The sequence below is a fragment of the Eubalaena glacialis genome, chromosome 2 (assembly GCF_028564815.1).
Source record: "Eubalaena glacialis isolate mEubGla1 chromosome 2, mEubGla1.1.hap2.+ XY, whole genome shotgun sequence".
Taxonomy (NCBI): domain Eukaryota; kingdom Metazoa; phylum Chordata; class Mammalia; order Artiodactyla; family Balaenidae; genus Eubalaena; species Eubalaena glacialis.
In genome coordinates, this window is record NC_083717.1 from 7,660,726 (window position 1) to 7,949,083 (window position 288,358).

Below are 288,358 nucleotides of genomic sequence, written 5' to 3' on the forward strand. Positions count from 1 at the left end.
AATAAATCCCCAGAGGTAGAGTGCTGTATTGAAGGTTGTTGGGAAGTTCCTCTTTGGAGTGTGTGTGTGTGTGTGTGTGTGTGTGTGTGTGTGTGTGTGTTTGGAAAGTGATCCTGTATAGTAAGTAAAAGCATGAACTCTGAGGCCAAACTGCCTGGGCTCATAATCCTGGCTCTCTTCCTTAGCAGTGCTGTGACCTTGGGCAAGTTACTTAAGTTTCTGTGTCTTGTTTTTCTAATGGGTAAAAATGAGGATTAATATATCACCTTTCTCCTAGGGTTGTGAGGATTAAATGAGTTAATTTCCTGAGGTTCATGTCCGATAATGAACACTCAATCACCATTATCTGTTAATGTTGTTATTCTAGGTTGGACTTGGCGACCACACTAGTAAAAATAAGCCACTCTTCTCGGTGGGCTGGAGCTGCCCTCTGGCTATTGTTCCTGCGAGGAGTGCTCCTTGCCGGAGGTACAGTGGTCTCCACAGAGGAGCTGCAAGTTCAGGGCCAAGAAGAGAGAGACAGACCTTAGGGAGGGGCTTGGAGCTTTCTTACCCAGTAGTCTACCGAATGTAGCCACTCGAAAGCTGCCCTGTTAGCTGCTGTCCCTCTAGTTCTAGAAGGTGCCTGGCACATAGCTGAATGAATAAATGAATGAGTGAAGGAAACCAGGTTTAAGAATTACTTTTTCTTCTCTTTAATTCCTTCCTGTCCTCCTCGGGTCTTCAACAAAGTCTTGTTAGCCATTACAGCCTCGCTTTGTTGTGAGCTGCTTGGGAGGGAGGGTGCTGGGGAGGAGGAGAATGTAAGGGAGCATCACAGAGTCATCCTGCCTGAGCGAATGGTAGCAGTCACTGCAGAAGAGACACAGAGTGCAGTGCCCAGGGCTCCCCAGGAATACTTGGTGGGGGGAGCCTGCTAAAGGCCTGGACCTCCTGCTTCCACGGAAAGCGATCTGCACTGCTTGTACTTGGGTATTAATAGGAGAATGATCTCTCCAGACTGGGAAGTCTGATATATCTGGGTTAGTACAGGGACTGTTACTTGGTAACCTTTAAGTAAATGACAGCTTTTTACATTTTATTTCTAAAGTTTGGTAAAGACTAAAACTGAACTCCTCATTTGATGCTGTATCCACTCTTCCTCACACCATATCTGACCTCATGTATTATCAATACGGCTCCACACTCAGGACAATATTCCTAGTACAGCTGTTATTTTGGTAAGATGATTGCCAGGTCGAATGGGACTCAGAGACCAGATAGGATAGCAGGGGTCTTGGGCTTTCAACCAGCCCTTCTCAACAGCATAATCTTGCATTAGAATCTTCAAATTTCAAAGAATCGGTTTCTGTCTCCATAAAATGGGGATACATGCTATAATATCTACCACCTGTCTGAGCTTAAGAGCACATCTTGACATTATATTAAAAGAGAGGGCAAACAAATAAATTAGAAAGGGCAATATACCCTGAAATCTTGGCCTGAAAGTCACTATTAATGGGAAAACCATTACAGTATTATATTTCTTTAACATTCCTAGCAGATGCTTGGCTAAGGAAAGATCTCAATTTTGAGCATTCTTTTGGAATGTGGTTATAATTTATTATTCTTATTCTATTTCACCATTCACAAATTGATGTGTTGAAAAATAGATCTATGTTCAAAAGGGGGTTATTTTCCAAAATTAAGTAATATACACAGTATATGGACAAAACACACATTCACACATACATAATATTTGTGTTAATTGCTCACATTGGCTCCTTTTTTGTTTTTTTGTTTTGGTGTTGTTGAAAATTAATAAAGGACTTAGCATGGATAGTAAAAACCAAATTAACAAAGACTTATTTGTAGTTACCAGGCGACAATATGGATCCTGAAGCCAGGAAGTTTGTTTGGGAGAAGATTCAGGAAAGATCGAGAAAAGTTCTTGGGACATCAGACCCAAACATGGATCTCTCCAGACAAAAGATTCAAGTCTGCCTCCTATTTTAATAACGAAACAGCTTCCAGGGTCGAGGACCCTCTTGGGGGTCTTCATTTGTGACGCATAACTGGGTGGTGTTTGTTTTGTTGGGGGGAATAAATATTTGAAGGTGGTAACCGAAGAAGGTTATGCGGCTGTTGTGATGTTATTGATACACGGGCTGACGCTATTATGGTGGATGCTATCAGCTACATTATCTTTATGCCTCCAAGGTAATCTGAAGCAGCTGTCCATTGACTTGGCACTACCTTACACTGAAGTGTCTGCCCCGCCTGGGTACTGTAACCCAAGTCAACCACATGCCTCACAGACAGCTTTCTTTAGCCACTGACAGCATCAAGGAAGGAAGAGCGTGAAATCGCAGGGGATGGATGCTTCCGAAGGGGAGTTGGCTGCCGAGTGACTCTCAGGGAGGGTGGCCTGGCCATCTCCTGATCTTCTATTTGGGGACAGCCACTAAAAGTCCTTCTCTTCAGGCAAGGAAACAGTCACCTACTATGGAGGTGATCAGAATCCCTGGAAAATTTTCTTTCCCCCTTTGAACTTTGGAATGTTTCACTGCAGGTCATGTCCAGGTGGAAGGCAAGGCTGGCTGAAAGACTGAAATCTCCATCTAGAAGGATGCATCCATTCCCGTGCTCAGCTCTGCTTGCTTGTTTTGGGAACGCAAGGGAGACTGCTCCCTTCGATCAGCCCAGCGCAGCCGATACCCCTTCCACCGTCTTTGTTCAGCCCAAGGCCAAAGCGGGCCGACACCCAAGTCACCCACGAAGGGAAGAAGGAACTCCAGAGAAAAGGCGAGATTCCGGCACCCATTCAGAGAGAAATGGCAGTGCGAACCGGAATTCAAGTAACCACAGTGCTGTCCAGCCCGCGGAGGCCCCTGAGGATCTGCCCAGGTCTCTACATGGGGCATCGGACTGTGAAGCAGTTACTTTTCAGACTTCTATTCCCAGACCATCAATTATTGAAACGCCAGCGGTGAGTGTTCCCAGTGTTACTGTAGAAGGAGTGGTGTTGGGGGAGAGTCCTGTGTTTGGTGAATGCCTTCAGGAAACAAGCTTGTTTAGCATTATGAGTGAGTGAGACATCGGGGGAGCTCTTACTAGTGAGAGGAAGTGTGTAAAGCCTTTTAAATTCTCATAAGGTTCTCAAAGGATGCAGAGGGAGGCCATGACAATAAGCACCAGGGCCTTGGCAATGGCCAACATTGACCTTTACCTGCCCATGGTGCTCCAGAGCCAGCAGTGTCTCAACACAAGATGAGGAGAAATAGAGACTGGAAAAGCATTTAAAATTTTTTACTGGTTTGTGAATTTATCTATATGAAGATCCACAATACGAAAGGTTTGATTATAGAATTGAAAAAGTTGCCTCTACTTAAAATGAATCACATGATATTTGGGAAAATTTGGAAAGGACGATCACTGTACGCATAGCAGTTAAGAAAGGAACTGGCCTATAAACCTATGCATAATGGGGATGCTTCTGTGATCGTTTTCTGAGACTCAAAGGCAGGAGAGGGAGTTATTTATATAACTACTTTCCTGTTTCTGGAATTACTGAATTTTAACTGTTTTTTTTTGGTTTGTTTGTTTGTTTTAACATCTTTATTGGAGTATAATTGCTTTACAATGGTGTGTTAGTTTCTGCTTTATAACAAAGTGAATCAGTTGTACATATACATATGTCCCCATATCTCTTCCCTCTTGCGTCTCCCTCCCTCCCACCCTCCCTATCCCACCCCTCTAGGTGGTCACAAAGCACCGAGCTGATCTCCCTGTGCTATGCGGCTGCTTCCCACTAGCTATCTATTTTACGTTTGGTAGTGTATATATGTCCATGCCACTCTCTCACTTTGTCCCAGCTTACCCTTCCCCCTCCCCGTATCCTCAAGTCGAATATTCTGATTGGATTGAGCTACAAAATCATTTCAAAGTTCCTGGTAATCTCAATTTGGGAGGCAGTGTAGAGGCGGGGTTTCTTGAATGATGTTTTCCAAAGATACCCCTTGAGCATTCTGGGGTTGTATTCCTGGCCATGTAGCTTAGGACCAGATTGAAGAAACCGAGAAGCCTTTGGGGATCCATTACTAAGATATTCTGATTTTTTAAGATTATTTTTTCTATCTAGTTTAACAAATCGCTTTTCGTCTGACTTGCTGATTTGAACGCAAGAAGTCTCATTAAGCAATGAAAACTGCCAAACAGTGAAGATAGGATTAAAACAGGATTTTTAAAATAGTTTCACTTGACATTCTACAGGCTTATATTAAATGATTGAAGCTCAGCCCTACTGTCTACATCCTTCTATTCTGAGGCTGGACCGAGGATTTCACCAAGCCCTCTGTTATAGCAAGAACTGTAATTTTTTTTCTAAATCAAAATCCAAAACAAACAGAACCCCAAATATTTCTTGTTCAATTTTCAGTTTATACCCACATCCAGAATAAGACAGTTTTAGTAGTACCGTAGTTAGCTTAGTGGATGGCATGGCTAAGATTATATCTGCTGCATTAGTTAAAGGAACAAATGATGCACTATTTTAATGGGCTGGAAGAGTTTCTTTTGGGTAGAGATTCCAGCAACCCAGGACCCACCCTATGTTGCTAAACATAGCAGCAAGTACAAGGGTTGATTTGATTTTATCCTTCTGTGTTAGTGGCATATGTGACACAGGGGTTCAAGGTAAATAAGTGCATTCAAATATAACCAATTAAACGCAGCAGGGTAACATCCATATCTGTTGTCCACTTGGTATGAACAAAGCCAAGGATAGACCACAGAGGTGAGGCAGGCCTTACGATGGAACCAGTCCCAATGCAAATCTGAATATAAGTGTCTCAAAGAGAAATACACATAAGACGTTTCAAAGGAGGTTGGAAGGTCTAGAAAGGAACATTGCAGGGGAGGTGGAATTTGAGGTTGGTCTAGAAGGAGGGTTAGGATTTTTAAAGGCAGAGATGAAGGGGAGGACCTTGCAATAAAAGGAAACTGTATGAACAAAAGCTTGAATGTAGGGGAATGCAGCATAGGGATAGGCAGGTACATCTGATTGGCTAAGTTGGAGCGACATCTGGAAAGGTAAATTGAGGCCAAAAGTGGTTTGAAAGCTGTGGTGAGAAGGCAGTGGGGAAGCTTTGAGAATTCTGAGCAGAGGAATGTCACGCTTGGGATTTCATTGTGGGAAGATAAATAGGTGGGGCCACGTAGGATGGATTTGATTTGGGAAGACTGGAGCTGAGAGGCCATTGTAATCATCCCAGCCTGAGGATGGTCACAGAAGGAACAGCAGGAAGGTGGGGTGGGGGGAGGCAAAGAAGAGAGGACCCCACGGGGTAGCAAACGCAGCAGTGGACTCTGGGTTCCAAACTGAGCAGGAAGGAGAACAAGACCAAACTGGGAGTGATGAAATGGAAACAGTGCAAAATTAAGTGCCAGGGTGTGCAGTCCTGTGGGCGTAGTAAATGGGCATCTGTTTTGGTTCAGATTTGAGGAGCTGATATTCACAGAGCACTTGCTGTACGCCAGCCATTCTCCTGAGCGCTTTACATAGAGTATCCTATCGTTACACGGTTACAGTGAGGTGCCTATTCTTACAAGTCCCATTGTACAGATGAGGACACTGACCCTCAGAGAGGGTGAGACACTTGCCCAAGGTCACAGAGGGAGGAAGTAGTAGACCCAGGATTGGAGCCCAGTTCTGTTTGATGCCAAAGTCTATCCTCTGAAGTATAACATGCTTCTACTGCTTATTATTATTATTTGTATGATGTTTGAGGATTTACAGTCAAGTATTCATACCTGAATTCATACCTTTTATTTTTATTAATTTGCTTAACATTGTTTTATCTTAGTTTCATGGTGTATAACACTACGGAAAGAGACGCTTTCTACTTTGCCTCCTGCTGATGACAAGGCTTTGTGAATGACAGTGTGGGACTGCTGTGAGATCTTCCCATTAAGAGTGCCATAGGACTGCCCAGATTTTTCATTACCTGGTAATTTTGTCGTGACATGTTTCCTCTCAGAAGGTGATGAATGAGCTTCTTTATTACAATCTTGCCTGGAGGCAAAATATTTCTCTTTTGGATGCACTGATCCTCATGGTTTAAGCTGTCTTAGAAGAGGCAACAAATAATACTTTTTTTTTTAAGAGCTCAGCCTCGGCACATAATCATAGCTGAGAAATGAGTCCCTCTATCTGTCTTTAGTTTCCTGGGGTTCAGACAGGAGGGTGAGTCATTTAAATGTGAAACAACATCTGGTCTGAGCAGGAAAGCCCAAGATAGGGAGGCCAAGTGAACTAATTAAAGAGGAAACGTTTTCGTTTGTGTAAATAGACGTGCGCACATCTGTATTTCTGAAGTGATGCCAATTAGTCTTCAACCTTGTTGTGGTTGTCTCTTCCCTGATCCAGGACTAAAATCAAAGTGATAACAACCTTAAAAGTGGAATGTGTCTTATAATTGCTGCTATCTTCTGATTATAATTATTTTCTTTCTTAGTGGTCTTACAATGGAAAAGTCTTATAATGGGTGGGATCGTGGAGTCAATGAAATACAGCAGTAGGCTGTTTACTCTTTTTTTTTCAGCCAAGAAGTACTGTGTTCTTAATCTGTTCCAGGACCGCACTAGTGCTGGAGAAACAAAGATAGTTTAAGACACAGTCCGTGAAGCTGCTTACATTCTGGTAGGAGATACGGTTGGGTAACTGGGCAGTGTCAGTGCAGTACGAGAAGGCTTACGGGTCAGCACTGGACACCATAGGAGCACTTGGAAGAGACTCCCATCTTAGCCTTGGGAAGACAAGGGGGGCTGAATATATGGAGAAGGATTTCTACTTTATTCTTTTATCATTGCACATCAGACCCAACACTGCCTTCTTCTTAGCTGAATGGTGCTATTTTTCTCCTCTCTCCCTCTCCCTTGACAAATCTGGCAGTGTAAGAAAGGCACAGCTCCCACAAGAAGCAACTAAGGGCTTCAGAGTCAGTTTGGAAGTTTCAGAAAGTCTTTCTATAGCAGTGGTAAGTTTTCATCTAATTCTTTTTTTTTTTTTTAATATTTATTTATTTATTTATTTATTTTATTTATTTTTGGCTGTGCCGGGTCTTAGCTGCGGCAGGCGGGATCTTCACTGCAGCGTGAGGGCTTCTCTCTCTCTTGTTGAGGCGCGCGGGCTTAGCTGCGCCGCGGCATGTGGGATCTTCAGGGACAGAACCCGCGTCCCCGGCGTTGGCAGGCGATGCTTTGCCACTGGACCACCGGGCCAGTCCCTTCATCTAGTTCTTACGCCAAGAAAGTAGCCAGCCTAACACAGGAAGAGAAAGTAACTGTGGTTCGGGAAATCATTCCTGGGTATTTTAACTAAAAGTCTACTTTACAAATAGGAAGGGAAACAGAGCCTGTAATGCAGTTGCTAACTGCACTGCTTTTTGTAACAGGCTGGCTTTGCTACTAGACAGAGAAGTGGTAACCAAGACATCCCCAGAACGCAAATCGTGGTCTGGACCCAGCATCACAGGCTCAGGTGGTCACTCCTTTCACACTGTTGTGCAATCATCATTACCATCCATCTCCAGAACCTTTTTCACCTTTTCCAGCTCAAACTCTGTATCCATAAAACACTGACTCCCCATTGGCCTCTCTTCCCACTCCCTGGCAACTACCATTCTACCTCCTGTCCCTATGAATTTAACTACTCTAAGTACCTCATGTAAGTGGAATCACACAGTATTGTCCTTTTGTGTCTAGCTTATTTCACTTAGCATAACGTCCTCAAGGTTCATCCATGTTGAAATGTGTCAGAATGTCCTTCCTTTTTAAGGCAGAATAATATTCCAGTGTATTTTTATACCACATTTTGTTTACATATTCATCCACCAATGAACACTTGGGTCATTTCCACCTTCTGGCAATTGAGGTTATTGCTTTTATGGACATGGGTATACAAGTAACTCTTCAAAACCTTGTCTTCAATTCTTTTGAGTATATACCCAGAAGGAGAATTGCTGAATCATATGGTAATTCTATCTTTGCTTTTTTGAGGAGCTGACATACTGTTTTCTACAGTGGTTGTACCACTTTATATTCCCACCAACAATGCACGAGTGTTCCAATTTCTCCACATCCATGCTGCCACTTGTAGCTTTTTGAAGTTTTGTTTGTTTTGATAATAGCCATTCTATTGGGTATGAAGTGGTGTCTCACTGTGGTTTTTATCTGCATTTCCCTAATGATTAGTGATATTGAGCATCTTTTCATGTGCATATTGGCCATTTGTTATATTCTTTGGAAAAATGTCTATTCAAGGCCTTTGCCCATTTTTAAATTGAGTTGTTTATTTTATGTTGTTGAATTATGGGAGTTCCTTATATATTCTGGTTATTAATCCCTTGTCAGATAAATGATTTGTAAATGTTTTCTCCCATTCTGTGGGTTGCCTTTTCATTCTGTTCATAGTGTCCTTTGATGTACAAAACTTTTAATTTTGATGAAGTCTAATTTATCTATTTATTCTTTTGTTGCCTGTGCTTTTTGTGTCATATTTAAGAAATCATTGCCAAATCTAATATCATGAAGTTTTCTCTATGTATTCTTCTTAGACTTTTATAGTCTTAGCTCTTACATTTAGGTCTTTTGAGTTAATTTTTATATCTGGTATAAGTTAAGGATCCAAATGCATTCTTTTGCACATGGATATCCAATTTTCCCAACACTGTATGTTGAAAAGACTATCCTTTCCCCATTGAATGCTCATGGCATCCCTGTGAAAAATCATTTGACCATGTATATGAGGGTTTATTTCTGGGTCCTCTATTCTATTCCACTGGTCTATATGTCTGTCTTTATGCTAGTACCACACTGTTTTGATTACTGTAGTTTGTAGTAAGTTTTGAAATCAGGACATGTGAGACCTCCAACTTTGTTCTTTTTCAAGACTGTTTTGGCTATTTGGGGTCCCTTGAGATTCCATATGAATTTTAGGATGGATTTTTCTATTTCTTCAAAAAAGTTATTGGGATTTTGATAAGGATTGCATTGGATCTATAGATCGCTTGGATAGTATTGACATCTTAAAAACATTAGGTCTTCTAATCCGTGAATATAGTTTGCCTTTCCATTTATTTGTGCCTTTTAAAATTTCTTTCAGCAATGTTTTGTAGTTTTCAGTATACAAGTCTTTTGCCTCCTAGGTTATGTTTATCCCTGGGTATTTTATTCTTTTTGATGCTATTGAAAATGAAATTGTTTTCTTAATTTCCTTTTCTGATCCTTCATTGTTGGTGTGTAGAAATGCAATTGGTTTTTTTGTACATAGGTTTTTCATCCTGTGATTTTGCAGAATACATTTATTAGTTTGAATAGTTGTGTGTATATGTGTGGAATTTTTATATTTTATATATATGAGATCATTATAATCTGTAAACAGAGATAATTTTACTTCTTCCTTTCCAATTTGGATGCCTTTTATTTCTTTTTCTTGTCTAAATGATCTGACTGGAACTTTCAATACTATTCAGCAATATTGTGTTCAATAGAAGTGGCAAAAGCGAACATCCTTGTCTTGTTCCTGATCTTAGAGGATAAGCTTTCAGTCTTTCACCATTTAGTATGATCCTACCATTGAGTACAATGTGGGTTTTTCATATATGTCCTTTATTATATGAAGTAATTTCCTTCTATTCCTAGTTTGTTGAGTATTTTTATCATGAAAGGGAATTAAATTTTCTCAATGCTTTTTCTGCATCAATTGATATGATCATATTTTCCCCCTTCATACTGTTAATATGTTGTTGTATTGATTGATTTTTTTTGTATGTTGAACCATCTTTGTATTCCAGGATTAAATGGTATAATCCCACTTGGTCATGGTATAATCCTTTTAATATGTTATGGAATTATGTTTGCTAGTATTTTGTTGAGGATTGTTGCATCAATAGTTATCAGGGATATTGATCTCTAGTTTTCTTTTCTTGTAGTGTCTTTGTCTGACTTGGACATCAGGGTAATGCGTGCCTCATAGAATGAGTTAGGAAGTGTTCCGTTCTCTTCAATTTTTTGGAAGCTTTTGAGAAGGGTTGGTGTTAATTCTTTTTGTTTTTTTGGTGTTAATTCTTTACATGTTTGGTAAAATTCACCAGTGAATCTGGCCCAAGGCTTTTCTTTGTTAGGAGGTTTTTGGTTTCTGATTCAATCTCCTTACTAGTAATAGGTCTGTTCAGATTTTCTATTTCTTCATGATTCAGTCTTGGTGAAGAGGAGCCACTTTGATAGCACCACTTAAGTATGTTAATCACAATCCTGATTACCACTTGTTGAGCACTATTAATAGTTTAGGGTGGTGCTAAATGCTTTACATGGATTAACTCATTTGATCCTTCTAATCCTTCTACAATGTTAGCTCCTGATAATCCCAATCAATTCTCAGCTCAAAACCCTCCAACGGCTCTCTCATTCACTCAGAATAAAAATCAAGTCTTCACAGTAGCCCATAGGTTCTTTACAAAGTATGTCCCATTACCTCTCTGAACTCACCTCCTACTGATGGGGAAATTAAGACTCAGTGGAGTTAGGCATCTGATCCATTTCCACTCTAAGGGTAACCTTTGCAGCAGGCTGGGAAGCTCAATTCAACCAGTCAAAGCATGACTTTCTTGGGCTGTACAGAACTCATGCTGCCAATAACTGAATAGCTGTTAATTCTGTTCTCCTTGTCTAGGCTCCACGCCCATCCTTACTCTTCTCTTGGCACAGTCTCTGTTAAGACCTAGGATAGTTAATTAAGTGGGTTTCAGCTTCCTTGGTTAGAATCAGATTCCAGCTATGCTCTCTTGGCCATGTTAATTGGAATTTGGTCTTGGAGAGGCTCCTGGATACATATTAACAGAAAAACTCTTGGAGATATTCACCTCCATAGGCAACTGATCTCATTCAACAAATTAATTTTATTTTCAATGTCTTAAAGTTGCCTTGAAGTCAAGCCTTGGGAATACCATCTGTAGAGGGCAGTGCTGCTTAGAAGCATATTGTAAACTTGTATGTAAACATCTATCACTCCCTCATCCCACCCTAACTCTGCATCCCCTTTATTTAAGCATCATTAGGGGCAACAGTGCTAGGCTGCATTTCTACTTTCTAGTACAAACTAGTGTTCCTGCATTTCTTTAGAATGAAATCTTCCCTTCTTTTTCCTATGGACCCTAATAGAAGAGCACAGAATTCTAGGCTACCTATTAAAAATAATACCCTATTAAGAAAGTTTTCTGCTAGACAGATGATTTGACATAAAAGCAATTCTAATAGAAAGCAACTTACAGACCTATGCAATCAAATGTTAGTTTTCTAATTCCTTTTCATACTCTTAGCAAAATCACAAACTGCCCCCCTCGACACACACACGCCAACACCAACAAGGAGGGTATCTTAACAAGCTGGTGGGAATACCATACCATTCATTTTAAGCCCTGATAATTTCTTACACTAGGTTTCTACTTTCAAAAGATGTTAAACATAGTGGCATGATAGTGCATGATATACCCAGTGTACTCAGACAGGAATTTTCCAATCCAGATATTCAGTTGCATCCCAACCGGAAAAGAGAGAGACAGCTTCTTGGATTCTCTTAGAATGAAATAAAATAAATAGTCCTCATAAAACCACGCAAATTTTACATCAAACCACTTTGACTATTGGAGACCATCCATAAAAGACGACATGATGGCAAAAATGCAAAATTTTCAGACAATTTAGAGCTGAGGGGCATATATGTTCCAAGCTAAGAAATAAAAGTTGAGTGCATAATTTTAGCAGATTTTAAAGCATTGTTCTCAAGTGAGGTTACTCCTGCATTCACAATTCAGATAAGAATTATATATATTTTCTAAGGTGGTGTTGATATGTTGGAGGGAGAGGTACAAAAGGAAGAGGTCAGCCCATTTCTGAGCCGCACCTATTTCTAGCTCATCAGAGAGAAACTGGCAATCTGCCCATGACCCAGTTGATCCTTTGCCCTCCTTTTCACCGGTGGTTAATAAAAGAGCAGGGTTTACTTTGTTCATGGGCAATGGCCTGGGAGTGTCTAACCAAAGAGTCACCAAGGAGATTCCAAGACCCATTTTCCCAAAATAACTGCTTCTGTAGAGTTGGGATTTCCATCCTCTTGATTATATAATATGTAGTTGTCCTTTAGTCAAAAAAATCTGCTATTTCACTCGCTGAGTATACTGGAAACTTTAAAATTTCATATGCTCCAGAAACCATAGAGACTAGTTGAATGAATGTGCTATATCAATCATGGGAAGTTAAAGGCTTTCTTCTAGCCAAGGACATGTGTTAACCTGATCTGAGCTGCCTTTAGTTTTGCACTCACAGTTCCTCCTTTCCAAAGAAAATAGATCTCATCACGTTAACACTTTTTCCAATATGAGGTTGACACACTCGCTTTTGTAATTCTGCACCAGGGGAGGTGAGAGTTTGGAAATTTGAGGCAATTAGAGGAAGAGGGAGTCTCCACAAAGGGCACAGGACCTGCTATGGGAAGTGTTTATGATTTTGTTGTGGGAAGCTGGTTTGTGGGTATCCCACATTCAGTTAAATGGAAAATGACAGCCCTGGCAACTGTTATATTTTTATATAAAACAACATAGTCTTATAAAAAGTTCAAATGTGATATATGTATACCTATAATTAGAGCCAATTTAAAGTTATCTCTTTTAAAAAAATCACTTATATATGGCCAAGTAATCTTCACCAAAGTCACCAAGGATACACAATGGGGAAAAGACAGTCTCTCCAATAAATGGTGCTGGGAAAACTGGATATCTACATGCAAAAGAATGAAATTGGACCCTTATCTTACACCAAACACAAAGATCAACCCCAAATGAATTAAAGACTTAAATGTAAGACCTGATACCTTAAATCTCCTAGAAGAAAACAGGGGAAAAAACATTTGACATGGGCCTTGGCAATGAGTTTTTGGATTTGACGTCAAAAGCACAGGCAACAAAAGCAAAAGTAAACAATTGGGGCTATATCAAACCAAAAGGCATATGCACAGCAAAGGAAACAATCAACAAAATTAAAAGGCAGCCTGCAGATTGGGAGAAAATATTTGTAAATCATATATATGATAAGGGGCTAATAAAATATATAAGAAACTCATACAATTCAATGGCAAAAAAACCCCAAATAACCCAATTAAAAGATGGATAAAGGCCCTGTATAGACACTTCAACAAAGAAGACACACAAATGTCCAATACATACATGAAAGGAGGTTTAATATCACTAATAATCAAGGAAATGCAAACCACAATGAGATATCACTTCATACCTGTTAGGATGGCTATTATCAAGAAGCCAAAAGATAAATATTGGCAAGGATGTGGAGAAAAGAGAACCCTTACGCACTGTTGATGGGAGTGTAAATTGGTAAGCCATTATGGAAAACAGTATGGTGGTTCCTCAAAAAATTAAAAATAGAACCACCATATGATTCAGCAATTCCACTTCTGGGTATATATCCAAAGGAAATAAAATCACTACCTTGAAGAGATATCTGCACCCCCATGATCACAGCGGGGTTATTCACAGTAGCCAAGACATGGAAACAACCCAAGTAACTGTCAATGAATGAATGGATAAAGATAATGTGATAAACACACACACACACACACACACACACACACACAGAGGAATATTATTCAGCCTTAAAAAAATGGAAACCCTGTCATCTGTGACAACATGGATAAACCTAAAGAACATTATGCTAAGTGAAATAAGCCAGACACAGAAAGACAAATACTGCATGATCTCACTTATGTGTGGAGTTCAACTAAAAAAGTTGAACTCATAGTAACAGAGTGATTGTTGCCAGGGGTTGTGGGTAGTGGGGGAAAGGGGAGATGTTGATCAAAGGTACAAACTTTCAGTTTTAAGATGAATAAGTTCTGGAGACCTAATGGACAGCATGGTGACCATAGTTAATAATAACATACTATATCCTTGGAATTCACTAGGAGAGTAGATCTCAAGTGTTCCTACCACACACACAAAAAGAGGTAACTATGTGAGATGATGCATATGTTAGCCAATTGTGGTAATCATTTCGCAGTGTATACAGATATCAACACATTACGTTGTATACCTGAAATATATACAATTTTTGTTTGTCAATCACTCTTCAGTAAAGCTGGAAAAAATCACTCTCCCTCATCTACTTTCTGATGTACTGACTCAAGGGGGAAGGAAGGAGGCACTAGAGCTGGGGAGTTGCTGGCCATCAGGAAGTGCTGGCCACCCCCTGCTTGTGAAAGATGGTTGTGAGAAAAATCATGTATGTAGAGGCCGAACAAATGGTGAGATCTTGGGACTTCCCTGGTGGTGCAGTGGTTAAGAATCCACCTGCCAACACAGGGGACACGGGTTCAATCCCTGGTCCAGGAAGATCCCACGTGCTGCGGAGCAACTAAGCCCGTGCACCACAACTACTGAGCCTGAGCTCTAGAGCCCATGAGCCACAACTACTGAAGCCGGCACGCCTGGAGCCTGTGTTCTGCAAAAAGAGAAGCGACCGCAATGAGAAGCCCGCACACGGCAACGAAGAGAAGCCCGCACTCGCCGCAACTAGAGAAAGCCCGCGCGCAGCAACGAAGACCCAACGCAGCCAAAAATAAATAAATTAAATATAAATAAATTTTTTTTAAAAAGGGTGAGATCTTGTGTAAGGAAGCTCTTGAACAGGAACATCAATGCACATGCCCTTAACCAGTAATATCTGCTTTCTTATCCTCTTTGACCGAGCTGGATGTTTTAGGAGACACACACACAGGAAGCAGGAAGGAAGGAAGAAGAGCAACTGAATAGACTTTGCTACATAGTCAGGTGATGGCTCTCCTAGCTGGCTCTCCATCCCAGGGCTTTTCCTAGGATTCCAGGAAGCCTGTCTCTGGACTGAGTCTCTGCCAGGACCCACCTAACCTGGATGTATAATACTTGAGTCTCTGTAGGGAGAGGTATCTTGGTGTAGTGGTGTTGCAAGTTGACCTGAGTTAGTTTGACCATTCAGAATTGTCCAGTAAACAGTGGTAGCCTCCAACAAGTAGAGGCGCCTGGGGGCTCCATGTCTACCCACCCACAACTTGCTCCCCAGTGATGTGCTTCACTAAAGAAAGCCTCACATGAATCCTGCCACGGGTACAAACATCTGTTGGCGAGAGGGCACAAAAAGAAGCATCTTCCCTGACCCTGAATGCTGGAAGAAGTTCCCTAGCTCTTGTCCTTTTACGTAGTAGCCCTTGGCATGAATAGAATGATACATAGGAAGGTGACAGTATTCTAAAGGCAAAACCAGCAAGCCACGCGAGTCAAATGGGGTGAAGAGCCCTCTGTTGGATGTGCGTCCAGGACCAACTGGAGTTTAAGATCCAGGATGCGATAAAGGAGTTGGACTTCTGAACTGGCCACCTTCTCATACTTCATTTTACAAAGGCAAAAACTCTGGTCAGTCAAGGACCTTGAATACCATTCATTTCACAAGGGGAAAATAATTTCCAAAATCTCTTAGGCTAATAACAAATCCTCTAGTTGAGATTTAGCTAGCCTCATGTGGAACATTTGCTGTGGTCATCTCTGGATGTAGATACCTGAATAGGGTGCTTCAAATACTAACTAAGCACCTCTGAGTGTAGCCTCCAAAACTTTCTTTGCTCTCAAGAAGGAACACAAGGAAAAATGTTCTGGACTTCGGCCTTTGGACATTGTTGGGTGAGGATGGGACGCTTGGCGCTGCTGTAGCCATCCTGTAAGTGGGAGAGGACACACTTGTAGATAAAACCAAATAACCTTGAGATGGTGGAGTAGGAAGAAAGAACCTGGGTTCCCGAAGATGCCATGGAAGCACTTCAAGTGCAACTCACTGCCCAGGGGATACAGATACTCAAAAGTGTTTACGCCGAAGTATTAAAAAATAATTACAGATGTTTTAACAAGGGTGATCCAGACTGACTCACCTATCCCCGGGAATTTCCAGGTGGTCTCACAGTCATCTCGAATTCAATGTGTGCAGAAATGAACTACCCTTCCCCCTAAACCTCCTCTTCCATGTATCACTTAGGATGCTTTTAGCTGTAAGAAACAGAAAAACTTAAATTTAGACACTATGTAAATGTATTATGTCGCTTAAAAACAAGCCCCAAGGGCGGGTGGCTTTGGAATGGGTTGATTCAGCAGTTCAGTGAAGCCATGGAGCATCTAGCGTCTTCCATCTTTCTGCTTAGCCGTCCATGGCCTTGGCTTCACCAACGTGTGTTTCCCTTGGTGGTGATGAAATGGCTCCCAGTAGCAGCTGGGTCACGTGACTTCTCCCTCCCCCTCTAACCTCCCACACACTTTGGACAATGCCTCCTCATAATGTTATTATTCTGTCCCCTTCTCTGTCACCATCCCCAATACCTAGTTCCAGGTTGGTGTCTTCTCCTGGGCTGGCCTAGTACTTGGTGTTTACCTCAATTAAAGCACTTATTAACCTGCACCATATTTGTTCATATGTCTGGCTGTCCCACTACACTAGGCTGTGAGGAGCTTGAGGGCAGGGGCTGTATCTTTTTTCCTTTTTACCTATGATGGGCAGTGCCTAGAACAATGCCGGACATGTAGAAGATACTTAACAAATATTTATTGAATAGATTAAAGGATGAATCAGCAAAATCAAAATCAGGGGAGAGGTTTATTGTACATGAGCCTTCACAGAGCCTTATCATTTCACCTTTGTTTAGTGTTGCCGATATCTTTGTGATCCATTCCTTGTTTTAGAAATGGATGGAAATAATTTAAGACCACACCAGAGAGTAGGGGCCAAGATATTTTCCCTTTGAAGGATGAACTGTTTATTACTCAGGTTTAAGACAAATGAGCCAGAAAAACTTATTTTGAAGTGAACTCAGCTAGAGGAAGCAGTTTTCTTTCAACTGTCCTTCTAGACTATTTTCTGGAGCCCTCAGTGAATTTCCCACATGGCAAAGAACTAACCTCTTTATGCTTCTGTTTACCTATTTGCAAAATGAGGATAATGAGAGTTTTTATTATTCTAGTGCCATATTGGAAAGAATGACTATTTATACAGAAATTTAAGAAATACAGGAGAAAATAGAGAATATTAATAAGACAAATGATGACACCATTAAAACGGGAGCTGAAGAAAACAGAGATGCATTCACCTCATTACTCTCTGTGACTTTAATAGCATGTGGAAAAGTGTATAGATAATCTTGTTCACATTATTAAGACCCTGAGCTGTATTAAAGACACTGCGATAATGGCTTAAATTTTTTTTCACAATTCTGACTGTACATTTTTGGCTGAAAGAAAAAAATTTTTTTTCTGATTTGCAAAGAACTCAGTATCTAAAAGATATTTTTAGTTTATCTGATTAAAGCATAAAGCATATGATTTTGCACTTAATGGGTTACTTTCTAAACCTGAGATAAAAGCCAATGACGTACATATTATTGTCAAGGTAGAGGGTGTTAATGGAGAAAAAAAGTAATTTGATTGAACAAGGAACAAATCATTTCATTCAGCAGGTTATTTCTTCTGTGCTTTCAGTAGTTGGTGTGAAGTCTAACTTGGGAGCTTTAAAGTTTTCAGTCGTTCCTTGGTTCAACAAACGTTAACGGGGGCCTCACACTTGCTGGAGTAGCTGCTGAGTTTGCCACAAAGAACCAAGCACTCATTTTGCCTTGGAGCTGCTTCCCGTTAGTTAGGACAGGAGTCAGGCAAAAAAAAACAACAAAAAACAAAAAACAAAGAAAAGCAGCTGCAAAATGAGGTCATCAGTGCCAAAATGGCATTAACATTGATCTCATTTCTACGCCTTACTGTTCGAAGCATTATACAGTTATACACACTCTTTTCTTTCCCATCCAATGAAACTGCCATAAACCCAAATGATCACATATCAGTTTCTCATAATTACAGTCTCAAACTTTTCCCATTTTGCTGTCTCCTGTCTCCCCATTTCCATTGTGTCCTTTATCGTTCTTGTCTCCTTTTCTCCTGACTCATGCTTCGGCATTTCTGCTGTCACAGGGGGTCTCTATCTCTAAGATCATTGATTCACTTAGTCATCGATTCATTCATTCATTGATTTATTCATTGATTCATTCACCTTTCAATTGTGCCAGGGACTCTGTCAGTTCTGGAAAAACAAAAGGAAGAAGACATACTTCTTTCTCTTAAGGAGCTTACCGTCTGACCGACGGAGACAGAAACTTCAGTAACAACGTTGGTGCCATGGTAGATGTATGGTGTACTAAGCAGCTGGGCAGTGAATCAACGCTGCACGAGAGCAGGGTCTCAAAGCTAGAAGGTGTTCACCAGGTAAGCAAGGCAGAGAAAGGCAGTAGGTGGCCAAGAACCTGACTCCAATTGGCTTAAACAGGAAGGACATTTCTTATCTCACATAACTAGATGTCCAGAGGTTGGCTGCCTTTGGAGTTGCTGAAAGAAGCAAAGGGACGGAATCGTGAAAAGACAGTGTCCTCTGGTAGCACTTTCAGGCTCTGGGGCAGACCCTCTCATGTCACAAGCCCATTTAGCCCCCCGGGGGGATATTCATCTATCTCAAAGTGGATGACTAGATTTTTTCAATGAAACTTCTATTAAGAAGTTAAGGAAATGGAACAAATATAGAGAGGGTTGAAATGAATGTTTACAGAGCACAGAGATTCTCTTTTTAAATCCACTTGCAGGCCGTCTGTGTTCTGCTTTTCTTTCAACTAACCTGGGAATGCATGTCATCAGTCCCAGCAGCCCAGCCCAGACTTTGAACTTCAGGTGAAAGTTTTGCATTCGTCTGCTCCTCAGGGACCAGCTTGTTGGCACCTCCTGCAGATGGGAACCCCAGGCTGGGCATCTAGGGCATCCCTCCCCTCCTACCCCCTGCAGACATGCTCTGCTCTCTTGGAAGAAGACACGTTCCCTGCTGGCCCGTATTTTCCTGGGCATGGAAGCACGAGCTCAGGCCTGTCTCCTAAGTACCTCTTTGACTTCAGGTCTTTGAAACGATATTCTTATCCCAGGCTAGTTTTAAAATCCATGTTTGCTTCAGGTATTCACTAGCCAATTGTTACGGCCAATTCTTCACTTTAGATTTTCTGTACTTCCCGTGTTTGCGTGTGGCACCATCTTTCCTGTATGACCATCTGGATTATAATTCATTGTCCCCAGAGGCCATAAGCAAAACCCCTCTTTGAGTTCCAAAGGCTCACTGTTGAATGACCTACTGGATTGTTTATTCCTGTCTGAGGGAGCTTCCAATGGGTGGCTCATTTGCAGGACACAAATGACAAGTCCCCAGCCAAGGTTGACCAGCTCTCCCATTGCCTTTTTGGATCATGGTGGAGCTCAGTGAGGAGCAATCCTTCAGAAACTAATTGCTAAGTTTTACAGCAGCAGAATTGCTTTACAAGGACAGTACCGAAACCAGACTTGATTCCCATGGATTCATTCCTTTATCCAACAAGTATTTAGCAAGAACATGAAATGTGACCAGGCACCGTTCTAGGAACTAGATAGCCAACCAGTTGTGAAGAAAACAGCCCTTGTGGAGACGCCAGCCTACCGAGGGAGGCACACAATAAATAAGATAAATTTATATAAGTTATATAATATGTTACAGATAGTAATAACTGCAGGAGAGAAATGAAGCAAGGGAAAGGATGTAAAATGTTGGGGGTGAGTGGGTGCAGAAATTCTGGAGAGGGTGGCCAGAAAGGATCTTGCTCTTATTTGGGGTTGATGCCTTAGTCTGTTGGGGTTACTATAACAAAAGACTACAGACTACATGGTTTATAAACAACAGAAATTTATTTCTCCCAGTTCCAGATACTGGAGTTCTGAGAGCAGGGTGCCAGTATGGTCAGGTGAGAGCCCTCTTCCCAGTTAAGACTTCTTGCTGTGTCCTCACATGGTGGAAGGGGCAAGGGAATTCTCTGGGGTCTCTTTTATAAGGGCATTAATCCCTTTCATGAGGGCTCCACCCTCATGACCTAATCACCTCCCAAAGGCACCACCCCCTAATACCATCAGCTTGGGCATTAGGTTTTCAATGAATCTGGGGGCGGGGACACAAACATTCAATACACAGCAATACCCATTTTGTGGTGGTCACTATTCCCATTGTTCACGCTGCTGTTTAACTGATGAACAGTTCCATCCCATTCTTTATCCCAGTTGTTCTCAACCCTGGCTGCATCTAGAATCATTTGGGGGAGTTTTTTTGTTTTTTTTTTTAATTGCTAATACTAATACTGACTAATAATTCTAGCACTCTCAGAATTTGTATTTAATGCATCAGAGCTGGGACTATTGCATCAGTATTTTAAAAGCTTTCCCCAGAGAGATGCAACATGTAACAGCTTCTTTATTGTTCTTTTACCCTCACATTTTTTGAGATCCTTAAGGAAAACAATGCCCAGTACCAGATGTGAAGGATTCCTGATAATTCCTTTGTAAAGTGAATGGTGAAGCACAGTAAGAAGGGAATAGGAAGTTTCTGTGATTTAGTTTGTCTTTTAAGTGACTATTTCCTACTCAGTAAGTCATGCCTTTTCAAATCTCCTTTGAAGCTTAAAACAAAAATCGCCCTGCCTATCAGCACTATATGTAGATGTATTTTCCCTCCTACCATGCAAATAGAATCAATGGCATCCTTCAAATATTAGGCTCAAAAGCATAGTTATATACTTGGCAACGAACTGGAAATCTTTCAAAATTCACCTTCAAGTTCCATGACTTGCCTCTCTAAGAAAGAAGGACCTAGATGGCTTTATAAAGAGAATAAGAAACAGAATGGCTTTATCCTTCCTTCTTCGGAACAAGTTCCAACCAAATTATTTCCACCCTAACTGAGAGCTTGTTGTTTTTCCTTTACTATGACATTATCGGGAGAAGACTCTGCCTGCTTTAAGAAACCCTCAATGCTACCACCCTTTCTTCGGCTGCTGGAGATTCTTTCCCCATAGTTTCCACTACATGACATAGCAGTTTTGAGGTCTTAGTCACACATTGCCATCTCCCTGCAGAAATCATTAGGCAGTGGTTTCTTACATCCTGAGGAGTTCCCTCTTAATCTCTTGATCTTCATCAGGGGAATTTTGGATTTGCCTTATCTGGTTCACTGAATAGTGTATCTGTCAGAGTTCTCAAGCAAAACAGAACCAATATGGTCTGTGTGTATCAATATCTACCTGTTACATCTATCTATCTATCTATCCATGTATTTAGAGAGATTTTAAGGAATTGGCTCATGAAATTAAAGGGACCTGCAAGCCCTAAATCCACAGGACAGGACAGCAGGCTGGAAACTCAGGCAGGACTTGATGCTGCAGTCTTGAGGTAGAATTCCTTTTTCTTCAGGAAACCTCAGTCTTTACTCTTAAGGCCTCTAATTGATTGGATGAGGCCTGCTCATGTTATTGAGGGTCATCTCCTTTCCTTAAAGTCATCTGTAGATGTTAACCACATCTACAAAATACCTTCCAGCAACACCTACATTCGTGTTTGATTAAATGCCTGGGTACCATAGCCTTGCCAGGTTGACAAGTAAAACGACCACAAGGAGTTTGACGAAGAGAAAAGCATCATGGAATTTGGAGTCAGAAAACCTGGGATCTAGTCCCAACTCTCCATTCAACTTGCTAAATGGATCTTGAGCTTGATTTTGCTCTTCTGGAAATTTGGGGATGGGGCATCGACAAGAAGTTTCTAACGCAGTGAAATCCCATTTGGCTCTAGAATTCTCAGAGCCTTTCAAGATCATTCACTATCTGGAATGTTTCCCCTCCTCATCTTAAAGTAGGTCTCCTCCTGGGTTATGGATTTTACCACAAGGGATTTGCAGTGAGTGAAAAGGTGTTCTCTGAGGAAGAGTGGATGAAAAAGAAATGGATGGAGTGATTCCTGGAGAGACCGGTTATGACAGAATTGATTGGAAGGATTTAAACTGAGGATGCTGCTGCAGCATTGTGACTACAGAGCCTTTGCTTTGGGGACCTCTGAGTTCCTTTTGATTCTATTGGGGGTAGCATTACTCTCCTGGACTCAACCCTGGCCTGATACCAAGTGTGACTTGTTCTTGCTCAAGAGAGATTTCTCTTGGACGACTGAATCATTTTAGGCTTATTTTAGACCATGGTTGGTATTAAATACTCCATGCAAGGGCTTCCCTGGTGGCGCAGTGGTTGAGAATCTGCCTGCCAATGCAGGGGACACGGGTTCGGGCCCTGGTCTGGGAAGATCCCACATGCCGCGAAGCAACTAGGCCCGTGAGCCACAACTACTGAGCCTGAGTGTCTGGAGCCTGTGCTCCGCAACAAGAGAGGCCGCGATAGTGAGAGGCCCGCACACCACGATGAAGAGTGGCCCCCGCTTGCCGCAACTAGAGAAAGCCCTCGCACAGAAACGAGGACCCAACACAGCCAAAAATTAAAAAAATAAATAAATACTCCATGCAAGTGTCAAGTCACAAAATCTATAGAGCTGCCCCCCCCTTATCTGTGGGGGTTACATTCCAAGGCCCCCAGTGGATGCCTAAAGCCAGAGATAGTACCGAACCCTTTATATACCATGCTTTTTCCTATACTAATGGGTGGGTAGCATATATAGTGTGCATACTCTGAACACAGGAATGATTTTGCATCCCAGGCAGGATGGAGAGGGATGGCGGGAGAGTTCATCATGCTACTCATAATGGTGCACAATTTAAAACTTAGGAATTGTTTATTTCTGGAATTTTCCATTTAATACTTTTGGACCTCAGTGGACCGTGGGTAACTGAAACCGAGGAAAGCGAAACCGTGGATGAGAGGGGACTACTGTACATTTGTTGACTTGGTGCAAATGGTCAGTTCCCAAGCTTCTCTTCCTCTAAAATATGCTTTCCCCCGACAGTGAAAATGTTGGCAGATAAATTCATTTAACTGTCACTAAGAGAGCTCTTAACTCCAGCCCTGGCCTTGGACAGCAGTGGTGTCCTCAGCCCTGTTTACTCACTACATCCTGTTGCCGGGAATCAAACCCGAGCTTTGGTGTTAAGAAGCATTTTTCATTTTTTCCCAGATCTGTATTTCATCTGTGACTGAATCACTTTAAAAGGAAAGAAGTTCATAATTTTCAACATATTACAGATTTCCATAAAAAAATGAAATTATCCATGTGGCTGCAGACACACGGACGTGCTGTACCAGGCAAGGGGCCTGTGTGTCTTAGGGGAAGAAACCCCAATTCAGACGACTGAGGCAAGTACAGCTTTTATACGGAAAAGTCCAGATTCGGGCAGGCTTTGCAGTGCCTGCTACAGTGACTCAGAGATGGGACCAGAGACCAGCTCTTTCCACGTCGCCTCACTGCTTTTTCAGTGTCACTTTGTTTTTTTTAAGGTTGCCTCTGCTCATGGTCACCTCAGGCTACCAGTAGTAGTTCTTAGGGCTTTGGGTGTTCACATCCTTGTTCAGCTGCAGAGTTGTTCTTTTCCAACCATAGACAGAGTCTTGGACTTTCTTTTCTTGTCCTGCTGTCCAAGGAGATGGAATTTGTCTGCTAGACAAGTCAGATCCTACCTCTGGCGCTGGGCTCGAGGCCACCCTACCCGTCTCGTGTGGCTGTTCATCAGAGGAGGGCACAGTGGATTCAGGAGAGGCTCGGTGACAAGTACAAATACATTTCAGAAATGACTTGGAGTCATTCTTCCTTTAAACATTTTGATGTGAAAATTTTTTAGTTGAATTCCAGATAATTTTTGTTTTCAGCCATCACACATTACATTTTATATGTGGGAGGACAATGCTGATGATTTGGAAAACCACTCACAAAAGACTTTCTTTGGTTGTCAAAATGGAAAAGTTGAGCGTACTTTTCTTCTTCCTTTGAAAAGCAGTAAAAGTTCTCTGAACTGTCTGTCACTGAAGAGCAGACGTGAAGTAAAAAATCTGAATAACAAAAAGTCAGTCCTATAAATATTCACGCTCACCATTTCATTCGGCTCTATTGCTCTCATTTCCCTTCCACCAGTCACACACAGTAAAGATAACACGGATGTGAGGAAAACTAAAAGAGGAGAACGCTAGTTTACCATTAGTTTGAGTAAGTATTAAATAATCACAATGGGCCTCGACAGTAAATCTAGAAGTTCCTTCTAGACTTTGTGAATCTTGACCAAGCATCATCGACCAGGCTGAGGAAGACCTGCCCATGATTGTATAATGGGGCTTTATACTCCCATTCCTAACCTCTACTTTCTGTTGCCATCCTGACTGAGAGCAAATAGTAGAGCTTGGTTTGTCAGGAACAGCGTAGCCATAAAAACTTTGTATACGTGTGTCACTGTGGCGCGTGTGTATGTGTGCGCGCACGTGTGCTCTAAAATCTATTACCACTCTTTTTATTACTATCCTTTTGATAATATCATAAATAGCTTTTGAACTAGAAACTTTGTGCTTCGGGAGCACTTACACTTTATTAAAATTATACTTGGGTTGATAAAAATTGCCCATTCTTACATTTTCTTTTATATGATATGCTGTTTGAATGGCTAAGTTTGTGTGAGCCTTATCCGCCCCATCTTAAGATCAGAGACTGTCACACACACAGAGGTCCCCAGACACAGGATAGGCTTACACACCATGGCACACGTTTAGTTCCATTGGCACTGGCTGTTCATATCCTATACCAAAGGGTTACTAGAAGCCGCATGCCTTTGCACCTGGATTGGGCCTGGAGGGGACGTAGAACTCTTATCTGAACATTTTGCAAGTGAAATGGGAAAGGGAAACCTTTGAGTGTGAAGCTGGGTCCCTTCCAGACACTCTGTCCCTTCCAGAGTGTTCTCTTTGCAGAGATGAGTGAGGAGCAAAAGGGAAGAGACTCTGACGTCATGAAGATTTGACGGGCAATAGGTTGAGTCCCTTTTTCCAGGCATCACTTTCCAGGCTGCAGTAAAGTGGCCTGAGCAAATGGGTCAGAGTCTCTGCAGAAGTCAGCTGCACCAGCAGACGGAGTATTGGGAAACCTGCAGGCTGGGAATGACATCAGCCTGAGATGGAAAAATCCGCCCTGGCCCAGTAAATATGAAAACAGGGAGACGGGTATTTCAAAAACGATTTGCAACCCAGAGCAAGAGAGGCTGTGGATTACACCTCTTTTCTGATTCCTTTCCTTCTTTCTGCAACCTCCTTGTCTTCACAGCCACTGGGGAAGGCTTTCTGGTCCTGTTCACAACCTACACCTTCTTTGGAGGGGAAGGTGGGAGCTCGGGCAGGTAGACTGCAGTCTAGATACGTTACAACCTCTTCTCAAGAACCTGACACTTCCTTGCCTGCCTGTCCCTGCAGCTCTCAGAGCCACAGACCAGCGAGAGGGACACCCAGGGACAACTCTGGGGGCATCTGGGGGAACTACGGACATCCAAGGACTTTCCACACTTTTTCAAAGGATTAGCATATCAGGTCAACCTGCCTCCCTCAGGGCTCTGCTCAATGCTTGGCATCCCAGACTCATTCAGACACCCCACTTTGGTGGCCGTCCCCCAGCCTGAACCGGTAAGCTCAAAAACAGTTGCAGAGGACCAGCTGTGCTATCAAACACGCTCGGCCCCTTGCAGGACAAGGACCATGTATGGGAAATTATATAAAAACCAAATGGTTTCCCAAAACATCCTCTAGTTTTCATGGCAAAGAGAGTTTCTTTAAAAGCCCACATGTGTGGGTTTGCTTTGGAACATTCTCTTGCTTGGGAAGGCTGGGGGTTGGGTCTCTGTGCTTGGATTCAACTTCTCTCTAGGGACCATAGTAAGGAAGGAAGGGAGCAGATGTGCACACCCCATTTGCCCAGCTGGGGCCCACTGTCCTCCTCCTCCTCATGACCTAGCAGATGTCCACCAGCATATGGGGCCAGCCCCTTAACAGATGAGCTAACACAGAAATGTGTTAGGCAGACCTGCTTCTAACATTTGCAGGATTGGAGCCAGAGTAAAAAAGTCTGAGGTCAAGCTCCCCTTTTTGTGCCATCCTTGGTTCCTCCTTGTACCCTGACAGCGCCTCTAGCACATGCCTCTGGACCCCTCTGCCTGCAGATTCCAGTGCTATCCCATCCCTCCCCAAAGAGCCACCCTTTGAACCCTCTTTCTCAGCAGAGGTGCACAAACTTGCCATGTGGTCCCTCAGGAGTCCAGACCTGAGAAAGAAGGCTCCACCTGGGTGTAATTCCTGGGTCCAGCATCCCAATGGTCTACAAGGGGGAATGGGTGCTGGGTGGGCACATCGTCTGGCCCAGAACTCCTTGAGTGGAATTCTCTAGAGCAAAGTGCTGCAGGCAGAGGCACTGCCTGTCTGGGTCCAAGGGCTTGATTCTGTGTCCTGAAGTTTCATGACATCCCTGGGACAATATCAGTAAAAGTTGTGTGCTGTGTTTCTACTTTTCATAGACTGGAATGTTCTCATCTTTGATAGCTTTACAGTGCTTTAAAAATGCTTTTCCAAAAAGAACAAAGCAGGAGGCATAACCCTCCCAGACTTCAGACAATACTACAAAGCTACAGTAATCAAAACAATGTGGTATTGGCACAAAAACAGACATATGGATCAATGGAACAAAATAGAGAGCCCAGAAATAAACCCACACACCTCTGGACTATTCGTCGACAAAGGAGGCAAGAATATACACTGGGAAAAAGATAGTCTCTTCAGCAAATGGTGTTAGAAAAGTTGGACAGCCGCATGTAAATCAATGAAGTAAGAACACTCCCTCACACCATACACAAAAATAAACTCAAAATGGCTTAAAGACTTAAATACAAGACATGACACCATAAAACTCCTAGAAGAGAACATAGGCAAAACATTCTCTGACATAAATAGTACCAATGTTTCCTTAGGTCTGTCTCCCAAAGCAATAGAAATGAAAGCAAAAATAAACAAATAGGACCTAATCAAACCTACAAGCTTTTGCACAGCAAAGGAAACCATAAATGAAAGGACAACCTGCGGACTAGGAGAAAATATTTGCAAATGATGCGACCAACAAGGGCTTACTTTCCAAAATACACAAACAGCTCATACAACTCAATAACAAAAAACAGACAATCCAATCAAAAAATGGGCAGAAGACCCAAATAGACATTTCTCCAAAGAAGACATACAGATGGTCAATAGGCACATGAAAAGATACTCATCATTGCTAATTATTAGAGAAATGCAAATCAAAACTACAGTGAGGTACCACCTCACATTGGTCAGAATGGCCATCATTAAAAAGTCTACAAATAACAAATGTTGGAGAGGGTGTCGAGAAAAGGGAACCTCCTTACACTGCTGGGGGAATGTAAATTGGTGCAGCCATTATGAAAAACAGTATGAAGGTTCCTCAAAAAACTAAAAATAGAGTTGCCATATGATCCAGCAATTCCAGTCCTGGGCATATACCCAGACAAAACTATAATTTGAAAAGATACATGTATCCCTATGTTTATAGCAGTAATATTTACAATAACCAAGACATGAAAGCAACCTAAGTGTCCTTAACAGATGAATGGCTAAAGAAGATGTGGTATAGATACACAATAGAATATTATTCAACAATAAAAAAGAATGAAATAATGTCATTTGCAGCAACGTGGATGGACCTAGAGATTATTACACTAAGTGAAGTAAGCCAAAGACAAAGACAAATATCATATGATATCAATTATGTGGAAGCTAAAATACGCCACAAATGAACATATCTTTGAAACAGAAACAGACTCACAGACATAGAGAACAGACTTGCAGTTGCCAAGGGGGAGGGGAGGGAAGGATTGGGAGTTTGGGATTAGCAGATGCAAACTAGTATATATAGAATGGATAAACAATGAGGTCCTACTGTATAGCACAGGGAACTATATTCAATATCCTGTGATAAAGCATAATGGAAAGGAATATGAAAAAGAATATATATATATATGTATAACTGAAGTCACTTTGCTGTACAGCAGAAATTAACATTGTAAATCAACTATACCTCAGTAAAATTTTAAAAAAATGCTTTTCCAGGGAATTGGTGTTGGTCTTTCCATTATGATACAGCTCCCTTGGTTTCCACTGATGTCCTAAGTCCCAAGAGACAGGCCACAGGTGACAGTCAGTAGTTATCCCAGGGAGGATGCATTTAGAAGACTTTCATGAATGAGTGCAATTTGTTTCCATAAGAAAGGTCTTGGAGACGGTACCAATGGATAGTCATACTAGCCTTGCCTCCAATTGTTCTCCTGGCTCCAGGTGGTCTTTTCCTAGGTGTTCCCCTTATATGAGCTGTTCACTTGCATCTTTCCGTGTTCCCAAGTGCCCTGGCTCTTCAGGACGACCACCGAGGTGCCTCATCCATGACTGGCTTCCATGATGGGGTTAGACCTTTCTTTTCTTCCCTCTTTCCTATCTGAGGTTTCATTCCCTCAAGGTCTACTGTTTGTGGATGTGTTAGTGGCCGTTAAGAATAATCCCTCCCATAACACATTTGCATTGTCATATGTGGTTCTGGAACGATGCCTTATCACAAAGACATTACTGCTGGTGATTCTAGGCACCCCAGTAGGGAGGATATTGTTGGGGGGGGGTGGGCTTTTGGTGCCTCTGCTGCCTGGGATAGAAGAAGCCAATGGTGAGAAATCATCCAGCGAGAATGATGCTGGCAGAGAGCAACTACTCTCCTTCTGACTCATTTCACATCGCTGGGAAGACCTCACTATGACTGGGACATGAACTGTGGTCATGCCTCAATTCTGAGAAGGCCACTACATTATTTATTTGGCCGGAGAGGAAGAGTGCTGGCACCAGGGGAAACCATTATATGATGAAGTGTTTTTTACTTAACAGATGAACTCATAGTCTAGCCTTGATCTATAGAGTAGATTTTGATGAGGGACTAGTATCTCAGAAGCCAGGTTGATTGAGGGCAGAAGGGGGTGTCAGGGCAATGCCAAAAGGCAAGGATCTCATTGAGGGCTGCTAAGCCAACAGCGCATTGGATCACGTGAGCAGAGGAAGACTTCTTGCTCACCAGCCACCCCTTGGAGTGTCACTCAGGTTCCAAGACCTCAGCCAAGCTGGCTTCCAAGAGGCTGGCAGATCACATGGTCTGGGCTTTTGTTCCCCCTTAATGGCATTGTTCCCTGGCTTACAAACACAGCCATTCCACCTCCGTGACTCCTTCCCAGAGAGGCTGGCTGGAACCAAACCCCAGCTCCCTCACGAACTTTAATAGGTCTCATCTGGTGCTAAACTCTAAGCACACTGCAGAACAGGAAGGATTTGACTCCAAGACAAGCACTCGGATTTTTTTTTTTCTTTTTTTTTTAAAGGAAAGTTACTCTGGATCCCAATGGTATAATCAGATCTATTCTTACCCCTTGCTTTGAAGAAGGACGGGGTAAAATCCAGGCCAGCTGGCACTTGAGCAAGCAGCTCACACAGGGCCGCTTGGGACTGCTGAGGCTTTGATGCCCCTGCAGTTTCACCTAGTTTCCTTTGTGCTGCATCTCCATTAGATGCTGTACCTTTGAAACCTCTGGGTACCAGTCAGAGTTTGTAGTTGCAAGCAACAGAAATTAACTCTGGTCGATTGAAACAAAATTGATCAAAGGATAGCTGGGTAGCTTATAGAGGAGCTGGAATTAGGCTCTGGCCTACACAGCCTGGAACAACACTCCAAACTGTGCCGTAGAACTGGTCCTGTGAAGACCACCACTAGATAGGTGGTGTGGCCACCGCTAGCATAGGTGCTGCAGCCTGCTCCTCTGGTTCTGCTGGCTCTGGACACTGCCTGCTGCTACTAGCACCACTGCTGTTGCTGGCAAGGGATGCAAATTTGCCTGATGGCCCCTCTTTCCAGTTCCATCTGTCTTAAGCTGCTAGCTTCCCATTCAAAGTCTTGGGGGAGGGGGCGAGCATCTGATGGCAGGAAGTCAGGGTAGAGTCTCTGCCATAGTTACAGGTAAGACTGGGATAATGAGCTACTGCATCAACAGCGGCAGGCAGACTCTACTCCCACTGAGACTCAAAGTGAGGAAGTCCCTAGATGTGGGAGGAAGGTTCAGATACTGGGTGGCCAGAAAGAATGGCAGACGTCCACTACCCTCTGTTAGATCTACCCTTGACCCTCACGTACTCACTCCCAGCTTAAAGACATTCATTCACTTAACGTACATTTGCTGAACACTTGTTAAGAGCCAGGCATTGGGATAACTTTGTGTGGGGCGGGGTGGATTATAGAGATAATAGAGAATGACCTTCTTCTCAATAGCCACCGATCTCGTTGGAAAGGTAGACAAAACAGAATAAGAAAGGTGTAGTAGGTGCTTTGACAGAGTAAGCACTGGGGCACCTAATCAGAGGAGATAACACAGAAATTAAATCTTGAGGAATAAGTGGGAATTGCCACGGCAAAGGCAGGTGAGGGTGTTTCAGGAAGAGGAACTTCATTGCAGCTGTGGATGGTTGCAGGGAGGGGCCAGGTTGGGGCTGAGGGTGGAGTGACAGACAGAGCATAAAAGCTTTGCACGCTTCACTGAGGAGTTTGGATCTTATATTGAAGATTGTGGGGAATCATTGGGGAATTTTAAGGAAAATCAATTTTGAAACACCACTTTATCATGGCAATTGCAGGGAACAAGACTAAAGGTAAAGACTTTCACTTTAGGAAGTTACAGGAATCTAGGGACGAAATAGCAACAGAGAGATCCAAGAATAAAATAATTTAGGAAATCTTTCGGAGGTAGGATTGACAGGATTTGGTAACTGATTAAATGTGGGATTTATCGATATAAGAGGAAGAGAAGTTACAGATGACTTCCAGCTTAATGGGCTGGGCAATTACGGGGAAAGTGATGTCATAAATTTGGAGGAGAGAGGATGTGTTTGATTTTGGAAATGTTGAGATCGAGGCGCCTATAAGGCATTGGAGTAGAAAGACCTGGGAGGCAGATCTGAATTTCAGGAAAGAGGGCTAAGCTGGAGATGGAGGTTGGAGACTGTCACCATCGTGGTCGTTGTCAAAGTCATAGCGATGCTGGTATCACTCAGGGAGAATCGAGAGTGAGCAGAGGCGGGAAGGAGGTCCAAGGATACCATGTGGGTGTGGATCATCAGCGATTCAAGAAGACAGTAAAGAGAGTCTGTGAAGCAACAAAGAAGGGTCGAACTGACAGCGGCAGGAAGACCTGAAGAGTGTGAAAGCCGAAGGAAGAAAGATTTTTAAGGAGGAGGAAGTAGAAAAGGTCAAGAGACACAAGGACTAAAATGTGCATGTGGTTTTGGTAGGAAGACACCATTGGTGACCTTTATGAGAACTGTTTCGATGGGTGGTGGCTGTCAGTATTACAGTGAGTCTAGGAGAGAAGGAAGGTGAGACCGTGGAGATGAGGAGTACAGAGTATTTTCCAGGAAGTTTGATTATGGAAGAGGAGGGATGAGACACGGCAGGAGCTAGAGGAGTAATATAGGATCCAGGGAGGAATTGCTAAACTCTGGCCATTACTCCCTTTCCAGCATTTTATCACCAGGCCAGATACTGATCTTTGAATGTATGCAATCTACTGTCCCTCGTCCCTTTCCCTCCCATCAAGAATGAACAGAGAACTCACCCAGTATTTAATAAATACTTCGTGAACACCTCTCACAGTCCAAGTACCGCTTTAGGTTCACTGGTAAACAAAACAGACAGTGATTGCTGCCCCTCACTAAGCCCAGATTTCCCCAGGGAGAGCATAATAAAGAAACAAATTATACAGTCTGTAAGTGATAAAATGCTAGGGAATAAGAGAAAAAGTAGGCAAGGTAAGGGGGAATGGGAGTGCCTCCTGGGTGACATGCAACTGACACGTTCAGTGGTCTGGTCAGAGAAGGCATCACTGCTCTTGATGCCTGGCTTGTGCCTTGCTCCCCGGGCCTGACTGTCTTGACAATCTGTTCAGTACTTCAGCTCCCACCTGGCTCTTGCCATTCCCCATCCGCTAGTCTGGAGTCCTGCCCCTGAGTCCTCACCTGGCGCCCCGATTGTGGCTGGCATACTGCCCACCACTGCTCCAATCACCAGAGCCGCGGCAGCTCCACCCTGGTGCCACCTGCCCGTTGGAAACCCCTAACATCCCTTGCTGATGGCTGTCGGGCCTCAGTCGGGTCCTGTCATCGTCTTTGCATGTCGTTTCTTGACCGCCAAGCTGGATTTCCTCCCAAAACGTATCAGGACTTGTTATGATTACACGTGACAGAAAATGAACCCAAGCTTACTCAGGCTGAAAAGAGAATGTATTGACTTGTGGCTGTATAGTCGAGGGGCTAGGCTAATTTGGGGCATAGCTATATGTCATCAAGACTCTCTCTAGCTTTAAAAATAGACCTTCTTTTTTAGAGCAACTTTAGGTTTATAAGAAATTGAGCAAAAGTACAGAGTCTCCACATACCCCCTCTTCCCACCCTTCCCCCCAACTCCCTTCCCCCTCAGCTTCCCCTATTATTAACATCTTGCATTAGCATGGTACATTGGTAACAACTGATGGACCAATATTGATATATTATTATTTTAAAATTATTATTATTTTTTGATGTGGACCATTTTTAAAGTCTTTATTGAATTTGTTACAATATTGCTTCTGTTTTATGTTTTGGTTTTTTGGCCACAAGGCATGTGGGATCTTAGCTCCCCGACCAGGGATCGAACCCGCACCCCCTGCATTGGAAGGTGAAGTCTTAACCACTGGACACCAGGGAAGTCCCTGATATATTATTATTAACTAAGTCTATTGTTTCATTAAGGTTTACTCTTTGTTTTGTACATTCTATGGGTTTTGAAACACGTATAATGATATGTATCCACCAATATAATATCACATAGACTAGTTTCACTGCCCTAAAAATGCCCTGCGCTCCACCTATTCATCCCTCCTTCCCTCCTACCTGAAGCCCTCTATAGTCTTGCCTTTTCCAGAAAGTCATATAGTTGGAATTCCATCATACGTAGCCTTTAGCCTTTTCATACTGGTTTCTTTCACTTGGCAATAAGCATTTAAGTCTCCTCCAAGTCTTACTGTACCTTGATAGCTCATTTCTTTTCATACCCGAGTAGTAGAGTTCATTGTATGCACATACCTCAGTTTCTTTTTTCATTCACCTATTGAAGGAAATCTTGGTTGTTTCTAATTCAGGGCAATTGAGAATAAAGCTGCCATAGACATTCGTGTGCAGGTTTTTGTGTGAACATAAGTTTCTAACTCACTAGGGGCACAATTGTTGGAGCACATTGTACGAGTATGTTTAGCTGTGTAAGAAACTACCAAGCTGTATGCCAAAGTGGCTGTAATTTTGCAGTCCCACCAGTAATGAATGAGTTCTTATGCCTCCGCATCCTTGCCAGCATTTGGTGGTGTCAGTGTTTGGGTTTTAGGCATTTAGCTGAATAGTCCAGGGGATGGACTAACTTTCGGCACAGCTGGATGTCGAAGTAGGTCATCAAGACTCTGACTTGCTCTTTCATCTCTGCTTTCCTTTCCCCCAGGGCAGCTACATTCTCTTGCAGGGGTCTACCCTGTGGTAACTCTCGATGGCTCTAGGATTAATGCCCATACTCAGGTCTGGTATAAGGAGGATACCTCTTTCCCAGTCATTCTAGAACTTGAATCACATATCTAGCCTTGAAACAATTCTTGGGGCCAAACAACTGACATCTTTTTCTTTCATTCATTCATCCTGAGCAGCTCCTACGTGCCAGGCACATTCTAGGCACTGAGGATGACTGGTCAGTCCCAAGCCACATGTTCCAGGGGTAAAGTCTATCCTCTACCCGAACCACATGAACTGAGAGCTGAGGATGTAAGGTGCCACCAGGGTGCTGCTGCCAGAAGACAGCTGGTGGGATCATGGATGCTGGGCTGGAAAAACCACTTGATTGTGCCCATGGAGCTTGCCCGACCCAGCGGGTGGCAGCAGTTCTGTGGCCTGCATCATTCCAGTTTCTCCAAATCCACCAATTGCCTGGGCCCTTTCTGGCCAGACCCTGAGGCGGGACATGTGGCAGTGTGATGTTCCCGCCATGGAGAGGTAGAGGCTGTTCCCCCCGACCCCTTTGAAACCGGACCGCTCTGTGACTGCTTTGACTAACAGCAGGATGGAAGGGGCACTCTTCTTCTTCTGGGAGGACCGGCAGCTTTTGTCTTGGTCTTTGGAAGCCACCCACCATGTTAGAAGGATGAATACCCTGAGACCACCATGCTGGGAGAATTCTAAGCCACAAGAAGGGGCCCAGGTGGATGAGAAGTCACTTGGAGAGGGGCTCCCAATGTGTGGGTGAGGAAGCCACCTGGGAAGGGGGTGCTCCAGCCCCAGCTACCCCAGCTGATGCATGTGGATCACAGCTCAACAGCCCAGCTGAGTCCTTTCCAAACTCCTGACCCACAAAATTGTGAGTGAAATAAAATAGTTGCTTTAAGCCACTAGTTTTGGGGTTGTTTGTTATGCAGCGATAATACCCAGAACAGACAGCAACTAGTATAACATGGTAATCAACTGAAACTGAGCACACCAACCCATTCGGCCCAGGTCATTTGCCAGCCTTCATGTCTGGACACCTCGCCTTTACTAGCCCTGCGGGCAGCCCTGCAGATGCTGTTGACCTCATTCTGTATTGACTCACCTAACCTCCTTTCTCAGGAGGTATGTAACACGCTTCAGGCTACCCAGAAATAGGCTATGGCTGGGAATCTGAAGGGAATGTTTTGGAGCTAAAAGGGCCCTGGGAGACCATCTCATTTTACAGAGGAGATTTAAAGAGACCTAAAAAAGTTAGGGGTATGGCTGTGGTCAGGAAGAAGAGCCTGGCCTGGAGCCCAAGACGATGGCCACTTACACTCCTTTCCAGTCAACACTCACTTATCTGTACAAATAGTGGGCTCAGTTGGTGGTGTGGATAATTCCAACTTTGCTCTGAAACACACTTTATCTCTTCCCTAACTCCCATCCCCAACAAACTCTCTATTCTGATTGCTCTATCTCATCTAATTTAAGATTATTTTAAGACAACCCAGGCTCTGGAGTTGACTGTGGATTCAGGTCCCAATTCAGACATTTATTACCTTTGTAATAAGATACTTAGATTTCCCGTGTTTCAGCTTCCTTAGCTGTAGAATGGGGAAATCTTCTTCCCTGGGTTTTTGTACATTTGTAGGTATAGCTATTGTGAAGTTCCAGTGAGGGCCTGCACGTAGACTGTTTCTCCCAATGCCGGCACAGGGTAAATGCTCCACATGGAGGTACCAGCTACTGCCGAGTGTCATGGGAATCAAATGCCTAGAAACAGAGCTTTTGCCTGTGAACAGGTTCAGTCCCAAGGTGGTCAGCATGTCTGACAACATCGCCATCGGTCAGTGGGGTAAATGGCATTTTCAGATGAGGAAAAAAGATGAACTTAGGCATGGGGCTGGTGCCTGGTCCCAGTAAAGCCAACAGGCTGGTTGGGGAAAGAGCGGTGCCCCACGGGGATGGGCTGGCCCATGGGCCTGGGGAGCATTTTCAGAGGGGCCTCTTGGTTGGGGAAGATAAATTTATCTTAGACCATTTCCCTGTGGAAATAAAATGCTTCTCCTGACGAAAGGAAGTGCTTTTCTTCATTCTTCTCCCCTCTCTTCTCCTACTTCCTTTTTCTCCCCATGGCATCCCAACCCCAATTCTGTGATAGATGAATAAAAGAGAAACCATATGAGCAAAACAAAAGGGCCTCCTGTCAAGCAGAGATGAACGGCCTCTCTCGGCTGCTTCCTCACAGCCCTGACAAGATTTCTGGCTCCCTTGTGCTCTGGGGTTTACTCTGGCTCACTTGCTTCTTTGCCTGCTTTATGACTCCCTCCCTTATGCCTTGTCCTTCTGCGGTTCACAGAACTTCCCACTCCTCACGCTTTCTAGGGCAGGGAGGTCTTTCCCCAGGCTGTCCACACAGCCACCTGGTGCTGCCCAGGGTCACATCATCAAGACGCCAGTGGATCCCTCTGCAGCTTTAAGCCACCACATTCACTCCCTATTTTACTGGCAATGTTTCCCATGGTATTCATTTAAAATCTATTTTTAGCTGACCCTTTCAGAATTACAGCATTGACTGTCCTGAAATAATGCTGCATGCTTGTGAGGGGCCATAAATCCCAGTAATAGTAAACACTGGCCAAAGTTAAAATAAAGTGTCGGAGGTGAATAGTTACTGATTTATGATGTTTGTACTTAGTAAAGGATTTTAGTGTAACTTGGACTTAGAAAAGAGTATTGACTGAGAGAGCCAGTGAGGAGAACTGAGTGATAATGGGGTTTGAGTTTCTTGGTAGCAGACTTACTGTGCTTATATAAAGTATTGTTCAATTTAGCACAACAGGATGTTGAAGGATATACAAATGGATAGAGATTTAATTGTGGGTCTATAAGAAAGCTGTCCCAAACAGTTTGGGTTGTCCCTTAGACAGGGGGTGGGAGGTGGGAGCGGAGCAAGGGAGAGACGGATTACTCTTCATCAGAGACCTGCTGAAAGTAGGTTGACGAATTTACATCAAGATGCCATTTCTTTTAATTTCCAGCAGCAACATAGTGGAGCACGAGTTTGGGAGTCATCATCTGTTTATTTAGTTATTACTATTTCTTTGTTGTTTTCTTCATTCTTCCATTAATTTGTCTACTCACTCATTCAACAGATATTTACAGACTAGTGCCAAGCACTGAGCTATATAAAATACAGGCAGACCTCATTTTATCATACTTCCCTTTATTGTGCTTCACAGATACTGTGTTTTTTACAGGCTTCTGGTAACTCTAAGCAGGCCTATCAGAGCCATTTTTCCAACAGCATTAGCTAGCTCACTTCATGTCTCTGTGTCACATTTTGGTAATTCTTGCAATATTCCAAACCTTTTCACTATTATTATATTTATTATGATGATCTGTGATCAGTGATCTTTGATGCTATTATCGTAATTGTTTGGGCATCATGAACCGTGCGCATGTAAGACAACAAACTTAACCGATGAAAGTTGTGTGTGTTCTGACAGCTCCACCGACTGGGCGTTCCCCCATCTCTCTCCCTCTCCTCAGGCCTCCCTATTCCCTGAGACACAGCAATATTGAATTTAATCCAGTTAATAACCCTACAATGGCCTCTAAGTGTTCAAGTGAAAAGAAGAGTTACACATCTCTCACTTTAAGTCAAAGGCTAGGACTGCTTAAGCTTAGTGAGGAAGGCAGGCCGAAAGTTGAGACAGGCCAAAAGCTAGGCCTCCTGCCCTGGTTAGCCAAGTTCTGAATGTAAAGTAAAAGTTCATGAAGGGAATTAAAAGTGCTACTCCAGTGAATATACATGAATGGTAAGAAAGCAAAATAGCCTTATTGCTGATGTGGAGAAAGTCTCAGTGGTCTGGATAGAAGATTAAACCAGCCACAACATTCCCTTAAGCCAAAGCCTAATCCAGAGCGAGGCCCTCACTCTTCAACTCTATGAAGGCTGAGAGAGGTCAGGAAGCTGCAGAAGAAAGGTTTGAAGCTAGCAGAGGTTGGTTCATGAAGGAAAGAAGCCGTCTCCATAACATAAAAGTGCAAAGTGAAGCAGCAAGTGCTGACGTAGAGGCTGCAGTGAGTTATCCAGAAGATCTAGCTAAGATAATTAATGAAGGTGGCTACTCTAAACAACAGATTTTCAATGTAGATGAAACAGCCTTATATTAGAAGAAGATGACATCTTCATCTAGGTCTTTCATAGCTACAGAGGAGAAGTCAGTGCCTGGCTTCAAAGCTTCAAAGGATAGGCTGACTCTCTTGTTGGGGTCTAATGCAGCTGGTGACCTTAACTTGAAGCCAATGCTCATTTACTATTCTGAAAATCCCAGAGCCCTTAAGAATTATGCTAAATCTACTCTGACTGTGCTCTGTAAATGGAACAACAAAGCCTGGATGACAGCACATCTGTTTACAACATGGTTTACTGAACATGTTAAGCCCACTGTTGAGAACAATAGCTCAGAAAAAAAGATTCCTTCCAAAATATTAGTGCTCACCTGGTCACCCAAGAGCTCTGATGGAGGTGTACAAAGAGACCAATGTTGCTTTCATGTCTGCTAACACAGCATCCATTCTGCAGCCCATGGATCAAGGAGCAATCTTGACTTTCAGGTTTTGTTATTTAAGAAACACTTGTCAGAAGGTCATAGACAGTGATCTCCTCTGACGGATCTGGGCAAAGTCAATTGAAAACCTTCTGGGAAGGATTCGTCATTTTAGATGCCATTAAGAACATTCTTGATTCATGGGAAGAGGTCAAAATAACAACATGAACAGGAGTTTGAAAGAAGTTGATTCCAACCCTCATGGATGACGTTGAGGGGTTCAAGATTTCAGTGGAGGAAGTAACTGCAGAAGTGGTGGAAACAGCAAGAGAATTAGATTTAGAAGTGGAGCCTGAAGATGACTGAATTGCTGCCATCTCATCATAAAACTTCAGTGGATGAGGAGTTGCTTCTTATGGATGAGCAAAGAAAGAGGTTTCTTGAGATGGAATCTATTCCTGGTGAAGATGCTGTGAAGGTTGTTGAAGTGACAACAAAGGATTTAGAATATTACGTAAACTTAGTTGATAAAGCATCGGCAGGGTTTGAGAGGACTGACTCCAATTTTGAAAGAAGTTCTACTCTGGGTAAAATGCTGTCAAGCAGCTTTGTATGTTACAGAGAAATCGTTCGTGAAAGGAAGAGTTAATCAATGCGGCAAACTTCATTGTTGTCTTATTTTAAGATATTGCCAGGAATTCCCTGGCGGTCCAGTGCTTAGGACTCCGTGCTCTCACTGCTGAGGGCGCGGGTTCGATCCCTGGTCGGGGGACTAAAATCCCACGGCATGCCCCCCCCCCAAAAAAAAAACAAACAAAAAAGAAATTGCCACCTTGATCAACCAGCAGCCATCAACACTGAGGCAAGACCTTCCACCACCAAAAAGATTACAACTGGCTAAAGGCTCAGATGATGGTTAGTAGTGTTAGCAATAAAGGATTTTTAAATTAAGGTGTGTATATTGGTTTTTTTTTTAGACATAATGCTATTGCACACTTAATAGACTACAGTAGAGTATAAACATAACTTTTATATGCACCAGGAAACCAAAAAAATTGTGTGACTCGCTTTATTGCGATATTCCCTTTATCACAGTGGTCTGGAACCAAACCTGCAATACCTCTGAGGTGTTACAGGAAGATTCAATCACACCTGTTGAACCGCTGGCAGAGCAACTGTTAAGTCCAAATACTTCTTCAGTTATTCTGGCCTCACTCTCTAGGTTGTCTACATAATCTTCTGGATATAAATGTTCTTCCACGGTGTCAAGACCGCCAGTCTCCTCCCCAACCATATTTTCTCCCCACATAGCTTCTTCCCTTTGCTATCCGGGGTGTATCACTTCTAGTGTTCTTTTGCCAATGCCTTCAACATCCTTGCCTCCTGAACAAAGTCCACAGCAGCAGCTGGCAGACCCATAAGTTGGATTATTCCAGCCATCCACTTTCTCCAGTTCTGCCTGTGAGTATCTGAGAATTGCTGGGGGAAGTTACGATCAACCATGGCTGTCACTAAAGCCATCCAGCCACATGTTGTGTGTGCCAGGCACAGTTTAAGCACTGGTGTAGCAGTTGGCAAGACAGCTGAGTTCCTGTGCCCGTGCAGCTTATGTTCTTGTGGGGAGACAAACGAGAAAGAAGGAATAAATAAAAATGTGATAGTCATCATTTCCCTGCAGAGAATTAAACTACCTTGTTGTGAAAGCCAATGACCAAATGGCCATCCTAAGTTATGTATCCTACGTGTCCTAAGTTAGGTGTTGAGAGAAGGCCTCTCAGACGTGGTGACTTTCGGGGTGAGATCTGAGTGAACAGGAGGAGCTGGTCATGCAAAGATCAGGGGAACAAGCTTCCCAGTGAGGAACAGCACTGGCACCAGTGCCCTGGGAACGAGCTGGGTAGACTCAGGAAGGAGGCCCAGAGGCAGCCAGAGCTCTGCGCACAAGAGAGGAAGTTCAGAGGCAGGCAGTGGCCAGATAAGAGACAGGGCTTTGTGATACGTGCACCCCAGTGTTCAGAGCTTGCATTACTTGCAACTGCGAAGATATGGAAGCAACCTAAGTGCCCATCAGCAGACGAATGGATAAAGAAGATGCGGTGCACATGTACAATGAACTACTACTCAGCCATAGAAAAGGACGAAATTTTGCCATTTGCAGCAACATGGATGGACCTGGAGGGCATTATGCTAAGTGAAATAAGTCATACAGAGAAAGACAAATACTGTATGATATCACTTATATACGGAATCTAAAAAATACAACAAACTAGTGAATATAACAAAAAAGAAGCAGACACACAGATATAGAGAACAAACTAGTGGTTACCAGTGGGGAGGGGCAAGATAGGGGTAGGGGATTAAGAGGTACAAACTACTATGTATAAAATAAGCCACAGGATACATTGGATACATTGTACAACACAAGGAATATAGCCAATATTTTACAATAACTATAAGTGTAGTATAACCTTTAAAAATTGTGAATCACTATACTGTACACCTGTAACTTATATAACATTGTACAGCAACTATACTTCAATAAAAACAGAAACAAACAAAAAAAACCCCCAGGGTTTTATAAGCCAGAAAAGGAGTTTAGACTTTAATGGAAATTTGAAGGAAGTTTTAAGCAAGCAGATGATATGGTCTGATTTTCACTTCTAAAACCTTGGCTGCAATGTAGAGAAAGAATTGAGGAGGACAAAAGTGGAGGCAAGGAGACATTTAGGTCATGTCAGTAGCCCTGAGATAGGGTGATATGACTTAAAGAAGAAGCTAATAGGGGGACTGAGGAGAAGTGGACAGATTCAGATTAGATTTTGGAATCAAAAGGACTCACAGAGGGGCTTCCCTGGTGGCGCAGTGGTTGAGAGTCTGCCTGCCAATGCAGGGGACACGGGTTTGAGCCCTGGTCTGGGAAGATCCCACATGCCGCGGAGCAGCTGCGCCCGTGAGCCACAACTACTGAGCCTGCGCGTCTGGAGCCTGTGCTCCGCAGCAAGAGAGGCCGCGATAGTGAGAGGCCGGCGCACCGCGATGAAGAGTGGTCCCTGATTGCCACAACTAGCGAAAGCCCTCGCACAGAAACGAAGACCCAATACAGCCATGAATAAATAAATAAAAATTAAAAAAAAAAAAAAAGGACTCACAGACGAGTGAGTGGTGAGGGGGTAGAAGGTGAGATAACACTTAGATGAGGAGATTGAACAATTAGGTGGGTGGTGGTGGTATTTATGTATGTGGGGAAATTCAAGGAAGATAAGGTTGGAAGGAAATACCAAGGATCTCCCAATTCTACTTCTAAGAATATACTCAATAGGAATGAGTGCTTATAGCCACCAAAAGACATGTGTGGGAATGTTCACAGCAGCTTTCTTCATAATAACCCAAACTCTAAGTAACCTAAATGCCCATCAACAGGGGAATGGATAAATACATTGTGATATATTCACACACAGCAATGAAAAAGATCAAACAATGGATACACACAATGACCTGAAAGAATCTCACATTCTCTTGAGCGAGAGAAGCCAGACTCAATTTATATGAAGTTCAAGAACAGGCAAAACTAATCAACAGTGTTAGAAATCAGAAGAGTGATTCCTTCTGGAGGGGCAGAAGCATTGACTGGAAGAGGCATGAGGGAATTTTCTGGCCTGGTGGAAACATCTGAATCTAGGTGGTGCTTCTACAGGGGTGTAATTCATCGAGCTATTGATTAGTGTTAACTATGTAAATTATGCCTCAACTTAAAACATATACTTTTTTTTTTTTGCCGTATTAAGTTTAAGATACTTATTAGACCTCCAAAGATGTCAAGTAATCAATTGTATGTAGAAGTCTGCAGTTCCAGTAAGACGTCAGATTGGAAAAAGATTTTTTTTTCAAGTTAACTATATTGAGGTATACTTTATATATCATAAGATTTATCCATTTTAAGTGGACAATTCAATGATTTTTAGTAAGTAACCTGAGTTGCATAACCACAATCCAGTTTTAGAACATTTTTAGCACCACAGTCAGATCCCTCATGCCCACTTACACTTAATCTCTGTTCCCACTCTCAGCCCCTGGCAACCACTAATCTTTCTGTATTCATAGATTTGTCTTTTCTGGACATTTCATATAAATAAAATCATATAATATTTGACCTTTTGTGCCTGGTTTCTTCCACTTAGCATAATGTTTTTGAAGTTTTAACATATATCAACATATATCAGTACTTTTCACATATATCAGTACTTTTCACATATATCAGTACTTCATTCTCCTTTTATTGCTGAATAATATTCAACTGCATCGTAATGCCGCATTTGGTGTATCCATTCACCAGTTCACAGGCATTTGAGTTGTTTCTACTTTTGGGCTGTTATAAGTAATGCTGCTATGAACATTCACATGCAAGTCTTCGTATGAATGTATGTTTTCATTTCTTTTGGGTTGATACCTAGGAGTCGAATTGCTGGGTCATATAAACTTACATATAGCGTTGTAAGAAACTGCCAAACTGTTTTCAAAACGGCTGCACCATTTTTCATCCACACTAGCAATGCCCGAGCACTCTGATTTTTCCACATGCTCACTAACATTTGTTATTGTATGTCTTCTTGATTATAGCCATCCTTCGTGTGAAGGGTGTGAAGTGTCATCTCATTATGGTTTTAATTTGCACCGCCGTAGTGACCAATGATATTGAGCGTGTCTTCACAGGAAATAAAGATCAGAAGATCATGGGCATAGAATTATTATTAAATATAAAAAGTATTAAAATATTGGACTTCCCTGGCAGTCCAGTGGCTAAGACTCCACGCTTCCAATGCAGGGGGCATGGGTTCGATTCCTGGTCGGGGAACTAAGATCCCACATGCCGCATGGCATGGCTCCCCCCACAAAAAAAGATCTATATATCTATATAGTTAAATATGATTAAAAATCATAGGGCTGGATGAGATCACCTAGGAAGCGTGTTGCTAGAGAAGAGAACAAGGGCAGAGCAATGAATTCTCCAACATGTCAAGGTCAGATGGAGGAGGAGCTGGCAGAAGTCGCTGGAAAGGAATGGCCAAAGCATCAGGAGGACAATTCCCTTAGCCCTCCAGGAGATCCGCCCTTCAGCGCATCCTCCCCACACCACCATGTTATTCCTTGTGAAATATAAATCTGACCATTTCAGTCCCTCTTTAAAATTCAACATCAAATCTCTTAGTGTGGCCCTAGAGGGTTTTCCACTATCTGGTCCCACTTACATCTGCAGCCCTATCTCTTGCTAACATTCTAGACAACAGTAACACTAAACCACATTCGAGAGTGTTTTGCTCCTTTATATTTCTGCAGTTTTGCACATATACTTCCCTCTGGTGGGACCTGTCTTGTTCATCGTCATCTTGTCCGATCCCTCACATCTAACATAGTTGTTGGCAAATGCTTTGCGCTCAGGGATATTTACTGACTAGCTGAATAAATTAATCAATGAATAAAAATAGTGAATGTAGGTGTGTGATTTGCCTTCTAACTTAAAAAGCTCCTTGGCTTTTTAAAAAATTTTACTATCAGTCAGTCTTACAATTGGTTGCCATTTTTTCTACTTATTTGTTCTTTCAAACTAGTACTTAAAAGTTAAAATGCTGTTTACGGTGCTTTTCATGTAGGCAGTAAGTTAAAATTATTTCTTGATCACTTACAATCAGTTTTCAACCCAGGTTTCCGGTAAGGATGAGGTACGATACTGAAAGGCGTGAGAACGGTAAGGGAGACACCAGGGACAAATGTAAACAGCACAGGGTTGGGTGTTAAGAGACCTGTGTTTTTGTTCAGTTCTGTCTCTCTCCCGACCTGTGAACTTGGCCTGATCACTTGCTTTCTATGGGCCCATTTCTTCATTGGAAAGCTAGAGAATACACTTGATCTCTGAGATCCCTTTCAGCATGTCCATTTTGAGGCTGGCTATCTGAGTATATTCTAGAGGCACGCACTAATGTTTTGCCAGAGAGAGGAATTTTTTTTTTGAGACTCTCCATCTTTGCTCTCTGTTCCCTCTACCCACGGCTCACCCTCTGGGCACCATAACTAAAACCCATCGTAGCATTTTATTGCATTTAACCCATAATCACACCCTACCTTCCTCATAGGTTTCCTGTAACAATGAAATATAATAATATATGTAATAGCACTTTGGAAAATGATAGAGTAATATGCAAATATTAAATGCTAACATTACTACATTTCCCAGGAAGGAAGGGACTCTAGAATTCTAGTACAGCTAGACAATTATAGGCCGCTAGAAGCTGACTATGAACGGCATTCCAGTCTATGCCCTGGTTCAGAGAAGCTTGGCAATGTATCAGCTACCCTTTTGCTTTAAACGCTTTGGAAAGGAGTCTTCCTGGTCTCCCTGAAGAAGGCACACCAATGTCTGATCCCCTGGCAGTTGGGGAATTCTTCCTAGAATCATTCTGAAGCAGGCTGTCTTTTGCCCCCAGTTTTCTTGCTCATCCTTTAATGATACATTTCCTCCAAATGGATCTGGAATTCAAGCTCTTTTTCCTTTACTGAGGTGTCATCTAACCAGCTGTCACCCTGCTTTTCATCAAGGCCACCCTTAAATAGCTCCAATAGATGTATATCTTTCCCATCACAAAAGGCCATCGGATTGGGGGGGGGGGCGGTGGATAAATTCCACTTATTTTTCCCAGTGGCATGCACAGGACTACAGAATGACTGAACCCTGAAATACAACCCAATTTTGCAGTACAAGCCTCAAGACAGCAGGTGGGTGACATCTTGCAGGACGCCAGTCTGCAGCCAACACTGGCTGGCTCAGGACTGAGCTGACTTGGCAGGTTAGGGCTGGGACAGATGGGCTTCCATGTGCCATGGGGGAGGTGGGGGGGATGATGTCTATTAATTTGTTTTCTTTAAGGGATTTGTAAAACTGTACCCACTGCATTTCACTACCAAAGTACCAGACAGATGAACTATTTAAGAGCACAGAGCTGTAGGGAAACGCCAAGACCAGTGCTAAATCTGTAGACCCAAGTTGTCACTCCATTTGAGCAATGAAGATGTGTCCTGACCTTTGGGGCACAGGTCCTACCAATTCCTGACGATCACTTTTATAATCATTTAGAAGATGCTTCTAATTCCCTATCCATCCGGATAGGCCAATGTAAGAAAAGTATAATTGGGCTCTACCTTGTGTCTGACAATGTTGGTGTCTACGAGCTCCATTCATTACTATTCACTCTCCCCCCATGGCTTACTAATCAATGATACAAAGGATCTTTAATTCTATATGTGGCAGGACATTTATTCTCGTTATCTTAACATTTTAATCTTACTATAAATTGATTAGTGTTCTTTTCAGTGAAGAAGACTCCACTGAAGTAAGTTTAAGTGTGTGTGCATGAACAAATCTAGTCTCCAATTTATGTGGGCGTGGCTGTCAGTCCATTTATGTAATTCAGTGGCTCAAGTGATGGCAACGTTGGGTTGACACCAATTGTCCTTGCCAAAATCCTCTATATATAGCAGGTGACCAGAACCTCTTTTCAGGGACTGTGGTAGTTAATTTTATGTGTCCACTTGACTGGATCAGGGGATGCCCAGATATCTGGTTAAACATTATCTCTGAGTATGTCTATGAGGGTGTTTCTGGATGAGATTAGCATTGGAATCATAGACTTCATAAGCAGATCGCCCTCCCCAGGGTGGGTGGGCATCATCTAATCTGTTCAGGGCTTGACTAGAACAAAAAGGCAGAGGAAGCAGGAATGTGCCCCTCTTTTCTGCCTCATGGCTTGAGCTGGGATATCTCATCTCATCTTCTCTGCCCTCAGGCTGGGATTTAAATCATCACCGCCCTTGGTTCTCAGGCCTTTGGACTCAGACCGAATTACACCACTGGCTTTCCTGTGTCTCCAGCTTGCAGACAGCAGACTGTGGGACTCGGCCTCCGTAACTGAGTGAACCAATCCTTCGTAATAAGTCTCCTTTTATATCCTGTTGATTCTGTTTCTCTGGAGAACCCTGACTAATGTGCAGACACTCACTGAAATTAATTCCAAAGCGTTTGTGCAGTTACTGTACCAAATTAGACGTCTACGGGAGAAGAAAATGTGGTTTTCTGGAAAGAACACAAACTCTGGAGTCGGCCGGACTTGAAGTTGAATCTAGTCATTTGATCTTGGGCAAGTTGCATAGCCTCTCTGAGCCACAGTTTTCTAATTATCCAATGAGGATTATACAATCCGCCTCTCAGGGTTGTGAGATAAATAAGTTAGATTATCGGAGCTGAATTAACCCCAGTTTACTTTATCACTGTCATGGACAACCTCCCTCCACTGCTGAGTGTATCCACTGCAATACTTCAAGAGCCCCATGAGCTACCTGTCACCAGTGTAATTTCCTGGTGGTGACAGGCACACATGCTGCCACTATACCCTGCGTCTAGGAACTCCTTTGTCATCATAAGTAAAACAATACCATTTTGGTGGCTATCATTTTTGCTTAACGTGTAACTTTAGTCAGGTTTGTGTGCAACTTGATGGCATTTTTTTAAACAAAAAACCCTAGCGATCTCTGCATGGGGCTGACAAAGTTCAAGGAAAATATTATGTCCGTTGACAAAACTGAATCAGATACATTAGAGCGACTCTGGGATTGATTCTGGCAAGTTGGGTGAGGTTGTCTGCAGGTACTATAGCTTATATTCTTTCTGTGACAGAACTGGTATGGTTTCTGTGAACAGTTAAAATGTTGTATGTGACTCGAATAATTTACTCTGTTTCTGAATATCTAACACTTTATTATATATATTGTATAAAGTATATTAAATAGTATATATATTTTAATATATTACTATTTAATATTATCAAATAATATTTTAATAATAAAATAATATTATTATACAAGCCTTCAAAATACTTGTACTTTATACACAGACATTAGATGTTTCTGTCAGCAAGAATCATATTTTGGATTAACTATGTCAATTCAAATATCAAGTATATTCTACTTTCATATTTAGAATACCTTGCATTTACATAGCACTTTAGAGTTTAGAAATACTTTCACCTACATTTGCTTCTCAAAACAACCTTCTGGTGACTCCCTGGTGGTCTAGTGGCTAGGATTCGATGCTTTCAAAAAAAACGTCATGAAGAACCTAGTGGTAAGACGGGAATAAAGACACAGACCTACTAGAGAATGGACTTGAGGATATGGGGAGGAGGAAGGGTAAGCTGGGATGAAGTGAGAGAGTGACACGGACATATATACACTACCAGATGTAAAATAGATAGCTAGTGGGAAGCAGCCGCATAGCACAGGGAGATCAGCTCAGTGCTTTGTGACCACCTAGAGGGGTGGGAACGGGAGGGTGGGAGGGAGACGCAAGAGGGAGGCGATATGGGGATATATGTATATGTATAGCTGACTCACTTTGTTATACAGCAGAAACTAACACACCATTGTAAAGCAATTATACTCCAATAAAGATGTTAAAAAAACAAACAAACAAACAAACAAAAATCCCTCTAAAGTAGTGCAGGCAGGTATTATTATCCCCATTTGAAGAGTAAGGCCACTTATCAGGGCTCCAGCAGGTGACATGACATCGAGTAAACGGCAAAGCCCTCGTAAGAAACAGCTCTTCGGGCTCCTGGTCCAGTCAATATTTTCCCACGACCCGGCACTGCCTCCCTGACTGGTTTAGAGAGTGGGGAATAGATTTGCCTCGTTTCCTCGCTCTTGCTCATGGAGTATTCAGAATGTAGTCAATATCTGCTGAACGGTGATGGCTGCGCAAGAGCCAGCGGTTGTAAGAAAATGTACGCAGAAAGTCAGTAGTGTGACTGCGGTGGCGTAGAGGGTAGGTGCAGTCAGGTCATCATCACACAGTTTACCGTAGAAACTGGCGCACTTCTGAGAGTGGAAGGTGCCCTTATTACTAGTTACATTGGGACAGCAGGGGTAAACTGGTGCCATCCCAGGGAAACCAGATATTTGCTTACCTTAGATATAATAGTATTACAGGGGAGCAATATGGTGGAAACAGAGTAGTATGTGCTGAGAAATAAATTTTTGGGGGGGGTAAAATTATTGATTTAGCTCCTCTCTCCCACTGGACCGAGAGCTCCATAAGGGCAGGCATCCTCTGTCTTATTTTTTTAGTGCCCAGCACCTAGTAGGTGCTCAATAAATCAATCAATGAATTGACTGATACTTGGATTTTCTCTTGGGTACCTGAAAGTGAGCATGTTCAGAAAAAAGCAGGAGGTGAATATAAGTAGCAGTGCTATATGATAACTGGACACTTAAGAAGCACCATGTCCTCCTGGGAATTCCCTGGCGGTCCAGTGGTTAAGACTCCACACTTTCAATGCAGGGGGCACAGGTTCGATCCCTGGTTGGGGGACTAAGATCCCACATGCTACGCGGCATGGCCAAAAAAAAAAAAAAAAAGAAAAGAAAAGAAAGAAGAAGCATCGTGTCCTCCTTAGCTGATTGCTTTGCAAGCCTGTCGGTGATTCAGAGTTTCGTAAATAAACCAGCATGCAGTGAGAGGGAAGCATGACCTTCCAACCCAATATTCTATATATTGGGGCAGGGAAGCTGTTAACAAAGAGACGAAGGAATGTATCTCCTGAGGCTCTCAGTGATGAATAGCCCACGTAAATTACCCCTGCCGGCCCAGCTGGGCTTCTGCACCACTTGGCATCAACACCCTGGGGGTGGTTCTCCTCTGCTTTCCCCTTCATTTCTATTTAGTGTGTCTGCCTTTATATTTCTCACGGGTTTTAATTTCAACTTTGACTTCTGCCACTGGCGATGGAACAGAAAACACACACATACAGGGAAACCCTAAAAATCATACCGCGAATGAAATCAATAACCAAAAAGAAAGATAATTGTTGACCGTTCTTCAAGGAAGTTGTTTGATCAATGAAAAGCAGTGTAAATGCAACTGATCTTAAAGATTCAAATAATGACCCAAGCCATGGCTTCAAGCCCAGATCTCAGACCACCCACTAGCTCACAAATGTTATGTTGGCTGGACAGTCCCTTTTACTTTTTGGGTCATTCAATGGACTTTACTCCATAACTAGATGAGGGTGGGTGTGACAGTGAATGAGAGAATGAGAGAGAAAGGATAGAGGTTGCCTGAGACCGGCATGCTTAGCCCAGTCCTCTTTCCTTTGTTTGGAATTTAAAAGTTTGCTAGAGGGTATTTCATCTTCTTACATCTGATTAGAGCTTTTATATTTACCTTAAACATCCTGATATTACTTTCTAAGCTTCTTACTCAAAATTATCAAATGAGATGGGCTGCTAAAGCATAGAGATTTAGCTAAGCACTTTAGTTTCCCCAGAAGCCCCAGGAAGAGAGTGGGCAAGTGATTCAAGGAAAGGAAGCCTGCTATTAAGTTGGCCACCACAGTGGACAACCAGAGCTTAACACTATGGGGAAACTCTGGGAAGTGATCCCTCACACTGAGGGTTGAGGGAGCTGGGGTATTTGCACACCAATTCCCAAGAGTTGTCAGTCGAGTGTTGCTACTGGCAGGTGTTAATTGCCTGGTACTTCAGGCTTGCTGAGTCCCAGGCTACAGTCTTCCTTAGTTCCAGAAGAAGCCCTATGGCACAGAGATGCAGCCACTGAGAGCTGGAAGTCCAGGCTGGAACACACTGTCACAGTTAAGATCTGAGAGATAGGGCTTGGGCATTATGACCAAAGTCCAAAGCATGATGGTGCTATTTCTAGAACTGTGTATATCTGTTTTTGATAATCAGAGAACGGTCAGAGTTTAAAGGACCCCTCTATGGGGGAAGGCACAAGAGAGGAGCTGATAATTTGGGAAGCAGGGAAGGGTCATTCAATCTGCCCTGGTCCTTTTGGGTAGTACCTCCTATGTAGGGTCAAGCCATTTGCAGAAAGTTGGCTATAGAGACTTCTAGCTGCCATGTGGGTAGACCTGGTTTCTAGGGGAAGCATGACTTTATTGTCCTTAATTGTGGAGCATTACCAAAAAATTGACCCCAGAGATCCAAACACACGGCTGACTGTCTTCCCAGGTTGGTTCCACATTGTTCTGTGCTATGGCTTCAGTTCTTTCTTCCTTCAAGCCTGGTGCAGACGTCCAATCCCGCTGTATCTTCCTGCTCAGCTCCAAGGAAGGTACACAAACCAAACCACTCTACCTAGTTTGTAATGGGAGATGCCTCCCACTGAGCATTTTCCTGTGTTCACTTCCCCCTAGATTTGACGGGGAGTTGTTATGGACTGAATGTTTTGTGTCCCCTGAAAGTTCATGTGTTGAAATCTTAACTTCCAATGATGGTATTAGGAGGTAGGGTCTTTGGAAGGTAATTAGGTCATAAGAGTGGGGTCGTCATGATGGGATTAGTGCCCTTACAAGAAGAGACGTGAGGGGAGAGCTCGCTCTTCCTCTCCCCCTGCCCACCCCCATCCGCCACCCCCCTCCCTACCTTGCTTCTCTCTTTGCCACATGAGGATACGCTGAGAAATGGCCGTCTGCAAACCAGGAAGCAGGTCCTCCAGACACTGGATCTGTGGGCACCTTGATCTTGGACTTTCCAGCCAAGCTCAAGAAGTACATGTGTGGGGCTTCCCTGGTGGCGCAGTGGTTGAGAATCTGCCTGCCAATGCAGGGGACACGGGTTCGAGCCCTGGTCTGGGAAGATTCCACATGCCGCGGAGCAACTGGGCCCGTGAGCCGCAACTACTGAGCCTGCGCGTCTGGAGCCTGTGCTCCGCAACAAGAGAGGCCATGACAGTGAGAGGCCTGCTCGCCGCAACTAGAGAAAGCCCTCGCACAGAAACGAAGACCCAACACAGCCAAAAATAAATAAATTAAAAAAAAAAAAAAAGTACATGTGTGAAGTAAATGTCTGTTGTTTAAGCCACCCAGTCTACGCCATATTTGTTATAGTAGCCCAAACTAAGACAGGAGCATTGATTGAACATAAAATCCAGAGTAAAAGATAATCTGTGGTTCATAAGTCTGGCCTTTTGAGGAGTAAATCTCATTTTTTTCTCCTTCTTCCTCTCTCTCTCTTCCTTTTCTTTGAGAGACCCTAAGCACCTCTAATTTCAAGTAGATTCTGGCCTCTAGAAAACCCAGACAAGCTTCATCACCCAGCCAAATCAGCTGGTTCCTAGTTCTCCACAGGGAGCTAGGATGCTGCTGAGGGTCTGAGAGTCGCAATTCTCCTGCAAGGCTTGTGGGTTTACACACACAAAGGCCCACCCAAAGGCACATGGCCCTCAGGTGCCATCTCTCTTCCCCCTGTAGGGCTGGGTTTATTTTCACAGAAATCTAAATCATATGTTTTCGTTTCACTGACACCAAATTCATTAGCAATGTTGTTTCCTTGCAACCATTTGAAGTTATGAGAGCCTAATGGATGGATCCCACAAATGTTTATTTTTGTGCTTTCATTCTCAAACATGCTTCATTTTCTCACAGCCATGACCCTGGGGTGGAAGAGACGGGGATCTGTGTGTGTTTAAGGCCCGGGACTCCTCTGCCCTTCAGATGTGGATGAGCTTCCGTTGTCTTGTCTCCTCCTTATAACCTTCTTCCTGCTCCTGGTCCTCACTGTGACTGGGCTCCTGAGAATTTGTATGAAGACTGTGTGAGGGCTGATTTTTCCTTCTGGGAAGGTCCTGGTCTAAACTTCACTCTCCTCCTGAAAATGAAATGTGAGCACATACTCCAGGTAATTTCTAGAGCTGATCCAAATAATTCACAGTGGAGCTGGTGTTTCAAGTCACGCTAGTAGATAGACTATCTGAATATATGGGATATCTGCAAAGCTAGGCCAGCACCTCTCTAAGAGCCCATGAAGCCAGGGACCAGATCTTATTAACCTTTATGCTCTACTAGGTCCAGGCAGTGCCTGGCATATTATGGCACTTGATGTTTAAAGAATAAGCAAATGACTACTCAGTAGTTAAGAGAGATCCATACAAACATATATGACTATAAATACATATTCATGTGTTTATACATGTTAATCTCTCAAATTAACATGGCCTGATAAGCCCACGTTCTAAAATGAATCAAGGTGGATTTGTTTCTTTTTCCTTCACTATTTAGGAAAATAAAAGGACTTTCTCCCCCTGTCATGCAGCTATGGTCTGAATGTTTGTGTTCCCCCGAAATTCATATGTTGAAAACCTAACCTCTAAGGTGATGGTATTAGGAGGTGGGGCCTTTGGGGGTGATGACCTCGTGGGAGTGGAGCCCCCATGAATGGATTAGTGCCCTTATAAAAGAGACGCCAGAGAATTAGCTTGCCCCTTCCTCCACGTGAGGACACAACATGAAATCTGCAACCGGAAGATGGCCCTCCCCTGACCCTGACCACGCTGGCACCCTGATCTCAGACTTCAAGCCTCCAGACTGTGAGAAATAAATTTCTGTTGTTTATAAGCCATCCAATCTGCTGTATTTTGTTACAGCAGCCCAAACAGACTAAGCAAAATGCTTAGCATAAAAACAACCTTAATTATCTAAGTATGCAGGGTTTGTCAAAGTGAGAAAAGCTGAACTAGTTAGAGTGATGCTATCCCGGAAACAAACACGAAACTTTCAGAAGTTTAACACAGTTGCATTTTGTTTCTCATTCACATAACAGTACAGGCAGACAAAGAGGTCAGCCTCTTTGGGTAGCTTCCTGCCTACGACTGTTCAGGAACCCAGGTGATGGAGGTTTTGCCATCTTTGACTCCCTGGGGGTTACCTATATTCCAGCCGAGAAGGAAAAAAGAGCATGGAGGAGCCCCACAAAGTTTTCTGAGCAGCCCAGGAAGTGGCATCACTTTTGTGGAGGCTCCAGTAGTGAGCTCGGTCACATGGTGGCATCCAGATGCAAGAGTATCGTCCCTGGCCGAGTAGTCACTTGCCAGCGACAGCTCTACTTAGGGGAAGGGAGTGCGAATCTGGGGAGGACAACTATCTCTCTCTGACACAAAAGCCAAGAAAAGTTCAGCCCAAACTCCCCAAAGGGATGGCAAGGCAGGTCCGCACATCTAGTGTTAGGAACTCATGAGAGACAAGGGCTTGGGAATGGATTGTCGCCAGAGACAGACCTCCCTCCCCTCAGGAACCCCAGCCTCACAAACACTGTGAAGCAACAGGGAGCCCAGGAATCCATCTTCGGGGAAGGGGGGTGTACATGCGTGGGAGAAACTGTTCCCTCTGGGATATGAAGTGTCTCTTCCATTAAATGTTTCTATTTAATGACATTGAGAAGCACTATCCATAGGGTATTTCTTTTTCTTTTATTTCTAGGAAATGTTTGTTTTGTTTTGTTTTTGAAGCTAGTGAAAATGCAGAGGATAAAGTAAAACTGCTATAGGCCTGAATTTTCAAAATGACTTTCAATGATTCTCCTTATATCTAAATTGATCTTTAAACCCACAGACTCATATCTGGTTGATTATTTGATAGAAAGTGGAAACCGGTGGTGGTGGCTGCCATGGTGGGTATTCGACTACAACAAACTCCCTAAGTGGGTTATTCTGCTCCCTAAGTGGGTTAATCTTCTTCATACCCAAATGTCAAATAACCTGTGGAAGATGCAGTAGAGACACAGAGCTCATACGCGGCTAAGTCTGTTAATAATAATGATGATGATTCAAATAGTGATAGGAGCTGACTTTTACTGTGCATTTGCCAAGCGTCAGGCACTAAAGTACTTTTTGTATCTTCCTAAATTAAGTACTCAAGATCATTTTACAGTAGGGGAAATTAAGGTACAGAGAGATTAAGTGATTTGCTCCATGTTACACAGCTAAGACAGCATGACCCCCTTCCTCATCCACTTCCCACAAATGACTGAGAAAGGCACACTAATGCCCATTGCTGTGGGATAACAGGAAGAGAAGGCTCAAGCAATAACAGACATCTGGCAGTAATAAAATATAGATTTTGTTTTACCACATTACATTTTTCTCTGCTTGCTTTTAAAATTTTGCTACCATGTATGCTTTATATATTATAGAACATCCTAAATGCCTTTAGAAGCAACTTAACTGCTTTTTTTTTGTATCTTTGTTTTTTTTTTTTATCAATTTGAGGGAATGAGATAGTGGGAATAGATCAAGTGGTAGCTGTTTGCTGTCATTTTCATGGAAATAAAAGAAGAAATTCATTTAGAGCAATAGGAACTAAAAGGTTAGGGCAGGGCACAAGAGTATATTCCTTTAATGATTAAAAACACTCAACGAATTAGGAATAGAAGGCAACTTTATCAACCCAATAAAGAGTACTATGAAAAACTCACAGCTAACATCATACTTAATTGTGAGTGATTGAGAGCTTTTGCCGTAAGATCAGGAATAAGACAAGGATGTCTGCTCTTGCCACTTCTATTAAACACTGTACTGGTGGTTTAGTCAAGACAACTAGGCCAGAAAAAGAAATAAAAGGCATCTAGATTGGAAAGAAAAGTAAAACTATCTCTATTTGCAGATGACATGATATTGTATATAGAAAAACCTAAGGAATCCATTGAAAAACTGTTGAAACTAATGAACAAGTTCAGCAAGGTTTCAGGATACAAGACAAATATGTAAAAATAATTGTATTTGTATAAACTAGCAATCAACACTCAAAAATGAAAGTAAGAAAACAATTCCATTTACAATAGCATCAAAAAGAATAAAATACTTGGGAATAAATTTAACAAAAGAGGTGCAAACTTGTACACTGAAAATTATAACATATCATCATTGAAAAAAATTTAAAAAGACCTAAATAAATGGAAACACATCCCAGATTCATGGATTGGAAGATTTAATATTGTTAAGATGGCAATACTTCCCACACTGGTCTACGGATTCAATTCAATGTTTATCAAAATCCCAGCCACCTTTTTTGCAGTTTAAGACAAACTGATCTTATAATTTACATGGAAATGAAAGGGACCCAGAACAACCAAAACAATCTTAAAAAAAAAAAAAACGGTTGAATGACTCACACTTCCTGATTTCAAAACTTACCATAAGTCTACAGTAATCACGACAGGGCAGTACTGGCATAAGATAGATATATACATCTACAAAGTTGAAGTGAGAGTTTAGAAACAAATCCTTACATTTATAGCCAATTGATTATTTTTTTAACATCTTTATTGGAGTATAATTGCTTTACAATTGTGTGTTAGTTTCTGCTTTATAACAAAGTGAATCAGCTATACATATACATATATCCCCATATCTCCTCCCTCTTGTGTCTCCCTCCCACCCTCCCTATCCCACCCCTCTAGGTGGTCACAAAGCACTGAGCTGATCTCCCTGTGCTATGCAGCTGCTTCCCACCAGCTATCTATCTTACATTTGGTAGTATATATTAGTCCATGCCACTCTCTCACTTCATCCCAGCTTACCCTTCCCCCTCCCCATGTCCTCAAGTCCATTCTCTACATCTGCGCAATTATTCCTGTCCTGCCCCTAGGTTCTTCATAACCTTTTTTTTTTTTAAGATTCCATATATATGTGTTAGCATACGATATTTATTTTTCTCTTTCTGACTTACTCACTCTGTATGACAGACTCTAGGTCCATCCACCTCACTACAAATAACTCAATTTCGTTTCTTTTTATGGCTGAGTAATATTCCATTGTATATATGTGCCACATCTTCTTTATCCATTCATCTGTCAATGGACACTTAGGTTGCTTCCATGTCCTGTAGCCAATTGATTTTTGACAAAGATTCCACAAAAATTCAATGGAGAAGAATAGTTGTTTCAACAAATGGTGCTGGGACAACTAGATAGTCACATGCAAAAGGATGAAGTTGGACCCCTACCTCACACCGTATACAAAAACTAATCCAAAATGGATCAACAACCTAAATGTAAGAGCTAAGATTATAAAACTCTTAGAAGAAAGCAAAAGAGTAAATCTTCATGGCCTTGAATAAATCAATGGCTTCTTAGATAGAACACCAAAAATACAAGCAATAAAAAAATAAATTGGACATTATCCAAATTTAAAACTTTTACAGTTCAAAAGCCTCCATGAAGAGATTGAAAAAACAACCCACAGAATGGAAGAAAATATAATATTTGCAAACTATATATCTGATAAGGAACTTGCATCCAGAACATATAAAGAACTCTTGCAGCATATACCCAGAGAAAACCATAATTCCAAAAGATACATGCACCCCAGTGTTCACTGCAGCACTATTTACAATAGTCAGGACATGGAAGCAACCTAAATGTCCATCAACAGAGGAATGGATAAAGAAGATGTGGTACATACATACAATGGAATATTATTCATCCATAAGAAGGAACGAAATTGTGCCATATGCAGAGACATGGATGGACCTAGAGACTGTTATACAGAGTGAAGTAAGTCAGAAAGAGAAAAACAAATATCATATATTAATGCATATATGTGGAACCTAGAAAAATGGTACAGATGAACCTATTTGCAAAGCAGAAATAGAGACAGACGTAGAGAACAAAAGTATGGACACCAAGGGGGGAAAAGGGAGGTGGGATGAATTGGCAGATTGGGATTGACATATATACACTACTATGTATAAAATAGATAACTAATGAGGACGTACTGTATAGCACCGGGAACCCTACTCAATGCTCTGTGGTGACCTAAGTGGGGAGGAAATCCAAAAAGGAGGGGATATATGTATACATATAGCTGATTCATTTTGCTGTGCAGCAGAAACTAACACAACACTGTACAGCAGCTATACTTCAATTAAAAAATAATAAAAAAAGAACCCTTGCAACTTAACAATACAAAGACAAATAAACCAATTTTAAAACGGGCCAAGGATTTGACTGAATATTTCTCCAAAGAAGACGTATGAATGTCCAAGAAGCAAATGAAAGATGCTTAATATATTAGTCAGTAGGAAGTGCAAATCAAAACCACAATACCACTTCACAACCATTGGGATGGCTGTAATGAAAAAGACAGACAATAACAAATATGAATGCAGATGTGGAGAAACTGGGACCCTCATGGTTGCTGGTGAGAATGTTAAACAGTTGCAGCTCCTTTGAAAACAGGCTGGTAGTTCCTCAAAATGTTAAACATAGATTTACCATATGACTTGGCAATTCTGCTCCTAGATATGTCTGTACAAAAGTTGTACATGAATGTTTGTAGCAGCATTATTCATAACAGCCCGAGAGTGGAAACAACCCAAACGTCCACCTGATGAGTAGATAAACAATATGTGGTATATCCATACGATGGTATATTATTTGGCAATAAAAAGGAATGAAGTACTGATACATGCTACAACATGGATGGACTTTGAAAACCTTATGCCAAGTAAAAGAAGCTGGTCACAAAGAAATGTGTAAAAGAGGCAAATCAACAAAGACAGAAAGTAGATTAGTGTTTGCTGGGAGTGGGAGGGAGGGAGGAATGGGGAGTGACTGCTGATGGGCATGGGGTTTCTTTTTGGGGTGATGAAAATGTTCTGGAATTAGCAGTGATGTTTGCACAACGTTGTGAATACACTGAAGACTACTGATTGTACACTTAAAAAAATTAAAAAAGTATTTCCTTTGAAACTATTAGATATTCCACAAGGGAGGAAAAAAGGGGGTGCAAACAGCATTTGCTAATGAATTCTACGTCCTTTGGATTATTCTGTTCCTTAAAATACTTGCCCTAGGACTTCTCAGATTTCTTTAAGACAAGACAACGGTGTCTGGTAGCATTCTGAGGGAATCATTTCATTTGCTATTATTTTCCCCTACTTCCCAAGTGGCCCTTCAGGTGATTGATGAATTGGACCTGATGGGGCCCAACAACTTTTAAAGTTTACTTGAAGAAAAACCCCATCTTTTTACTGGGAACAGGAGTCCCAGTTGGAGGGTGTTCTGGCACAGACAGGGGATCACCCACCTACTAGATAAATCATAGCTATGAAATTGACAGCAATTGAATCACCTAGACTGGTTATTTCATTTTGCAGAAAAGGAAACCAAAGTCCAGAGAGGCTGTGACTTGCCCACGATTACCTGGCTGGCCCACCCGGGCCCAGCTCTCCTTCTCCCAGGTGAAGGCATTCCCCGTACCCCACTCTCTCTGTAGAGAGGGACCAAACACTGGGGACCCAGTGAGGAAAACAGCCCACACCATGATTTCAGCAGATAGAATTTAACACACAGGACTGGTGACAAAGGTATAAGAAGAGCTGAAAAGCCCACAGGGCAGGGCAAGACGACCCAGAGATGAGCAATGGCTGGAAGCAGCTACCACCCTTGGGGCCACACGGACAGAGGACAGAGGTGGGAGCCAGGGCCACCAGCAGGCAGTGAGCCCGGGGAGGAGGAGGCGCTTGCTCGTGGGGAACGGGAACCACAGGGGAGATGCGGCCCCTGCTGGGAACGCTGCTGGGAACGCTGCTGGAAGCAGACAGGAAGGGGGAAGAGGTCCTCTGGCTTCTCCCTTCCTCCCCACCTCTCACCCCCTCTGGTGACTCCCACTGACCTTGTTCAGCAGGAAGCTAGTGAGCCAAGAGGCCTGGGAAACGTAGCGCATGGGGGACGAGAAGAGAACAGATCTGAGAGCAAATACGCAATGACGTGTATGGGTTTCTCAGAGGAAATTACCAACATTTAAAAATCTTTCATTCTCCACAAAATATCTACATTAATTAAAACAACAGGAATGAATTTCTTTGAGATTCTCAAGAGGGGGGAAAAGCATCACTGAAGGCAAAGTATTATTATGCTGTATTAGGACATTTACAAACACATTTTAATTTAGTTTAAGAATCTTGATCTCTTCCCTGAGGACAGGCTAATGAAGTAGGTCAGGATTCTTACTTTAGAGGCAAGAAAAATAGGGCCAAGGGAGAAGGTGTCCCTGACTGAACTCTGAGGCCCAAGGCCCAGGCCTGAGTGTGTCGCTGGGGCAGGCTTTGTCCGGTGAGCCCCAAATTGGAGGGCCACGGAGCCTGCCCTGACACCGTCATCTGACTGCGAAGCCTCATCCCCTCCTACCACCAGCTGGTAAGGTGATGGGAACAGCCCTGGACCCCGAGAAGATCTGAACTCTGATCTTAGTTCTGCACAAACAAGTACTATGGCTGGAAGCCACTTCATCTTTTTCAGTCTCTGTTTCCTTATCTGTAGAACTGGGAACAAACATTTTGACTCTTCCCACCTCTTAAGATAGTTGAGGATCAAAACCATACTGGCTGTGGGAAGAGGGGAGGCGTCCACAACCTAAGTCAGCACTACCAACACGGTGCTTTATCTATCAGGATAACAGGAACCAACATCGCCACCAAAAGCTGTCCTGCTTTTCTGTGTCCCTTGTTGCGCATTTCACAAAAGCCAGGTAGGTTATAAATTGAGATGTACTTTGTATCGGGTTGGCCAAAAAGTGCATTTGGTTTTTAAGTAAAAATAAAAGACACATTTTTCATCTTCACCAAGAACTTTTATTGAACAACATATTCACCCTTTTGTTCCACTACCTTCTGCCATTTTCCAGGCAACTTCATAATTCCATCTTCCCAAAACCTTTTATCTTTTTGAGCAAAGAACTGTTCCAGGTGCCTTTTACAGTCTTCCAGGGAATTGAAATTTTTTTCCATTAAGAGAATTTTGTAAATACCTAAATAAATGCAAATCTGAAGGTGCAATGTCGGGTGAATATGGCCGATGAATTAGAACTGCCCAGCCAAGCTGTAACAGTTTTTCCAGGTCATCAAAGAAACATGCAGTCTTGAGTTATCCTAATGGAAGATTATGCATTTTCTGTTGACTAATTCTGGACATTTTTCATCAAGTGCTGCTTTCAGTTGGTCTAATTGGGAGCAGTGCTTGTTGGAATTAATCGTTTCGCTTTCTGGAAGGAACTCGTAATAGAGGATTCCCTTCCAATCCCACCATATACACAACATCACCTTCTTTAGATGAAGACTGGCCTTTGGTGTGGTTGTTGGTGGTTCATTTCGCTTGCCCCACGATCCCTTCCGTTCCACATTATTGTACAGTATCCACTTTTCATCGCCCGTCACAATATGTTTTAAAAACAGAACGTTTTCATTACGTTTAAGTAGAGAATCACATGTGGAAATATGGTCAAGAAGGTTTTTTTTCACTTAACTTATGTGGAACCCAAACATCAAAGCAATTCACATAACCAGCTGGTATAAGTGATTTTCAACGCTTGATCTGGATATGTTAAGTATGCCGGCTATCTCCAGCGTGGTATAACGTTGATTGTTCTCAGTTAATGTCCCGATTTGATCGCTATCAACTTCAACTGGTCTAGCCGACTATGGAGCATCGTCCAGCGAGAAATCTCCAGCATGAAACCATTTTTGATGTGTTCGATCAGTCACAGCACCATCTCTATACACTGCACAAATCTTTTTTTGCGTTTCGGTGGCATTTTTACCTTTCTTGAAATAATAAAGCATAATATGCTGAAAATGTTGTTTTTTTCTTCCACCTTCAATATTAAAATGGCTACACAAAAAATCACCAATTTTGATGTCTTTTTTTAAATGCACGCTGATATGACAGCTGTCACATACAATCTAACAAAGTTGTTTCGAATGAAATTAAAGACAACTAAGTGCTACTACAGCCATCGTACGGAAAAAAACGAACGAACCTTTTGGCCAGCCCAATATATTGAGGGGCAGATGGAGAACCAATCGGGTCTGCGTTTACCCAATAAGAAGCTAGTCTTATTGGGGGAGTTCTGACTTAAGGATGGTTGAGGCTTTCTTCTTGCCACTCACTAAATCATGCCGTTACAAAACCTGTGAGGTTGCAGAGTCAAACATACTTCTCCTAGATTTGGGCAAAGACCTCCCCAAAACTAAAAACCAAAAACGACCTTTCAGTAGCTTAAAAGTTTCCCCCAAATCCATAAAACTCACATGCTAAAAGATGTCTCTGGGGTTTAAGCAGAATACCCATGATTATTCAGAAATAACAGAGTAATGCATTCCAATTGTTTAGCTGTCCATTACTGAGGGTGTCCAGGGGGGATTTTGCTGTTTTTCTGAGTTCTGCTTTGGGACTCAGCCAGCATTTCACTGCAGATCACATCCTTTCTATTTTACCCAAAGACATTTCAATACTAATAATAACAACTGTGATTTATTTGGCACCTACCATATACAAGTCACTTTTAACAATTTATTCTCAACTTTAAAAAACCCTGCATAGTGGCAATATCATACCCATTTTACAGGACAGGAGACTGAGGAGAGGCATATGATTTGCTTGAGAAGGAGCCAAGATTCAAGCCCAGGACCCCCTGACATCAGAATCTGTGTTCTTTCCACCCCACCCACTACTGCCCAGCACCACTGTGAGTCATCTCACTGCTGTTAACCCTTTCTAGCTCCTTCTCCCTGAGCCTGATTTAGTGACCACTTCTAGCAAATGGAATGTGATGGAAGGGTCAGTATATTACTTCTGAAAAGCACTGCAACTTCCTCCTTGCTCTCTCTCAGATCACTTGCTCTGAGGGGAGCAGGCTGCCATGTTGTGAGGATACTCAAGCAGCCCTATGCAGAGTCCACATGACAAGGAACAGCCAGCAAGGAACTGCCCCGTGAGGGAGCCATCTTGGAAGCGACTCTGCAGCCCAGTCAAGCCCAAGGTGACCACAGTCCCGGCCAACATCTTGACCACAACCTGGGACAGACCCCACACCAGAACCATTCAGCTAAGTGCTGGGTGACCTGCAAACACTGTGTGAGATGATAAATGCTATTGTTGTTTTAAGGCACTAAACTCTGGGGGTAATTTGTTACACAGCGATAGACAACTAATACAATCTCCTAAATCAATCTTCTAATTTTCTCATATTTTTCTATCCTACTGAACTTTCCCTGGCTTTTTATTTCCTGAGAGATTTCCTTGATTGTATCTCCAGCCTCTTTTAATTTCAGCTGTCATATTTGTAATTTCTGAAAGTCTTTCTTGAGCTCTGATTGTTTCTTTTTTGCACATAATCTGTTGCTGTTTTAAGGGTCTTCTCTTTTCTCTCTGAAGATGTTAGTGACTTTTTTGATATTCTCCCCCACTCTTTGTATTGTCTCTGATTCTCCTGAGTCTCTTTTTTTCTCCTGTTTCTCTCTCGTGTTGGAAGTTGTCCTCAAATGTCTGCTGAGCCTTGTTTTTTTTTTTTTAATTTCTTTATTTGGCTGCATTGGGTCTTAGTTGCAGCGCATGGGCTTAGTTGTCCCATGGCATGTGGGATCTTAGCTCCCTGACCAGAGATCGAACCCACATCCCCTGCATTGGAAGGCGGATTCTTAACCACTGGACCACCGGGGAAGTCCCAGCCTTGCTTGTTGTTTGTATTCAGGAAAGAGGCAGTAGAAAGGGTGCTGGAAACTCTAGGAACTCTCTTTGTGAGGTCTGGAGTTTGCCAATTAGTGACTTCACTACGAGACAACGGCTGGACCACTGCTCTTTATTGTAAACACCCTGACATCAATATTTAATGCTCTTCCTCTGGTTTAGGTCTTTGAAGACAGGTCCTCCAACCCGCCTTGAAGGTAACCTGGCTGTATGGTAAAGGCAGTGGTTTGAATATTTAACCCAGCACTACTCAGAGAGCCAAGAAACATAGTTCATTTCCCATCAGATCCAATCCTGCATCTCTGGCCTCCAACACTATTGTAGGAAGAAAATGAAAATTCTCTGTTTTTTTTTCCAGGTTGAATAGTAGTCCCATTCAGGTCAGTTTCTTTGGATAAACGTTCCAGTTTTCAGGCCTCTTCCCCCAGCGCCTTCCTGAGACTGAGTCTGGATTTCTTGGAGGAGGGCAGGGGGTGTTGGTTAAAGGCTCTGGATCCACGTGCTGCCATCCGTGCCCTCACTGTCCTCTAATGAAGACCGGCAGGTCTGGATTTGTCCTGGGCTGCTGTCTCTGCTGAGGTGCCACAGTCTCTTATGTCCTTTTGAGCCATTCTGGGGCTCCAACTACTGGGTTTCATGGCCCACCCATTTGCATCTTGGCTTAAGATCCCAGCACACTGTCACCAGCATGACCTGAGCCAAGGCCATCAGCCCACCAAGTCTCTGAGGCACACAAAGACCTGTAGAGTTCCGGAGCTAACAGACCGTGGGGATCCAGGAACATGGCCTTGGGGACACCCAACAGTCCCCTCCTACCACCAGGTCTGAGCTAGCGGCACTCCAGCCCCACGTGGGGCATAGCTGAATAAGAACCTTCTCCCCGATGCTTGCAGGAGCTCCCAGGCTGGGAAACCATGAACCCTGATGTTCTGCTCTTTCCATTCAATCCATTTAACGTGCCCTGTTCCAGAATTTCCGTGCAGAGTAGCGAAAACAGGACACAAGACCCTGCCTAGTCCCCCATCTCAGTTCCCCACTCTCTTCCCCTCTCCCCCAGAAATGGCAAGAGATCTGCATTAATTTCTTGCAACTCAAAGACTCTCCCCGACTCCCAGATTCCTCCAGCCCTCGGTGGCATCCCTCTCCCCTCTCCTTGGGGCCAAAATGGTGAACGATTACAGGGAGCTTTTTTGAACAATGGTCCCCTGTCAAACATTTATGTTTTCCGGGTAACACTGCCCATGCTGTGAAGTGAACATCCTTAGAGATAAAGCTGTGCTGACATGTATGGAATTGCAGGGCCAAGGGCCGCGAACGATACAGAGGCTTTGGGTGCATACTGTCAACTGGTGAGAGGGAGTTAACATAATAAGCCGTTATCCTCCATTACAACAGTGTGGTTACCTTAATCTGATCAGCCGGAAGTGGGCACGGATTTGAGTGAGACTCTAAAGCTGTCTGCAGAGGAGGATGTGCAGGGGAAGGGAGAGGAGAGAGGGGAGGAGCTCGGCCCCCCGAGACTCAGCAGCCAAGACCTGAGCTGCAGTGGAAACCCAGAGTTTAGGAAGAAAAGTCCGAGGACACCGGAAGCCCTAAGGTGAAAGGTGGGCACAATTTTAGTCTCAGTCGCCACTAAGGAAATTGCCAGAAACTACAGTCCAAAGTGGGTACGAATTCTGAACTCATGTCCTGAAACAAAGCTCTTCTTGGTTACTTCAGAGAAAAAGAAATTTAAGGGAAAAAAACAAAACAAAACAAAACCCAAAACCTTCTTGTCTGAAGCTCTGCTCATTTTGTTCCTTTGTTCCCAGCAATGATTTTGGAAATGGTTAAGGCTTAGGGTCACCATAAGAGTGGTCTTGGTTTCCAGCCAGTCACCCCTGCTTCTGCAACTTCTTAAAGTATCAAAGAATCTGTGTGCTTTTCTTTTTCTTTTTTTTTTTTAACATCTTTATTGGAGTATAATTGCTTTATAATGGTGTGTTAGTTTCTGCTTATGTGCTTTTCTTAAGTGATGCTGATGGGCTAGGGTCTTGACTTGGTAAACTTGGGGGATTTTTTGCTCTTTGACAAGAAACTGTGACTTTAAGCCTCAGACTACTTTGGGGAAACCTACAGGCACCACTGGAAACAAATCAAATCAGAATCTCTGGAGTGGGACCTAGGCATCGGTATTTTTTAAATGCTCCGTGTGTGTGTGTGTGTGTGTGTGTGTGTGTGTGTGTGTGTGTGTATTTTGTTTGTTTGTTTGAATAGACTTTTTTTTAAAGCAGTTGTAGGTTTACAGAAAAATTGAATGCAAAGTACAGTGAGTTCCCATATACCCTCTTTCTTCTCTCCCCAGTTTCTCCTATTATTAACATCTTGCATTAGTGAGGGATATTTGTAACAATTGATGAGCCAATACTGATACATTATATTAATTAAAGTTCATAGTTTACATTAGGGGTCACTCTTTGTGGTATACACTCTAGGTGTTTTGACAAATATAAAATGACAAGTATCTGTCAATACAGCATCACAAAGAATAGTTTCACTGCCCTAAAAATGCCCTGTGCTCTGCTTCTTCCTCTCTCTCTCCCTCCATCCCCCTGAACCCCTCCACAGTCTTGCCTTTTCCAGAATGTCATATAGTTGGAATCATACAGTATGCTTTGCATATTGGCTTCTTTGCAATGTGCTTTGCACATTGGCTTCTTTCCCTTAGCAACATGTATTTAAGGTTCCTCCATCCCTTTTCATGGCTTGATAGCTCATTTCTTTTCGTACCTGAGTAACAGTCCATCTTATGTACTTGAATAATATTTTGGTGCGTGGATGTACCACAATTTATCCATTTGGCTACTGAAGCACATCTTGGTTGCTTCCAAGTTTTAGTAATTATGAATAAAGCTACCATAAACATTCACATGTAGCTTTCTGTGTAGATGTAAATTTTCAACTCATTTGGGTAAATGTCAAGGGGTGCAATTGCTGGATAGCATGCAAGAGTACGTTCAGTTTTATAAGAAACAGCCAAACTGCCTTCCAAAGTGGCTGTACCATTTTGCATTCCCACTAACAATGAATGAGAGTTCCTGTTGCTCCACATCCTCGTCAGCATTTGGTGTTGTCAGTGTTTTGGATTTTGGCCATTCTGATAGGTGTGTGGTGGTATCTCGTTGTTTAATTTGCATTTCCTGATGACACACGGTGCTAAGCATCTTTTCATACGCTATTTTGGCATCTGTGTATCTTCTTTTTTTTTTTTTTTTAAACTCAGTTTTGACTGATGAAGCCATTATTTTATTTATTTATTTATTTATTTTAAATTTTTATTTTATTTATTTATGGCTGTGTTGGGTCTTCGTTTCTGTGCGAGGGCTTTCTCCAGTTGCGGCAAGCGGGGGCCACTCTTCATCGCGGTGCGCGGGCCTCTCGCTATCGCGGCCTCTCTTGTTGCAGAGCACAGGCTCCAGACGCGCAGGCTCAGTAGTTGTGGCTCACGGGCCCATTTGCTCCGCGGCATGTGGGATCTTCCCAGACCAGGGCTCGAACCCGTGTCCCCTGCATTGGCAGACAGATTCTCAACCACTGCGCCACCAGGGAAGCCCTGTGTATCTTCTTTAGTGAGATTTCTTCTCAGATCTTTTGCCCATTTTTAAATTAGGTTGTTTCCTTCCTGTTGAGTTTTAGAAGTTCTTTGTATATTCTGGATCCTAGTCCTTTATCAGATACATGTTTTGCAAATATTTTCTCCCAGGCTAGTGCTTGTCTTTGCATTCTCTTAACAGTGTCTTTTGCAGATCAGATATTTTTAATTTCAATAAAGTCCAACTTACCAATTTTTTCCTTCAGACATCCTGCCAGGGTTGAGATCCAGTGCCCAAAGAAAAGAGTAAATATGGCCTGGCTGCATATTTATTTTACCACTAGTCTCAAAGGCTGTTACCCTGGGAAATTCAGCTCCATGGATCATGAAATAAGTGGAAAACATCCTATCGTATCCGCACCACAGATCTCTGTCTGAAACGCACACCAAGTCATGAGAAAGGGAAATGGCCAGTCAGGGTTCAGTCCTCCTAAGGTGGAGAGACTGGCCAGTCATACGAAGTGACAGCAAGATGGGAGACGGAAGGGAGACTGTGAACAGAGCGCCCACGCTGGAACGTTTGTCAGTAATGCTGGGGGCTGAGGGCTCTGCCATTTACAGCCATTAATGCGCTCTGTGTCCTGCAAAGCCTGGTTGGAATTTGTATCCTTTTTTTCTCATAAGCTTGCTGTCTCTTCCACAAGCTGGGATTCACCAAGAGACTCATGACTTTTTTTTGGCCACACCATGTGGCATGCGGGATCTTTTTTTTTTTAAATTAATTAATTTATTTTTGGCTGTGTTGGGTCTTCGTTTCTGTGCGAGGGCTTTCTCCAGTTGCGGCGAGCGGGGGCCGCTCTTCATCGCGGTGCGCGGGCCTCTCACTATCGCGGCCTCTCTTGTACCGGAGCACAGGCTCCAGACGCGCAGGCTCAGTAGTTGTGGCTCACGGGCTTAGTTGCTCCGCGGCATGTGGGATCTTCCCAGACCAGGGCTCGAATCCGTGTCCCCTGCATTAGCAGGCAGATTCTCAACCACTGCGCCACCAGGGAAGCCCCAGCATGCGGGATCTTACTTCTCCGACCAAGGATCGAACCCGTGTCCCCTGCAGTAGAAGCACAGAGTCTTAACCACTGGACCGCCAGGGAAGTCCCCAGGACTTCTTTTAAAATTACTTTTTAAAAAATTCCAATATGTATGAATATTTCACTATTATGATCGAGTGGGGCTAGGGAGCCACGTCCATGGATGTCAAAAGTAAAATGACTTTAACAGAACGAAGAATGAAAAAGAAAAGGCGAATAAATACTTGGGCCCTCCTACTTACGGCCCTGATGTGGGTCCCTCATCTATGCCAGCTGCCACGGCTCACGGAGGGAAGGGGAGTATTTGTGAGGCCAGGGTGACCTAAGTTATAATAGTGGCCCATGCAGAGCACAGTCCTGGGAGCAGAGCTTTGTCCTCTGCAGGAATGCATTCACCTCTCTTCCATCTTGGCGACACCCTGCTGGTGACCATCATTCCTTTGGTCCTGGTGACTTGGTGCTGAGTAGAAATCTCTGGAAGGTACCTGGAAGCACAAGCCCTCCAAGCTGCCAAGTGTGATGATCACCTGGCCCAGAGGACCAGTCTGTCTCTGTGTCCTTGAAGAGAATCTCATTGTGGGATAAACTAGGGGGAAGCAGATGAAAGGTGGTTGTGACAGCTTATGAACTCGCTTAAGAGGTGGCTGTGATAGAGCCAGGGCCAGACCATTTCCAATCACCTTTACTCTCTCTCTCTTTTTAAATTTTTCTTAAATTGAAGTGTAGTCGTTTTACAGTGTTGCGTATCTTTCCTCTCTTTTAGTGTGTTTAAATAAACTAACATAAAATTTACCATTTAAACCATTCTTATGTGTACAGTGCAGTAAGTACATTCACATTGCTCTGCACCCTTAACCGCCATCCATCTCCAGAACTTTTCCTTCATCCTACACTGAAACTCTATACCCAGTAAACACCAACTCCCCATTTCCCCCCAAAACCCAACCCCTGGAAACCACCGTTCTACTTTGTCTCTATGAATTTGACTACTCTAGGTACTTCATATAAATAGAATCATACACTGTTTGCCCTTTTGTGTCTGGCTTATTGCACTCAGCACAATGTCTTCAAGGTTCATCCATGTTGCAGCATCCATCAGAATTTCATTCCTTTTAAAGGCTGAATAATATTCCATTGTATGGATATATCACAGTTTGTTTATCCATTCATCCGCTACTAGACATTTAGCTATTGTGAATAATGCTGCTATGAAAATGGGTATACAAATACCTATTCAAGTCCCTGCTTTCAGCTCTTCTGGGTGTGTACCGAGGAGTGGAATTGCTGGGTCATACAGTTATTAGACACTTAGCTTTTTGAGGAACCACCATGTTTTCCACAGCAGCTGCACCATTTTACATGAGCACCAGCAATGCACAAGGGTTCCAATTCTTTACATCCAATGCCAACACTTTTCTGTTTGCTTTTTGATAATACCCACCCCAATGGTATGAATTGGTATCTCATTTTGGTTTGATTTGCATTTCCCTAATGATTAATAATGTTGAGCATCTTTTCATGTGCTGATTGGCCGTCTGTATATCTATCTAGAGAAATGTCTATTCAAGTTCTTTGCCCGTTTTTGAATTGGGTTGTTAGTTTTTGTTGTTGTCATTGAGTTGCAGGAGTTCTTCATATATTCTGGATATTAATCTCTCAGATATATAGGATTTGTAAATATTTTCTCCCATTCTGTGGGTTGTACTCTGTTTTGATCCCACCTCAGATATGCCCAGTTTAATTTTTAACCACCCAACTGGACCAGGTGCCCCCTCTATTTTATTCCTGATTTTGTCAGGGACCTGCCTCTGGGTAGACCTACCTTTCTGAGGCTGGGCTATAACCTCTCAACATTTTGAGAGTAAACAGTAGAAAATCATTTGCTAGTGGATGTTCCTATGACTTCGAGCACCTTGTTAGCTCTCAGTTCCAACCTGTTCCTTTTTGTTTGGATGATTCATTTATCGTATTTATTTTACACAGCAATTTATCCAAAACTTTACTATTAGCCTCTTAGGAGAGTTAGAAATTTAGGACAAAATAAAGTGATTGGATTTCTCCTCGTAAGCCTTAAAATCTCTATGACTTGATGCAGGGAAGTGGATGTCATTCAATTATTTAACATTCTGTGAGGATGTACATGTAGGCCACGTGGATGTGTGCTCTCTGAGCAGAGAAAGGTGGCTCCTACTGTCTATAAAATGGGAATCATGATTGCTGCTTTTCTCAAAACTACACAAAAATGCCAGGGGTTTACTTAGCACCAGCTGGGAAAAGAACCCAGATTTCTGCCCAAGCATTTTAGCATTTTCTCTCTCTTTTCCTCTCCCCCTTTAAAAAACTTTTTTTAAAACCATCATGATTGGTTCTCTGCTCAACCATTTCTGTCGCTACTACCCCTGGAAACAAACCAGAAATTGTAGTCTACCATGCTCCCCTGACCATAAATGGCAACCTTAAAAAAAAAAAAAAAAAAAAATCGAGACAGCGTTTCTGGAAAAAAGCAGACTTTAAGACCAAACTTGACATCAAGCCCTACTGTGAGTGTGAAAACTGGAACCATTTCCTTACTGATTGCTAAAGCAGGGTCAGCAACTACATTTCATTATTACTTAAGGAAGACTTAGAAATGGGTCAAAGTGTCATTTTTAAAAGGCGAATTTTTGTTTTGTGGTTTGTTCAAACTCAGAAAGATCTAAACCTGACTCTGCTATGGGAGAGCTGGCCTTCCCCAGCTGGAAGACGACAAAATGCATGGCTTTTTGTAGGGTTTTTTAAAAGATAACAAATTCGATTATTAAGTTAAAGCCTTTATGAAAAGAAGCAAGACCATTACAACCGAGAGTTAATTCAATCACATCTAGCCTAGGAAAAACGCTGAGCACAAGACAGATGTTTAGATATACACATACATACTACATTGTGTATATACATATAATATTGTGTATATACACAAATAAATCATGTATTTCTCTTTGTTCCTTAAGAATGTTTCATTAAATGCACTTGTTTGTGGAACAAATTATCATAATTCCTGCATTTCCTTTTCAGTGTATTTCCAATTCTTCTGTTGAAAAGAATACATAGAATTTTTATTTCTGCGGTATTTTTTACTGGTGGGCTGCTATTGCCAACAGCAGGAAACCAGGCCTCTAGAAATTTGCTTTAAAGCATTGCCAATGTTGTGACAATTGTTTTAATTATATTCTGTTTGCTAAGAAGTACCTCAGAAAGGAGCTGCTACACTGCTCGACTCAAAAGGCCACCAGAGGGATAAGTTTGCAATGGGCTCGCTTCTCGAAGGTCACCACTATGACACCACACAAATACCTCTTCCCTTGTCCTTTCGGTTGGGGGAAAAAAAAAAAAAAAAAAAAAATCCTTGCCTGGGGCCAGCCGTGCCTTCTGCCTGGTTTCCCTTTCCTGATGTGTAATCCGAGCGGATGCCCTGGATGCCTTCTTTCCGTTCCCACGTGGGATGATTCTGTCTGTGAGAGACAGGAAACTATGATTGGAGCTGTTGTGACCATTTAAACGGGAGGGCTTGGCCCGGCACTGACCTTTTTAAAAGTAAGTTTGTTACAGAGCCTTTCATGAGATCAGCATGATGTCAGGGAACATGAGGTTAAATTAGCACATTAAAGAATAACAGAAGTGGCTGACAGATGAACTCAAGGCTTACTTCCATAAGAAATCAACAGGAGACAGGAGTTTTCCGAGGCAAACATGACTGGGTTTCTCTGCTGGGTCTTGTCTGGCACGAACGTGAAGCTCTTGATGGTTTAGAGCAGCGGTCCCCAACCTTTCTGGCACCAGAGACCGGTTTCTTGAAGACAATGTTGCCACAGAGGGGGAGGGGGGGTGCTTCAGGCTGCAATGCCAGCGATGGGGAGCTGGGGGGCGGCAGATGAAGCTTCGCTCCCCGCCGCTCACCTCCAGCTGTGCAGCCCGGTTCCCTACAGAATGCGGACCGCTGGCGGTCCTCTGGCCCGGGGGCTGGAGACCCCTGGTTCAGAGCACTCAAGTGGCCACGCTTGGGGCGAGGTAGGACGGGGATGCGTGCGTGCGTGCGCGTGCGTGCGCGTGCGTGAGTGCGTGCATGCGTGCGCGTGCGCCCCACGTGTCAGCCACAGTCCTGGTGCTTCCCTGTAACCAGATGAAGGTTATTAGCGATCACAGCTTAAACTGTGCTCACCCCGGAGTCATTTCTCCCCTCTTGCTTGCAGCATCCAAGTGACCCGCTCGGCCTCGGGCTGGTGCGATTTCAAATAATTTGGGCTGTCAGAGCTGCCAGTGGAAAGTGGAGGTTATTTAAGTCTGTTTCAACATCTGGGAAGGAGCGTGTCATTGTTTACGGTGGAAAATGGATGCCCCAGGCACTGCACACGATTATGCATCATGGATCCTGCTCAGGAAGCAGAGATAAACCCAGGCTGGATTTCTCAGCTTCTACTCCCATCCCTGTTTTTATTGTCATTTCAGAATCAGGACATTCATCTTTTTATTGTATCTCGTCTGATGTCAGCGCTAATTACTCTCCCTACGGTTAAATTCCCTGCAAACACTGAAATGCCCCCAAGGCTTGCATATGGAAGAAAGCCATCCACTCCATTTTCCTTGAGTTCTGAAAGTTACAAGTCGGGGAGCCAGGGGCTCCCCCTCATCTCCCAAGGTGCATTAGAAGATGCCAGGCTTAATGGCCATTTATTGTGACAGTGCTTGCCTCCTGCTTCATAAATCGCCCCAAGAAATGGCTCACCTTCAAAGAATAGTCTTTCCACTGGGGATTATTTGTCAACCCTTTGTTGATGTTCTCCTGGATTTTGCTTGACGTCATTTAGTGAGCTACTCTCTGTGCATCACAATCGTTATTACTGCTTTTGTTGCTGTTGTTCCAAAGGACTCCTCACTGTTCTCCCTACTCACAGGCTCTCCACACGCCCATCCAGTCTGCACCGTTTCCAGACTAATCTTCCCAATGGGCAATCTTTTGGCTCCAATACAGGCTTCCCACAGCCTTGCGAATTAAGTAAAAAGCCTTAGCCTTACGATGACACTCAAACACCGTACCATGTGGTTCAGCCTACTTCCCCCTCCCCTACAGATGCCCTCTCTATGACCAGACCTGTGTCTTATCATTCTCATCGCACACATACTTTCCCTGCCTTTCCTCATATTGTCTCTTTAGTCTGGAACTACGAACGCCTTCCTCCCATCTCTTCCTGCTCACAGTATACCCAGTTTCCACACTCCCAATCAAACCTATTTCTGTCATCAAGATTTTCTTAGTCCCTCAAAGAGATGTGGTTGTATCCTTCTCAGAACCTCCACAGCATGTGCTCCTGCCACTTTCATGGTCATCAGATCTACTGGGACCACTGGAGAGTTTGTTATGGTAAACACAGGCAGACACAGACTGATGGATAGTTTGAATTCCAGTTGATAAAAGGCTTAAGATATCAATCAGCTCCCTGTGATGTAACTTACCACAGCTGGGTTGAGTTGCTAGATTTCTCCAAAACAACAGAGGGCCACGGGGAAGACTGGCTGCCTCAGGGTGAATTTTGTATAGCTCTTCATAGCCCCCCTGTGTGTTGAATGATCTCTCCAGGTGGTTTCTAGCTCTAAGACCTATAACTCTATGAACAACTTCTATTTGTTACTGCTCATAAAAGTCACGGGCCAATATTTTATTTTCACCTGGCACATAAAGGATGAGAGAGGTTAATTGAATAACCTAGGCTCATGCAGCAAGGCAACACTCGTTCTCAAACCAGACTTGAGGTATTTGAAGCTCAGAGTCTCACTGCCTCACCTTTTTTTTGTTGATCAATTAAATACAGCAAAGGTGAGATGATAATTTATCATCTAAATCGACACTTTTGTGTGTGAAAGGGGACATTGTTAGTAATCATTCTGGAACGACAGGCATAAACCATGATATATGGGTACTTTAGGCGTAGGGGAAAAGTAAGGTAGTTTTTTTTTTTTTAATGAGGTCATCAACAGACCTTAAACTTGGATTCTTCAAAATTTATGGGGTACTCTAAATTTACAAGCATTTGTATTGCTTGCCACTCATAAAAACCCTCCTGTGTGGTTAGGTTGGCTGCCCTTCTGCCCTTGTAGCCAAAGGAAGCATATGGCGAAGCTGCCCATCCCAGCCCCAATGTGGTTAATCATGAGCGGAACAGTTTTTTGTTTCGTTTTTTGGCTACTCTGCGAGGCTTGTGGGACCTTGGTTCCCCAACCAGGGATGGAACCGGGTCCCCTGCAGTGAAAGCTCGGAGTCCTAACCACTGGACCACCAGGAAATTCCCTGGAACAGTCTTAAATTTCAAATTTCACCCCTCCCATTAACACTCCAATCTCTACTACCTTCTCAAATCGATAATTATTAGATTGTTCAAAGGGAGCCAGAAGTCTCTACGGAAGCAAACCTTTGGAGTGCCCTGGGTATATCTTATTTTGCTTGCCCTTCCCACTTCTTTCTAATCTCTGAGCAAACTGTTAGCTGATGTCGGATGCCACCACACAGAATCAAAAGAGGACTCCTGTAAGGTTGGTGCCCCAGCCGATTTCTCACTCTGTGGATATAATAACAGAGAGTACGCCGAAATTGCAGGATGGCCCTTTGCCTCCAAACCTGTAATTGTCTCTCATTTACCAAGCAACCCTCTGGTCTTGGCCGTGAATTGTCTATTCCTAGAAAAGGTGATGCAGTGGAATAAAGAGCAGTGGGTGTTGGATATAGACTTGGGTTTGAATCCAGTGCGAACTACTACCACTAGCTGCAAAATGAGGAAAACCATGCCTGATTCATAGAGGTTTTCATGAAGTGTAAGTTCAATAGTATATGTAAAGCTTTCAGCTCTCATCTTGGGCTCATAGCGAGCCTTGGTTATCACTGTTGAAGCCTTTGACCCCAAAGCAGCAGACTCACCACTCAGCGTGAGTCAGCGGGTGAGGGAACTGTACCCACAGCGTAACCTGGGGGATGCAGACCTGGTACTTGATCTTGCCTCGGGCTTTCTCCACTCCACTTTTTTTTTTTTTTTTTTTAGAGACATGGAGTTTGGAGGAATAAGCTAGAATAGAATATAAACTCAGAGTACTCATCTTCCCTTTGCTCTTAGCTATTGAGATTATATTTTATAAATCCCCCAAATAAAATATATAGTCTGACCATACAAAAAAGGTTGTAACTGACACTGTCTCATAAGATCCAGAAAGGGTGGTTTCCTTACTCATTGTGCTTTTCACGTAGCAAGCGATGAAAATAAATGAGTGTGTGGAATAATAAATAAATAATAAATAAATAAATAAATGAGTCTGTGGAATAAATGAGTGAATGAATGAGATACCATCACTACCATCACTAGTGTGGAAACATTTATACATTTATATGTACAATTATATGTATTTATATTTATACAAATATAAATATTTTTATACATCACATAAATTTATAAAAATATAAATATAAACTTGCGTAGTTTTTATATACACGTACATAATTTTTGCATCCTGCTCTCCCTGATATATTTGCTATTTGCTCTATCAGTCAAGGTCCCAACAGGAAACAGATGGCCCTCGAATTAGAATAATTCAAGAAGAGCTTACTAAAGCGACTGTTTATGAAAGTGTGGGTGGGCTGGAGAGGAACCATAAAGAACACTAGTGACAGTGGAAGGGCTGTTACTAGTCCTAGGCCTTAAGGGGTGAGGGCGGGAGGAAGCCGCCACAGGAACCTGGATAAAAGAGCATTTCCCGAGAAGGCTGCCTTGATAGGAGGTCAGTGGGGTGAGCGCACTGTCCTCCCTCCCTTTGATCTCCTGCTCGTGGACTGAGCCCAGTGGGAAGTCAGAGCCCCGGGGAACCCATGATATAGTTATCAAGGAGGGAAGGAAGGGGGAGGGGTGGGGAGGGGGGAGGGGGAGGGGCGGGGGAGGGGGAGGGGGAGGAGAGGAGGCGGCACGTGGGAGACATTGGGTTCACGCTATGTCTGAGATCCGAGGTACATTTTTTAAAGAGGAAATTAAAAGCGAAAACTGTTACTAGAGTCTTGGTTTCTTGCAGTGGTTCCCTGCCTGGAATTCCGCCACCTCCCCCTCTGGCACTTGGGTGTCATCTCCCCTAAGTCGTCTTCCACTGGCCCCTCATCACCTGCAGGCGCCTGAGCGCCTTCCTCTTTGCTCTCCCCTGGCACTTCTGACGTTCTAATGACTGGTTTCCTTCTCCAGGGGACTGGGGTTTGGTCCTCCTCGTCTCTCCCACACCCAGGCTAGCGGCAGGCGCACAGTAGGTGCTCCGTCACTGTTGGTTTGAATGGATGACTAAGTTTCCCACGAAAAGGAAGCAAGCTTGCCATTCAGCTACTACACCTGGTTCCCTTGGTTTTCTAGATTAAAGCCTAGAACCGCCGCCTTCCCTGTAAGCACGTCTCTTCCTCCTTAGAAGGGCAGGCAAGTGAAGACCGCCGAGAGAAAGGGGCGAGGGCGCTCGTGAAGCCGAGCATCTGGAGGTCGGCAGCGCCCGGAGCCTGGGACCGGCAGGAAGATGGGTGGAGAGGGGCGCTCAGACCCGCAGCCACGTCTGGAGAAAGGAAGCTCCGGTTATTAATTCCTGGTAAAGGAACTTGGGGCATCGCTTAAACTAACACTCGAATTCCCAGTAACCCCCTTCTCTTTCTGGAAGCCCTGACACAAGAGACACTGAAGAAAACAGCAGATCTCCTGATACGAAGGTCAGAGGGGTCGGCAGGACGCTGGGGAGGCTGAGCTGCCGAAGCATCTCTTCCCCAGCTTTACTGTCTTCTGTTGCTTAGTTCGCTTTTGGTCGGTGGTGTGTGGTGTGTATGTGTGTTTGCTTGTGTACGTACATGCATGTGTGTGTGCTCGTGTGTGCATAGGTATTTGTGAATATGTGCATATCCCTGTGTGTGTTTGTACGTGTTTATGTGTATATGTGGGTGCTTGTGTGTGTGTTTGCATGTGTGTCTGATTTATGTATGTGTGCGTCTGTGTGTGTTTGTGTATATGTGTATGTGTGTTCGTGTGCATTTGTGTATGTGTACATGTGTTCGTGTGCTTTTGTGTGTATATGTGTTTGAGTGTGTGTATGTGTGCCTGTTTATGTGTGTGTGTATATATGTCTGTGTGCATATGTGTGTGTGTTTATATATGTGTGTATCTGTGTTTATATGTGTTTGTATATTTGTATATGTGTGTGTATACGTGTGTGTTTATATGTGTGCATCTGTGTTTATGAGTGTTTGTATATGTGTTTGTATATTTGTATACATGTGTGTATATGTGTGTGTTTATATGTGTGCATCTGTGTTTATGAGTGTTTGTATATTTGTATACGTGTGTGTATACGTGTGTGTTTATATGTGTGCATCTGTGTTTATGAGTGTTGTATATGTGTTTGTATATTTGTATACGTGTGTGTATACGTGTGTTTATATGTGTGCATCTGTGTTTATGAGTGTTTGTATATGTGTTTGTATATTTGTATATGCATGTGTGTGTTTACGCGTATGCCTAAGTCTGTGTATGTGTGTGTGTATGTATGCGTTTTTGTGGATGTGTTTATGCGTGTTTGTGTGTGCACGTGTGTGTGTATAAGTTACTGGACCCTTATGCTCTAGGAGTAGTTCTAGCCCACTCTCTGCAGGAGCCAAAATTGGGCAGAGAAGCATTTCTAGGCAGAAAGAGAATGCAAATGAGAGAGAAGGGCTCTGGGCAGCACTTTCATTAGAACCTGCCCATCCCCTGCCACACCTGTGAATTTGCTGAATTTTCCCGTGTGCTCCAGGCAGACTTGAAATCATCTGGAGAGGTTAGCCCACAAACCGTAAATATTTGCTGAGCGATCACTGTGTGCTGGTGACAGAATTCTCTTGGTTGTGTTGGGTTTGTATTTGCACAGAACTGCCTGGGTTCTGTTGAGGCGAAAAGATAAATACTGACCTTTGTAATTATCTCTTTCCAAACAACAACAACGTTAACCCTTCTGTCATTGGAAAGAGCTTGGCATGCTTTCCCTGCTCCCTCCCTCGTTTAATCTGGAAGCATGGCGGGCTGTGAGGTTGTGAAGGGCTGCTCCTTGTTAAGGAGAAAATAAAGCCCATAGAAGTATGGACTTGGTCAGGTTCACATAATTATGTGGGATTGAAAGGTGGCTCTTCGGACTCTTTTCCGTCAGATGTCATTGCCTTTCTAAAATGATGTTGACAAGGATTCGTGGAAGGACATTTTTAAAAAATCCTTTTACGGGTAACGCAGTCTGAATAATGAGAGCTATATGCTGACCCAGGGAAATCCTTAATCCTCTCTAGTAAGCTTTGCCCTGCTTTTTTGAGCATAAAGCTTCTGTGAGGGAAATTCCTGAAAAACAATGAGTTCCACGGCACTACTGTAATTAGAAGAGCTTCCACAATTAATATTCAAAAATGATGTTGCTTTAAGAGATGTGCTTAGTCAGGACCCTGTATGTTGAGGAGCCCAGGAGAGGGCTGGACAGCTGGTGGCTGGCTTCCTTCCACACCCCTCCCTTTCTCTAGGTGGCATTAAGTAACTTCAGTTTAGCACTTTTTCCCCAGGATGAACTGACACAATATTTTAATTTCATTTGAGCAATTTATAAATAGTACTCTATGTCAAGTCAAACTTCAGGAAAAGAGGTTGAGTTTCTGACCTTGAGTCTAAACTTCCTTACTGAAGTTTCAGCTTCAGCTAGGACTAGAAAAATTTAGGTTTACCAAAAAAAAAAAAAGAAAAGAAAAGAAAAAAAATCCACCTTCAAATTTCCATTTATTCTGGAAGGTTCTACAGGAAACCAAAAGAGTTGTTGGGTGTCACCGCTGAGGAGTGTGATTTCTTACAGACATAATTCCAGCTTCCACAAATGTCGTGGCTTAGAATAAGTTCTGGAAGTGAGATTGGTCAGGATATGGGACCCAGAACTCAGAAGTCACCTCCAGAATTCTTATGGAAGCCCCAAGACAGTGTTTGTGCTGGTGCAACTTGGGTATCTGGCCAAAGCTCTCCTCCTCCCCTGCTTTTTGATCCCTGACAAAAGACCACCTATTTTCTGATCCCTCTGCCTGTACTCTGAGGGATGGATGGCGCAAAGTGGGAAGTGTTCCTTTAATGACTAGTGAGCAGAGGGTCTGGCCTTGCATTTCTTTACAGCTGTGTGACTGTGGTGTTTATATTCTTCATGTGGGAAATGAGGGGGTGAAATAAGAAGAAAGAAATATATATGTATATCCATCTCTGTCCCTGGTTCCTGGCACAGAGCTCCTAAGATCCTTGTAAACAGGGGTCTGGGGAGAATCTTAGTTGATCTTTGACCTGGGTGCTTCACACAGAGCTCCTAAAGCCTTGTAATTCCTAAGTGATAAGAGCATCTGACAGAGTTCCTAAATCCTTTGGAATTTCCTGGGTGATAGGAGTGTCTTTTGTTCTAATGAGGTGACTCTTTGTGAGCTCCTGGATGGGGGCTGGTCACCAGAAAGACCAAGGCATGATCAGAAGCTTGACACATTCAGGCCCATCCTCCGTTCTTCAGAGAGGGGAGAGGGGCTGGAAATGGAGTTAATAATCATGCCTGTATGAGGAAGCCTCCATAAACATGCCAAAGTGTGGGTTTTGGAAAGCTTTTGGGTTAGTGAACACATCTCCACATCTACACACCGTAACCATGGGAACAGAAGCTCCTGCACCCAGGACCCTCCCAGACCTCACCCTATGTACATCTTCATCTGGTCGGGTGTATCCTTTCATATATCCCTTGTAATATATCAGCAGTAGTAAGTGGACTGTTTTCCTGGTTTCTGGGAGACACTAACAAATTAGTGAACTCAAGGAGGGGGTTGTGGGAACCTCTGATTTGTAGCCAAGTTGCACAGCAGTCATGGGGAACCTTGGGACGCATTGCTTGCGGCTGGTGTCTGAAGTGGGAGGCAGTCCTGTGGGGCTGAGCCTTTAACCTGAGGGGTCAGTGCTAACTCTGGTTAATATCAGAGTTGAATTGAATTGTGGACACCCAGCTGGCATTGGAGAATTGTTCAGTGTGGGAAAAAGTCGAGTGTCAGAAGCATGGTGAGGGTGAGTAGAGGAAAGCAGTGCATTTTTCCAGGACCCGGGGATACCGGCTTTGCCCACCATACACAATTATTGAGGGAGTCATGTGAAATCACATAAGACAGCACTTTACAAATGGAGACGTACTAGACAGAGATGAGGTATTACTAATTTTGTGAACCAATATGGAACCCAGATAAAAAACTGGTGCCCCAGTTTCCAGCAAAAACTCTTCTTCTCTTGTTCACCAGGTATGGATGAAATCCTTTCGGCACAGTCTCTCTCCCACTTGCATTGTCTTCCAGGGACATCTGGCAGTGTGCCCTGCAGGGCTTCAGCTGTGTCTGGCCTCCTGGAGCATTGGTTTTATGCAAATAAAGAGTTGGGCAGAAACATTCATTTTTTTTAAGATCATAAATGCATTTAATTTGACTCCCAGGAAGAAAAGAGAGTTGGGAAACGTATATGAAGTGATATTTGCTATGCCTTTTTTTTTGAAGTATAGTTGATTTACAATGTTGTGTTAGTTTCAGGTGTACAGCAAAGTGATTCTGTTATACACATAATATATATATTATATATATACATATATTCCTTTTCAGATTCTTTTCCCTTATAGATTATTATACAATATTGAGTATAGGTCCCTGTGCCATACAGTAGGTCTTTGTTGGTTATCTATTTTATATATAGTAGTACACATATGTTAATCCCAAACTTCTAATTTATCCCTCCTCCCGCTTTCCCCTTGATAACCATAAGTTTGTTTTCTATGTCTGTGAGTCTATTTCTGGTTGGAAATATTCTTCTTTAAATAACATTATTCATTCATTCATTCATTCAACCCATGTCTATAGAGTGCATATGGAGTAGAATTAGATATAAAAGTAGCTGAAGAGTCGTGATTCTCTCTCATCACTTATTCACGATCTGTAACACAAATCTATGTTCAGGATATATAATAATCCTCAGCTGATCAGGATCTTAGTCTGGTCAGGCTGCTGTAACAAACTACCATAGACTTGAGGGCTTAAACAACAACCATTTATTTCTCACAGTTCTGGAGGCTGGGAAGTCCAAGATCAAGGTGCTAACCGATTCAGTGTCTGGTGAGAGCCCACTTCCTGGTTCATCGATGACCATCTTCTCACTGTGTCCCCACATGGAGAAGGGGCTAGAGAGCTCTCTGGGGTCTCTTTTATAAGGGCACTAATCCCATTCATGAGGGTTCCACCCTCATGACCCTAATCACCCCCAAAGACCCCACCTCTTATACCATCACATTGGGAATTAGGATTTCAACATATGAATTTGGAGGGGTGGGGGCAGGGAGATATAAACATTCCGTCCATAGCAATCAGTATAGGCAACTAATCTTACCCCTTCTATTCCCCAGTAGTTTGACAGTTTATTTTAATTCAAATATTTTTGCAGTCATTATGTAACTTGAAAGTTTGGACCAGCATGTTGAATTACAGCCATAAAGATTGTGTCAGACTTTTTTATGCTGCTGGTTCTGAAATTTCCACCACGTGATAAATGTTTTGTTCTGTGGTTTTCTTTTTTTTTTTCTTTTTTTTTTTAAGTGGGATGAATATCAGGAGTCCCACTTTTTTTTTTTTTAATTTTATTTATTTATTTATTTATTTTTGGCTGTGTTGGGTCTTCGTTTCTGTGCGAGGGCTTTCTCTAGTTGCGGCAAGCGGGGGCCACTCTCCATCGCGGTGCGCGGGCCTCTCACTATCGCGGCCTCTCTTGTTGCGGAGCACAGGCTCCAGATGCGCAGGCTCAGTAATTGTGGCTCACGGGCTTAGTTGCTCCGCGGCATGTGGGACCTTCCCAGACCAGGGCTCGAACCCGTGTTCCCTGCATTGGCAGGCAGATTCTCAACCACTGCGCCACCAGGGAAGCCCTTTTTTTTTTTTTTTTTTTTTTTTTTTTTTTTTTTTTTTTAATTAAGTTATTTATTTATGGCTGTGTTGGGTCTTCGTTTCTGTGCGAGGGCTTTCTCTAGTTGTGGCAAGCGGAGGCCACTCTTCATCGCGGTGCGCGGGCCTCTCACTATCGCAGCCTCTCTTGTTGCGGAGCACAGGCTCCAGATGCGCAGGCTCAGTAATTGTGGCTCACAGGCCCAGCTGCTCTGCGGCATGTGGGATCTTCCCAGACCAGGGCTCGAACCCGTGTCCCCTGCATTAGCAGGCAGATTCTCAACCACTGCGCCACCAGGGAAGCCCCTCTGTGGTTTTCTTGACCTCAGACTCTCTAAACCTTGAAGCACACAATGGTGTGTCTTTGAAATGTTCTTCCCTAGCTAAGAGTAATAATCACTCATTCCTTTGTAAAACCATACTATGTCTTCTTTACCCAAAGTTCTCTTCTGTTAGTCCTATCACTAAGGATAGCTATTCAATAACTAGCTGTTCTTTCCACTTACACTTAAATTAAAAAAAAAATAACACCAGCAAGGAGCAAACTTGAAGGAAGGCATCATGGTGTTGCTGAGAGAGCTGGGGTTCTGACCCAGGAAGATGGTGTGACTCTTGCCCCACCTAAAAGCATGCACCTTTAGTCAAAGTCTTCAACACTCCAGGGACCCTTCTGCATAATGGGGACACAAGTATCAGCACTGCAGTTTCCCTGACAGTGCTTTTCAACCTTGTCTACAGGGTACCTCTATGTCAGGGTTCCCGCTTCCAAACTTCCTTGACATTCCGTGTTCATCCTAAACATTTACGTCTGTTCTACTTACCCTTCCACAATGTAATCAGATTTGTTTTAATGTACAAATAGTGTTTTTCCTCCCAAATCTTTGCGTGAAACTGATGCTCCAGAGAGAGGCTTTACATACCTTTAGCATATTACAGCATACCTCTGGGATGTACCTATACTTTAGAAGTGTGGTTGTTAAGATGATATTCAGGGCTGAAAATATTCAGCAGGTATGCATCAGTAAGAACAATATTGGCTTTTAAAAATGCTGGAGAGGGTGTGGAGAAAAGGGAACCCTCCTGCACTGCTGGTGGGAATGTAAGTTAGTGCAGCCACTGTGGAAAACAGTATGGAGGATCCTCAGAAAACTAAAAATAGACCACATGATCCTGCAATCCCACTCCTGGGCATATACCTGGACAAAACTATAATTCAGAAAGATACATGCACCCCTATGTTCATAGCAGCACTATTCACAATAGTCAAGACATGGAAACAACCTAAATGTCCATCAACGGATGAATGGATAAAGAAGATGTGGTACACATATACAATGGAATACTACTCAGCCATAAAAAAGAGCAAAATAATGCCATTTGCAGCAACATGGATGCAACTAGAGGTTTTCATACGAAATGAACTAAGTCAGAAAGAGAAAGACAAATACCATATGATATCATTTATATGTCGAATCTAAAATATGACACAAATGAACCTATCTATAAAACAGAAACAGACTCACAGACATAGAGAACAGACTGGTGGTTGCCAAGGATGGGGGGGGGAGGGAGAGGGATGGACTGAGAATTTGGGGTTGGTCGACGCACACCATTACATTTAGAATGGATAAACAACAAGGTCCTACTGTATAGCACAGGGAATATATCCAGTCTCCTGGGGTAAACCATAATGGAAAAGAATATTTTAAAAAAAGAATGTATATATGTGTAAAATTGAGTCACTTTGCTGTCTAGCAGAGATTGGTATAACATTGTAAATCAACTATACTTAAATAAAAATATATAAATAAATATTGGCTGTTAAAATATTAAAACACCTTTGTTTCAACTGGTAAATAACTGCTTCCCAAGCCCTTGAGTGGCATCCATATCCCACATCACTCCTCTTCCCCACCCCTGAACTCTGTGTGGTCCAGGAAGTAAAGAGTTAATGCCTGTACTCCAGGGACCTCTGGGAGCCTCCACAATCTGATTAGTTGGTGGCCTGTACCATACAGGCTGTTAACTATTTTGAATATCATCCCATGTTACATGTAACATACATGAAGCTGCGGGCACAGGCTAGCCACTAAATAAGCAGTAGGTATTTTTAGTCCTGTGGCTTTGGAGAATTGTCTACTTGGAGTCTATATTTTGAACAGCAGTGTAGCCAGCATCCTTCCTTCCCTTGGGGAACTGCACCTTCCCCATTCTCTGAGGTTCTGGTGAGGCTTCCAACTACAGCACCCCATCCCTCCAGTGGCTCACGGGATGGGCAGTGATGTAGGTCTGGAAGATCAGGGTCCCCATTCCCTGACAGGCATGTGCACATGACCCAAGATAGAGCAATCGGAAGCTTCCCCTAGAACTCTACACAGTCGTCCCTCAGTATCCACAGGGGGATTGGTTCCAGGACCCCCCTGATCCCCACAGATGCTCAAGTCCCTTATATAAAAAGGTTTTTGAAATTCGATCTGCAGTTGGTTGAATCCACTGATACAGAGGGCTGACTGCATTATGAATGCAGGGCCTGAAACGCTCCTTGTGCCCCTTTGAAACATGAGCTGAAAGGATGTGGCCCCAGAGCTCCTGTCTGTGCAATGAAGGAGGAGCCTGGGAAGTGACACACAGACAGAAACAGACAAGCGGAGAGACTGAGAGAAAGAGAGGACCCTGGTGATACTGTCTGAGTACCAGACCAAATTTTCATCCTTTACAACAGTGATTCTCAAGCTTGAGTGTGTATCAGCATCACTGGGAGCGCTAATAAAGAATCCAGACGCCCAGGGATGTTGACGTGGGAAGGGGTTGGACCCTCTGTATTTGTGCCACACTCTCCAGGTGATTGCATACACATCAAAGTTTAAGAACTACAGCTTTACAAAAGCATGCGATCCAATACACCTCCTCTTTCGCTGTAGCTACTTAGGTTTCCAACAAGCAGACTGGGAAAAGCACCTAGGACTTTCTGGCACCACGTAGACAGGGAATAAAGCAAATTTCTGGTCAAGGTCCCAGTATCCCTGATCTTGGGTAGCTCAGTGAATTGCAGGTTTTACTCATGAGGAATATTCTCCATGGACCCAGTGGTGGCGGGAGCGAGATGTTGAAGTGGTTAAGATGACCCCTCCCGTCTTGCTGGGCTCCCCTGCATCTACAGTTATCTGAAGGGCATTCCCTGAGCTGGAAGAAGTTAGGGGGCAACCTAAGCTATCAGGCAGTTGGCAGAGGAATGGGGAAATAAACAATAAACAACAACTGAGTAAAGACAAGTTGCAGGACTCTGGGACACATGGTATCAGAGCTCTTTCTCTTCATTTTGCCTTTGCATCTCACCACATGCTGGGTTCATTCTCTCTTTTTTTTTTTAATTTTATTTATTTATTTATCTATTTATTTTTGGCTGTGTTGGGTCTTCGTTTCTGTACGAGGGCTTTCTCTAGTTGCGGCAAGCGGGGGCCACTCTTCATCGTGGTGCGCGGGCCTCTCACTATCGCGGCCTCTCTTGTTGTGGAGCACAGGCTCCAGACGCGCAGGCTCAGTAGTTGTGGCTCACGGGCCCAGTTGCTCCGCGGCATGTGGGATCTTCCCAGACCAGGGCTCGAACCCGTGTCCCCTGCACTGGCAGGCAGACTCTCAACCACTGCACCACCAGGGAAGCCTGTGTTCATTCTCTTGAGTTATCTCATGTGACGTGACTATCACTAGCTCTGGGGCTCCATCCTGAGGGCTTCAAGACTGTAGGACATCCACCAACCAAGCTGAAACGCCCCAGCCTCCTCACCCTAACTAGCCTGAATTAGGTTATATCCTCTTGCCTGGGTTAACCCTTGTGGCCAGGGGATAGCAGCTTTTATCAGAAGGGGGTGGGTGGCTGCTGGGTGGGTAGACAAGAGCCACCCCATCTCATATTAATAGTGAGTCATGTGGTATTCTTATATCCATCACCTCATTTGATCTTCACAGCAACCCCACAAAAACATAAACTATTACACTTATTAGCATTGATGAGGAAACTGAGGCTCACAGAGTTCCTACATGGCAGAGCAGGATTTGAACCCTGGCTATATTTTTTCTTTTTCTTTTTTTTTTTTTTGCACCACGCAGCATGTGGGATCTTAGTTCTCAAACCAGGGATCAAACTCATGCCCCCTGTCCTGGAAGCACAGATTCTTAACCACTGGACCACCAGGGAAGTCCTGGCTGTATTTTTAAAAAGAAAAAGAAATATAATTGCTCACTTAGGCCAAAAAGTCCATGGTTAGGATTGCTTCAGGCATGGCTGGATCAGGGGCTCTAATGATATCATCAGGACTCAGTATCAGTCCATCTCTTGGCTCCGCCTTCCTTTGTGTGGGCTTCTGTCCCAGCTGCATGTGACAGCAGCAGCCCAACCCTCACTCCACAGTTGTCTCAGGATTTGGGACCAGTGGGTAAGAATAGAAGCCGTATTCCTGGAAGTGCAGAGAAAATCTCTCATTAGCCCAGATTGGGTCACATGACCACTCTGCACCAATCACAGGGAAATGCAGCAGACTGATCGGCGCAGCCCCGGGTCACGTGACCACCCCTGGAGCTGTGAGGAGGGAGGTGTGTGCGTGTGTGTGTGTGTGTGTGTGTGTGTGTGGACTGAGGTGGTTTCATAGGAACCACAATTCATTAGGAGGGGGAAAGGATGAATTTAAAGAGGAAATCAGGACACACTTATTAGAAAGCGTGAGTGAATGCCGGGCAGCAACATCAACAGATGTCTACTACAGTTGGACTGTTGTCATTTTATTCTAGCTTTGCTGGGAAAAAGCCAGTAAGAACAAATTCAGCAAATCACAGACTTGCACTGAAGAGAAGAAACTCAAGAATCTACGGAGTTCAGCCTTTTTTTCTCTAAATAGAACATAGTTCATACTATTGAAGACAGATGCTTGTTTATTCTATGCTGAGAGCTCTCTGGCCAGACGGATTCCAAATATCCTTCCATCTGCAGATCCTTCCAGGGCTTTGCAATTTTTACTAATTAATGAGAAGACTGGGGGAGGGGAAACTTAAAATGAAGTAATAAATATGCTTGGAAGAAAGTTAAAGGGCTGAGTTATTTCACAGTTCTGGAATTTAGAGCAATGAAAAAAGTAAACAGTCCTATTGGCTCAAAGGAGAATCCTTTCATCCATGAAACAACTTTATTTAGATTATTTTGGCGTGTTGAGAGACTTTCCCTGTGGCTATATTATAAAATAACTCATGTTTTTATTCTATACTGTTCTATTGGGCCTTGTGAAACAAGAAATTATTTGCTGCGTTTAGTTGCTGTGTAATGGGGCTTTTCTATCATTTACATGCCCTTGGTATCTATTAATTCACATCCTTTTTAGAAATGTAATTGTGGAAGCAATTGTCATTAAAATTTCTTGTAATGTATAAAATCTAGATAATGGGACCGAAAGCCTGTTTGACCAAATTGCCTGTGTCAATACAATTTCATGGGTTTTAAAAGTAGGAAAAAATTTTGAAACTGGTCCCTGGTGGTAAACATTTGAAGATGATTTTTGCTCTCTGAAAAAAATTTGTTTCCCCAAAACACAGGTGAAATCAATTCCTTTCTGAGTTGATACTGATGGTGATTTAATGAAACTAATCTTTATGAATTAAAAAGGATATTTATTTATCTTACTAACCAAGCTTGAGAGTCTGGTGGCTTCTCAGCCAGATGAGATATTACCTAGGAGCTGCACACTTAGAACAAATTGGGCATGGCTCCTATGGTAAATAATATCAGTTTTTGAGTTCCATTGTTCCACTCTGGTTAGAGAGTCATTATCATTTATGGACCCCTACACCCATATGCTTTATTTTGGTCCAGAACATCTTCCATTGCGCTAAATTCTTAGGAAGAACAAAGTATATGCAGAAAGGGTGCCAGCCTAGGGAGGAAGCTGAGTAGGGAACTACCTACAGTATAATTCATTCATGAGATGTTAGAAGGAATCTTTCCTAAAGATTAAGGTCCCACAGATTTAGTTCATACAGGAACTCAACAAATATTTGTTCAAAGAAGGAAAAAAATAAGTAAAGGTATCAGCATAAAATCACCTTGCAGACAAAATTAGAAAAGCCCCATGTAGACATTCCTCTTAATTTACACCTCCTCACCGCCCCCCCCCCCCAGCTGGACCTACTTTGACCAATGCTATAGGAGTCAACATTGTCATTAAAGAATGTCATACCAGAACTCAGAGAAGAATGTGTTTGCTCACCTTCCCAGAGATAAAAATAACTGTGAGCCGGGATAGAATTTTCTAAGGCACACGAAATCAGCTTTTTCAATTGTGAAAAAGGAAACATAATTCTCTTCGTTGCATCATATGTACTTGCAGAAATTTTCTCTCACAGAGAAACCCACCACCACTGTGTTTAAGTAACTGATGTCCCCAAATGTATTAGTCACAGAGAACACCTGGGTTGTACAATTCCAGGGGCAACAGGCAGACGCTTCCACGTGAATGGCACCGTGGAGTTTATAACCCAGCACCCACGTAGTTATTCTACTCAGTAGCTATTGTTGAATTTGTTGCTTCTCTGAAGCCTCAGTTCATAAGGGCGTGGTCTAGTTTTTTCAGAGCTTCATCTCATATTAATTCGTTGGTTTGCAAAAAGTGTTGCTGTAAATTAATGCATTGTTTTTCTTTTCTCCCTGTTTTTCTGGTCTGTGGGACTGGAATTCAGGAAGAAGAGGGATCCCCAAAAGAACCACAATGCCTCGGGTTGGAACGGAAGATGGCAGCAGGTAGAGTCCATTCAGGGCAGCGCCTCCTTTTCTGGGTTGCTATTGTTGACAGCAAGGCTCGCAGAATCCGAAAGCTCTGCAGATTGCAAAGGAAAATCTGTATGTTCCCAGTGATTGGAAACATGACTAGAAATGTCACTTGTGATGTATTCCAGGCACGACATCTGGACAATCTGGTCATGATGCAGAAAATAGCTTCTTTTCTTTTTCTTCTTCTTTCTTTTATTGATTTCAGTTCTTGCTGAACAAATACTTGCAATGAAGTAGATGACGATAATGATGAAGAAATTTCAAATTCAGTAATACTAAAATAAGTAGTGTAGTTTTTTACTGGAGTATTTATGATTATCTTGGAAAATGCTATCTAGATGCATTTGCTGGGTTTTTTTATGTTAGTGTATAGTTAAATATGCAGCTTTGCTAAAGCTATTTACCCCAGAATAGGACTTCGATTAAGATAATATGGAAAGAAACAAATCATGAGTTTATAACTTAGCTTCTGCTTATGATTGGTAATGATAATGAGATGTAATGGTCATAAAAATAAACATTAGTTGAATGGACCTCATAATAATGAAAGCTAAATCTTAATACTCTCAGCTTCTATTTTCCAATGGTTTTAATTTGGTGTTTTATATGATGAGGGGTTAGAAGAGGGCTCCAGATGTGTTTGCTCCTCATAGAGGGTCATGGTCTTGTAATTTAATGAAAATCAGGGAGCAGAATTAAGAAAATAAAAATGGTAACAAAAAGAATACGCACAGTGAGGGGGGAGAGTTGGCACCCTGCTCTGATTTACATGGAGGAGAGACAATTAGCAATTAACCAGCTCCAGCATCTCCCTCTACAGCCCTCCCAAGTGTCTACCCTCACCAGTAACAGACATTGCTTTAGTTTCAGGCCTCTTCTGATTCTATCCCCTTGCAGATCTTTGCATGACTGGCTCCTTCTCTTCAAGTAGTTCTCAGCTGAAATGTACAGTCCCAGAAGCTACCTTGTCATTCCTTGAAATCACTCTTCATCCCATTGCCCGTTTTTATTTTTTCCATAACATTTATTAGGATCCCAAATCATCTTTCTGTTGATTGGTTTCTTTACTTATTGTCCTCTCAAGAGATTGTGGCCTAGGAGTTGGGTCTGGAAGGATAGATATGAAGTCCATTTGTGAAGAGAGACACATTAGCTGGTGTGTTTATAAAGTGAAAACCAAATACTGTAAGTTGAATCCAAAGTGATATCTATTTGGAGTTCTGCCCATTTTTTGGCTGATGACCTGATCCTTTGGCATCTGTCACCTTATCCTGAGGTCTATAATTTATATTTGCAGGGGCCACCCAGGGGACAATGACGGGTTAATTGGGAGTATATTGAAATTTTACCACCATCGTTACCTGTCCTTTGAGCTCTAATAATTCAGCATCTATGTACGTTTGAGGTTTTGTTTAATGTGACCTGCCTGTAAAAGACAGAACCCTAATGCCTACTCAGAATCAGGTAGCATCCCCCCTTGACTTTATGGGTCATGTAGCTGAGCAGGTAGAGTAGCCCATTTGTAACAAGTCCCTTTCAATGTGATACAGCATGGGCTGCTGTCAGCTGGTGCTCCATTTCAGCAAGACCAGCGCCGGGAAGTTGCATTAGATGGCTGAGGCTTACCTTTACCTCCAGCCTGCCCTGCTGGTGCCCTGCACCCGCTCAGTGGGGCTCCTCCTCACTACCTCATCCCCCAGTTTCTCTACCTTCAGAAGGACCTGCAGTCAGGCTCATACACCTCGGTGCACGTTAATTCACATCACTGTGTTGCTTCTTGTTCAGCCTGTTGGTGTTTTAAGCCACACATCTACCTGTGGAATGAAAAAAATGTGGTGGCTGTTAAAGGGATTTTAAACACCAGCAAACAATTAAAGAAGAGGGGCATTTCTGGCTACAACCGCAATGCCTGGTTAGACGCTTTCTCAACCGGAGCATTGGATGGCCCTGAGTTATGGGGCCACGCAACGAAGATTCCATCAGACTGTGTGTTCCTTCGGAGCAGGGATTATGTCTGTTTACAAGTGAGGCTAGATCCTTTATCGAAAGGCGCCATTTTCAAGAATTATTATATCCTTCTGACACAACATTCAAGGCAAAAGTAAAGAAGAGGATGGGAAGCTAAACTGGGGTTAAGCTTATCACTCTGCACAGAGACAAGGAAGAATGAAGTAATGGACCCATGAAAAATGGTGATGAGATGGAGGTATTATGGTGAAGAGGTTTCCATATACTTAAGAGATCCTTTGATGCGGCCATGATGTTGCTCATATAATAGAGAAAAAAAAAAAACAGAGATGCTTTACTGGTAGTGACAAGGAGGAGGCTGTAATTCCAACCAGGGAGAACTCTACGTCAGCAAGAAGGCACAGTTAGAAGCCTGACAATGTGACCCAATAAGCCAGCTATTGCCAGGTGCTGAGGACAGGGAAAGAACTAGTCTACACGTTCTCACCTGGGTGTATGCCTTGTTTCTAAGCAGCTACTGTATCAGAGTTGTCAGATTTTTGGTCTGCGTGGCTCAGGCCCCCCTCTCTCTCAGGTCCTTCTTTCCCTGGATTATTGCTCTTTCCGTTTTGCTTCTCCATGGAATGTGCTCCTTTCCCAGAGCCGCCTGTGATTGCTCTGACTTTTTACCGTAGGGGAGAAATTATATGATCAGCCTTCATTTAATCTCTTTTTATTCCACTGAAAGGCCCTTGGAACAAGGCAAGAATCACACATACATACGACAGCTTATAAAAGGCATCGATATTGAATAAGATTAAAACTGAACATTACTTTTCTTAGTACAGAGACTCAGGTTTATAGCTGACAGAAAAAAACAACAGATCTTGCTTAGGCTAGTCTTATTTGTAGCCAAAGGAATAGATATTACGTAGTACCAGTTTTCTAGAAAGAGGGAGATGCGCAACTTTTCAGAGGTGGCCCATCATATCTTAATTAATTAATTCATTCATTCCCTTGTGGGTAATGAGACCAATCAATGGGACAGCTATGCTTTCTTGAGATAATTCTTGTTAAAAATTAATTGCATCCTTTCTGATGGCTATGTTCCCCCCCCCCGCCAAAAAAAAAAGTAATATGTGTTTAAAAAATGTTGGCTCTATCTTGCCACGTCTCTTGCCATGCATTGCTTTAGAAGCAAGCCAAGTACTTTCGAATGCTGAAACAATTTTAAATGTGTTTAAAATCCAGGAAGACTTTGTGGAATCCTTCTTATTATCTTTTAGTTTGCATTCACCCTGTGCTGTTAGGGCCCCAAGATTGCAACACTTTGTTCACAAGAGGCGAGAAACCGTTTTATGACTGTCAAAGAATTTCATCTGAATGTTCTCCTTTTGCTAAAGGTCACCGAGGGCCGAATGGGCCCAGCACATTTTCAGAGGTGGCTGTCTGTGTCACCTGCACATAGTCAAATTTTCATTTCCTGTGGTTTGTAGGTTATTCAAGTGTAAAGTAACGAACCCCAAACGGTTAAAGTTCTTTAACTAAAAATGGATGCGATGAGGGAAAAATATAAGTATTTTTGTAACCTTGCTGGGGAAGTGAGACCAGGGTTCCTCTCTGCAGCTTCTTAAGCAACGTGACATTACTGTGTGTGTGAGGCTGGGCCCCCGAGGAGACTCAGAAGTCAGGCTTTCCGGCTGAGAGCCCTGGGAGGTGACGAAAATGAGACCGAGTCTCTGATAATTCAGACAAAATGTCTGCTTTTACTTTCACGTCATAGTAGAACAGTCCAAATGAGGCTTCTGCCCCAGCCAACTGTATTTCAGTCAAACTCCATTCTGATGGCGCCAAAAAGTTATCTTCCTTACTGATCTTTCTGAGGCTCCAGCCAATGAATAGAAAATTGTTCAGGCAGGGAAGTTAGAAAACAGGAGGGTGGTGCACCTCCTTTATCCTGAATTTCCTTTCTTTCCATTCTCTGAAACTTGGAACAGATCATCTGAGGATTCCTGGGAGGCCTTTTGTTAGAGAAAATGCTACTGGGGGTTGTAGATGACTTTCAGCAAAGTCCTGATCATTAAACTCCTTTATGGGACTTTGCTACCGTACTTTTATCTTAGTCTAAGGAATCCCGCTATAACTGTGTCTACTTCAAATAATAGTGATTAGATGTTCACTATCACATACATTCTTCTGAAGCAATGATGGCAGCGACCTGCTTGCTGCTGGAGGTCCATCAAAGGAACAAAGTCTTCTGAGGGTGACACATTCCCTATTCCGAGAACTAAAACACCACTGGACAGGAGGCCACGGGCTCTAACATATATTCGTAGAGAGGAAGATGTTTCTAGAATTTACTTACAGATTCTGCATTATCAGGGTCAGTAGAAAAAAGTCTTTTTTTTTTTGCCTGGATTTTCTTCACCTGTGAAGTCAGTTGGACTTGCCCTAGAATCCGAGGAGATGTTTCTCTGGTGACTGGGGTGGGAGGATGGGGCTGGGGGTATTGTTTGCCTCTGGCAGGAGAGGGTGGCCAGCCAGGGAAGGCTTCATGTCTGCGGTGATGGGAGACTTCCTGGCCTGCCTATTAAAATATGTCAGTCGGCTCCCAGCACACTACCTTTCGCATGGAGAAGGTGTCAGATGGAGGAAATCGGGTTTCCAAGATCTCAGCGCTCTCCTAGGCAAAACGCTCCTAAGTGATGGTACCACCCACAGCTCTGAAACCACAGCATCCGTCCTCCTCAGCATCACTCAGAGAGCTCTTGGCTTTTTCTCCTCTCCCCATGGGCAGAGAGCTAATCGTTTCCAGATCTTTTATTTAGGAAATTCAACAGACTGCTTATTGTATGTAAATGGGAAAATACAAGTTTAAAGAAAATGAGGGTTTGCTTTAGTCCTCTGTGTTCAAGGTACACCTGATGCATTGTTGATTGATGGGCACCTGTGCCTTGAGGAGAAGCAGAAATGCACCTGCACAGCTGATGGTTGGTTTTGACCCTGTGCGCATGTGCGCGGTGAGACACCTCGCCAGCTTTGTCTTGTACTACTCTCCATCGGATCCTATGTCCCCTTAGCACAGTGGACATGCAGGCAGAGAGCTTTCCAGAAGTTCATCCAGGTCATAACGTCAATCGGTTACCAGGAATGAAATCTTCAGTGCGGTAATACTTGGAACAGAATTGCCTAGTGTGTGTGTGTGTGTGTGTGTGTGTGTGTGTGTGTCACAAGATGTGTTTCTACCCTATTTCACTTTCTTTATTTTGTTGTTTGGTTAAAATGTGTTATTGGGTCTTCGTAAGAACCCCTTAGAGGACAAAGAATTGGGAAGGTGACATTAATATACAAAAGCAGCAATGATTAAAGTAGCACGTGCATTAAATAAATCAAACTGTACAGCGATGATCTTTAAAGGTTTCCATCCTGGGGGAATCTCTCTACCCCCTTCCCACTTCTCACTTCCTTTCCCCGCACATGAATAAGAAGATGGCACTTGTGTTGCATGCAATGTATTTGGATGCCCACCCAGCTCTCTCCTGGGAGTGTACCTTCCCTCCTGTTCTCAGGATATGCAGAGTGGAAAAATGACTATCTAGAAATTCCAGCTGATTATTGTCACAAAGGCTCTGAGGAGAGAAAACGTGAAGTTTTTACATCTCACAGATTGTTGTTTTCGTTGTTTTCGTTGCTGTTTACCCATGTTTCTCTGCAAACATTTCAGTGAAGTGGCATTTTTGGTCCTGGGGGCCCTGAAGTCAGCTGCTTTATTTCCTTGCTCTCCCTACACTCCAGTTCAACTTGGCTCCATGGCAGCCGTACTTTGCTACACGCTTCAGTGATTCCTGGTGGATTGGCCACTGTTCCCGAATTTGTATATTGAAGGGGGCACAGGGCCAAGCAACATGGTTGAAAAGACAGTAAGGGACTTGTCCTACAGCTGCTTTTGTGCAGCACTTTATGTAATACTGGGAAAATGTGATTGTCCGTATCAAATACCGGGGAGGCGGGATGGATGAAGTTGGGGGTGCGCCCTGTCTCCCACCTTCCACTTCAGCGCGCACCTGCCCCACCTCCGGCACCTGCAGGTCTCTGCCTGAGGCTTTCTCTTCCAGAACCTGCTCTAAGACCCCTCAGGAGTAGCCCTCGAGCAATCACTGATGGGACTTGATGAACCGATACTTCTGCTCTCTGGGCCCTTGGGGAGCACAGCTGGGGAGCACGGACTACGCCGGCTCCCAGGGTTGCCCCACGGAGTCAAGCCCCAGTCACCCCCGGAAGTAGCTGGCTGGATAAAGCCCCGTGCCGGCTGCCCCCCTCCCATCTCTGCACCCCACTCCCCTCCTGGTGTATCCTCCACCTCCCGCGTAAACCAGGGGAATCCGAACTGAGAGAGGGTCCCTTGACAGTCCCTGCACTGAACTCATCATAACATATTTAAAAGCATCCATGAGCCTGGTTGAAATCTCAAAAAAGAAAACCTTTCAAAAAAAATTTTTTTTAAATACCTAAATGCAAAATAGCTGCTTTGATTACTACCTTATTAACTGGTCAAAATGGTGGCATAGCCAAGCTTCTTAAAATTCTCTTTTTCTTACTGCAGCCCTCCATCCTTCCCTGTCCACTGGGGAATGGTTAAGGATTAGTAAGAAGGAATGAGAATTTTCCATCTTGAAGTTGACTGTCACCAAGCATATTTGCTTAGGTACTGCCATAGTTTGATTCATTTTGAACATGCTTGATTTGAGTCTCAGAGTGGATTTGAATCATTTATTTCTGAGCCCCAAACAGGGGCCCTCACGTTCAGCTTAGTTACTGATTGGATCCATGTGAACAAGTATAATCATCTACCCTGTTTTGAACCTGGTTAAAAACAAACAGCTTAGGAAAGAACACCTCTGGTTCCTTCTCCTTCATCACGGAGAGATGATGGGAGAAGGAGACAATCAAACATGATAGTAAAATGTTAATGAACAACTTTCTCAAACAAACTATAGCCGAGAGCTGATATTCAGTCTATGAGCTACACAGATATTCAGAAACAGTGAGTAATTCCGAACTCCTGCAAGTTGATTTTAACTGCTTATGGCTGACGTTACAAACAGGGCCAACTCAGCTTATAGATGTGTTTTGTTTGGCCCACAGTCTTTAAAATTTTTTTTCAATCGGTTGTCAATGTTTAAAAAGTGGAAAATTTCATGTAAAAATCTAGGTTCTGATTTCTCTCAAAAAATTTGGCCAGAAACTGGCCAAACCAGGCCTGCATCCTTAAGTGATAAAAAAAAATTAGCTGGGGTTGCGTCCTCTAGATGTTCCCTCCCCATCCTGCCTGTGGTTTGAGGAGCAGGTAAGATGATGCAGGGGCTGTTGCTATGGAAACAGGAAGGCATGCTCTTCAAGCTGACGAGCACCTACCTCGGCCAGTGATCTTTACACAGTTCTCTGAAGTTCCCCGCAGTGATGGTTTCTTCTTTGTAAGAGGCTAACACTACACTCTTCAGAGGCTTCTCATGATTTCAGGAATGGAGGATTACAAACACTTGGCAGCTATGCAGGGTACCACCAGGAGAAGGAACCATGTAACGGATGGGTGCGGCTGAGCCGCTAGAAGTGTATTCCAGCTCACACCTTGACGACACGTGACATTGGAGGACTTGGGGTCACCTAAGGGGCCACAGTCTTCTCCTCTGGGTCATCCTTTCGTGGGAACTGAGGAGCCACAATGTTCTCACTGAGAGGGTTGCAGCCAACGACTTCTGTTTCTGAGCCTCTGCTCAGCAAGCCTGCTGTAAGATCCCCTTTGTGAGCATTTGCCCATCTGGCTGTGTGCCTGGCACCTTGTACATGGATTTTGATCAAGCATGACTCCTGTGTGTATAGTAATCATGGAAATTTCCAGCTTTCCTATCCAAGGAGAAGTTGACCAAAGGGACAAATTGCCCTTGGCTTTTTTCAAGCTATAGAAGCAGAAAAGATCAAGGACTCAAAAAGTCAGGGTTTCGCAAAGACCCAATTCTAGTATTTGGCCATCACTGTGAACACTGGGGCATCCATGCATTTGGTCACATAGTTCATCTGTCTGTGTGTTCAGCAAGGGTGTATGGAACCTGCTGCTATGCTGGGTACTGAGATAGGGCCTGAAGTCTTGCCTTCTTGCTTTTTTGTTCACCTGGAACCAGTTACTACCCTCAACCCTAGTAGCCATGTTTCCAGAAGTTCATGCTTTGCCATTTTTTTCTGTGCATGGACTCTTCTCATAGCTGCCCTGCTCTAAGGGGTTCACAGTATGTAGTTCCTTCCGACAATTTGAAAAGGCTTCAGGAAAATGGATAATTGTATCACTTCCTTCAGGTGACTACAACTTTCTCTGTTCTTTACCTCTTACAACCGACTGATTTTATCCTTAGTTAATCTGGTCCAGCTGCCATGTTTGATTTTCGCATATTCATGATCACATCATCTGAATTGTTCTTTTCTAACAATTGAATATAAAACATCTGGTAACCATGCCGACCTGGTACTTAACAATAACACCAGCTAACATTTATTACGTACTTGCAATTCATTAGGGACCTTGCTAAGTGCTTTACATGGATTGCTTATTTGATCCTCTTAACAGCGCTATGGAATTGGTACTATATTATTCCCACTATGCAGATAAGGGAACTCAAGTTTAAAGAGTTCATTTATCCCAACACAAGTCTGGTTGAGTCCAAAGTCCTACCCTCTTAGCCATTTCAGCAACTCTGCAAATACCAAATGTCTTCTGGACAGAGTTAAGAATTTCTGAGCAGTACCATATGAGAGGGTTGATTTTATATCCTTCTGATTTGAGCAAGTTTATCAGCAGGGATCTTAGCTCGGGTGCCCTTTAGAAAGGTTAACCTTCCCGGTTTCTTGTAAGGAGGGAGAGCCGGGGTAGGACAAGTTCTTGGAATTTGCCCTGGGCATATAAAGTCATGCTTTGATGGAGATGAAGTGAAGAAATGAGAGTCTTTACCTTTTTTTTTTTTTTTTAAAGTTTGGTGAAGTTGAGACTCTATGTTCTATTTTTTTAATTAATTCATTCATTTTATTTATTTATTTTTGGCTGCGTTAGGTCTTTGTTGCTGCGTGCGGGCTTTAGTTGCGGCGAGCGGGGGCTACTCTTCGTTGTGGTGTGCGGGCTTCTCATTGCGGTGGCTTCTCTTGTTGCAGAGCACGGGCTCTAGGCGCGCGGGCTCAGTAGTTGTGGCATGCGGGCTCAGTAGTTGTGGCTCGCAGGCTCTAGAGCGCAGCCTCAGTAGTTGTGGCGCACGAGCTTAGTTGCTCCGCGGCATGTGGGATCTTCCCGGACCAGGGCTCGAACCTGTGTCCCCTGCATTGGCAGGTGGATTATTAACCACTGTGCCACCAGGGAAGTCCCAAGTATCTGTGTTTTAAATCTACTTCACTCTATTGGGACATTAGATTTAAATCTGGTAGAATCAAAAATAATAATAAACTTCCCTAAAACTTGGTTCTTGTATCCAGTTGTATGATTTCTGTTTATGGTGTCACTGTCCACTTTGGTTTCAAGCTTCAAGGCCATGTTTGACTCCTTCTTTCTACGTAACCTCTGTATCATTCTTGTTGAGTTCCTTTGCCACGTTTCTCATATCTATTCCAACTTTTTCAGTCTTGCTGTTACACTCCATTTTGGGTCATTATTCCCTCATGTCCAAACTATTTTAATAGTTTCCTAACAGGTCTCTGTGCATCCAGATTTCACCTGCTCTTATACATCCTACACACCACTGACAGAGTATCTATTCATCTATTAAAATCACACCTAGGCTTGAAGGTCCAAGTTCAATTCTATAGTCTTGATGGAATAATGGAGGACATACCAAGAAGTAATCTCACCAAGACCTCCCTTATGGCCCATGATTTACAATCATGTGTGGACATGTCTTACCCCTGCCAGTTGTTTATACAATACTTATATTCTCTTCTCCAGCCACAGGATCTGATATTGTTGGATGCAATTTTAGGCCCAGCTGTAAAACTATATTTCCCAGCCTCCTTACAGACAGGGCTGGCCAATGATATATAAGCTAAGTTGTCAGGAGATGTCTTAATTTGGTTCTTCCACAAGTAGATCCCAATGCAAGGATTCTAGCACAGATTGTTTGGAGGAGATCTTGGGAAGCACTAGTAGTGGAGGGAGGAAGCTAAACAGCACAGGGCAGGTGGCCAACCAAAGGTTGGTTATTAAGAAAACAATCACTGTTGGTGAGTGGAGTTTCATCTTCCAGGGAACCGTGGGATGCAGTTAGGTGCTGGCCGTTTCAAGTTGGGACCAGTGTGCTCTGAAGATGGTAAGAGCGAGGGAATATGGCTGGCTTTTATTTTTAATAGACCTCATTTCTTTTAGAGTCGTTTTCAGTTGACAGCAAAATTGAGTGAAAGGTACAGAGATTTCCCATATTCTCCCTGCCCCCAAACCTGCATAGCCTTCCTCATGATCAACACCACTCACCAAACTGGGGCATTTGTTGCAATTGATAAACCTACTTTCAAACATCATAATCACCCATAGTTTACATTAGGGTTCGTTCTTGGAATTGTACATTCAGTGGGTTTAGACAAATGTATAATGACATGTATCCATCATTAAAATATCACAGAGTATTTTCGTTGCCCTGAAAAATCCTCTGTGCTCCATCTATGCATCCCTCTCCACTCCCCAACCCCTAGCAACCATGAGCTTTTACTCTCTCCCTAGTTTGGCCTTTTTCGGAAGGTCATAGAGTTGGAATCATACAGCATGTACCCTTTTCAGATTGGCTTCTTTCACTTCGTAATAATGCAGTTGTTTCCTCTGTGTCTTTTCACGGCTTGATAGCTCATTTCTTTTTATCACTAAATAATATTCCATTGCCTGGATGTATCACAGTTTATTCATTCACTGAAGGGCATCTTGGTTGCTTCCAAGTTTTGGCAATTATGAAATAAACTGCAGTAGACATCTGTGTGCAGGTTTTTGTGTGGACAAAGTCGGTGCGTAAGTTTTCACCTTATGCACAATTGCTCAATCCTATGCTAAGAGTGTATTTTGTTTTGTAAAAAAACCGCCAAACTGTCTTCCAAGCTGTACCATTTTGTATTCCCGCCAGCAATGAATGAAATTGCGTGTTGGTCCACATCCTTGCCAGAATTTAGTGCTGTCAGTGTTTCGGATTTTGGCCACTCTAGTAGGTGTGTAGAGGTATCTCGTTGTTTTTTGACTGGGTTGTTTTTATTTTTTAAATAACATTTAAATTTTCACTATGAGTATATATTATTAAAAATTTAGTCATGTAGTAAAATGGGAAAAAGCTAATGATTTAATGTGAAGTGAAAAACGGAGGATATAAAATTATTTACCATAATTACAACTACAAAACACAAAAACCGATGCATAGCTTGCAGAGCTTTACAAAATGGAGAGAAAGGAAACAGAATGCTCACAGTAGTTGTTTACCTTTATAGTCCTAGCTTCTAGCACCATAAGTATGCAATAAAAATTTTCATGGTTCTTAAATACATATTGGAATTAGGGATGAATTAATCTATTTTCCAAGTTTGCCATAATGAGATGCTACAAGTTTTGTAATGAAAAAAAGTAACTGTATACAAATAAGGCTGATTTCACAACCCCCAAAACAATAACATAAGGGAAGGGGCTTTAATGTTGTTCATGAAAAGACTTCAAGTGTAGCATCTACTACCACGGGGCTTCCGGAAATCTCCCTCAAGAGAGCACACCCTTCCTTCTTCCTGTTTGGAACAGTGATGGGTAATCATGGTGGCCATCTTGGACCACGTGGCGACTTTGAGGATGAAGCCACATGTTAAGGATAGTGGGGATAAAACACAGGAGAGGCCTTGGTCTCTGGGGCTCAATACCAACTCTGGACCTTTCTTTTATGTGTAAGAACCAGAAAGTAAAACCTTCTATCTCATATACACCACTGTTATTTTTCTTACTGTCCTTTGTAGCCAAACCTAATTGTCACTCGTGTTACTCTTACAAGACCAGGAAGCTTCTTGAGGGGAGGATGGTATCTGTGCATCTTTGTCCTCATCCTAGCACTCGGCACAGTGTGTGTAGAACCAAATCCTCAGTAACTCTTTGTGAAATGAAGGAATAGAATTCAAGGAACTTGGAGAACTGAGTGCAAAGCGTTATGTGGGAGAATGCGGGCATCTGAAAATGAGTGAAACGTGCTCTCTGCTCTCAAGGAACTGATAGTAAAATCGTGTGTACACGTGTGTGTTTGTGTGTGTGTGTGGTCACTGTTTGCATCTGACACATCGGGGTAGATAAACGTGGGAAGGGGGTCAGCCCTCTGTCTCTTTGAATAAAAACAAGATGTCCATTCACTTCTTGTTCTCTCCTGGCACCCTTGGCTCTTCAGCACCTGCTGGAAAAGCCAGGCCTTGCCTGGTGTTACTGTGACGTCTGAGCTTGGAGAGCTGTTTCCTTTCCTTCGAAGCCTGAGAAGGATTATTCTAGTGATATGTGAATAGCTGTGTGTGAGCGCACAGGAAGTGGTTCCCTAGCAACAGGAACCTCCGACTGCCTCTGAGCCTCAGCGCTTTCCCTGCCTTTTGTTTTCTCTTCTCCGTCTCGCCTGTCAGCAAATGGCCAGAGTGACTGCACCTGCTCTGAATTAGGGGGGCCGTTCAACCCCAGCCGTTCGTTTTCTAAGTCAAAGGGCCCTGTTCCTCTTTTGGTGGAGCTTCCTCATGAGGTCTGGGGCCTGTTTTGCTCCTGGTCAGACCATAATTACCTCAGATCTCACTTCCTCTTTTGTCTTTCAGATGTTGACCAGAAATGGAAAATTCTGAGGTGCCTGAGGAAAAATTTGAGTTTTTATGAAAATAATACTAGTTTTTGCACATTATTTCAAATGACCTAGATTTCTTAAGGAAAAGTTTAGTAGACTTTTTTTCCCCTGAAGAGTTCATTTTCACCCCATCCTTAACTTTGTTTTTCCACAGAAGCCAAATTCTTCATTCCTTATATAGGTCAGCATGTCAATAGGAGGTTGAATGCCCAAGATGGCTGGGGAAATAATAAAGTATCTTCTTACAACACTGCCTCAGTCTAGCAAAATACTAAGTTCTAGAAAGAGTCATCCTTACTGGGGGCATTGATCCTCTTCCTGTTGGGGCCCCAGAGCCCTATTTTAGAAAGTGTAAATCTGTACAGACTGTAGCACATAGCCAGAGCATGGCTTCAGAATTCGCTGACTGGAAATGCCTTGCTTCATCTTTGAATAGTAACCTGTGTGAGAACAGCGATCTTAGAGAAGATGGTCATACATCTTTACCTACCAATTGGCTGGTATCAATTGGTAACATTGACTATCTGGCTCAAACTTCTGGCAACAGGCAGCTAATTATAATTGAGCCTAACAGCCCCTAGAATTCTTGTCATCTATAGCTTTTAAAATATTTTCATTCACTTATTCGTTTAACCAACAGATATTTCTAATTGAGGGTCTCCTATATGTGTCTACAGACCGCGGTGTGTCTTGTGGGAAAAACATGTCTGTAACCTTGGGGGGGCGTTGTCAATTTGACAGAGGAAGTAAGACACGTACCCAAGTAACTATCAAGCAAGATCATAACCTAAACAGAGATAAAACCATACAATTATAGACGTTCTCTTTGACTCTTCCCATGAGAGAGCAGTGGTGGAGACAGGGCGAACCCACCTTTCTGGGTGATCAAGTAGAATGATTGTGAGTGAAGAGAGCTGAGAAGTTACATCTGTTCTGTAGACAAACAGAGGACTTAGTCTCCAAGACGATTCATCTAGCTCTTTTGATTAAACTTACGTTTATTAAAACAACAAAATGAAACAGCAAAACCCCGCTGTGTTATGATATTCTGTTTCCATCCAAATGGTCTATTTTTAATCAGTGTTAAGAGCCTGACATATGTCCTCCAAAGTGGCATAAAACAGAAACCAGGAAGAGAATTTATCTGGGATCTGGGAAAAGTAAAACATAAACCCTAGCTTAGGGGAAATTTGAAAGGCCACTGTTTATCTTATTTTCCTCCCAGGCAGTATTTTCCACTAATAAATGAGAGAGAAAGAAAAATGCATCTCAGTAGCCAAACCCTCTGGGAGCCAGGCTTTCTCGTTAATAGCCATATCCCCTACGAGCTGAGTCTATCCAGGGTAGACTGTGTGCATGGTCACGGCCATGGTCATGGTTAACCAGGAAAAACGAGTTATAAATCACTGGAGATGTGGGAAAGGAAACACCACCCAAAGGCAGACAGCCACAGTGTGTTCTTTCTTGGGCTGGCTGAGAATAAAGGGGAGCAGACATCTAAAAGCCATTCTTAATATAGCCAGGTGACAAGCCATTGGGGATCATTTCTGACTTTTAAAGAAAGAGCCACTGCCTTCTGTGGAACTGACATTTATTAAAGACGTATAAAGTGGAGAATGCGAGACAGACCATAAGGGAGCCTTTTGTAGCCAGAAAAGTGCTTTGCACCCTAGGGCAGAAAGGACAAAATGCTCCCAGTCATGGAAAGTACAGAATTCCCCAGGGACGTGTCCTGAGTCCCAAGGCTGGGGCTCTGCTGTAACTAAGTGATCCCTAGGGCAGAGTTCTCTCTCCCCACCACACTCAGGATCTTCAATTTTGAACCTAATTGCTTATAAGAAGATCTTGGCTGATTATTATTTTTAGGATGTTGTAAACAGATTCCCCATGACTTTTTTTTTTTTAATTAATTAATTTATTTATTTATTTATTTCTGGCTGTGTTGGGTCTTCGTTTCTGTGCGAGGGCTTTCTCTAGTTGTGGCCAGCAGGGGCCACTCTTCATCGCGGTGCGCGAGCCTCTCACTGTCGCGGCCTCTCTTGTTGCGGAACACAGGCTCCAGACGCACAGGCTCAGCAGTCGCGGCTCACGGGCCCAGTTGCTCCGCGGCATGTGGGATCTTCCCAGACCAGGACTCGAACCCGTGTCCCCTACATTGGCAGGCAGATTCTCAACCACTGCGCCACCAGGGAAGCCCCCCCCATGACTTTTGATGAGTACGTACCAGGCTGTATTAGTCAGGGTTCTCCAGAGAAACAGAATCAATAGGATGTGTATATACATTTAAGATTCTTTTAATCTTAAAATTTTTATTTATTTATTATTTTTTAAAAGTTGAAGTATAGTTGAGTTACAATGCTTCAGGGGTACAGCAGGGTGATTCAGTTATACATATATATATTTTCATATAAAATATATGAAAATAATTTTTAGATACATATGGGGAGGAGAGACAGAGAGAGAGGGGTTTATGATAAGGAACTGGCTTGTGTAACTTTGGAGGTGGTCAAGACCCAGGATCTGAAGATCTGCAGATATGGGAGAGGCCAGTCCAAAGGCCAGCAGCCTCGAGACCCAGGAAGAGCTGATGTTTCAGTTTGAGTCCAAAGGCAGGAAAAATTCTCTCTTACTCTGGGGAGGATCAGTCTTTTTGTTCTATTTATGGCTTCAGCTGATTAGACAAGGCCCACCCACATTCAAGAGGGCAATCTGCTTTACTCATCCTACTGATTTAAATGTGAATCTCATCTAAAAACCCTCACAGAGACACCCAGAATAGAGTTTGGCCAAATATCTGGGCAACCCATGGCTCAGTCAAGTTGATATATAATTAATCTCTGACAGGCTTTGCCTCCTATGCCCATTCAAACAAAGTGAGGAAATTAATATTTATTGAGCTCCTACTAGACCAGACACTCTATGTTTGTCTCTTTTTATAAATAAGGGGTAGGGGACTTCCCTGGCAGTCCAGGGGTTAAGCCTTCGCCTTCCAATGCAGGGGGTGCGGGTTTGATCTCTGGTCGGGGAGCTAAGATCCCACATGCCTTGTGGCCAAAAAACCAAAACATAAAACAGAAGCAATAATGCGACAAATTCAATAAAGACATTAAAAATAAATAAATAAATAAATAAATAAATAAGGGGTAATTTATTGCCCACTTTATGTAGCTGGGCATGAAGATGACAAGACAGAGGATGTATATAAGAAAGACCTCTCCTGTCTGTCAAATAAGAAGCAACATTTCTTCAAAACACAAACTTATAGTTCAAAAAACAAACTTAAATAAAAGAGATCAGATTTGTGGTTACCTGAGGCGAGGGGTAGGGGCAGGGGGAATTGAATAAAGATGGTGAAAAAGTACAAACTTCCGGTTGTAAGATACTTAAGTACTAGGACTGTTGTGTACACTGTGATTAATATAATGAACACTGCTGTACATTATATATGAAAGCTGTCATGAGAGTAAACCCTTAGCATTCTCATCACAAGGAAAATATTTTTTCTTTTCTTTTCTGTCTATATAGGATGATGCATGGTCACTAAGCTTCTTGGGATCATCATATCATGATGTATGTCAGTCAAATCATTATGCTGTACCCCTTAAAGAGGTACAGTGTTAGGGCTTCCTTGGTGGCACAGTGGTTAAGAATCCACCTGCCAATGCAGGGGACATGGGTTCGAGCCCTGGTCCGGGAAGATCCCACATGCCACGGAGCAACTAAGCCCGTGCGCCACAACTACTGAGCCTGTGCTCTAGAGCCCACAAGCCACAACTACTGAAGCCCGTGTGCCTAGAGCCTGTGCTCCACAACAATAGAAGCGACCGCAATGAGAAGCCCATGCACCGCAACCAAGAGTAGCCCCTGCTCGCCGCAACTAGAGAAAGCCCACGCTCAGCAACGAAGACCCAGCACAACCAGAAAATAAATAAATAAATAAATAAAATAAAATAAAAAAAAGATGTACAGTGCTAGATGTCAATTACATCTCAATAAAACTGGGAAGAAGGAGGAGAAAGAGGAGGAGAAATTTTCTGCATTTTGTAGTAAATACAGCATACCAAAGCCTACATATGTTCAACATTCTTCATAATACTTTCACAATCATTTATTGAATTTGTCATTAAAATTCCTTGCAATAAAGTGGGACAGATATAATTGTCACTTTTCAGGTAAAGAAACTGAGTCACAGAGAAAATAAGCAACTTGCTTACGGTCACATGGAAAATTGGAAGCAAAACTAAGATGCAATGCTCTACTGGTTCAAATTTGGTCAGATCTCTGCTTTATTTCCAGGAGAACTAAAGCAGATGAGAATTTCCCTTAAGAGACGTGGATCCAAAGAGGGTTCACCTAGGATGTGGTAATGTGAGCAGTGAAGGCAAATAAAAAAGGGCAATCAAGTACCTCCTATAATTCTGGAGAAATCATTCACTCTTTCGACCAACACTTACTGAGAGGCAGTATGGTATTGAGACAGGCTGGGACCTGGGACCCTTTGCTGTAATGCTTGCACCTGGACAAACATCTCCTTAAGCAACAAAATGCAAAGAAACTATAAGGGACTAAAAATAACTGCATGTATGTGCAGTTGGGGCAAATTATGGACAAAAGATACAAAAAGACAAAAAAAACCCAACCGCCACTTCTGAAGAGCCGGGAGCAAAAGGTACTTCGCATGACCCCTGCACACAACACCACCAAAGGGGTGGGCAAAACACCTAAGCCAGCCCTCCAGCCCAATCCCTGGACACACCCCTTACCCTCACCCCATATAAGGAACCAACTCCCCCGAGCCTCTATTAACTACCATTCTACTTTTTTTTTTCAAGAAACTACAATTATTTTTATTGAAAAATGTGAAAGTGAAATATTATATTTATTGCATTTTTTAGCATCTTTATTGGAGTATAATTGCTTTACATTGTTGTGCTAGTTGCTGCTGTACAACAAAGTGAATCAGCTATACGTATACATATATCCCCATATCCCCTCCCTCTTGAGCCTCCCCCCCACCCACCCTATCCCACCCCTCTAGGTGGTCACAAAGCACCCAGCTGATCTCCCTGTGCTATGCGGCTGCTTCCCACTAGCTATCGATTTTACGTTTGGTAGTGTATATATGTCAATGCTACTCTCTCACTTTGTCCCAGCTTACCCTTCCCCTCCCTGTGTCCTCAAGTCCATTCTCATTCTACTTTTTATCTCTATAAAATTTTTTATTGAAGTATAGTTGATTTACAATGTGTTAGTTTGAGGTGTACAGCACAGTGATTCAGTTATATATATATTCTTTTTCAGATTCTTTTCCCTTATAGGTTATTACAGAATATTGAGTAGAGTTCCCTGTGCTATACAGTAGGTCCTTGTTGATTATCTATTTTGTATATAGTGGTGTATATATGTTAATCCCAAACTCCTTATTTATCCCTACCCTCCCTTTCCCCTTTGATAACCATAAGTTATTTGACTACCCTAGTCACCTCATATAAATGGAATCATACAATATTTGTCCTTTTGTGTCTGGCTTATTTCACTTAGCATAAGGTCCTCAAAGTTGATCTACATTGTAGCATGTGTCAGAGTTTCCTTCCTTTTAAAGGCTGAATAATATCTTATTGTATGTATCTACTACATTTTGTTTATCCATTCGTCTGTCAATGGACACTTGGGTTGTTTCCAACTTTTGACTACTGTGAATAATCCTGCTATGAACATGGGTGTACAAATATCTGTCAGGTCCCTGCTTTCATCTCCAGAAGTGGAATTGCTGGATCACACATTAAATCTATGTCTAATTTTTAGGAACCACTCATTTTCTGTTTTTAAAATTTTCTTGTTGTGCTGTGAGGCATGTGGGATCTTAGTCCCTGACCAGGGATCGAACCCACGTCCCCTGCAGTGGAAGCGCAGAGCCTTAACCACTGGACCGTCAGGGAAGTCCCTGGGAACCACTAATTTTCCACAGCAGCTGCACCATTTTACATTCTCAGTTAGCAGTGTACAAGGTTTCCATTTTCTCTACATCCTCACCAACACTTGTTCTTTTCCATTTTCCTGATAATAGCCATCCTAATGGGTGTAAAGCAGAAACTCATGTTTTGAGTAAAACAGTACTTTGCTGTGTAGGGCTGTCTTGTCCATCGTAGGAGGTAATATCCCTGTTACTCCAACTCACCCACTGGAGGACCACTGGTGGAGAATACTGATTTTTTTGTTTTTATAAATTATGAGCAACAGCTAAACTTTCTGTTGAGTTCTTTTAGCCTCAGCAGGGCTGCTTGAAGTCTAGCTGTGCAGGGAGAGTTTAAAGGTCAGCCCAGAGATGTGCGCAAAGTTTATGCTGAAAATTTGAGGCTCCCCTCTCTCCTCTTCTCCTTTCCCAGATTTCTCCCCCTCATTTTCTAGCTGACGTGGTTTCCCTGCCTCTGTCCTACGGTTCTTTAGCCCAGAAAGACTGCCGGTTTCTATTCAAGGTTTTGCCACTCTTCCCTCCCCGCCCCAAAGGAACCATCTGACTTTAGGCTAAAGGCTATACGAGTACGAAACTCAGCTGGTGCCACTTCTGTCCCAAATGTGGACACCCTTCTCCAGGTTTGACCTGCCTTTTGGTCACTCACCAAGCCTTCAGTAGTTGTTTTAGGATTTTATTTGAAGTTGACAGTTGTTTTCTGTGGAAGAGTTGATTCCACCATTACTGGAAGCTGAACCTTATCCCCTTTTTCAGGATCCACTCTCATCCTCTCCAAAAGCAGCCGGTGCTGCCGTGTGAATAAACCCAGGCTTGTCTGCCTATTTTCCAAATTTTGGACACCGAGCATATCTTTTGAAATCTTAAGAGCTAGTTTATATGATTTTTTTAAAAATCGATAATAATGTCTTAAAATTATAACTCAATTATAGAAGAAAAATCACAGCTCCCTTCACAGTGTTAAGGGGAAACTCTACAATGGCTTCACATGCCTTTGCTTCCAGGCACGTGAGTTGAGGTTTAGCCATTACAATTCATTTCATCTCTTCCCTAAACTGTATTTATGCTCCACAAAGTGGCTCTACGATTAACCGTAAATGTTCTAAATTTCTCACTATGTGGGACACAGGAGAAATACGAGGTTAATCCTGAGAAACAAATGTCTATTGGATCAATATTTTCTCTGGCTGCCTTGTGACGAAAAGTTGTCAGGTTTCAGATTGGAAAATTATAATTCTGAGATCTGGGGGTTAATAAGAGATTTGTCTGCCTTTCTCTATGTATTCATTTGCTTAACAAATATGTGTTAGATCCCCATCACCTGTTAATTAGTTTGTTTAATGAAAACTAATTTAATCATTTGTGGATTAGTGATTAGCTAGTGTGGTCATACATTTTTAAATTAAAAAAAATTTTAATACAGCAGGTTCTTATTAGTTATCCATTTTATACATATTAGTGTATACATGTCAATCCCAATCTCCCAGTTCATCACACCACCACCACTCGCCCCCGCCACTTTCCCCCCTTGGTGTCCGTACGTTTGTTCTCTACATCTGTGTCTCTATTTTTGCCCTGCAAACCGGTTCATCTGTACCATTTTTCTAGATTCCACATATATGCGTTAATATACGATATTTGTTTTTCTCTTTCTGACTTACTTCACTCTGTATGACAATCTCTAGGTCCATCCATGTCTCTACAAATGACCCAGTTTTGTTCCTTTTTATGGCTGAGTAATATCCCATTGTATATATGTACCACATCTTCTTTATCCATTTGTCTGTTGATGGACATTTAGGTTGCTTCCATGACCTGGCTATTGTAAATAGTGCTGCAGTGAACATTGGGGTACATGTCTCTTTTTGAATTATGGTTTTCTCTGGGTATATGCCCAGGAGTGGGATTGCTGGGTCATATGGTAATTCTAATTTTAGTTTTCTAAGGAACTTCCATACTGTTCTCCATAGTGGCTGTAATTAGTTTGTTCAATGAAAACTAATTTAATCGTTTGTGGATTAGTGATTAGCTAGTGTGGTCATACTTTTATTCATCAATAAATTTATTTCATGAATTTAATTTAGTTAGTTTATGAATGAATCAATGCAATAATTTAATTCAGCAATAAATTCCTAATCCTTATTCCAAGGCACTGCAAGATCCTGAAATGCCTTCTGAAGTATCAAGTTGATTAATTTTGTTCAGGATAGTTTTAGCATCAATTATACCTTCTTGCATTATTATTGGAAAACCAGGAGTCCATGCTTAGTACATGTATCAATTTTCTCAAGGGTTATGTAAAGGTTCCCTTTTCTGTTCGTCAGTTTCACAATCAAAGACCTATGTAAGTTTCCCATGATGTCTTGAAAGGGGGCTTCATTCAATGAGGTGCTTTTGACTAGCTCTATGATTTCAAATTGGTTGATTATTCTGGCATACGACCCTCCAGCTCATCTTGGAACCCCTCCCCGCTCTGGCACTTCTTGCCATGTACCTCCCGGTCTCTGTCCTAAGCTGGTCAGCCTCTCAATCCCTGGGGAATGTCCCGAGTCTCTCCTTCTTTATGTCATACCCCACCTATCTTCCATCCCCCACCTTTCTTCATCCCCATCCTTTCCCTAAGAAAAAAGTTACTTTTGGATTTCCTTTACGTAATAATTTTTATATGCAAATTTTTGAATTCTATTGGAGGGGATTCTGATGGTGAAGAATCTGTACTTTTCTTCATGGACATACAACCCACATAGTCCTACAGCGACCTGAACTTAGAAGAGCCTTGCACTTGGCTTAATGCTCTGCTGTCACCATCTCAAAATACTTAAATCATTTTTTTTAACAAGGTGCATTTTAAACATTTTTATTTTGTGCTGGCCCCCATAAGCTACATAGCCAGTCCTGCGTTAGGGAGAGGTACTCAGTGGGTCAGGAGTTTGCAATTCACTGGGTAGGAAAAGGAGCAACCAGGGCTATTTATGACATCACTGGCAGGGACGCGACCAGGAAGTTAGAAAAGGAGGATACATAGGATCACCTTTCAGCAGTGCTCTCTTCTACCCTGGGAATCTCCTTAAATCGCAGGGCCAGGGTTGGAGGACATGGTGGTCGTCCTCTTGTAGATCAATTAAGGAACTGTTCAAATGATCATAGTCAATTCTGATCTACTCTTGAGGAATCCCTGCCAAATTCTACAAAAGGAATCTATCTCTAAAAATAGATTGATTTTAAAAGGGCTGCCATGGAATTTACACACTGGCTCATCTCTTTCATGGAATAGGTAAACGAATATAAAAGATAGACAAGTTTATCCCAGGAAAGCCAGGAGCAAAATCTTGTCCTGTAGAAATAAAAAGTGGCAATAAGGTACTTTCCAGGCGTTGACTGTAAGGAGATGTTACATTGGTTCAGGAAAGATATTCTGGGAGAGTAAATTAGGAAGAGGATTGTGATGCAGACCTTTTGAAGCGCTAGGATGCTATCAAGGCAGAACCTGAGGAAACACAGTGAGATGCATATGTGAGAAGAAAACAAAGGAAAACACGTGAGATAATTTCATACTGTCTTGGAAAAAAAAATTATCTACATTAATCTAAATAGAAAGGCCTTTGTGATGATCTGGACAACAGAAAGAGACAGAGTTGAGATTGCAAATTAATACCTTTCTGTTTGCTTTGTGCTCATCCTTTTGTTGGCTCTCAGTAAGTGTAAAATAGTCATAAAAGTCCGTGGGGTAAACCATTTCAAACAGACTAGATCCCATTAGAATTCAAGGACTTTCAAACAATAGCATTTGAAGGCTCTTGCTGAAGTTCTTTCTTTTAATAATTGACTGCTCTTGAGGAGAGTTCATTTCAGAACATGGCTTTGAAAATGGGAGCTGAGTAAAACATACATACATAAAATTCAGCTCTGCCGAGGTACACTGTTTTATTTCTTATTTGTTGGGATTCTTTGGGAGCAGCGGGCATGTGTAGGCAATCCTTTTGCTAATGGCTACTATGGTCAATCTAGCAAGTCAACTATTTTTCTGCAAGTCTATTTCCACTGTGCCTTTTAACACGGAAGGAGAAGGGATGCCGCGTTGAACTCAACAACCAAGTTTGAACATTGCGTTCAGGGCACTAAGTGCTTCCTTTAATACAAACTGCTGAAGTGAGCAAGGGAAGTACATTTTGGTGTTTTCTTGAAAGCCTTGACTATTGAAATGAGCCTGAAGTATGGAGAATAGGAAATTCTGCAGCCAAGAAAGCCCTATCTGTCCACAGCACCCTGCGGAAGAAGATAAAACTCCATCCGAGTTTTACCATGCTACAGAGTGTTCACTGACTGTGAAACCTCAAAGAACATATATATTATATATATACACATATATGTATATGTGTATGTATACACACATTTTTTTTTCATGTATCTTAGGTGAAAAGATTGTTCGTACTTCCGTGACTTATGTTTTTTAATATTAATACTTGATTTTTAAAAGTAAATTGAAAAGTCATGATTTTTCCTTAAGTTTATAAATCTTGTTTTGCTTTAAATAAGATGCCAATAAATTTCTAAAAATCACTTTAAAGGCTCTTCGATTCATCTTTGGGTCCCATTTAAAACCTAAACTCCGGGCTTCCCTGGTGGCACAGTGGTTGAGAATCTGCCTGCCAATGCAGGGGACACGGGTTCGAGCCCTGGTCTGGGAAGATCCCACATGCCGCGGAGCAACTGGGCCTGTGAGCCACAACTACTGAGCCTGCGCGTCTGGAGCCTGTGCTCCGCAACAAGAGAGGCCGCGATAATGAGAGGCCCGCGCACCGCGATGAAGAGTGACCCCTGCTTGCGGCAACTAGAGAAAGCCCTCGCGCAGAAACGAAGACCCAACACGGCCAAAAATAAATAAGTAAATAATAAAAATAAAGGAATTCCTTTAAAAAAAAAAAAAAGCACCGTATCCCTGCTGGAACTCTAAAACCAAAAAAAAAAAAAAAAAAACCTAAACTCCTTTAAACATTTAAAATTACATCTATATTTATTCAGTTTATATAGCTTTATTTCTAAGTCCTTCAGTTGTCTCTGTAACACCAAAATTTCCCAAAACTTACTTAAGTAATATAAATCTAATATATAATAACATCTACATTATACATAGTATCTACTTATATATAATGTTAAGTTCTCCAAAACGGTTCAATACCGTTTACAAATAAGGTTTTACCTTGTCAGCTTAAAAATCATGAGTCTGAATCAGGTATCCACGCCAATTATTCTTTTAGACAATACAAACATTTCAAATGCAAGGTACACAAAATTTTACACGCAATATAACACACAAAAAATGTAAATACTATGAATTGCATTTACTCAGTTATCTTTAATAGCTCAGCCAAGATGGATTCCAGCAAGAAGGATCCTGGGAGACCAGTGACAATAAAGATGTAATTTCTTTTCCTTTCAACTTCATGGAACCTGTGAATTCTATCTAAAGAGCCCAGGAGAGCCGAAGCAAGAAGAATTATCTTTAGACTTCATTCTAAGCTGGCCTGGTATTAAACATACCCACCAAGGAACCAATTATACTTTCCCACATTAATTTCATTTTTCTTTCCAAGTATTTTTTGGCAATACTGTTCCAAGGAAGTGGGATTTCCATTCCAAGTGCATTGGGGTGACCTCAGAGATTGAGCAGCATATAAATTAGAGAGACTGGCCTGAGTACAAAATGAAGATCTAGAGACATCCAGCATAAATTTTTTCACCAATAGACTGTAATATTGAGTCTTTTCTTAAAAAAAAAATTGAGGTGAAATTCATGTTACATAAAATTAACAATTTTAAAATAAAAAATTCAGCAGCATTCAAAATGTGTGAAACCACCCCTTTTTTTAATTGTAAGACATTTCCATCACTCCAAAATAAAGCCCTGTTCCCACTAAGCAGTTAGTCCCTATTACTCACTACCCCTGGCCCCAGGGAACCACCACTCTGCTTTTAATTTCTATGGTTTTACCTATTCTGGGTGTTTCATATAAATGGAAGCACACAACATGTGAATTTTTGTGTCTGGCTTCTTTCACTTAGCTTGCTTTTGAGATTCATCCATGTTGTAGTATGTATCACTACTTTATTCATTTCTGTGGCTGAATAATATTCCATTTTATGGATACACCACAATTTGTGTATTCATTTATCCATTGATGGACATTTGGGTTGTTTCCACCTTTGGACTCTTGTGAATAATCCTGCTATGAATGCGCCTGTATATGAATTTGTGTGAACACCTGTTTTCAATTCTCTCGGGTATATACCTAGGAGTGGAATTGCTGGGTCGTGTGTGTGATAATTCTATGTTTTGCTTTTTGAGCCAAACTGTTTTCCACAGCAGCTGAACTGTTTTATATCCCCACTAGCTATGTGTGAGGGTTCCAATGTCTCGATCCTACCCAACACTTGTTACTTTCCATTAAAAAAAATTATAGCCATCTTCGTGGGTGTGAAGTGGTATCTTATTATGGTTTTGATTTGCATTTCCTTAATGACTAATGATGTCTGAGACTTTTTTATTAATGGTTTCTGCCAAGGGGGGACTCCAAGTCAATGTCCTACACTGTAGGTCCTCTGAATTCATGCTCATTCTTTTGTAATTACTCTCAGTTGTGTCCTAGATTATGGCAAATTATATGTGATCTTCCCTCCAAACTCCAATTCCATTCCCCTTTGCTCCACAGCCTAATCGGATTCAACCAATCTGTTTAATGCTTGTTTCTACTCTAAATTCTTTTTACATTCTTTCTATCTGGCAGAGCTGCTACTTTAAACAGCTATCTGTACGACATCCTTTAGCTTCTGCACGTCTCTCCCGTCTGTTTAGCTGCATGGTCAATTTCTAAAGTCATTCTGATGATAATATTGTAAGTATAATATTAAACATATTGGGAGGTAGGAAATTTCAGACTGTGATAAAAGTATGTTTTGGCAGAATCAGATTGCAGTACTTTAAGAATTAATAACCATTCATTTAGGAAATTTTCCTTTTGAATCAAATGACCATGATTGAGACCACAGTGTTCAAGAAATGGCAATTTACCTAAATTGCCTGGGTGGTCATTTGATGCCCGGGAGGAACTTGGCCCACTGGTGCCTTCCTTGTAAATGTCCTTTCTGAAGTCACCTTCGGGCCACGGTCATCTCTAATTAGGAGCATCCTGGGAGGGGAGAGATGTCGATGAGAACAGAGAGCATAGCCAATTGGTGCAGAGGAAAATCAGGATTATAGATGAGGATTTATAGTGTGACGTCCAAGAGATGGAGCGAGGCAAAAACAGCTGATATGGAGACAGATCAGAAACGAATTCAGAGGTCACTGATCATGTCCTCAGTAGTACTTTTTATGCATGGCCCAAAGAGCTTCTCTGAGGTACACGGAGACTGATAAGACCCCTAAAGCTATAAAATGATCCATCTCAAATCCACAGTCTGTTTCCATGAAAGTCAGGTCCTGCGGTAACTAGGACCTCAGATGAGAAACCAAATAGCAGAAGCGTTGGGGGAGGCCGTACTCTTTTGCATCTACATCCCAAGATCTCCAGCTCTTGGACAATCGTCTGGTACAATTGAAAACTCTAAATTGCCACTCAGATATAAAACGGCATTGTTCTTATTGTTCCCCTAATGAGTTGTATATTGAAGACAGAGGAGAGTGGAGGGGTCTGAGTTAATTCAAGCTATAAGAAGGGTCTTGTGTAAATCCAGGGCCACCCAGGGACTGGCGGTGGCCAGCAGTGGTCAGCCCTCAAAAAACTAAATAAAACCATCACCGTAACAGGAGATGGCTTTTCTCTTCTCTTCTGCTTGGCCAGCTGCAAAATAACCACTGTCTTAAAAGAATCCAAAGAGTCCTAAGTGTACTTCTGGGGGACCCAGTGTCCCCAGCCTCCTGTTGGCCCTAACGAAGGAGGAGGATGTGATTTGCTTTGATGTACAGCTGTAGGTTTTTTAATGAGGTAAGCAAGAGATCAGATGCCATTAGGACATTTCCTTTTAAGCCTAGATTATTCAGCAGCCCTGTTGAAATTAGCTGTTCATTTATCTACGAGCAGCTGCACGCAGGGTTGGACGGTTTTGCTTGTAGTGTCAAACTGAGTGGGGCTGGGCTAAGGCACTCCTGAATATTTATTTAATTCAGTTATTCCTCTGTGCCACTTTTTTTCTGCTTCTAAGCAATAGTACTAGATTTTGAAATCGCTAGACTTTCACCATAAGAATGACCAAGAAACTTGATCTGGATTGTAAACTGCAGCTCGGTTCTAACCAGAGACAAATCCTCTCGGCCCCACCTGCCTGTTCCTCTTCCACGCGACATTAATGCCATTTTGGCACATCGTGTCCCAGCTGCAAAGCAGGGCTGGTCCCTCCTGTTTGCCTGTTCTGATGAGCTCCCTGCAAGGCTGCCAGAATGGTCGCATTCATGACTGTCAGGAACTGGCTGGAAATGCACAGTCTGCATTTCAGAGCAGGGGCCAAGCTCTGCTCACTGGCCGGGGAAGGTGTGTGTGGTTAGATGAGGCTTTGTCAGGCATCAAAGAAGAAGGAATGAAGGATGACCCTGGCATGGGGCAGAGATTTGGTGTCACGCTGGAAAACTGGCAAGGCTAGGAGGGATTCTCACACACACACACACATACACACACACACACAGAAGTGACATTCTGATCAACAGAATTATTGTCATGCATTTAGTACAATGGGCCACCAGGAGCACAAGTGTTTCTCACTCTTGAATATTTACTGATCAAGTAAAACTTTGTTCTGTATGTGCTTTAGGTTTACAAGACCTCTGCATTGTTATTTTTTAATATCTTATTTTATTTTATTTGTTTTAAAAAATTAAATACAAGTTTTAAAGGTCACTTTACAATGATTACAAAATATTGGCTGTCTTCCTTGTGTTGCACAACACATCCTTGAGCCTGTCTTACACCCAATAGTTTGTACCTCCCACTCCCCACCCCAATAGTGCCCCTCCCCCTCCCTACTAAGACATCTGCATTATTTAAAAAAATTTTTTTTCCATATCTGTTCTTTCTTTTTTATCGTTTTTTTATACAGCAGGTTCTTATTAGTTATCTTTTTATACATATTAGTGTATATATAAGACATCTGCATTACTGATATAACAGTTTCACTTTTCTCCCTGCATGTGTCAGCTGCTTGAACTGTTTTACCACATTTGTCATAAACGCAGCTTCTGTGTCCAAATATGGAGTTCTATGCAGGGACGTTCAAGCTCCTTGGGAGCTGACCCCCAAGTTCTTTTCACTTTGAGGTGAAATGGGCTAAACAAGTCCTGGGCCCAGCGGAAACTGGCGCCATCATTTCTTCTCCAGTGTTTTCAGCCAACGTTGGAATATCTTCCACCTGTCTCCTGATGGGTTTCATGGTTTTATTTACTGTTCTCATTATCCCTAGGTTATTTGCATTGTTCATGGGTCTCTTTCAGCACTTCCAGTGGTTATTTAATGGTCCTCCACGTGTTTTCTGAACTGGGCACCAGCCTCAGCTGCCTCTACTTTGTTTCCCGTTTGCTAGGAACTATTTGGGGACAAATACCACGGTAGCGGATGACACAGGCAACTGACATTTTACAATCCTCCATTACGCAAAAGAATGCTTTGTAACTGATGTTGGCAAGTTCATTAAAAAGTGAAAAAACTTTTTACTCTTAAAAAAGTAAAGTTTAAAAAACTTTAAAACTTTTTTTTAAAAAGTAAGTTTAAAAAACTAGGATTAAAAAGTATTTTATTTATATGCAAAAGCAGCAATCTATCTAAAACCAATTGCCATTTTCTTAATAGAAACTACATTAGATGGCTCCATACATTAAAATCTAGAACAGACAAAGGATGTTCCCAGTCCTCACTAACATCAAATATGTAGAAATAGCCTTTTTCAGCACATGTACAAGAATCATGAGTGTCTTTTCTGGGTTATTCATATAAACAACTTGGATATATGATGAAATATGCCATGTTCATGGATTAGGAAATAGAACGTTACTAAAATATTAGTTCTTCTAAAATTAATTTATAAATTTGCAATAATTACATCAAAATTTCAAGAGGAGCTTTTGAAACTAGACAAAATTTTTTAGATTTCATATGAAAGAATAAATGACAAAAGGAGTTCAGAAAATTTTGAAAAAGAAGAGTAATGGGTAAAGGAAGTTTAACCCTATCAAATATTAAAACATGTTATAAAGTTCTAATAATGTAAAGAACATGGTACTATCAAATATGTAAGAATCAAATATGTAATAAATAAGTCATTCCAAATGAATAAGGAGAAGGGGAAGATCTGTTTGATAAACAGTTCTGAAACAATTCCAGAATTATGAAAGTGTAAAATTTTTTAATAACAATAATAAATTACATCATAAAAAATATAAAAGTTAAGTAAGCAAATTTGCCAGTCATGGGAGGGGGGAAAAATAGCACCTCAACTTAAAAACAAAGGAGCAAATTGCTAGATTTAAAGATATAAAATTTTCAAAATTCTGTCAATAAAAAAAAAAAACCATAAACCTTAATAGTAAGAAATATCTGGGTAAAATATTTGCAAGATAAATCATCATGCTCTTGCATGAACTAAGCACTGACAAAACTGGAGATACACATGGCTAACACTTAAAAATAAACGTCTTCCTTACCAATAATCAAAGAAGTAAAAACAAATTTAAACAAAATAACGAGTTTTTAATTCTTCAAAATAGTAGAAATTTTAAGCAATAAAAATAGCCAATACTGCAAAAAAAAAAAAAAAAAAGGTGTCCTCAGCATAGAGAACAGACTTGTGGTTGCCAAGGGGGAGGGGGGTTGGGGGAGGGATGGAGTGGGAGTTTGGGGTCAGTAGATGTAAGCTTTTACATATAGAATGGATAAACAACAAGGTCCTACTGTATCGCACAGGGAACTACATCCAATCTCCTGGGATAAACCATAATGGAAAGCTATGTAAAAAAGAATGTATATATATGTATAACTGAGTCACTTTGCTGTACAGCAGAAATTAACACAACATTGTAAATCAACTATACTTCAATAAAAAAATATTGATAAAATTTGGAAACTGGAGAGGACCTCTGATATCACCTTGGTGAAATGTATGAATGACAGTGGGGTAAGAATCTAGCCTTAGTTCCTTTGAAAAAACGTTGGACTCCAGTGATCATAGGGCTTTTGGGATTTCCCAGCTATAGGGGTCCACTGACTGAGCATAAGATATTTAGCAAATACTCATTATTTAGCTATGAGCCAGATAAAATTTCATAATTAAAACTAAAGTGTGTAAAATTATAAATTTATTTTTCTAAAAAAAAAAACACAAAATATTATCTCATGCTCTAACCTGCTAGGCCTAGTAACATAATATAATCACTAGAAATAATGTCAATGAATGGAATAATTTTTCAACCCTATGCTGTTTTATCATAACAAATAAAGGCTTCTATCTATTTTCCACATTTAAAAAAAAGTAGTATCCTCAGCAATGTTGAGTATTACTGTTGGGAAAGATGAGTTTGACACTTTTGTTAAACAGTGGAAAAATTAAGGGAAAATGGACAGTTTTGTATGCCTTTAGAACACAAAGCCCAGCTGTGGGGTATTTAGCTTGAAGTCTCAACTCATCAGATCTTCCGTATACATTTGTGATGATTTTGTGCCCGTCCCCGTATCTCTGTGCTACTCACTCTCCTTGGAATATTTGTGTCTTGTCCATCTTTGATGTCCTTTAAACAGGTCTCCACTTAGCCACCTGCTGGATGAATGGTCACTCTAAATTCTCTCGGTAGGATGTATACGGTGAGTCCCGTGGCATCCTAGACTCGTGCAGCTGATAGGCTCTTCTCCACACACTTCTGCATCTACTGGTTGAATTGTTTTTTTTCCTGAGAAAAAGATGTGTTTGCTTCAAACTTGTTTACACCTGTTGTTATTGTAATACCGTAATATAACTAGACATGAAATAAGTCAAAAAAATGCGAGTGCCAAAAGAAAGGGGGTGGTTATTATGAAGATCAAATCAGCTGCTTGGAAAATAAGGAAGGTGAGCTGCAGAAGACAAATTGTTGTCAGGTTAGGTGTGGGCAAGAGAATTATACAAGGCGAGGGAAGTAGTAAACATCAAGAAGGACTCTGTACTCAGATTGCTTTGCAATTCTCTCCCCATTCTTGCTCCCATTAAAAAAACAAACTGGAAATTGTGTCGTTAATGCATTAGGGGTGTGATCTGTTCAGGAAAGAAGGCAAGGAATCTCCAATTAGAAGGCTTATGCTTAATAGAAAACCTTGACCCTACAACAAAGTAAACTGGTGAATAAACGCCCCATATGAGTTTATGTGGAATTAAGTGTTCAAGGCATAGATTATTTTTATGTAACTGCCTGCTCTGATTAACTGCCCATCTACCTGAATTTAGAGCTGCTGAAAGGATGTCCAGGGTGCAAGTCCTTTATCAGACATCTTGGGTGCAGTCTCCTCCAGGAAGCTTTCTCTGGCTTTCCTCTCCAGCCTGGGTGAAGTCTCCCACATCCTGGCTCCCAGCTGTTCGTCCATCACAGCATTTTATTACATTGTAACTATTTGCTTAGTTGTCCGTCTCCTTCACTGGGCTGTGAGCTTGCTGAGAGCAATGAACTCATTTTTAATTTCCAAATTCTTAGGTCTTGAAACACTGCCTGGCCCCAGTGTAGATGCATGAATGCTTATGAATTGAAGGTTGAAACACAGACTTCATTAAAGGTGTTGATGGAATAACCAAGATTAAAAAAATAAAAACCAGGTGTATCACTTTATGGAAAGATTGTGGAAAAACTTTGTTGGTATAAGGGAGTCGTTTCTCTGGATTTAGATGTGTTCTGTAAAGAGCTTAAAGACCAAGTACCTGGGAGTCACAGAGTAACGTGAATAGATTTTATTGTTAGTGTGTGTTGTCTGCACATATCTTCCCTTAACTGCAAGATATTTTTATATGTCTTTTCGCCTTGCAGAATTTTTGCCCCCTTTCCTTTTTGCCTTCCACGTGCTGTTTTCTGTTTCCAGCAGCTAACAAGGAAGCTGTGGAACGGGGCTGGTGCCACCCCACATCAACTGGGACAGCCTCAAAGAATCAGAATCCTTCCATTACAAATCTAGCTTATTCTCCTTCCTCTCTTCCCTAACCTCAAATCAACATATGCATCTAGTCTGGGAGTCTAGGGGAGTTCTCAAGGCCATGTATCCTGTTTCCTTTAACAGACTTGCAGCCTAAGCTAAGAATTATCTTTTCTTCCCCCGTCCTTTACATTCTTTAGTTCCTTGGTCTTAACTCTTTAATCAAATGTCTTGCTTTAATATTCCCTTTCCCTGTGGCATTTGGCTTATGTCTAGCCACAAAATGTTCCATTTCGCATAAATTTAAAAAAGTGGCCTGCAAGAGGAAATATTTCATCCAGAGTAAATTGTATAGTTTGAACACTTAAGGGCTTAGAACCAAAGAGTCCGCAGTAGGAAGTCAATCACAGAACACAAGTGACACAGGCACAGTTTAAGAGAAAATTTTTTAATGAATTCATTCAGTATAAGCAGCAGTTTAATGGGTGCTTTGCAAACATATAAATATGGAACTGAATATCATTCTTCTCATTTGCTGCAGGCATGCCACTTCCCCTGGAGTCCCCTGAAAGGATTATCAAATTTGAAAAACAGAGACTCTAAAAAATAAACTTTTTATCGCAAATGAATGATTATCTACATTAAAAATCCCAAAGGTATCTCAAAAAAAACGCCAAAAAACTCCTAGAAGTAGTATGAGAGTTTATCAAGTTCATAGGATACAAGGTCAGTATATGCAAACCAATTGTATTTCTATATAGTAGCAATAAATAATTAGAAGTTGACATTTTAAAAATGTATCATTTAGAATAGCATCAAAACCATGAAATATGTAGGGATAACTTTAACAAAATATGTGCAAGGTCTGTATGCTGAAAAGTACAAAACAGTAATGGGAGAAATCTAAAAAGCCCTAACTAAATGGAAAGATATACCATGTTTATAGATTAGAAGACTAAATATTAAGATGTCAGTTCTCCCCAAATCGAGCTACAGATTTAATATCATCTCAATTAAAATTCCAGGAAGTTTTTTGGAAAAAAATTGACATTTTTTTGTTTGTTTGTTTTTAAAATTTATTTATTTATTTATTTTTGGCTGTGTTGGGTCTTCGTTTCTGTGCGAGGGCTTTCTCTAGTTGCGGCAAGTGGGGGCCACTCTTCATCGCGGTGCGTGGGCCTCTCGCTATCGCGGCCTCTCTTGTTGTGGAGCACAGGCTCCAGACGCGCAGGCTCAGTAGTTGTGGATCATGGGTCTAGTTGCTCCGCGGCATGTGGGATCTTCCCAGACCAGGGCTCGAACCCGTGTCCCCTGCATTGGCAGGCAGATTCTCAACCACTGCGCCACCAGGGAAGCCCTGACATGTTGATTCTAAGGTATATATGGAAAAACAAAGGACCTAGCATAACCAAAGTAACTTTGGAGAAAACTAAAGTTGGATGACTCACACTGCTTGATTTTAATACTTATTTTAAAGCAAGACAAATAATGCCGTGTGGTATTGACAGAAGGAGAGATCTAGAGATGCATGCAACAGAATGGAAAGTCCAAAAATATAACCACATTTATATAGTCAGTTGATTTCCAACAAAGCTACCAAGGTAATTTGATATATAAAAAATGGTCTTTTTAACAAATGGGACTGGAGCAATTGTACATCTATATACAAAAAAAAAAGTGAAACTCACCCTTACCTAGCATCCTATGCAAAAATTAATAGAAATATTAACTGAAATAGATCATAGACCAAAATGTAAAGCAAAAATCTATAAAACTTCTAGAAGAAAACATAAGAGAAAATATTTTTGACCTTGGCTTGGGCAAAGGTTTTTTTAGCTATGACACAAAAACACAAACCATAAAAGAAAAAATGGATAAGTAAGACATCATTAAATTTAGTTTTTCCTTCTTCAAAAGACATTGTTAAGAAAATAAAAAAAGAAGTCACAGGAAGGGATAAAACACCTGCAAAACATACACCTGATAACAGGTAAAAGAACGCTTAAGACTCAGTCATTAAGAGAACACACAACCAATAACAGCTGGATAAAAGACCTAAACAGATATTTCACTAGAGAAGATATATGGATGGCAAGTAAGCACATGAAAAGATGCTCAACATCATAAACCATTAGGGAAATGAAAATTAAAACCACAAAGAGATTTCACTACATACTTATTAGAAGGGGTAAAATAATAAACAGGACAACACCAAGTGCTGACAGGTGGTAGAACAACCGGACCTCTCATGCATCACTGATGGGAATGTAAACACAGGCAGTGTGGAAAATGGTCTGGCAGCTCCTATCTGGCAAAATATACACTTCCCATGTGTATTATTTTCTAGGATTGTTGTATAAAGTATCACAAACGAGGTGGCTTAAAACAACAGATATCTATCATCTCACACTTCTGGTGGCTAGAAGTGTGAAATCAAGTTGTCCCCTCTTATAAGGATACCAATTAGATTAAGGGCCCACCCTACTCCAGTAGGACCTCATCTTAATTAATTACATCTGCAATGATTTATTTCCAAATAAGATCATGTTCTGGGGTACTGGGGGTTAGGACTTCAACATATCTTTTTGGGGGGACACAATTCAACTCATAACACCATACAACCCAATGATCCTACTCCTAGGCATTTACTTGAGAGAAATGAAAACATATGTCCTTACAAAGACCTGTATGAAATGTTTACAGCAGCTTTATTCATAGTCACCCAACAATGGAAATGATGGAAACTTTCAACTATAAATGGATAAATTGTGGTACATCCATACAGTGGAATACCACTTGGCAATAAAAGAACCAAACTACTATTACATCCAAGAACACAGATGAATCTCAAAACTTCATGTTAAGTGAAAGAAGCCATACAGGAAAGACTGCAAACTGTATAATACCATTCACCCAACATTCCAGAAAAGGCAAAAACTATGAGGCAAAAATCAGAGGAGTAACTGCAAGAACTAAAGGTGGGAGGAGAGTATTGATCACAAAGGGGCCTGAAACAACCTTTTCAGGTGATGAAAATATTCTCTATTGTAATTGTGGTGGTGGTTATACAACCATATATATTTGTCAAAATTCATAGAGCTGTACATTAAAAAGAGTAAATTTTACCGTGTGTAAATTATACCTCAAGAAAACTTTCACAAAAATTCTTACATACTGTAGTTTGAAAATCAAAAGTACTTACAAAAATAAGACCCAAGATTCTGTGAGCTCTCGCTGTAGGCAGTCTGCGTATAAACTATTCAGATTTGAGGAATTAAAGTTTCTAACAAAGATTGTTAGACATGTTAGGATTAACTGGAATTAGTGAAGGTCAGTATAGCTTCCCCTGGCTGGGAATCAGGAAAGGAAATCTCCAACAGTCAAGGTTTGTACTTTTGGGGAATGGCCCTCTGATAATTATAGGGAGCAATCCTCAAGACAACCTGAGATTTAGCAAATCTAAATGTTGAGCAGTAACAAGGCTCCAGCCTGGCCCTTGTGTGAGCCTGGGGCTATTTCTTTGACATCTACCTGAATGTTCACTACCTGTTATTTCTAGTCTCCCAACAGCCCTTCCTGAGATGGGCTGTGCTCTGCCTTTCCTACCAGGACAAATACTCTTGCTATTCATTGGTCTTGGGTCTGAACTTATCGTTCAATTGTTGTCTGAACTCCAACATAGACAGTTACTTCTGTGTTTCCTCAATTCAAAGAAGTCATCAATTGTGAAATTATGATACAGGTACACCTCAGAAATATTGCAGGTTCTCTTTCAGACCACAGCAATAAAGTGAATGTTGCAATAAGGTGAGTCACACGAATTTTTTGGTTTCCCAGTGCATGTAAAAGTTCTGTTTATGCTCTCCTGTAGTCTATTGTGTGCAATAGCATTGTGTCTAAAAAAACAATGTGTATTCCTTAATTTAAAAAAATACGTTATTGCTAAAAAATGCTAACCATCATCTGAGCCTTCAGCAAGTCATCAAAGGTCACTGATCACAGACCATCATTAACAAATATAATCGTCATAAGAAAGTTGAACATATTGTGAGAATTCCAAAATGTGACACAGAAACACAAAGTCAGCAAATGCTGTTGGAAGAATGGCACCGATAGACTTGCTCAATGCAGGGTTGACACAAACCTTCAATTTGTAAAAAAAAAAGAAAGAAAGAAAGAGAGAAAGGAAGAAAAGCACATGAAGTCCAATGAAACGAGGTCTGCCATTTCCCCACTATCTGAAAGTAGAGCCTATGAAACCTTTTGTAAGCTGAAATGGTGTAAAGTGAAGAAGGAATTATACCTTATCCATCTTGCTAATGGTTGCACAAAATAAATTGAGATAAAGCAGAGATGCTTACAGACACAGTTCAAAGCTATAGAGACTTGATGCTGAGATGCTGAATGCGGTTCCCAGGGCAGGAGATGGCGGGGCCCCTCTCCCGGCCTGGATGCTCACCGCCTTTATAGCAACCTGTTGCAAAACAGACGCTGAACACTATTTTTGCTTTTTGCCTTTTTTTCATAAAAGCAAAAATCTGCTTCGGAGGATTTCTTTTGGTTAGCGAAAACAGGTACTAGTGTAAGTCTTTCATAAAAGCAAAGTGGTGTAAAGCAAACTTTCAAGGATACTTGTATGAAGTTTCGATGACAGAATGTACAAGTTTATGTTAAATCGTATTCGATGCATGCCAGTTTTGTTTTTTAGACTGTGTCTCCTGCATGGCTTGACTCCTTCTTGAGCAAGACCAGGGCTCTCTCTCACTTGGCCGTTTCAAGTTTAAGAGACATCTGTCTTCCCCAGGGAAAGGGCCCCAGTCTTCAGGTGCACCCCCCCACCCCTTCTCTTTGTAGATCCTCTTAACACACAACAACCACTTATAAGGTGCCTAGCAAGACTCTCACACCTGCCTCAACAGGAAGGTTTGTTTCCTGTCTTGAATTCACAGTGAAAACCAAGGCACGACCTTCAAAAAAAAAAAAAAAAATCTTAAAATATCCTGTGTCTTTCTCCCTGTTAATTTCCTGTTCTTTCCAGCCTCTTTATTTCCTCTGCTCCTCTCCCACCCCACTCCTATCCCCCGTAAGTCTTTCCCGGCCCCTCTCCCTCTGACCGTTCCCTCTCCCCTTCCTTCTCTTCCTCCTTCTACTCTTATCTGCTCCCCTGCCCTTCTGATTCTTACTTTATTTTTGTGCTTTTGCTACTCTCTCTTTAACTGACTATTATAAGGGATTCAAGTGTGTCTTTTTTTCATCTACTTTTTATTGAAGTATAGTTGAATGACAATGCCGTGTTAATTACTGCTGTACAGCAAAGTGACTCAGGTATGCATATATATACACAGTCTTTTTGATATTCTTTTCCATTATGGTTTATCACAGAAGATTGAATATAGTTTCCTGTGCTCTAGGGGAGGACCTTGCTGTTTATCCATTCTGTATATACCAGTTTGCATCTGCTACAGGATTGCTGTTCTTATTCAATCAAGTCTTGTGTTCTCAGAAGCCTAGGAGAAAATCTGCCACAAACTTGCCAACTGTATACTCCCCAAGTGCCTCCACTTTTTTATACCAGGCGGACCCAGGCGAAGGACAATACCCTTTATCAGCCTCTGGGCGTGATTCAAGCTCGTGCATATTCATGTTTCCACCTCATTAGTAGTCCCCTGGGCTGACTCTGTGTCATCAGGAGAGCATTGAGAATTGTGGAAATCTCAGTTAAACAATGTCCCTTGTCTTTGCATTTGCTTCGATCTATTTTGAAGCAGAAGTTTCCAATTGCTCTGTAGAACCGCTAATCAGATTCTTTTCCTATACAGAAAACTGTCTTAAAAACAGCCATTCCTGCAAATGGGCAATGTGCCTTTATCAAAATTCCCAATAAAGACTCAGCTCTGCCTGCCACAAGCAGATCAGAATCATTTTTTGAAATAATGTCTCTAAGAACCTTTCTGTGACACAGCAGGGAAATATCTAACATCTTTTGGAAGGATTTAAAATAATTGTTATAAAAATGTTTGAAGGAATAAACTGATAAGCTGAGTTTTTGGTGATTATTTCTATAATTGGGAAGTAATGATCCTTTAAATAATTCCATCATACTGATTTTTAATATAATTCAACCAGTATCTATCTAGTTTCTCTCACGGCTCTCTTACTGTGCTAAAAACACCAACAGGATGAAAATATTGATTCCTCTCTGCCTTCAAGATTTTCAAGGTAATTAGGGAAAAAAAAGATAGGTATAAAAAAATCATAATATGTGACAGATAACAAGTTTGTTGCCTTCTAGAGTGTAGATATCGTGCTTATTTATTTATTTATTTATTTATTTATTTTTGGCTGCATTGGGTCTTCGTTGCTGCGCACGGGGCTTTCTCTAGTTGCGGCGAGCGGGGGCTACTCTTCATTGCGGTGCGCGGGCTTCTCATTGCAGTGGCTTCTCTTGTTGCGGAGCACGGGCCCTAGGCGCACGGGCTTCAGTAGTTGTGGATCGTGGGCTCAGTAGTTGTGGCTCGCGGGCTCTAGAGTGCAGGCTCAGCAGTTGTGGCGCACGGGCTTAGTTGCTCCGCGGCATGTGGGATCTTCCCGGACCAGGGCTCGAACCCGTGTCCCCTGCATCGGCAGGCAGATTCTCAACCACTGCGTCACCAGGGGAGTCCCCTGTGCTTTTTAGTTAACGTGTTCTTGTCCCAAATCTAGCTCATTCCTTTGCACACGAAGACACTTCATGAGTGTTTGAAAAATACTGGGTGTTATAAAGAAAATAAAAGAAGCAACGGACCCAGATTACAAAAGTTAGAGACTGCCTTGTGGGGAAAGTAGGGCTTGAGCTGAAACTTAATGCACGGGTAGAATTTGGATCTGTTAAAAGGGGGAGGAATAGCATTCCTGCCCCAGGGAACAGCATGAACAGGGTTCAGAGGTGGGAGCAAGTGTGTTCACGCCAACGGGAGGGAACTGCCTGGAGCAGAATCTCCCCTTTAGCGAGGTCAGGGTTTCATATTCAAAAGACCAGTAAGGATAATCATTAATTCTCTCCATACGGGATCATTCCCATCAGCTTACAAAGAAAGTAGCAAGAATTACACCCAGGCCTCAACATGCCATCAATTCCTTCGAATTTAAAAACAAAACAAACAATAAATAGAATCTCTATATTTCCCTCCACCTACCTCCCTAGAAAAAGCTGCCTCTACCAGCTTCCTCCAGTTCCTCCCCTCCCATTCTTTCTTTCTTTTTTTGTTTAATTGAAATATAGTTGATTTATAATATTGTGTTAGTTTCAGGTATAGAACAAAGTGATTCAGATATATATTGTATTATTTTCCATTCTAGGTAATTTCAACATACTGAGTATATTCCCTGTGTTATACAGTAAATCCTTGTTGCTTACCTATTTTATATCTAGTAGTGTGTATCTGTTAATCCCAAGCTCCTAATTTATCCCCCCATTTCCTCTTGGTAACCATAAGTTTGTTTTCTATGTCTGCGGGTCTGCTTCTGTTTGGTAAATAGATTCATTTGTATTACTTTTTAGACTTCACATATAAGTGATGCCATACAATATTTGTTTTTCTCTGTCTGGCTTACTTCACTTAGTATGAGAATCTCTAGGTCCATCCATGTTGCTGCAAATGGCAAAATTTCCTTCTTTTTTGGGACTGAGTCATATTCCATTGCATATATGTGCCACATCTTCTTTATCCATTCCTCTGTGGATGGACACTTAGGTTGCTTCCATGACTCGGCTACTGTAAATAGTGCTGCAGTGAACATTGCCTCCCATTCTTTCCTGAGCTGCCCCATCCAGGTCTCCACCCCTGCTGCACCACCAGTGACGTGGAGTGTGTAAATCCAATGGTCAGTTCTCAACGCCCATCTTGCTGGGCTTCCAGCAGTGTTTGAGATAGCTGACACTCTAGCCTTCTTGAAACACTGGTCTCACCTGGCCTCCAGAACGCTAATCTCTTGGTTTTCATTCTCTTTCACTGGCTGTGCATTCTCAGTCTCTTTTACTACTTTCCAATTACCTCCCTGATCTTTAAATGCCAGGTGGTCCAGGGTGCAGACCTAAGTCATTTTCTTGGTGATATATGCAGTCTTCTGGCTTTCAGTGTCATACACCCACAGATGACTCCTAAATGTATAGCTACAGCCTGGACCTCTCCTCTTAATTCTAAACTCATATCCAAGTACAGTTGACCCTTGCACAACACGGGTTTTAGGGGCACAGACCCTTGTTGGAGTCGAAAATCCGAGCATAATTGGCAGTCGGCCCTCCATATCCACAGCTCCTCATGGGCGGATTCAACCAGCCAAGACTATGTAGTGCGCATTTAGGGAAAAAATCCCGGTATAAGTGGGCCTGTGCAGTCCAAACCCATGTGGTTCCAGGGTCAGCTCTACTTACTTGATCTTTTCACTTGGATCACTGAGGGCGTCTCAGACTCAATGTACCCAAAGCTGAACTTCTGATATTCTCGCCTAGGGCGGTTCCTCTCATAGGCTCCCCCTTCCCAGAAAAAGGAAACGCCATCCTTCCAAGTCCTCAGGCCCCAAACTTTGGAGTCACCCTTGACTCTTTTTTTCCTCCCTCCCTTTCACCATCTCATAATCCATCAGCAAATCCAGCTGGTTCTACCTTCACAATATCATCATGTGACCGTTTCTCATCGCTCTGATTCCAACCACCACATTCTCTCTCCCAGATGAATGCACAGCCTTCCAAGTGTTCTTTCTGCTTCCACCTTTGGTCCCCTGAGTCTATCTTCACTCCGGCAACTGGGTGATCCCTTGAAAACATATGTCAAACAGGTCTCTCCTCTGCTCAAAACCCTGCCGTGGCTTCCCAGCGCATTCAGAGTGAAAGCCAGCTGCCCTTCAGCAGCTGACAGGGCCTTCCATGCTCTGACCTCATTATCCATGATCTCTCATGGACCCTGCCCTTCGGCTTTGCCACCTTCCTGCTGTTCCTTGAATTTACCGTGTGTGTCGGCCTCATGCCCTCTGCACTGTTCTTCCAGCTACGTACAAAACTTTGCCTGCACAAGGAACACCTTCATAGCCTTCAGGTGTTTGCTCAAATGTCACTTTCTCAGAGAAACCTTCTCTTGCCACCCTATTTAAAGTTGCACATTCCCACCACCACTTTCTATCCCCTTCCCAGCTTAATTTATTTTATTTTATTTATTTTTTATTTTTATTGGGGTATAGTTGATTTACAGTGTTCTGTTAGTTTCAGGTGTATAGCAAAGTGCATCTGTTATACATATACATATATCCACTACTTTTTAGATTCTTTTCCCATATAGGTCATTACAGAGTAATGAGTAGAGTTCCCTGTGCTATACTGTAGGTCGTTATTAGCTATCTATCCAGCTTATTTTTTTTTCCTATAGCGTAGCCATAACGAATGCTAGCAAACATACTATATGCCTTTCTATTGTTCTTCTCTTCTCTTCTCTTCTCTTTCCTTCCTTCCTTTCCTGTTTGACTCCTTGGTCTAGAATATGCATCGGATAAAGGCAGGGATTTTTCTCTGTTGTGTTCACTGTTGTATTCTCAGGAACTAGAATAGAACAGGGCTTGGAACAAAGAATGTACTTGAGAAATATTGTTAAGTGAATAAATCTCCATTTTACTGATGGGAAAAACTGAGCCTTAGAGGAGATGAATAATTTGGCCAAGGTTACTCAGCTGCTAAGCAGGGAATATAGAACACAAACTCCCATCATTTGGTCTGGGGACCTGATCACTGTAATATTTGGTCCTCTGGTAGGCAAAGTAAGCATTCTTTGTCTTACACAGGGCATGGAACTGTTCTCCAGGCATTTTTTATTATATTATTTTATAACTTCCATATGTGAAAAAATTTGATTTTTTCCCATTGTTGGGAGTTACAACTTGCTCAAAAATAAATGACAATGAAAGAACATATTAATTCTAAATCCACATGTCACTTTGTAGATTACAAAAAAAAAAAAAAGTTTTATTTGGGAATTCAGTTCTATTTTGAGAAGATAAGAAAAGTCAGGAATTGAATTAAATTTATTATCCAAAGTAGTACAATAGATCAGAAAAATTTCATGAAAGAAGAAATATTCAGGGTTGTTCATGACTTGGCTTACCTATTTTCATCCTAATTATACAAAGAACATAGCTAATCTGGAAAAAATTATCTAGACATATGTTTTGATAGCTGTTCATAACCAATAATATTTAAGACCCAGGTCTTTCTAAAACCTTAAGAAGCTAAATACTATTTCTGAAGATGTGTACAGTTCTTCTTTTAAAGTAATAACTCTGATCAATAACTATAATTCATGAGAAAATGCATTATTCTATAAAAGTAAACTTCCCCTGCCTCTATATATTTTCTTAATTTTCAGCTCAGCTGAATTCACTAAATTGGCTCCTTATGACAACTGTTTGAGGGAAAAGAAAGCCATTTGAAAAAGAAAAATTGTATATATTTACAGTATGTAACATGCTGATTTGATACACACATACATAGTGAAATGATTACTACAGTCAAGCTAATTAACACAATCTCACATAGTTGCCATTTTGTCTGTGTGTGTGTGTGTGTGTGTGTGTGTGTGTGTGTGTGTGTGTGAGATGAGAGCACTTGAAATCTATTCTCTTAGGAAATTTCCAATACACAATACAATATTGTTAACTATAGTCACCATGCTGTATATTATATCTCTAGGCTTATTCTTCCTACATAACTGCGTCTTAGTACTCCTTGACCAGCATTTCTCCATTTCCCCTGCCTTCCTGCCCCTAGTAATGGCCATTCTGTTCTCTGCTTCTGTGTATTTGACTCTTTTAGATTCCACATATAAGTGCGATCATGCAGTTCTGTTCTTTCTGTCTGACTTATTTCATATTTTCATAATGTCCTCCAGGTTCATCCACATTGTTGCAAATGGCAGGTTTTGTTTTGTTTCTTTGGCCGTGATATGCAGCATGTGGGATCTTAGTTCCCTGACCAGAGATGGAACCCGTGCCCCCAGCAGTGGGAGTGCAGAGTCTTAACCACTGGACCGCCAGGGAAGCCCCTCTTTTTCTTTTTAAGGCTGAGTAATATTCCATTGTACATACACATCACAATTTCTTTACTCATGGACAGACATTTAGGCTGTTTTCTTGATACACAATCTTGGCAATTGTGAATAATTCTGCAGTGAACATGGGGGTGCAGACATTGTATCTCTTCAAAGTACTGATTTCATTTCCTTTGTGTGTACACCCAGAAGAGGGATTGCTGGATCATACGGTAGTTCTATTTTTAAGAAAACAATTTCTTAAAGAAAGACATAACTTTGAATTTTAATCAAGGAAAAACCAGAGGTCTGGGTCTGAGGGAGGAAGCCTTACATAACTTGTTATATTGGATGGGGCCTGCTGGTGCTATGGTTTGGGCGATAGTGTTTGCTATGTGGGGCATATGGGAGGTGAGTAGTCCATAGATGTCCATTCAATGAGGATTAAGTATCTGTGGTCCAGGCAGAATTTGCTAGAGATGGAGAGGAACATGTGGATATGAGAGGAATATAGTGAAAGCAATGGATTGGTTTTGTGACCCAAGTGGATGTAGGGCCCGAGAGAAAATGAAGATTACCTAAAGTGGTAGGACTGAGAGTGTCAGGGGTCCTCTTGATAAGGGGGTGGTGAGTAGGGAAGTTGAGAGTAAAAAGGGAAGTTCTGCTTTTAATTGGTCACGTTGATAAACTGTCTCTCAGAAAGATTAAGCATATCTCTAAGCCATGAATATCATTAATCATTCTGAAAATCGATTTCCATAGTACTGGGTTCCTCCTATTCCGTGAGAAAATTTTAATTGCTGATCCAATTCATCAGTAGCATGTGGGACTCTATTTCAGTTGGCCACTCAGTTTCCTATTTCATTCTGAGTTGGTTGTAGCAAGTTGAATTTTTCTGGGAATTTTACATTTCACTTAAATTTTCACATAAAGTTGTTCCTAGTGTTTCTGTATTCTCTTTTGAGTATCTTTGAGTATCAATAGTTATGCCTCCATCTTCATTCCTAATATTTTTTTTACTTTGTCTCTCTTTCTGTCTCTCATCATTTTGGACAAAGTTTTGTCCATTTTGTTGGTCTTTTAAAGAAAAAGATAGTTTCATTCTATCTTTGCATTTCTTTCATTTATCCTTTTAAGTAGTTGTTTATGCACTCATGTAGATGAGAGCAGGTGGCTTAAGCAGTTGTTGAGAGGAACGATCTGGGAAAAGCAGGTGCATGTCAAAGTACAGTTTCTTGCAATGTGTCTCAGCTGTTGACTTGCAGAAGGGCAGTCATCAGGTCAAGCTGGAATCAGAACAAGGCAGGTTGTTTCGGTGACTGAGAAGCGCCTGGGGAGGATTACAAAACAACTCCAGAAACGAGCCTTCAGCTACCCCAGAAGGACTCTGCCCTTTTATCAGTCATTCTTTCTCTCTTTCCTTATCAAGTTTAACTCCTTATTAATTTAACATTATCCAGCTACAGTTAATATTAGGTAGCATTTGGTGGAGCACATAAAAGAATGTTATTGCTCGAAGAGCATTTTTTAAAGCCCAGGAATCATTAGCACTTCAAACGTATGGCAATGCTCTAGGCAGAGTTAATAAGCAAGCTTTCTCTGGCAAGATTTAACATTAACTGCATTTTGGACTTTAGGTGCAAGCCCAGAGTGGACTGAGCAGTCCTCCCTTTGCAGCCAAGATGGGACAGCAGCAGAAAAACCATTAATGCTGTGATTTTTAGATATAACATATATGTATACACACACCTCTCTATATATACATGTATATATGTGTGTGTAATAGTGCTGTAATTTTTACATGGAACATGCATTTATCTAGATTTATGTTGCAATAAAATCATTAACCACTAAATCCAGAAGAAATAACCTGCAGTGAGTTAAATATCTTGTCCAAAGTCACAAAGCTAGTTGGTAGCAGAGCCATGATTTAGATCCCTTCTGCCCTAGCCTAGTCTTTTTTCTATAATTCCATGGACTTACTTTATTGCATTGCTTAAAAGGCAGGTAAGTATATATAAATGGCATTCAACTAGTTATTACCAGTTCAAGCATTTTAAGGGATACTTCCTGCTAATAGAAATGTATCTGGAATGTAGAGCAAGAAGAAAAAAAAGTTGAAGCAAAATGTAGAGTGTTCTCAGTGAATTGGCCACTTGTTTTCTGTGTTAGTTATTCGAATCAGGAAGCATATAGGAATTATCTTTATTATGCTTACGTGCAGAGATTGTTTATTTACTCATTAATATTTACTATTAAGACATCTTAATATTTTTGACAGGATGAACGTCTGAGTGTTTTTTCCCCTCCCTTTGCTTTTAGAGATTTTAGTTTTAATGTACAGGAAGACAGTCAGGAAATCCTCTTTTTCTGGTTTTGGATTTATGTAAAGAAAAAGACGTAAAACTCAGATCTTTGCATCATGCCCTGGTTGTTTATGTGACTAACAGCTGTTCCTTTTGACTCTCAGGCGATATTTAGTTGCAGATATTAATCACCATTATAGTATAGAGTCCCTTTGATTTTAAAATTATGAATAACAAAGAGCAGGTGTTTTGTAAAAAAGGAAATCAAACATTTGAGGCAACACATATATTAAAGGTTTTGAAATGACAACTCTCCTGAATTTTAAACTGTCTAGAAATGGCAAAGTGTTCAGTTACCTCATGAAGCACGGCTCTGGTGTGGCGTTTGCCAAATGCTTTGTAGCAGATAACTCACTATTAAAGGAGAGAGTGTTCATTTTTCTTAGTGGTGCTATTAGCATATTTAATGAAGTGATTCCATTCCTGTGCTCACAAAGGCTCGTGCAAAGACGCTATTTTAAAGTAACAGCTCATGATCTTGCTTATAGCACATGCTTTTTGATTTGGGTCTGTCATTTTGATCCTTTCTAAGTACTACTAATTTTAAAAGGTACATATACGCTGTATTTGCTTGGCAAGCCATACATCTTTTCACAAAACACTTCCACAAATGAGTTCTATAAGTCTCTTCATTGAGAAGCATTATCTTCATGGTTATAGAATATTGCATTAGTGTGATGCAACAGTGGTGCAAAGCAGCTAAGCAAAATAAAGGAAACACTATTATATGCATATTATTATGCTGTTTAAGTGATAAAATTAGTGTGCCGTATTCTTGACTTTGTTTTTCTTTTCCTAGTTTTTCAGTAATCAGGTCATCACAGTTTAATGAAGACTTACTACCCCTTGAGCTGTGTGGGAGCTAGGTTATTAACCTAACTGGAAGTCCTTCTTAGGCCTGGCTTCTTCTGGTTTACCTAAGTAGCTGATGAGCTTGTATGTGATACCTCCCCAAGGCCTCCATCTTCTGCCCGCCCTCACATCTGTAAGTTTTATACTAAAGAACATCTGTCCATCTGCCTATCAGTCCATCTATTTATATTCTGGATTGTATGGGCAGAATTCTGTCCCCTGTTGTACACACACCTTCTCCCAGTTACTCAGTTATACACCAATCTAGGTACTGCTGGGAAGGGATTTTGCAAATCAAAGGAAGGTCTCAAATCAGTTGACCTTGAGATTGGGAGATGATCTGGGTGGGCCTGACCTAATCACATGAGCACTCCAAATCTGAGTCTAGAGGCAGAGGTGGATGTGGGTGGAGATGAAGGGGGGCAGAGATTAGAAGCACCAAAAGATTTGATGGGCGCTTGCTTACTAGATGATGGAAGGGGCCTCATAGTAAGGTATGTGGGCAGCTTTTAAGAGAGTGAGATAGCCCAGAGTGAGAGTGCCTCCCAGTTCAGCCAAAGGAAAATGGGAACCTCAGTCCTACAACCACAAGGAACTGAATTCTGCCAACAGGACCTTGAGCTCCAGATGAAGTGAGCCATGAGTCCTGCCAAGATCTTGATTTCTGCTTTGTGGGACCTTGGGTAGAGAATCCATCCAGGCCGTGCCTGACTAAAGCAGTGATGAGCTAATATATGTGGGCTAATTCTGTGGTAATTAGTTATGCAGCAACAGATAACTAATACATTGATTTAGAACCTGGTCAACCTTAGCTTCTTTAGCGTCCTAAAGCCTTTGTCCTTTTTCCCCCACCTCTCATTCTTATTTGAAACCAGAAGCAAAAAAGCAGAAATCACATACGTACTTTGATCTCTCAGTTCAGGACGTGAGACCAGTAGCAATTATTGAATCTGTTGTGGGTTTTATGCTTAATTGCAAAGGGTTTTGGCTTGTTTATAATCAGGATTTCCCTTGAGACGACTGCTATCACCTGTTGCAGCTACCCTCCATGCTGGAGTTCCTTAACTCTGATGCAGGGGAAGATTATTTGCAAAGATGGCTACAACAACTCCTCCAATCGTACATAGCATCCTTGTACTCAGGTCCCTTTGAAATATGACCACCGCTTTACCATCAAGGGGTGGAGCCCCCAAACCTTGGATTTGGGCTAGATCTGTGATATTTTCAAACGACATAATGTAACAGGATGACCTTGAGGTTAGACCTCGGGAGGCCTGATGGCTTCCTCTTTCACCCTCTTGGACCAGCTGCCCCGGGAGGAAGTCACCGTGAGCCTGCACCTGAGGGACCCAAGCAGACAGCTCCAGTCAACATCTGGACTTCGAGGCCACCCAGGACAAGCTGGTCCCTAGCCAACCTCCCAGTGACAGACGCATGGTAGAGCCAAACAGAGCAGAAACCAGAGCAGAAACAAGGTATCCCAGCTGAGCCTCATTCAAATTGCCAACCTACAGCACTGTGAGCAAATCATTCATTCTTATGTTAAGCCACTACGTTTTGATGGGATGTGTTATGCATTAATAGATAGCTGATACAGATATTAAAGAACATGACTTTTAAAATATGAATTGAAAATTAAGATTTTGAATGGATTATTATCTATTCAAATGGTCACGGACACAGTGCAAAATTTAAGATACACAACAGTATACATATAAAAATAAATTTCCCTCCTCTAGGGCACTGTTAAGCCTTTCTCATCTGTTTGGAGTTCTGCAGGATGATGGTTCGGGCATAAAGCAACTATTTCAAGATTGTGTATAAGGAAAATGACCAAGTGGGAGATAAAGGACAACATATCTCATTCCAAATTGATTTGCTTTGTTCCACTTTATGTCCCCACATGTTCATCTCTGCTTTCCTCAGTTTTCCTTAGGAATGAATTTAAAAGGCCCCCTATGTCAAAGCAAGAGGCTGAGGTTAAAGTTGAGTGTATGGGTGGTCTTGCAGGTGAGTGTTATAAGATGGAAAATTATTATGTATGCTTTGCAGTAAAGTACGATTAGAGAATCTATCACCAGTGATTGGTTAAAGGACTCAAAAGCCACTCAGGGGAGCATTTTCTTTGTTTTGTATATGGAGAAAGCGAGCAAAGGGCCTCTATATACCTGGTGAAGTGTGTCAGCCCAATGGTAGAAACCCAAGGAGGTGCCACCGGCTCACCTGACCTTCCTGGGATTCTGTCCACATCCAGAATATGGAATCTACAGGACATCAGATTCAGGCTGAGAGTTAGGTGTCACCTGACATACTCCTGGGAAGTCTAGCTGTGCCCTGAAAATCCAGGCTTATTTATTGGACAAACATCTATCATGCCTCTACTGTGGCCCAGACACTGTTGATAGAGGCTGTGGATACAAGTATAAATACCACTCTGGTCCATAATCTTTAAGTTCTTATTTCCGGAGTCCACCCACAGTGACCCCAGGGGCCCCAAGCCAAATCGGATACTTGATCCTACCTGGATTAAAATCCCCCTAAGATTCTCAGGAATGTGAAATACAAGCCCCAAACAGTAGACTTAATGAATGGGTGTTGGCATCTTATCTTTTAATAAAGCTTTGACTCAAGAAGTTCAAAGTAAATATTTGATGTACTATTTTGTTTTTGGTTTAAAAGAAATAATGGTTCCTGATACAAAGGTAAGGCCGAGGCTGAGATCCTTGGGCATTAATACCTCAGTCTATGGAATAAGCTGTTTCTGTTTCTCACCAGGGCAGGGAAAAGGCTGTGTGGTCACTTATCACGTCTAGACACTCTGTCCACTGCCCTGGCATCATAGTAGTTTGTCCAGGCTGCTTTGAGGGGGGGGTACATTATAGGCTCACTGGTAGGTCCGTGCTTTTCCAGTGTTAGAGTCTAGAATCTAATGCATGCTTCTTGTATTAGTCTGCTGAGCTGCCATAACAGTGGCTTAAACAAGTCATTTATTTTCTCACAGTTTTGGAGGCTGGAAGTCCAAGATCAAGGTGTCAGCAGTGTTGGTTTCTGGTGAGGGCTCTTCCTGGCTTGCAGATGACTACCTTCTAGCTGTGTCCTCACATGGCCTCCTTGTGTGCACAGAGAGACAGATCTCTGGTATCTGTTCCTCTTCTTATAAGGTCACCAGTCCTACTGGATTAGGTCCCCAACCTCATGACCTCATTTAACCTTAATTTCCTCCCTAAAGGCCCCATCTCCAAATAGTCACATCGGGGGTTAGGGTTTCAACATATGAATTTGGGGAAGACACAATTCAGTCCCTAACATTTCTTATTTGCCAGATACTGGGTTAAGCAGGCGGATGTAAAGATATGTATATCTATCAAGTATAAACTCTGCTCAAGGAGAGCACATATTTATAATACAGTGCACTAATTATAAGGCCATGCTAGGTATGGGAAGGGCAGAAAAGGTCCATTGAGTTTGAGCAGGTCGGGAAGTCTTGTTAGAGCAACTTGGATCTCAGAGAGGAGAGAAGCTCTTGGGGGTTGGTGGGGTATGAAGGTGTGCTGGGCAGGGAGGAGGCATGTAGAAAAGCCTAACAGGTGACAAATTCTTTCATCCGGTCCTCACAGTCACAAAACAGGGCCGTTTAGCAAATACAACACTCTGGCTGAGTGGCACCATGGGTGTTTGTTTGGGGGATGCAGCAAGAGCCCAGGGAAGTCATCAAGGTGATATCAAGAGGTATGCTGCTCTATGGGGTACTGTACGAAGGAGCTTGAACTTGGTCATGTAGTAGGGATTGGGCACCCCTTAAAGGGTTTTGAGAGCAGACGTGCAAGTGGAATGTTCACTGGGGAAGCAGTTTGGAGGAAAAGCATATGTGAGATTGCAGTCTGGGGACAGCTGTGGGGCTACCGCCACAGTGTGTTGACAGACCCCAAAGGCCAGCTGGGGCCGAGCCAGTGGGATGGGGACCAGGAGGGCTATCAAGCCGTCACATAGAATGTGCAGGACTTGGAATTGTCTCCCATGTGGGGAGTGAGGGGAAAATCTAGGCTGGATCCCAGGTTCTGGTTTAGTGACTGGTGGATCCATTGTCAAGAACAGAACCAACACAACCCAAGAATGGGAGAGAAGTAAGACTTGCAGGAAACACCGTGAATAAAGTTCACACAGGTCAATTTCTTGGGCTGGGAAGGAGCCCATCTCTCTAAATCCTGTGGCAGGTGACCCCACCTCTCAGTGGGCTTCAAGGCCTAGGGATGACGAGGCCCTTGAAGTGCTGTGACTTTCCAGCATCTTTGGAGTAAGTAATTGGTTTACCAAAATCCATAATTGATATGACTTTTCTGTGTGATAATGACCCAAGCTGTTTCAGTCAGAAAAGCTTCCCAGTAAATAAGCCCTTATTCATCTGTTGCCAAGAAAATTAAAAAGCTTTTGCTCTAAAATCCATTACCTGCTGTCTTTATTGTTTGTTACTCTGAAACATATCTCCCATTTTTTTACCTGCTGTGATTCACGTAGATTGTAATCTAAGAGTCTCGGGGTTGGGCAGAGAAGCGATTTGCTGTAAGGGAGCTGAGAAAAACGAAAATCCGAGAGGAAAAAAAGGGTAAAACAAACCCTTTTCTCCTTCGCATAAGTTTAAATCTTCAATTACCCTTTGAAGAACGAGGGGGAGGGGGAGGAGTCTGAGCAAATTCCCAGGGCACTGGGTTTCAGGCTCTGGCTGGACAGTACATCTGATTCCGTGTCCCTCTGAGTTTTCTTCGGTGACCTGTTGGCAGAATTTCAATGGGGACAGTCTCTCTGAATGTCACAGGCGTGGAGTGGCGATGGAGGCCAGACACCCACAAACCAAACAGTCCCGAGTACTTGCGGTCGTGTGTGTGTGTGTGTGTGTGTGTGTGTGTGTGTGTGTGTGTGTGTGAGAGAGAGACAGAGACAGAGAGACAGAGAGAACGACAGAGACAGAGAGAAATCTTTGATTGTGGGCCTCGGAAACGGGCGCCTGTCACCTATAATTTCCCATTTCTCTCTCTCTCATCTGGTGACACTCAGTTTTTTTCTTCCAATATTCCCTCTGCTTTGAGAGATTCTGAAGCCAACCAAACTAAAACCACAGAACGAAAACCTCCAGGAATCAAATCGGCAGACTTTTTCCCGGCGCAGTCCCCGCGGGCCGCGGTCCGGAGCTCCGAGCTGCAGCCAGCGCGGCGGGGCGTGTCCGGGGCGTGTCCTCAGCAGCCTAGCTCCGCCCCGCCTCGCCGCTTAATTCGGACGCGCGGGGCCGCGGGGTGTGAAAGAGCCTCTCTGCGCTGGACTGGTGGCGCCGCCGCCGCCGCCGCCGCCGCCGCCGTCGCCGTCGGAGCCGCAGTCGGAGCCGCCGCCCGCGCCGCCTCCGGGTCGTCCTGAGCCGCCGGGCCGCTGGGCGCCGCCGCGGCCGCCCGGAGCGAGCGCCGGGGAGGGAGCCGCGCGCCTTTGTGCGCGCGCCGAGGTGGGTTCGCCTACCGCACTTACTTTGCACACAAAGACTGGGAGCGTGGGGGAGGCGGGGTGCCCGCCGGGGCTACGGCGCGGCCGGCCGGCCGCCCTGCTCCGACCCCCGCCGCGAGGGTCCCCCGGGTGGGAAGGGCCGCCGGGCTTCCCCTCCCCGCGGCCGGCGCTGGGCGGGGGTCCCTGCGTGCGCTGGAGGACGGCGCGCCGGGCGGTGGGCGTGCGGGGAGCCCGGGCCACCCCGCGCCGTGCCGGGGACGAGCCCAGGGTGCGGGGTCGGGGCGTGGCAGGGGTCGCGCGCGGGGGTAACCGAGTCTCGGGGGTGCAGGGGATGGTGGGGCGCCGCGAGGGAGGCGAGCCTGCGCGGCCGCTCCGCTCGGCTTATTGTTGCTTCCTCGGCCCTGAAAATGGAGAGACCCTGCCTGGAGCGGGGATGCGCTGCCCACCGGGTGCGCCGCGCGCGGCCAGATGCCGAGCCCTGGGCGGCCGGCTCGCCCCCCGCAGCGCCGGCCGCCGCGGAGCCTCCTCCGCCTGGGCAAACAGAGGAGGGGCCGCAGGGGCTTTGAGCCGCTGGTTTAAAGGTGACCGGGGCACCGTTTCCAAACAGTCTGCAAGTAACTTTTCCATTTTTGCCTCTTCTCCGCTCCCGCTACTCCAGTGAACCCAGTATTTTGGGTGGCGTCTGCCCCCAAGGAGTCCTAAAATTTTGGTTCTCATAACTTCTCCTCAAGTATCTTCAGGTCCCTCGGGGATGGCGTGGATGCGTCTGGCCAAGTGTTGACGTGCTGTGTAGGGGATGTAACAGTCCCTCTGAAATGCGAAACGGAATCCCGCAGAGGATAAATGCCATATCTTTTTCTCTGCAGCAAGATACCATACCCTTCCTTCCTTGGAAAGACTTGACTTAATGACAGTAGAGCAAAGTTATTTAATGAAAATGAGTTTGATATTCAAGATAAATACAGAAAACCGGAATGCGGCCTGTTAGACTTTATATTTTTAACTTGAGGATTTCTTGCTACCAGGTACTTAGTTTCTCCTCCGGCCATGTGCCCTCTCCATCACTTTGGAGATTTTAGCTGTCCAAGTTGCTTTAAGTTGAAATAGTATCTGGAGGGCCTGTCTAGAGAAGATTTCTTAGTGCTAGTCGTTTCCAGTTTAAAACTTTTAAGTATAAAATTATATATATTTATTAAAAAATTGAAAAGAAATATAGGGGAAAAGTCACTCATGTACCAAACCACCCAAACATACCCTGAGGATAAAGGCATCTTTGCTTCATTTATGGCTTGGTAGCCATGGTGTAGAAATGTGTGTGTGAATGAATAAATCAGGGAGTTACTGATTATTAATCTTTACCACTCCCATCAGTCTAAAACACAATCTCTAATAACCGTAGTCTACAGCAGTGTTTTGCCAACAAGTCGTTTGAAGTATATTTCCTTTCAGCCTTGCAGATAACCACCTATACAGAAGGGGGAGGGAAGAAAGAGAAAAAACAATGCTAGTTCCACTTAATAGGGAAGAAGGGACTGATAGAAGCATTTAATGTACTATATTCTTTGGATTTCAGGAGTAGTTTCAGATTGGCTTTTTTTTTTTTTAAATAAAAGTAAACCTTTTGGCTTTTAACATATTCGAAAAAATAAAATTGTGTTCTGAGATCCATGAGAAATATGTGATGGAAAGGAACTCTTTGTAGAACAAGGAATAGCCATGGTTTTGTAGCTGGTGACTTGCTTGCTTCTAAAAGACCTTGCGTTGAGAAAGTAAAATAAGAAGGGTTTTCCTATGAGTGGAGAGTAGTTCTGCGTGCCTGTGTTCTGTGAAAAAACAAAAACAAAAAACACATTGTTCCAACCCAGATTTAGCCACTGAATGCTTTTGTTATTACATACTTTTATTTTCCACTTGTAAAATTTTCCGACATTTAATTTCTCCAATATGCAAAGTTAAAAAGAGGTTTTGGAGACAACTGTTTAGAAGTACTAGATTGATCATTAGGATGATGCAATACTTTTTGAAGTCAGAAGAATTTACAGGAAGGAAGCTGTGGTTATGTACTGTCAGGTGCAATCTTTGTTCCTGTTTCTAACGTGGGGCTCCTTAATCTGTGAGCGTGCTTGGACAGGTTATGGTGCAGTACAGTCAGCCCTCCGTATCCCCAGGTTTCACATCCCCACATTCAACCAACCAAGGATCGAATCTGCAGATGCCAAACCCGCGGACACAGAGGGCCGACCGTATTCATTGTACTGCACCATTTTATATCGGGGACTTGAGCACCTGCGGATTTAGGTATCCTCGTGGGTCCTGGAACCAATACCCTGTGGATATGGAGGGTCAACGGCAGTGACCTGTGAGTGAGTGTGTAAAGTATGTAATCTGCTGTAATAATGGCACCTTTCTCCAACCGGATGTCAAAAGAAACTAAAATAGGGCCCATCAGAATCTCTCCATCTCATCTTTCAACCCTCCTATGACCTTGAACAGTCTGAGCAGCACAGCCAGGCTGGACGTGAGGTCAGAGTTGAGCCGCTTTGCTCTTAAAAGTTTTGCTGCCTCGCAGGGTGGAGAGAAAAGTTTGGGAGTGGTCCAGGGTTACAGACTTGTATGGCTCTTTGTGATGGCCAGACACCTGTCCCTGTTGCCTGGAGATTCCATTCCTGGGATGTTTAGAAGCAGACTTGGTTTGTGCTTGAGAGAAGTGCTGAGAGATCCGGGTCCTGAACTGTATGTGGTAGGACGGATGCTGTCCTCCATCCCTTCCTCCCTCCCTCTCTCTCTCCCTTCCTTCCAATTTTTTTCTTTTTAACATCTTTATTTGAGTATAATTGCTTTACAATGGTGTGTTAGTTTCTGCTGTATCACAAAGTGAATCAGCCATATGCATACATATATCCCCATACCCCCTCCCTCTTGCGTCTCCCTCCCATCCTCCCTATCCCACCCCTCTAGGTGGTCACAAAGCACCAAGCTGATCTCCCTGTGCTATGCGGCTGCTTCCCACTAGCTACTTAATGCCACATGTAAAGGTGGAAAAGACTTTTAATGATTTTTGGGGGGGAGTGGTTAAGGCATGGAAAACTTTTCTCCAAAAAGAGGGGACATAGTAGGTTAGTAATATAGCTTCATATTCTTAATGCCCCATCTGCCCCTTCCCTCCAGAATTCTCTGTGCAAATGTTTGGAGAAAAGGGGCCAGGAGGTTTGGTTGGGTGAGGTCTAGATTTTAGGCATTTTTAGAAGTCCCCGGATATCTTGAGATATTGACTTGTCAGCCTTCTTTAAGTCTGGAGAAAGTAGCTGTGAGCACTGACCCGTTTTTGCCTCTCACTTTGGGCTCACGTCATGTAGGGAAAGCTCTGTGCAGCTAAGGAGTCTGTGTGCGCAGCCCCGGGCCACTTAGTGCTGGAATGACCTGACGATGAGACTTCACTGCAGTTTTTTTGTGTAATTTCCTTGTTTAAGCTTGGCCTTGTTTTGCTTTTCCTTTGTGAAGCAGACCAGTTTCTCCCCTGTTCCTTCTTGTGCAAGAGGTGCTGGGCCCCATCGGTCTGAACTTGAAACTTTTCCTTACACTAAGTACCTAGGGAACTCCGCTGAAAAGGAGTCGATGCTTTTCACCGCATCTGATCCTGTTGATTCCTAGACCCCATCAGTAAAAGAAAGAAAATCATTGGCCAGCTGCCACTTAGTCCTGGTAAATCGTTGAGCGGCTATTTTTGAAGCTGATGGGAGAAGCTTTGTTTTCTATTCATTCCTTCATTGAACAAACATTTCCTTAGTGCTTCCCATGTGCCCGCACTGCCCTCGCATCGGGCATACTGCAGTTGACAAGTCCCATGGGGTCCCTGTCCACATGGCAGGGCAGGCGAGGAAGATATTTAAAGAATTACATGAATTACACAGACATTGCTTGATGACCGTGATATTAAGAGCTGTGAAGGGAAGGTAGCACTTTGTGAATTAAGGCATCTCAGAAAGAATGATGGAAATCCCACCTAAGGCTGCGGGATTGGGTTTCTGACCCTAAGGTGAAGGGTAGGGGGAGAGGCGTGGAGGGGACCGAGTGTGATTTGCCCAGGGCTGATCAGTTTAAGAGCAAGGTGTAGGGGCTTGGCAGAACAGATTTGGAGGACTGTTCGGTTGTGTCTAGAATTTGACTGAGGGGTTGGGAGACTTTCTAGTGCAGAATTGAGGAGGGACTGGGAAATTGTGGTCTTGTTCCCGTATTCTCGCTGAAGGTAAACCTGCAGGCCGGTGGCCCTGGGAAGCCAGCTGTGGTGGGGACATGGCGTGCCCACCCCAGGTTCTGTTACAAATGAAAACATAAGAGGGGCTGTGGGGAAATTGTGGGAAGACTTATTTAAGAATGTTTTCCAGACTCAGGTGAACTGTAGGAAGGAAAATGGAGAGCAATGCAGAAAAAGGAAGGACTGCGGCTTTAACACAAGGTGGACTCTTTAGCAGTTCCATCCTACCAGGGATCGCATTTAAGGTCAAGCAGCTGGTCAGAGCAGTTGTAAAGCAGTAGCTGTAGTCTGTGTTGTGTGTGCCTGGGGAGAGGTGGGAGGGAGGCGTACTTTGGTGACAGTAATGTTCCCTACCCACCGCATAGTCTTAGAGTTTTGCGGTGTGAAGAAAAGCTCCCTCCACCCTTAGAGCCGTGAAACAATGTGATTCTGGGCTGTCCTCAGTGCTATTCCTGGTCATGCTACTGAATTATAAATCCTTAGCAGTTGTTACACGGAGAAGTCTTAAATGGGGAATTGCAGAGCCTAGGCCGAAGATAGAAAAAGTGCAGGTAGGCCAGCTGTCCGCACCCTGGTGGGTGGTAGGTGCGCGTTGTCTGGAGGATTTTTCTCGCCTCGTTCTCTGTTCTCCTTTCTGGTGTCAGTGCCAAGTGTATGATAGTGGAGCATCTATGGCCCTGTTCAGTGCCAGCCCTGGACAGAAGGGGTGGGATTGGGGAACGGGGCGTGTTAACGAATGTGCCATACGGGAACAGTTTGGAGCTTTGAAACCAGATGTGTCTGAGTTAGTACCAGGCCCCGGCTTTGTGACCCCCACAAGTCACGGAGCCCCTGGGAGCTTTAGTGCTCTTGTTTGTGAGATGAACTTTGTAAGATCTACCTCTGAGGGCCTGAAGCCCCAAACACATGGTCCCTGAGCATGGCCGGCCAAAGGTGTTTAGGCTCTTGTGCTGTCGCCCACAGATTTTTGATAACAGCAGTGATGCCAAGATGCCGATGAGGGACACTGGTCGGGGGTGGCAGAGGATGAGGGACTTCTCCCTTCTCTCTTTATCTGACCTTTCAGGATGCCTTCATGCCTTCAGGAGTGTTTTAAAGAACCTGGCTTTGCTATCAGAAATGGCATGTTTTATTGTATTCTTGGACACAGGTTCTGGCACCCTTCATAAAGCGACGTAACCAAGTGTCTAGGAGAGAGGCCATGATCCTGTGGTGTCAGCTTTTCTGTGTCGTTATTAGTATATGTGACACAGAGCACACTCCGTGAGCGTTCAGGTTAAAACTCACATTGTATCCAGGTTTTTGAGGCATCTGGGCCTGATCCATGCTCATGAGTTTACAAAACCCTGCAGTGCTCTTACAAACTCCCACTGTATAAATAATCAAAAGTTGTTTCCGGATGTCTAATGGAGAGGTACGAAAATTCCCCTGTGCTGGAGGAAGTTAAGAGTGTCATTGTGAATATGTATATATAGAAGGACTTTCTTTAGAATGTTCTTTTCCCTTACAACTTAATGTCATTTAAAATAGATAAAGCAGGACTTCCTTGGTGGCGCAGTGGTTAAGAATCCACCTGCCAATGCAGGGGACACGGGTTCGAGCCCTGGTCTGGGAAGATCCCACATGCCGCGGAGCAACTGGGCCTGTGAGCCACAACTACTGAGCCTGCGCTGTAGAGCCCGCGAGCCACAACTACTGAGCCCGTGTGCCACAACTACTGATGCCCGCGCGCCTAGAGCCTGTGCTCCGCAACAAGAGAAGCCACTGCAATGAGAAGTCTACGCACCGCAGCGAAGAGTAGCCCCCGCTCGCCGCAACTAGAGAAAGCCCGCGCGCAGTGACGAAGACCCAACACAGCCAAAAAATAAATAAATAAATAAAATTAAAAAGTAAATAAATAAAATAAAATAGATAAAGCTGTGGTCAGGGTTCTTTGTCTTCCTTTCCTTTTTTCACGGATGCCCAGAGTAGTGTATGTAGTGTGTTGGAAAGACGGAGGCCTAGTGTTCTAAAATGTTCAGAATCCTGGGCCCAGGTTCACCATTAATTAGCATGCATGTGGTTTTCGAGCAGGTCATTTATTTCTCTTTCTCTACTTTCTCATCTATGAAATGCAGATAATCACCCTTGCCTACCTCTTAGAGTGGTCTTAGGGTGAGGTTGAAGCTTGCCTTTGTTTTACCTGGTGGAACGCTTGGGACCATCAGTTGTCGTTTCTGGGACTGCCATAGGGTTCAGTAGCGTGCCGGCCACCCCTTCTAGGATCAGGTGACTCCTTCAAGGTGAGAGGAGGCAGGGCACAGCATGGTCAGGAGGACTGGCCGCAGTATCCTTTGCGTTCCTGCTGGGGGCGGGCAGGGAGCATCAGTTATTCTGTGCTCGTGGAATGTGGCACCGTGGATGTGTACTAGACTGTCAGACTTAAGAGTGCAACCTGGCTTAGGCAGGTAACCTCGTAGGGCGTCCGTATTCTGATCTGTGAACTGTAATTATAATAAGTATTTTTATTCTTACCAACTAACAGTTCTTGAGCACTTCCTATCTGGCAGGTGTTGTGCTGAGTGCTTTGTGAGAGTTCTTTATTCCTTCAGCAAGTATTTAACGCATTTTTCTCTATGCCAGACCCTGTGCCAGACTCTGGGGCATGTGGGTAAGACAGTGTCAAAATCCTGCTTGCGTGGAGCTTCTCTTCTAGTGGGAAGACAGCGTGTAAAGGAGAACGTAGATGATGTGATTCTAGGCAGTGTCACTGCTGTGAAGGAAGTGAGGTCGAGGGGTTGGAGTCCGGCGGGAGCAGAGGTGGGGTTTTTAGTAGGGTGAGGCCCCTCTGAGGAGGAGAACTTGAGCTCTGGATGAGGGAAGGGGTGAGCCTCACCCCCATCCGTCTGTGCAGAGGCAAGTGCAGATGACGGCCCAGGGACCAGAGGTGCTCATCAGGTGGGGCCTGCAGGCTGTAGGAGACCAGGGGAGGGTTCTGAGCAGGAGGTGATGGAGATCAGCCTTGTGTTTGTAAATACCCCCCTGCAGCCATAACTGCAGAGGCCAGAGTGGAGGCAGGGGGACCCGTGGGAGGCTTCCGTGAGTCCCCGAGGACTGGGATGGAGCTGGTGAGAAGTGGTTGGATGGATACCTGAAATATTTTGAGGATGGAACCCTCAGGACTTGGTCATGGATTGGGGCAGATATGGGAAAGGAGAGAAGTCATGAGTGATACCTCTGTGTTTAGCCTCAACCCCTGGGTGAAGGGTGGCACCGTTTACTGATCTGGGAAACTTGGGGGAGGATTATAAATGTGCTCAAACAGCTCTGAAATGAATACTGTTAGGGTTCCCGTTTCACAGATGTGGAAACTGAGGATTAGAGAAGTAACAAGTTTGCTGTAGGACGAAGCCGGGTCAGGATTAGGATCCAGGTCTGGTCCTTGCCCGAGCCTAGCATCCTCAGCTGTTTGGCTGTGCTCTGCAGAATATGTGAGTTTGCTGTCAGAATAGATTGGTGAGAAAGGACTTGTGCAAGCACTTTGAAAGCACATCTTTTTTTCCCCCAGTACAGCTTTATTGAGGTATCAGTTATATACCATGCAATTCACCCATTATAAGCATCCAGTTCCATAATTTTTAGAAAATTTGTACTGTTGAGCAGCCATCACCCCAGTCCAGTTTTAGACTCTGTAGTCCATTCCTCTTTCCATCCCCAGTTTCAGGCAGACACTGATCTTCTGTCTCTAAGGTTATGCCTTTTCTAGAAATTTCCTACACGGAGAATCATACAATATGTGGCCTTTTGTGTCCAGTTTTGTTCATTTAACAGAGTGTTTTTGAGGTCCATTCATTGTGGCACACCATGTCTGCTCTTAAGGAACATTCTTTGCCTTGGTCAGAAAGAGGTACTCTGTGCTGATGAGAGTGATTTCCACGGAGATGGGCCTTCAGATGATGATAAACGTAATGATGGCTAGCATTTCCTGAGCATTTCCGATTATGCCAGGTGTGGTTTCATTCATTATCTTCTGTGGTCTTCCAAGAAGTTCTGTGAGGGAGGTACCATTAGTGTTAGTGCTTTACAAATGAGGAAAGTAAGCATAGAGAGATGAAGAAGCTTGCCCCAGGTTCTAAGAGCTGGGATCAAATTTGGGCCTCCTCTCTGCAGAACTTTGCCTCGGCCAAGACTCCACACTCCCTTAACCCTGTTGATAAAACTTTTGACTTCTTAGCCTCAGAAAGGGCTTGGAATCCCAGTTGGAATAAGGCACTTACCAGGTAAATCTAAAACCGTAGCTTTAAGGAGGATATTTATACTGCATTTTAGTTTTGGCATCATCACATGGAAATGATAATGTCTTAAAGTGATCCATTTGTGAAGGAGCTTTCTTAGGTATGGTGTGAGCATGGCACCAAATTCAAAATGCATAATTATGTCATTAGGCAGAGCTTGTGTGTTTGAGTTGGTCTTAAATATTATGTTTACCGGAAGTGCCATTTTTTTGGTATGAAGTTTCCCAAGGCTGTTACCTTGTTATTAATGGGTGGAATTAGGCATCATGTATTTTTCAAAGTGTTTTATGTCATTATGTTAGATGCTAATACAATTTTCCCTTCTATGTAACAATCCTGTATTTAAACAGTATTTTTTCCAATTCATGTATAGTCCATATTGGAGGATTTTGTGTTCCCCATGGCAGAGGAGTTCTTTGTGCATCACAAATATCTGAACGTTTTGAGAAGATTTTTAAACACTTCATATCTTTCTGTCTATACACTTGGGTGTTCATCTTGTTTCCTTCTCTCCCATTTCATAGGTACCCTGCTTGCTTCAAATGTTAACTTCTCTGTTCAGAGCATGGATTTTATGCTGTTTGCATGAATGGGTTTCCTATGAAGCTCAAGGCTGCTAGAATCCTATTGGCTATAATTGTGCTCAAGAACCTGTAAATTTCCTCTCTAGATTGCCCCAGGTACTGCCTCTTTTTCTACCAACCAGGATCTTGTGCATCTTCTTACTGAGAGTTTCCCCTTCCTGTGCAGAGCTGGGTGTGGCCCAGCCATCCATGGCTCAGTTTCTGCTCACAGGCCCTGCCCTTTCAATTGGAGAGTGGCTGAATTGCAGTTCCAGAACATCAGAAGGCAAGGGGTGGGGCAGCCCAGGAATACGTAGGACTCCCCATCTTCCCTGCATTGATTTCACCCCTCATTAGCTTAAAAATGTCTTTTGATAGTTGGTTTCTCACACCAGGGTCCGAACAAAGCTCACACATTGCATTTGATATGCCTCTTGACGTTTTAACTCTAGAACAGCGCTCCTTCCCCCATCCTGTTCTCCCTAAGTTATTGCTTTGTGGAAGAAGCAAGTCAGTTGTCTTGTAGACGGTCCCGCATTCTGGATTTGGCTGAGAGTTTTCTCTTTAAACGTGTTCCACTAACCTCTGTATTTCTGTAACCTGGAAGTTAGAACGAAAGCTTTATTAGATTTGTTGATGTAAAACAACCAGTTATTTTGCCAGCAAAATGGGTTTATTTGAGAACAGCAAAGAATCGCAATTTGGGACCTAAAACTTATGGTGACCCACAGGTAAGTCCAGAGAACAGAGGAGAGGAACATTCTTTTGTAGAGGAGAAGGAGTTGGCCGGGACCGTTATAAACAAAGAGTCCATTGGAGGAAACTGGGAATTCAAAGTATAGTGACTTTTCATTGGTGACTTGTGACAGCCTCTCATTGGCTGGGCTGTTGCCAGGCAAAGAGAAACCCTTCTTTCCTCCTGCTGAGTGGTAAAGTAATAACCTTCTTCCTGTTGGAAATGCAAAGGTATCTCTTTTCCTTGGGGTCTGCAGTTGACATAGAGTGGTAGGGCTTGAGAACTCCCCCTTCTGGCTTCCTGATTCCATTTTAAATGAGGTTTCTGTTTATTATTTTTCATAGATTCACGTTCAGGTTTAGGGGGACAAGATTAGTTTGTTGGCCGTGTTGTACACTTCGTGTCCCATCGTCTCAGGACGGTGTCTGGTTGTCTCCCTTGTAGTGATACTGAGGTTGATCGTTGGGTTCATGTGCTGGGAGTTTGATCCTTTCATTGTGAATTTCCTCATCACCCTTTCTCCCAGGGTCTGTTAGCTTTCATTGAGGACTGTTGCCTGAATTGATCATTTCATTAGAGGTTGTTGATTTTCCACTCTGAATGAGCATGTTAGTGAGTGTGAGATGAGATTTAAACTGGCCAGGGTGTCTGCTTGGGGACAGCTAAAGAATTAACAGAGAAGCAATGATTGGCTTGGCTTTATCCAAGCATAGCGAATACTTCCAATACTCAATACTTCATTAGAACTCAGTACTTCATTAGAGCTAATTGCTATTTGCACAATCTTTTATGAATGTTACTGTGCCAGGTTGATTTTATTGTAAGTCTTGTTTAGCAGCAATGTTAAATTCTGTCCATATTTGCTAACTTGGGTGCTTGGCCATCACCTAAATTAAGAGATTATGACATTTGTTTATGGGTGAGAATGCCAAGTGATGGTGTAGACCATGATAGATTATCATCTTCAGTAATCATTTAAGATTTCCTGACATGTAAGGACACGTATGCCTCATCTTTCCTTATAAAACAAGTAAGTCACTGATGAGTTTAAAAATATAGGAGGTGAATGATAAATCTGAAATAGCTGCGTTTCCATTCTGCCTAGATGGAAGAGAAATGGACCTCTGCTGGCAGCTTTCAACTTCATTGTTAAGATCAGAAAGGATGGATTATTGCAATGTGTCCAGCAGGAAGTAATTGAGAGTTTCTTTTAAAGGCCAGCGGTCGTAGTAAATGAATTTAATTTGTGTGTGCTCCATCACTGCCAGGGGCCACTGGGACATGTTACAGTAGCAATCTGATTTGGGGACAGTTGCAACATTTGAAGGCCCCTGGGATGGAAATATATCGATTCCTCCTGTTACAGGCAAGCCTGCCTTTTGCCAGCACATGTTCCTGGAAACCACAGTGTGAAAACAATCTTCATAAAGCAGGTTCTAGGATCCCCACAGGCACAGTCTCATGATTAGGAGTTGTGCCTGTGACTAGACCCTTGGTATCAAATGAATCGTGGCTATGACCCGTAAATCATAAAAGTGTGACAACTAGAAACCTAAAAGAATTTGAAATTAGAAACTACCCTGCATTGTCACAGAGGGTTTGAGCTTGGGGAAGCCTTAGAGATCAAGGGATCATCTAATCTAGACTCCTTATTTTTTTTGGTGAATAAACCACCGCTCAGACGTGTCAACTAGCTTGCTGGAGACCACACAGCTCGTTATTGGTTGAGTTGGAACTAAAACTCATCCCAGAATAATAATCACTGACACGTGGGTGTTTCTTACGCATGTGCTAAATGCTTTACATGCATCGTTTTTGTGATCCTCGTCCCATGGCGTAGGACTTTAATTGACTATATTTTACTCAGGAGCACACTGAAGCCTAGAGACTGTCTGTAATTTATCCTATAGATAACACAGAACTCAGGTACGTTGGCCCTCCATACCCATGGGTTCTGCATCCGTGGTTTCAACCAACTTCTGATAAAAAAAAAAAATTTCTGGAAAGTTCCAAAATGCAAAACTTGAATTTGCCATGCCCTAGTAATTATTTACATAACATCTACATTGTATGTACAAGTATTTACATAGTATTTACATTGTATTAGGTATTATAAGTAATCCAGAGATGATTTAAAGTGTACGGGAGGATGTGCTTACGTTATATGCAAATATACTTTATGTAAGGAACTTGCGCATCCATGGATTTTGGTATCCACAGGGATCCTGGAACCAGTTCCCTGCCAATGCTGAGGGACGACTATATTCACTACAGAAAATGTGGTTTATCCACCCTATGGTACTGTCTTTTACGTTAGCCATTTCTTCTTTCCTTCCTCTCTTTCTCCTCCTCGTCCTCTTATTATCAATGTTATGATTATTCTTCTAACTTTATTATTCTTATGAAAGGAATTATTCCTAATGGCCCATAAACTTTGCCTTTCCATGGCTTTCCATTTACTCTAAAGATCTATATTAAACCCACCAGCTCTAATGTATTGTAAATATAGTCAATGGAAAGTGATGCACTAGCTATAATAAAGATGGAAACAATAAGTAACTTTGCTTGAATTCTTAGCATTTAAAAGAGCTTTTGGAACTTAAATTCCTTTGATCCTTTCTTTAAAAACAGAAGATCACCACTTATCCTTTAAGTACTTGAAAACATCACCAAGATATTTCCTTGCAGCAGGTCTGGAAAGCAAAAGTTCCTTCCGCGAGAGCCTCTGCATCGCTTGCTTCCTCTTTGCTCCCTCCTCTCTCTTCCCTTCCTCCCCCAGTCACATTCTGGGCAGTCCTATGGCAGAGATCTCGGCAGGAGCAGGTCTACTTTTAGGAGCGAGGGTGTGAAGGGTGGTGGGTGGGGAGCAGAGGAGGTGAGAAGTAGCCTCTGGAAATGGGAGAGGGTGTTGGTATTGAGCGTTATGCTCTCGTTTTGAAGCCTGCAGGGCTCACCTTGTTTCCGCCCATGCTGCCCGCACAGAGCCCGGTGTGGGTGCCAGAGAGGTGGCATTTCAACTGGATGATCTGTGTCATCTGAGTACGTAATGGAGCGGGGAAGTGCGGAGACCCTGGTAACGTCCAGGGAAATCTCTACTTGGATGTGGTTTGTACCCTGGTCCAGGGGTGACTTTAAACAATTTGTGATAAAACAAAAAAACAGTTGGCTTGGCAGCTATCCGAATAGGTGCCCAGGTAGAATTTTTTATTTGTTTGTTTTAAATCCTTCTAAATTGCAGTTCTTCATGAGCTTCCTGTGTCAGACATGCAGCTGAATCTGTAATGATGGGCTCTACCAACACTGGTTTTTTCCCCTCTGCATGTGTGCTCGAAACAAAGCTGCCTGCAGGTACAGTCTGGAAGATGCTGCATGCATGGGCTTCTCGGTGGACCGTGGCGCAGAGCTGACTCATTTCAAATACTGCCTATTTATAGCCTCTTCAGAATAATGGTAAGACGGTAGATGTTCTCTCTACCACCGCCATGTAGGTTAACATGACTTTTTAAATGGAGATAAATTATGTTTTACTCACAGATGACTCATTTCATAGTTCTCTTTAAATATACACCCTGCCGTTCCTCTGAAGTGTGTCACTTTAATAATCAGCCCGTGCTGGAGCATTCTCAGTAAGCTGTAGGCTTGGAAGGGGGACGAGGCCTTCCAGAACGTGGAGCTCTGTATGGGAAACTGGTGCTCAGGGAAGCTGAGGACCCCAGCATCTTACAAGTCTCCTTAGTGCAGATCTAGGGCCAGAACTCTCTTCCCTTGACGGCTAATTCAGCACGAGGCTTCCTTTGCTCTGACCTGCCTTGCCTACCCTCACCTACCCCCATGGACCAGCACTTGCTGCCACAAAAGAACAAAAGCAAAAACAAAAGAGAAAACGTCCTGGTTACCGGCATCCTGGGATGTGGGCGATGATTTTATTGCAGAAAAAGAATAACGTTTTAAAGAAAAACCTCACGTAGTTCTGTCATCCTAAAAAAACTTTCTTTTCTTGACGTGTGCGTTCTTAGTTCTTGTTCGTTGTAATACAAACTCTTAAAAACGTTAAACGTTAAAAATAGTTATTTATACCATAAGCAAAAGCCGAGGTGTTTATTTAAATGTCTGAGAACTCTCTTTGCTGATGTTGTCTGTTGGGCACGTTTTGAGTTTTAGGGCTCAGCTACTTCCTATGTGTGAATACATACATGACGTCTTTCTCTGTAAACAAATACGTGAGACTATATTTCTCTAAATAAGAATAAATGTATGCGTTCTTTCCATGATTTTGGAAGAGTGCTTCTCACATCACCGTTCCCTGTAAGTCTTCTTTCAAGCGTTTGTTGTCATTGACTGGTTCTGACATTGGCATGCTAGGAAGAGCGTGAACCTTATGTCAGGTAGACCTCTGTGAGCCCAAATTTTCTCATCCCTACAATGTGAGTATTAGGCAGCTAATGCAGGTAAATCACCTGGCCGGTGCCTGCACGTACGTGTTGACTAATGTTAGTGTCCCCCCCTGTGTCTGCTCTACTTACACTCGTGTCTGGATGTGATGTCATACCTGATGATTTTCACCCACCCGATAGAACAAGATGATTCAATTCCATCAGGACTCAATTCGAGGTTGCCCCAGGTTTGGAGTGACAGCCTGCTTCACCCATACCGTCCTCATGGGCCTTCTACACCTGAAGCGCTGAGCCAGTTGTATAAGCAGAGGTAGAGAGAGAGATGGGTTAGGAAGCTGGGGATGAATGGCCAAAGCTGGAGCTCTGGAGCCTAACTGGAGAGTGAACGAGGGACCACTGTGCTAAAGGGTGTGGACGTGGCTGTGAGTCAGCTTGGGTGCTTGACTCAGCCCATAGCAGTGGGCTGGGGTGAACAGAGGTTTAGGACCTATAGGCAGGCAGGGTTCTTAGAAACAAAGACGAGTTCTGTAGAGGAGGAAGGTTTTCAGTGGCCCAGGATGGAAGTGAAGTAGGGAGGATGTGACAGAAGTGAGAATGAAGCTGGGGGTCAGGCATCTGAGCCACGGAGGAGAGAATCAGATCAGTAGGTACACCAATAGCCAGGAGTCCACAGGGATGCTGAATAAAGGCTCTCACCCGTTCATTTGTCGGTTCATGGGCTCCTGTAAATGCAGGAACTGATTGCTGAGTGAGGGCCCTACACCCCCAGACAAGTGGGACCCAGGGTCAGCGGTGCATGGCAGGAGAGCAGCCACAGGGTCCCTCCTGGTGTGTTGGCAGAGGAGCTTGGTACGCACACATCTTCTTTGTCCAGTGTAACTATTAGTAGAGCCTCACCCACACCCAGAGTGACCTGGTCTGGTTGATAGATCATGTAGTCATCCTTCATACATGTCCTCAGTTGCAGGTAAGTATTTGCTGTGTGCATGAAAAAATTCCCGATCAGAAGCTTGTCTGACACGAGGTTCTATGGTGAGCCCGAGGCTTATTACCTGCCTCACTGAGGGAGCTCGGCTACCATCTCTTTGCTCCTTGATTGAACTCTAAAGAACATTCTGCATTACGTTTTCCACGTTCTTTTCTCTCTCGGTTTGTCTTCAATGAGGGTCTGTTTTGGCGGTGATCCGCTAATGCTGTAAACAGTCATCCAGCCGCACCAGCAGCATCTCTAATTGCACCTCTTTGCCGGGAGCTCCTCAGGAGACCCTGCTGCCTCCCTGGGGCTCCCTGGGGTGCAGTAGCCCCACTTAAGTAACACCGTGGTGTCAGGGCTTGGTGAAGAAAGGAGGAGGAGGAAGGATGCTTTGCCTTCTTTTACTGGTCATCCTGATGAGAAGGGTTTTGGAAGGTCTTGTTTGAGGGTCTGGGTATTGGGGCGTGGGAGAGGGGAGGTAGGTGGGGTGGGGTAAGCAGGGCCCAGGGTGCCATCATGAGGCCGTTGCTAACGCACCCCAGGTATTTCTTGTTCCCTTTGGCCTGGATTCTCTGTGCCTTCTGGTAGGAGCTTCATTCCCCAGAAAGAGAGTTGACGAGCTCTGTGATACCAGCGTCGCACAGGATTAGCCAGTCAAATAGTCTGATGGCTTTGTTTGTGATGAAATGGGGGGAAGACCCAGAGGGCTTGCGTGCCCCGGGCTGAGGGAGCCCGCCTCGGCTGCACTTCGCCCCTGTGGCAGGTACTTCTGCACCTTTGGATTTCTCTGTGGTCACTTGCTTGTGGACTGCGTTTTTCCATCTCTGATTGGAAACTCCGAGGGCAGGACCTTGTCATCCTAATCTCGTCCTACCCAGCGTCAGGGCTTCTTCCTAAGTAACTGCTGCTGTTCGGGGTCGGGCATGGAGGCTGGATTCAGACCCTGAGTTTGGCTGTCTGTTGAGTGGTGCTGGGCCGGCTTCATAAAGTTCGTACAGCAGCTGAGGAGGGCTGGGCCTCTGCAGTCAGACTTTGTTTCAAACTCAGTGTGGGTCAGCATCTGAGATCTGCAGGAGGAGCTCGAAGTTCCTTTTAAAAGCATCCTTTACTTCTGTTTTTGTATCTTTTTCGTCCCACATTTCCTGAGCTCAAAACCCTCCTTCCTAAGGACTTGCCTTGAAACACAGACACACACACAGACACACACACGCCACCACCGCCAACAACAACACAACAGATCCTTTTAGGGGAAAGTGTTGTCCTGTACTGTATCCCCAGGCCCTGGAGCTCAAGAAGAATTGGCCTCGTGATACACTGCAGAGGGTCCCAGCTGTGTCGAAATACAGAAGACCCTTCTGGCGAGTGGACGATCTTGTGTGTCTGTATGTTTTCCTTTCCTTTGCTTCTGTTGGTTAATTACTTCCACTGTGAACTTCTCCCCATCCTTGCTGGCAGGATGTTGGCAAGTAAATGTGCAGGTTGGTTGGGTGGGACCCTGTCTTCTTCCTGCACCCCACCCACTCTGTCTTTACAATTTGGGTGGGGTGCTGTGTCAGGCCAGGACTTCCCTGACCCCCCCTTTTTTTTTTTGTTTTAAACATCTTTATTAGAGTATAATTGCTTTACAATGGTGTGTCAGTTTCTGCTTTATAACAAAGTGAATCACGTGACCCCTTTTTAAAAAAATAGAACAGACAGAGAACTGTGCCACCAGCTTGTGACCTCCCCTAGATGAAAGGATATTAAAATGGAAAAGGGCAGTGGACGGGTGGGTGGTTGACCAGGAGTGTGAGTTTGCATCCTGTTTTCAGAGTTCTGTGGTCCATACCATGGTTCTGCATTTCGTGTCACTTGTGGTTAATGAATAGCAGATACTTTTCCTGTAGTCTTTTTGGTTCTGGGTTGCATACATTTCCCCAAAGAGTCCTGACTGGATCTTAAATAAGACCCCGACTGTCTTATTAGCTAAGTGGAAAAGGAAATGTCCTTCCTACTCTGCCTGGGTAACTTCCGTCTAATGTGTATTTTTCTCTGTCCAGTTTCTTTAAATAGAGAAGTAGTGTGAATTGGTGGGCTCTGAATCACGCTGCTTGGTTCCACCTTCTGGGCCTGCAGTTTACTAGCTTTATCAGTAAAATGGGGATAATAATAGTACACACTTCATAGAGTTTTACAGGAATACAGCTAGTGCACCAGCAGAGTGCCTGCATATAAGTCAGCACTCAGTTCAATGTTGAAAAATGTGGGTATTGATAATAACATAAACCTCAGTACTCTGGTGCTGTTTTTGGAACTGTTATCCATCTCCTAGGGGTATGGTCACCGTCTGTTCTTTAATCATGATCAGAGGGAATTGTTTGAGAACTTGTGCATGCATTTCTGAGGTTGACAAGGAAGAATATTTGAAATTGGGAGTGGCCCAGAAAACCCGGATCTCTTGGGTAACTTGCAGCAAACAGGATGCTGGTAATATGCTCTCTGGTTGGAGACCGGCTTTTATTTTAACGTACCTGGAGTTTTATCTGCTGTCACCAAGACTGCGTCAACAGAATGCCCGAGCTGAAACGGTCAACCTCAGCAAGCATCGCATGCAATTTTAAAAGAATCTTCCTCAACACCCTTAAGTGTGCCTCCTTATGGTAGTGGCTTTGATTTCAAAACTGCTGCAGGGGTGGACCCCTGCAGATGAGCCCAAGTCAGACATCCCCTGGGACCTACCGATGGTTTTATCAGGCTGGGCGGGGGACTTCTTTCAGCATCTTTCAGGCCAGTTGATTCCCACAGCGTTTGGTGGCGTGGAGCTCTGAGACCTAAATCAGCTGCTGCTACAAGTGAGAGAGTCTATCAGGAGCTGGCCACGCCCTGTCACCTCGCAGACCTAGTTTCCAGCCACTTTCCTCTTCCGTGCGCTCCAGCCACACTGGCCTCTTTTCTGTTTTTCCTCATCAGTGACCTTTACAGAATCGGCCCCCTGACCCTCTTACCCTGCTCACTTGTCCTCCTCCCCCAGGTGCTTGCAGACACCTTGTCTGCTCACCCGTTTCTCGCCCGTCTTCCCCCTGCCCTCGCCCCATCACCAGAATAGAAAGACCATGAAACCAGGGTTTCCGGCGCCGAGACACTGCTTTGTTCTCACAGGCGGGCCTTTGCTGGACCCCCAGGTGCCCTTCCGGTAAGTGGGGTGGCTTCTCCTACCTCCAAAGCAGCACCAAGTAAGAGGTCGTTAGGTTTTTTTTTTAAATTTATTTATTTAATTTATTTATATTTGGCTGCATTGGGTCTTCATTGCTGCTCGTGGGCTTCTTTTGTTGCGGAGCACGGGCTCTAGGTGCATGGGCTTCAGTAGTTTTGGCACGTGGGCTCAGTAATTGTGGCTTGCGGGCTCAGTAGTTGTGGCTCACGGGCTTAGTTGCTCCGCGGCATGTGGGATCTTCCTGGACCAGGGAGCGAACCCGTGTCGCCTGCATTGGCAGGCGGATTCTTAACCACTGCGCCACCAGGGAAGCCCAAGAGGTCGTTAGGTTTTAATCACCGAGGGTAACGGAATCTTCTGTGTTCTCAGCATGCCGGCAGAGGGAAATATTTGGGAAGAACCTTCTGCAGAATACTTTATTTTAGGTTCCATCTGGGCATGAAGTCAGGATCTTGGGAGGCTAAATATGAGGATCAGGTTAGCATTACCTTTCAGTGAATTAAAATGAATGAAAGGCCAGTGAATTCAAGGCCAGGCATAATCCTATGCCTTTGGCCTTTAACAGTTTTTTTTGTTTTTGATAGAAAATAGCCATGTGTTCAGTGCACTTTTATTTGTGGGTAAATGAGTATAGGACATTAGCCACAGTGTTGCCCCTTGTTCTTTATATAAAGTCCAAGTGGGGAACTTCTTTGAGACTGTTAACGCTATGATATTTTTTTCTTTCTCTTGGGAAGGAAGATGAAATGCCAATTTTTTTCTGATGAGAAGTATATAACTTTTTTGGGGGGGTTCTGGCCACTAGGAAGCTCAAAACCACCTTTAACACTCATTTCTGGAAATTATATTAGCCCTGGTGTATCCCACTTTGGCTGTTTCTTCTGTAGTGTGGCCTTAATGTTTAAATTCTGTTTATCTAGTTGCATGTATGACTTTTGTTCTGAGGCATCCTGAATATTCTTTGGAAAGAACTAGAGAATGACACAACAGTTTTATCTCCCCTCATCTCCTAATGAGAGGTATTGAATAGCCCACTTGCCTTTGAAATTCTGTTGCCTTGTGTGTTTTTGCTTGGGTAATGCAACTGACAGAAATTTCTTTATTTGCTTCGGTAGAATTTCCATTTCTTCGGTTGATAAACCCAAGGAAGCCATTTTAGGGTACTTTCCAGCCGGATAGGGAAGTAGGAACTTGTAAATAATCAGAGTACAATTCTGAGGTGACTTTCTCACTGGTTTTATCTGGTTTATTCCAGTTGCGAGATTTTGGTTACTTTGCAATAGAAGGCTTTAAAATAAATACGCACTGTTGTAGGGAAACCAGATAACTCACATCTGAATATTAAAATACAATTTCTTAAGCGTTGCTGTTTCCGGAGGATTCGAGTGTTTTCGTTCAGTAACTTAGGCACCTTCCTGTGTTCAAAGATTTACCCAAATTGCTGTGAATGTTTACAAGCGATGCTTGAATAGCTGAACCTACTTTCGAGAAGCTTATATTCTAACAAATTAGTTTTCATAATTGGTGTGTCAAATTGGTAACTATTTCATAAGCAATTAAGGAAATATCTTTCCCCTTAGAGGATCAGTTCATTTACTGACTTGAGTTTAATGCGTAATACGACGAGTGGGTCTTTTCCAGGTGTTTGGAACAGGAGGTTTTTCTGAGAGGCAGAAATTAATAGGAAGTGAGTGTGGTTTTTTGCTTTGTTATGATTTTGGGAAAGTCTCAAAATGAAATTTGTGAACAAGGCTCTCATTTTTAGCGTGCATTGAGATGAAAATATTCTGTGCTGTGTGGAGAGTCTGATTGGAAATGTGCCTGGGATAGTGCTAAATCGCAGATGAATTAAATCACGGCATTCTTACATGTGATTCCACCTGTACAGTGTTTGATATCAGCAATGATTTGTCGGGCAAGATGTACGTATTTCTCTTCTGCCTCTTTCTCCCTCATTTTAATCTCTTCTAAGATAGTCATGTTTTTCTTTTCCTCAACAGGAATTCCTAAGTAAATACTTCTTTCTGGTGACTGAGCTGGAGTTTGTGTTCTTTTCTTGCCTTGTCAGTGGCCCCTAGTTGCTTTCTATGGGGAACAGATCCTGAATGAAGGATGCTGTATTTATAGCAAGGATGAAAAGTGAACAGTTGGCGAGAGCCCATCTCTTGTCAAGTCTGAGATGGACTTTTTTTTCTCCCAGTGAAGACTGGTCATATTTATAAGATGGTGGTCTTATTTCAGAATCTCCAAAGGAAATTGTGTCTGTGATAGAGAAGGATCTTGTTTATTCTAGATTTTCCTTCACTAACTTTGAGAAAATTACTCAGAGAGGTTTGGCAAAGTGAAGAAAGATGAAAAATGGATTGAGTTGGGAATGTGTTAATTCACCTGATGTTCGTTAAACTCCTAATGTAAGACCCAGCGTCCTGGGCATAGGTAAGGATGCAAGATATTCACCCTCGAGGAGCTTATGTCTAGCTAGGGAGGCTGAGCCCATACTTTGAGTTAACAAGTATGTTAGGCAAAGTAGTTGCTCATTGTGTTCAAAGTAAAGTTGGTACCACTTTGCTTATTGAACTTTGCTGATTGGAAGAAAGCTTTGTACTCCCATGCACTTGCTCTGAGCCTGAGACTCAGGGCCCACGATGCCCTTTTTATACATAAAATTAAGTGTCAGCTTGAGGACTGAGTTCGGTTGGGAAGCACTGGGGAAAAGGACCATCCTTAGGTGGTATTAGTCATACAACCTTTACTAAAGCTTGGTTTAACTCATTCTATTTCCCAGCCTGCTGTAGCCCCAGAAATGTTTATTGCTGGACAAGGTTTGTTTGGAGAGAAAATGACTTTCATACTGGAGTTGTATGTGAATAGAAAACTGTGGATTATAAGTAGATAGGTTTATTCATATTTGTGGTAAAAACTTTGGGCCTACTTAACCGGAGTTCCCACTGTGGACATGTGTTGTCACGGTATAAGTATAGGTTTATAGATCTAAGTTTAAAGGACAGTTAGGGAAACTGGATCTGAGATTAGGGTGAAGGAATAAGGCCCCTCCTACCTTCTTGAGGGCTGAACTCCTCAGATCTCAACTTAGAAAGCCAGGGCAAACACTGTGATATTAATCAATGTACCTTTGAAATGAAAGGAGTTTTTTAAAAAGAAACAATTGTTTGATCAAAAAAAGCCTTGCCTGATTATTTTCACTTTTGACCTACTGCTTGAAATTGGTGTTTTAATTTCTTCAGTTTCCTTGTTTTTAATAGAGGCGACACATTACTGATCCCAGAATACTTTGGGAAGATTTAATCTACTCAAATACCCTTTCTCTATTCAGTGTTCTGATAATTTCTCCTCTGTTTAACTGAATTTTCATAGTGTTTCAACCTTTTTATCAACATATTTTTTTTGAGCATTACAACTCTCTCTCATTTTGTAATAAACATCCTTATTTCTGTTTTATAGTTGGAAAAAACTAAGGTTCAGTAGTGTAAGTTGAACACACTGTTAGGATTCTAATTGTTTAAGGAAAAAAAATGCCCAGTCTTCCCTCCTCTGTTTCTCCTCGACTCTGGCGCAGCTGCCACGCTGAACACCTTCTGACACCAGATGTTTGGGGGTTTTCCGCCACCAAGCAATTCTCTGGGACACCAGCTGGGTGTCCTGCAATGTACTCAATTCTGTTACTATCTACCTGGAACTCGGTCCCAGGAGACCGCCCCCTCCCCTCTTCACATGCCCATCTCAAGTTGTAGGTCCCCAGGTTACCCACAACTTCTGTCTGACTCGGCTACAAATCGGGGGTCCCCATGACCTCCTCCGCCTCCGATTCAGTTACTTGCTAGACCAGCTCACAGAACTCAGGGAAACACATTTACCAGTTTTTTTTAAAGGGTATGGTTAAGGATCTAGATGAACAGCCAGATGAAGAGATACAGAGGACAAGATCTGGGAAGGTCCCCGAGCACAGGAGTTTCTGTCCCCATGGATTTGGGGTGTGTCACCCTCCCAGTATATGGACATGTTCACCAACCCGGAGGCACTCTGAACCCCATACTCTGGGGATTTTTATGGAGGCTTCCTCACATAGGCGTGATCAATAATTAACTCTATTTCCAGCCCCTCTTCCTTCACCAGAGGAGTGGGGGAGTGAGGCTGAAAATTCCAAGCTTCGAATCATGGCGTGGTCTTTCTGGTGACCAGCCCCCATCCGGGAGCCATGTAACGTAACCTCATTAGAACAAAGGATACTCCCACTGTGCTTATCATTTAGGAATTTACAAGGGTTTCAGGAGCTCTGTGTAAGGGATAGGATCAAAGACCAAATATTAGAAGAAGAGACGCCCCCAGTTGCTCTTTTTCAGGAGTTCTCTGCCTAGAACTGGGGGCAGGGACCAATATATATATATTTTCTATTATCTCACACTAATGCTACAGATTACAGATTTCTTCCCAGTTGTGCAGATTTCACCAGGATTACATAGTATAGAAAGCCTTCATCTTTTAGGGGAATTTCCCAGTTGTTGACTGCTTTCTAACTCAGGTTTGTTTTTTTAATTTTTGCTTTTAACTGTGATAAAATATATATAACATAAAATTTACCATCGTAACCATTTTTAAGTGTACAGTCCAGTGGCATTCAGCACGTTCACGTATCATCCATCTGCAGAGCTTTTTCATCTTCCCAAACGGAAACTGTACCCGTTAAACACTAACTCCCTGTTCTCCCCTGCCCGCCAGCCCCTGGCACCCACCATTCTGCTTTCTATCCCTGTGAAAATGACTACTCTAGGTATTTCATATAAGTGGAATCACACAGTATTCGTCTTCTTGTGGCTTGATTTATTTCACTTAACATAAGGTCTTCATCCATGGTTCATCCATGTTGTAGCATGTGTCAGAATTTCAGTCCTTTTTAAGGCTGAAGGGTATTCCATTGCAGGTATCGGATACATTTTGTTTACAGATTCATCTGTTGATGGATCTAACTCTGTGTTTTATACGGTGGGTCACAATCGGCGTTTTACAACATAAAATACAGTAGGAAATGTTTGCCTGTATTAGGGATCAGTGCTGTTTTGTGACGTGTGTGTGTGTGGTACTAAGTCCTGTTGAGTGTTTACATTTTTTACGGGCAGAGGAGAGTGGAACACTTCGGGATCTCCCGGGTCTTATGCCACTTCTCACGTAGAGAGGTCTGCAGTGTTTCCCATGTTTTGGGTGGGGTAGACTAGGAAAGAAGGAGCAGGAAGACTAGGTTAACTCATGGGGCCTGGTTGTTTGTTTTAAGTGTCACGTGTCCACAGTGATACACTTGGAAGGAATTCAAGTGAACCCAATGGCCAGACAGCATTGTTTGTAAACAGTTTTCAGGGTTTTCCGTGGAACCTCTTTCTCCTGTCTTCCTGGGGTGCTTCCACCCCACCCTACACCCCACAGGGCACTGAATGAGGCAGGGCTGCGTCACCGGGAGAGCCTGCAGCTCCCGTGTGACGGGCTTGGGGCAGGAGCTGGCATGGACTGTGGACCAGAGCTGAAGTCAGTTCACTGAATATTACGTCTCATTCACGCCTCCGCGGTTGTCCTTTCACACTCTTTGCCTAGATCTAGACTTGATATTTCCTACTAATTTCGTACCAACAATCTAAGCCCTCCTTGGTTTAGAGGGGCAGACCCTTCAGCCCAGAGGTCACTCAGGTATTTGGACAGAATTGGGACTAGCGCTCAAGGCCCTTCTTCCCCTGATGCCATTTTTCTCACTGTATTAAACGCTTCCCCCCAAATAGAAGCATGAAAGCACATCTTATGAGTGGACCATCACGTCATGAATTACGATCCTCAGGAGCGCAGATTTGCATTGTCTCAGAGCCTGGATGCGATATGCATTGTGGGGTTACAGGCGATGTTAGAACTCCACCTCCGCTCGTTGGGGAGGGGATTTGTCAGTAGTCGGAAAGGTGAATCGAGCGTGATCGAGGTGTGCAAATGTCGGGCTGGGGATGGTGCACATGCAGACCTGGGGAGATCCCAGTGTGTTTGGGGTGTGCGTGTGTGTGTTTGTGTATGTGTGTGCGTGTGAATGTGTGTGTGGTTACACCACTTAATGAGGGAGCTGATTCTTAGGGGGAAATGTTTGCTTTCGTTGATAGATTTCACTTAGCCTGTATAGAGGGTATTTGCTTGCAAGCAAGCTCTGCTGATGTTTTCTGCACACGTGCTGCCAGAGACAGCGTGTTCCATCTGGAAGGTCGGTAACTGGTACCAGGGTTGGAACAGTTTGTTTTTCATTGTTTGCTCTCCTTTCTGTGCCTGATGAGGTCATGCAGTTGCACACAGAGCTGATGCAAACTTTCCTGCTTTCCGAAGTTGCTACAACATCTCCCTTTGAACTTTAACTCTGACTGTTTTGATTTCCAGTAAGAGAGCTTCTTGGTGGGGTGAGGGGCAGTGGTGGTAAATCCTTGTTCGGGGTGCTTTTCTTTATTGCTAGAAAAAAGTACTGCTGTTGGGAGGTGCGTTCTTACTGTGATCTTTTTATCTGTTGCCTTGAACAAGGAGCCTGCACACATCCAAAGAGATCAGTGTTCATTCTCCATGACGTTTGGTTGCTTATGCCTTGAGTAGGTGACAAGTGTGGGGTGATTTTCTGGGCAAAGTTTATCTTACTAAAGGCTGATTTTTAAAACGTTGGATGTTGATGATGAAAGCATAGATACGTGTGTATCTGAGGTCATAATAAACCTTGAGGTCTTCCCCTGGGCCACTGAAGAATCTAGTCCTTCAAATGTGTGAACTTGAACTTGTGGATTTAACAAAACGGCAGATCTATACAAGACTAAATAAAAAGTCACATCTTGTTATGGTTTTGGATGTCGTGTCTTTGCCAGGGAGAGAGTTCTGTAAGAGGCTGTCTGTCTTGCAGTCATAAACTATCTTTTTTTTTCCCCGACAATTTCTTCCAATGCCCAGCCATCTCTGTCAAACTCTGGATGAGTTGCCCTTTGCTCACCTTTTAAAAATATCTTTTGATGTTGAGTAGGTTTTGTCTCCATTATTTTATCCAGGCTCCATTCAGTGTCTGGGCTCCTGATGATTAAATTGTGCTTTTTCTTTGAAGATCTCCACTTCCGGTACAACGTGACTCTCCAGTGAAAATTACTGATGTGTATTTTGAAGTACTTCATTTTAGCAAAATAGCACTTGCTTTGCAGTTGTTTTGCTCATCATCTCCACTTTCTCCCTGGTGGTTGTGGGTATAAAAAAACGCAAGCTTGTGAAAACAGCAACAAAGCACTCTGAGAGGCCTTGGTTTTAATTTGCTGCTTATTCCTTGGTGGGGTTTAGGAAAGATGCTTTCTCGGGTGTCCATTATGGAAACAGTATTTTCAGTCTCTGTTCATACCTGTCTAATGACCAAAGGGATTTAAATGCTCTCCTTCATTGTGGTGTCATAATTTCCACAGTAGCTTTGACTTGAGTTGCTACTACTACTTCACACTCTTGCCTGCCCTAGGTGTGCACATATTTGGTGACAAAGTAATGTTGATAGAGATAAACAGATCACACACACACACACCTTTTTATTTTTTTTTGCTGGGTGCATTTGCAGTGCCTTTTCGTTTGAGAAAAAAAAAATATGGGCTACCCTTGCTAACGTAGGGCTCTTACCTACCTTGTGCACAATCATATTTATATAAAAATAAAATTTTCAAAAGCAGTGATACATGCCATCTTAACTAATAATGGCTTAGCTTTTGAAAGCTTTCATTTACAGAAGAATTCTCTTTCTGAAACTAAGGAAAGTGGTTTAGAAATACCCATTTATTGGTAACCACATTAGTGGAAAATGGGCTTAGGTGCTGGGGATTTCTGCTCCCCTATCTGTGTTTGGGTTTTTGCTGGGCCTCTGGCTCTCCCAGCCTGCGTGGTCGGGTGTGGAGCCGAGACTCTGTCTGTCACGTCCCTGGATCTCGGGAAACTGCAAAAGCACACGTGTGAGGCTGGCCAGTCCTACTTCTTCAGGAAGCCCAGCCTGGAATTGACGGGGAAGGTGGGGAGCTTGTGGGCCATGTGAGAGAGGAGGCAACGGCCCTTGATGTCCTTCCCAGGGGCTAAATGTTGAGTAGCCATCATATCTCTTGGTGACCTGTGAGCTTACTGTACTTTTTTGTTTGGTTGGGACCCTGTACCCCCAGGCCTGGCTTATTAACTCTGTCTTCCCCAAAACCTGAGAGCAAGGTTAGACTGAACAGAAGTACTTGAGTCATTCTTGAGTCGAGGACCTTTTTTTGCATATTTTTTTCCAAATAATACTAAAACCTTTTTGCTGTTTGACGGTTGAATTTTTCTATCTTCCATAAGACTTAAATCTCCAGATAGCATAATCGTAACACGCACGCATGCGTGCGTGCGTGCCCATATGCGCACATACACACACGACAGAAAATGCAACTCACCACGACACAACACATGTAGACCCTCCCCTTCTTCTATGGTGATGTGAACAGTTTAGCATTTTATTGTCAAGAAATGTATGTCTGTACTCTGTTTCTATATTAGTTATTGGCAGTGATATCAGTAAATCCATGAAGATCTTCTGGATTCAGATAACACACGTAACTAGTGAAATGTGAGAGATTTAAGGAGACTCTCAGGATTGGGTGAGGGTTTGAATATCAGAACAAAGTTGGTTATTTGTGAAACAGATATCCGGGAATTGAGTCCTGAGAGGAAAGGACTTTTTAGACAAGGACCAGAGGAACTCATTGTAGAGCTTTGACAATTCCTAATCTCTTTTCTTCAGGATAAATCTCTATCTTTATACGATATCAAAATGTCAGTGTGTTGAAATACACATGTGCTTCTGTGGCACGCACATTGTGGGACACCAGCTCCCCTATAGTTTCCATTTAGTGTGTCACCAGCCATCCATCCCGTGGACCACACGGTGGGTGGTACCCACCCCACTGCCTTCCTCCCTGCAGTTACCTCGGTGGGGTCCCCCAGCCCCGGAACTCCTGGAACTTTCCTCCGAGGACTGTCCTGTGCTTCCTTAGACTTCCAGACGTTTCCACGGTGCTGGGACTCTTGCTCCACGGTCAGCCAGCTTCTCCCCCAAAGTCTTCCTTCACTTCCTGGTCCTAATCCTGATGGAACCCAGCTGCTCCTCCCACATCTCGGGGTGGGGCCCCCGCTTCTCCTGGCTCTCAGATCCTTCCTCTTCCGCTGTCTGCTCCTTCGAGGCTGACTTCAGTCGTGTCCTGTCTCTGACCCTCAGTGCTGTCATGTACTGTTGGTGTCTCCTCATTTGTTGAGCATTTTGGCACCTGGATGGCGATCTTCTCCACCTGGAGTAGTTGTGAGAGCTGCCTGGGTGATTCCAATGCAGCCAAAGCTGGGTGACCAGCGGTCCCGGTTTGCCCAGGACTTGGGGGTGGGGCTTTCTTCGATGGGGGGGCTTTCCGTTTTAAAACCATGCCGGTTTGCCTGGGACTGGGGCCTTTCCCAGGACACGAGACTTGGATGAGTGGGCCACCCTGAAAGAGTCACTATTCCAGATGTTGTTAATACCGGGAACAGCTCCTTATCTGGAATTCAGAGGTCCCACTTGATGGCCAGAACCTTCTACCTTCCAGTTCACCTGACAGGCTATCCCTAGTATCTTCAGAGTTTTGTCTTTCCAGGTTCGTTTCCAGCCCGTGGCCCCTGCTTTCACCTGGCGTGTCCATCGTGCCCTGCCTCTGCTTTTCTAATTCCCTGGCCAGCATTTCACCAAGATGCTTATCAATCCACTGAATCCCCTCCTATCCGCCGTCCTGGCACATCCCAACTCTGGAGGGTTGGGCAGCCCATGGTCTCTGCACCTGCCCCTGAACTGCCAGGTTCTGTCAGAGAAAGTCACACAGATGCGGCGATAGAGTCTGGTCGTCAACTTCAACGCTGCCTGGAAATCAACTGATTTCTTCATCAACACTCTCACTCTCCCGCATGACTATTTTCAATTCTCTCAACACTTCTTAAATCTCCAATTTCATCGTCAGCCCCGTCCCTCCTGCTGGTCCCTCACTCTCAGCAGGTGTTCTTTCCACGACTAATAAAGCAGTTGTGTGAAGGCCCTTTGCTCCTCTTCCCACTGCCCCTCTGCAAATCTGCTTGCTCCTGGATCCTTTTCTCATCTTTCTGTTCACAGTGTAAGAGGTATCCATCTCCCTCACTTTCTAAAAGTCAGTTTCTCCACAGCCATCCCCTCCCTATTTCCACCTCTGTCCTGGTGTTTCTTTCTCATGAGGATTTATGAATGCTCAGGTCTCTCCCATCTTAAAGCAAAAACAAAACAGAACATACACTGTGAAACCCACACCTTCCCTGGTGCCCTCCTCTTTCAGCTGTCGCTTTCTCTCTCCTCCTCTTTGATTAAACTTTTTGAGAGGATGTTCTACTTTCTGGCCTGTAGGAGTGATCTACTGCTGCCTGACAGAGCATCATATATGACACACAGTTCTCATCTCACAGTTTCTGTGGGTCAGGAATCCAGGCACAGCCTATACTAGCCTGTACTTCAGGGTCTCACCAGGCTGCAGTCCACGTGGGCACTGGGGCTGTGGTCTCATCAGAGGCTCAGTTGGAGAAGAATCTTCTTCTGAGCTCACTGAGGTTGTTGACAGAATGCCTTTCCTTGCAGCTGTGGGACCTAGGTCACCCTTGGTTCCTAGAGGTCATTGCTCGTCCATGACACAAGGGATTTCACTTAATTCGTGGCACCTTAGGTCCTCACAGATGGCGAGGGAGGGAGAGGGGGAGAGAGAGGGAGAGAGTGCGAGTGAGCAAATCCAGCAGGATGGAATTACGGGAGTGATATCCCATCACCTTGGTCTAATTCTGTTGGTTAGAACTGAGTCACAGGTTCTGCCCACACTCAGAGGGAGGGGATTAAACTAGGGGGGAACAATGGGAGATGAGGATCATGGGGACCACCTTAGTCTGTCTGTCCTGTCTCAATTTGCTTATTTCCATTCACTCCTTAAACCACTGTATTCTATTTTTTTTTTTTTTTAATCTCCACCACTTCACTGACACTAATCTCAGAGGCAGAATTGGCTACGTGATGTGCAGGGCTCTGTGCAGAATGACAGTGGGAGGCTCCGTGTTCAAAAATTATTAAGAATTTCAAGATGGCAACAACAAAGCATTAAACCAAGTGTGGGGCTCATCTGAGCCCAGCGATGCAAAGGTCCACACCCGTGAGGCCAGCCTCCCTGTTGCTAAATCTAGAAGGCACTTGCTTGTGTGCTTTCTTACTTGACCTCTCAGCAGTTTTGCTTGTCCAGTTGCCACTGCTGAGAGCATCTTGCTTTCTGAAACATTTTCATGTCCCTGAGCTTTTGAGACCTTGCGCCCTCCTGGCTTCCCTTCTCTTTCTGGATCTTCCCCTTCAGTCTCCTTTGCAGACTCCTCTTCTTTATCCTTCCTTTTATATTTGAGGATTTGGAGGGTACCTTTGTCACCCTGTGAGTTTCCTTAGCCTCAGTTGCTTGTGGATTTTGGGCTCCCAGATCTACATAACCAGCCTGTATCTGACTCCCAGGCTCAAGCATTCACGTCCAGGCTTCCTTTATTCACTCGTATGCTTTATGGGCATCTAAATGCAGTGTGTCTGAAGGTGATCTCCCTGTTTTCTCTGATCAGGCTTGTTTCTCCTGAGTCATCCATTTTGGCCATTGGCTCCACTGTCTCCCCAGGTGAGTTTGGATTTCTGGTTTTGCTGTGTTCCTGTCTTGAGCCCCCTCTCTCTTCTGATTGATCTTACTTGTATTTAAGGTCTGTGCCTCCACATGGCTGTGAAGGGCTCGCCCTGGGACTCTATTTCATCCGGGTGATCTTCCTGTTCTCCGGGCCTCCCGGGCTTTGTTCAAACCCAGCATACTTCACTGCTCTTCTCAGTTAAGGGTCTGCTTCCCCGCTTAGAATAGGAGCCTCCTGAGAGCAGAGACTCAGTTTTGTTCCCTGCTTTATCCTCAGTATTGGGAAGCTGGGCACCTGATACATCCTCAATAAATATGTTATTTTTAAATTTATTAATTTATTTATTGGCCACACCGCGGGGCATGTGGGGTCTTAGTTCCCCGACCAGGGATTGAGGGATTGAACCTGTGCTCCCTGCGGTGGAAGCATGGAGTCTTAACCACTGGACTTCCAGGGAAGTCCCAATAAATATGTCATATTTTAATGAAAGAGTTTTTTATTTTCAGCCTGATATTTTAAAAAGCATGACTGTTTTGTTCCTTTGTAGAAACCATACGTTTTGGAAAAACAGGACAACTGCATAGAAGAATTTCCTGTTCTGGAGATGCTAGGGGTACCTATAATGTTCCAGTAGTTTGGGACCTTTTGATTGGATTGTTGTTGATTAGAAAGTAAAGTTGTAACAGGCACTACGTGGGTGTTTTCTTATTTCCATGGAGTTCTGGGCCTGGTGGTTGGGAGGGAGCATGTGTCATTGGGTCTGCAGAATTCAAAGAATTGTTTGTGTCATTTGGTAGCAGGAAGTAAAAATGTGATAACTGTGAAGGTAAGTAGGTATCAGGTACCATCATCTGAGTCACTCTGCTCTTACTCCAGATGTTTTGACATATTTTTATTTTTGTTTTTTTAACCAACAAGTGGAGAGGTAGTTGTGGTCAGAGATCTACATCTCTGATTTTCCAGGATCCTGTTTTCCTTGCAATATCTGCTTTAAATAGTGTTTGGTAATAGAATGTCGAAATGCATTTCAGTATTTGGGGGCCTAATTATTTAGAGACTAAACATGGGCCAGAAGAGGACGGATTCCATTCAGCAAAGACACTGCTCATCTATCAAAGGTCTTGGAGAAGTCTCATTTTAAGCAGAAGTCTGTTACAAGCAAACAAAATAATACATACACTTATTTGTTAAAGAGACCCTTTATTCTACAGCCTAGTGGCTCTCAAACTTTTTGATATCAGGACCCTCTGTTTATACTGTTAAAGAGTATTTGAAGACCCTCAAAGACCTCTGTCCGTTGTAATATCTATTGATTATTTACTGTGTTAGGAATTAAAACTGAGAAAGTTTAGAAAATTTGCTTAAAAATGGCAAAAATAACAATAAGCCCATTACGTATTAGCAGAAGACCATTCGTATTGAAAAGTAATGTTTCCAAAACAGAAAAAAATAGTGAGATGAAGTGGGTTATTTTACATTTGTGCACATTTTAAAAATAATTTTTTAAATGGAAATAACTATTTTTCAAAATTAAAAAAATTAATGACACTGGTGGCATTGTTTTACATTTTTGCAAATCTATTTCACAGCCAGCTTTAATAGAAAATAACTGGGTTCTCATACCTGCTTCTGCATTCAGTGTGTTGATAGGTTGTTTTGGTTGAAGTATACGTAGAAAATCCAATCTTACACAGATACATAACTGGTAAAGGTGGGAGTACTGAAATAACCTTTTCAGAGAATTATGGATGGTACAGTGTGGATTCTGAAACTGCAACAGTGATCTTTCCTCAGTCTGTTACATTAAAATTCATTAAATTATCTTTCATTTTGAATAGGACAGGAGGGTAGCTGAGTCAGTTACAATACAGCTATATAATGGCATATTATGCAACCATATTTTAAAAGTATTTTATCACAGATGAAATGCTTACAAATGTCATAAATTGTCTACTGAATATGACCCTCATTTTGCTAAAAAAAAGAAAAGAGATGTGTATTTGTATTAACAGAAAGGAAAATATATCAAAATATGGATATGTTTAGTGATGCATTCATGGATGATATTTTATTTTCTATATACTTTTCTGATTTCCAAATTTTCTATGATCGCATTGCTTGTAAAACCGGCAGGGGGCGGGGGAGAGTTTTTTGTTTTTTTTTTAATAGAGAAATAAGTATGTCTGTTAAACCTTTTCCCTCATCAACAGGTCACCTTGTACATGAAAACCCCAGTTTTTATAGTTGGAGTGGTAACAACCATCCCTTTTCCCCCTTCAAGTTTTTGTTTATTTAGCAGACTAGTGTAACTTTTCTATGCCTGTTTTCAACCTCAGAACTTTTCCTCTTTATTTGAATAACAATTAATTGATTTATTAGAGAAACTTTATTCAAGACTTAATCAAGCAAAGTGTTGATTGTGGAACTTTATAGCAGGGGCATAATTTGCTTTTTCTCATTTCTGCTACACCTCAGGCAAGCACTGATTCTTTTTTTTTTCTTAATTTATTAATTAATTTATTTTTGGCTGTGTTGGGTCTTCGTTGCTGTGAGGGCTTTCTCTAGTTGCGGCGAGCGGGGGCTACTCTTCGTCGCGGTGCGCGGGCTTCTCATTGTGGTGGCCTCTCCTGTTACGGAGCATGGGCTCTAAGCGCGCAGGCCTCAGTAGCTGCGCCACGAGGGCTCAGTAGTTGTGGCTCGTGGGCTCATAGAGCGCAGGCTCAGTAGTTGTGACGCACGGGCCCAGTTGCTCCGCAGCATGTGAGATATTCCCGGACCAGGGCTCGAACCCGTGTCCCCTGCATTGGCAGGCGGATTTCCAACCACTGCGCCACCAGGGAAGCCCAAGCACTGATTCTTATGTAAGTAAAATGCAGAAGGATCTTGTCCTACAGTGATAGTAGAGCTCCTTGCATAGCTGAGAAATAGTCCTGGAAATTAACATGCAATTAACCTCTCAGTTATTGCCTCTGAGTCCTTTTGTCAGTGGTGTGTTGAGTATTTCTCTTTACAATTTTTTTTTTCAAAGTTTTTTTTGATGTGGACAATTTTTTTTAAAGTCTTTATTGAATTTGTTACAATATTGCTTCTGTTTTATGTTTTGGTTTTTTGGCCAAGAGGCATGTGGGATCTTAGCTCCCCACCAGGGATGTAACCCACACCCCCTGCATTGGAAGGTGAAGTCTTAACCACTGAACTGCCAGGGAAGTCCCTCTCTTTATAGTTTTATGGCTGGAAGTTGAAGTGTCTACCCAGAGATGCAAAGGGCATCTCACATCTGGGAATGAGCTCCCTGCTTACCCCTGGATTTAGAAAGCATGTTTGTTCACTGTTATGTAGCTGATGTGGTATTGTCCTAACGTATTGCTGCTTTAAGGCTTTTGTCCTTTGTCTGTGGACAGGAATCCAAATCTGCTGATGGTCTATTTTCCTGAAAGTGGAGGATTCCATCCTGTTGGTATTTCTTTATGTTCCTTATGATATGATTAAGTGATTACTAAGATGGCTACAAAGCACCCACAAAGCAGGAAGTTAGCAGTTTTGCATCCTCTACTTATCATTTTAAAGATATGAACATTGTTACTTTGATATTTCCAGCTGAACATTCAGTTCTGTGGCTTTAGTTAATACGTTAGTGACTGTTGGCGTTTGCAGTCTCTCCCAAAACTGTTTACTAAGGCACAGCTCACTTTGAAGTATAAACTGTGATGGTAACTATTTAATTGTTCGTCCTAATACTGTTTTACATTAAAAGACCATTCTGTCCTCTGCTTAAAACAATTGAGAATATTCTACTTGGGGGCACCCTTAAAGCATTCATTATTATATTTGGAAATATTCTAATTTAATTTTAGTCAGATTTTATGAGTTGAGCATTTTGGAGGCTAAGAAATATACTCCAAATAATACCTAGTGGTTTCTTCCTTTTATAATGGAAACCACTCTTTTAATTTAATTATTTCTTGGGTCTGTCATCATCTTTTATGTAATAGACTGGGCTTGGAAGGTATCACAGATTCTAAGTAAGACACGAGAAGTGTCATTATTATTGCATTACCATAATCATAAACTGCGGGAGCCTTTAGAATATAACCTGAAGAACTTGCCACGATACAGAAGATAGGCTTCATGAGGGCAGGAGCTTTGATTCCTTTCCTGCTAATTGCATACTGTTTAGGACAGTGCCAGGCACTTAACAGATATGGAATAAATACTTGATGAATTATTGGAAGATTGGACTCACTAGATTCCCTCTGTGGACTACTGTAAACAATATGCATTTGCTTTCCAGGAGTCATATCTTCTCCGAAACGGCAGGAGTAGCTTTTTGAAAGTGAAAGGCTTGTTGTGTGTAGCTTGACTCAAACCCCACCGGGCACTGTGCCTGACATACAGTTGTTTAGAACAAAATTCCAGTGGGACCGCCAGGTAGTTGCTTCTTTTTGCTCATGTTTGTCAGTGGCTTCTAGAATCATCATATGCCCAGTAGGTGGAGAAAATGGGGCATGAAGAGCCCAGGGAAGTTTATGGGAAGCTGTTTTGAATTTCTCATTTGTAAATACTGGGACTTTGGCATACTGGAATGTGATTTTTTTGATGATAGGCACGGAAATGGTATGAACAACCTGGATTAAAGTTCTTGTTGAAAATAACTTGGTGTGTCAGACATTTATCAGAGGCTCCATCAGAATTGATGGCAGCTGTTTTATCCAGGTACCTAAAACAGCTTCTGTCATGCCTTCTCCTTCTCGGGGACCTGCCACACCTCTGTCTCACTGACCATGTCACAGGGAAACCACATCTGGTTTCAGAGCCCTGGGTTACCTGCTCCTCTTACTGATTCAGCCGAATCTCCTGTCACTCACCCCTTCAGTCCCCTTGTTTCAATCAGGCTGGTGTCTCCATTGTTTCTCCCATCCGTGGGCCCTTCCTGCTGCTTAAAATCCCCTGCTTGGTCACTGCTGACTCCGCCTGGTCACACCCTTCTTTTGAGGCTTGCTTCAGTGGAGTTTCACACTCTGACTAATCTGTTTTGCCTACTCTCTACAATTTTGTTCTGAATCAAGATGTAGTGTTATGTGATACTCATGTTACTTGTGTTGATTTAGTTTTTACAAAAAGACTAAATACTCTTAAAAGGGATTCTTGTACTTCTTTTATATTCCCTAAGCCTGTGATGGGCGTTTGTTCCAAATGAAAAAAGATAGAAGAAAAAATAGGAAATGCTGATGGGACAGACTTGACTTTGGAACACTCCGCTTACCCATTCTGAGGATGTGGGGAACATAGGGGCCCTGAGCTAATTAATATTGTTTGATTATCTGGATCTCAAGCCACTGAGTGAAGCCGTGTGTGAAATAGTCCTGACCTGCTGGTTGAAGTGAGACTGTGCAGGCAGGGGTTGTGGATTTGGAAACCTGGGGATGGTGTGAACATTGAATGAACTAGAGTGTTTCAGCTTGGGAAGGAGGATGTTGAAGTTTAAACGAACACAATTTTCTTCACATTTATAGACAGCTTTTACCAGTTCTTGCAGCACAGCACAACACACTTCTCTGATGACCGAATGAGAAGCTGTGGGCTGAAAGGACTTCAGTTCAATAAGACTGATTGAAATTGCTCGTGGGAACCTTTTTAGTTGCTTTTTTTTGAAGAAAAGGGTAACTTCAATTTCCCTGGTGTGGTTTCCCCTAGAATGGAATTCCTGGAGGGCAGGTCCGCCAGTGTTATTTGCCATGTGTCCTGGTACTCAGTGCTGGCACAAGAGGTGCTCAGTGAAGGTGGGTGGATGGATGGATGGATGCATGGATGCATGGATGGATGGATGGATGGATGGATGCATGGATGGATGGATGCATGGATGGATGGATGGATGCATGCATGGATGGGTGGTGCAGCTGCTTGGTCTTGGAGATGGAGGGAGAGGAGACTCTTGGAGATGGAGCAGTGGCTCTTGCTGTCCTGACCAGCCTTCCCTCTTTCCCTGGTTGTGTTATGGCCCAGACCCCATTGGAGGTGTGGCTGATCATGATGGGCGCTCCTTTAGTGCTTCTCTACTGGAGCTGGACACACCTTTTTTTTTTTTTTTTTGAAGTTTCACCGATGATTCTGATGTACCGGGGAGGATTGGAAACCACAGCTGTAGTGTTTGAAGGAAAATGGAAGTTAACTTAAGCCAGTTTGTCCACATGTAAATAAACAAAAGCAGCTTATCCTTTTTGCTGGGGGCCGGGGGAGGGTGTTATTTTGCTGAGATGGACCCACCTAACTCACTAGTTGTTTTTCTTCCCCCTACATCTTCATCTGCTGTTTTGGACTTTTTTTTTTCACGTTTAGCTCTTGGCAGCTAATAAGAATTCAAGCTCTTTGGGCACATTTTTATACCTGGGAGAACATATTATAAAGGTGTTGAAGTGTTTCTTAAAATTTAGCAGCAAAGTGTAGGTGGTTTCCAGCTCCAGCCGCTAGATTTAGAATCTCCCTGCTCAACTCCCCATCCAGCCCCCGGATTTCCAGTCCTCTCTGCGATCACCAGCAGCACAGTTACCAGCAGCTTAGTCTGAGTTCAGAATCGCAGGAAGGAAAGCGGCTGGGAAAACCGGGACCAGGTGAGCACTGCCCGTTGACCTCTCTGTTTAGTTATCTTCCTGGACAATTCTCGAAACGTCCATCCAAGTTTAGTCATTTTCTGGCTGTGTAATAATTCAGACGGTACTTTGTGAATCAGTAACCTTTTAATTAATTTATTTACTTTTATTTTTGGCTGTGTTGGGTCTTCGTTTCTGTGCGAGGGCTTTCTCTAGTTGCGGCAAGCGGGGGCCACTCTTCATCGCGGTGCGCGGGCCTCTCACTGTCGCGGCCTCTCTTGTTGCGGAGCACAGGCTCCAGACGCGCAGGCTCAGTAATTGTGGCTCACGGGCTTAGTTGCTCCGCGGCACGTGGGATCTTCCCAGACCAGGGCTCGAACCCTTGTCCCCTGCATTGGCAGGCAGACTCTCAACCACTGCGCCACCAGGGAAGCCCAGTAACCTTTTATATGTTATGCATTTTGGCATCGCTAGGAAGGTCAAGTAGTTATTTACCTTTTACACCGCAGGGTGAAGTAAATAGGAATTTGGAAAGTTGTTTGTGAGTGCCTGTGCGTGTGCTCCTGCTAAGCAGGCACGGGAGGAGAGCAGTTAGGGACCCTGTGGTGAATTGCAAAGCATAAAGATGCATTGATGGGGGAGGTGAGGGAAGCGTGATGCACTGGGGAAACCCGGAGGGAATTACCTGGACTGAGGGAGCGTGGGTCCGAAGAGGAATTTAGTCTTTTTTTCTAAAAATTAAAAAAAAAAAATGATTTGCCTGGCTCCAAAACAGGAAGAGGTGGCTCTGCCTCATTTCTGTTTTCTGCTAGTAGTGGACTTCTCTCGCAGGGGATAAAAACACCATCACACAGCAGTGAAGAGCTCAGACGCTGGTGGCAGACCCACTGGGCTGATGAGGCTCTTCCAGCTGCACGACCTTTCACCAGTTGTTAACTTCCCTGGGCTTCAACTTCTCCTCTTTCAATAAGGACAGTAATCCCTCCGTCATAGGACTGTCTCGGAAGGCAAATGACGTGAAAAACGCAGTGTTCAAGATGGTGCCTGGGACTTCCCTGGCGGTCGAGTGGTTGGGACTCTGCACTTCCACTGCTGGGGGCACGGGTTCGATCCCTGGTCGGGGAACTAGGATCCCGCATGCCGGGCAGCACGGCCAAAAACCAAAACCAAAAAACCAAAAAACAAAAAACGGTGCCTGGAACAGAGTAAGCACTGAGTAAATGTTAACAAGAAGGAGGACTAGTATTTCTAAGGATTACCTGGGAACCAAACTGTCATTGATAACAGAGTTTCTATTACAAATTTCAATGTTTTAAAACTCCCATTTAAATCAGGAGATTGCAGGAGTGCACAGACCCACAGGGTGGATATTTAGTGGGGAGAAATAGAAAGAGTAGAAATTAATTTTGCCCAAGACAAGTGAATGCTTTTTTTATTGGTCCATGACCAATTTAGGACAAAGAAAAATGTTCATGGGCTGCATCCTTTCTAACCCTGCAAAATTTACTGAGACACTGAATTGCTTTAACAAGTGATAATCAAACATTTAGTAATTGTAAGCCCTGGAGATACAGTGGTGCACAGACAGCAATGGCCCTGATGCTCAGGTAGCTTCATATCTAGAGGGAAGATGATCAAAAAACATGTGTCCAGCAGTAAAACGAGCAGTTCCCCAGACTGTGAGGGGTGGGATGTGAGCTTAGGACAGAGACTGATGGTGGAAGGACCCAAGTTAGGTGGGGTGATCTGGGCAGGTGATGTTTGAGTGGAGATTCAAGGGTGAGCCAGTAGTACGGAGAGATTTGGGATGGGATGGGATGGGATGGGTTGGAGGGGGTACTGGCGTGAGCACAGACTAGGTGAAAAATGAAGGGAGGCCGGCAGGGCCGGAGGGCGGGGAGCAAGGTTGCAGGGAGAGACGGAGAGATGCAGGGGACGGGGTGTGAGAAGTAGGCCCAGGTCAGGTCAGGTAGGGAGTGACGGCCATGGTCAGGGGCTTAGAGAAGCTTCTGGGGAGTGACCTGACCTAAGTTACATTTTAAGGCAATCCCACGGGCAGAAGATCAATTCTTAGTGCAAGCTTCCTGCTTTAACATTTTTCTATTTGATAATGAAGAAAACATCAGGAGAGCGTTTTTAGCCATGGAAATGTTGGTATCTGGATATATTTGAGAAGCAGTAATGACAACGAGACCTTCTGAGTTTTCAACCTGAAATGACGTTGCAGCTGAACTGTGAGGCCAGGCTGGTGGCCCTGATCACATCCTACAGGCTCCCGGCAAGAAGAGCACACAGGAGGTGGCTGATCTAGCCAGAGGTTGGCACAGCTTTGTGGTGTCAAGTGCAGAGCTGTCATTCGTCTGGGCTGTGACCGATGAGAATACTGTGACCTGGCCGATGGCTGGCAAGCTGAGTGCTGACCGATGTATTTCCGTTTTCAGTCACAGCATCCAGGCCAAGCCAGGAACCATCCAGAAACTCCGCGATGAGCACTTGTAGATCCTCTGTGCTTTTGGGAAGAGTAACATGGACTACTTTAATGTAAATTTCTGTTAGCAAATTACGGATGATGAAATCAGTTGTTTCGGATGACAAAGAAGGACCCTTTGCAAGGCCTCTTTAAAGCAATCGTTATTAATCCAACAGTGCTCCTTTTTATGTGGAGCGCTGAGAGAGGAGTGCTATGCTGTCTTACTGGTTTGCCTCCAAGTATGGAAAGTCCCAACACACAGGCAGTGAGGGGCTGCATTTCAGAAACAAGCTTTAATCGGGATTTCTTCTGGTCATGGATCTTCCGAGGAGTCACCCTATTGTTTTGTATTATAGTTGCAGATGGGCAAAAAGCAGATTTCTCACGTTTCCCTTTTTGGGAGGGATGGGGTAGTGTGTGTGGCTTCGAAAGGCCTGTCTCTGTTGGAGCCTGACTGTGTTGCCTGGTGCAGTGTGTGTGCAAGAAAGTCTGCAAGTTTAGATCAGACTGCCCTGATTAGTGAGAACCTCTGGTCTCCTGGTCTGGGGCTCACAGGTGAGGAAACTGACCCCAAGGGGCAGGATCATTTGCTGAGAGCACAGAGCCTGTCGGTGGCTGAGCTGGGACTAGGACCTGGCATTTTTGGTGCTGGGACCTGTGCCTTTTGACAAAACACGTTGTTTAGATTAATTGTAAAGAATATGGTTAGTAACAGATGTAATGAGGAAATAAATAATGTCCAATTATTCCAAGCCAGTGAGTTGAATCTTTTTAAATCTGCAGTGAACCATTTTAAGAGAAAGCAAAATTTGTTTCTTGCTAGTGAGGTAGAAGCAGAACTTATTTTAAAAAATGAGGATGAGGCAAAATAAAACTAGATTAAAGACAAATAAAAATGTTAGTCTAGGATACTTTGTATCTTTGTTTTATAATCAGGCTTTAAATTAGAATGTCGGTGGGTATACACACTACTATATATAAAATAGATAACTAATATGAATACTGTATAGCACAGGGAACTCGACTCAATACTCGGTAGTGACCTAGATGGGAAAAGAATCTAAAAAAGAGTGGGTATATGTATATGTATAACTGAACCATTATGCTATACAGCAGAAGCTAACACAACATTCTAAATCAGCTATACTCCAATAAAAATTAAAAAAAAAAATAGAATGTCAGTGGGAGTGACATTTAATGATTCTAAATTCATAATGTCATCAGTACTTAATTAAAATAATGGATGTATTAGTGAGTCTACTTTTGTTAGATGATATTATTTAATCTGGTAGGTAGTTTCATAATTTTTTTCTAAGGGTAAAAAGACGCTGTATCTCTTCAGATTATTAAATAGCTATATAGCAACAATGTCCTGTTTTCTGAACATTCATAAATTCAATGTATGTCCTTTAGACTTATGGGTGCTTTTATCCAAGTCAGGCTCATGGGTTGTATTCCCCTTTGGTTTGCCAAACTAGTTATTTCTTAATACTTGGAAAGTAGTTTATATAATTAGTGATAGACGTATAGTGTAAAACAAAGAACTGAACTGCTGAATACCAATCTGAGCAGGCATTATTGTCCACTGTTGCTATGACAACTAACAATTTAAGTCTAACATATATAGCTGACTTGTTACACCTTGAGGGCACATACTCACACAGCTCACCTCTAATTTGCCGTTTTACAAAAAAGGCCCGATTCAGTGATTAGGTGATGGTGTATTATTGGCATGTCTTTCATCAACTGGGTTAAATTAATTTGGTTGATGTGCTTTGGTTCTTTCCATGGAACAGCCTGTCAGTGCTTCTGTTTACCCACTTTTTGGGATGAGGAAGTGGAGGGAGGTAGCATTTGCCAACTAATGTGGACAGAAAAGCAAGGGAGAAATGTAGCCCTATTTTGAAACATTCTGTGGACACTTATTAACTACTTGGTCCTGGTACTTCCTCTGTCGAAAACTGATTTAATGCAATCGTGCCCTCCACTGTGAGATTGTTTATTGCCCTCAGCAGAATTCCTGGCATATTTGAGGCCCTGCCCCTCCGATTCCTGCCAGATCCCCAAGCCACAACTGGCTCAGTCGCTCCCCTGCCTTTATTCTGTCCCTGGTCAAGACCTCGTAGGGTAAATACAGTTTAATCCTAGTGATTGTTCTAGGGCACTCCTGCTGCCCCATCTGAGTCCCAGCCTTTGTGGCTCTCTGCCTGTCATTGTCTTGGCTTTGAATGAAGTCTGACAACTTTGCCCTGCCTTACAAACCTGGGACACCCACCTCCCTTCCCTTAGTAAATAGACTCATGGGAGGTCTTATATACTCTACCTGCAGTGCTGATGAAATTGGACATATTTCCTAAGGTTAGTAATAGGTATTTGTGTGGGAGGTGTGTTTGAAGGGTGGAGCAGTGAGAGGGCAGAAGGAAAAAAGATACGGTTTCTGACTCTGAACTAAAGATAAGAAGTTTCTGACTTTGAACAGATGAAGCCCGCTTACCTGAGAAATTTGGTGACCTGTGCTGATGGCAGCTGAGATACTGGCTGGGGGGGTGGTGGTGGTGTGATGAGTCCTTATTAACAGTCAGTCATTAATCCAAACAGCAACCCTGAGAGGGAAAGATAAGGAACGAGGGGCTCAGAAGGCAAACCCCCAACAAAGGTTTTGAAATGAGTTAGCTTATGTTTGAACTCTGGCCTTCCCATGACTAATTGTATGACTTTGGATAAGTGCCTTAGCCCCTCTGGCCCTCAGAATCTACCTCCAGTGTTGTGAAAATTCAATGAGGTGATGGATGTGGACATTTAGGACTGTGCCCAGCCCACAGCTAATATTTATTGAATAATTATTTTAAGTATTTTTCTTGTTGAACCAAGGTCATCCAGCTAGTACGTGGCAGAGCGGGCTCTGACTTTCTCAGACTTGAAAGCTTAGCTCTTTCTACTGTTTCATAACCACCATTACTGTCTCCATGTCTCTTTTCACCGGGAAGAAAAATACATCAATTCTTAGTTGTCTCCCTTACCATTTTCCACCTGTTTCCCACATGCAGGTGTAAATGACCTTTGACGGTTGGGTTGCAGGTACCTGGGACTGGAGAACTTCCTCTTACCCATTGTTAACTCCAATTAAGTGTGTGGAATTTTGTCCTGCTTCTTAAAAAATATGCAACTAGAATTATTGTTTTGGTATTAAGAATCTGAGTTACACTGTAGTTTTTAACAAAGAAGCAAATGCCATTACAGTTAGCTTTAAATATTGATGTACTATGGCTATCATTTTATTTATGGATAGAGAAACTATTGAAACTGCTTTTAAAAAAACACTTTAAGAAGGGGAGAAAATACTGCCTCGGTGATCTCTGTTCCCCATGTTCATCATCACAGGGAAAAAGGCTTATTACTGAACTATGAACAAATATAATTCTCTAAGTAATCTTTAATTTGTATTTCTTTACTCATTCACATATAGCTAGGAGGATTTGAGGTTATTCTTTAACGATTGGAATAAGGATATTTTAAAGATTAGACAGAGGAGAAGATGATGACTTTTTAGTATCAGTAATAGAAGCTCAAATAAACTTTTAAAAGGTCATGGTTTTAAGTGCTTCCCGTTTGGAAGGGATGATGACAGTTGGCTGCTCATCCAGTTTATATTTCTGTTGGAAGTTTTCAGGTGCTTTCCGTGGTACCTGAAGTGCTGCCAGGTGATGGTGGCAAGTTTAAGTAAATGAATTAGGACAGGATTTTCCAAGCTGCATCCATTAGTGGGTCACGAAATCAATTTAGTGGGTCACAAGAAGCATTACAAAAAAAAAGAAACTGAAAAATATCAGAGTGTATATAGCATAAGGCTAGTATTGCTTCTGGAAACTTTTACTTCAGCTAATTTTAGTGTGGTGTGTTATTGGGTCCCTGTGTATAAAGAGGATTACAGACAGAAAAGTTTGAAAGCCATCGATCTGAGGTATTTTAGGAAGTTTATCAGCTTTAGAGCAAGTCTAAATGTTACATAGAAGGGAAGTTCCACCGAGTCCTTCACATTGGTTTCCCTACGTGGCTCACAGAATGAAATTTAGGAACACTCAGTGGTAACTCAGATTTTTTTTCCCCAGAGCTAATATATATTTTATAAATGGAAAATAAGGTTGGGACTTCCCTGGTGGCGCAGTGGTTAAGCATCCGCCTGCTAATGCAGGGGACACGGGTTCGAGCCCTGGTCCGGGAAGATCCCACATGCCACGGAGCAACTAAGCCCGTGCTCCACAACTACTGAGCCTGTGCTCTAGAGCCCTCGAGCCACAACTACTGAGCCCATGCGCCACAACTACTGAAGCCTGTGCTCCACAACAAGAGGAGCCACCACAATGAGAAGCCTGCGCACCGCAACGAAGAGTAGCCCCCGCTCGCCGCAACTAGAGAAAGCCTGCGCGCAGCAATGAAGACCCAACACAGTCAAAACACACACGCGCGCACACACACACACACACACAAAACCTGTTAAAAAAAAAAAAAGAAAGAAAGAAATTAAGGTTTATGACTTCAGCTCCGAAGCTTCATGGATGAATTTACGAAAATAAAGTTGATGGGGTCCTTCCTAATTATCACGTCACATGTACTGTTGTGTTTGTAGATTTTGTACTGTAGGCTGAATTTAAAAATCTTAAATTGGACTCTTAAATACTTGGGTTCTTACTCAGTTTGACATTTGTAAGATTACAAACTAAAGGGTAGAGATTTTTGTTCATTGAATTACCTTGAAAACTTTTTAAAAGAAGCATCTTATTTTTCATGACCTTTGGCTGAATTTTACTTTTGAATACTTCATTGAAGTAGGTAAAACTATCCTATCTTAAGCTTTTCAGATTCTTTTTTTGTTTGTTTTGTTTTGTTTTGTTTTGTTTTTTTAAGGCATAAGGGAAGTAGTTAGGTGTCATGATACATCTGTAGTTTCTTGTTAAATTATTTTATAACTGTTCTTCCGGAAGCAACTGATGATTTCCTTTATAACCGGTTGTAAGTAGAGGACAAATTTTCATTATGGATGTGTTGATATGTCATTTGTCCTTGCCCTTTTCGTTTAATTAACCAGTAGCTTCTATTATGTGTGGAGTTTAAAACAGACACAGTTAAAGTTCTGAACTTTTGGACAAGAGCTGTGAGAGTAGTCAGAAGCTGATGGGAAGTTTCTGGATGCCGAGTTCTTGAGTAAGGAGTCCTGTTGCAACAAAAGAAATGAAAACATTTCAAACTTGGGTAACTTCAGAAAGAGAAGCAGAGTTCTCCATTTCCTGTGGAACTGGGCTTGGGCAGAGCGTTTACTGGTTACCAGCTTGTCCTGTTCTTTTACTTAATCAGTACTGTTGCTGCAGTTGTGTCAGGACTTGGGGAAAACATGTAAAGCAAATAGTATTGTTGGTTAGCAGCAGGTTTGATTGCGATGCCAGAGTGAGTAGCCTGGTGGAGGATGTGTTGTTACTCAGGGCACACGTCCTAATCCCTGTTGGCTGAGGACCTGGGGGCTGTAGACGCAGTGGTAAGTGGTTCGAGTTCTGCGTACTTGGATGCGGGGAGGAAGGGGTGATGGTTAAGGCTTTATTTTAAGAGAGAATTTCCTTGAGGATGGAAGCTACTAAGTAAATAGGAGAGTCTTGCAGTCGTCGTAAGTTGTACTTAAAACAATTTATGTTTGAACATAAACACCCTTAAAACATCTTGTTGGAATGAAGATGAATAATATCACTCAACTTCTATAGGATCTGGAACGTGATTGGTGTATCGGTTGCTCATTACTCAAGTAAGTGATTATCTAAGGCCTCTGTTTATTCTAGGAATAGATAAATTTTTGAAATCTTGACTATTTTCTCGTTAACAGTGAGCCCCCTTCCATTCCAGCAAGAAGAAAGGCTGTTACGCTTTTCAGACATCATGGCACCTGGCATCTGCTGGGTTAAATGCAGGCTCCTTGTTTTTAGGCTTTTGTTTTTCTGTGTTCCTTGTTTGCCAAGTAGGTTGCTGTCAGTTTTTCCCCATTCTTATTTTGGAACTTTTCCGCTGCCTATTACTGCATGTAGAGAAAGGGCTCCAGTGGAGGCCCGAGGGAGATTGTATCCTGTTTCCGGGCTGGGTGGGCCTGTGAGATGGGGGTGACTGAAATAACTGTTTAGGGTGCGTAGACAGCCCCACGGGGCCAGGGGTGCCTTGTTTTTGTTTTCCTGTGGCTGAAGGACAGCCTGTGGGAAAATGGTAAGGCCTGGCGTCCTAGAATGACAAGCCTCCTGAGGGAGTTGAATTAATGCGTGGAGTTCAAGCAGAGAAAGTTAAGAGTCAGCGTAGTTTACTCCTTTGTTCCGGGGCCAGCACCCGCTACAAATGTGTTTGCGTTTGAACTTTTGCCCAAATCCCGGTAGTTTAGAAAGGGAGGTTTTGTGTAGAATGCAAAGCTAAAGGCTGAAAGGGCTCCCAATAAAAGGTCCCCCGTCTTTGTTGCTTACTGCAGCTTTATTACAGATGCTGTGAGGACTAAACACTTCTAAGAAATGATCGTTGCTCTAGTTTCCCTTTCAGCTTTGGAGCTGAGGTGCAGAGTTGCTGCTGACCTTACCCGGAGGGGCCTGATGAACCCCTTGTCAGGAGGCTGGAGTGCCTTTGAAGATAGTTGAATTGGATTTGTGTCCTAGTCAGCTCGGGCTGCCATAACAAAATACCATAGGCTGAGTAGGTTAAGCAACAGATATTTATTTCTCACAGTTCTGGAGGCTGGATGTCCAAGATCAGGGTGCTGGCTGATTCGATTCCTGGTGAGGACTCTCTTCTTGGCTTACAGACAGCAGCCTTCTTACCATGTCCTTACATGGCAGGGGTAGGGGGAGATGCCAGCTGTGGTGTCTCGTCCTCCTATAAGGACACTAGTCCCATCATGGGGGCCCCACCCTCATGCCCTCCTCTACTCCTAATCACCTCACAAAGGCCCCACCTCCACTTACTGTCACATTGGGGGGTGAGGCGTCAACATATGAATATTGGGGGACACATTCCGCCCATAACCGTCTGTGTGTGGCAGGGTCGGTTGTCTACCTAACAGCCACTGCTGTCCCCTCTTCACTGCTGGAATGCCATGTCCCCATTTTCCCAGCGTCCTTTTTTGCTATGGTGATCACAGGACGCAGCTCTAGCCAGTGAGGTGTCAGAAGGCCCCCGGGGGCTTCTGGGAGTGGCTTCCCTCCAGGATAAAGAGACCCAGGGTGGGGGGCCTTTCCCAGTCTGCCCTTCCTCCTGGAGGTGCTGGGGCTGCTGAGCAGAGCAATGAGAAGACCCCAGAGCCCCCATGACACCACTGAGCTCTGAAGCAGCCTTGCACAGCCTGACACCACATTCTTATGAGAGGTAAAAACGAGCCCCTGTGGTTGCAGCTCCTTAGAGGCAGGTGTTGTTACGTGTGGCCCAGAGCATCCTCATTGATGGAGTCACAAGGGGAGAACCTTCCTCCTTTTGGAGCTGGAAGGAGGTACAGTCTTAGGAAGAACTTCTCCCAGAGACCGCCCCGGGCTTCCCACCCTCAACGTGTATGTATCACACTAGTGATTGTGGGCCTGTCTTCTCCGCTAGCTGTGAGCCCTGGATGGCAGGGACCACGTCTCACTCCTCCCTAGATCTTTAGGGCCTGACCCGAGGCTCATACAAAGGAGGGACACTCATGGTTCTGGCCTTGCTGACAACGGTGGGCTTAATAATCCTTTCTTGGTTTTGGTGTCGTCATAACAAGACTGGCTATTTGTTGTTCACAGAAAGCCCACGGGGTAACCAGAAGAGGGGTAGGTGGGAAAACAGACTTTAATTAAATGTACCTGGGCTGTGCCCATAGCTGCTCTCTGAGGTTTAGTTAGTGCCAGATGGTCCTCCCAAGACCCAGACAGAGACGTGCCCCAATCCTCACGCTAATTTTTCACTGTGGAAGCAGAAATCAAATAAGAGTCAACTTATATTTGTGTAATTATGAAACATGTTAATTAACTATTCAGGAAAATACATAATTGTAACCATTGGTTCTCACATGAAGATCTCTTTAAGAGTGAAAAAAGTTTTCCAGACAAACTCTAACTGTGCTGTATTTCAAAAGTGAAAAAGTTACGTTGAGTGACTGGAAGTCAGAGCACCTTCTTCAATGGAAATAAACCTGTTTGACCCACAATATGGCTGAAATACAGCGTATTTGAGGTGGAAAGTTGTAAAATATAGGATAACTGGCTGTCATTTTACCAGCAAGGAAACAGACCTAGAGAAGGGATAAGTCAGGATTTAGGTTTGTGGACCTTTTATTTGAGGTTCTTTCTACTCTATCTCATGTTACTAGTAACTTAGGAAGACAAATGAGTGTGGAATCCCACCAGCCAGCAACCACCAGGAATGCACGTGTCACTGTAGAGAGGTTCGGTTCATTTAGCTTCTACAGCGGGGCGAGTGTAGCCCGGAAGAGTGCTGGGATTCTCTGGGAAAGGCCGAGTTGGGTCTCTGCTTATGCTGGGTGCTTTGAAGGTGGGGTTAGAGAAACGGGGCCAGACCCGGGCTGGATGTGGTCGGGAAGCAGGCACAGTTCAGTGATTGGGTATCTTAACAATTTTTATATAGGAGGCCAGACATTAAAGTGGGGTTAGAGTTGTCACTTAGTAAAGAATTAGCAGTCACAGGTTAGTGAGAAAGGAGGATGGCCATTCATTTTTGTGGAGGTCAGCATCTGGGTCCTATGCTGAGCTTTCTTTATGTCCTGATGGCCTATTGGGGTCGGTTGTCAGTAAGGCCTGTCTTTACTTCTCCTGTTGTCAGTAGGGCTGATTTTCACTTTTCCAGTAGTTTATTTGATTTGATCCAGTAGTTTACTGATGCTTGAGGAAGGGTAGGTTTCAATAGGAGAAGGATGAGACGGAGAGTCTAAAGAGGGTGTCTGAAGTCACTGTGTCTGAGCAGTCACTGGCTTTTAACGTTGTGGTTACTCAGTGTCAATATCAGGTTAAAAAAAAAAAGGCAAATGAGTCGTTTTCTCCTACCCTAAGAGGCATTTTTTTTTTTTTTTTTAATCATCACAGTGTCTTTGTAGTTTTCTGGAATTTGGCAGGATATAGAAGCAGATGGAAGTGTGGATACTTATAACTGAAACATATTATCATCTTCAAAGATGCCATCCAGTTATTGATCAAGAGGTAATGTTGGGGCTTCCCTGGTGGCGCAGTGGTTGAGAGTCTGCCTGCCAATGCAGGGGGCACGGGTTCCGGCCCTGGTCAGGGAAGATCCCACATGCCGCGGAGCAACTAAGCCCGTGTGCCACAACTACGGAGCCTGCGCGTCTGGAGCTTGTGCTCCGCAACAAGAGAGGCCGCGATAGTGAGAGGCCCGCGCACCGTGATGAAGAGTGGCCCCCACTTGCCGCAACTAGAGAAAGCCTTCACACAGAAACGAAGACCCAACACAGCCATAAATAAATAGATAAATAAATAAAAATCCCTGTAAAAAAAAAAAAAAAAGAGGTAATGTTAATGGTGATGTTAGTATCAAAAACATCCCCCCCCCCGGCAAATGAGTAGGAAATGTAGAAAATCAATTTAGAAAATTTAGTATAGGAGTCAGAAGTGGGAGAGGCGGTGGGGTCCAGCCAAGTGAGGGCCAGAGGCAGACCCAGGATTCAGTCCAGACGTGGCCACCTTCTCTGTGAACGTAGCCAAGCTTCCGTCTCTCCGGGCCTCAGTTTCCTCATGTATGGTGCTGGGGAAGTTGAACAGATGGTCTCTGGTCTTTCTAAATTGAGTCCTTTTGAAGATAGTCTCCGCTTTTGAAAATATTTGTTTGGGTGCCCAGCCGGACCAGGTCATGCGTTTTATGGAATTATTATTACGCTCCTGAAGACAGGAATATTTGAGAGCTTTGAAAGCTAGTCCAGCAGGAAGTTTTTTTTCTGGTCTGTGTGGTTTCCTTCCTCTCAGGAGGGACCAGGCCTAAACCCACCGTCTTCCCAGATCACCCATCCCCTTTGTAGTCTCCTGAAATGAATGACTGAGGTGTTTCCACCTTGGAAAATCACATACGGTAAATGTGCCAAGGTAGGCTCCTTTATTCAGAAATTTGCAGTTTGGGAATAAAGGCTGGTGGCGTGGCGTTGGTTTGCAAATTTGAATTTTGTGAATATAACATAACATCATATAAAAATTGAAGTATTACGTTACATGCAAATTTTGAACGCAGAAACCAAAAAAGTGAAAGAAATTGATCAAAAGTTGCATAATTTCAAAGATGATAGGCCGGGTGGTTTGTCAAAGGTGTTTATGGAATCGCCAGTGACAGCCCCACTCTGGCTGGTGATAGGAAGGCCTTCCATGTTAAACCCGTATCACGCTCCATGCTGTCACTCAAGGGCATTAAGGTTTCTGCTAATGTGGGCTGGTATTTAATATGCACTTAAATCAAACCATCTTTTTAAAGACTTCAAGCAGGTCTTCGCCACGAGGTTTGTCAATGGTGGTGCCAGTGATAGTGGCAACGCCTCTTTCTCCCATCAATAACTTTGTGACAGAAGTGCTGAAACACTAGGAAGAAGACACAAGGATGGGTGGGATGCATCATGCTATTGATTTAGGGGAAGAAGCACAGAGCACACTTCCAAATATAAGATTTATCCTAGAGAGGCCCTAGAGCAGAGTGGTGCGGAGTGTGGACTCGAGCTAGCTGTGCGAGCTGCCACTTACTGGCTTTGCAGCCTTGGGTAAGTTACCTAGTCTCTCTGGGCCTCAATTTCCCCATCTGCACAATGGGGCAAATTTTAGTATCTACCTCAGAGGTGGTGTGGCACACAGTAAACAAAAAAACAGATCTCTGTGCCCTCCCCCAGCGATTCTGATCCAATGCCTTTCAGCTAGGGCATTTGCACTGAACAAGCTCCCTGGCAATGCGGATACTGCTGGTCATCGGATGACACTCCGAATAGCTTTTGTTCATGCAAATGCACAGACTAGAAAATAAAGGACATACTGTTTTGGAACCTGAAATTTTTCTCTCATTTGATACATCGTGAATATTTCCCCTTTCATTATTTATTCTAACAATATGATTTTATTAAAGCTGCATTGTATCTCGCATTATTAGACATTTAAGTGGTTTCTTTCCTTTTTCACTATCATAAATCATACATAAAATATTCTTACACATATTCTTATATGTTTTGTGTCCTTGTCTGATTACCTCCTTGGAGTAATTCCTGCAAGGGGAATTACCAGATTCACGGGTATGTACGTGTTCAAGCCTTCTGTCACACACTGCCCACACATTCTTCAGACAGGAAGTAGCAAAAATATATCTTCTTACGAGTAGTCTATGAGAGTAGACAGTGATTTTCTGAACGTAAGGCAATGAGAAAGAACTGTCATTGACTCTCTGAAGCTCCTATGTATTTGGACTTTGGTGGGAGTTGGCAGGAAGAAGGTAGATTTATAGAGAAGACAAAGGTATGTCAAGAGAAACTAGAGGAGAAGCAAGAGGGCTGAATTTTTTTAAATTTAATTTATTTTTTATATGACACGTTCTTATTAGTTACCTATTTTATACATATTAGTGTATATATGTCAATCCCAATCTCCCAATTCATCACACCACCACCACCATGTTCCCCCCTTGGTGCCCATATGTTTGTTCTCCACGTCTGTGTCTCTATTTCTGCCTTGCAAACTGGTTCATCTGTACCATTTTTCTAGATTCCACATATATGCATTAATATACGATATTTGTTTTTCTCTTTCTGACTTACTTCACTCTGTATGACAGTCTCTAGGTCCATCCACGTCTCTACAAATGACCCAGTTTCGTTCCTTTTTATGGCTGAGTAATATTCCATTGTATATATGTACCACATCTTCTTTATCCATTTGTCTGTTGATGGGCATTTAGGTTGATTCCATGACCTGGCTATTGTAAATAGAGCTGCAATGAACTTTGTGGTACATGACTCTTTTTGAATTATGGTTTTCTCAGGGTATATGCCCAGTAGTGGGATTGCTGGGTCATATGGTAATTCTATTTTTAGTTTTTTAAGGAACCTCCATACTGTTCTCCATAGTGGCTGTATCAGTTTACATTCCCACCAACAGTGCAAGAGGGTTCCCTTTTCTCCACACCCTCTCCAGCGTTTGTTGTTTGTAGATTTTCTGATGACGGCCATTCTGACCGGTGTGAGGTGATACCTCATTGTAGTTTTGATTTGCATTTCTCTAATAATTAGTGATGTTGAGCAGCTTTTCATGTGCCTCTTGGCCATCTGTATGTCTTCTTTGGAGAAATGTCTATTTAGGTCTTTTGCCCATTTTTTGATTGAGTTGTTTGTTTTTTTAATATTGAGCTGCATGAGCTATTTATATATTTTGGAGATTAATCCTTTGTCCGTTGATTCGTTTGCAAATATTTTCTCCCATTCTGAGGGTTGTCTTTTCATCTTGTTTATAGTTTCCTCTGGGGTGCAAAAGCTTTTAAGTTTCACTAGGTCCCATTTGTTTATTTTTGTTTTTATTTCCATTACTCTAGGAGGTGGGTCAAAAAGATCTTGTTGTGATTTATGTCAAACAGTGTTCTTCCTATGTTTTCCTCTAAGGGTTTTATAGTGTCCGGTCTTACACTGAGGTCTTTAATCCATTTTGAGATTATTTTTGTGTATGGTGTTAGGGAGTGTTCTAATTTCATTCCTTTAAATGTAGCTGTCCAGTTTTCCCAGCACCACTTATTGAAGAGACTGTCTTTTCTCCATTGTATATCCTTGCCTCCTTTGTCATAGATTAGTTGACCATAGGTGTGTGGGTTTATCTCTGGGCTTTCTATCCTCTACCATTGATCTATATTTCTCTTTTTGTGCCAGTACCATATTGTCTTGATTACTGTAGCTTTGAAGTATACTCTGAAAGTCAGGGAGTCTGAGTCCTCCAGCTCCGTTTTTTCCCCTCAAGATTGCTTTGGCTATTCAGGCTTTTGTGTCTCCATACAAATTTTAAGATTTTTTGTTCTGGTTCCGTAAAAAATGCTGTTGTTAATTTGTTAGGGATTGCATTGAATCTGTAGATTGCTTTGGGTAGTATAGTCATTTTCACAACATTGATTCTTCCAATCCAAGAACATGGTACATCTCTCCATCTGTTTGTGTCATCTTTGATTTCTTTCATCAGTGTCTTATAGTTTTCTGCATACAGGTCTTTTACCTCCTTAGGTAGGTTTACTCCTAGGTATTTTATTCTTTTTGTTGCAATGGTGAATGGGATTGTTGCCTTAATTTCTCTTTCTGATCTTTTGTCGTTAGTGTATAGGAATGCAAGAGACTTCTGTGCATTAATTTTGTATCCTGCAACTTTACCAAATTCGTTGATTAGCTCTAGTAGTTTTCTGGTGGCATCTTTAGGATTCTCTATGTATAGTATCATGTCATCTGCAAACAGTGACAGTTTTACTTCTTCTTTTCCAATTTGGATTCCTTTTATTTATTTTTCTTCTCTGATTGCCATGGCTAGGACTTCCAAAACTATGTTGAGTAAGACTGGCAAGAGTGGACATCCTTGTCTTGTTCTTGATCTTAGAAGAAATGCTTTCAGCTTTTCACCATTGAGAATGATGTTTGCTGTGGGTTTGTCGTATATGGCCTTTATTATGTTGAGGTAGGTTCCCTCTATGCCCACTTTCTGGAGAGTTTTTATCATAAATGGATGTTGAATTTTGTCAAAAGCTTTTTCTGCGTCTTTTGAGATGATCATATGGTTTTTATTCTTCAGTTTGTTAATACGGTGTATCACATTGATTGATTTGCGTATATTGAAGAATCTTTGGATCCCTGGGATAAATCCCACTTGATCATGGTGCATGATCCTTTTAATGTGTTGTTGGATTCTGTGTGCTGGTGTTCTGTTGAGGATTTTTGCATCTATATTCATCAGTGATGTTGTTCTGTAATTTTCTTTTTTTGTAGTATCTTTGTTTGGTTTTGGTAACAGGGTGAAGGTGGCCTCATAGAATGAGTTTGGGAGTGTTCCTTCCTCTGCAATTTTTTGGAAGAGTTTGAGAAGGATGGGTGTTATCTCTTCTCTAAATGTTTGATAGAATTCGCCTGTGAAGCCATCTGGTCCTGGACTTTTGTTTGTTGGAAGATTTTTAATCACAGTTTCAATTTCATTACTTGTGATTGGTCTGTTCGTATTTTCTGTTTCTTCCTGGTTCAGTCTTGGAAGGTTATACCTTTCTAAGTATTTGTACATTTCTTCCAGATTGTCCATTTTATTGGCATAGGAGTTGCTTGTAGTAGTCTCTTATGATGCTTTGTATTTCTGCAGTGTCTGTTGTAACTTCTCCTTTTTCATTTCTAATTTTACTGATTTGAGTCTTCTCCCTTTTTCTCGTGATGAGGCTGGCTAATGGTTTATCAATTTTGTTTATCTTCTCAAAGAACCAGCTTTTAGTTTTATTGATCTTTGCTATTGTTTTCTTTGTTTCTGTTTCATTTATTTCTGCTCTGATCTTTATGATTTATTTCCTTCTACTAACTTTGGGTTTTGTTTGTTCTTCTTTCTCTAGGTCCTTTAGGTGTAAGGTTAGATTGTTTATTTGAGATTTTTTTTGTTTCTTGAGGTAGGATTTTATTGCTGTAAACTTCCCTCTTAGAACTGCTTTTGCTGCATCCCATAGGTTTTGGATCATCATGTTTTCGTTGTCATTTGTCTCCAGGTATTTTTTGATTTCCTCTTTGATTTCTTCAGTGATCTCTTTGATATTTAGTAACGTATTGTTTAGCTCTCATGTGTTTGTGTTTTTTACGTTTTTTTCTCTGTAATTGATTTCTAATCTCATAGCGTTGTGGTTGGAAAAGATGCTTAATATGATTTCAATGTTCTTAAATTTACTGAGGCTTGATTTGTGACCCAAGATATGATCTATCCTGGAGAATGTTCCATGTGCACTTGAGAAGAAAGTGTAATCTGCTGTTTTTGGATGGAATGTCCTATAAATATCAATTAAATCTATCTGGTCTGTTGTGTCATTTAAAGCGTCTGTTTCCTTATTTATTTTCATTTTGGATGATCTGTCCATTGGTGTAAGTGAGGTGTTAAAGTTCCCCACTATTATTGTGTTACTGTCGATTTTCTCTTTTATAGCTGTTAGCAGTTGCCTTATGTATTGAGGTGCTCCTATGTTGGGTGCATATATATTTATAATCGTTATATCTTCTTCTTGGATTGATTCCTTGATCATTATGTAGCATCCTTCCTTGTCTCTTGTAACATTCTTTATTTTAAAGTCTATTTTATCTGATATGAGTATTGCTACTCCAGCTTTCTTTTGATTTCCATTTGCATGGAATATCTTTTTCCATCCCCTCACTTTCAGTATGAATGTGTCCCTAGGTCTGAAGTGGTTCTCTTGTAGACAGCATATATATGGGTCTTGTTTTTGTATCCGTTCAGCGAGCCTGTGTCTTTTGGTTGGAGCATTTAATCCATTCATGTTTAAGGTAATTATTGATATGTATGTTCCTATTACCATTTTCTTAATTGTTTTGGGTTTGTTTTTGTAGGTCCTTTTCTTCTCTTGTGTTTCCCACTTAGAGAAGTTCCTTTAGCATTTGTTGTGAACTGGTTTGGTGGTGCTGAATTCTCTTAGCTTTTGCTTATCTGTAAAGCTTTTGATTTCTCCATCAAATCTGAATGAGATCCTTGCTGGGTAGAGTAATCTTGGTTGTAGTTTCTTCCTTTTCATCACTTTAAATATATCGTGCCACTCCCTTCTGGGTTGTAGAGTTTCTGCTGAGAAATCAGCTGTTTACCTTATGGGAGTTCCCTTGTATGTTATTTGTTGTTTTTTCCTTTTTGCTTTTAATAATTTTTTTTGTCTTTAATTTTTGTCAATTTGATTACTGTGTGTCTCAGCATGTTTCTCCTTGGGTTTATCCTGCCTAGGACTCTCTGCACTTCCTCCTGTATTTGGGTGGCTATTTCCTTTCCCTTGTCAGGGAAGTTTTTGACTATAATCTCTTCAAATATTTTGTCGGGTCCTTTCTCTCTCTCTTCTCCTTCTGGGACCCCTATAATGTGAATGTTGGTGCATGTAATGTTATCCCAGAGGTCTCTCATTTCTTTTCATTCTTTTTTCTTTATTCTGTTCTGCTGCAGTGAATTCCACTGTTTTGTCTTCCAGGTCACTTATCTGTTCTTCTGCCTCAGTTATTCCATTATTGATTGCTTCTAGTATATTTTTCATTTCAGTTATTGTATTGTTCATCTCTGTTTGTTTGTTCTTTAATTCTTCTAGGTCTTTGTTAAACATTTCTTGCATCTTCTCGATCTTTGCCTCCATTCTTTTTTTTTTTATAGTAATCTTATTTATTTATTTATTTATTTATTTATTTATTTATTTATTTATTTTTGGCTGTGTTGGGTCTTCGTTTCTGCTCAAGGGCTTTCTCCAGTTGCGGCAAGCGGGGGCCACTCCTCATCGCGGTGCGCGGGCCTCTTCACTATCGCGGCCTCTACTGTTGCGGAGCACAGGCTCCAGACGCGCAGGCTCAGTAGCCGTGGCTCACGGGCCTAGCTGCTCCGCGGCATGTGGGATCTTCCCAGACCAGGGCTCGAACCCATGTGCCCTGCATTAGCAGGCAGACCCTCAACCACTGCGCCACCAGGGAAGCCCCTGCCTCCATTCTTTTTCCAAGGTCCTGGATCATCTTCACTATCATTATTCTGAATTCTTTTTCTGGAATGTTGCCTATCTCCACTTCCTTTAATTGTTTTTGTGGGGTTTTATCTTGTTCCTTCATGTGTTACATAGTCCTCTGCCTTTTCATTCTGTCTATCTTTCTGTGAATGTGGTTTTTGTTCCACAGGCTGCAGGATTGTAGTTCTTCTTGCCTCTGCTGTCTGCCCTCTGGTGGATGAGGCTATCTAAGAGGCTTGATGGGAGGGACTGGTGGTGGGTAGAGCTGGCTGTTGCTCTGGTGGGCAGAGCTCAGTAAAACTTTAATCCACTTGACTGTTGATGGGTGGGGCTGGGTTCCCTCCCTGTTAGTTGTTTGGCCTGAGGCAACCCAACACTGGAGCCTACCTGGGCTCTTTGGTGGGGCCAATGACAGACTCTGTGAAGGCTCACGCCAAGGAGTACTTCCCAGAACTTCTGCTGCCAGTGTCCTTGTCCTCACGGTGAGACAGAGCCACCCCCCACCTCTGCCGGAGACCCTCCAACACTAGCAGGTAGGTCTGGTTCAGTCTCCCCCGGGGTCACTGCTCCTTCCCCTGGGTCCCGATGCGCACACTGGTTTGTGTGTGCCCTCCAAGAGTGGAGTCTCTGTTTCCCCCAGTCCTGTCTAAGTCCTGCAATCAAATCCCGCTAGCCTTCAAAGTCTGATTCTCTGGGAATTCCTCCTCCCGTTGCTGGACCCCCAGGTTGGGAAGCCTGACGTGGGGCTCAGAACCTTCACTCCAGTGGGTGGACTTCTGTGGTATAAGTGTTCTCTAGTTTGTGAGTCACCCACCCAGCAGTTATGGGATTTGATTTTATTGTGATTGCGCCCCTCCTACCGTCTCATTGTGGCTTCTCCTTTGTCTTTGGATGTGGGGTATCTTTTCTGGTGAGTTCCAGTGTCTTCCTGTCGATGATTGTCCAGCAGTTAGTTGTGATTCCGGTGCTGTCAAAAGAGGGAGTGAGCGCACGTCCTTCTACTCCGCCATCTTGAACCAATCCTAAGAGGGCTGAATTGTGGCTTGATTTCACGGTAGTTTCAGGAGTCAGACTTGAATTAATTTAGTTATAGTGTAATATCTACTTGCTGTAGGTGATTTTATGCAAAGAGGAATAAACAATGCTTTGTTTTTATTGATCGTGTATGGTGTTATGTGTGATTCTTGACTAGAGTATTGGGAGCCCCCTGAATTGGGAGTTTCGGTTTGATAAAGTCTAGTCCGCGCCCCATCCTGTGTGGACGGCTCTAGCCCTGGACCAAGTGGCTGAGACTCTTCTAGAGGGACTCGAGGGAGGGTGGCTGCATCTGGGGAAATGCAGCATCGCGAGCAGAAAGCCTGCTGAGCGTTGATGTGACGCACTGGGAACAGGAACGAGGAGGAGTGGAGACCAAGGTGGGGTGTGCATGGAACATACTCGGGGCGCCTCCGTGGTCTGTCTGGCCCTGATGGTAGGGCCAGAGTTCCACAGCCTTGGGTCAGAAGCCCCCGTGCTGTGGGGAGTGACAGATCAGCCGAGCTCTTCTGTATTATCAGAATGTTAGAACCAGGAAGGGATCTCAAGGGTTATCTGGTCCAGCCTTCTCTTTTTACCGATAAGGAAGTTAAATAATTTATTATTTTCAATTAAGCGTCACCTCATAAGCTTCTAAAATCAGGTAGTCAACCTTGGAACAGAATTGGCTGGGTTTTTTCTCCTTGTTCTGGGAGAGCCAAGCTTTTGAGAATTGAAGTGGCCGAATGGTGGGCGAGAAAGCAGACAGCAGGGGGTGACCCTATTGCTCAGCCCTGGGACACTGAATTGATTTCATGTCAAACCTGCACCGTCCCTGAGTCCCAGGAACTTCCCTTGTGTCTCTCGTCATGTCTGCGCACGTCTGTACGGTCCCCAAAGGCTTCAAAGTAACCTTGGACGTAGGGGAGCTGTCTTACGCCAGTCCCGTGTTTTCTAGAATTTACACACACTAGTTTTCTTAGCGCAATTTCCCAAAAATAGTTTTCTTCGTTTCCTTTTAGTAAAGAAACACATGTGACAAATACATCTTTTAAAAAACAACAGCTGCTCTGAACCCAACTGTGCCTTCTGCCACTGGGTGACACTGTTAGACCACAGAACACTCTTCAACGGGTAGAATCAAGGATCCTTGAACTTCAGATCTCATCACGCTGCTTTACCTAGGAGAGAGAGAAACTCTGAACCACTTAATGGTCATCTATCAAATGTTATTTGATAAGTGTAATTTATCAGCCTGTGGCAATTTTAAGGCTAATGAGTTTAAGGTAATCAATTATTTAAAAAATCTGTTAATTGGACAGCATTTCAGTTGCTTAGAGGTTTGTGGAGATTGATGGGCTGCATGTTAATGAAGTGCTAATTACTTCATGGGAATATTTCTGCAAGCCTGCGCACTCAGATTTATTTCCCAGCAGACAACGATCTGAGTTATCTTTCTGGGGCAAAAGACTCCTAGCTCGTACACAGCAATTCACGTTATGGACTTTGAGTGAGGGTTTCGGGGGGTCATCTTGTGCAAGAGGGAGCACCATCCTGCTGGGTTAGAGAAATGGGCATTTGGTTCCCTGGACTGATCTGTATCCGGAGAACCAGGAACTTTTGTCTCTCTCTCATTCTGAGCTTTTTGAAGATCAAGTGAGGACAGAGTCTGTTCAAAGCATGAGATGCCCTCTCTCCCCCTCCCCTGTTTTTGGCCCCTTCTGTAAGCCTGAGCTCTGCACATCACTTGTCAACAGGCCACATTGAGTTCAACAGTACACGGAAGGCTCATAGTGATGTTTCTGGGGATAAGAAATGAGGAAAAGTCAGGCCTTTCCTTTGCAACTTTAGTGTGAGGGATAAGCAAACTTGTAGTTTTCGTACAAGCAGCCATGAGCGTCCTTAGAGAAGTGTTAACGGCGTCCTGTTGGGACAGAAAGGAGGGAAACTGCAAGAGGAATCAGGAAAAGCTTTCCGGGATGAGCTACTTCGTTTGGATTCTCTGTTGCTTCAGCATCTGCCCCCTTTATTCAGTGCAGTTCTGTCGGGTGCCCACGGGGTGGCGCCCAGCCCAGTGCTGGGAACGCAGGAGGGAGTAAAGCCAGAGGTACCGCTGGCCCCCTGGAGCTCAGCCGAAGGCACAGGGCGTGGGGGGATGACTTAAGTCAGTCGGGGGTCTCTTCCTTTCTGAAGGGACGCACATCTGTCCTTCAAGGGGGACCACCTGGAGACGCATGAAGAACTGACTCGCAAGTGTCAAGTTCACACGGGAGGGGAGCACCGCGTGAAATTGTTCTCAGCACTGCAGACAAGAGGGAGGTGGCCTGGGGGAGTGACCGTGGGGAGATTCAGGAGAGGGAAGCATCCCACCGAGAAATGGCTCACAGAGTGGGAGGGCCGAGGGCGTTGAGGACCCAGAGAAGGGTCTAGGCTGGGCCTGATCCTGAGAACTCTTGGTGCCAAGAGATCAGGCTGGAAGAGGGCACCTGGGCCTCCGGTGCAGGGAGGACCAGGAGAGAGGGTTGTCCAAGGGGCTGGCTTTCAGATCAAGAAGGAGATGGGCAGCAGCTTTGAATTCCAGGGAGAGGCTGGGGAGAATGTACCCCAGGAAGCCGGGAGCCCCCCATATTCGTAGACTGTGAGGCTAATGGGAGGTTTTCTGCGCTCTCTTTCTGCTAGGCATCCAGTGGTGGCTTTTTGTCCCTAGTGCCTTACAGGTCACAGACAGCCCCTGTGGACAGGCCTGGGGGCCAGAGCACAGGACCTTGGATCTGAAAGAGCATCTGCCCCCCAGGTAGCAGTTGGGAAGCAGGAGGTTTGCTAAGGTCCTTCCAGGTTGAAATCCCTGTCGATTTGTACTCAGGCCCAGCTGTTTCCTTGGGGAGAAGCCCGAGTGTATTTGCTCGGATGAGAAGCCGCCCTGTGCTGTTGTCCTGCAGGAACGTGAGCGACACAGCAGGCCCTGCCGCTCCCCGTGCGGAGGTGGTGGCCCTCCTGCAGCTGTGCTGGGGTCCCCCCCACCCCCGGTGAGGCCCCCGCCGGCTGGCCCTTCTCCTTCTTTCAGGCGTGCTCACTGCTTGCAGAATTAGTGCTGTCGTCTACCAGGGAATTCTAGAATCTTCTCTGGAGGCAGAGGGAGGGAATGTAGAGAATCTGTGTCTCATCTGAAATTCTGGGACTTGTTTAGTTATCGGAGTGAAACATCCCCTGGATCAGCCACCTGCCAGGACGGAGGGATGCCGTCGTTGGCTGAGAGCCCTTGAAGGATTTTATTCGCCTCTTTCACCATTTTCCCTTCCTCTCTCCAGCAAGCAGCTCAGGGAATTTTTATCAGTTTTATATTAGTTTTGTTCTACCTAGAGACTTTTCTCTTTTTTTTTTTTTTTTTGGCTGCACCGCGCGGCGTGCGGAACTTCCCCGACCAGCGATCAAACCCGCACCCCCTGCAGTGGAAGCATGAAGTCTTAACTGCTGGACCGCCAGGGAAGTCATAGAGACTTTTTTTCCCTCACACCCCCAGAGAGGTTTTTGCTTTTGTTTTCATTTTCTCTGTATAGTTTGTCTTCCCACTTTTCCAAGGTAGCTTGAATATCCACCTTTCTAACAAAACCAGATTATTCAAGAACTGCTTTTGCTTTTTCTTTTAACTTTTACTTAGGCTTTGAGCATGACCTCATTAGGCAACATAGCAAACGCCTTTCTCTTTTTTGTTTCTTTCTTTTTTTATTTTTTTAGCAAAGCATTAGACTTTGGGGAGCTAGAAGGCAGAAGGAATTCAGTCACAGGGTTAATTTGCTGGTTTCCATGGAAAGCAACCGACACTTGCATCCGCTGACTGTCAGCATCACTTTCTTCTGATGAGGCACCGGCAGGATCTTGGGTGCCCAACTTAGGTATAAGCGTTCTCTGAGGTCCTGACATTCCGGGCGTTTACTTTCAGGTTACCCCTTGTATGTGTTTGAGTAATCTTGTGTTAGATTATATTGAAAAATGCACTGTTAACAGTGTAGAAACTTGATTAGAAACGTGCAGGAGCAGTACACTTTACTTATAGTACCAGTGCAATGCAGTGCAGAAGTGTAAAGTATTGTGCTTTGGGGGGACACTTTTGTTGTCTGTCTTCTACCCATTGCTTCTCTCCCCACCCTTTTCCCACAGGGTTTGACTGAACATTATGCAAAACATGCCTCTAAAAAGATCTTGCCTGTTTTCTGTTTTGTCTTTTTTGTAGAGTTGTCTGCCATTGGGTCATGAGTTCAGATTCCATGAGGGCCATGGGAGGTTAAGTAAATTGTGACCACTAATAAGAGTTACTTGATGTTTGAACAGTTAGACTCTTTATATTGGACGAACTTATGTTTTTATAGATCCCTCATATTTGTATGATTGCTCTGTACGCAGCGTAGTTATTTACGACAGATTACTGAGAAATCAGGGCGACATAGCCATTCAGCTGTAAAGATAAGAAGACTGAAGCCCAGAGAGTGGGAGATGGTCAGGGTTTTCACGGCATCCCAGCCTTGGGCTGCGGGCTCCTCTCTGTGCTTTGGCTGTGCCCGTCAGGGATTTTGTTTTCTCCCTTCCACTTCCTCCCTCCCTGACTCTCTCTCTCTCTCCCATCTAAGTCCAAATTGGAAAAATGAGCAGAGGCCAAGATGGGGTTCACCATTAAACTTGGTCTAAAATAGTATACTTGTAGTGCGTGGTCATCCATTTTTCACTTTGATAGGACATTGATTCATGGAGAGTTAGATTAATGAATTAATTTGTTGGAACGACTTAACTGTTCAGTTTATTGAACATCTGCCACATGGGCTGGTACGATGTATGGTGAATGTTTTCCTTAAGTTTTTTTTAATGCTTGGGACAATTCTGCAAACATGGGTGTATGAGCCCTGATTTACAGGTGAGGAAATCAAGACACAGGTTAAGTCATTTGTACAAAATCACATAACTGGTAAGTGGCATAACCAGGCTTCTAATCCAGGATGGGTGGTCTTCAAACCTGGTGGTATTACTTCTCATGGACTGAACAGGGTTTAAAATGGATGAAATAACAAAACTGTAATAATATAGCAACAACTGAATGATCCCTAGACTGTAAGTTTAATAGCTATTTAATATGTACTGTATTTATTGAGGGATAATACACATACAGAGCAGGGCATGAGCCCAAAAAGTGAACTGATTGGTGAATTTTCAAAGTGAATGTGCCTGTGTAACCAGAACCTGTATCAGAAAACAGAACCTTATCAGCACCCCAGAAGCCCCCTTTCTCCCCATCCACTGCCTCTCTGCTCCCAAGGTAACCGTTATCCTGACATCTGACACCAGAGGTTGGGTTTGCCTGTTTTGAAAATCAGATCCATGGAATGATCCAGGATGGACTCTTGTGTGTCTGGCTTCTTTTGCAGACGTTATATTTGTGAGGTTCGGTCATGCTGCTGTTGTCATTCTCATTGCTGTGTATTCTTCCATTATATCCTCACACCACCATCTACTTCTCCATCCGACGGTTAATGAACATTTGGGTTGCTTCCAGTTCGGGGCTGTTATGAATATCGCTACTCTGAGCATCCTTATAAAAACATTTATATGTTTTAAAGAAACTGTGTCCCTCTTGCAACCTTTCCCCACATTAATGTGACTTTCTGCAAGATGTTTTCTGGTTGGGGTTATAAAGCTATGATGTTGTGAAGCTTCTAAAAGCTTTTTGAGAGAGAAAGTCATCCTGTTAAAGCGAAACCTGTTGTCTCCTCTCCTGCCTCCCCCTGCCCCACCATTATCATGGCCCAGAAGAGTGGGATGCTTGAGGGCATCCCTGTGGAATCAGACAGACGCTAGTTCAAATCCTGGTCCTGCCTTTTCGTAGCTGTGTAACCTGGGGCAGCCATAACAGGGTTATTTTTACTAGTTGTTATTTGTTGCCGATGACAGCACTCATCACAGGTGACATTTACTGAACGCTTACTATTCCAGGCCCTGCATTGGGTATGCATTTCTCATTTATTCTTCATAACCCTATAAGATAATCTTTCCCCTGCTGCTGCTGCTTCTTCCTTCTCCTCTTCTTCTTCCTCTTCTTCTTCTTCTTCTTTTTAAACTGGTGAGAAAACTTGGCCCAAAGTCACACTTACAGTAAATGAGAGAACTGGAATTTAGACCCAGTTGGTGTGACCTGGAGCCCGTGTCCTTGAAGCTGTCTGAGCCTATAGGGAATTTGGAGACTTCATAGCGAATAAAACCTCCTGCCTCACTGGGCCGTCATAAGGCTGAAACGAAGGGGAGAAGCTTGTGGACCACATCGAGGGAAGATGCACAGTGACTCCACCGTGGATTCCTTTTGTGGCATCTCTCTGATGCTTTTACTAACAGTGCAGAGGATCGGGCTGAGGCTGGGTGTCATCCTGGAAATGGACACCTCGTGATTTGCGGAGCCATCGCCACCTACTGGTTGGTCCCGCCTCACCCTGACCAGCTTATCTTTAACATTGACACGTGTTCTGTCTTCCCGAGGTTTTTCTTGACTTCTTTCCCATCTTCTAAATATAAAATATGTGCCTTATTTGTTTTTGTAAAAATACATTTTTGGGGGATGAAAAAACCGATGAGAATACTAGTTTGGTATTTTCCCAAGCGCGTCAGTGTTTGGCATGTGTACAGCAGCATCTTTGTGGCCAGTTTATTGCGGGTCTGAAGTTCTAGCAGCAGTGGACTGGGTAGAGTTGGAAAAGTCACATTTCTGAGCTCTTGTGGATGGCTGTGGTTTGGCGTCATTTGTCAGCCTTAGTTTAGGTTTGTGGCCACAGAGGTCATCTGGGCACTTGTCTGATGCCTTTGGGTACCAGATGGTGCCACTGTCTCCTGGCAACGAGACTGAATCCTTAGGTTCACCCCAGGCTTAGGAGTTTGTAAGTGAAGCCCTGGGCTGTTTGGGAGAAATTCACATTTTAACTCACTCTCTGCTTTCTCAAGGCCTTTCTCCTCACAGCCAGCCAGCCTCCCTTCTGGGAACAGTGGCTATTGCAGGAGATTCCCATGGGTCCAGGGACAGCCGTTCCCCTTCCAGGTTGACCCAGGCCTGGACTTGGCTGGCCTGCAATCTTAAATGACTTGGGTTTTTCAGGGTATCGTGAGAGGGTTGCTAGAATCTCTTAGAGACAGCCTGGGAAACAAATGCTCTTAAAAACTGCCTTGGAATTACTTTCCACTTTCCAGAAGAAGTCGCAGCAGTTCAGATGTTTAATTGTTTAGCTTCGCTTGGTTCTAGTACAGCTGTAACCTGCATGCACCGACAGGTTTCAGGTATTGTCTTCTTTTTTTGGTCATTGTTTAAAAAAATATTTATTTGTTTATTTATTTATTTGGTTGCACCGGGTCTTAGTTGCGGCATGCAGTCTCCTTAGTTGTGGCATGCGAACTCTTAGTTGCGGCATGCATGTGGGATCTAGTTCCCTGATGAGGGATCGAACCCGGGCCCCCTGCATTGGGAGCTCGGAGTCTCAACCACCGCGCCATCAGGGAAGTCCCATTATTGTTTTCTAAAGGATTCATTTATTAGTGCTTCTAGGTAGAATTAGATTTTAAATATTAAGGTAAACATGGAATTTAGCATAATCTGTAAATTCTCATTTTTCATTTCAAAGGATTAGGTTTAAAATTTTATCTTTGTGGGAATTCCTGGTGGTCCTGTGGTTAGGTCTCTGCGCTGTCACTGTTGAGGGCCCGGGTTCAATCCCTGGTCAGGGAACTAAGATCCCATAAGCCCTGCGGCCAAAATACAACAAAAAAAATATCTTTGTGATGTAACAATATGTAAATGAACCACTGGAGCCAGGAACAGTCTGATGGGAAACTCAGATGCAGTGAAATGTTTGTTTTATTAGTCGAGTTGTGGAATTTTTCTGTGGGGATGGTTATTCGCCTCTGGAAAGCAATCAACACAAAATACCCGGGACAGGCAGAGGCTTGGGTCCAGAGTTAACCTTTGAAAGGGGAAAAAAATGCAAAAGCAAGGGCTCAGAAGGCATCCGTAAGGATGGGATTTCCTTACTCTCTGGGATAGTGGAGTTTAGTGATGATTTCCGTTTCTTGATTCCCAGGAATTAAAGGCAGAATTTTCATCAGGTCACGTTTTTCAGTGCATAGCATTAGTGTGTGTCTAAAATGCAAATCTGTGTTGTTATTCAATGGCTTAAAATCTTTCAGTGAATCCCCTCCACTTCAGAACAGCATCAGAGATCCTCACTAGCAGCCTTGTTTCCTTGCTACACACCCTGCGTTGTAGCCTGAGCCATTCAGAACTCCATGTGTGTGCGATAGACTTTTTACACTTTGCAGAAGGTTCTTAATGTTTGTAGCCTGAGTGGGTCTTAGAACCACTGAATGTTACCAGCGAGAACGTGAAGGGGGCTTCGTGGCCCTTTCCGCATGCTGGTTGTGAAGAAGGGCAGACTGGAGAGAAAGAAGAGGGAAAATGTTTGTGCCTTCATTTCAGTGTCTGTGGGTCACCTAGTTGAACTCTTATGTTTTTGAAGAACTCTTATGCTTTAAAGGCCTTGAGAGGTAGAGCTTTGTATATACAGGGTTTCTGAGACCTCTGAATAAAATATGGAATGTTGTTGGTCACGTAGTTTGACTAATAATAGCTTCCATTTATTGAATCTGGCATCATAGACATGCCAGAGATTATACCAAATACTTACATCCACATTATAGCCTGTTCTTTTTTTTTTTTAAGTGTTATTTTTATTTATTTATTTTTTTGGCTGCATTGGGTCTTTGTTGCCGTGTGCGGGCTTTCTCTAGTTGCGGCGAGTGGTGGCTACTCTTCGTTGCGGTGCGCGGGCTTCTCATTGTGGTAGGGCACATTGTGTGTAGGGCACCGAGCTTCTCTTGTTGTGGAGCACGGGCTCTAGGCGCGCGGGCTTCAGTAGTTGTGGCTCATGGGCTCAGTAGTTGTGGCACGTGGGCTCAATAGTTGTGGCACACGGGCTCTAGAGCACAGGCTCAGTAGTTGTGGCGCACGGGCTCTAGAGCGCAGGCTCAGTAGTTGTGGCACACGGGCTCTAGAGCGCAGGCTCAGTAGTTGTGGCGCATGGGCTTAGTTGCTCCACGGCATGTGGGATCTTCCCGGACCAGGGCTTGAACCTGTGTCCCTGCATTGGCAGGCGGATTCTTAGCCACTGCGCCACCAGGGAAGTCCCTTCAGCCTGTTTTCACAACACCATTTATTTTAGAAGGTGGGAGAACCGAGGGGCAGATATCTTAAGCTTTGTCCAAGATCTCAAGCCAGGTTTGCTTCTCCTATACTGAGCTGACCCTCATTTTCCTTCATTGACTTGACAGTTTAAAAAAAATTACTTTATGAATCAGTTACTGGGCCAGGGGCGTGTGTATGACAAGAGTGTCTTCATGTTACTTTCTGGAAGAATGTTTCGTAGCAATAATAATATCCAGTTACAAAGAGCTTTTACTTCCAGACATATTTCTGTCTCCTCTTTCCTTTCGGGCTGTGGATTCTGGCTGCGCAGAGTCCTTTCAGGCTGTACTTGTTGCTCTGGACTCCAGACGGCTCAGGGGTTCCCTCTCCTGCTAGTTATCCGTGGGCTCTGTTCCTTCATTTAAGGACTGACTGTTCATTGACTCAGTCCAAGGGGTCTGAGGAATATGAGCGTAAACCAGATGCGGTCTTTGCAGTGAAGAGACGATATGATTTATGTACATTTTGCTGCAACACGAGGTGGAGGTTGGTGAGTACTAGGAAAAGGGGGCAAAGAGAACCCCACAGTTGTCTAGAGGTCAGAGAATTGCACCTGGGGAGTTAGCGGGGGGCTTCGTGGAAGATCTGACATTTGTCTGGACCTGAAGGCGTGAGTGAGATTTGGCTTTGTGGTCCAGGGTTGGGTAGGGAGAGGATCGGCGTCCCTGCCAGAGGGCACGGTGCAGGCAAAGGATGCTGGTGGGGAAGGCAGGGACTTGTGAACCTAAGGGGAGCAGTGAGTGTCCATTTTCCTTTCGTCGAGGACAGGATCTGTGAGCTGGGAGAGTTCCCTGGTGATCAGAGTTGCGTTTCCCAGCCTTGGGAGCTATGGGGAAGGTAGTTGGCAGAGCGGAGAAAGTCGAACAAGGAGGTCAGTGAGATGGTTATTGCCATGTCGTGGCTCCAGAGTGGAAAGTTGCTGAAAAGGAACCAGACCCCAGATTGTTCTCCGGCCACCACCACCACGGCCAGGAGCGCTCAGGGACGCACAGTGTGGCTCCCAGCCAGTTCACCCTCCTTCTCCTGAGTGACCTTTCCCAGACCCCAGTGTGGTCCACTGTACGGGGGCCACAAGGTCTCCCGTAGCCTGGTTTGCAGTCACGCTTGAGGTCTACACACCTGACTCAGGCCGGGACTCCCTTTCCCGTCTCCACTTAGAAGAAGGGCAAACCAGGGAGAAAGAAGAAGGAAGATGTTTGGGGCTTCATTTACGGCAGATCCCCTCCAGCTGCTGCCCAGTCACCGCGTCACCACTCAGGCGTCCAGCGACATCTCCCACCCAACACGTCCTAAAGGGAGCTCCTGACCTCACTCCCATCTGCTGTCCTCACGGCCTCCACCACGACCGCTCTGTCTTGTTGCTCAGGCCAGACCCCTTTGAGACATCCTCGGCCCTTCTGTGTCTCACACCTCGTGTGCAGTCCTTCAGGGAGTCCCGAGGACCGGGATGAAACGACATCTGTCTGGTCCAGACCATCTGGGTCCCCTGACGGTCACCTCCCGGTGGCGTCTTTCCTTGGCTGCCTTGGTCTGTCCTACGCTCAGCAGCTAGAGTCATTGTCTGGACGCATGAGTTAGAGCTCGTCACTTCCCTGCCCAGAGCCCTGAATGGCTCCCGGCTGTCACTCAGGGCAAAGGCCAGAACCCTGACACTGGCCTTCAAGTTCCTGCATCGCATCACGCTCACCCCACCCCTGCGTCCCCACTGGTCCCTCTCCATCCCCACCCTCGCTGGCGGCTGTCCTCCCTCAGACCCATCAGGCATGCTGTGACTCCTGTCTCATTCCGGTGTCTGGAATACTCTTCTCCGCCCCACCCCCACCCCCCCACCCCCGCCCACGGGCTCCCCTCTTCTGCTGACACCTGGACCTCAGGAGGGCAGGAATCTGTTTGCCTTTGATGTCCGGGAGATTATCCCTGGTTTAGGGCAGAGAAACCAGTCCTTTTATGGAAGCACACCGGCCTTCTTGTCTACTGATTAACTAGGATGAAACTGCTCTTGGCTTTTCAACAAAGTCAAGACTGCCTACAGGTGTGTCTGGTGCATCTGCAGTCTCCAGCGAGGAGCACATTCTCCTCGGGGCACGTTCACGGTCAGGCTGCTGGGATGGGGTCGCTAACCTACCACTTTCGAGGTTTGTGAGTTTACATCTGGGGGAGGGCTGCAGGCATGCTTGTTTTTAAAATATCAGTGCAGGTAGCATTTAAAGAATGTTTGGTGTAATTTGTTAGATATATATATTACTGCTTGTTAATCTTGAGCCTTAATCATGTGTTTATACCTAAAATATATAAACAAATGATGCAGCTACAAGTTTTCTGTTTTAGTTGGTTTATTTATTCTTTGGGCTTTTGTCCTCTTTATTTTCACGTTGATTTTCAAAAGATTTTTCTTATTTTTTCTGTTTTTTTTTTTAACTTATTTTATTGGAATATGGTTGCTTTACAATGTTCCGTTAGCCTCCACTGCACAACAAAATGAATCCGCCATACGCATACAGATATCCCCTCCCTTTTGGACTTCCCTCCCATTTAGGTTACCACAGTGCATTAGGTGAGTTCCCTGTGCTAACAGCATGTTCCCATCAGTTGTCTATTTTATTAAAAATGCTATAGATGACCTTATTTCCAAAGCAGAAATAGAGACACAGACGTACAGAACAAAAGATTTTTCTGTATATTTTTATCATCATGATTTATTATTTAGCATCATAATTTGTTATACAGAACATGGGTTTTAAGATCGGAGGGTGTTCCTTTTCTTTTTTTTTTTTTAGTTTGAGATTTACACTACTGGTAAAATTAACCTGGGTGAGTAGTTTTAACTTTTGTTCCTCCATTTATTGTCTGTGGAGTGGAGATCCTAGTTCTTCTCATTGTAGGGTTGTTGCTATTATCAGATGTGGTCACATACCTGCCTTATCTAAAGCGCTGGGTAATTGTTGGCTGCCATCTGGGACAGTTCAGAGTTTCAGGAAAACGTCATTGATAACTTTGAGAGCAGAAGTCGTGCTTGTAGCTGACGGCCTCTGGACCCGTTTTATTTGTTTTAAAATTTTACTTGAAAGCGCATCTTTACTCTTTCCCGATGTACACCCCACACTCCCTCACCCGCGTGCCAGAGTCCACGGAATCACATACCCACGTCTCGCCTTCCGTGCACCCCTGCCCCGTGTGTAAACACAGACCCTCACTTACGTGTTTGCTTCGGGCGTTGATTCCATGGGCAGAAATAAACATGGATCCTGACTTCTGGCTAGGAGCTTGTTCATGGAAGCTCTTTCCTCTTTCTATTTAGTACAGATCTGATTAAGTTCAACATTTATTCAGCTTCTGCCATGTGCCAGGCACTTGACTGGACCTGCGGATTTAAAACTGGAGAAAAAGTGGTTCTGGCTCTTGCACAGAATAGACGGACACCTGCGGTTACCGTGTGTGAGGATGCATTTTGTACCAGAAGTACATCTGCATGACGCTGCTGGGGCCCTGAGGGCACGGAGGGCACCAGTCTCTAGACGATGCCTGGAGAGGCGGGGATGGTGGCGGTACTTGGGGTGAGCCCACTCTCGGATGGGACCCTCCCTCCCGCCCTTGCCCTGTTCTCGGATCCCCGTTCCATCTGAGGGCATAGCGCTGGCCGGAGAATTACCAAACGTGTACTCCGGACTTACCAGGGAAGGCCCGCTGTCAGATGCTCTGCTGTAGTCAGGCCCCGCATCTGACTTCTGCTTTGGAAGATTAAGTCCTCATGCAGGACAGGGAAGCATAAAATGGCATGTTGGTTATCTTGAAAGATTTGCGTGTGTTGGGGCCAGGGGCCAGGGAGGGGGTCAGTGCCGAGAGACGTGCCCAGGGGTCTGCAGGTGGACCTGCCACGTGGACCGCAGGGGTTTCCAGCCTCCACTCAGGCGGCTGTGTCCCCCACCGCCGTTGCCCCCATGACTTTTCTCTTCCGTCTCATGAAATATGCCGTGTATTCGTGCACTGCCCACTGTGTGTCGCAGCCGCAGGGCAGTAAGGAAGGAGACGTACGCCCTGCTCTCCAGGGGCCTCTTACACACACGCACTTGAAATTGAACACGGGCGAAGGGACCCAGGGATCATCACGTCACATGTTCTTTTCACTTGCTGATCCAGAGTCCAAGCCCAGAAAGAAATCACATCAGGTGGTTCTGCTCTATTCTCCAGTGAAGCCTCCTCTTCCTTCCAAACAATGAGCTTGGAGAGCCAGGCACTGCTGCCAGGTGCCCTCCCCCTCTCTGTCCCCCTCCCTCTCTCTCCCCCTATCTCCCTCCCTGGCACTGTTCTAGCAGCTGGGAGGTGGGGTGTGGGCAGATGGAATCCTTGCCCTCAGGAGCATCTGCTCTAGGTGGCCGGTGACAGATCAGTCTGTGGTTTGGATGAAGCAGGAAGTGCTGGGGTGGGATTGCAAGTTTAAGCAGGGCAGTTAGGAGGTCAGGCCTCTCTGAGAAGGTGACTTTTTTTTTTTTTTCACACACACACACTGTATTTTATTTTTACAAGAGATAAATCAACTGACACCAAGCATTGTAAATGGATGACCACAACAAAAGCAACAATGATTGCAATTACCAAGCACGAAACACACTCATGCTATGTCATAATATTGACATTCAGTCCAGTAATCCTCCACTGTAACAGCTCCTTTACTTTGCAGTGAAAATTGATTTGTATATTTTTTGCCTCTGAGTCCTTGTGGGATTTTTTTTTTTATTCAAACAGAAAGTCACAAAAATTATAATCATCCTCATCAGTTCACTCAGTCCCATGTAATTAATTTTTTTTTATCTTGATCTTTTGTTAGCACTTTTATGAGTTCATCAGTTTTCCGTTAGAGTTCTGAAAATGCTTCTTCATTCAGTTCAGCAGTATGGTCAGTTACCAGAAACCTGTACTTGTCAGAGTCTTTTCCATGAATTCTTTGAAGATGAAACCCTTTTATAGGAACATTTTTGCAAAAGCATCAGAATACACCCAGAACTGTCTGTAAATGACCAAAGACTTAAAAATGACCACGGTTAAAGATTTGATGAAAGTTCATAATAATGCAATTGACAAGGAAATTTAGTTATTTCTGAGATATGCATTTTAAAGTGATAACTAGAATTATGACTTATAACCTTATACCAGAACGTATAAGATTTTTAGAAATTTCATGTAATGTCTGAAACATTTATATTAACATATTTCCATACAAACAACCCAAAGAAAGTTTAGTATTAGTTGTTTTTGTTTGTTTGTTTTTTTATACTGCAGGTTCTTATTAGTCATCAATTTTATACACATCAGTGTATACATGTCAATCCCAATCGCCCAATTCAGCATGAGAAGGTGACATTTGAGGAAAGATGCAAAAGGCTGTGAACAGGATGAAGCCCCCGGGGCGCTCATGTGGGTGGGAAGGAGACAGGGACCAATAGCCTGGCAGGATGAGGGAGCCGCTGGCCACTGATGCAGGGTCCGGGATCTGTGTGTTTCTAGAACGTGTTGATTTGGAGGCCGAAGGGAGCGTGAAGGACCTGGGTCTGGTGCCCAGGTGCTCGTCATGGGGTTCAGCCGGTATTTAGACGTGGTGGTGGGTAGCACCTGCATGACCTGAAGCTCAAGGTGAGCCTGGTGGTGACCCGCCAGGCTGTGGCACTCCTTTGCTTTAGTCATCAGCAGCCCAGAAGCAGCTGGGCTCCTCCTTCTCCTTGCTGCCCCCATCTCTTTGACAGAGCTTCAGAGTTTTCAATGAAGTGGTGAAGGGGCCCCGTGGAGGATGCGGTGTCAGCTGCTGGACCAGCCCAGCTGTCCTGGGCCTCGGCCTCTGTGCAGACGTCTGGGCAGAGACCACAGTGAATCTCATCTTTCTGTTTCAGACAGCCCGCTGGAGGATTCTGACCTGAAGGACACGTATCTCATCCCGAGAAACATCATGGCCGAGCCAGACTATATAGACGATGACAATCCTGAACTAATTAGGCCTCAGAAACTAGTCAATCCTGTCAAAACATCCCGGAACCATCAAGACCTTCACAGAGAGCTTCTTATGAATCAAAAAAGGTAAGATGCTTTCTTGAGCGGAGTTTTCCTTAGGGGACTTTTAAGGTAACTAGATTTAAGTTTAGTTACGTTTACAAAGGCTTTGAAGAGTTGTTTGTTTCTTGACCATATTTAACACTTCCTATTCCTTTCGCATCCTTGAGTCAGGGCATCCATGATGTAAAGCCGTCTGCAGGCTCAGCTGCCGGCCCCAGGGTCTCTCGGAGTTCTGTGGTCCTGGGTCCCCTTCTCAAGTGGATGCGTATTTTAGAATTTGTACAGAAAGGGCTGGATTAAGGATAAAAGAGGGTGTCCTACGTCGAAGAGGAATACATTATTGCTTAGATTTGTAAAAATTCTGAATTTTCCCCATATATTTGGGGAAATGTGAGAACAGATACTGCCCACTTCAGCATTTATAGAGTGGCAGGGAGAAGTCTCTAGAACCACATCAGACTTAACAGTAGATAAGGACCCCCTTTCTTGTGTTTTCGTTTGCTTGTTTTTAGGTAGCATTTTAAATGATTACTATCATCATTTTTATTACTATTAATTTTTTTTTGGAGAGGAGCAAAACATTTACCTTCAGTCTTCTTTGTAAACCATTTGTTAGTTCCATCTGTGTCATACGTTATTTTGGGCATTGGGTTCGGTATACTCTGCTTTTTTTAATTTTGAAAATTTATTTTATTGAAGTATAGTTGACTTACAATGTTGTGTTAATTTCTGCTGTACAGCAGAGTGATTCAGTTATACATATATATATTCTTTTTCAGATTCTTTTCCATCATGGTTTATCACAGTATATTGAATATAGTTCCCTGTGCTATACAGTAGGACCTTGTTGTTCATGCATTCTCTATATAATAATTTGAATCTGCTAATCCCAAACTCCCCATCCATCCTTCCCTTACCCACCCGCCTTGGCAACCACAAGTCCTCTTTATGTCTGTGAGTCTGTTTCATAGATAAGTTCATTTGTGTCGTATTTTAGATTACACATATGAATGATATCATATGGTATTTGTCTTTCTTTTTCTGATTTTGGTTAGTATGGTAATCGCGAGGTCCATCCATTTTGCAGCAAATGACGTTATTTCATTCTTTTTTATGGCTGGTACTCTGCGTTTTAAGTGATTATGGGCAGGGCTCCTGGACTGGGAGAGCTGAGGATGAAAAGTTGCTTTATTTATTAAGACACAAGGTTACGTCTTCTAAGACCTATTAAGCTTCATTTAGAACTGTTTGCAGATCTTCATAGTAAAACTGTTTGCTGATCTGAGTTGTGGAACTGTGGGTCACTCATCTGTTCTCTCTTTGCTAAGCCTTGGTGAAAAGGTAGCTACTGCCCACTGCACTGAAAGATGTGCAGACCAAGCTAAGCATTGGGGTAATGTTTTGGAAGACAGGCCTAATTAAAAATAAAAATAAAACATTTTAAAAAAGGATGAGGGAGCATTTTTATGGCAGTTCTCCGTCAGAGTGTACCTCTGCCAGAACTCATATCTTCTGTCCCCGGAACTCTTTGTAACTACATTTCTCCCTCCAGATGTGGGAATGTGACTTACTTTCTGTCCCCAGCACGCTAGCGTGCTGCGTGAGTAACGCTTATTCAGGAGAATGTGAGTTTGATCCTTTTTGAATAAGTCCTTAGCTTCTACCTGTCTTTGTCGCATAAAAACAACAACAAAACCGCCAAGGATTTGGTATCATCACGCCCAAAGCAAAACAAGACTGTATACGTTCCTAAACAGGCCAGAGAATTTGGAGGCCGTCCTACCTGGGAAAACATGTCTGCATTTTGGTGGGAAGATGGCAAGTTTAATATCCTCTAAAAGAGAGTAGCCGAATGGTTTTCTAAACCAAATAATTTTCTGATTGTCTTTATCTCTTGGATCTCAGTTCCCTTGCCTGTCAATTAGGAGTAGGAGACTTAGTTAATCTCTAAGGAACATTCTAGTTCAAACTGTTGTTGGGTTTTTGTTTTTTCTATTATATCTTTGAAAAGGCTCCGCGTCAGAATAGAGACAAAGGTAAAGCAAAGTTGGTGGAATCGTTGTTCTTTGAATTAGAGGCTATAGACTGTTCTGCAGTAATGTATTTAGTAGCCTGGGTCTGTCTGTGTAAAACAGTACATTCAGTTTGTGCAACTGAATCTGTTTCCAGATTTCCTGGAGTAGGCACATTCTGTGAAAATGGACCTCGCTCCTGTTTGCCTTTCTCTCGCCTGTTCTTTCTTTTCCTTGTTTGCACAGCTGACTGCTTAACCAGGTCCAGCTCAGCTAATTTTGGAGAATGCTCGTGTTCACTCGGACACAGTGGTGTAGAGAGGACCTGGGCTTTGAGGTCAGGGAGAAATGGTATGAATCCTGGTTTGCCATTGAACTTGACCTACCTTTTATGATCTTGGACAGGGTCTTCCTTCCTGAGATCTGTTTCTTCATCTCTCAAGTAGGGGATAAAAGTATCTTTCTTATAAAAAATTAAAGTAAATGAGAGCATGTTTAAATACCTGTTAAAACACCTGGCTTATAAGAAGTGCCCATTTAGTCCCATCTTCCCACTTCCTATGTAGCATCATCTGAAATTTCCTGTTGCTTTTTCCCCTTTTTCTCTGCAAAGTTCTGGTCTGGTTGTAGAAGTACATTTAAAAAAAAAAACAAACGAAAATTAAAGGGAGGTTTCAAAATCAAACGAATATATCTTATCCTATGCCTTCAGGTTTTTTCAAGGTAAAATCTTAGTTTGGTAGGATCCTCTTATTAGGAATACAACTGGTTTTAGAGTGAAAACTTCTCAAGCAGTTTCTTCTCTTTTATTCATCTTCTATCATGCATGCTTTTTAGAGACTGTGGGGTTTTTATTTCTGTTTTAGTGCCAAATAATAGAAAGTATCACATCAATAATATGTATATATTTGGTTAAAGGATAGTCATACTTGCTTACTGGTTTGTACCATAATGAACCTCTGTTTACTTGTCTGCAGTTTGTAAAGGGCCTTCCCATATTTTATCCAGTGATCTTTCCAGCAACCCAGTGTGTGTTGTCTTGGGGTTGTTCTCATTCGACGACGTGTGAATGAGAGGAAACTCAGAGTCATTGGCCAAGGAGTCTTTTCAATTTCACATGATAGTTTTATTGGAATAAAAAAAGGGTAGAAATCAACATAGAATTACAGGCAGTTTAAATTAAAGACAGCGATGAATCAAATTTAATAACCATGTGAATGAGAAGAAGGGGGAGGGGTAGGAGAGGGAGAGAGAACTGAGATGAACACGGAACAGGCTCTGTGGAGCTTTTGCTCTGCGTGGCCGCAGTTTCACTCAAAGACCTGTCTCAGTCCAAAGAGTTGCATTGCTTAGGAGAGCATATCCTCATAGGTATTCTAACGCCGTATCCTGCTGTATACTCTTTCAGGTATATCATTCTGCTCCTCTATTTGCTGTCTTTTGGACCCAGCTAAGTTTCAGGTTAGAAGTCTTTAAAATTTGATCTGGTCACAGTTTACCACTAAGTCTGACGATTAAGACCCTGTGTCAGGTTCTCAGATGCTTTGTTCCCATAACAAGGCAGATTGCAAGAGGCATTATTTTTGGTAGTTGAAAGATCGGTGTTCAAGAGGTCTTAAAAAATGAGAATATTTCCAATATAATTTAGAGAGGATCTGTCTTCCCTAAAAAGAGTACTTTTGGGGCAAACATAGAATACCCGGCTACTCTACATCCCTCCCATTGGCTCTTCGGCTTGTACATTTCAGTCGACAGTTTCTAGGTCCCTGTGTTTTCGGTCACTCTTCAGTTGGTGTGCTTTGTTAGACAAATAGTTAGATCCTCAGTAAATGCTTATTGCCGTGCAACATGGAAACAAAATATGGGAAGTTGAGGTAGAAATATTTACATTTGAATCCGTGCAGGTAGAAATGGCTCACTCATAAATGTGGAGCAGGGCAGGCCAAACCAGGAGATTCCAAGATTCAAGATCAAGGGCTTGAAAGCCAAAGGCAACCCTTCCCCTCCCCGCTACAGAAAAATATTAGGCCAGGAGGTGTTTGGCTGGGTGGGCAGGGGACGGGAGCATGTCGTGTTAGAGTTCGCGCCAGACCTGCCTCTGCCTCGGTGCTGACCTGCATGAGGAGGCGGTCTCCCTTTTACGGGTTTAAGTGTGGCTGGTGTGGAGGTGGAGTGACGTGAACGTAGACCGGTCCATTCGGCCCCTGAATGTGTTCAGTGGTTTATATGAAGTGTGAAACGGACCATTAAACGTTGTCTGTGCATTTTCATCAGTGGTGGTGGGAGTATAAATTGTTGCGGCCTATTTGGAAAGCAGTTTCACGGTCCACATCCAAATCCAAAATGTGCAGACGCTTAGCCAGCAGTTCTGCTTCTATGAATGCAGCCAACAGAGATGCTTGGATAGGAGAAATATAAATGGACAAGGAAGCTCCTTGCCTCCTTGCGTTCAATAGGGAACAACTGGAAACAACCTAAATGTCTCTCATTATGGACATGGCAAAATTTGGGCACTTCTGTACTCCGATAAGGGTATAGATAGTATGGAGCACAGTGTAAACAGTGAGTTATCTGTGGGTGCAGGAATGGGGAGCAGTCCATGGGTGCAGGGCCTCTACCTTGTACAATTTTCGGGGCCACCATTCACCTAGATTACAGAGCACGTGGTGCACCCCGTAGATGTCTAACAGGGAGGGTCTAGGTGTGCTTTCACTTTTTATCTTGCATATGTGTATATAACACCTAACCTCTCTTTTTTTTTTTTTTTTTTTTTTCAAAGAGCACGTATTAATTTAAAAAATCGGCTTGGTCCACTGTGATAGTCTCGAGAAGCAGTTCGGGAATAACTGTTGGTCTTGGGTGGTACCAAGCCCCCAGGTCTTAAGCAGTTGTCAATCATAAAGGGATTGAAAGTTCTTGTTAATTGAATTGATTAAAGAGAATCAATGTTGTCATGCAGAGACTGATACTGTAACTTTTATGAAATTTGGAGCTTATTTCTGTCTTGCTATCTCTGCAGCCTGATCCAATTTTAGACTCAGAGAATCACATAGGCAGTGCTTGACTTTTTCCATTCAGCATAGAAAGTTAAGTGAGCTGCTTGATAAAATATTAACTAAATTTGTATGACTTCTTGACTATTATAAGTGCAGGACATTTATCATATAAGCACCATTTTCCTGAGTTTTGTGTTACTAAATATTTTATCTTACTGCACCACTGTGTAAAATCTTTGAACAGAAAATGCATACCGTATATTAGTTAAACCCATTCACATGTTGTGATAGAATGCCAGCTTAATGTGTCATACACCAGAGTTTGTTCAACAGCTTTTGCGTAAGCCAGAAGCACTTAATAACGGTTGAGGTTAATTTCACCAGTGAATTATAGTTTGAAATTTAAATTATGCAGGTAGCTAAATTCCTAATCCTAAAATTTAAATCCCTTAACTCTGTCTGTACTGTCATACTGAGACTTTTTAATAGTCATGAAACTGAGTGGGGCTTTACTCAGATTATTTACAAACATTTTCCGGTGCTCAATGACACTTAAGTCTATTGGAGCGAAGTACCATAAGCAACTTTTCTTATTACACTGAGTAAGATTTAATTTCCAGAATAGTCTGTCTATACTTCTGTCTTCCTCATACAATCTTAATAACTGTGAAATAAGTTGTAAATCGCAAAAATAACCCATCTCTTTTATTTCACTGGAAATATGGCTGAACTTAATATTTCTTTTTTTTTTTTTAATAAATTTATTTATTTATTTATGGCTGCATTGGGTCTTCGTTGCTGCACGAGGGCTTTCTCTAGTTGCGGCGAGCGGGGGCCACGCTCCATTGTGGTGCACGGGCTTCTCATCGCAGTGGCTTCTCTTGTTGCGGAGCATGGGCTCTAGGCACGCGGGCTTCAGTAGTTGTGGCACGTGGGCTCAGTAGTTGTGGCTCACGGGCTCTAGAATCCAGGCTCAGTAGTTGTGGCACGTGGGCTCAGTAGTTGTGGCTCGCGGGCTTCAGTAGTTGTGGCTCGCAGGCTCTAGAGCACAGGCTCAGTAGTTGTGGCACACGGGCTTAGTTGCTCCGCGGCATGTGGGATCTTCCCGGACCAGGGCTCGAACCCGTGTCCCCTGCATTGGCAGGCGGATTCTTAGCCACTGCGCCACCAGGGAAGACCCTCTTTCTGTTTTTTTAAAACCGAAAGTTCTGCTAATGAAAATTGGGAAAGGGAAGACATATATGTTATTTTAACTCTGTGTCTTTTATCTTCAGTGATGGAATCTACTGACGTTTACTCTGTAAACAGCAACTTTGCAAAATCATTTATTATGATCTTAAAAAGAGGTAGAGAGGAGAGATACCAGAATTTTTAAAAATCACCACTAGATAGATGTGGAAGTGTGACACCGAGGATTATTTTACAGATGGGATAGGGTGAGCTTGAAAGAGATTGAGGCAAGGGTGGTGTTGAGATTCTTAGAGCCAGAGCACGTTTCGGAAATTCTTTCAGTTAATGGCAACTCACGTGACTCCTAGTTGATCAGTCGCATTAGCTGATTGAAGTAGAGTGGAGAACAGCCACGGAGGTCGGTCGGTCGACGGGCCTGTTGTGCAGACTCCCGGGTGTCATCAGCAAGGCCAGCAGGCGTGTGGGGAGGCGCACAGGCCACCTCGGTCTGAGGCTGATTCAGCAGCACTGGTTTCCCGCAGCCCAGAAAAGCACCGGTGCCTGTTGGGGCCACGTGTGCATGTGTGGACGCGTGTGATGGCTTTGTCACTCACCCCCTGGGCTGCCCGGCATTGATAGCGTTCTTCCTGTTCTGTGGCTTGTTTCTCTTTTATTGTCAAAGTTAGTAACGAGTTGAGATGACTCAGGGGCTAGTGGAGACTGGCTCAAGAGAGAGAGGATGGTGAAGAGGGGGAGCCCGGACTAGAGAAATCCTGAGGAATTGGCCGAGGACATGGAGGCCAGGCAAGTCCCAGCTGACCGTTAACGTAGACAGAAATCCCACCTGTGAAAATGCCAGCGAATGTCGTCCTTCTCCTGACCTGCCTCAGACATTTCAGATGAGGGTTGCTAGGGAATGGCCCGAGTTTGGGTTTTGTTTCGCCCCATTTGAAGAGACGGCAGCCTGATTGATCTCTCCCCAATGTCGAGGTCCCCTGAAGCCTGACTTCCGTGTGTTGTCGGCAGTTGAAATGGTTCCAGAGCGCTGGGCTGGGATTCGGGATCCAGGTTCTCCAGGGCCATGCCCCCAGCAGTGATGGAAGCTTGGACGTGCCTTTAGATGTGCAAGAATCCTCTCCCAAGTCTGAAATGTGAAGGGTTGGAAGAGGTTTCTGGGCCATTTGGTTGTTGAAGTTTCTGTGCTAGCTTCTCCCAAGGCTGCATGTAGTACTTGGGGTCAGGGGCTCAAGCCTGGGAAGCTTCAACATCTTCCTCTCCATGGTGGGTGACTGTCCCACCCACCGAATGAGCATGCTGTCCCCCACCTTCCCCACCCAAACCTCCTGCACTAACCTCCCTTGCATGACCTAGTGTCTGGCATACAGTAGGCGCTCAGAACGATTTTATCGAGTGATGGGTTTTGCTTACTGTTGGAAGGTGCTCTTGCCCTTTCTTTCATGCTCATGAATTTCTGAGGCCCCCAGTGTTGACTGTTAGCTGGTGGTAGGCATCACAGTCATGCTAAGTCACTAGACCCCTCTTCTAGTGATTGATGCCTAAAATTTCTATTCATGAAAGATGCATCCATTAGATTAAAACTTTTAAATGTTGTTAATGCTTTAAATATTTTTTTAATTAAAAAAATTTATTTTTACTAGTTTTCATTGAAAAAATTTTTTTGAAGTATAGTTGATTTACAATGCTGCATTCATTTCAGGTGTACAGCAAAGTGATTTGTTAATGCTTTTTTGCAGGGGTCTTGCCCCTCAGAATAAGCCAGAACTGCAGAAAGTGATGGAAAAGAGAAAACGAGATCAAGTAATAAAGCAGAAGGAAGAGGAAGCACAAAAGAAGAAATCTGACTTGGAAATAGAACTATTAAAACGGCAGCAGAAGTTGGAGCAGGTGGGGTGATTGGGGTGAAAGGTGTTTTTTGTTGTCATTGTTGATTAAGGGGTACGATATATTGATTCGGTACATTTGTATCGCGGTATGATTGCCATCGTAGTGTTAACTCACGCCTCTGTCGCATCATATAATTATCATTTCTTCTAGTGGTGGGGACAGTTAAGTTCTAGTCTCTTAGCAACTTTCATGTTTATAATCGTTTTGTTGTCGATAATCCCCTTACTGTATATTAGGTCTCCAGGACTTAACTTCTCTGCTAGTTGCGAGTATGTACCCTTTAAATAACATCTTTCCCATTCCCCCAGCTAGTCACCATTTTTACCCTCTGCTTTTACGATTTCACTGTTTTTAGATTCCACATGTGAGAGAGATCATACAGTACTTGTCTTTCTCTGACTTATCTTGTCCTGAGACATAAAGGGTGCTGGAACAAGCAGAATTTCCCAGACACGTCGGATGTAAATGTTCTTATACCATGAAAGGAAAAGCTGAGACAGGTGTCCGCAGATGGACTAAAATACACTCAAGATAAAGGGAAGGATTCTGTTGAGGACCTAGAAGGGATTCAGGAGGCAAAGCCCAAACCAGGGAATATCACAGAATTCACAGCCCGGTGCTGGGGGCTGAAGCACTTGAGTGAAGTTCAGCTTCACTTAAGACTGTGGAGCAAGTGCGTGTTGCCCTCGGCTCCTGTTTTAAGTCTTGGCCTTAATCTTTAGGCTCTCGTCACCCCTCGGTATTTCAGCAACAACGAGTCAGCTGCTGCTTCAGCGCAGAATTCTTACCCCAGGACCTAGATCCAGCCACATATGTCAAAATATAAATCTATTTCAAGTGGAGACTAGGAGAAACTTCCTTCCGTTGGGAAATGAAGTCGTTAGGGACTTTGGAAAGAGGAACAGTGTTTTTGGAAAGCCTCTCCGTTTGTAAATAATTATTTTCCTGTTTCTGAATTCTGTTTAGCTTGAACTTGAGAAGCAGAAACTGCGGGAAGAGCAAGAAAATGCCCCAGAGTTTGTGAAGGTTAAAGGCAATCTCAGAAGAACAGGCCAAGAAGTGGCTCAAGCCCAGGAGTCGTAGGTCCGGGCTGCAGAGACCGCGCACCCAGCCCAGCGCACACAAAACGTGTGTGCAGGGGTCTCCCCAGTACTTAACCTCAGGGCCAAAGCCCCTGGAGAGAATCCCAGCCAGCAGAGAACTGTTACTTTGAAAAGAGTTTGGTTTTGGTTTTCCTACCCTCCGGGTGGATCAGTTACCTGTGACTGTTGCAGTTCCTATTCGCCAAACGAAGGACGTTGCCCAGCACTTAAGTTGGGATGATGGACCTGTGTTTCAAAGACTTAAAAAATAACAACAACAAGAAAAAAAGGAAGAGGACACTGGCATAAATTCCTGAGCGTTGCACTACTTGGTTTTTCTTTCAAGCCAAGTTTAGTGGGGCACAGAGCCTTTTTTCTTTCAAAATGTAAAGAAAAATGTGTTTCGTCCTTCCTTTAGTTACCCATTCAATAATGTAGATCGCGCAGACATGCGTTTGATCTGTCATATCCGCTGTTTGTACATTCTGTCTTCTTGTCTGATTTACACTTTCACCCACGTTAGGCTTAACACCAGAGAATGTTAGTATTCACGTGGAACGCAGTTCTTACCTTTGTTGGCGTTAAGATTCCGAAATAGAGTGAGGAGTTTTAAAAATATGGGAGCAAAGAAATACATAAACAAGACTCCGTGAACGTCTGTCTTGATCTTATTTTCCTTCCTGTTGCTTCCCTGATGCTTCACGGTGACCTTCTACTTCAGGGAAGGTCCATCATGTAAATCCATGTATTGCTTTGATAACTGTTAGGGGTTTTGTTTTCTTTTATTTTGTTGTTAAGTTTCTTGCTCAGCGAGGCCTTTTATGTGAAATAACCTCCCAGTCCTTCGAGGAATAAAAACTAGTCCGTATAACCCAACTTCAGTGTCAAAAAGTAGAGGGTCCAAATCTTTTGGTTTCTCCTGAGAGCAGTATGGGGAAAGCTCCCATGTGGAACTGTGAAGGAAGAGTTCTTTGGGTATTTTAATGTGAGTCAAATGTGGATTGGTCTCAAGGAGGCCCGTTTGGAAGATATATAGCATTTATACATTTCTAATATTATTTGAATCCAAGCTTTGAAATGTTCTGGTTAATGATCACCTAGCTCTTTGCCCTTTTTTCTCGTGAAGAAAGGCTATCTCGCCCACTACCTTAGTGATGGTGATGCGTTGGTAAGGATGATGTGTTGTGACTACTGTTGATCTCTCAGGAACAGCTGAGGGGAAGGGGACGCTGCCCGGTTTGTGCTCTCCAGCTGGCATGCTATACTCCACACGAACCCTGAGTTACCAACTACAGCCAGATTCTTCACGCGAAATCCCTTTTCTATTGCCGGGATGGGCAGGGGAACATTCTACTTGGGGTGGTCTAGAAGAATTTGTGTGGATTCAGTATGTTCTTTGTAGAAACGATTCAGCCGGTAATGCCTACATTGAAGGCTCTTCTCATAATTTCTTTCAAGAGTCATAGAAAGCTGGATCCCGAGCTTTTGAATCCTTAATAAGCCTAAGTAGAAATTAGCTTTCTATGGGAATTCTGTAGTTTTCATGGTTGGTGATTAGGCTCCTGTTCATCCCTAATGTGAACAGGACAAAAGTAAATGCATAGATAATATACTGCTAGTCATAGCACATGTTGATTACACCTCAAATGGATTATTTCTCTCATCAGCAAGTATTATTTGAATAAAATACGAGGTGCTTAAGGTACAATGTTGCTCTATCATCATTTACTTTTGAAGGATGGAATGGTAACTATTTTTTTCCATCATTCTTCCTTTTCAGAGAGGAAAAAGCATTAACCAATCATCTTGAAAGTACGTTTCTGATTGTACGTTGACTAGAGTTCTGCCCCTGTGTATACGGACTAGTGATGCAATTTGTAAAATGAAGATTCAGGAGTAGCTCATAGCCTTTAATCCAACCAGATAGGTAAGATCTTTAGATTCTGTATCCTTGAAGCAATTCTGCCACTTGATAAAATTCTCAAGGGCCCTAACAGGCTCCTTTAGGAAGACCAATTCTGTCCCTAGAATTTACCTAGAATGCATTCTTCACTGGGAAAAAATAAATTCCAAGAGCGTTTCCCTCCCAATCTCACTCACAAATCTGCAAAATTATTAGTGGTTAGTAGTCCAAGGTTTGGCCAAAAGAAGACTTGTAAATAGTGTCAAGTGATGTCTCCTCACTAAACAGTGGAATGTACAGATAGAAAAGCTCTTTGAAATTGCCAGGTCAGCTCAGCTTATAAGCCTGAGTTTAAAAAGGCGTCATTCTCCCTCCACACTTTAATACTGTACAGTCCAAACCCCTAGGACTCATGGACATCCAAGCAGTTTTGTGCTTTGAGCCAATTTTTGAGAAAAATGGCTCCATTTTTCCACTCTGCGGTTTTCTTAAAATAGCTCAGTGTTTTCTAGTCTCCGAGTAATGTTGCTTTCTAAGCTATCACAGTTGACTTTATTCTTCTACTCTGAAAAATTTTGACTTGTTTGAGTGTATATAATATATATAAAGGGAGCCTTAATGGATTTGTTTTCATAATTTAATATTTTTTGTATTTGCTCTTGTATAATTGTTTTTAATGGAAAGTATTACAGAATTGAGGGTGGAATTCTTAGAACCAAAGTTATTCTTAATAAAAATCACCACACGCTTGGACCATGCATCCGTGTTTGTCTGATGTGTTTAAGACGGATGTCTGGAACTGATGGGGGGGTGGGTGCTGTGTTCAATTCAAGGATTAGAAGGTGGTTCGAGGGTTTCCCTCTGATGGCCTTCCCCCCAAATCAGTTATGTCCTCTTGCCTTGTGTCAGTCAAGGCTGGCGATTTATTCTGTCAAGCGAATTCCTGCTAAGATATTATGCTACACCTTGCTTAGAATATATGGTATTTTAGCAGCAGCTGTCCGTTCTTCAGATCAAAGTATTCTGAATTTTAGGTAGCTTGGTAGGACAGTGGGAGATATATTTTGGGAAGGGCCGTTTTTTTAGTGCTTGCGAGCACATATGACATGTCATAAGTATGACCATGAAATTATTTTGCTTATTCAGCTAAATTAATTTCATCCTCAAAGAAGTCACTTTGGGAAGCTGTACACATGACTGCATTATACTGTTGGTTGAAATAGCTTGGAGAGTGAAGTTTCTATACTTTGTCCTTATTTTCCACCCCCAAATTACTACTCAGCTTAGTCACCCAACTCCTAATGTCTTTGGACTCTTTTGAAAAATTAAATCTACTCAGAGCAGTGAAGATTTGCTGTGTCTAGGGTTATACCATGAACTCCAAAGGCCAATGAAGAAGGTGGGCTCCAAAAATAATTTGAAGAGTGGCTACATCCTTGGAATAACAAGGCAGTTTTCCAAGGTGACAGTTTTGAGGCTGTCAGTCCATTTCATTGGACCACTGTATGTTCCCTACAATAGTAGTCATAGACTTGAAAGAAGACAGAGGTCAATTAATATGTTTGGTAAGACTGAAAATGCTACAGTACAGCTAAAAGAAGTATTAGAATACTACTTCCAGGCTTACATTTACTAGTATAATGAAAAATGAAGTGTTTTATTCTAAGGTTTTAGGGTAAATAAAATCTTTATGAAGCTAGCCTCACAGTCTCACAATTGTAATTTCTACTTTTTTTTTCCATGTGAGAAAATGCAGTCTGATTATCAATTGGGGATGTTTTGGAACATCTTCCCACTTGCCCTTAGATTTCCCAGCAAGATGGTAATGCCAACCAGAGTCTGGTATGCCTTATCAATATCTTATATAATTAGTAGGGTCATACTGAGAATTTTTTCTACTAAGAATCATCAAGTGGTGAATTCTTTGAGACATTTGGCTCTGTATTGTCTTGAACATACTGTTGGGTCCTTTTACATTTGTTATTTCTATGCTCATGCCTCCTTTTCTACTTGGTTATTATGTGTGACCACTGCTGATGATTACTCTTCTGTGCTATAGTTTCCAGTGTGAACCAACAAACCCAATTGTCTATCAGCTGGTGAATAGATAAGCAAAATGTGGTATATCCATGCAGTGGAATATTATTCAGCCATGAAAAGGAACATAGTACTTATACATGCTTCAATATGAACAAACCTCAGAAACATTATGCTAAGTGAAAAGAGGCAGACACAAAAGACACATAGTGTACAGTTACATCCATATGTAATGTCCAGAGTAGATAGAACTATAGGGACAGAAAGCGGAATAGTGGTTGCATAGGGCTGGGGTGGGTATGGTGAATGACTGCAAATGGGCATGAGGTTTCTTTTGGGGGTGATAGAAATGATTTAAAATAAAATTGTGGTGATAGTCATACAACTCTTTAAATATACTAGTAATCATATAAACATAAATCTACTAATACCTTAAAATGGGTAACTTTTATGGGATGTGAGTTATACCTCAGTCAAGCTTTTAAAAATGCACATATCCTTTGAATACACAATTAGATTTCTAGGAATTTGGCCTTCAGAAGTATTTATCTGCACGAAGATTGTTGTTCAAAGATACTGCAGCATTTCTCATAATTTCTCAACCCAACTATATTTTAGTAGTTTGCTAGATTGAGTATAACACATCTGTGTTCCTTATTATGGACTATAATGCATATCTTTTAAAATAATAAGGTATTATTATTTTATTTTACAGAAATAAGACTTTAAAGCTATACTATTATATAAAAAAGCAAGCTACAGAACAATACATGTAATATAATCCCATTTACATGAAAAAATTAAAAGTGTATCCATACATCTAAATAAATGCTTATGGATAAGACTGGATGTTTACCTATCATTTAAACAGTGGTCACTTCTGGGGAAGGGAAAGGAATTGGGGTCAGAAATAAAGGGGGGATTCCTAGTTTAATTTGTGTATTTTTGTATTTTTAATAATTTTACACAATTAAAATGTGTTCTTGACCTACCAGTGTTTAAAAGGGCACATAAGAAGCAAAGTAAAAGCTTGGAAAAAAAATGTGTGCTTCATACAAAATCATCTCTTAAAAATTAAATGATATTCATGTCATAATTATTTATGTGTTGAGCACGTGTATGGTGAAAAATTACAACAGAATGATTTCAACATTTCCAAAAAGCAAAGTAAAAGTGAATCCGTTTTAAGAAACTGTCAAGAATCCAATTATTTTAAGCACACAGACCTGTAATTGAAGCAGAGTCAAAGGAAAAGAGGAGCCAGGGAAGGAATAAAGAGAAGCGTAGACTCCCGAATGGCAGTGAGGAACATATCAATTCTTTGTCGACCCCCCAGTGATGAACCAGAGACCTAAGCTGGGGCTCCTTGTGAGAGATCCAGTTGTAGGCTTCTCCATGAAAACAACTCTGCCCTTTAAATATTTCCTCTGCTACTGGAATTTAAGGTAGTGTGGCTACAGTATTGGTTTTTCCTACTGTTGTTTTTGTTGGCTGAGGTCAAGGGGACTGGGAACGTGGGGACATGCAGCTCGGTAATGAATTACTGGTACCCTGTGCACACAGTGCCTTGGGGGAGCTTTAGGTTGGCCTATCACAGTTTTCTTGGGACGTTTTCTCTCTTGGATGATAGTGAAACTTCTGTCTCTCCCTTGCTTCCAGGTGGAGCCTTCATCCTATTACTAAGAATACTTTTATTTCTCTTTCTGCTTCTTCTGGATGAAGGAAGGTTAAGATTAAAGCTTAGACTCAGCCATGAAAAAAGAATGAAATCATGCCATTTGCAGCAACATGGATGGACCTAGGTATTTTCATACTAAGTGAAGTAAGTCAGACAGAGAAAGACAAATATTATATGATAACACTTACATGTAGAATCTAAAAATTAGTACAAATGAATCTATACACAAAACGAACAGTCTCACAGATGTAGAAAACAAACTTCTGGTTACAAAAGTAGAAGGGGGAGAGGGATAAACTGGGACATGGGAGTAACAGAGGCACAGTATCATATATAAAATAGATAAACGACAAGGACCTATTATTTAGCACAGGGAACTATATTCAATATCTTGCAATAAACTATAATGGAAAAGTATAGAAAAAAAGATATAGATATATACATATATATGTGTAACCGAATCACTTTGCTGTGCATCTGAAACTAACACAACATTGTACATCAACTATACTTCAATAAAAATAAGTAAAATTTTAAAAAATGATTTAAGCTAGCCAAAAAAAAAAGATTTTGGCTAGCCAAAAGAGGAGCTAGCCAAGAACTGGAGAAATGCTGGCCTTTTACAAAGGGCTAATAGGCGCTGGGATGGAGGCTGGCTTAGAATAGAATTTGCGTCAGAGAATGTAGGTGGCAGCGTCAATTGTCCTGACTTCACTGTTGAAGTGGGAGGTGCGATCACATGGGTACCACCTTGGTCATTTGCCCACAGTTATTTACTCATTCAAGAGGTTTCAGGAAACCATCACACCTGTGTCAGCCAGGTACCAGCGAAGAGGGGGCAACACGACCAAAACATCTACTGCAAACCAGGGGGGCAAAATCTTTTTTTTTTAATAAATTTATTTATTTATTTTTGGCTGTGTTGGGTCTTCGTTTCTGTGTGAGGCCTTTCTCTAGTTGCGGCAAGCGGGGGCCACTCTTCATCGCGGTGCGCGAGCCTTTCACTGTCTCGGCCTCTCTTGTTGTGGGGCACAGGCTCCAGATGCGCAGGTTCAGTAGTTGTGGCTCACGGGCTTAGTTGCTCCGCGGCATGTGGGATCCTCCCAGACCAGGGCTCGAACCCGTGTCCCCTGCATTGGCAGGCAGATTGTCAACCACTGCGCCACCAGGGAAGCCCCCTTGGGGGGCAAAATCTTACACAATGAACTGAGAACCAGAGTCGGGTTCATGGATAACCTCTTTAGGGCTAGTAGCCAACCTAGGGCCTTCATGAGGAGAAAATGCACTGTGTAAACTCAAATGAGCGAAGGCGAATTTCTGGTCAAAACTTGTGAATTGGCTGTAATTTGATAAGCTGGTTGTCCCCATTTCTCTTTCCTTCCTTAGTGATTTCAATGTTTCTCAAAGATGAGCAGCCAGATCCGTCAGCTGAAAGTACTTAACTGAAGATGTTTACAAGATATCTTGCTAGAAGCTGCTTCCAGCCCTTGGGATGTTTATCATCTTGTTCAGAGATAAGACATTGTGTAGGATGTAACAAATAATAAGCATTAAATTAAATAAAATGCCACAGGAATGCCGAGAAGATAAGACCTACAGGAGCAAATTAAGAAAAGAAAAGAAATACACTAAAGCTTGTGGTTTTACTGCTACATAGATGCTCTCATAAATGTTCTCTGAGGGGAAGCAGTAGAAAGGAACAGTTCAAATGATGTTTTAAATGAAATGCACATCTTACTGATACTTGATCTTCCTCTTTGCTTCACAGACCCTTCCAACAATAAGACTGGACAGTTTGAAAACCCAGGTTTTTATGAATATCAGTAATAGGAGAGTGGAGTGTGGCGAGGAGGGCACGGCAAGTAAACCCACAGGCCCTCCATGCACAACAGCTTGTAGGGTTGCCAGGTAACGTCTGACATTGTTTATTTCCAAAGAACTTCCTGAGGTGCTTAAGGTTAGGCTGTGGGTGAGTTTAGATTTGCTTCCTAGCGTGAACCCTGAAGAACTGTGCAGTTTGCAGTGGCATGATTAATACCAAGCAAGTGGCAAGCTGTCCTCACGTGCCTGGAGTGGGTACACAGGAATGAATGGCACTCCGGGGAAGCACACATTTCCTCTCCAGGCTGTTTGTCCATTTTTATCACAATGCTCAGCGATGGGGCTACAAAATCATGTTCAGTCCCTGTTGTTTTGGGGCTTAAAATCTAATAAGGAGCCAAATATTATTCAAAGAATCACACAAACAGAATGTGACAACTGTGGTGTGTGCTATGAAGGCCCCCAAAGAAGCAGGAGACGAGGCAGTGAGGGTGAATCCACAGGTCAATTTGCACCGACAAATCTAGCCAATTAGAAACTACGAGAAAGACAGAAAGATCACGCCAAGTCTGAGTAGAACAAGATTGAACGCCTGTACTTGCTCTTTCTCTTCCACATTTTATTCTTCGGGCAAGGACATTTAACCTATAATCCAAGACTCGGATGATCCCAAATGTAGGCTGTTTATTTACTCATACTGATAAGCTATTCATCTTAAAAATAAGTCCCCTCCTCCCTCATTCTCAACACAACTCATTAACTACACCCCCTCCCCCTTCTCACATAGTGAAACAGAAAAGACATTTTAAGGCTGATCAAACATTATCCAGCCAGGTGAGTTCTTTTCTGCAAACCTGCAACCTTGAGGCTCTCATGAATCAGCTTGCGGTGTTGGAGGTGATGACTTTCTTTACCGTATTTTCCCGAATGGCCTGCTTCTTACACAAGATCTCAGGGAATCCGGCCCACATGGTATCGATCCAAGCTGTGCTGGCTTTTTCTGCAGTGCTGCGTCATTTTCCTCTTGTCTTATTTGACCCGTGGTGGCTTTTGGCTCTGGGTATCCAGTGTTGCACCCCTTCCTGTTCTATGATGGAGGATGGGCATGGGGACCCAAGGGAAGCCCAGGGAGGGAGCAGTGAGGTGGAGGGGCGGCCAGCCCAGGAATGGAGAGGAGACCCCTTGTTTGCTGAGTCCACCCTCTCCTCTCACAAGGAGTCATTTATTGAGCGCCCGCTGTATGCTAGCCGGCATGAAGGCTGAACGTGAGTAGGATCAAGTCCCCATTCTGGAGCTTATGCCCCGTAGAGGCCCTTCGAGTAAACAGGTGTCCCCAACATGAGAGGAACCTCCCATATGTTGACCTTGACAGACGTGGGTACAGGAAATGTTGTAGGAGCCGCAAAAGAGCAACTTATGGTTTTCTAAGAGAGTATGAGGGAAGGTCAAATCCAGGTGTCACAAAGTACCACGGTCTTGTCTGTGTCACCATAGAGACACACCTGTAGGCTCACACACATGTTTCTATAAGAGCAAAACGCAGTGATCCAAAGCCATGGCCAATTCCCGGGCCTCCGTGCTTCCTTTCCCCAGCTTGAAACTAACTGTTGGACTCATTCTCACTGGCTGACAGCACGAACCAGGAGGTATTTGGAGATCTCTGCCTTCAGTAGACGGTGTGAGCATGTGTGTGCGTGTGCGCCTGTGCGTGTGCGTGTGTATGTGAGAGACGGAATTCACATTGGATGTCGCTTTGGCATTTTGGGGAAACTCGAGTGGGCAACAGAGTGCGGTTAGGAGCCCAGGTTCTTGTTCAAATCTCAGCCCCACCACTTTTCTAGCTTTGCAGTCCTGGGAAAACAAGTTCTCTGGCCTCAGTTTCCTCCTCTGAAAAATGGGCATATGAACATATCTGCCTCACTGAGTTGATGCATGAGTTACAGGAGTCGACGCGTGTGAAGCCCGTAATAAACATTAGCGGCTGTTACGGTTGCTGCCCAGTTCTTTGTGTCTGTTGTCTCTAGCTTGTATTTATGAGCCCGTGCGGGCTCCATCAGCAGAGACCTGTGTGGGCCGGAATGGCTTCAGGACTGTGCTGCTCACAGAACCAACGCCCAGTGCCCGGGCAATCCTGGTACGAGACCCTCTGCCTTGTGGTGTGATTTAAAGCCACAACACCTACCTCCTCCCAAATTCCTCTTCCAAAAGCCTATAGCATTAATCTTTAAAATCCTGACCACAGCATACCTCCGTGAAAGTTCCAATGTGCCGTCACCTGGGGAGAGAGAACAGTCACACTCTACTGCCTGGCACAGACACCTTGATGCACCCTCAAGCACTGGGAACAGCCAGGACGGTCCCTTTGGGCTGGGGAAGAAAGGAGACAGGCCGGGCCTGAGCAGGGGGACTTGTGGAAGCCAAGCAGGAGCCCTGAGGATCTGGGAGCAGGAGGGCGGCTGTGATGGATGGTGCTGGGGCAAAGGCGTACGGGGCTTGGGGGTTTGTGTTTGGGGCATATGGCTGGTGCATAATAGGTGCTCAATAAATATTTGCCATTGAAAGATGGGGCCTGGAAAGAGGCAGCTTGGGCACTGGCAGGCGTGGGCTGTCTCCACTGTGCCCAGGGCTGGCCCAGCTCAGCAGACATCAGGGGGCCAGGAAGGGAGGCGTGTGGGAGGGGTTGCCGGCCCATTCTAAGGCCCAGGGACTCCTCTGTCCCTGCTACCCCTTCTCACCACAGAAGGACCCTGATTCAGAGGCTTCTAGGAAGCCAGGCTTCCCTGGGGGGCATCTTCGGTGACAAGGCAAGGCAGGCACGAGAAACCTCTTTGCAAGAGGAAGGTTGGTGACCTCAGGTTTCTGGATTTGATCCTTTCTGCTAGGCTGTTTTAATCTGCAGAATTAAGTGGTCATGAGGCTTAAATAAAATAATAAAAATCAAGCCCTAGCTTAGGGTGCAGTCTCTACAGACCCTTCACGGAGGGGGCCGGTTGCCATTGTTACTGCCCTCAAAATGGTGCAAGATGCTGCCATCTAGTGTGCATCAGGAGAACTTTACATTTTTAATTAGAATTGGAATTAATTAATGAATCTACTATTATTTTTATTATTATTTACTCTGTAGGCCTTAGAATTTTTTTTCAGAATATTCATCTTCTGTTCTTGACCTTAGGTGAACTAATGGAAATCAAACACGTCCGTTCATTATGCTGGCCTCCTGCACACAGAGTAAACAGCCCTCTCTTCTGGTCCCAGAGCTGCCTCTCCCTGTGGGGCAGTGGACGAGTCCCTGAGCCTCTGGATGTGCAGTGTTTCTCACCCGTAAAATGGGCTAACTGGACTTTTCCTGTCCACAGCTGAGTGTGAGAAGCACAATTTCACCCGTTCATCCATTCATCCGGCCAATCCAGGGCAGAGCCTGCTGAGTACCAGCCCGGGACCCCCCGTGAGTAAGGAGGGTGCAGGGCTGCCCTCCAGGAGCCGGTGTTCCAGGGAGGAAATAGATTCACACACAAAATGAACAAACCATGGAACCGTTTCTCACGCAGACTCTCTTCCTCCATTCTTTGCTTCCACTCTTTTTCCTTTCCTAATCCTAAAATTCTTTCCTGACACACAACTCTGAACATTACTGCCTTGCTCAGAAACCGTCTCCCTTGTCAATATAATAGAGTCCAATTTCTCTCTCCTGGAAGTCTCTCTATCCTGGCCGCTCCATCGGGCTACTTCCAGTGTTTTGAACTCATAGCAGGTGAATTTTGCCAGGCGTCAGGTGTTCTGCTAAGTGCTTTATCTGTTAATCTTCACCACAACCCAAGAGCTACGTCCTATCATTACCCTCTGCTTATCTATGGGGAAACTGAGGCAGAGAGAGGCCAAGGAACTCACCTGAGGTCACACAGCTAGTAAACAGCAGGTCCCTGGAGCTCAGACCCAGGTTCCCTTGATGGCAGAGCCCGTGCCCTTAGCCTCTGTGTCACGCTGCCACCTAGCTTCCTGCTTCTGCACCTCTGCTCTCCCCACATCGGGTGTACTGGCCATCTGGTGAAATCTCACCAGTTACTCGTGGTTCAGCTCAAAAATCCTGACCACCAGGCTGCCCCTCACATCCATGGCCCTGCTTGGCTCCCCCAAGCCCTAGAAGGGTCCCTACCTGGGTCAGGCTCTGTCACGCACGATGGAGCTTGTACTCATTTGCCTCGACACATTACAAGGATCTCATCAACATCTGCAGTGGCCTGAAGTAAACACAGTTTTGCTGAATTGCAGTAAATGAACAGCACGGGAGAAAGTGCCCTGTACACTGTAAAACAGCAGAGAAACAGAAGTCAGCAGATACTTTTAACATTTCTTGATAAAATGTAAACCGACATCGAATATGAAATGTTCATTTGTGCCTGAGCATTTCTTGGTTTTGATTTTAGGCCACTTTCTATTACAATTCAGGATTGCTTCTGCCATTTTAACCAGGGGTCACTACACCGGGAAGTGTCTGCGTTACTGAGAAAGAGACTTGAAACTATCCCTACGCAGAACTTGCACAAAGGCAAGCTTGACCCTCTGACAGAACTTTAAGTAGCTTCAGGGCAGCGGCTCCAATTAGGGGAAAATCTCACCAGGTAATGGATGGGACCCTGGCCTAGGATCAGGCACTTGGTTCTGGCTGGGCCTCTGCCCCTCACTGGCTGTACCTTATCAAACTTCTCAGTGGAAAAAGGGAGCTCCCCAAATAATTTCTGAGGTCTCTTCCAATCCTAGGGTTCTTAGATTCAGATCTTGGCTCTGGAGCCTCATTTCTTGGAGTCATTTAATTGATTTCGGAAAAGCAGTTTCCTTGCCTATAAATTGGAGCTGGCCTAAATTATCAGAAAACTGTGTACATTGCAGAGAAATATGTATGTAAATTGCCCTTACAATTAAAAATCTAATAAATGGAGGGAAGAAGAAAGGAGCACAGCGTGTTGTCAGAGGTAAGTTTAAAAGGACGGCTCTCTGTGGCGGCCAATTTTCTCTCTTTAGAAGATGAGTTAAGTAGGTGAAACCTGGAATATCTTTTTCTTTGGAGTGACAAGCTGAGATTTACGTAGTCTGTGACATTAGAAACTACGTCCCTGTTCTGTAAGTAAGATTGTCTTACCCTTTCTCTGGTTGTCACGTTCTCTCATTTCTGGGCAGATCTGTCTGATCTTCCTGAACAATAGTTCCAGACTCAAAAACTAGCAAGCTTAACACCTTTTGTGGCTGCTACTGAAAATTGCTTTATATGAAATAATTTGGAATCAGGGAGAAAAATATAACATTAAAAAAACCAAAATTTTCTTAAATAATATAATATGCTTTAAAGAAATTAGTGATCAAAAAAAATCTTAAAAGTCCAGGTATAGATAGCCTCACAGGCAAGTTTTATCAGATAGTTAAATTTTTAACTAAATCAATTTTACACAAACTATTCCTGAGCACAGCAAAAAAGCAAACACTCTCCAACTCAATTTATGAGGTTTCCAAAATCTTGATAATAAAAACAGGACAAGTAGGAGACAGGAAAATTACTGGCCAATAACACTTATGATCATCGATGCAAAAATTCTATACAATATATTGGCAAACTAAATCCAACAACATATTAAAAGGATAATACATCATAACCAATTTTGTTTATTCCAGGAATGCAAGGCTAGTTTGACTACAAACATTAATTAAAGTAATTTTCTAAATTATCATATAAAGGGAGAAAAATCATAGCCAAGGAAAAGAGATCAGTCTAGGAAGCTTAGCCCTACCAGATATCAAGGCATAGTATAATACTCTAATAATTAAGATTGTGTGGTATAGATGTAGAAATAAAAAATTAAACAGTGGAACAGAATGTGGTCCAAAAACCAGATCTACACAGATATTATCATTGGGTATACAACACAGGTGACATTGCAAATCTGTGAGGGAAGAACTGACATTTTAATAAATGTTACTGAAATGATGATTTATCCAGATGGGGAAAAAATGGATTCTATATCATACCATACAAAAAAATTAATTCCAGGTGGATTAAAGAACCTAAATATGAAAGCAAAGGTATAAAGCATTTATAAGAGACTATTTTGAGGACTTTGGAATAATGAAACATTTCTTAAGACAAAAATTGTAAGAAAGATATTAGCAAAATAATAATTGACAAAGGACTCACATCCAGAATATATAGAGAAAACTTATCAGTTAAAAAGACAAAGAACCCAGTAGAAAATTGGGTTATAAGATGTCAACAAATATTGCACAAAAGAAGGAAAACTCAATGGCCAAAAAAGTGTGAAGGATGGTCAGCCTCATTAGTAATTATAGAAATGCAAATTAAAACCATAGTGTAATACCAGTACATTCACACCAGATTTAAAATTTTTAAACAACTGACAATTTCATGTGTTGGAAAGAATATGGAACAATTAGAACTACTGGGGGTGGGAATAAATATTGCTGTCGCACTTTGGAAAACACTTGTATGGACATTGCATTAGTTTTCTAACGCTGTGTAACAAAAATCACTACAAATATAGCAGCTTAAAATATCACACACTTATTAGTACACAGCTGTATAGGCCAGAAGTCAGATGGGCTTTACTGGGTTCTCTGCTTAACTCTCACAAGGCCAAAGTCAAGGTGTCAGAATATATATATTCTTTTTCAGATTCTTTTCCCTTACAGGTTATTACAAAGTATTGAGTACAGTCACCTGTGCTATGCGGTAGGTCCTTGTTGGTTATCTATTTTATATACGCTAGTGTGTATATGTTAATCCCATGCTCCTAATTTATCCCTCCCCCCTCCCACTTTACCCTTTGGTAACCATAAGTTTGTTTTCTATGTCTGCGGGTCTACTTCTGTTTTGTAAATAAGTTCATTTGTATCATTTTTTTAGATTCCATGTATAAGTGATATCATATGATACTTATCTTTGTCTGGTTTACTTCACTTAGTATGATAATCTCTAGGTCCATCTATGTTGCTGCAAATGGCATGATTTCATTCTTTTTTATAGCTCAGTAATATTCCGCTGTGTGTATATATACCATGTCTTCTTTACCCATTCATCTTGTAATGGACATTTAGGCTGCTTCCATGTCTTGGCTATTGTAAATAGTGCTGCTATGTACATTGGGGTGCATGTATCTTTTCGAATTAACCTGGATCACGGTGGCATGAGTATTTGCTTTATAATTATTTACAACACAGACATGTTTTATATACTCTTATATAGTATGAAATATCTCACAATCCATTTTTTCAATGGCAACATTTTAATTAAACCTAATGATTGGTGTTGTAAAAAAGCCCTGGTCATCTAGGAAGTGGACACCAGCATGTCTGGGAAGAAGCAGGAAACCAGGGACTTTCACGATATGAAGGTCTTGAAAGAAAGGATCTCTAATTTCATCTCCGAGCAGGCTCCCGCTGCCCTGCAATAATATCTTGCCTATCAACCAGCCCTTCCCATGGGTTCTAGCATCTGCCAATATGCAGTGGAGTGAATACAACTTGACTGTTCCGAGGGACAAAGGTGAGATAATTAGGGTGCATTCACATTGCAGCAAAGGGATTTAGATTAGATTTGCTTTACCTGTTAGTTGTTTAAATCAATAGCACTGGCCACCATTGTAATAAATCTGTCGAATGTGTATTGGCCTTACCACGTTTGTCAGTGCAAACCCCAGACCCTGAGGCCTCATCTTCATCTCCTTTTCCTGGCCCCTTATCGGGAGGCTGAGTGAGTACAAGCATCTGTTTGCAGGAAATTTCATTTGGAATTCTCTTAAAAAACCAGATCCCTATAAAAACGGAACAAAGGGAGGTTTTAAGGGGAGGAGAGCTCATGCATAATAAATTATCCTTCACTTTTGCTTTGTAATTTCTTTTGGCCCTAAGCTCTATTTTCATGTCTGCGTTAAATGTTGCAGAGATTTGGCTGCCGATGAGGGCTATGGGGGCACTGGAGCGCGAGGCCCTTGAAAAAGCTGGACTCTCCCCTGTTCTTGGAGGAAGAGGCACTTTGGAATGCTCCTACTAGAAATTTGGAAGGAGGGCCTTCAGTGTACAGTTTGGGGAGGTAAAATCCACGCAGCAGTGTCTTAATTCAAGCAGTTTCTTCTATTGATATAAAGGGTTTTACCATTATTTGAATAGGATGGATGTGTTTCTTTGAAAAGAGCACCGTGTAAGGGAATGAATAAACACTGAGTAAGTAAAATTTAAATTCATTCTAACAACAGACTTTATCAGCTCTTTCCCTCCAGACACTGGCCATGCCCCATGTTATTCTGTAGCCCTAGTGCCTGGTGTGGTGCCTGGAGCTGCTGGTTGGCACTCACTGAATCACAGTGAATGAATGAATGAGGTGAACGTTGGGTCCAGCATCCAGGCTTTTTTTTTTTTTTTTTAATAATTTTAATTTTATTTATTTATTGATTGATTTTTGGCTGTGTTGGGTCTTCGTTTCTGTGCGAGGGCTTTCTCTAGTTGCGGCAAGTGGGGGCCACTCTTCATCGTGATGCGCGGGCCTCTCACTATCGCGGCCTCTCTTGTTGCGGGGCACAGGCTCCAGACGCGCAGGCTCAGTAATTGTGGCTCACGGGCCTAGTTGCTCCGTGGCATGTGGGATCTTCCCAGACCAGGGCTTGAACCCGTGTCCCCTGCATTGGCAGGCAGATTCTCAACCACTGCGCCACCACGGAAGCCCCAGCATCCAGGCTTTGATTAGTACTCTTCCCTGACCACACTTTCAGGATCCCTGTATCAAGAGACTTTTCCCCCAGCTTGTTATTCTCTGAATTTTGAATGGAAAAGCAGTAACAGTTTTCTACAGCACCAATCACTAAAGTCATCAGTAACCTGAGGCTGAGTTTGTGGTATTAAGATCTTAAAGACTTGAGACTCTGTCTGTATTTCATTTCATATCTGAAATGAAAAGTTAAGTTGTGCTAATTCGTGTAGAATATCACATCACATATCTTTTCCCGTAAAATGAGATTATCAAATGAAATGTAAACATAACGGAGGAGCTTAGATGGCCTATCAAGGTAATTAAAAGAGATATCCTGTACTATTAGTCTCCAAAGCCTTGGATCCCTTCCTTGATGGTTGTCAAAGCCAATTCCTATGTCCTGAGAATAAAAGAAAAGAAGCATCTGTCCACGGAGGTCACTCATCATGTTTCCGAGCCACAGATTTCTGTGATATAGAACCATAAGAGTAGGAATTTAAGCCAATGTGTAGTTAGTGAGAAATATTTTTTCTTTTTGTTGGGCTGTATATGAAGTTGAGTGATTCTGAAACTGGTCTGCCAGCACTGCAGGCACACAGGTCTGGAGGTCAAGCACAGATGCCTCCTCAGAAGCACAGAACAAGGGCCTGCTCAGGGTTGCCGCTCTTGGGTTGCCCGAGAACCTCCGTGGCCTTTCAAACATCAAAGTGCCCAGGAATCAATACCTGTGCTCCTCCCATCAGACCAGGAGCCAAGAGCATCAGTGAGTAAACTTCCTAGAGTGTATAGGAGATGGTCTCTTCTTCCTCCCTCCCTCCCTTCCTTCCCTTCTTTCTTCCTTCCTTCCCTTTCTTCCTTCCTTTTCTTTCTTTCCTTCCTTCCTTTCTTTCTTTCTCCTTCCTTCCTCTCTCTTTCTTTCTTTCTTTCTTTCTTTCTTTCTTTCCTTCTTTCTTTCTTTTCTCTCTTTCTCATGCTCTTCTTTTGATTTATAACAAGAGCATTGCGGCTGAATTTTCACACTTGATTCTACAAGCATTTGATAAAAACCCCACCACAGTCTAGAACATCAACACTCATCTTCTGGATGACATGTGCCAGTCAACTGTTCCCCTTTTTACCAGAAAAGAGGCTTCTAGCCCCCGGAGGGGCAGGAACACACAGAGTGAACATGACCATGAAAGTGCGTTCCAAGCCCGAGTGAAGGGCTCCAGAGTGTGGGCTGGGGGAATTTAGGGTTTTCTAGGTAAGCAGACATAGAGTCAAATCCTGCTTCATTTACGCACTTCCTCAGCAAATATTTGAATGCGTCCTGTTGGCCAGGTTCTCTTCTAGGCATCCACGGTGTATCAGTAGACAAATTCCCCATTTTCATAGAGCTTGCAAACTCGCAGAGGGTGCATGTAACAGACAATGCAACTAAATTACCATATTTTGTTGATTTGGGGAAGTACAGAGTTGCACATTAGCTGCTCTGAAGTTGGGAGGCCTTCTACAATCACTGGCATCTTACAGTTGCTGTCGGCCAGGAAGCTGCCTCTAAGCATTTGTCCTCGCCCGTGAATGGGCAAACCTGACCACAGCTGTGTAATAGGGGTGGGGCCGGGGCGCAGTCGCTCTCGCGATACCCAGAGCGCGGCGGTCGGAGGTCCCGCCCCGCCAAAGGCGAGCCTGGCAGCCGTGGTCCTTGCGGCGGAGAGTATGCGGAGAGGCGGGTCCGCAGCCTTCTCCCCGGGGCCCTCCAGGCCTTCCCGCCTCGGGCCAGCGGGTGAGCTGCGGGACCCAGGGACAGGCTGGGGACTGTCCCGCCGAGCTCCAGAGCCCTCGCCACGGCCGCCCCCAGGCCTTGAAGCAGCAGCGAGCCTCTCCCCCAGCCCCACCTCTGCGACCTGATGGCGGCGGCGGCGGTCTCCACGGGTGGCGGTCCACGGAGGCCTCAGCAGCTGGAGTATATGGACACTGCCAGTAAGGTAACAGCTTCAACCAGCTTCAGTCTCTCCATTCAAGTTTCAGAAATTGGTCCAGCTTAGATCAGTTGTCTACCCCTAGGGGGTGGCCAGACGTCAGGGTTAAGTTGCAAGGACGTTACGCGTCATGACCTCAGGTTCACCTCTGTGTTTGGGGCTCTTCTCAAAGAAGGACAATTGTCGTGAGGTGGGGGATTAACCTGATTGGTATTTGCTACAACACGTATTTCTGTGGATCCTATACAAACGATTCTCTCCAGTTTATTTATTTATTTATTTATTTATTTATTTTTGCTTGTGTTGGGCCTTAGTTTCTGCGCGAGGGCTTTCTCTAGTTGCAGCGAGTGGGGGCCACTCTTCATCGTGGTGCGCGGGCCTCTCACTGTCGCGGCCTCTCTTGTTGCGGAGCACAGGCTCCAGATGCGCAGGCTCAGTAGTTGTGGCTCACGGGCCTAGTCGCTCCGCGGCATGTGGGATCTTCCCAGACCAGGGCTCGAACCCGTGTCCCCTGCATTGGCAGGCAGACTCTCAACCACTGCGCCACCAGGGAAGCCCCGATTCTCTCCACTTTAAATGAAAAGCTTGAGGGCCAGCCGGGTCCTGGGTGCCTGGCTCCCTCAGCGATGACGGCTGCGCAGGGTCTGGGAACCTGGCCCTGAGGGTGCCGCCAGCTGCGAGCTGCCTCTTCAGCCGGCCTGGGCACTGGAGGGAAGACCCAGACAGGGTGCTGGACGAGCGCTCCGGGGCAGGGTCCCCGGCCTGACCTGAGACCCTCTCCTCTTAGCCAGGACCTGGACCTCGGAGGGGGAAAGTTGAGCCGTGGGACCTTGCCCTTTCTTGTCAGAACGGAGAATAACATTTGTTTTGGTGGAGGGTTACAGGAACATCGTGACCTGACCGTGACCTGACCTGACCTCAAGAACAAAGGCTCTGAAACCAAGAAGTTAGCAACAACTCACCACACCCTTCCCTCACCTTTCCTATAAAAGGGCTTTGCTGAAAGCTTTCTGGGAGTTGGGGTTTTTTAAGGCATGAGCCACTTGTCTCCTTGCATGGCCCTGCATTAAACCTTTCTCTGCTCCAAACTCTGACAGTTTGGTATTGTTTGGCCTCCCAGTGCGTGGGGCATATGGACTTGTGTTTGATAACAGCTGTTCATAATATTGTTGTTACTTCAATCTGGTCATGCACATTGTTGGTACTCTATGCATAGGATTTTATTTGCTACTTAAAATGTCTTTAGAAAGATTCTATGGTGATTCAGCATTGAAACAAAAAGTTATGTACACAAAAAGTCATGGGAACCAAGAAACAAATATTCATTCTTGGAAGAATGACCGCAATTACCGTATTTTCTTATAAACAACCAGCAGTGTTTTGACACCTTAAGAAAGGAAGATACCTCGAAGTAGATGTAGCCACATCATGTTTTATTAGCGAGCTGTACTTGCAAATGGATTGCCTATCACATGCCAAGGATTTTGACCAGAGGCTGAAGACATTGCTTAAAACATCTGAATTACACAAAGAAACCTGAGCAGTGTGGCCTAAAATTAAGGCCTTGACTTGGCTGGCAAGTCTTCTCATTTAGTGACACACTACCTAATGGTGTGTCTTAAAATTCTTGCTGCCTTCGATGAAATGTGATGTTTTGAGTGTAAGAAGTGTTGTGCAGGAGAATAACACAGGAAGGTGCCATTGTAAATGGCATGGATTCGGAAGTGCTTGCTGAGAAGGTGACATTGGAGCCAAGACCTGGAGGAGATCAAGGAAAAGCCATGCTTCCTTTCAGGGGAAGAGTGTTTGGAGAAGAATGACTAAAAAAATAAAGACTTAAGGGCATACTCCAGCCAAACACAAAATAACTTAAAGCTCTCGCTGGGGGATGTACGTTCCAGGAAGACAGAGACTGTGAGCTTGTAGCTGTTCGATCTCCCTGCAGGTCAATATTTGTGGATTAAGTGAATGAACTCAAAAAAGGGAAAGGAATGCAATAGTGAGTGATGAAACATTAGCACTTAAAGTTACATTTAAATAATTGCTGTTAATGTAGTCATGAGGTTTAATACTGTTATGGTCTGAATGTTTGTGTTCCCCCCAAATTCATATGTTGGAATCCTAACCCCCAAGGTGATGGTATTAGGAGGTGGGGTCTTTGGGGGTGATTAGGTCATGAGGGTGGAGCCCTCATGAATGGGATTAGTGCCCTTATAAAAGAGACCCCACAGAGCTCCCTAGCTTCTTCTGCCATGTGAGGATAAAAGAAGTCTGTGACCCAGAAGAGGGCCTTCATCTGCTCATGCTGGCTCCCTGATCCTGGACTTTCAGCTTCCAGAACTGTGAGAAATAAATTTCTGTTGTTTATTTCTGTTGCCACCCAGTCTGTGGCATCTTGTTACAGCAGACCCAACAGACTAAGACAAACACATTTTTAAAGGATTTAAAAAACTAAACAGTGTATGTCCCTAGAGAACTGCAAATTAAAACAACTACTAGATACCATTATACACCATTAGAATGGCAAAAATGCCAGATACTGAGGATACCACATGCTGATGATAATGTGGAGCAGAAGAAACTCTCATCCATTGCTGGTTGGAATGCAAAATGGTACAGCCACTTTGGAAGTTTGGCAGTTTCTTACAAAACTAAACATAATCTTACCATGCAATCTAGCAGTTGCACTCCTTGGTATTTGTCCAAATGAACTGAAATTTTATGTCCACACATCCTCAGAAAAACCTGCACATGGATGTTTATGGCAACTTTATTTATAATTGCCAAAACTTGGAAGTAACCAAGATGCCCTTCAGTACGTGAATGGATAATAAACTGTGGTACATCCAGACAATGGAATATTATTTAGCACTAAAAAAAAGAACGACATGGAGGAAGCTTAGATGCATATTACTAAGTGAAGGAAGCCAATATGAAAAAAGCTACATACTGTATAATTCTAACTATGTGACATCCTGGAAAAGACACAACTATGGAGACAGGAAAGGATCAGTGGCTGCAGGGATTGGGGAAGAGGGGGATGAATAGCGGGAGCCCAGAGGATTTTTAAGGCAGTGAAACTACCCTGTGTTACATTATAATGGTGGATGCATGTCATTATATGTTTGTGGAAACCCACAGAATGTACAACACCAACACCAAGAGTGAACCTTAATGTAAACTGTGATTTGGGATGATAATGATGTGTCAGGTTCATTGATTGTATCAAATGTACTGCTCTGGTGTGGGGTTTTATAGTGGGAGAGGCTGTGTGTGCATGGAGGTGGGAGCAAAGGATATATGGGAACTCTACTTTCTGCTCAGAAGTACGGAAAGTGAACCTAAAAGTGCTCTAAAAAAATAAAGTCTATTAGAAGTTAAAAAAAAAAAAAGCCCTCACTAATAATTACAATCTTGGAACTAAAATTCAACGTTATTTCAACAAAGCTTAAGGGGAAGGGGTCATTAAGAAGAGGGGATACAGGAAGTTGTCAACATATCATCTTGTTTGACTTGGAGGAGAGGGAGGTTAAAATACTATTTAATTATTGATGTTGCTAGAAAGTGTGGTTCAATTGAGTTAGCTAAAAATGGAAGCAAAACTCTAGTAGACTAGAAATAGAATGTAGAGCTTCAAAGAGTGTAGAAAAGGACAAAGAAAATTTAATGAACCTAGTATATGATAGGAAAGGAAAAGAAAAAACATTGAGATAATATAAATAGAAAATATAAATGGAATGGGCAAGAATAACATCTTCACCTACCAGGTGAAGCACAAACCCCCCTGTTAAGGGACAGCCTGGTGCTGGGTGTGGGCAGGGGGGAGAAGGGGATGACAGGGGACTTCCCTTAAGGCTCCCTCCAGCGAGGTGGGTGCTGGCAGGGGATGCTCCGGTGGCGAGCCTCCTTCTCCTAAGGGAGCCTGGGGGCAGTAGAGAAGGGAGTTTGCAAATCCTCGTTCATCCCATCCCAACCACCCATCTGCTTGTGAGATCTGGGTGTTTCTACTGGTGGGAATCGGGCAGGAGTTAACCCAGAAAGCAAAGCCATTATCAGTGACCTCTCTCTCTTCTTGAAGCTGGGGCACACACAGGTTACTGTGGTCCACATTCTCTTGCTCTCTGGTCCCCCATGGACATGAGGAGACAGTCAGGCACATCCTCCCGTGACCTGGTGAGTAGTCCCCGCTGCGTGAGGCTGAGGGTGTGGACCAGCCCCCATGCAGTTACGGTGGTTTTTGTCTTTATCCCTTGTTATGCATCCCTTTGGGACATTCTTGTCTAAGGCAGCTCTGAGCTCGAGAATTTTGCCAGACTCTGCGGGGGAAGTGCAGCCACGTCTCCCTTTGCAGGTGCTGAATCACAGGCCAGTCAGCCCTGATCCATTTAGCTGTCCTTCCCGCCCCATCTGCATCACGCTGTCCACAAAGTTCCCAGCATTTCACTTTGCTATTTCCCAGCACTCTTTTCTTGGCTAATTTTTATGTGCTTTGGTTAGTTCCATGTTGGTTTGAGAGGCAGGGGATGTAAATGACAATCTGAAGATGCAAGTTGCAATTCCAAAAGGATACCTTGTTATAATAAGCGGAGCTCTGCTTACTTTGAGGGTGAAACACTCATGTGGGTGTATCGAGTCAGTTACAATATGTTTGCTAAGAAACAAAGCCCATCCTTATGAGCACACCAAGCACATTTCCCCAGGGCCTTTGTACTCTCCCCGCTGCTGTGCTGGCCCTTCCCCCAGATGCTCATGTAGTTTATCCATCTTCACTCAGTTCTCTGCTCCGATGTCCCCTCCTCAAGGTACCTTCACCCTCTCTTCTTTCCTTGCTTTGTTTTTATTTTTTAGCACGTATCACTCCTTGACATGTATTATGTATTTGTGGAACAGTGGCACACAGGAGCATCTGTCTGTATTTGTGAACGTGAGGGTGTGTGACGGGGGAGAAGGGTGACTAGTCCAGCTGGGGTAGCTGAACCGCAGTCCTCACTGTTTTCCTGTAATGTCAGATTCGCAATACAACTAACCTTATAGTTTCAGAGGTTTTTTTGCTCCTGGATAAAATATATATATATCTCTTGCATTTCATTGCATGGTAATATATTGACATTCTGGTTAACAAATCCGCCTCTGTGATATTGAGGTACAAAGCCTGGAGATGTAACCATGTCAGAGGTCTAAACCTGCTGCCCGTCATCTTGGCGGCTGGGGTGTCCCTCTGAGTATGACCTTTGGTTTGAGGGCACGTAACTCGGATCTGCCAGGCTGGACAATCCTTCAGAAATAATAAGGCAATTCAGCAGTTCCCAGTGGCTGTATCTGGTTGCTTCTGTCCTCAGCTGACATCGTTTTATTGATACCAGCAATCACTCCCCACCTTTCTGTTATTTTGCAGTGTGATTAATGGTAAACTTCTGGTTGAAAGGAGCTTTACAACAGTAAACAATGATTTAAGTCTTGCTTTGATTACCTCCAGCTGCCTATTCAAGTAGAAACTAACTGTTCAAGGTGGAAAGTCATTGCTAGATGTAGAATTTAAGTACCAAGAGGGGTTAGAGTGGGACAGAAGGTTCTGAGGAGGACTGCGTTTACCTCACACTGAGGGCTGACCTTCCGAAACAACGTTTGGGCAAAGGCAAGGGTTAGTCATCTCGTTAGCAAAGTTCAGGTGCTACTGGTACTAAACGTCCTCCAGGAGAGACACATGAGCCAGGAAAAATAAAAGTTACCAGGAAGGAAGGAGGGAACAGAGGAGGCAGAGACGAGGGGGAAAAACGAAATTGTTTTTGTTGGGAAGCAATAGAATATCATGGTGGTAGAATTTGCTGTCTGATGTCAGTTTAAGGTCTTCTATCCGAAACAGTTATTAATAGGGCAAGAGTCGGTTCTCACTTTTCCACTGAATTCTGGAGATCATAATACAGACGTCAACGGAAGTGCTTTGATGTTGCCAGAATTGCTTTGGACACCATAAGCTCTGGAAGCAGCATTTCAGGGCACGGATGTTATCCAGTTGTAAAGTGAAGCTGGTACTGATGGACAGATGGAATGAACATCCTGATTGCTGCTCCCAGAATTCCTCCTTTTTTAAATTAGTAATTCAGGGCCTTGAGTTACTGTCAGGAAGCCAGAGTCTGCCCTTGCCCCCAGAACGACTCTCAGGGTGTTTGACTGACCTCGTGACACCACATGGGAGCAGGATGTGGATGTGGATTCAGAATGGCTCGAAGGGCACGTTTTGGTGACAGCTCTGTTACGGGAAGATCCCTTCTCTCTTTGGAACATTCCATAATTCCCTCTTGGTTTACTGCCCCCTGTGGCACCAAACCCAGATGTGATGTTAAGTGATGGGCTATATCAGGGAGGATGGGAAGAATCCCCAATACAAGTTTTGCCTCCAGTTCAGCCTTAAAGGTGCCTTATGTTCTGGTTCATGCTCATCATATTCAGACAGGTAACATTCTACCATTATCCCAGGAAACTTTTCAGACTTCACTTAACACGTTGGCAAAAGAGATATCCCTTGAATCCTACCCCCCGGGTCCAGGGGCAATATCTCAGGCAAATAACACAACTGCATAAATTCTAACAAGAGAGTAGGTCATCAACAAGGGGCCTTGATTCATGGTAGAAACATGAAGAAGGCATAGCGTTAAAAATATGGGCTTGGGAATCTGAAAAATCCAAGATCCCCTCATTGGTAGTGAATGAACTTCGGCTAATTACCTAGCTTCTGGGAGCCTCAATTTCTCCATCTGTGAGATGGGGAGCCTCTCTCATATGGCTTCTTAGTACCTGGCCATGCATATTCTAAATGCACGGTAAACAATTGCCGTTGCACAATTACCACTATTATCATTAATTCTAGAGAATAATGGGAAGAAATTTCAGCCAAGACAAAACTAACTCCAGATCTTCTCTGGCCAGTCGAATTCCCCAAAATCAATTCTAGGACGTGGAAGCAACCTAGATGTCCATGGACAGATGATAAAGAAGACGTGGCACATATATACAATGGAATATTACTCAGCCATAAAAAGAAATGAAACTGAGTTATTTGTAGTGAGGTGGATGGACCTAGAGTCTGTCATACAGAGTGAAGTAAGTCAGAAAGAGAAAAACAAATACTGTATGCTAACACATATATATGGAATCTAAAAAAAAAAAAAGGTCCTGATGAACCTAGTTGCAGGGCAGGAATAAAGAGATAGACATAGAGAATGGACTTGATGACATGGGGTGGGAGGGCAAAGCTGGGGCGAAGTGAGAGTAGCATCGACATATATACACTACAGAATGTAAAATAGTTGGCTGGTGGGAAGCAGCCGCATAGCACAGGGAGATCAGCTCGGTGCTGTGTGACCACCTAGAGGGGCGGGATAGGGAGGGTGGGAAGGAGGCTCAAGAGGGAGGGGATATGGGGACACATGTATGCATATGGCTGATTCACTCTGTTGTACAACAGAAACTAACATGGTATTGTGAAGCAATTATGCTCCAATAAAGATCTATTAAAAAAAAAAAAAGAATCCCTCAACAGTGTGTAACTGCCATCCATACCAACTGGACTGTCGTGCCCCTCCAATCCATCTTTTGTGTAATCTTCAGTTACTATTTTAACTTAACGTGTTACTTCCTGCCCCCTCCTCCAGAATCCTGAGAAAAGGCCTCTATAATCTCCTCCTTGAGGCCCCTGAGGACAGCCTGCCTTGGTCCCCCCGTAATTCCATGGGGGGGACTATGAATTATGATTATGTATCGGACTCTCCCTGGATTCTGATGAGATGGAACCATTTGTAGTGGTACCTGCAGATGCTAGGCTTCCCCACCGTGTCCGCCTCTTCCTCTTTTCCTCCTCTTGTCAGTTTGGGCACTGCTACTCATGCTTAACACTCAGCCTGAATCGGTCTCCTCTGTGAACCCTGGGCGTAAATCCAGCTGGTCACGCCCTCCATTGTGCTGGACCCTGGGCATAGATGGCTCTCTGGTTGCACGTATGCCATGGGGTAGTGGGTGGTTGTTTACCTGCCTCCTTCCCCCACTGGCCTGTGAGCTTCTGAGGGGTTCAGACCTTGTCTTGGTGGCCTCTGTGCAGGACCCAGGGCCTGATGGTGGAAGGTGCTCAGCAAATTAGCTAAATGAATCAATGAATGACAGTCAATGTCATTGATTGTCCTAGGAGACCATCCTTCCCATCATGCCCTGTAGGAAGCCTAACTTCAGCAAGACCTGGGCATGCCCCATGCTTTCCAGCCCCAGCTCCTTGGGCCTATCATATCCCTAGGTCTGGAGTATGCTTCCCAGTGTCCCCTCCCTGTCCAACTCCTGTCCTTCTTTGAAGTCCTACCTAGAGGTTCTACATTTTCAAATATTGTTCAGTCCCAGTTATAATGTGTCTGCTTCCCTTGATTATCTTTAAGTCCCTGAGGACAGGGACTACATCTTTCATCTTTGTTGTTTGGTGCGTAGTCATGTGCCTGGAACATGGGATTTATGCCATAAATGTTGAGTATATAAATGGAAGATATACACTTAATATCCTCATAAGTCATTCGGGACTTATTCACTACTGGTATTTTAGTCACCTTTTCATATTATAGAATTCTTGAAATTACTTTTAGTACCTATCCCAGGCCTGAAGATTTAATGGGCCCCTAATAAATATTTTTTGGTTACTTAAGGCTTTCCTTAATATTGTATGTTACAGCTTATATTTTGCCATTCTCTTAAAGTTATCCTAGAGGTGAAAGACAAATACTTTAAACATTCAAATCAAGGTTTTCACAGAGAAACAGTATTGTAATAACCGTAGATAGACACATAACGTGAATGGATGGTGCTGCTGTGTGGTAGAAAAGTAGCCCAACACTAGAGGTCCCTCTCTCCGTAGGCTCTACTGGCTCTGCCCAGGATCCTTGCCAGCTTCAGTGGCTTCTGACTTGGAACAAAAATTGAGGAGCAAAGGAAATTTGAACCAGTGAATTCTTTGTGGCATCACAAATTAGATCTTATATATCAGTCCTGCATTGCTGAGGTGCTGGTAGAGCCACAAGGAAAATGCTATTTTCTCCCCCCAAATCCTAGCCCCAGTTTAATTTTATTCTATTTATATCTGGCTCTTGAATTAGCCATGTGCCTTTATTCAAATCTTTCTATCTCAACCCCATCTGGGAAGCAGTCTGGGTTCGGTTGCTAGTTTTTCACTGAAATAACACTGTGAAATATAAGCAAGGACTGGGGTCCCCCTGTCCCTCATAGGGGCGTGTCAAATGACAAAACTTAAAAGGTGGAGTAAGCAGTTTGATGGCCTTTATTTGAGGGGAACAGTCCATGGATTGGGGGAGTACAGTGCCTCCCAAGCCGTGGAGCCCTCTTCCCGAGGGGTTTTATAGAGGGTTAGAAGAGGCAAATGGAAACAGGGCGTGCTTGCTAGGAGGCCAGAGAGTTCCTTTTACGGCCAGCAGGTCCTGTTTTCTAGGGTAAGGGGAGCTCGCTAAAGCTGAGTTGGGACGATTGTGATTGGCGTGTGCTAGGTTGACTCAACACGTGCTTCTGTAAGTGCAGGCCGACTTGGGTTTAGATTTGTGATGTGGGCCGGACCACTGGGGTGGCCTCCGTTTAGTGAGTCCCAATATACGAATTAGCCTTGTCAGTTACCCCCTTTTGTACAACTGAGAGTATCGATCAAAATTTATGGTATTAGCGAACCAGAAACAGACTCACCAACATAGCGAACAGACTGGTGGTTGCCCAGGGGGAGGGGTCTGGGGGAGGGATGGAGTGGGAGGCTGGGGTCAGCTGATGTAAGCTGGTATATATTGGATGGATAAACAACAAGGTCCTACTGTATAGCACAGGGAACTGTATTCAGTATCCTATGATAAACCATAGGGAAAAGAATATAAAAAAAAGAATATATATGTATAACAGAGTCAGTTTACTGTACAGCAGAAATGAACACAACATTGTAAATCAACTCTACTTCAATAAAAAACAACTTAAGGCTTTAGCACCACTCCGAGTCTCTGCTGCTTGTTGATGTTGGAATCAGTTGGGTCTCTAGCTGGGCTCATAGGTTAGGGTGTGGAGGTCTTGGTTCCTTAGTTGGCTGTTTTCTTCAATGCCACAATAGAAGAGAAATACACAAATTCACCCAAGCAAACATAAAGAGAAAAAAGGGGAAAAAAAGCAGAAGTCTCACGGAATATTTTCTCTCTCATCTTTGTTTGAAAAATGGAAGGAGGGAAATTTTAAGGAGCTATAATGAAATGGGTTAACCTACAAAGTAGGAAACAAACAAAAAATAAGCAGTATTTTGACTGCAACCCACTCAGACCAGCAGGGCCAGAAAGCCTTTGTTGCTACAAGACAGCCAGTACCTGAATATACAAACCCTTTAAAAAACTTTGTTATTGAGGTATAATCGATGTATAACATTATATTACTTTCATGTGTACAGCATAATGATTCAAGATCTGTATATATTGTTAAACTCTTTTCAAACTAGTGTTTTCATTTTCTTCAGATAAATACTCACAAGTGGAATTACTGGATCCTATGGTAGTCTTATTTTTTGAGTAACTTCTATCCTGTTTTCCGAAGTGGTTGCACTAATTTACATTCCCACCAATAGTGCACAAAAGTTCCTTTTTCTCCACACCCCTGCAACACTTGTTATTTCTTGTCTTTTGGATAATAGCCATTCTAACAGGTGTGAAGTGATTGCTCACTGTGGTTTTGATTTGAATTTCCCTGATGGTTAATGATGTTGAGCACCTTGTCATGTACCTGTCGGCCATTTGTATGCCTTCTTTGAAAAATGTCTATTCAGATCCTCTGCCTATTTTTAAATCAGATTGTTTGTTTTTTTTTTGTTATTGCATTGTATGAGTTCTTTATATACTTTGGATATTAACCGCTTATCAGATCTATGACTTGCAAATATTTTCTCTCATCCAGTAGGTTGGGAACCCTTACTTTCATATGCACTTCTTGAATGAACAATTTTGTCTAATTGCAATGTTCCCCATAATGGCCATTGTAATTCTGGGTTGTATGAGTAAGATTTTGCTGTTTTTGTGGATGTCTACAGCTTCTGGGACCACAGTTCTTAGACACACAACGAGCAGCTGTGCGGACAGGTGACGTGCTCGGTTCTTTGAGACGTGAGGATCTTGTTTGTCTAGCTAAGCCTTGGGGGACAGGTGACGTGCTCGGTTCTTTGAGACGTGAGGATCTTGTTTGTCTAGCTAAGCCTTGGGGGACAGGTGACGTGCTCGGTTCTTTGAGACGTGAGGATCTTGTTTGTCTAGCTAAGCCTTGGGGGACAGGTGATGTGCTCGGTTCTTTGAGACGTGAGGATCTTGTTTGTCTAGCTAAGCCTTGGGGGACAGGTGATGTGCTCGGTTCTTTGAGACGTGAGGATCTTGTTTGTCTAGCTAAGCCTTGGGGGACAGGTGACGTGCTCGGTTCTCTGAGACATGAGGATCTTGTTTGTCTAGCTAAGCCTTGGGGGACAGGTGACGTGCTCACTTCTCTGAGACGTGAGGATGTTGTTTGTGTAGCTAAGCCTTGGGGGACAGGTGACGTGCTCACTTCTCTGAGACGTGAGGATCTTGTTTGTCTAGCTAAGCCTTGGGGGACAGGTGACGTGCTCACTTCTCTGAGACGTGAGGATCTTGTTTGTCTAGCTAAGCCTTGGGGGACAGGTGACGTGCTCACTTCTCTGAGACGTGAGGATGTTGTTTGTCTAGCTAAGCCTTGGGGGACAGGTGACGTGCTCACTTCTCTGAGACGTGAGGATGTTGTTTGTCTAGCTAAGCCTTGGGGGACAGGTGACGTGCTCACTTCTCTGAGACGTGAGGATCTTGTTTGTCTAGCTAAGCCTTGGGGGACAGGTGACGTGCTCACTTCTTTGAGACGTGAGGATGTTGTTTGTCTAGCTAAGCCTTAGGGGGACAGGTGACGTGCTCACTTCTTTGAGACGTGAGGATCTTGTTTGTCTAGCTAAGCCTTGTGGGACAGGTGACGTGCTCACTTCTTTGAGACGTGAGGATCTTGTTTGTCTAGCTAAGCCTTGGGGGACAGGTGACGTGCTCACTTCTCTGAGACGTGAGGATGTTGTTTGTCTAGCTAAGCCTTGGGGGACAGGTGACGTGCTCACTTCTCTGAGACGTGAGGATGTTGTTTGTCTAGCTAAGCCTTGGGGGACAGGTGACGTGCTCACTTCTCTGAGACGTGAGGATCTTGTTTGTCTAGCTAAGCCTTGGGGGACAGGTGACGTGCTCACTTCTTTGAGACGTGAGGATGTTGTTTGTCTAGCTAAGCCTTAGGGGGACAGGTGACGTGCTCACTTCTTTGAGACGTGAGGATCTTGTTTGTCTAGCTAAGCCTTGTGGGACAGGTGACGTGCTCACTTCTTTGAGACGTGAGGATCTTGTTTGTCTAGCTAAGCCTTGGGGGACAGGTGACGTGCTCACTTCTTTGAGACGTGAGGATGTTGTTTGTCTAGCTAAGCCTTAGGGGGACAGGTGACGTGCTCACTTCTTTGAGACGTGAGGATCTTGTTTGTCTAGCTAAGCCTTGTGGGACAGGTGACGTGCTCACTTCTTTGAGACGTGAGGATCTTGTTTGTCTAGCTAAGCCTTGGGGGACAGGTGACGTGCTCACTTCTTTGAGACGTGAGGATCTTGTTTGTCTAGCTAAGCCTTGGGGGACAGGTGACGTGCTCACTTCTTTGAGACGTGAGGATGTTGTTTGTCTAGCTAAGCCTTGGGGGACAGGTGACGTGCTCACTTCTTTGAGACGTGAGGATGTTGTTTGTCTAGCTAAGCCTTAGGGGGACAGGTGACGTGCTCACTTCTTTGAGACGTGAGGATCTTGTTTGTCTAGCTAAGCCTTGTGGGACAGGTGACGTGCTCACTTCTTTGAGACGTGAGGATCTTGTTTGTCTAGCTAAGCCTTGGGGGACAGGTGACGTGCTCACTTCTCTGAGACGTGAGGATGTTGTTTGTCTAGCTAAGCCTTGGGGGACAGGTGACGTGCTCACTTCTCTGAGACGTGAGGATGTTGTTTGTCTAGCTAAGCCTTGGGGGACAGGTGACGTGCTCACTTCTCTGAGACGTGAGGATCTTGTTTGTCTAGCTAAGCCTTGGGGGACAGGTGACGTGCTCACTTCTTTGAGACGTGAGGATGTTGTTTGTCTAGCTAAGCCTTAGGGGGACAGGTGACGTGCTCACTTCTTTGAGACGTGAGGATCTTGTTTGTCTAGCTAAGCCTTGTGGGACAGGTGACGTGCTCACTTCTTTGAGACGTGAGGATCTTGTTTGTCTAGCTAAGCCTTGGGGGACAGGTGACGTGCTCACTTCTTTGAGACGTGAGGATGTTGTTTGTCTAGCTAAGCCTTAGGGGGACAGGTGACGTGCTCACTTCTTTGAGACGTGAGGATCTTGTTTGTCTAGCTAAGCCTTGGGGGACAGGTGACGTGCTCACTTCTTTGAGACGTGAGGATCTTGTTTGTCTAGCTAAGCCTTGGGGGACAGGTGACGTGCTCACTTCTTTGAGACGTGAGGATGTTGTTTGTCTAGCTAAGCCTTGGGGGACAGGTGACGTGCTCACTTCTTTGAGACGTGAGGATCTTGTTTGTCTAGCTAAGCCTTGGGGGACAGGTGACGTGCTCACTTCTTTGAGACGTGAGGATGTTGTTTGTCTAGCTAAGCCTTGGGGGACAGGTGACGTGCTCGGTTCTTTGAGACGTGAGGATCTTGTTTGTCTAGCTAAGCCTTGGGGGACAGGTGACGTGCTCACTTCTTTGAGACGTGAGGATGTTGTTTGTCTAGCTAAGCCTTGGAGGACAGGTGACGTGCTCGGTTCTTTGAGACGTGAGGATCTTGTTTGTCTAGCTAAGCCTTGGGGGACAGGTGACGTGCTCACTTCTCTGAGACGTGAGGATCTTGTTTGTCTAGCTAAGCCTTGGGGGACAGGTGACGTGCTCGGTTCTCTGAGACGTGAGGATCTTGTTTGTCTAGCTAAGCCTTGGGGGACAGGTGACGTGCTCACTTCTTTGAGACGTGAGGATGTTGTTTGTCTAGCTAAGCCTTGGGGGACAGGTGACGTGCTCACTTCTCTGAGACGTGAGGATGTTGTTTGTCTAGCTAAGCCTTGGGGGACAGGTGACGTGCTCACTTCTTTGAGACGTGAGGATCTTGTTTGTCTAGCTAAGCCTTGGGGGACAGGTGACGTGCTCACTTCTTTGAGACGTGAGGATGTTGTTTGTCTAGCTAAGCCTTGGGGGACAGGTGACGTGCTCACTTCTTTGAGACGTGAGGATCTTGTTTGTCTAGCTAAGCCTTGGGGGACAGGTGACGTGCTCACTTCTTTGAGACGTGAGGATGTTGTTTGTCTAGCTAAGCCTTGGGGGACAGGTGACGTGCTCACTTCTTTGAGACGTGAGGATGTTGTTTGTCTAGCTAAGCCTTGGGGGACAGGTGACGTGCTCACTTCTCTGAGACGTGAGGATCTTGTTTGTCTAGCTAAGCCTTGGGGGACAGGTGACGTGCTCACTTCTCTGAGACGTGAGGATGTTGTTTGTCTAGCTAAGCCTTGGGGGACAGGTGACGTGCTCACTTCTTTGAGACGTGAGGATGTTGTTTGTCTAGCTAAGCCTTGGGGGACAGGTGACGTGCTCACTTCTTTGAGACGTGAGGATCTTGTTTGTCTAGCTAAGCCTTGGGGGACAGGTGACGTGCTCACTTCTTTGAGACGTGAGGATGTTGTTTGTCTAGCTAAGCCTTGGGGGACAGGTGACGTGCTCACTTCTTTGAGACGTGAGGATGTTGTTTGTCTAGCTAAGCCTTGGGGGACAGGTGACGTGCTCACTTCTTTGAGACGTGAGGATGTTGTTTGTCTAGCTAAGCCTTGGGGGACAGGTGACGTGCTCACTTCTTTGAGACGTGAGGATCTTGTTTGTCTAGCTAAGCCTTGGAGGACAGGTGACGTGCTTGGTTCTTTGAGACGTGAGGATCTTGTTTGTCTAGCTAAGCCTTGGGGGACAGGTGACGTGCTCACTTCTCTGAGACGTGAGGATCTTGTTTGTCTAGCTAAGCCTTGGGGGACAGGTGACGTGCTCGGTTCTCTGAGACGTGAGGATCTTGTTTGTCTAGCTAAGCCTTGGGGGACAGGTGACGTGCTCACTTCTTTGAGACGTGAGGATCTTGTTTGTCTAGCTAAGCCTTGGGGGACAGGTGACGTGCTCACTTCTTTGAGACGTGAGGATGTTGTTTGTCTAGCTAAGCCTTGGGGGACAGGTGACGTGCTCACTTCTTTGAGACGTGAGGATGTTGTTTGTCTAGCTAAGCCTTGGGGGACAGGTGACGTGCTCACTTCTTTGAGACGTGAGGATGTTGTTTGTCTAGCTAAGCCTTGGGGGACAGGTGACGTGCTCACTTCTTTGAGACGTGAGGATGTTGTTTGTCTAGCTAAGCCTTGGGGGACAGGTGACGTGCTCACTTCTTTGAGACGTGAGGATGTTGTTTGTCTAGCTAAGCCTTGGGGGACAGGTGACGTGCTCACTTCTTTGAGACGTGAGGATGTTGTTTGTCTAGCTAAGCCTTGGGGGACAGGTGACGTGCTCACTTCTTTGAGACGTGAGGATCTTGTTTGTCTAGCTAAGCCTTGGAGGACAGGTGACGTGCTTGGTTCTTTGAGACGTGAGGATCTTGTTTGTCTAGCTAAGCCTTGGGGGACAGGTGACGTGCTCACTTCTCTGAGACGTGAGGATCTTGTTTGTCTAGCTAAGCCTTGGGGGACAGGTGACGTGCTCGGTTCTCTGAGACGTGAGGATCTTGTTTGTCTAGCTAAGCCTTGGGGGACAGGTGACGTGCTCACTTCTTTGAGACGTGAGGATCTTGTTTGTCTAGCTAAGCCTTGGGGGACAGGTGACGTGCTCACTTCTTTGAGACGTGAGGATGTTGTTTGTCTAGCTAAGCCTTGGGGGACAGGTGACGTGCTCACTTCTTTGAGACGTGAGGATGTTGTTTGTCTAGCTAAGCCTTGGGGGACAGGTGACGTGCTCACTTCTTTGAGACGTGAGGATCTTGTTTGTCTAGCTAAGCCTTGGGGGACAGGTGACGTGCTCACTTCTTTGAGACGTGAGGATGTTGTTTGTCTAGCTAAGCCTTGGGGGACAGGTGACGTGCTCACTTCTTTGAGACATGAGGATGTTGTTTGTCTAGCTAAGCCTTGGGGGACAGGTGACGTGCTCACTTCTTTGAGACGTGAGGATGTTGTTTGTCTAGCTAAGCCTTGGGGTACAGGTGACGTGCTCGGTTCTTTGAGACGTGAGGATCTTGTTTGTCTAGCTAAGCCTTGGGTCTCTTGGAGCCAAATTAATACCCAGGAGGGACGTGCTGCCAGGTCGGGATTTTATGGTGTATTAAAGTGTACCTTGTTGCGAGGAAGTTTTCTTGAGATTGGCAGGTGATCTAGTGTCAGTCTACCCTGTTCTGTGATCAACTTGTCGTAACACGGCCAGGGTTTTAAGAGCTTTTACGTGCTCAACTCGCGCCCACTGATTTTTTGGATTTGGCTTCCAAGACTCCCATTAGCAATAGATCTATAATTCCTTTCATGAGAAGATGTCTGTATTATGGCTGATGCCCTAATGGCCTTTAATAGCCTGACTTATGCCTACTTATATTTTGATAGGCTGTTGGTCAAAAATGTTCGAATTTCTCGGCTTAATTTATTTCCCCAAGTCCCCCAGTGGTTTATGCTGTTCCTTGAGGCTTTGTGAGTTCCCCAGTGGCTGCATCTTGCTTTCTCAGATTGAGGAGTACCCATTTTTTTCCCTTGTTGATATAATCCTCCCTAATTCAACCAGACTCACTGGTCCTGGCTGCCTGTGCACAGTTCCTGGGACCTGTCAGGACCTCCTAGAGGTACTTACCTTGTAGGTGAGGTCGATCATACACCCAGATGTTGGAGCCCACTAAGTCTCACCTGGAAAAAACTACAGTCTCTCACACCTCAATTTTCCAAACTCGAGGAGCTCAGAATGCAAAATAAGCAGAGCTCCATCCGAGAGAGCCTGACTGGAGATCACAGCAAGCAGCCTAAGAGTTGGAGAACCAGAAAGGCTCAGTGAGTACGTCCCCTTCATCTAGGAACCATCCCAGGATCTTCAGCAGCTGTCTTTGGGACACATCTTGTCACCCAAACTGTCAAATGACAAAACCAAAACAGTTTAGTAACGCGTTTGATGTCCTTTATTCAAGGGAAAACAATCCCTGGATTGGGGAGTACAGGGCCTTCGGAGCAGTGGAGCCCTCCTCCCGAGGGATTTTGGGCAGAAACCACTTTTATAGAGTGTTAGAAGGGGCAACATGGAAACAGGGTGTGCTTGGCTAGCCTGTTGTAGGTCCTGTTTCCTACAGTAAGGGGAGCTTGCTAAAGCTGAGCCGGAGCATGGTGATGGGTGTGCGTTACGCTTCCTCGACAGGTGTTTGCATAAGTGCAGGCTGACTTGGGTTTAGAGTTGTGATGTGGGCCGGCCCACTGGGGTGGCCTCCAGTTTGTGGGTGCCCGGAGAGGAATTAACTTTCTCAGGCATGGTGGGTGTGGGAATAAACTCAAGGGTTACCAGGGTCTTGTAGTTCCGGCTGTGCCTTACCTGGGTCAGGGCTCCTTTCAGCCGTGAAGCGCCTTCGTTATTCACATGCAGCCAGCAAGTGCCAGAGAGGAGAACCTCGGTAGGTATGCTCTTTCCCCCAAGGGTCAATTACTCATAAGAAAAGAAATCAATTGAGGAGCATGCTTTTGAGATGAGAAACACATTTTAACTTATATTAGAAAATACAGACTAGAAAGATGACTTTCAAGGAAATAAGATGATAAAGTTTCAGCTCTGCGCCATGGTACTGACGGAGTAGGGAAGAAGCGAGGCTTCCTTGTTGCTAAAGCAAATGTAACTTTTTCAGAACTGATCTGTTACGAACTCCCAACGGCAACATTGCAGGTTGCAGGAAAGGCTGCCCCCTTCTCTATCTGCTCCACAAGGGGCCTCCAACTCCGTCCCCTGTGGGCACCGGCCCCTGGACATTTTATGTCCCAGGGATGCACAGTAGGTGGCATGGGCCACCCTATAGCGCATAAAAATGGGGAAGAGGCTGGTGATGGGCCTAGAAGGGGGCTCTGGGCAACTTGACGGTGGGATTCTGGGGTCCAGAAGTGGGGCCATGAGCTCTGGTTATTGAGGGAGGAGAACCCCTCGGCTCTGTGAACGCCTCAGTCCGTGTCAGGGGCTCAGCTCAGGGCCCAGGGCAGGGACGCTGGTTGCCCAGGTATGAGTGGTACTGGGTGATCTCAAGGTCTCCGTCCTTGGTTCCTTGGTCTTCTGGTTCCATGTTCAGTGCTCTCTGATCTAGAGCCTTTCCAACTCAGGACCAGGGAGTATCCCATGAGTAATGTAACCAAAAATTGCTTTTCCTACATCCAGTGGCTAAGTCCTTGAGGATTTTTGCCAAATCCAGTGGCTTTGGACTCGGCAAAAAAATGTGTGCAGCAAAGGAAATTTGAACCAGCAAATGTTTGGTCAAGGCAGGCTTTTTTCTGATAGTGTTGGGACCTGTTTGGAAGCTGTAAAAAAAAATTATACAAGTTATCAGTGCAGTTCTGCATACATCACTGGTTCCGTGACTTGCTCCAAAGTGATTTTTGCCTAGTTTCTAAATGGATTACACCAAGAGATGAGATCACGCACACCTGGGGCCTGTGCTGAGAGTCTCCAAGTGGGTTTTGGAGCCATAACGCCAAACTCCATGTGCTGGGAGTGTGAAGAGCCAAAGAACAAAGAGTGGAGTGGGATGCTGTGGGTACTTCTGATGCCTCAGTTTCAAAGCCCACATCAGATTATAGACATGTTCGTTTGCCACCCTGGAACTCTGCTTGGGGTTTTGGCAGAGCCTCTTAGCTGGCTGTGACCCGGCCACAAATGGGGACGAAGTTAATGGGTTTCACATGTTATCGGCAACTCCGGGCCCACCTGCAGTAGTGAAATAACTCAGGAAATGCCTTTGCTGACTCCTGAGTGCTTTTATTTTCCCCACAAAGAGACACAACTCGGAGGCCTCTGAGATTTCCAAATCAATGAGCAGAACACCTGTGCCTTGCTAATGGCTTGAAACGTTGGGGAAGAAAAGCTCAACACCTGACAGTGGCATTCTGGTTAATTTAGGGAGAGGCCACCTTGGACCCAGGGTGAGCTGAATTTTCCCAGCCTCTTGTCCCTTGTTTGGTTATGAACACATACAACCTCCTATGAGGTGCACAGATTCTGAAATGGAATCCAATTAACCTTTAGCCGGGTTTCAGCTGGGAGGCTGGAAAGCACATTTGTTTCACCTAATTCTACAGTTGTCATGATGCTGATAGACGGTAGCACATTGAGGACCTCATCGTCATTGTGTTTTTACAGGCTGACAATTAACGTCTCCATTTTCCTGCAGCCTGGAAGGCTGGGATCTCAAGGTGGGGTTCTCCCTCTCAGCTTCCCTTGCTTCCGAGCTGCATTGTGTGTTTGTTCTGCAGGTGCCCGGAAAATCCCCCCAATGCTACCCTCAGTGGGATCACAGCCAAACAATAATTAAGCTTCAGTAAGAAGAATGTAGGCTTCAAAACAGTGCAATCACTTTTCTATATGAGATGCATTTCTTTGGAAGGTGTAGAGCCTCTATTGTGCCAGTAATTTAAAAATACGTATTTCTGGGAGATTGGGGGTATTCTGGTTATCAATTGCCATGAAGTAAATTACCCCAAAATTTAGTGGCTTAAAACAATGATGTCCATTTATCGTCATTTTATTGGTTTGCTAGGGCTGCCGTAACAAAGTACCACAGACTGGAGGCTTAATCAACAGAAATTTATTGTCTCCCAGTTCTGGAGGCTGGAAGTTCAAGGTCAAGGTGTCAGCGGGGTTGGTTTTTTCTGAGGCCTCTCCTTGGCATGTATTGATAGATGCTGTCTTCTCCCTGTGTCTTCACATGGTCTTCCCTCTGTGTGTGTGTGTGTGTGTCCTCATTTCCTCTTCTTATAAGGACACCCGCCAGATTGGATTAGGGCCCATCCTAATGACCTCATTTTAACTTAATTACCCCTTTAAAAGCCTCTTCTCTAAATACAGTCACATTCTGAGGAAGTGAGGCTTCGGATTTTAACATATGAATTTGAGTGGACACAATTCAGCCCATAACAGTCACGAATCTACAATTTGTACAGAGGTCAGCAGAGATGACTCATCTCTGCTCCACATCTGGGACCTCAGCAGGGATGACTAAGTGGCTGGGAGCTGGAGAAACTGGTCCCCTGCCCCCTCCTCCGACATCTCTCCCTCTCTCCATTGTCTCTCTCCCCATGTGCCCTCTCGAGCATTGGCCGCTTCAGAGTAGCTTGACTTCTTACATACCTGCTGAGTCAGAGGTCTGAGAAACTTGGGCAGAAGAAGCCACAAAGCCTTTTACAGCCCATCCTCAGAAGTCATCGCTGTCAATCCCTCTTCTCTCAGTGGGCCCCCCAAGGCCAACCCCAGTTCAACATGGGAACAGTTGAGCAAACGTGTGAGTATTGGGAGGTTAGTAGCACTGGGGCCCCACCTTGGAGGCTGGGTACCCCAGGTGAGAACATGGGCCTGACCCGCAGAGCGGGAAGGAGGATACATTTGTATGTGGTGCTGTCTAATTACAAGCCGTTCTGCGGTACAGGATCATCAGGTCATGGTGGTTCCTCTCTCATGTGTCTCCTCCTCCATCTCTCTTCCTCCAGGAATGCTCTCCTCACCGTCAGGATTTCCTGGCTTTGAGAGAAGGGTCACACTAAGGAGCAGACACTGCTATAGACCGAATGTTTGTGTCCCTCCCCAGTTCGTCTGTAGAAACCTAACCCCCAAGGTGATGGTGTTGGGAGGTGGGGCCTTTGGGAGGTGATTAGGTCATGAGGGTGGAGCATTCATGAATGAGATTAGTGCCCTTATGTGAGGACACTGAGAAGATGGCTATGAACCTGGAAGAGGGCCCTCACCAAACACTGAATCTGCTGGCACTTTGATCTTGCACATCCAGTCTCCAGAACTGTGAGAAATAACTTTCTGTTGTTTATAAACCACTCAGTCTATAGTATTCTGTTGTAGCATCTGGAACAGACTAACACATGCACCAGTCTCCTTAAAGCAACATCGACACCAAGGTGACCAGGACAGGGGAATAGAGAATTTAGAGCAGTGGTACCAGAGTGTGGGATCCTGCCAATATTTGTTACTAGTCCCGGATGAGCTAAGAGATTAAGAGTTCAAAAACTTTTATTGCAATTGTACAGAGTCATTTAAGTCTATTGAATCTAATATTTTAAAATGTGGGTTTGTTTTTATAGGTATTTGGTTTATTTCATTTTTCAGTAATTTATTTTATTGCCTTGTTGCATCAGCCTGCAATGGGCAGCAGTTAGAAACTATGGGTTCGTCACAGGTGAGAGCTTGGGAAGCACTGATTTAGGAATCTAAGAGTTCACATCCTAGAAGCAGAGAGGAGAATGGCGGTTACAGGGGCTGTGGGGGAAGGAGAAGTGGGGAGGTGTGGGTGGAAGGGTATGAAGTCTTGCTTATAAGCATGTTCCAGGATGAATAAGTCCTGGGGCTTCTCTGGCGGTCCAGTGGTTAAGACTACGAGCTCTCAATGTAGGGGGCATGGGTTCGATCCGTGGTTGGGGAACTAAGCCTGGGGGTCCCCATCTTTCTCATGGCCTCTTGCTGTGTTGATTGCACCCTTTCTGCTCCAGGCTCTGCCGTCCACTTCTCCACTGCCTACTGGCCTTTCCCAGCCTCACCCTGATGATTCTCACCACAGCCTGTGAGTCTCACTCCTGTGACTGGCTCTGGGCGCCCTGATTTCTCAGTGCTGCTCTATCTCCTTCAGTCAGTTCAGCCAGCGTCTCTAGAACAACTGTCTCAAGCCAGGCACAGTGCTGGGGACCAGGGATGCATGGATGGGTTTCTGTCTTTGGGAAGCTCAGGGTCCCAGACCCATAAACAGAGTCTCAAGATTAGTGAAATGCTTTGAAGGACAGGAAGAGAATGGGGGTAAGTTCCAGATCTACGGGGATCTGTGTGTGGGGTTAGCCTGGCAAAGACATAGGGAAGAACTTGCTGGCACAAGGCAGAGCTCTCACTGAGGCGATGGGGTGGTGGATACACAGGAGGTCATAGCAGTTGGGGTTCTGGGCTGAGAGGTGCAGGTGTGAGGTGCTGAGACTCAAGGGGGCCGAGAGGGGCCTGGGGAGCAGCGAGGGCTGTCCCAGGACTCGGGAGCCAAGGAAGGGCTTTCAGAAGGGATAGAGGCTATTAGTTTTGCTTTTATACCTATTGCTCTGGGGGTTGAATGGAGGGATTTGAAGGGGTGGCTTTGGAGCAGGGAAATCTGTCGGGAGATTCTTGGGAGAGTCCAGGTGAGCGTGAATCTCAACTAGGGCAGTGGTCATAGCAATGGGGAGAAGGGAATTATTGTTATTATTATTTTTTTAACATCTTTATTGGAATATAATTGCTTTACAATGTTATGTTAGTTTCTGCTGTATCACAAAGTGAATCAGCTATATGTGTACATATATCCCCATATCCCCTCCCTCTTGAGCCTCCCTCCCACCCTGCCTACCCCACTCCTCTAGGTGGTCACAAAGCACGGAGCTGATCTCCCTGTGCTATGCAGCTGCTTCCCACTAGCTATCTGTTTTACATTTGGTAGTGTATATATGTCCATGCCACTCTCTCACTTCGTCCCTGCTTATCCTTCCCCCTCCCCGTGTCCTCAGGTCCATTCTCTACGTCTGTGTCTTTATTCCTGTCCTGCCCCTAGGTTCTTCAGAACCATTTTTTCTTTTCTTTTTTTTTTTTAGATTCCATATATATGTGTTAGCATACGGTATTTGTTTTTCTCTTTTTGACTTACTTCACTCTGTATGACAAACTCTAGGTCCATCCACCTCACTACAAATAACTCAATTTCATTTCTTTTTATGGCTGAGTAATATTCCTTTGTATACATGTGCCACATCTGTCGATGGACACTTAGGTTGCTTCTATGTCCTGGCTATTGTAAATAGTGCTGCAATGAACATTGTGGTACATGACTCTTTGAATTATGGCATTCTCAGGGTATATGCCCAGTAGTGGGATTGCTGGGTCATATAGTAGTTCTATTTTTAGTTTTTTAAGGAACCTCCATACTGTTCTCCATAGTGGCTGTATCAATTTACATTCCTACCAACAGTGCAAGAGGGTTCCCTTTTTTCCACACCCTCTCCAGCATTTGTTATTTGTAGATTTTTTGATGATGGCCGTTCTGACTAGTGTGAGGTGATACCTCATTGTAGTTTTTTTTTTTTTTTATGAATTTATTTATTTTTGGCTGTGTTGGGTCTTCGTTGCTGCACACGGGCTTTCTCTAGTTGCAGTGAGCGGGGGCTACTCTTCGTTGCAGTGTATGGGCTTCTCATTGTGGTGGTTCCTCTTGAGGAGCACGGGCTCTAGGTGCGTGGGCTCAGTAATTGTGGCTCACAGACTGTAGAGCACAGGCTCAGTAGTTGTGGTGCACCGGCTTAGTTGCTCCGCGGCATGTGGCATCTTCCTGGACCAGGGATCGAACCGTGTTCCCTGCATTGGCAGGCGGATTCTTAACCACCGCGCCACCAGGGAGGTCCCCTCATTGTAGTTTTTATTTGCATTTCTCTAATGATTAGTGATGTTGAGCATCCTTTCATGTGTTTGTTGGCAATCTGTACCTCTTCTTTGGAGAAATGTCTATTTAGATCTTCTGCCCATTTTTGGATTGGGTTGTTTGTTTTTTTGATATTGAGCTGCATGAGCTGCTTGTATGTTTTAGAGATTAATCCTTTGTCTGTTGCTTCACTTGCAAATATTTTCTCCCATTCTGAGGGTTGTCTTTTTGTCTTGTTTATGGTTTCCTTTGCTGTGCAAAAGCTTTTAAGCTCCATTAGGTCCCATTTGTTTATTTTTGTTTTTATTTCCATTTCTCTAGGAGGTGGGTCAAAAAGGATCTTGCGGTGATTTATGTCATAGAGTGTTCTGCCTATGTTTTCCTCTAAGAGTTTTATAGTGTCTGGCCTTACATTTAGGTCTTTAATCCATTTTGAGTTTATTTTTGTGTATGATGTTAGGGAGTGTTCTAATTTCATTCTTTTACATGTTGCTGTCCAGTTTTCCCAGCACAACTTACTGAAAGGATGTTCAACATCACTAATCATTAGAGAAATGCAAATCAAAACTACAATGAGGTATCGCCTCACACCAGTCAGAATGGCCATCATCAAAAAATCTACAAACAATAAATGCTAGAGAGGGTGTGGAGAAAAGGGAACCCTCTTGCACTGTTGGTAGGAATGTAAATTGATACAGCCACTATGGAGAACAGTATGGAGGTTCCTTAAAAAACTAAAAATAGAACTACTATATGACCCAGCAATCCCACTACTGGGCATATACCCTGAGAATACCATAATTCAAAGAGTCATGTATCACAATGTTCATTGCAGCACTATTTACAATAGCCAGGACATGGAAGCAACCTAAGTGTCCATCAACAGATGAATGGATAAAGATGTGGCACATATATACAATGGAATATTACTCAGCCATAAAAAGAAACGAAACTGAGTTATTTGTAGTGAGGTGGATGGAGGGGAAGGGTAAGCTGGGACGAAGTGAGAGAGTGGCATGGACATATATACACTACCAAATGTAAAATAGATAGCTAGTGGGAAGCAGCTGCATAGCACAGGGAGATCAGCTCGGTGCTTTGTGACCACGTAGAGGGGTGGGATAAGGAGAGTGGGAGGGAGACGCAAGAGGGAGGGGATATGGGGATATATGCATACAAGTAGCTGATTCACTTTGTTATATAGCAGAAACTAACACAACATTGTAAAGCAACTATACTCCAATAACGATGTTTAAAAAAAAAAAAGAAGTTGCACTCCTAAAGTCTTAGGTACTAAGGAGATTGAGGGTGATTACAGCATCTGTTGAGCTCCAGTTTTTCATAGCCAAGCACTGGGTCATGTGTAGCCATGAATTCCATGGGAGATAAGCACAGATTATGAGCCTGGTGATTGACCTGGCTTCCCCATTAGTTGCTGTGTGATCTAGAACAAATTACTTAACCTCTCTGGTCATTCTTCCCTTTAAAGTAGAATTAGTGCAGCTCCTGAGGCCATGTGAATTGGGGTATCACATCTGAATTGGGGGAATCGCTATCTAAATCGGAATATTTTTGTTCTTTATCCCTTCAGTCGGGGAAACAAGTCTGGGGAAGAGCTGCTTTCCTTAATATTTGTTCCCTGTTGCTGTCTGGAGACCTGCATTTTCTTGTTTTGAAAACAGACACCTCTTATGATAACATGTGATGCATTTTTGTCTCTAAATATTTTGCCTTCACGTTTCCTCTAAATGACATGAGGGATCGCTATGGTTTTGGTTCTTCATCTGATCTGGATGTAAAGAAGGGTCCCAAAAACCAAATGTCTGTCTGAATGTGTTAAGATGCAGGAGCCCTCAAAGAGGAAATAGAATCTTCTATGACCAATGTTTTCGAGTTAAGAGTTAAGGTTCTAGAAGAAGCTCGTGTATCTCCAGTCTTCCCTGGTTGTGTTCTCCCTGTTCTTGTACATAGGTTATGGGACTGTGTTGGGGTCAGTCTAAAACCATGAGGGGATTATGAAATGAGAGTGGGGTTTGCTTTACATGGACAAGTCTTGTTCGGAATGTCCCTATGAACATAAATATCCACAGTGTGGTTTCCATGATGTCCAGCTGACATTACATCAACAAAATTTTCCCTGGAACATTTGAGGCCAGATTGGTTTCAATCTTTAAATTATCCCAGGTCCCCAAAAGTCTCCAGCTATAGAGATAAAGAGTCCTGATGCTTTAACAATGACCATTTGGCAAGCTTTTCAGGGAGATTAAATGAAGCTTATTACATTTCTGTAAAGGGCGTGGTAGCTGGTAAGTGATAAACAAAAGTTCCCTTTATGGGCTTATGATAATTTATGGTTTTAAAATAATTTCTTTAAAAAATAAAAATTTTAAAGTGTCATTCCACTTCCCTAGCAAGTTCAGAGGGTTTATTTTAGGTTTAGGCACAGTATGTAACTCTATATAAAAGATGAATCAGTGAACTACGGTTTAGCAGGGAGTCAAGCCGACACAGTCACCCCAAAGGTATTTGAAAACTGACTTATGAAAAATCCTTAACATGATTACAGTAATTTTTTAGTTGGGTGGAGAACAAGTCACAAGAAAGTGTGTAAAATGTTTCCCGGAGAAGCAATAAAATCCATAGGGAAGGGTGTCAAGAGGCTATTCTTTGTCCTGCCAACGAACAAGAATAAACACTAGGGTCTGCCCTGAATCCAAAGAATAGCTTTTGGAAAATAAAGATTTATTATCTGGGTATAAATGGTGATGAATCACTTGGCGATACGTGCTTTCTGGCACAACGTGTCAAAAGTAACGAGCCATGGTCTGTTCCAGAGTTCGTCTGGTTGTAAGCGTTCCTGATAAAATATGGCATAGAGTGGAACACAATTTGTCTGAGTCTCTGCACAACTCTCTCCCAATTACTCTGCTTCTGTCCCTGTCACCAGTGAAAATAAATGGGCTGATAATTACAGCCCCAGACACATTCTCGTTGCTTGCACTTCCCTGGGCCTTGCCAGGCGGTGTGTCTAATGGGGTCACATTATGAGTTATAACTCACATTTTACTGTCTCCTACCGATGCCCCCTTGGCCCTCTGCTCCCCACTGACCTCCATCTCAGAGTGCAGTACTTGCCATGCGTCTCAGGAGCTCCCTGGGGGACGCCTCACTGGCCCTTACATAAGTCTGCTCCTTGGAGTACTGTTTCTGACGTGGGCATGCAGCGTTCTCCTGGGCACATTTGATGTCCCACTGTTTTTGCTGGACTTTATGGACTTTTTTCACTGATACCATCACCTATTTCTCTGAGCACCACCCCTAGTTCACAGGGGCCCTCTGGGTGCCAAAGCTCTGTGACGGTCTGTGCAAGAGGGGGAAAAACCAATAGCTCTTCCTTTGTTACTCTGTTGCGTGTGTTGTGCATGTGTGTGTGCAATCTGTAATGCTTACACCAGGGAGTTTTACGAATATTTTGATGAAACAGCCTATCTAATTTTACCGGCAGCCTTCTCTTTCCCCAAGACCCACCTAAGAACCGTTGTGTCCTTCCTCCCATCCCTGCTCTCCATGCCTGGCTCCTTCTCCCCGCCAGAATGAATTCTCTCCCAGGAGATGCCCAGCTCCCCGTGCAAATAGTGAGTCTGTCCCACCAGTTATCCAGACAAGTTCAACAAACATAAGTCCCAGCTGAAGCTCCAGCTGGGACCTGAGTTACATTTTCTTTGAGTGAAATATTTGTAGTCCTTTTGCAAAGGTTTTCATGGTTACCCATGAGCCCCCTTCTTGGAAGGTGGAGAAATGATATTGGCTGTCTGGAAACTGGGGCACTGGGGCACTTCTCCTGGCTGGCTCCCAGGCCGTGTTACTGATTTGTGTGAGACCTTGACCTTGGCTGTGTTGCTTGATCTGTCCAGTAGTCAGCTGAACCCACCCATGCTGTTCTGTCTCCAGCTGGCTGTGTTACAAGTGCTGTCTGTGTCCTAGGAAAGCCACTGGGAGAGACCACAGATATAATGTTCCTGCAGGCAGTTCTGGGGCAATGTGAGGACAGAATGCCTCCTTGACATATTCTGATTTATATTGTTTTTTTTAATTGAAGTACAGTTGATTTACAATGTTATGTTAATTACTGCTGTACAGCAAAGCGATTCAGTTATATATACATATACATACATTTTTTTTAATATTCTTTCCCATTATGGTTTATCATAGGATATTTTATATAGTTCCCTGTGCTATACAGTAGGACCTTGTTGTTTATCCATTCTATATATAATAGTTTACATCTGTTGACCCCAAACTCCCACTCCATCCCTCCCTCACCCCCCTCCCCCTTGGCAACCACAAGTCTGTCCTCTATGTCCATGATTCTGTTTCAGTTTCATAGATAGTTTCATTTGTGTCATGTTTAGATTCTATAAATAAGTGATATTTGGTGTTTGTCTTTCTCTTTCTGACTTACTTCACTTAGTATGATAATCTCTAGTTGCATCCATGTTGCTGCAATACATTGCTTTTTAATCAATTTTTTTTACATATCTAACTTCAGGAAGTAGTCTTTTTAAAAAATATATGGGTAGGGAAGTTGAGAAAAAAAAGTACAGGAAGTTAAAAAACTCCGAGCCATGCCAAAGTATCTTTCTTACAATCTTCAGTGATCCTTCCTGGAAACGAACTTGAAGCAGAGATTGAAATGCAGAGACATTAGCACCTGGACAGACCGATGCCTGTTTCCTTCTCAGGTCAGGGCAGCATTCCGGGGTGTCAGCACGCGCTAACTGTCTCCATCCAGGATGACGTCATGTCATACCATTGGTTTTCACGAGCCATGAAGGACACGAGTCCAGGTCACAGATGGCTGGTCCCAGCGAGTCATGCTTCCACTTCCAAGATCTCGCTCCGTGAGAATGATTGATGGGTGCTCAGGAAAGTCTGCACTTCACCTTTCCAGAGGTTACCATGGAACTGGCTAAACCAAGCCTGGATAAAAAAAAATCACATGAACCATGTTATAATAGCAATAACAGGGATTTCGGAAAAGAAGCACCCAGAATCCCAATATACCAATAAGTAACTATCATATTTTTTTCTGGGTTCACTTATAGTACAAGAGGTAAAATAGTATAAAGAAAAGGGTGTTTGAGACTTTGAGTGAATGAACGCACTAAATTGAGTAACTAGAGTAACTAAATTGAGTAACTAGTAATTGAGTAACTAGAGCTACTTTGGTTGAAAAGCTATAGTTGATATTGGATACCCCTATTTATTCAAAATAATTGAAAAAAAGGAATGAGAAAAGTCTATATTATTTTCACATACCCTTAGTTCCCTTTTGCCTAAGAGGAAGAGGTATCTTAACTCCTTTTATTTTTAAAGGAAAACAATCAGTTTATTGCTTAAGAACGCAAAAAAAAACAAGCAATATACAGTTACAGTAGAAAATCCACAAAAATAAGAAAGTAAGAATCACTTGCAATTCCACCCCCAGGGATGAAAGTTATATTGTTTGTTTGTTTGTTTATTTATTTTTAAATTTTTTTATTTTTTGCTTTTTTTATTGAAGTGTAGTTGATTTACAATGTCATGTTAGTTTCAGGTGTACAGCACAGTGATTCAGTTATACGTATACATATATTCTTTTGCAGATTCTTTTCCATTACAGGTTATTAAAAAATATTGAGTATAGTTCCCTGTGCTCTACAGTAGGTCCTTGTTGGTTTCTGTATATCTTTTTATAGTGCCTTCTCTGTGCCTGTGTACTCTAAAAACTAAATTTGGTCATGCTCTACTGACATTTATTTCTGCTCTCTTCACTTGATGTTACTTCCATAGCATTTCCTCAGTGCCATTAAATATTATTTGAGGGCATCATTTTATTACTATTTTTATCATTATTGGGTTTTTATTGAGGTTTAATTGATATACAATATTATGTAAGTTTCAAGTGTACAGCATAGTGAGTCACAATTTTTAAATTGTGTTTAAATTTTTAAACATTTATAGTTATTATAAAACTTTGGCTATATTTCCCTGTGTTGTACAATATATCCTTGTAGCTTATTTATTTTATACATAGTAGTTTGTACCTCTTAATCTGCTACCCTTCTCTTGCCCCTCCCCCCCCCCTTCCCTCTCCCCACTGGTAACCACTAGTCTGTTCTCTATCTCTGTGAGTTTGTTTCTTTTTTGTTACAGAGGGCTTCATTTTAGATGGCTGTAGAACAGTTCATCACAGATAAAGATTCTCTTATAGCTGAACATTTGATTCCGGTGTTTAGCACAAATGTCACTGCAGTGGACAAGTTTGTACATTGATCTTTGCTTGAGTTTCAGATAAATTCCTTAGGGAAGATGCTTAGAAGACATCCTGCTATGAGCTTGAAAGCTGACATTCTTTGTGTTTTTTAAACTTTTACAATTCTTTTTATTGTCATTTTGGTGGTTAAGTTTTACCACATAATCCTTGACTTTTCAAAGCCTAGTTAATAATTGGTACTTTTAGCTCTTTTTGAATAAAACAAGGTCCTTATAACACTTTCCTAAATTCATATGCCATCCTTGTTGTATACAAAACATATTTTTTTGCTCTTAAATTGTCAAAGCATTCATATTTACTCACATATTTACCCTTTTCAGTGCACAGTGATTCTTCCTACAAGTATGACTTTATGTGGGATAATTTTTCTGTTGTCTGAAGAACTCCCTTAAGTATTTCTTGCAGGGCAAGTCTGCTGGTGATAAATTCTCTGCTTTTGTTTGCTTGAAAATATCTTTATCTCAGCTTAATTCTTGATGGATACTGTCACTGGATATAGTTGGCAGTTATTTCTTTCCCTTGTTTTCTGTCTTCCATTTTTTTCTATCAGTCAGTCTAAAAACAATTGCCCCTTTAAAGATAAGTTGTCTGTTTTGGGGCAGATTTTAAGATTTAAATTTTTCTTTTTTTTAAGTATTAGTTTTACTAATATGTACCCAGGTGAGGATTTCTTCTTGTGAATCCTGTTTGGAATTTGTAGGGCTTGACATCTTTTATTCATTTCGGACAGTATTTAATCAAATATTTCTTCTCTCCATTTTCTTTCCAGTCTCATTCTGTGGCTCCAGTTACACTGTGTCAGACCGTCACCCAGCACCCTTTATGTTTTCTACCTTCTTTTCTACATTTTCTATCCTTCTTCTTCTGTGCTTCATTCTGGATCTTTTATTCTTAGCTATATTTTATTCATCAAGTCTTCCTTTACCTGTCTAATCTGTGTTAAACCCATCCTTCAAGTTATTTATTTCATTTTTTATATTTTTTCAGTTCTAGAATTTTGATTTGTTCCTTTCCTCATTTCAAATATTCACCCTCTTTGCTGAAATTCTCAATCTTGTTGTTTATCTCCCTGAAAATTTTTATCATAAAGTCCATGTCTGATAAATACAATATCTAGAATCCTTTAGGTCTGTTTCTCTCCTATTTCTGCTCAGTTTCATTCATGTGACCTTATATACTTCATGTGCAAGGTTATTTTTGATTTTGAATTTACAAAATTACTTGTAGAAATGATATTAGACCAAGAAAAAGTTTATTTTATTGAAGTCTAATTGATTTATGATGTCATGTTAATTTCTACTATACAGCAAAGTGATTCAGTTATACATATACATATATATATAAATATAAATATATACATTCTTTTTCATATTCTTTTCCATTATGGTTTATCACAGGATATTGAATATAGTTCCCTATGTAGGACCTTGTTGTTTATCCATTCTATGTAATAGTCTGCATCTGCTAATCCCAAACTCCCAGTCTATCCCTCCCCCACCCTCCCTCCACTTTGGCAGCCACAAGTCTGTTCTCTATGCCTGTGAGTCTGTTTCTGGTTCATAGATAAGTTCATTTGTGTCATATTTTAGATTCTACATATAAGTGATATCATATGATATTTGTCTTTCTCTGACTTACTTCACTTAGTATGATAATCTCTCATTGCATCCATGGTGCTGCAAATGGCATTACTCCATTGTTTTTCATGGCTGAGTAGTATTCCATTTTATATATGTACCACATCTTCTTTATCCATTCATCTGTTCATGGGACATCTAGGTTGTTTCCATGTCTTGGCTATTGTGAATAGTGCTGCTATAAACATAGGGGTGCATGTATCTTTTTGAATTATAGTTTTCTCCAGATACATGCCCAGGAGTGGGATTGCAGGATCATATGGTAGTTGTATTTTTAGTTTTTTGGGGAACCTCCATACTGCTCTCCATAGTGGCTGCACCAATTTACATTCAAACCGACAGTGTAGGAGGGTTCCCTTTTCTCCACACCCTCTCCAGCATTTGTTATTTGTAGAATTTTTAATAATGGCCATTCTGACTGGTGTGAGGTGGTATCTCATTGTAGTTTTGATTTGCAGTCAAGAATGATTTTCTTTTCCTTTGCCAGTAGCTCGGGTGGCACTAACCATTTGAGATTTCCTTGATACAGTTTCAGGGACTGAGATCATTCAGAGGTGTAGGAGGACCTGTATACCCCCCGATCACCCCACTCCTAGGACACAGCTCTGTAAAGTCTTAATCCGAAGAAAGGGCGGGCATTCTCTGGAACTTCTTCCTGGTCGGAGTCTGGACCATAAGCCTTTTTCTTGGTCAAAAGCAGTATTCGGTCTCTCAGCTATGGCCGTAGAAGTTGGCAGGCACTTCTAGGGGAAAGCAGTCCTCAGTACCAGCTCATGTCTCCTCACCCAGGTCTCGATGCAGTGACTCTTCTCTATCTTGTTAGCTGTCTTTTCTCCCATCATGGCCAGGGGCAGAGCTGGGAGTGCCTGCTGCAGATGGGTCCTACCTCCTCTGAGTCCAGGAGCGGCACCTGGGGAGGATGCCACAGACAAGCCAACGGCACCGTCATTACTCCAGCACCAAGACACAAAATCCATTTCATTGTCTGCCCAAAATAATTTATCAACTTATACCTTGAATTTCAAGGGTTTTTTTCTGCCTTAAAATGAAACCTAGTGAAATACCATTCTTGATGGCGCTATTTTGATGCTTATGTCTTTGTCAGGTCTGCTTTAAGTCGTGTGCGAAATTTCTGGTAGGGCTCAGTCCTTTTCCAGCCTCACATTTATTTAGGAAAGAGTACCAGGTAACAGCCCTGGCTAACAAAAAGCAGAGAGTGTGAGGCCAAAACCACAGCTCCCATTCTGAAAGCCAGTCATCACCCCAGCTGATCTCAGTTCTGATGTGTTTCAAATCCTCAAAATACCACTGCTTTATTTCCCTTCATGCCCATCAGCCAAGCCTGACCTTCAGATGGACAGGAAACAAGCATGCTCTCAGGGAAGGAAGGACGTGAGTGCAGTTCTGCTGGTGGCTTTTCATCTCTGAGGGCAGCTCAGCACACTTCTCAGAAAACCACACCGGTGAGATCTCAGCCAGGGCTTCACAAAGTTTGCAAGTGTTACGGCCCTAGAGACCAGGACTGCCTGCGATTTTAGGGAGGGTGCAATGTGACTTCTTGTCTCACTTGTGCTTGATGAAATGTCAGGTTGTCAATGGGAATGAAAAGAAGAAAAGCAGGTCTTTGCCCTTAAGGCCTTCAGCTGATTGGATGAAGCCTACCATATCATGGAGAATAATTTGCTGATTCTTATCTGTGCCTTCTTTGGCAACATGGAGTTAGGATGGAGTTTTTCTTTAGTAGCATAGTTTGTGAAAGCTGCATTTTGATATCACAAATTCATTTTTCACTTCGGGCCAACTCTTTACACCCACAAAGCCAGCAATTTTCTTTTAACAGTTTGGATATTGGGATAGGAAGGAAATATATTCTGGAGGCAGTTCTCTTTCGTCATCAGGCTATGCAGACCGAATAAATGTGGCCCCAAAGGCAGCAGATCATAATCATGTCAAGGAAATAATCCATTCTATTAGAAAGACTTGGGCCATAAATAAACCAACACAGCTCCTGTTGCCTTACGGGTGCGTTTTCAATCAGAGACTCACAAATGTGGATGGAAACTCAGGCCGTGGTGATTGCTTACGATCGTTTGATGAGGGATTTTTATTGTCTTCTAAATTTTGAATAGTGATCGGTGAGAGGAATACAATAATGATACTCTGAGCTAGTTCCCATGGATATGATCATTCTGGCATGGATGGGGACATTTTCTGGTGATGTTTTTCTTCTGAATGTCTCATTAATTTTCCTTCTTTCATTTTCCTTTTTTTTTAAATGAAGCTTATTCTAGTTTAAATGACATGCTCCCTTGGAAAGAGCATGTGCAAATTATCTTTTGTTAGAAATGAAAGGGCACATTATGAATGCTTTTCCTCTGTAGGGTTTCAAAGAATGCATTTGTGCTTCTGGACAGAGAAATAATTGGCTCTGAACTAACTACACAGTGAAGATTTAAATGTAATTTTCATGGCAGGGGTCTGTCAGGTACCTTACCTTCCCGACCCAGGTGAGGCAGGGCTGCCTGGCTTCCTTATCTCTCGAGGTGCCATGTATTGCCATGGAACACACATAGAATTCTAAGAAGGTGTCCAATTTGGGGTCACAATGGCAGTTATCAAATGGACAGTGACCTTATTATTTGATTCTTCCACTCATTTGGGATCCAGTTTTGGAACTAATGACCATAAATACCCCCACGTACCATATCTTAGGAGGACTGGTGACATTAAATACCTCTCTGTATTGCATTCAGCATTCATTCAACAAACATTTGTCTCGTGCCCACCTTGTGCCCCTTGTGGTGCTAGGGCTGAAGATGCAATGCTTAAAGGAAGGTTTTCTTAAACATCTGTGGATTTAAAAGCTTGGGGTGTATTTTTTGAGTGTCTCTATTAGACTGAGCCTCGTCAAAACAGTCCTGGGATTCCAGATGGCAGAGAGGTCCCTGTGTTAGTCAGCTTGGGCTGCTACGACAAAATCCATACACTGGGGGGCTTAAACAACGGACATTTATCATTTATTTCTCACGGTTCTGGAGGCTGGAAGTCCAAGATCACATGCCAGCAGATTTGGTTCTTGGTGAGGGCCCGATTCTCGGCTTGTAGACGGTCGCCGTCTTGCTGTGAGCTCATGTCGCCCCTTCTTTGTGCGTGAGGAGACAGAGAGAGAAATCTCTTTTGCCTCTTCTTCTTCAGATAAGGACACTCGTCCTGTCATGGGGGCCCCACCCTCATGACCTCATCTAAACCTGTTTTCTCCTGAAGGCCTTGTTTCCATATACCATCATGTTGTGGGTTAAAGCTTCAACATATGAATTTGAGGGGACGCAAGCGTTCAGTCCATAACAGTCCCCCTTGGAGAGGGAATCAACCCAGGAGATGCCTCTCGAACAGAGATGTGCTCCATCCCTGCTTGAGCTGGAAGGAAACTCAGGAACAGAGGGAGAATTGCTCTGTGGGGAAACCCCTTCCTCTCTCTGTCCCTCAGACCCTGCCCACCCTGCCCTGGGCAGGCCTGCCGACAACTTCAATCCAAAGGCAGGGAGATTATTCTGGGCCATATTCCCAGGCCGAGGCCAGCTGATGGCTAAGTGTTCTCTCCTCTTGTTTAATTGGATGTATTGGGCCACTCTGTACTCTGAGGTCACACACGTCAGCTACTCACTAATTTCCCCACACTTCTGCTTCATCCCAGCTCATCCCAGCTCATCTTTGTTGGTAAATCCTTTCACTTCTCTTTCTGCTTCAGCTCTGTTTCCAAAGGAGAGAGTTACTCTGTTAGGTTAGGAGGAAGAAGCCCTTGCAGAAACGTGCAGCTCTCCGACCCTACAGCAGGAACTCCCGGTCCTCGCTGGTCTGGAGCCCACCCTCCAGTACTGCCCCTCCTGGTGCCCGTCTCCTGGCTGCAGTGTGTCAGCTTCTCCCGTGAGTCTCCCTAAGTCCTGAATGCGGCCGTGGCCACGTGACTGGTGCCCTTCAGAAAAGCAGTGGGATCTTTGCTCTCTTGCTCCTTTCCCAGGAGGCTTCCAAGGAGCATTTCAATATGAATGGGAACCGCCGGACGGAGCAGTTCCAGATGTTCGCCTGCATCAGGGTGCACTCCGATTTTAAAAGCCCTGTGCCCACGATTGCATTCTGTTCTGCTTGCCTCTCAAGTCCTCATTGGCAAAGAGAGACTCGGTGGCTGGAGGGCTTCCCGGGATGCCTGGTGTTCCAGGGTCCAGCCCTCATCACTGTTCCTTGTCTCTCCCAGCGCGGCCCAGGCAGAGGCCGTGGCATTTCTTTTTTTCTTTCTTTTTTTTTTTTACTAAACCTGTGCTATGTAATCCCTTTTTCGTAGGGGAAAAAACAAGGCATAAATTCACATGAATAGAAAAAAAATCTGAAAGGATAAATACACAAAGAAGTAGAGCTGTTTTGGGTAGACGATGAAATCATGGGTGCTTTATATAAGCTTTATGCACCTTTGCATTGTTTTTTGAATTTTATTTTATTTATTTTTTTATACAGCAGGTTCTTATTAGTTATCCATTTTATACATATTAGTGTATACATGTCAATCCCAATCTCCCAATTCACCCCACCACCACCCCCCTGCCGCTTTCCCCCCTTGGTGTCCATATGTTTGTTTTTTACATCTGTGTCTCAATTTCTTCCTTGCAAACCGGTTCATTTGTACCATTTTTCTAGGTTCCACATATGTGCGTTAATATATGACATTTGTTTTTCTCTTTCTGACTTACTTCACTCTGTATGACAGTCTCTAGATTCATCCACGTCTCTACAAACGACCCAATTTTGTTCCTTTTTATGGCTGAGTGATATTCCATTGTATATATGTACCACATCTTCTTTATCCATTTGTCTGTCGATGGGCATTTAGGTTGCTTCATGACCTGGCTATTGTAAATAGTGCTGCAGTGAACATTGGGGTACATGTCTCTTTTTGAATTATGGTTTTCTCAGGGTATATGCCCAGGAGTGGGATTGCTGGGTCATACGGTAATTCTATTTTTAGTTTTTTAAGGAACCTCCATACTGTTCTCCACAGTGACTGTATTAATTTCCATTCCCACCAGCAGTGCAAGAGGGTTCCCTTTTCTCCACACCCTCTCCGGCAGGCCGTGGCATTTCTTATATGATGGATTTCCAGAGCACATGCCTTGTCCAAGGTCATCAGTAGAGGCTGTGGCAGAGCCTGGTCAGGGGAGCTCAGTGCCTTGATTTTAATTTCACTTCTTTTTCACTTCATGACCCAGAAAGTAGCTCAGGATAGCAGGAACCACACTGGGCTGGTGACCAAAGGCCTGCCTGCCTGTCCTAGCTCAGTTGCCACTAACCCACTATGGGGTCTGGGGCAGCTTCTCTGGGCCTGTGTTCCCTTTAGAACTGTGATGGTCAACGGGGCATTGGTGTTCCCTTCCCTGCCTCCCAAGACCCTGCCCTCTTCCCACTGGCTGCAGAACCCTCCAGAAAACTGCTCCCAATGACTGGATTTGCTTACAGAGCCGGATCCTGTTTGTCCTGCCTCTCCTCATGTAAGACAAGGGATAAAATATATCACTGGTTTTCCAACAATTTTTATAGCAGGATTCTTCCTTCAGATGATATCATACATGTATAAACACAGAGACACATTCACACACAGACACGCAGAGACACACACAAAACACACGCACAAACACACAAATGCACATACACTACACAAGCACGCATAGACATGCATCCCTGCATGCACACACATACATAGAAATGCATGTACACACATACGTACATAAACATGCACACACAGGTATATGTAAATCTAATGACATATTGTATATAAAATTATTTTGAAAACATAAAGGGATAGCTATGGAAGCTATTACCAGTTATTATGATCGCTTCCTGATTCCCCAGATAAGTGAGGCAGAAACAAGGGAAGTGAAATTAGGAGTTTGGGAGTAACATATACACACTACTATATATGAAATAGATAACCAACAAGGACCTACTGTGTAGCACAGGGAACTCAATATTTTGTAATAATCTATTAGGGAAAAGGATCTGAAGAATATATATATATAAAACTGAATCACTGGGCTGTGCACCTGAAACTAACACATTGTAAATTGACTATACTTCAATTTAAAGAAAATAAGTAAGTAAACAGGTGTGTTTATCATGTGTGTTTGTGGGTGCTATGTGTCTGTGTTTGCATATGTGTATGAGTATGTGTACGTTTGTATGTGTTTGTGTGTATGCACTGTGTGTGTTTATACATGTATGTTTGTTGTGTGTTGTATGTCTGTCTTGTGTATATATTTGCATATGTATGTATGTGTCTTTATTGGAGGTGGGGTGTCATAACTTGAGCAGGGAAGGCAAGCAGCACGAGTGGGGAATTTAAAGGCAGAAGAGAGAGGTGAACTTCCCCAGTGAGGCAGCTTCTGAGGCTGGAACCGACTTAAAAGACGTCAAAATCCTTTCCTATCTCAGCGTTTGAAGCGCCGCCCAGATGGTGACTTCAGCCTGATCAAAGCCAGACAGGTGCCGTCCTCCTTCTCATCCTCCCTCGGCTCTCCCCACCACACCTCTCTCTCTCCTGCACTGCTCTCTCTACGGCATCCTCTCTCCTGCCCAGGTCACGACTGGATTTCTTTGTCAGTAGTGGTGGCTTTAAAGCCAGCTCCTGCCACGCGTCCCTGCCCCTGTGCCCAGCCTCGCTGTCCTCTTCCACTTGTAGGGAAGGGGGAGCTTCGTTCATCCCCAGCAGCCCGCTGTGGGTCATGGGCCAGCAGCACCAGACCCCCTTCTTTTTGTGGCTCTGGAGCCACCACTCAAAACTCACGTCATGGGAGCAAGCGGTCGGCCACAGGGCAGTGCAAGAAAATGAGCACATCCAGCATCCTCAGAGGAAAGCATCCAGAAATGGGAGGACACCTGCTTCCGCCCCACCGCACGAAAGGACACAGAGGGTGTGGTGCTCTGATGTTCCTTCCTTCATTTTAACAGGAGGATTGGCTCTGAGAGGGGCTAGGGCTCAGGTGTCAACTCGGGAAGTGGGTCGGCACCACTGCTTCTTCAACACTCACTCATTCGCTCGTTTGTTTATTGGTGATGGATGGTCACTGAGAGCCTGCCCTGCGCCAGGCACTGTTCTAGGTGGTCGGAACCCCCGGACTCTCCCCTGACTCAGCCGCTGGCCTTGGAGAAAATGACTGCGTGTTTGGGACCCACAAAACACCGTACCATTTGGGGTCCAGACCGATCTAGGAGAGCCCCCGCTCCCATCTCCCCCTCCCTCTCAGCCACCTTCAAGGTCAGGAGGAGTGTCTGGGCTGCCAGGGCTTCGGGGGTGGTGCCCAGTACCCCCTTGTCAGGGACGGGGCTGAGCTGACTGTCCCCAGATCCTCGGTTCCAGCCAGAATCATTCAACTTCTGTTTTATTTGTTAACAGTTTGCAAGTCTTTATTGTGCAAAGAGTTTTACGTTTTGTTTTTAAGATTGAAAACCCGTTATTCTACTTACTCACCTTCAGATTTGGAAGGAGGCTTGCACATGACTTTTCTAACCCTGAGGCAAAGTCTAATCATGGCAACTCACTTACCTTGTTTCTTTTTTTAAATTTTACTTACTTATTTTCTTTAAATTGAAGTATAGTCGATTTACAATGTGTTAGTTTCAGGTGCACAGCCCAGTGATTCAGTTTTATATATATATATTCTTCAGATCCTTTTCCCTAATAGATTATTACAAAATATTGAGTCCCCTGTGCTACACAGTAGGTCCTTGTTGGTTATCTATTTCCTATATAGTAGTGTGTATATGTTACTCCCAAACTCCTAATTTCACTTCCCTTGTTTCTGCCTCACTTATCTGGGGAATCAGGAAGCGATCATAATAACTGGTAATAGCTTCCATAGCTATCCCTTTATGTTTTCAAAATAATTTTATGTACAATATGTCATTAGATTTACATTTCCTCTCTCTCACGGCTGTGGTGGTCACAATGGACAAAACAAGGACTGCATTTTCTGAAAGAAAGAAGGAAGGGTGCAGAGCACCTCTAAATGGATGGCTTCTCTGTAATGACAAGAGTCGGCTGCGAAGACATATTTTTTCTATAGCACAATCACATTATTTAAAAAAGTCTGTATGCATTTGGGTCTTCAACATATGAATAATTAAACAGGATAATCAAATAAATATTGCAGCAATCTCCCCGTCCCTTCTTCCTTTCCACATGGGCACTTGGATGGTCCATGCTGTTGACGTGGCTGACACATCTGTTTACCACTGAGAAATAAACTGCTTTTCTAACCCAAAGGGACAACCAAACAGTGTCCACTCTTACAAAAAGATGTAAAATATATACTTTGATTAAAGTAAATTGTCAACCAGGGGACATAGTGGGCTTTTCTCCTGACTGCAGCCAGTAGCCCTCAAGCAAAGGTTGAGACCATGAGAAATTAAAAGTGGTCCACAAACAATTTAGCCCCAAGCCTCACAGCACTTCGTAACACAATGTTCTGAAGGTATGTTTTGTACAGAAGCGAAACTTTTTTGATGCATCTGAGTTCCGTGGAGATTTATTTCCTCTATTTTAAAGAATATTTTTGCTTGCTAATTTAAAAATTATTATGATGTTCAGATATAAAAAAAGATTGATATCATGTATCTGTGGTTAAGGTATGAAGGATAGGTGATAACCACATACTGATCATCCAGTTTAAGAAATTACAAGAATTTTATGATCGTATTCCTCGCCTTTAGCCCCCAGGGATAAATGCTATTCGATTTTTGTGTTCATCCTTCCCTCGATTTTTATTATCGTTTTACTACGTAAGTATAAATCTTTAGACTAGATGGCTTCGTTTTTGTGTCTTTGATCATTAATGAATAGCATCCTGCTGTTTTTCTTCTTCTGTGACTAACTTTTTGGTGGTCCATGTTTCACAGATGCATTCTTAGAAAAATCTATTAGTATATGTGACTGTATTGGTTAATTTTTAAAATCTTTTCTAAAATTGAAGTATAGTTGGTTTACAATTTTGGGTTAATTTCTGCTGTACAGCAAAGTGACTCAGTTATACATACATATACATTCTTTTTTATATTCTGTTCCATTATGATTTATCATAGGATATTGAATATAGTTCCCTGTGCTATACAGGAGGACCTTGTTGTTCATCCATTCTATACATAATAGTTTGCATCTGCTAATCCCAAACTCCCAATCCATCCCTACACTCCCCCTCCCCTTGGCAACCACAAGTCTGTTCTCTGTGTCTGTGAATCTGTTTCTGTTTCGTAGATAAGTTCATTTGTGTCAGATTTCAGATTCCAAATATAAGTGATATCATATGGTGTTTGTCTTTCTCTTTCTGACTTACTTCACATAGTATGATAATCTCTAGGTGCATCCATGTTGTTGCAAATGGCACAATTTCATTCTTTTTTATGGCTGAGTAGTGTTCCATTGTGGTATATATACCACATCATCTCTAGACTATTTATATCATCTAATCAATATAAATGTTATGTAAATAGTTGCCAGTGCCCAGCAAATTCAAACTTTGCTTTTTGGAACTTTCCGGAATTTTAGTTTTTCAAATATTTTTGATCTGCAGTTTGTTGAATCCACAGATGTGGAACCCGTGGATACAGAGGGCCAAATTTATTCAGTCTTTCCATCTATGAAATAGCATATCTCTTCATTTACTTGGATTTTCTTTAATTTCTCTCAACAGAGTGTTTCAGTTTTCAGTGTATTTCACTTCCCAATTGTTGTATATATATAGAAATGGAATTGATTTTTGTTGTTGATCTTGTATTTTGCAACCTTATAAATTCCCTTATGAGTTCTAGTAGGTTTTTGGTGTATTCTTTAGAAGTAGATCATGCGTTTGTGAAAAAATCAGTTTTCTTTCTTTTTTCCCAACTTAGTCCCTTTTTCCCTTGCCTTCTTATACTGGCTAGGCGCAATATTGAATAGAATTGGTGAGAAGGGACATTCTTGCTTTATTCCTAAATGAACATATTCCTTCTTTCATAACTGTATGATGCTATCTGTAGATTTTTAGTAGATGCACTTTATCAAGTTGAAGGCCTTTTCTTCTAGTCACAATTGGCAGAAAGTTTTTTTTTTTTATCATGAATAGATGTTGAATTTTGTCAAATGCTTATTCTGCATTAATTTGAGGTGATCATATGGCTTTTCTTTTTAAACTTGTTACATTGATTACCAATCTTGAATTCCTGGGATGTATGTCACCTCTTCATGATGTATTATCCTTATATACTGATGGATTTTGTTTGCTAAAATTTTGTTAAGGATTCTTGCAACTATGTTGTGTTAGTTTCCTGTTACAGCTGTAACAAGTCACCATAAATTTCATGGCTTAAAACACAAATTTATCTTCTTACAGTTCTGGAGGTCAGAAGTCCAAAAGCCATTTCACTGGGGTAAAGTCAGTGTGTTGGCGGGGCTGGTTCCTTTTGGAGCCTCTGAAGGGAGAACCCATTTCCTTGATTTTTTCAGCTTCTTGTGGCCCCTTCCTCCATCTTCAAAGCATCACTCTGATCTCTGCTTCTGTCATCACATCACCATGTTCTCTAATTCTGACTTCTCCTGCCTGCATCCCTCTTATAAGGACAATTGTGATTGCATCGGGCCAACTGGATAATCTGGGATAATCTCGCATCTCAAGATCCTTCATTTAATCACATCTGCAAAGTCCTTTTTCCCATGTGAGGTAACATTCAAGGTTCTGGGGATTAGGACATGGACATATTTGGTAGGGGGACATTATTCTGCCTACCACATATATTCATGAGAGTATCTAGTTATATTTGGGAGGAAAGTTTTATATAATTTTGGTATCATGGTAATGCTGACCTCATAAATTAGTTGAGAAGTGCTCTCTCTTCTTCTGTTTTCTGTAAGTGTGTGGGTTGATCTGGTATAATTTCTCCTTTTAGCGCTTAGTAGAATTTATCAGGGAAGCCGTGTACTCCTCAGCAAATTCTTTCCCAAACCTTTTCTAAGTCAGGCCCTCTTGTTAAACTTTCTGAAACACCCTATACCTTTTCCTTGGAGCACTCAACACAATTTATAATGATATATGTATCTGTGTGATTACTTGGTTCATGTCTGTCTCTCTACCAGGGTATAAGCAGGGCAGATGCCTGTCTCTTTCACTGCTGAGTTCCCAGAATCTACCACTGAACTTGGCACATGCTAGTTACTCAATACATAGTTTTTGAATGAATGAATGAATGATTGAATGCATTCCTGTTCCATGAGACTTCACTGTAGTCTTGTATTACCTCTCCCTGCTTTTTTAAAAAAAAATAAGGATGCTTACTTTTATTTATTTATTTTAATAGTTGTCAATGACTTTTTCCACTTTATTGAGGTATAATTGACAAAATTGTAAGCATTTTTGGATTAAGCTAGCTCATGCTGGTTTCTCTTTCTAGTAACTGAAACTATCTTAGAAATGGTCAGGTGAAGGCTAGTACTTTGTGGAAGAGTGAGGCTGATTTCCAGGTTAAGTCTAGATAATGAGAAAGCTCCAGGAGCTTGAGGATGGTGGAAAAATACAGTGGTAGGAAGAGGCCAAGTGTTAGGGGCTGAAGGTTTGTGTCCCCCCAGAATCCATATGTCAAAGCCCTAACCTCCAAATGTGATGGTATTTGGAGATGGCACCTTTGGGAGGTGATTAGGGTGAGATGAAGTCATGAGGGTGGGACCCCCTGATGGGTGAGCATTGAGGAAAGGCCACGTGAGGATGTGGTGGCTGTCCACAAGCCAGCGAAGGAGCCCTCACCAAGAATTGAATCTGCTAGTACCTTGATCTTGGATTTCCCAGCCTCCAGCTGTGAGAAATAAAGGTGTGTTGTTTAAGCCACACAGGCTGTGGTCTTTGTTATGGTTGCCCAGGGCTGACTAAGACAGCAAGTCATATGCTGTCTACTCCGTTTACTCCACTCGAGCCTGCCCAGTCCAGTGTCCACCCTGCAGCTGCTCTGCTGGGCATGCAGATGACAAGGCCAATGAAAGGATGCCTCCAACATGAAGGAGTGGACCTGCAGCAAGCAGTCTGCAGCTTGACTTCCTTTAGACAGTCCCACCTCTTCAACTTTGCTTCTGTAGGTCCCTGCATGCTGCACTCCCTCACCCTTACTTTTCTCCTTCCTTCCCAAAGACACAGGTGCACACATACACAGACCCACAAGTGAAAACCCACACACATCTCCAACCTTGCAAACACACCGTCAAACACAATAAATTGCATGGTCATGAAGAAAGTCTCCTTCATTTATATCACCTAAATTTATTCAAATATGAAGAAAGAAGAATCTTTTACTTAGAAATAAGAAGAAATAAGAACTTTTACTTCCAACTTAATGTTTCCTTTGTGGAAATTCGTAGATATCCCAGACATGGCTCTAACCACGTCTGACTTAGAGGGATTCATAGGATGACTTCAGTCTAAGTAGAATGTGTCCACGGTGCCTGCAGCCAGACTTGCCTGATTGATCGCTGTTGCTCTGAGATCAGTCATCAACTACCAAATCTTGAAAATTTGCATGGAATCAAAAAATCTCTGGAGAAGAAAGTCAAAGAAAATAAATGTGTCCTTGGATGGCCTTTGCTCACTCAATCGGACAAGTGTAGATTATGTTGTTTGAAATACTTTCCAGTCTGCTAGGAAGTGTTCCCACGTGGAGCCTGTGAAGGGAATTAAGCCCTCGTATTTTTAGACAACGCTCTGCTGTGTTTGAAATGCCATAGATTTGAAATGAAAGGTTATGACGTCATCTGATCCACTGTGCCACGACAGGCTTCTTTCTTTCAAGTCCATCATTCAGCCTGCAGTGTTTGGATCTTTTACTGCCTGCAATTGCTTACACATAGCAAATTTGCACAATGCCAGGGTCAAGTTCAATTCATCTTTACATCTGCAGTACCCAGCTTGCTAAAGGTGCCTTGTAGATGCTTTATCCACGTTTGCTGAATGGAATTAAACTGATATTTCATGTAAAGCCAAGTCTTTGGCATATTGAATATTTTCTAGAGTGCTTATCGAATTAACATTTTTTATCTGCAGTATATGAAGCACTGGTTTCTTATTTTTTGATACTTTTTTGATATGCACATAAAAACAGATTCATCCATCTTCACAAATAAGATAAAATACTAAAATTTTTTTTAATTTAAAGAATTGTCTTATTTTTGGCTGCGTTGGGTCTTTGTTGTGGCATGCAGGCTCTTCGTTGTGGTGCATGGGCTTCTCTCTAGTTGTGGCGTGTGGGTTTTCTCCCTCTAGTTGTGGCGCGTGGGCTCCAGAGTGCGTGGACTCAGTAGTTGTGGTGCGTGGGCTTAGTTGCCCTGCGGCATGTGGGATCTTAGTTCCCCGACCAGTGATCGAACCCGTGTCCCCTGCATTGCAAGGCGGATTCTTTACCACTGGACCACCAGGGAAGTCCATAAATTTTTTTTAAAAAAGAAGTAAACTATTATAAAATTCTACCAGCAAAAAAAATAAAACACATGATACAATGGAATGCTTAATAACAGACCTCGTGCTGATTCACTAAAAAAATAGAATCAACTCTATTTTAAAGATGAGAGAGAACTGTGTGTCTTTACGGACTCTGTAAAACGGACTCTGTCTTGTCTCATTTTTTTTCTAAAAGCAAGTCTTAATAGACACCATAGGCAAACAAACAAAAAAGACTAATGAGAAACTGAAAACTACTGAACTTATAAAATGCTCTTTGTAATATAATATGAACAAATCTTACACAGGAATTAGAAAAGATATAATGGGCTCCTCATAAAAGGAAAGATTGAAATAACCAAGGGATTTTAATTTTGTGCCTCACATGCTCAGAATTTTATCCACGGGAAAAAAAGATATTTCTTTCAAAAATAAATACATAAATGTATGCCACATACAGAGTATTTTTAAAGAAATGCTATGGGCAATGCCTGCATTTAGGTACTATGATTCTTGAAGACTAATCTTTAATAGGCTTGTTGAAAGATGACTTCTGTGCCCAAGTTGTTACTTAGCATATTTATTCCTCTCTGGAAACTGTGAAAGAAGAGGTGGAAATCTTTATTAGGCCACACTGAATAAGGCATATGGTAAAATTACAGATTGCAAAAGCACATAGGAAATCTCCCGGAGCTATTCCACATTGCTCTAAAATCTTCCTTGGTGTAAGAAGACATACAGATGGCCACCAGGCACATGAAAAGATGCTCAACATTGCTAATTATTAGAGAAATGCAAATCAAAACTACAGTGAGGTACCACCTCACACCAGTCAGAATGGCCATGATTAAAAAGTCTACATATAACAAATGCTGGAGAGGATGTGGAGAAAAAGGAAGCCCTTCTACAGGGTTGGCGGGGAACGTAAGTTGGTGCAGGCACTATGGAAAACAGTATGGAGGTTCCTCAGAAAACTGAAAATAGAACTACCATATGATCCAGCAATACCATTCCTGGGCATATATCCAGACAAAACTAAAATTCAAAACAATATATGCACCCCTATGATCATAGCAGCACTATTCACAATAGCCAAGACATGGAAACAACCAAATGTCCATCGACAGATGAATGGATAAAGAAGATGTGGTACATATATGCAATGGAATACTACTCAGCCATAAAAAAAATGAAATAATGCCATTTGCAGCAACATGGATGCAACTAGAGATTATCATACTAAGTGAAGTAAGTCAAAGAGAGAAAGACAAATACCATATGGTATCACTTATATGTGGAATCTAAAGTATGACACAAATGAACTTATCTATGCAGCAGAAACAGAACTGCAGACATAGAGAACACACTTATGGTTGCCAAGGGGGAGGGGGCTGAGGGATGGAGTGGGAGGTTGGGGTCAGCAGATGTAAGCTGTTATATATATTAATAGAATGGGTAAACATACTGTATAGCACAGGGAACTATATTCAATATCCTATGATAAACCATAATGGAAAAGAATATAAAAAAAGTATATATATACGTATAACTTTGCTGTACAGCAGCAACTAACACAACATTGTAAATCAACTGTACTTCAATAAAACTAAATTAAATAAATAAATAAATCAATCCTTGGTATAACAACACCTTCCTTGGTGTTGTTATAAAATGGTGCCATTAGTTTTAGAGAGAATTCCTTTCTCTGCATCAATAGCTGCATCAGAGCCCCTGTAGGACACAACACAGAGGCCGCAAGATCCATTGCCTCACCCCTCTCCTGGAATCTGTGAACTCTTCTTCATTCATTGAAACTCTGCTGGTTCAGGCTAAACGTCAGCCTTTTCACTCTTGCTGTGATGCCATTTGAAACTTTTGTTGATCTCTGATCCTGTCCGTGGTTTTAGTTAACAGTGCTTGGGAAATCCCGATCCTTAAATCATTATCTCATTTCCTAACTAATCTGAGTTCACACTGATTATTCTGCCATCATCTTGTTTTTCTTTACAATAAGAAATGTGAAGGGAGGAAATGCCTCAGGGCATCGCCACACAGGGCTGGCTTTATGGGCCATACTCTCCATGCATTTTTTAATGCCATCTTGACACTCTTAATACTTCCTGGGCAAGGGGCCCGCATCCTCATTTTGCACTGAGCTCTTCAAATTATAGAGCTGGTCCTGTGGCCACTGCTGTGGTCTGTTTCTCAGACAAGCAGAAAACTGGAATTGGATGAAGTTGTACGAAATACTAAAAAAGACTGCCTCGATGTGGCTGAGAACACAGTGTGGATTTTTGCTGTGTTTGTTCAGATTTGTTGAACGTAGCATCTCCGGGGAATCCAGATTCTTCCTGGAAAATGGTAGTGGGGGGTCTCTCTAGCTGCGGGCTATTATTCCTTAAGCTGTCCCTGAAGTCTAGTACGCGTTCCTGGCAGCCTGAAAGGAAAAAATAAAAAGAGAGAGATGCAGATGAAAACAGGGCAGTGTAGGAGGCAGCCTGGTGGTGTTCTTGTTGCCACACTTTTCCCAAACATTTGGCTACCCCAGAGCACAGGATGTAGCCAAGTATTTTAACCTACTTTGTGTTAAATTCTGATCTATCCAAGTACATGCAATCCATATGTTTCTGAATCATTTTTGTCTGACTCACCAAAATATTCTTAAAGGCCTTTTGAGGTCTAGAAAAATGTCAGAAGCTCATAGAAGTTTTCTAGGCTTCTTTTTGCTAAAATTAAAAATAGAAGATTGAGGACTGTTCCAAATATTTGAAAACAAGAAGGTGTAGAATGCAGGTTGGAACTCAAAATGTGGCCAAGTGTTTGCAGTTAACCAGGGTATCTGACCTCATGCTCCACTGCTGTCTTCTCCAGCACAAACTCTTGTCAGTTTCTGCACAAACAGGGCAGCTCTTTGGAGCCCTCACTGACTGGCGCTTTGCGTAAACCAAGATGAACCACAGACTTAGAAAACAAACTTATGGTTACCAAAGGGGGAAGGTGGTGGGGGGAGGGTTAAATTGGGAGTTTGGGATTGACATACACATACTGCTATATTTAAAATAGATAACCAACAAGGACCTCCTGTATAGCACAGGGAACTCTACTCAATATTCTGTAATAACCTAAATGGGAAAAGAATTTTAAAAAGAATAGATATATGTATACATACAGCTGATTCACTTTGTAGTACACCTGAAACTAACACGACGTTGCATTTCAACTGTCTTCCAATATAAAATAAAAATTAAAAAAAGATGAACCAAGTCCCCTCCTTCAAGGCTGCCTTCTGTCACAAAGTCTAGTCCTCAGTGGTGCACCTAAACAGAGAGAATGATTTACAGTCTCTGATATCAGATGACAGGCAGTAATCGTTCCATTCCTGCCTCTGGAGTTTTGGTGACCGTGGGTGGGTCTTCATCCTGCTAGTACCGTGATTCCCAGGATCAGGGTTAAAGGGCCCTCTGTGTCACCCAGACTACCATTTGCTCTTTGCTTCTCACTGTGGTTCCCATGCTGTACCTACCTGACCCACAAGGGACTTTCATTTACCAAAGGTAGAGTCAAACTCTATGCTATTTAAACAAGGTCCTACTGTACAGCACAGGGAACTATATTCAATACCCTGTAATAAACCGTAATGGAAAAGAATATGAAAAAGAATATATATATATATGTAGTATATATGTATATGTATACATATATATGTATGTATAACTGAATCGCTTTGCTGTACAGCAGAAATTAACACAACATTGTAAAGCAGCTATACGTCAATAAAATAAATTAAAAAAAGAAAACCCTCTGTGTTATATAACTCAGGTGCCATAGATAGCATGACATTGCCCAACTATTGTAACATAGTAATGATAGTTTGATCATTTTCCTTTGAAACCATGGTGTGGGTGCAACACATCCAAGAATAAGTTTACAGATATGTTTCACACGTGTTTATATCCCCTCATACTTCTTAGCACAATCTCTTGCCAC

At 43.2% G+C, this 288,358-nt stretch overlaps 1 protein-coding gene across 6 annotated transcripts; it reads left to right on the forward strand.

Moving 5' to 3' along the window:
- The first annotated feature begins 2,554 nt into the window (after window positions 1–2,554).
- On the forward strand, window positions 2,555–223,868 carry FAM107B (family with sequence similarity 107 member B). 6 transcript variants are annotated; one of them, XM_061178237.1, is made up of 5 exons: window positions 2,555–2,965; window positions 87,899–87,959; window positions 211,699–211,882; window positions 219,791–219,941; window positions 220,908–223,868. In XM_061178237.1, the coding sequence occupies exons 1-5, from the start codon at window positions 2,555–2,557 to the stop codon at window positions 221,022–221,024; spliced, it is 924 nt and encodes a 307-aa protein (XP_061034220.1). In that variant the 3' UTR covers window positions 221,025–223,868. The 6 variants fall into 6 exon arrangements, with proteins under 6 accessions (XP_061034220.1, XP_061034233.1, XP_061034240.1 ...); XM_061178250.1 differs by lacking the exons at window positions 2,555–2,965; window positions 87,899–87,959 and adding an exon at window positions 139,542–139,647; XM_061178257.1 differs by lacking the exons at window positions 2,555–2,965; window positions 87,899–87,959 and adding an exon at window positions 139,557–139,647 and having other exon boundaries at window positions 211,703–211,882.
- Window positions 223,869–288,358: the final 64,490 nt, after the last annotated feature.

Bases quoted from the DNA above. Each gene is read 5' to 3' on its own strand.
- FAM107B (XM_061178237.1), top strand. From the start codon at position 2,555: ATGTCCAGGTGGAAGGCAAGGCTGGCTGAAAGACTGAAATCTCCATCT. The intron at 87,960-211,698 runs GTAGAGTCCATT...TTTCTGTTTCAG, and splicing joins GGAACGGAAGATGGCAGCAG to ACAGCCCGCTGGAGGATTCT. The intron at 211,883-219,790 runs GTAAGATGCTTT...GCTTTTTTGCAG, and splicing joins CTTCTTATGAATCAAAAAAG to GGGTCTTGCCCCTCAGAATA.